At 46.7% G+C, this 220,745-nt stretch overlaps 3 protein-coding genes and 1 long non-coding RNA gene across 10 annotated transcripts; 3 read left to right on the top strand and 1 right to left on the bottom strand.

Annotated features, from left to right (window-relative positions):
- Window positions 1–10,916: 10,916 nt before the first annotated feature.
- Window positions 10,917–122,744, bottom strand: MARCHF4 (membrane associated ring-CH-type finger 4). The gene is made up of 4 exons (XM_037398592.1): window positions 120,626–122,744; window positions 48,403–48,558; window positions 39,192–39,384; window positions 10,917–19,638 (listed from the first exon to the last, which is right to left on the bottom strand). The coding sequence occupies exons 1-4, from the start codon at window positions 121,100–121,102 to the stop codon at window positions 19,277–19,279; spliced, it is 1,188 nt and encodes a 395-aa protein (XP_037254489.1). The 5' UTR covers window positions 121,103–122,744; the 3' UTR covers window positions 10,917–19,276.
- Window positions 122,745–140,729: 17,985 nt separating this feature from the next.
- Window positions 140,730–184,371, top strand: SMARCAL1 (SWI/SNF related, matrix associated, actin dependent regulator of chromatin, subfamily a like 1). 4 transcript variants are annotated; one of them, XM_037397276.1, is made up of 17 exons: window positions 140,730–140,826; window positions 141,809–142,747; window positions 143,411–143,461; window positions 146,124–146,384; window positions 147,561–147,611; window positions 151,419–151,599; window positions 152,560–152,710; window positions 155,435–155,593; window positions 157,391–157,456; window positions 168,160–168,300; window positions 173,825–174,043; window positions 174,844–174,914; window positions 177,131–177,233; window positions 178,295–178,477; window positions 178,982–179,082; window positions 180,608–180,704; window positions 181,036–184,371. In XM_037397276.1, exons 2-17 carry the CDS (start codon window positions 141,877–141,879, stop codon window positions 181,192–181,194), a joined length of 2,865 nt encoding a protein of 954 aa, XP_037253173.1. In that variant the 5' UTR covers window positions 140,730–140,826; window positions 141,809–141,876; the 3' UTR covers window positions 181,195–184,371. The 4 variants fall into 4 exon arrangements, with proteins under 4 accessions (XP_037253173.1, XP_037253169.1, XP_037253172.1 ...); XM_037397272.1 differs by having other exon boundaries at window positions 181,032–184,369; XM_037397275.1 differs by lacking the exon at window positions 140,730–140,826 and adding an exon at window positions 140,858–140,975 and having other exon boundaries at window positions 181,032–184,369.
- An 899-nt stretch (window positions 184,372–185,270) lies between these two features.
- On the top strand, window positions 185,271–189,363 carry RPL37A (ribosomal protein L37a). The gene is made up of 4 exons (XM_037397277.1): window positions 185,271–185,381; window positions 186,589–186,717; window positions 187,893–187,975; window positions 189,206–189,363. Exons 1-4 carry the CDS (start codon window positions 185,379–185,381, stop codon window positions 189,267–189,269), a joined length of 279 nt encoding a protein of 92 aa, XP_037253174.1. The 5' UTR covers window positions 185,271–185,378; the 3' UTR covers window positions 189,270–189,363.
- Window positions 189,364–190,506: 1,143 nt separating this feature from the next.
- LOC119152786 lies at window positions 190,507–214,647 on the top strand. 4 transcript variants are annotated; one of them, XR_005105914.1, is made up of 4 exons: window positions 190,507–190,718; window positions 203,824–204,033; window positions 205,563–208,457; window positions 210,559–214,647. It is a non-coding gene; the product is annotated as an uncharacterized LOC119152786 (long non-coding RNA). The 4 variants fall into 4 exon arrangements; XR_005105913.1 differs by having other exon boundaries at window positions 205,563–205,701; window positions 206,358–214,647; XR_005105911.1 differs by having other exon boundaries at window positions 205,563–214,647.
- The last annotated feature ends 6,098 nt before the right edge of the window (window positions 214,648–220,745 follow it).

Here is a 220,745-nt window from a genome sequence, read left to right on the forward strand (position 1 = left end):
CTCTTTGCTGTCTGCTGCAGCTTGGCTGACAGGGAAGACAATGCGGGAATGTGTTGTCAGAGCTGGGGTTGCTTGCTGCCTGGCAAATCAAAGCATATGAAAGCAGATGGAAGACCTTAAGTGCTGGCAGCCATATTTTATGTGCCGGTAGTTAGCTGGTGATATTTTTGATTAGTTCTTCTGGCTTGCACTTTTAGTTTTGCTGTGAGTTCTCCCTCTACCCCTAGGAGTAAGTGGTTCAGGTCAGTTTCTGAGCAGAGCTTTGAGCAGGACTTGAACTCCAGTTTCCAGCGCTGCCCTGCACATGAGCTTGTCTCTCGTTGCTGATACACCCTTTGCTTTGTTCAGTTTTTGTCAAGAGGGATGTTGACTGTAGCCCTAGATTTTTCCTCCTTTCAGTGCTCCCTTGTTTGAGAGCAACTTACTGGTCAGTTCTTGAGCCCTTTGGTAGATTCAACATAACTTTTATGCTTTCTTGGACAGCCATCCTTCCCCTTCCTGTGCTTCAGAAGAGATATTTGGCTCAGAGGCCACCTGTGACAGAGTTGTGAAAACGCACTGTTAAGTATATGAGTTGGAGAGGTGTGAGAAAAGTGTAATAATTTCATTGGAGAGGAAGGTATTAAAATATCTACTGTATACATGGGTGAGGGGAAAATCAGTTAGTCAGAGCTGAGCCTGAAGTAAGCTATTAGCTCTAATTCATTCAAACCTAGATTGTGTTTTTGTCTCTTGAACGGAGTTCTTGTCAGCTGAACTGGACCAAACTGAACGCTCAACTCCAGACATGTATGAATACTTTGAAACACCATCTATGCATGCAGATCTCAGACCAAGATCAAGGACTGACACGTTGCATTTTCATTTTATTTTTGCTGGTTTACATACCAATCCAGTTTCACTGACTTGAGCAGAGATGCTTATTTTGTAGATTTTGTATATTCTTACGGATAACATGAGTCCATCTGCATATCCAGGTGTGTACATTGGTCTGTGACAAAAATAAGGCAGCTGCACTGCAGTAGCTGGTTAGCCAACTCAAGAACTGCACTGCATCAGAGAAGAGTTGATTATGTTTTCCCCTCTTCCTCCTCTGACAGCTTCTACAGGTACAAACAAGAAACTTTCCTGATATTGGGAACTGAGAATGTAATTGTCGAACCTAATGTGCCAGTCTAATTAGTGCTTCTCTTGACTGTCCGTTACAATAATGTTATGTAGTGGAGGTATTAGTTGGTTTATGAAATGAGAGTTAGAAAGTTACATGGTTTTTTTCAGGTTACACTTCTACCACACACATGTTTGTGGAGGAACAGGGCAGAAGTGTAGTAAAGAATCATTAATTCGATAAGACGCTTGTTTCGCAGTGTGGTAAGTTCTTCTGTAGCACCTGTTCTATACAGTGGATAAAAATAACATTGGGTCTTACCTTGAAAGAAAGGTGGTAAGAAAGAAAATTGAACCTATACCCACATCCCCATCTTACCTTGCAATGGGCAGAGACTGCAGGGAGCTTGGAACGATAGTTCTTCTTGCAGCATGCTGTCAGGTTTTAAAGTTGTTAAAAAAAGTTGTTTCTTCTAACCTGTTTTTTTGGAGGGAGCTATAGCTTCAAAATTAAAAGTCAATATGTGAAATGGGCTTAAATGTGAAACTGGGACAAAAAGTCCCTGCCCTTGGAGAGGGGTTTCTGAGTTCCCTTCCTGAATGTGCAGTCATTCGGGGCTGGGCAACAGGGAAAGGACTTTTGGAAAGTAGGAGTTAAAGCGTGATACTTGGAAGGGACAGAAAGCAAAAAACGTTTGAAAAACCCAACCCCTCACTCCATCCTTGTCCGTCTGGTTTTTTGAGGAGTCTTTCGTTGAGTTGCAGGTGGAGTCAGAAAATCTGACCCAAATCTTAGGCTGAATGATGGATTTGCTCCACGGTGAATGCACATGTCTGTACATATCTGTCACGTCAACAGATCTGCAGAGACGTGCCACATTATCTGCTTCCTGAAGATGGCTTAAAATGCACTGGGAAAACATTAGCCTCCTCTCATCCTTTGGGCCCAGGGGAGTGCGGTGCTCTGAAGAGATACTGGCATGAGTCTGACCTAGCTGGCTTTTTTGAGATGCCTAGGGCGCATCTGCATGCTTCCGTACTGCATGATCTAGACATGCTTTGAGGCAGCTGGAGCTCACCTGAGCAATAACAGCTCCTCATATGATTCAGTTAATCTTCAAAAATTTTAATTCTTGAACATCTGGTCTGTCCTAGTTTCTCTTCTGTTCTTCTCCTGGGAAATCTAGGTATGTATGTGGCATCTGTCTCTCACCCTCCTTTGTTTAGATGGAAACAAAGAGTTATTAGTGTTTGCAAATGGCCACTTCATCTGTTAGAAAGTGCCTTCCTACCATCCCCCTTTCAGCTCCATTCCTTTCTTTGACTGGTTTCCTCTTCTTCTGTAACTGGAAAAGGGGTCTGTTGTTTATTTTCCTTGCATATTAAAAGTTCCTTTCCAAAGTGCTTTTGCAGCACTTGAAGCTGGTTCTTCTGTAAGTTGAAATGGGAGCCCTGTGCGTAAGCCCTTTTTGTCGTCCTTTGCTTGCTTACCCCTCTTTCACCCTTTCGTACATGGTTCCTTTTTGTACATGGTTCCTTTTAAATTACTGAGCTAAAGACCCAGCAATAAGCAAGAGCCACGCACCCAGGATATAATTACCCTTTCTCTCACATGATTACAGAGTAACTATCCCTGTATTGACTTCAGCATGTCTAAACTCAGTTTTCTGCCCCGTGCCCGCATGGGAAGCTGCAGCCTGCATTACTCAGCCGAGCCTGCTGCTGCAGGGAGGATTCTCTTGTCCTCAGGAGCGCGGCAGTGTTTAATGAGAACAGCTGTCATGCTTCAACGTGCTGATGCCTGCAACTGACTGGCAGGCAGTGGGATTGTTGTATTATGGTCGTATTAACTAATCGTTGCTGATAATTGTTATTAATCATTGTCTTGGATCTGTAGTATGAAGAAGCTGTAGTTCCTCAATTGTAACTGTTCGAGGTGAAATGCAAGAGCTGCTTAGCAATGCATAAGTAGGATAAAAATGGAAGGAAAGGCTTTTTCCCCTCATCTCGCTGAAAAAGCAGTAGCTTGTTGTGCAAGGTCTCCAAACTACATTTGAGCTGCACTGGCTTTGAAGATGGTCAGGTGTCCTCTAGCCCTGTTTGCTGCAAAAGAAAGTGATCTTTCATGGTGTTCCCTCAAAATCCCATCGTGTCTCAGCTGGGTGTAGTTTGCAAGACTAATGTTCAGCGTAGACAGAGGGCAAAAAGTGAAAAGCACCGATTCCTCCCCCACCTGCTGACTGTGGCTGTTTTTCCCTGCAGTACACTGACAACATTTTTTCCTCTTACGTGGTTGTGCACTAGGGCTTTCCCCTTTTGCCTGTCTTGGAAAGCGGTTCTGGAGTCCAGGATTTCTTACAGTAGAAAGTCCTTTCATCAGCTTCATCTTCTGTTTTGTCATGCTCTGCCTTTGCCCCTGACCCCTACGGTCTGTGTCTGGTTTCTCAGAATCTCTCCTTGACCTGCCCACCGTGGGGTTTGATTTGCCACCACCTTCTGGGCAACTGCTGTTGCTTTTTGTCATTCTTCAAATGATGATCAGGGAAAGCATCGGAAGATTTCAACTTCCCATTGCATTTTCAAAATCACACTTTGTCAGGACTGGTTACAAGCAGCCTGAGGAGAGCAGATATTCCAGAGCAAAGATTTAACCCATGCATTACAGCTCAGAGAGTCTGGACAAAGGACAAAAGGGGCCAATGTCTCCATAATGCTTGCCTCAGCAATTCATGTCCTTTACTGAGACTGCCCCTTCCTCTTATCTTGAGTGGAAAGTAAGAAATGGGAGAGAGGAGATTAAAAGGCTCCAGCTCACAGTGTTACATCAAAAGATTAAAGGCATCATGTTGGGGATGCTTCAAACTCCGTAATCTGCTTTGCTGCCTCTGTTTTGGGGCTGTTTGAAGTGGTCTCTTCTGCCAGTTCAGTCAGTGATGCTGTTAGATTTATTGGGAACTTTGGCAATTAATTGCTTTCAGACCTGAGAAGGGTCTCATTGTTGTCTGTCAGAGTTTTAATTAATCAAAGCGGCAGATGGGTAGTATTGGCCTCAAATGCTGGTGTAATTAACTCATTAATTATCAAGTTCTCTTGCTCTGTGATGGTTTATAAAGGACATCTTTAATCTGGCTGCCATCAGGCCATCACCATAGCAGGAGTTAAATGATTTTTATCAGTCTTTACCATAATTACCCTGTATCCAGGGTACTATTGGGGAAAATGCTGATTTTTGCCAATAAGTATGTAGGCCCTCCTTGGCTTCAGACTGGTGAGTAGACTTTGACCTGCAAAGATGAGCAGGGCTGGTGAGATTAAGTTCCCCTTGAAAGTCTCTGGGATTTCTTTGCAGCTTACCCAGTGCTTCCAGAAACATCGTGTCCTGAACTGTCTGGTCTCCTGGCTGTCTGCGCTGTGTCAGGACAGAAATGTGATCAACTGTCACATGTTTCACAGATCAAAACAGCCTTCTTACCTTGGGGAAATAAGAAGAACACACCTTCTTAGGCCCTCAAAACGGGATGTGCAAACTGCTGCAGGAGGGTTTTGCTTGCAGCTGACCAGGTCCTTGCTGGGGACTAGTGCCACTGTGTGGGGGAATTTCTTGGGTCTTTCTAAATATGCTATACCAAAGTGGTTTGAGACATGTCCTCCATCATGAATGGATGCCCAGGAAACACTCCCAGGCACTGGATTTGTCTTGCTAAGTTGTTAGTGCAGCTCTAGACATGCTTTTGGCCCAGGCTGTTTCCACGAGAGTACCCAGCATGGTTCAGTAGTTAACACAGGTTAGGAGCAATAGGCAGTTTGGATATGGCCACCCTTTGGCCTTTTTTGCCCTGAAAAACAAGAGTTTCGGCTTTGCTGAGTCTGTACCAATTGGCATTAGCACCAGAACAAGGTCCTGAGCATACTAGGGTGCGTGTTGCTCTAGGGACTTATTGTGTGTGAAATGAGGAGTTTGCAGTAGAACCAGGAGCAAAAGAACAATGAACTTAAAATCCCGTGTCTCTGAAATATACTCAGTGCTCCTAAATCTTGATGTGGTGCTTAGGAGGGCTCATGACTGCCTCATGACAACAGCTGTTTCAGGAACGTACAACTATCCAAATGGCTGCTTGCAACCTAACATGGGTGCTGGCAAGCTGCCTTTGCGTCCAAATGGTATTTCCAGGATTGCCTGAAAGGGGTGGGAAAGCAGGAGCTTTAGCCTTCTGAGGAAACCACTCACCTTTAATGCCGTGTCAAAAAGACAAAGGAAAGAGTTTGCTTCTATAACTGCTGCTTGAAGACTCCACTGCTGCCTGCGTGGTTGCTTTCAAAGTATTTGATAGGAACACAAACCCCATTAAAATTTAGACCAAAATCCTCAGCCAAACCAATACTGTGGCTTTATTAGTCAAAAGGTTTGGGAAAAGAACGGCTTGACTTTTCTTAATTAAGATTGTCTTTCCGTGGCAGATTAATTACCCAGAATTCATTGCAAATTTCTGGCTCCATGGATGTTATTGATCCAGTCAGGCTGCTAGTTTGTGCTTGCGGGGATCTGTCTGTGATCTTCCTTCTGTGGGAATTTGGGGAGGGAAGGGAGGAGGGAGATGGCTGCCAGTTATTAATAGAATTTGGAACAGGTGTTTTTTTTCCCCTAGCTGGTTAAATCAAATGCTAGACAGTTGCATAATCTCTTGCACCCTGGTAACAGCAGCAAATACCACCACCACCACAAGCCCAGAGAAAAGCGTGGAAGAAGTGTGGAGGCAGATGCCAAAGGCAACAGTGTTCTGGAGAGTTAATGGGATGATTTTACACATGTTCAGAAACAGTGTGCTTAGAAACATACTGGCAGTGTTTCAAATGCCTCCTGGGATGTAGTTTGTAGTGTAACGTGACGCGTTCAAATCAAGCCCAGGGCAAGGAACAGGGTTGCTGGTCCGCTTTTCCGATGTCTATATGAAGTAGAGGGGTGATGCCATCATAGCTGCTGGTGCTTGTGAGCTCAGGGCCAGTGACCGCTTGCTGGTGGGGATGGAGTGCTGGTGGGAAGCCAGTGACATCTGCTGCTGCTCTGCAGAAGAATAGCAAATCTTGGCTTTCCAGAAGGGGAGACTGAGACAGGCTGCAGGTTAAGTGATGGGAGAGGAGCACTGCTGTTTGGGTAGCTGAGAAGGGCAGTCCAAGACAAGTCTCCTGGTGTGGAGCTCTCCCTGTAAATCATCAATTGCCTGTTGTGTGGGGTCATGAGTGATTCCCCTTCATAGATCTGTTACTTTGAAAAATATAATGGGCATCCCACAACTTTGACTTTTTGAGCCCCTGATCTTCATCCTTGCAAACAGTGTTTCAAAGCCTCAACACACCCCTGTATGCTGCTGCTTATTTACTTTGACTGTCAGGCAAATGCCTTAGTTAAACATTTTCAGGGGTGATTTCTAATCCAGGGGCTGTCCTTTAGCACAAGGCTATGCTTTCCATCAGGACAGCTTGTTGACTGTGGTGGCTGTACTTGCTCCATTCTGCCTGGGTACTCAGCCTCTCTCTACTTTCTCTTTTATGTTTTCTCAAGGTTTGTTTTTCCACTGATACTGCAGTCTTTAAACAAGAAAACAAACAATTCCCCAAAGCTCTGAAAGATGCTTCTGATACAAGATGTGCTGTAATGATGAGAGCTCTCTGCAGTATCACAAGTCATAAATGGTGATAGTTGTAAGACTAGCTGCCTTGCTGTTTAGAGAACAGCTTTTTGCTAGGCTTCATTCACAGCCTTGCAGAGTTTGCTGTTTAAAAAATGCTGTGTTCCCCCTTAGAGCTTAGAAATTAAGGCCTAAATTTTCAGGAGGTAGCAACTGAGGGCCCTAAAATGCCTAAAAAGTGGCTTTTTACTTTTAGGAAAAGTTGGACAATATTGTTTTGGGATTCAGCTTTAAAAAAAAGTCCCCAGAATTGAACACCCTGAACTACTTCATCCTTTTTGCAAATTCAGAACAGAAGTTGCAAAGACAACAGATGCAATAAGCTGTAGACCATAAGCACAATTAACTGCAGCGCTGAGATATTTGGTGGTTGACGTCTCATACTGACTGTGGATGGTAGGAGAACCTCAAAAATCCCTTAGGTTCCTTCTGCCTTTTGCGGTAAGATGAGTGAAGAAACCAGTGTTTCAAGGACCACATCTTGTATTCAGCCTGGGCAGCCTAACTTACTTCCTCTAATTAATAAAGTCGGGGAAAGATGACTGATTTGACAGCTGGCTACCCAATACATGCAAAAGAGGGGTGAGTGCTTTTTTCCTAACTTTAGATATGGGCGTCAATTTAAAATTGAGACACTGAAGGCCAGTCAAGCATCTCAAATCATACTAGACAACTGTGTAGGCAGTTTGGTGCAGAATACAATTGGGATGAATAATTCCTGGGAGGTACCTATTTTTCTCTGATGATTACTAAGGTGGCTTAGAATTTGACAAGTGACCTTTAGATATATAAATTTGGGTGAGCTGCAGCTGTAGATGCCTACGTTAAATACATACAAAGGCAGGTTGAAATACATGGCCTTAAGTATTGCTCAACTTGTAGAGGTGGTTACTGGAGATGAAGACAGACACAGCTTCCAGGGTCACTCCATGGGCTGTGAACAGCAACAACTCCAGATCTGGCATCTTTCACCACCATGAAACATCTGAATGGAAAGGACAAACACGTGGATTGTATGTCAAAGTGGGAATCTAGTGAAATGATTTTGTTTCCTTTTACTCTGGTTATAGCCTTGAAAATGATCCATTCTGCTCTGACCTGAGACTGCTCCAAAGTTTGGTAAGGCTTTAGTGACACAATAAAGCTCACAGCATTCACAAACTAGAGAAGGCTGTGGGCATTTTAGAACTGTGTAAAATAAGTGAGCTTGTGGAAGTCTGTTGTTATTTAGTGCATTAAATAACCAGAGCACTGTTTACATTAAGTAATCAGTGCTTGTTGCTCCCAGCTAAATTCAAAATGAGAGGGAGGGGAATACTTTTAATTATTCTTTGTAAGAGGTGCAACTCTGTCACTGTGTTGCCCAGATGCATGGGGCTACTGTTGGCTGTTTTGGGGGACATGAGGCCTTGGTTACAGATGTATGAGTAACTGACCTTGGTAACAAACTCACAAGGTTTCAGCTCATCTTCCATAACTGCCTGTGAGGTGGCTCTTTTCCCCTGCAGTTGAAAGGCAACTAATTACATTTCCACTTTGGCTGATGCCAGTTTATCGGGCAGTAAGACCACGCGCGTCGAGAGTCATCACAGCATAGCTGGTGCACATCCCTGGGCTTGCCTTGCTCTAATTTTGTGAGTGCCCACAGCAGTCTGAGTGCCATCTCACACAGGCGTATATTTACACCTGTAAGCATGACTGGATGGAGGTGTGTAGATTCATGCAAACTTTGTTGCAGAGGTGATGCTTTAAGATTAATGGCTATTAATTCACTGGGACGTGAGGATTTTTTGCTGGTGTATGATGAAAAAAGTAACTTTTGCAAGTCCTGCAGTAAGACTGATTCAGTTGGCCTCACAGAGGTGATCCGCTTGCTGCTTTCCTGTGCTTTTGCTTCCGGGTTGTAAAACCAGAAGATGGGAGTACTGAGAAGCTGGGAGCACGAAATGCTCAAAGGGCACAGCCCTGATCCTATGTGCCTGCTTGAGGAAAAAAACCTGCTGATTTCAGTCAAGTTTATGTCAGGCCCTTGGGTGATCTCGTTCAAATTTAATTGACCCTCAGACCTATATTACATTGGGAATTTTATCCCAGTAATTGCAGATGGTTAGCCATCTTCAGGGGTTGGCATCCTCTGGCCATTGAGCAGGCAGCTGTTGTATTGCTTCTGGAAGTGGCCAGTAATTTCTGGATGGGAGGCACTTTGCTGTTTGAAATTCTCAAACCAATTTATATTTTCTTTAAGATTCAGGTAACTATACTCCCCATGCAGATACCTCTACATTCATTGTAGGTTACATTTTGAAATTTTCACTTGTTTCTAAACCAAAATAGTTTCATGTTCCCACTGGTTAAAACTTCCTGCTGCCGCCACCTTGCCTGAAATGCTTTTTACTCTCAAGCTTGTGATTTTTGCAATTCTGCTGTGAATTTTGCAGCTTGAGCTCAGTTCCCAATGTTTTGGCAACACTCCTGTCTGTGTGTGAGGGAATCCAGGCTGCAATATCATTCAAACCTCCTTGTTTTACAGGCAACCTTCTCTCTCTCTAGAGCAACCAAGCATTTCAGCATCCTCATTCTCCTGAAACCCACTGAGCTGGCAAAGACCACAGTGTGCTACAGCTGCTACAATTCAGCAGAGCCCTGGCTGGCTGGTGTAGGAAATTACTTCTGGTCTGAGCAGGTGCAGGGCACATGATTGTTTTTAGCAATGTAGCTGTGTGCACAGAATAAAACAAGCTCTGGGAGGCTGCCTTGAATTAGGAATAATACATTTGGGTAAGAATCACTGTTACAGGCAGGATGATGTGTGCAGTAGTTTGCCTAGCCTGGCTGATGCAGCTCTTTGTCAGTCAGGGGATAGATCTAACAGAGAGGCTGTTTTTCAGGCTGCAGGCTGTGAAAGACACAGACTTGGTCCTGGACTTATGGAAAGGCTGGTTGGAGAGAACTCTGTGCAGTCTGGTCTGCCAGTGTTTCATGGCTCCTTCCTTCTTTCCCTGAGGATCCTCTAGGGCCTGCCTTGCCCTCTCTTCTCCAAACCATCAGTGTTATTGCTGCAGTAATCAACAGTTGCCACCAGCCTCTTCACACCACGTCTCTGCCAGTTCTATCCCTGCTCCCACTGTCATATCCCCTCCCCTTGTTTTTTGTCCTTCATTTCTGATTAGCACAGCTGTTCTTTCCAAGCAGCTCCTTGTCCTGCCCATTTTCTTTTCCCTGTTTTTTCCCTTCTCCCTCTCTGTCTCTCTGGGTGTTTTGATAGATTTACTGGAATAGACCTGTGTTTAAAAAAAAAAAACGAAAAAAAAAAAAGAAAGAAAGAAAAAAAGAGAAGGAAAGACTTACTTGGTTTCTAGGGGAAGGATGAGGAATGGACTTCACCTGTCTCTCCAGAGCAGGTTCCTCACATGTGCAAGCATTGGAAAGTTCTGTGACCCTTTGGCAGAAGAATTTTCAGAGCTTCTTGTGACCGTCTTTTGTCAGCTCTGTGTTTGGCTGGTGAAACACTGCCCCTTCTTTCCTCCTGAGATGGGGAGGCTGTGCAGCTGGTTGCACTGGACTTCTAGGCACATCGCTTTGAAAAGTGATGCTCTAGGCATTCAGTAGGCACTACAGAAACAAGGGCAGTCTCAAAAGATGTCCTGGGGTACAGCTTGCTCTGACGCGCTCAGCACTCAGGAGAGGGGCTGTGAATCTAGCCTAGCTCTTTACCAGCCCCTTCCTACCACGACGTGGGTGACTGCTTCCATTGTCCCCACTGTCTGTCTGCATGCTTGCTCTGAGCATTCCCTCTGTCTTGAAGTTCACACAGCAATTTGCAGAAGATAAAGACCTGGGGTAAGGGCTGGCTCCATTACTGTTTAGATGGGAGATGTCCGTTGTCAAGGGCAGTCCTGTACAGTGGGGAAGAACCTAGCACACCAGAGTAGGTACTCTGAAAATAACAGCTTTTTTCAATGCTTGCCTGTACTTACCTTGGTTGCCTCAAGCTTCTCTCTTGCACATAGGGAAGGCACTACTTATGAACCTTATAGTGATGTTCAGTAAAGGATTTTTGCTGTTTAATGCCATAAACAACTGGTAAGTCAAAGTGCTAACACATTTTGTTATATATGCTAAGCCATGGAATTTTCTTCAAATGCCTTATGTGAAGTCTTGACCTCTGATGTGTAGGCAGAAGATGAAAACTTACTGTATAAGGCCCTGTGTGGATCATGACCAGAAAGAAAGAGATTTTTATTGACCAGGAATGGCGGTAAACAAACAAGGAAGGAGGTAAGTTTCACAGTATGTGTTACAAGTTAACAGAGGAGAGGAAAAGATTAGCAAGAGTCGTTCATTTGCTTTTTTTATTATGTATATTTTCATTAGAAAACAACCTTGAACACCCAGGAATAGTTTTCTAATAAACGTAAGCTCATGAAGAGCACTTGGAAGTTTCCATTCTGGGTTCAGGAGAATGATGGGACAGTAACACAGTCGACATGGTCATTCCTTTTAGTCAACCCCTCCATTGTGGCTGATTGTTTCTTACATTGCAGCCTTCCTTTCCCCGTGCTTCCTGCCCTGAACAAAACCACCCCCCTCCCCCCAACCCCCCAGACATCTCTGTAGAAGTCTCAAAGAGAGTATTTCTGCATGGACACACCATTGAGTTATCTCATCCCTCAGTGAACATAGTGATTTCTTCCAGGCCTGGCTCAGGACCCTACCAACAGACCTTGGAGATCCATGCAGACACACTGCTTCCTCTCCTGGGCAGACCCTGTAGTAGTGAAGGATCAGACTGTAGTCCTTGGGAGTGATTTCAAAGGGGACTCGTGAGGAGATGCAGAATTAGCCTACTAGGGACTGTGCCTGCTGGGGATGAAGATCCAGGGAAGCGTTCTTGCTATCCCCACTAGCTACCTCCCTGTTTACTATCAGCCTCTCTGGAGAAAAAGTCCTGAAGGGGTTGATGCATAGCTATGGGCTGGTTGTGCTTCTGGAATGAGGAAGATTTCCTCCCCAAGCCTGGCCTGCATTGCCTACAGAGGGTCTTTTATATAACGGAGAGCTGACGTGTATGAGCTAAAAACATGAGGGACAAGGGCATTTTGCTTTGCCACCATATAAATCTGACAGAGATTCTTGCTCCCCTGTCAACAGGGCAGACCTCACGCAGTTTTACCGTGATCTAAAATACAAGTGGTTTGTCCTCACTGTGTTTTTGGCTCAGGTACATCATCCACTCTGGTTACCCTGAGGCTAAGAAACAAAAGATTCCCCATGCCATTATCCCACAGCTTGATAGCAGTGAAGGAGATGCTTGAAAGCATTTGCTCTTCTGGATCAAGAAGCTAAACTCCGTGAAAACGGTTCTGCTGGCAACACCAGTCTAGAGGGATGGGAAGAAGGTTTGTGTGCCTGTTAGCAACTAGTAGAAGGGCTGTCCACACTCTCATCTCTACCATTTAGTAGCAATGAATCACCCCTTTCCAAAGGAAAGTGAAGGTAGGGAGTAGTGAGTGGGAGGGGACAGGGAATATAATCTCATAAGAACATAGGTACTGGGATCAGCTGTGCAGAGAACATCATTTTTTGTCTCTCTAGCTGAGAAAGAAGATCAGGTGGGTTAGGTAGAAATCTGTTCATCCTTCTAGGAAAAAGGACTAAACTGAACCTCTGTAATGTGCAGAGGAAAAACTCCCAGAGAAGTGTGGCAGGCTGGATTTTAAAGGAAAGTTGCCTTGTAATGAAGAGCAAAGAGCAGAGTAGCTCTGTCAGCAACTTGAACTGTGAAAGGATGAGACAGGCCACTTGCAGGGGCACGCTGGGCCTGTGCAGTTCTTGTGATTATCGATATCAAAACTCATATAAGCTGATAGATGTTCCCACTGCCCATCAGTGACTGGCTAACAACAGGTTGTTACTCTGCCACAGTGGGATGCAACTGGAGACAAAACGTTCTCTCATCCAGAGGGAAGCTGTGGTCCCCTGTAGAAAGCTACACGCTAGGAAGGCTCCTTGGTTATGAGCAAACTCAATCACTCAGACTTTCTTTGAGCAAGCAGGGAACTGAATGTGATGTCCTAATTCTGTTTGGTAAAGCACATCTTGATGCATAACATAACATATAAAGGATCATCTGCCCTTAGTACCTCTTCTCTACTGTTATTTTATTGTTTAAGTCCTGGGTATCAGAATCCTTCTCCTCTCTTCTCCTCTCTTCTCCTTTCTTCTCCACTCGGAAAAAAGGGTTAATAAGAGGATGTAAACAAGCTGGGAAAAATACTGTCAGTGTGGCTTGGAAAAGAATTTCTGTCTGACTCCTTGTCCCTGTTCAGAAATACCTCTCTTCTCAAACAGGTGTAATGGCAGGTGTTTGTGCTTTTGCATCATTGTGCTTGTTTGACTATGGTTCAGATAAGTTTGAGGGGTCTTCAGTCTGTTTCCTGCTGCTGGAGCTCATCATCTATTTTCCATATAGTTTTGCATTAATTAAATGCTCTACAATAATGAGCATGAGCCAGAGAAAGGCGAGAGGTCACACAAAAGCATGTCCCACTTCTGTCTTCTGTTTGCCTGAAGTTAAATCACATGTCATACTTTCCACATGGCAAATCCTAAGCTCCTGTCAAGACTTATTCAATATAGTTAAGTATTCTTTGTGGTTTGTTTGAGTTTTTTCTTTTCTTTATATTTTCAGGATAACGTTTATAAATATATATGTATATGTGTACAATATTTTGCCTTGCAATTCCAGTTCTGGGACAGAAAAACATCATTCTTTCATCAAAGGAGAAATTCACCCACTGACCTGGAGGTAATTTAAATAATGAACTAAGGTAGTTTTTGATGTTTGTGTAAACAGCACAGAAGTGCCACATTCTGTTCGCCTTGTATCCAGCATGATAGCTGTGAGATCAAAGACTGCCTTCAGTAACTGCAGCATGTCAGACTTGCATTATTGAGGGAGATATTTCTAGAGCCATCAGCTCGTTGCTGTCATATGGTAACCAACTGATGTTTTCACTGTGTTTCCTTCAACATGGAAGAAGAGGGGAAGGTCAATGCAATAAGCTCCTACACTTGTTTCTTCTCTCAGGATTTAAATATGTCATTGTCTGTCAATGAAATCAATTTGCCTGTCTGGATGCATGAAGGATGTAGAAGACGCTAAAACTAGTCTGTGAGGAATCCTGTATCTGTCTGCCCAGATCTTCAGGGCTGGAGGCTAGGGATGGCAGAAGGGAGAGGCATCTGTTGGCTCAGGAACAAGGAGCAGTCACAGGTGAGGTGACAGTGGAGGGGAGGTTGGGATACTCAGCTGTAGTCACTAAGGCAATTGCACTGCTGACTCTTTCCCTCCAGGTGCATGACTGATGTACAATAGTAAGTGAAAGGAATAGGTCTTCTGGCCACGTGTTCTCACAAGGAGATGTGCAGGGGTCCTGGTGGATGAACCACAGATTCGAAGTGCTAATGGTGCAGCCTCCTCCTACGCTGCAGAGTAGCAGTGCTTTGTTCAGTCAAAATAATCTTTTGTCTCTGGAGGAAAACAAAGGGAAGATGCTTGAGTGATTGATCACCACACGTGGGCAGGGGATGGTCTGGAAAGTCTTCAGAATTGTCCGCCATCTACAGGCATTATCTCTGACATTTTACTACTGACAGACACAAGGGCTTTGAGAAGGATGTGGTAGGGATGTGGTAGACATGAGTAGTATTTTCCTTTCTCCCTGGGTACAAACATGGTGGACAGCTGATGCCTGTCTTAACTCTGTGCTCCTGTCTTGCTCTTTCCTTGGGTTGCCTGTCGCGGGAAGATAAGATGTGGACCTCTTCAGCACCTTGCTTGGGAAACCACAACAGGGACCACACCTGATTTACTTGAAAAACAGTCCATCACTTCTGACGTTTGAAATCGGAAACCACGTGCCAGCTGGCTATGTGGGTTCTGCTAGCACTGCGGACTTCTTGTGGCAACCAATTAACAGCAGGCACTGAGACTGGCAAAGGGAATATACAGCAAAGAGGACTGACTGATGGTTACGGAGTCTGACTACTGATACAGGCTTTGAGTGGTCCCTGTGTTCTCTGACGACCCTTGGGTTAGTGCATGTGCTTGAGCCACTGTAGGCACAGAGGAAGGGGGTCTGAACTTAGCAGTGGGTATTTACCAAGAGACAGGAGGGCAGGAATGGGAAAGCTATGGAGCTGGCGGCCACCGCTGATGTTTCAGTAGGCAAGAATAGCATTAGCAACTGACACAGAGCAAAACACCTCTGAAGAGCATAACCAGAAGAGCATTACCAGAAAGACCTGTAAAAACTGACAGAAAATCAGGAAACTAGCAGAAATCACAAGAATGAGCAGGACCACGCACACACAGTTTCTGATGATGGCTGAACACAGTCCTCCACAATGACCACCCCCAAATGGTATTGGAGGACCACAAAGCCCAAGAGCTGAGGGCTCTCCACAGTGATAGGGCCTGGAATTTTCTCCACTGGGAGAAACAGCTGCCAAACTCTGCAGGCTTTGTTTGTCGGTGGGAGCTGATCTGGCTGCTTTGTAACAAAACACAAGAACATCTCTTCAGAAACCCAGCAGACAAGACTAGAGGAAAGGTGTTGGGAAGAAGAGATGCCTTCTGTAGCATAGCTCTGCCCCATCTCTCCTGTCTGCTAGAATCCCCCAATACACAGCGTGTTTTGCATGTCTCGGGAACATACTATCTCCGTTTGCACCTTTTAAAGTCCTGCATAGTAGCACAAAGGGGATGGCACAAGGAGGTTGTGGGAGACAAGAGAACTGTGCTATGGAAGGAAAAGACCCTCATCAGTATTTCTGCCATCCATACTTTGGGGAAGAAAGAAAAAGATAATCCAAAACCCCAAACCCCATACTAAATTTGCACTTGTTCTCTCAGGCTGGCAGCCTAGAAATTCATAAACTCAGAAGTACCTTGTTCTGGAGTAAACTGTTCTGAAAACAGTTTCCAATGGCTTCCCCGAGTTTGCATTGCTGGTGGCAGCCCTTCGGCTCCATGCTGGCACATGTATGAAGCTCTTTGAACAAGTTTTGACCTTCCTTTAGCCCCTCTGCCCATCAAGCCAGCTAATGACATGCTTCGTATTGCACAGAACACATACAATTGACAAGTTCATAGTGTTGTTTAAATATTAAACAGTCTAGACAGGCTTTTGAGTCTTATGCCGCTGTGAAAAGGCTCAGACCATGCCCATCTCTGAAATTGGGCTGCGGGATCATTTGCACAGTAAGACAGACAATAAGACTTGTATACATTGCCATGCAACAGAAGAGACCCCGAACCGCCAGCCCTAAGTGGAAAGTTTATTTCTAAGCACAATATATGGAAAAACCAAACCAACAAACCCCACAGATATAGAAAATGTTGTAGCAAATCCCTGGTCAAGTAGGACTTCATGTCTGTCACTACCCTGCACCTCACAGCTGCTTAAAATGTCATGCAATGGAGGAGAGGGCACTCGGACGACACCCTCTGCTTCGGATCAAGGAGGATCTCCAAGCAGGAGAGGGCCGATGGGACTCCCGCTGAGTGATTCGGACTGTAACCAGCAAAAGGGCAGCGCTGCTCACCCCCACCGCATGCTTTGTGACTACCGGTGGTAGACTTAGCACTTCGACAGGCTTTACCAACGCGGATTCTCACAACACCCCTGTGAGGTAGGTACGTATTGTTATTCCCCCTTTGTGTGGAGGGGGGACTGAGCCGAACAGCCCAAGGCTACAGAGTCAGTGGCAGAGCTGGAGTGAGAGTATGCAGAGTCCTGTGTGCTCAGAGTACTAGATCACACCACTCTTTCATGGCAAGTTGTGCTTCTGACCTCATAAACTTTTAGCTGTTAGCCAAATTAAAGGAATTTGACTTCTCCATGTTAAATGAGTGGAGGGCAGGGAGGGAAACAACATCATGTCTGACAGCTGTCCCTTCATCTGGGTATGCTTCCCCCTTCCCAAAACCACCGTAATTACTCATCTCTTGGAATGAGGACAGCTTCCAGGACAGGTAGGGGGCGAGAGGCTGCTGTGTTTGCTTGATTTGGCCAGGTTTCTCTCTACTGTGGATCAGAAGCGGTTCTTCCAGAGACCGTTCGTTGCAGCACCTTCATTCTGGGGGTAGCTGCTTTTAGAGATGGTTGGAATTGCCCCTTCCCTCTCCCTCTGCCCACCAACATTGCTTCCTTGCCTCTGCCAAAAGCAATCTTTGGTAGCTAATAAGATTGGTCAGATAAAGGTGCAGTGGCCTCAGAAACCATGCCGTTTCATACGGGTCCTCAGTAAGTCAGCGTTCTTGGCCGGTGTTTCACCTCCCACATTCTCTGCCAGAGAAGTACCTGTTCTGTTGCATTCTGATATTCAAAGGGACACTGTCAAGTAATCAAGGTGAAAAATACAACCTGCCTTGAGGTGCTAACCTCCATCTTCAGCATTGCGGAATGGCTGGTTCAAACCCGGAGGTTGAAGTTTGACACCTTCTCTGGTCCAGAAACACCTGGCCCACGACAACATAGCTGCCAAAGGAGCTGGTGGCTTGTCTTTTGCCCTGACTCCAACAGAAGCTGTGAGAGGTGCTGGTAGGACGCCGGAGGGCAGTTGGACACAGCCATTGTGCAACGCTGCTCAGCACTGCTGCTAAATGGATGCAGTTTGGCTGAAGTCCTAAATTATGCGGGGAGCTGGGTTCAGGCTTGATCACTGTGGGTTCAGTGTTTTGGGATCACTGAGCTGTTGCTCCTCAATTAGCTAATCTCTATATTTTTAGGGCTCGGCTCTTAACTTTCTTCGTGGCTGATGTACTGGCAAAACAGCTCGACCCCGCAGAGCTGGGACATACCCTCCGCAGAGCGAGGACAGTCAGCAGGAAATCGGTAACGTGGATTTCCTCCAGTTGCAGAAGAAAGGTGGGGAGGAGGCGGAATGGGGTGGTGAAGGGAATGGGGTGAGTGGAGAGAACAATACGTGCCCAAATGGAAAAGGACAAAATCGGTAGGGAAAGAAATTTTATTTTCAAGCTTGTAAGAGAATATTACAAACAATGGAGAGTAAAAAAAGCCCAAACCCTAAAAACTATTTAAAAAGTACTTGACAGTGTCCCTTTAATATCCACAAATGATTCAGCCATTGTGCATTGAAAGAGAATGTTCCTGAAGAGCAACCGGTACCTTCGAGGATATATCCCAGAGAAGGAGACCTATTAGAAGTGTTACATATTCGATCAGCAACTGTGCTCCCTCTTCAGACTCTCTCTTGAATGATTGAATGGTATAGACTCAGTAATAAACTAACAGACTGGATGTGAAAGGCTCAGCCTACAAGACTGAGTGAGACTGTTGCAAACTGAGCAGCAGGGATACGGGGGGTGGGGGGGTGGGTTGGAAATAAAAAAGATTTACACCTCTAATGCATGACTGTCTGAATCAGAAAGGAAGCAGAAACCCACTGAGACGGGTCAGCTTCTTGTGATCAAAGGGAAGGAAATCAACCTGGAACGTCTGCATGGAAAATGATGTGAGTGGCAAGATCTGGATGCTGGATTTGGGGTTATGAAGGCATAAATCACACCAGTACTTGTGCTTGAAACACCTGTGGAGAGTTTGTACAAAATTTGCCAAAAATGCCTATATGTCAAATAAAGGTCACGGAGCGCCCTCCCCCCTCCCAATTCCACCCTCACAAATCCCTTGTCAGAAACACTAAGAAAAAAACCCAGTATTTTTGGTGGAATTTGGGTATGTCTGGATTTGTTAGATTATCTTGGTGGGATGATTCAATCTCTCTTTCTGTAAATCAATACTGAAAAATCCCCAGCCATTTCACTTCAGGTATCCTACGATAAATTGAACAAGGCTCCAGAGTGACTCATGAAATAAAACAACTCACAGCCCTGGTTAATCACAGTCTGGAAAATAAAAATACTCCAAATATTTCGTTCCCTTCCTTGTTTTTAAAATCTCACACTGTGTGTTTGTGTGTGCGTGCGTGTGTTTACAAGTTGTGTGTACAGAGGGTTACCAATTCCAGGTAATAGGATTTGTAAGACATGCTAAACCGTCTGTTCCTCTGCTTCCCCAGAACTCTGCCTACTCAGTTTGTAGTCTGTATTGCACTTGTTTTGTTGGGTTTTTTTGTGATTTGTGTTGTTGGGTTTTTTTCTCTTTTTTTTGTGTGTTTTTTGTTTTTTTGTTGTTTTTTTTTTTTTAAACAGGCTGGAAAATATTAACCTCTTTAGCATGAGTGTGCAGCTCTCCCTCCACCTGCTTTTTCCCTCAGCTGGCCAGGTGCCGCCTCTTATATTTTGTGCAGTTACCAAAAAAGAAAAGGAGAGGAGGAAAGAAAAAAAAAAAAAAGAAAAGAAAAGGAAAGAGAAAGAAAAAGGCACACCATGCTCCTCTGCTTTATGAGTTCTTTGTCTCCTCCGCTTCGTGTTAAGGCCTCCTGAATTCCTCGGCTCAGACCGTCGTGACCCTCATGACGAGCTCTCTGTTACTACTAGACTGACTCCGCTGTTCGTGAGGCCTCAGGTGGCTGAGTATATGCAGGATGGTGTAAGCACAGTGGTGGTCAGAGAGGGTGCCTGTGGCATGGCCGGCAGCCCGTGCCCCGCTGTCGGCTGGCGCGGAGTTAGTGGCTGTACCACCAGTGGAGGACGAGTGGGTGGTTTGGGAGGAGGGGCGCTGATTTGTCCTGGTCCCTGTTTTTTGTTCCTCCATGTCCTTTGTTTTGTCATAGTTCAGCACTTTCCACTGCTGATTGACCGCCTGCCACCGTTTAAAAATCCGGTAAACCGAGGGCCCTTCGTGTATTATTAGACCTGGAGGGAAGGGGGAAAGAAATAAACATAAAACAGAAACAAAACTTTAGACTAAAGAACCATAAACCTAACCCAGCATCCTGCCCCCAGCTAGCTGGTTAGCTCAGCTCTCCCTCAGCCAGTGCTTATTCAACAATAAATCATGTATTTTAATTACCGACTGGCAGAGCACTGGTGCTCCAGTCTTGCTGGATCCCTTTTCCCCTGAATTAGAAGGATTACAGCTTTATCTCGGCAATCAATAAACGGACTGTGAGTGCAGCAGAGTGAGTTATGCTCTTAGAGCAAAACAGTGTCTGTTTACCACTAACGCCCAAGGTTTAGCTGTCCCCGGACTAGTTTTGCCTGCTGCATAGGCGTGATTCACCAAGCTAACGGTGCGTGTTTGCAGGGGGTGTGCCTGGCTCTGACGTGCCAGTGACGTCTGCTGCAGCAGCATCGTGTGTGTGCACAGCCCCAGCCTCTCCCCTCACACACCGCAGCACGGCAGACGTGCACATGGAGGCCAGAGGTGGCAATGGAGTGGAAAAAAGGGGCTGTCTATACCTGCAAATGGTTTGTCATCCTAGGCAACGTTTTCCTCGTCTGCAGAGCAGGTACCTCATCCGTATGTCACTGCTCCCTTCCAAGGGGAAACCCAACACACTTGAAAGAAAGGGCAGATGAGTTTACACCCTGCGTGCACTGAATATGCACGTAATGCCCGTGTCCTGCTACCCATCTGCATGCATCAGAGCTATGTGGGGGGTGGCAATGGGCTGTAGGACACCTGCGTTAGAAAGAGTGAGCAGCTCAGGCCCTGCCACCCAGCAGTTAGCTCACCTCCCAGCAGTCTGTCATCCTCCCCAGCCTTGCGAGAAGATTGAAGGATTAAATAATGTTAGAAGCTTTTAGGTGATGACAGTACTTGAGTATTGAGCTTTGTTATTCTTCAAACTGCCAGGCTCTGCCTAGACCCTTTGAAAGCATTGGGTCCAGCAGCGGCTGCAACACTGTGTAGCTCTCCAGCGAGGCTGAAGGAAGCTGCAACATCTCAGGTAGACTGGCTTAGCTGACACACTGTAACGCAATTAACAAGCTTTGCTAGAGAGTGGGATTTATGCAGCACGAGGGGTGTCTGAGTCTCCCTGAGTCTCCTTGTTTTGCAGCAGTCTGTCTGTTAGGGAAGTGCCTTTGTGCCCCGTGTAACTGAAGCCAGAGCAGCTGGTAGGACTGGGTGATTTAGCACATGGGTAGCTTCCTTGTTCCTAACGATGGCTTCACCATTCTTGGTCAGGATCAAGATTATCAGAAATATTTCTAAGGAAGAGCAGCTGTCTTGCCTGCCTGTTGCAAGCATATAAATACAAGAGCAAAGAAGGAAAGACCCACAAGAAATAAGAAGCAAAATCATGCCTAAATTAGGAGGTTGCCTTGACCAACAATGTGTAAAGAGATGATGGTCACCACAGAATAAAGTGGTTTATGGCTATCCCTGATGAATCAAATGCTATGGCTTTCCCCTCCACCCACTTTTCCTAGACTGTTCTAGTTTCTGATGGCAGATAATTACTGGAGTAAACCTGTGCTATATCAAAACCCCAAATATCTGAAGGTCATCCTAACCTTAGGGCTGGTCTCCCTGTTGCTCACTGATGGGACGCAGCCACCTGGTTTCTTAGGGTCTGCATCTAATTTTACAGAGTTTAAACCCCTAGCTTCAATACAAAGTGAATTTCTGTCCTCTCTGGTTCTACGCATAACTAGAAGCCCTGCTGACCTGATCACAGATTATCTTCATGGGATTCTCACATTCATGGTAATGGGGTGCTGAGCCTGCTTACTGGCTGTAGAAGTAATTACACGGGATAGTTTAAGATCATTTAAAATCTTAAGATAGTTTAAGATTATGGAGATCCGGGTGGTCTGGGACAGGTTATGGCAATGGGCACTACAGTACAAGGCAGATCTTCCCTCTGATTCTGACAGACCGCTGAGACTGAACAGCTGTAACCTGTAACCCTGCAGTGATGCCAGCTTTTCATAACCAAGCACCATGATGTCATAATAGAAAATATGTGGGTTTCCCTCCCCACTTTGAAACACGGTTGAGAATTCTGACATCTTCTGATCAAAGCATCAACCGTAAAAAGCAGGACTTAGGAAAAGCCTGCAGCTCCAGCCAAGGAGACAGAGCTTTGAAGCAGGCCTGAAGTGGATCAGCCTATGACAAGGGACATTAGACATATATTTAAATGAGCTGTCTGATCTGCAATGAATGAAATTCCACTCTGATCAATGACAGAGTCAATGTTTCTCTGAGACCACTTTAAGCCTTGGATAAAAGAGTTGAAATCAAATGTTTTCTCCCTGGCTGTAGAACATTCTCCATAGAATCAAATGCATTCTCCAAAGTATTAAACACTGAGCCAGGATTGTAAATCTATTCTTAATTACCTTATCACAAATATTTAATGCGCAGCCTGATTCAAGAGGGCTGTTTATAAAATTCTTGTTTGTTTGCCTTCTAATTATAAATGTTTATGATCTTTTGCAATTAACTGTATGATGGTGATGGATGGGTTGCTGAGTCAACTGAGCACCTGTTTTCTTAGATAATTTTGGTTTCCAAATATTTATAAAAGTACAAAATAACTTGTTTTCATCTGTATTTACTAGGCTCTAAATTACTTATCGATTTCCCAGTGTCAAGCTCAGGAAGCTGTAAAATTAAAAAGGAACCAAGTGGAGGTGTGGGCAGGGAGGTGGAAGTAATAGTGATTCATTTGCAAGAGTAAATGCCAAAAGTAAGCAAGAGTCCATCAGTTTATATCAAGCTGCAGGACACTTAATGTTCCCATCAAAATGAATTTTGTCTGCCTGAGATAAATTAGGATTGGAATTCCTATGTTCAGCTCTGTGCATCCCCCTACAGAAACACCCCTCCCTTGAGGATCATTCTTGTTTACAGAGGTGAAACTTTCCAATTAAAGGCCAGACTTAAGTGGGAAATCCTTCAGGAAGAACTGTATTCAACTAGAAGTGTCCAGCTAGAAGCAGTTATTCCATAAGCCAAATCCTGTGTACGTGGGGAAGCTAATAGGTTGTTGTCAGTGTCTCTCTTTGTGCACGTCTCTCTCTTCAATACAGAAATGTCTATATGAGAATTTCAGACGGATTCTGGTAGTGGCTTCGTCTTTTCTACTCTTCCCAAGTTTATCTCGCCCTCTTCTGCTTCACAAAAACTGTTCTATATGGATCCTCTGTGAAAACCATCCTCTTTGGAAGGAAAATGTGAGTTTCATGCAAAATGTGTTGGTCCAGATTGGTGTCCAGTCCATGACTGTGGTCTTGTTTGTGGTCTCGGTGAAATGGAACTCCAATGGAACATGGGCACTGAAGATGTGCAGTTCTCATTCCCATTTTCTCAAATAGAGACCTGGCTGGACCAACATCAGAAGAAATTCCTTGAGCTGAAAATTGTTCAGTGCTGGAAGAAGTGTTCCAGGGAACTATAATACACGCTTGTCTTGTTCTTATTTCACTCTCATGCCTGTTTGTGGCCATTGATGGAAACAGAGCAGCTGGCCAGATGGAGCCTTGGCCATTCTTACATTCTTAGACATTGCTACTTGCACTGGATGGTGCCATGAAAAGATTTCCCAGATGGCTCTGGAGCTGGAGACAGCCCATATTATGAGATAGGGTCATTAACCTGATAGCAAAGTCTACAAAAAAAAAGAAATATTTCTAATGCCTCTGCTTGCGTTGCTACATTGATGTGACTGTGCTGTTCCCAGGACACGACATGAGCTAACATGGTAGAGCTAACCCAGTGAGGTGCTCTGAATTAACACATGCTGAATCTGGGAGAGTATGTACAGGAAATCGTGTTGATCTCTTTTCACTGTGTTCACTCTCTCCAAATATTAGCCTTTTCTGCTCTTTCTCTTGTGGCTTTATTATTATTGAGTCCATGCAGAGGGTGTGATCACGGTCAGCCCTGTGGAGCTCTGTGGAGTCCAGGCAGGAGGGACTAGTGATTATCCTGGATGCAGGGATTACTTCCCAGATCTGAGAAGCTGCTTTGTGCATCACAGCACAGGCAAACACAACAATACCTTAGCAATAGGTCATACCCAAACCGTACACATTGCTTATGCTGGTATCTTATGCTTTCAGCACCTAACTATTGCTTGTATACAAAACTATCAACAGTAAGTGACCCAGCCCCAAAGAGCACAGAGTTCCAGACTGGATTTAAAGCAACAGGTAAGCAACATCAATACAGGTTAGCTAGTCAAGGGTTCTGTCAGTGCAGTTGCATACCCAGTCAGTGCATGCCCAAAGCATCTGGGAGAGCAAGATGACAACTGATGACTCTGGGGAAAGACTTACCTCTTCCATTTACCTCCCACCCTCTCTCATGTTCATCACAGAGCAAGAATAACTAGACATCTAGACACATTCCAGATGATTGAGATGTGGTCTGCAACAGAGCTAGCGCCTGTGAAAGCAGTTTAATGTCCACATTCTACTGATTTCCACAGCTAACTCTGAGCTTCTGGACTCTTAAAACACTAGAGTTAGAAAAGGGAGCATGACCAAGGCTGAGTATCATGGCCCAGAGGTAAGTCTCATGTCACCGTAAGATTTCTCTGAGCTGTGCAGTACCTGCCCACACCACATCATGATCCACGTGGGCAGTGCCTGAGCAAGGAAATGTTCCCGGTGCTGAGGCTGGACACATACGGACTCTGTGCTGAAGGTCCTTTGTGTCTTGGCATCAGTCGGGACAGAGGTGCATTGCCATCAGTTGTCCTGTGGCAGGACTGGTCAAGAGAGAGGTCCTCAGCCCAAGGGCTAGAAGGGTCTTGGAAGCATGGGCAAAACCCAGATGTAACAAGGACAACTGTGTTTGTGCCTCTGGATGGGCAAGAGGGGATCAGTTGCTATACCACCATCCTGTGAGATTAACCTGAGCCTCCAATTTAAGGCAACTTTGGAGCAGCAGTTTCCCAAAAATGACAAGCAGTCAGCTTCTGCACATCGTCAGCCTCTGCCACCAAGCGATCTTTTCACCAGGACTTTCAGCTTCATATTAACCGTCCTCTTCTTCCAACAGTTGCTGTGCATTTTCTTGAAAGAAACAGGTAAATTCTAGGGGCAGGAACTGTTTCTCTTGCTTACCAGGAAAGAAGCCACCAAAACAAGGCTTCTGCTGACAGTATGTGGTACATCCCTCCTGCACTGACATGCTTATTATCTACAGGAGGAAACATCACAGTCCATTCCAGCCAGTTACTCTGTCCTGCTTCTTATAAAGCCCCTGTCCTGCCACCTGAGCTGTCACCTCTTGTTTCCACCTTCAGCAGTAGTTTCCCCCTTTGGTTTCCTTTCCAAATGCGGTTTCACCTCAACCAGATAGCTGCCATGCTTTAGCCCGTTTCTGTTGCTCTCATTGCTGGGTGTCAGGGGAAGATTATGGCAGCTGTGATCAAAGCTTAATGTTTGCATGCACAGCAGCATGGCTCAGGCCAAGGTAAACCAATCCTCCTGGGAGATAACAGGGTCATTGCTGGGCTTTCTCTTTATTGGCATCATTGCATACACAAACCTTTCCCTCCCTTTCTGTGAATACTTTAATCTTTTGTGGCAATCTCAAATTCCCCCACTTTTGTTACCAAAGCTCCAGCAGCTCAGCCCTCTCTTATCTCTTTGCCTTAATCTCATCCTATCTGCGCTATCCTTAGCTGCCTTTTATCTTAACCGAAGAGCAGAAAAGTGGCTGCATTGGTTCAGACAAGGGGTCTGTCTCTTACAGCATCCTGCCTCTAGCAGTGGCAAACAGTACAAGGAAAGGTATAAAAACAAAGCCAGGAGAGCGAAGTTTCCCTGATGGGCTCTGCACACTGCAGGGGCCATACCTACCCACAGATGGTCTCTTTTGTTCCTTCTGTACTCATTATGTTCCCTAGCCATAGGTTTCTATAGTGCAGTACAGTAGTGTACTGACTTTTGCTCTGTGCTCCGTGTTCCACTCAAGTTAGGCTGCCCCGCCACTTTTCAAATTCTCATAGTCACCATGAGATTGCTCCATTCCAGAAAGCACTTTCGAAATAACCATGAATCTCTGCCTCGCCCCAGCTTTGCAAATATCTCACAGTACGTGGGACATGAGTCATCGAGCTCCAACTGGACCCTTCCAATCCATACTGCTTTTCAGAAAGCCAGAGGAACATTGTGGGGGAAATGGGCTGGGAAAGGGGCAGCTAGCATCTGGCATCCCTCAATGTTGTGACAGGGTCAGTTCCAGCTAACATGACAAGTTCTTTAAACAACCTAGCATCTTTAAATCCTCCAGTGGCTGAGACTCAAGGTCACAGAGCTGTGCTCTGCAGGCAATGGGGAAGAGGGTGAACCAAGAAGTGGGGAGAAGTAGTTGTAATTGAAAGTAATGTCATGGCACCAGTGGGACTCTGTACTCGGGCTGTTTTGGGAGGGGAGATGTGAACATCAGATTTGGCCAGGTGGAGAATCAGGTAATGCCCTCCCTCTCCTCACTCCTGTCCATCATCTTCAGAACGTCTTAACTTTGTTGCCCTTTTTCTGCAAGTGAACTCCCCAGGAGGGTGCAGCCCCCAGAGCAGAGAGGTGCAGAATCAGCACTGTACACCCCACCTTCCTTTTGATACCCTGATGAAAGAAAGTGATATGTCACAGAATTGCTATCTTCAGCACTGTGACTGCCTTGTCCAGCTTGTGTGTGTGATTCTGTTTTCTCCTTCCTAAGGGTAGCACTTTGCACTTCTCTTATATTCAGTTCCATCTTGTTGATTTCTCCTATTTGCCATGATCATTTCAAATGCTGATCTGATCCTTCAAAGTGCTTGCAGCCTTTCCAAGTTTGGCGTCGTCTTTGAATCTTATAACAGCACTTGCTATTTCATTATCTAAGCCATTAATAAAAACACTGAAGAGAGCAGAGTCCAAAACAGTTGTGCTTGAAACGTGTTTCCAGTTTATGTACACCACTGACAGCTACTGAGAAAGCAGCTTCTCGATGGGCTGTACACCTGTGATATCTAATCTAAATAACACCTGTGTTATCTATCTGTGTTACTTAATCCAGACCACATTTCTTTGGCTTGTTTAGGAGACTCTTAAGGCGAAGTACCAAAAGCATTGCCCAAGTCACGGCATATCGAACTGTCTGCTTTCTCCTTAGTCACTAGGACAGTTACCCTCCCAAATTAGACAGGGTTATCCTCTTGTGCTCATCAATTGGCTGGCTAAGAAATTATTCTAATATCTTTCTATGAATCACTTAAGCTGATTTGCCCTTCATTTCCTTGATCCTCAGTTCCTGTCTTCTTTAATGACAGAGATTATATTTAAAGCTAGGTACTTTGCTTGCGTTTCCCCAGCTGCCTGGCACCTCCTGCATCCTCCCCAGGTTCCTGATGGTGAAATGCTCATGGGTCAGAGACGGCTCCTGCAGCTTCCTCTGAAGTTCACTAGGACATGCTGACAAGGACAGAGCTAACTCATTTGAATATTTTTGAGTCTGTTCTTTTCTGATTCTGCCCTGGGCTCCTTTCTCCTCATTAAAATTATTTTAGTTAAGTTTTGAAGACTGAAACAAAGGCAACATTTAATTCTTCGGCCCTGTTGGCATCAAATAGTATTTGAGCTCTGAAGATTTGCCTTGTCCTTCTTCTTACTTTACATATGCTTATGGAGCCATTTCTTGTTGCCTTTTGTATATCTGGATGGTCATCCTGGGCTTCAGCTCTGATAGCTCCCCACGCCCATGTGATTTCTAGAGACTTTTCATTAGTTGCAGGCTCTTCTTTCTGCCTTTTGTGTGATCGCAGCTTCTGATTTGGGGTCCTCAAAGAGCTCCGAATGCAGCCTCGGTGCTCCCTTCCCACGCCTCTGAGCTTCCCCTGCACAGGCACAGTTTGCTGTTGTGCCTTTAGTATCATCCCTTTTGGCAGCCACGAGCCGTTTGCAGCTCTTTCATCCTTCAGATTTCCTTCCCAAGAGAGCTCCCCGCTCTGCTCCCCTGAGGCTGCTGCTGCTTTTCTGGAGTCCATTATCCTCACATCACACTTTTCTCCAGCTCAGGAATGCTTTCATCCCACAGTCACTTTTCATACAAACTGCTGCTATGTTCAGATTTTCAGAGATTCTTTGCTTTCTGGTGAAACGAAATAGAAAGTATAGTCTCCTTCATAACTGTCACCTACACCTTCCAAAATATAAATTTTGTCCCCAGAATGTTTCAAAAGCTTAGTGAGCACTCTACCCTGCATACAGGAGTTCAGGTAACGGGTGACCTGGAACTGCTGGTGCTGCGTTTTAGATATTTATGGTAGTTGCATGACCTGGACCAGTGAGCAGGATGTCTCTGGTCCACAAGACATCTAGCAAAGGTCTACTCTAAATAATTCTGGAACTATACAAGGAGGGTGTGCAAGCTTAGCAATCACCAGCATTGAATGACGTATAGTATAGTATAAATTGAAAATGTATTCGTAATGATTAGAGCTCGAGTGAATGCTTAGCGTATAGAAAAAATAATTAGCTGATTATAATCAGGCATTTTCTTATCCATCATTCTCCATGCACATTTTTTAATATCCAAAGAACTGATTATCTGTATTTTAATATGGACTGTGTTTTGGCTCAGCAGAACTGGGATGGCTGCACTCCTGGACCCTGTTAAGCGCTGTTGATCACTGGATGATGTGCCATCATGGAGCCTATGGGTCTGGGGAAGACAAAACACCCCTTCTTCTGCTCAGCACCCTTTAAGTGCATTTGCTGTAATGGGGCTCCAGTGGCAGGCAGCTTTCACAGCAATGTGTATGCTGTGCTTGGATCTCCTCGAGCCCCAGAGGCCACAATTCTAGCAAAACTGAAACAGAGCTCCTCAAAGGGTGAGACCTCCATGGCTGGGGCAGAGCCCCCACCACTGTATGCAGAAAAGCTGCTCCCAGCTGTCTTGGGGAGGTATTTTATGCATATATGCATTCTTCCATCTTAACAGAACAGACTGGTCCCCAGGCCTTCAACTGCTGACTAACCAGCAAGTCTTGTGTTTACTACAGCTTGTCTCCTCCTCTGTAAGCTGGGGTTCAAGGACAGCTCTTCCTTAAAGCTTCCTCAGCCCCAGGCAGGCCAGGACCCCCCACAAAGGCAGCAAGAGCCCTTCTTCCCTGCTTGCTCTGCTCCATCTGGCTGCAAGGGGAGCAGCAGGTCCCATCTGGGTGGGTCATTATGCTACACCCCAAGCTCTCTGCAGCCATTAACACCTGCCCGCAGAATCAGCAAGAGCCCTGCTGGGTGGGAGATGGATCCAGTGTGCTGGCATCTCAGAGGGTCCCCACAGCTGCTGTTTCACCAGGCGAGCAGTCATGGCAGACCTTGCCACCTGCCACACTAGGACAGAGCGTGGGGGCCGGGGAAAGGAGGCAGCTCTTTTATTCCTGATAGGCGTGCTTGGCATGACAGCCAGCACATCCCTCCTCCAGGCAGCACTGTGAGTTCACAGGAAGCTGCTGAGCTCTATGGCAGGAGGCAATTTCCAGGTTGTGACGCTGCAGCACATCATGAGTTCATGTAACACAAGTATGCGGCAGTGATTCCTGTGCACACAGGATGCTATGGGTTCCTCTTGGAAGCAGGAGCAGTCCATCCCACATACATGGCATTTGTAGCTGGGGAAGGAGGAGTGCTTTATCCAGTGAGATGAATTGAGAGGACAGGTAGGAGTGCCTGTCATGGGGCTTGTGGAGCTGCTGGGAGCTGGGGTCAGTATGTTGTAGGAGCATTTGGGGAACTTTTATGGCTGCAAGGTAGATTCCGGCTCCTGTGCGAGGTGCTGCCTTCATTCCAGGGCAGCCACTCTCAGCCATGTCCTCTGCCCACCCACACACTCCTCTACAACACGTGCACGTGGGCTGGGCCCTGAAGGTCTGAGCTGGTAAGGCCCAAGCTGAGGAAAGACTGGCAAAATTAAGGCGCTGATAGGAGGTATCCAAGGGACAGGAAATTCCTTTTCGTTCAGCACTCCCACATGGTTTGTTTGCAATGGGAAAACAGCATCAGCTGTCTGGAGGCTGCCGTCTGTGACAGAGGAGCTGGGCTGACCCCGGGAACTGCACACAGCAACACCATTGCTCGAGAAATGCTGCAGTATTCTCAGCTGTAAGCATATGAACAATCAACCACCACAGCTTTCTCCTGCCCTGCCCAGACTAGCACTTTTACATCCTGCCTCAAAACTGGGACAAAAAATCCAAAATGAGAAATAACAGCAAAACCAGGTAAAATAAAACCCAGAGAAATCCTCACTCTGGCAATAGATAAGCCATAAACAAAAGCACTCCTGTAAACTCAGCTGGCTGAGGACAGCTACAGCAAAATGGATGTTGTGCCCTTAAGGGCTCTTGTACTCCTGTGGCATTTAATTCACAGCACACAATAAAGCAGAGGATTAAAGAGTACTCTCTAGTTATGCAGGCAGCAATAATCTTGGAAAAAGCAAATAAATAAATAAAAATGGGAGCTCCATAGGCAGAACAGCCTTGCTTGTGAGTCATGCATCTCCAGCAGCATTCCCTGCTTGTGAGTCTACCCATAACTCTGCCTGCGTAAGAGGGACAGGGCTTGGAAACATTATCCATATACCCCCTGGCTCTCTTAAAATTTCCCCTCCTTGGTTTGTAGCTAGGATTATATAGATCCTTTTGGTGCCTTTTGCCCCCAAATTTAAAATGGAGATGACAGCTAACACCCTGCATTTTGAAAAGACTTTGTGCACAAGAGGTGAAAGACACCTGTTGTGTGCATGACAGATAACTCTCAGGTCCTTGAAAGAAGGGAATAAATAATCATTTCAAACTAGATTGAACAAAGCACTGGCCAAATGCACACCCTTGTCTCTGGGTGATCTTATGGGTCTTTTCAACCTTGAGGTTTCCAGACTTTCCCTGACAGAAGTCCACAGAGGTGAGGACTCATGGTGAGGAGAGAAAAAGCACGTGGCTTCCAATTCACTGTGCTTGTACCACAGCAGTCAGCCCTCCAGGTCTGGGTCCTGAACCTTCCTATCCCATAACTAATGTTACTTCAACCAAAGCGCTGCCTGTGCAGTCCTGCTGGATCCTCAGCCGTCCCTGGGACATTTCTTTAAAGGCAGAGCTGGACAACAGCGCTGTTTTGTGTAGGTTTTGGAAGTCTGGCTTCACAATGGCTTGGAGTGAGACTTGAAGAAGTCCCTCAGAATGGAAGAATACATACATAATTCCAGACAGGTAAGAATGTTTCGTTTGGACTTGAATTTTTTGAAAATGTTGTATTCCAGTTCTGACACTGAATCTAGAATACTCAGCATGAGCAGTCATCTCTAAATGCTAAATCAAAATGCTTTGTTCAATAATGATCAAAACATGACATCTGCTTATTGAAGGTAGAACTAGTGCCTCCCTCTCTGCTTTTATTAGCAAATTAAATTCTGTAAGAAAAAAAAATGGGAATAGTTTCACAGTTTTTTGTTTTCTAAGGGATGCAGGTTCTGTCTGCGCCCAAGTCCTCCAGACTGCTCCAGCCACTCCAGTACTCTTCCACTAAGAGGAATAGGGACCAGTTAGGAGACACATAAAGGTGAGCACAGATCACCCGTAGCAGAGCATCCCCAGGATAATGTAGGGCACATAAGCTAAGTTAATGGACCTGGGAGTGCCTCTGAAATGGCATGTCAGCATGTGCGCTGCAATTGCTTCTGCTCCCTTGTTGGAGTGAGATGTGGGCATCTTTCCCCTCTGCCATGTAGGAAGGCATCCCAAGGACATGAGGCAGAAGGTGCTGATGGTGCTCTTTGGCCAGCCTTTTGTTGTGATAGACGTGTCCCTAGGACACGCCATGGTGCAGCCTGTGTTTGGCTGCTTTGTCCTCCAGAGCTGTGCAAAATCTTTCACTGCAGACTCCAGGATTTCTGTGAGATTTTCAGGAGCCTTCCACCTTGGGTGTTGTGGCCTCTCCTCTCTGCTCCCCTACAGCGTCCCTGCATGTCTCGTCCCACTTTCTCCCCTGCAAAGGTCTTCACCTCTCACACAGAGTCACTATTCAAAATTAAGGAAGGTGGTAGAAGCCAAGAGGACAAGTGTCTGTCATTTCTGATCTGTTACTAGCTAGGATCTCTGGGAGGGAAAAACTCTTGCCTTCCTGCTCTGGGTATGCATGTTTCTTCCACCAGAGCTGAAGACATTTAGGGGTTGCGATGCCCAGCTGAGTCAATGCTGATGTAGGCTGAAAGGGGCAGATAAGGCTTCATACACACCTATGGGATCCGTCAGTGCTGAGCTGCCAAGAATGCAAGCAGTGAAAGGAACTGAGAGTGGCTAAGCCTGCAGCAAAGGTCTGGAGAAGAGCCTTGTAGGACACAGAGAGGTCCATGATGTGGCCATGGCTGAGCAGAGTGAATTGTCCCACCTGGCATAGCAAATGCCTGGACCTTCAGCTCTTCAGGCTTTTCTGCATTCAGCAGGTAGTGATGAGTGCCCGCTCCTCACCGGTCCTGCCTGAATGTCATTGCTGTGGGTTTGTTTGCTGCCTGGACTTCTTCCGTGAACATAAAGTACTGGCTGGACTGCTGGGCACAGGATTCTTGGTGTTACTTAATCTTATTGAACAACTTCTGCTAAACACAGCATGGTGGTATGGGTATTCAGGCTGTGGCTACCATCAGTGGGTTTTGGTTCAGGAATAAAAGCACTGCTTAAGGGAGTAACTTCCAGGCAGAGTAAGTTTAGCAATTTAAGTTTAGCAACTTTTGCCCATGGGCCTGTTTGCAGTATTCTTGCTTTCAGACTGTTGTATCTGGGTCTGGAAAATGGCTCAGTTAATACATAGCCATCCCTCCTACTTTCTCCAGAAAAGAACTTTTTATCAGTCACTACTTTAAGAAGCAATCCCAGAGCTGGATTAATGTAGCTTCATGTTAATATCTTTTTACCTCTGCTTCTGGCTCCCTACAGAGCTGGGGACACACCAAAGGCAGCCTCACTCACTATGCACGGGGATGAACACCCTGCAACCTCATCTTTGACTGTGGAGGTGGCTTCTCTTGCTACGGCCACAGCAGCATGCCATGGACCACAGCCTTCCACCTCCAGGAGTAATGTGTCTGCAAGGATGGAGGCTGTAGTAGGAGGAGCGATGGCACAGAAGGCAGTTGGAAAAACACAGCCTGGCACAGAGCTGAGGACTTTTTCCATCATTTACTAGATAGCACGATTTATGCAGCTGGTGTGGGAGATCCTACCAGCTGACTATGAGGGAATCTCCTGCCGTAGCATAGAAGCTGTGACAGGCAGGTGAGTGTCTCTGCCTCTGCCCATGGATGGAGTTTAACCCAGGGACACCACGTATTTGATTTCAGCACGGGGTTTAGTGACAGGGAAGCATCATTCTGATTATAACATATCACCCTTGAAAGCACAAGATGCAGTTCACAAGGCAAAAGGATTTCTTTTCTCCCTCAGAAAATATTAATTATGTTGCCCTCATTAAATGCTAAACACATTGATCCACTGGAGCAGAGAGCACCATATGGTTATTCATGACAAAATACACCTCCAGAGCCCTGTTGCGACAGTGGGAAACTCATGGAGATAGATGTGGTGAAAAGTGCGGAGCTGAAAGGACACGTGTGAAAGGCCAGGTGCCGCTCTGAGCGTGCTGGCAGCCAAGCTCCTTCCCTGCAGAAAGGGAGGGGGCTCAGAGCCAGGGCCAGACCCCGTGGCTCTTTGCTCAGCAGCGGCATGCTCGTTCTGCGGAGAGCTGCCAGGGCTGCCCTGGAGTTCAGCAGGCGCATTGAGCCTCTGCAGAAATGCCCGCTGGTGAAAGCAGCACACATGCACGCATGCCAGCTGGCCCACTCTGCTCTCGTACTGAATAATCAATGCAGCATTAGATAAAAATAGGTCCCATCTTTCAGGAATGGAGGGGCAGCATGTCTCGACTTTGCTGAGCATCAGCTCTTCCTGGATAGTGGCCAAGAAGTCAGTCAGCACACCAGCTGCACAGCGCCACTCCTCCCGCTGCTAGCCCAGGTACAGGGCCCTCAGCAACTGCTCTCAGGGATGCTCCCTGCCCAGCTGGATCAAGAGCCCCGAGACGTGCCCTGTGGGGACCGTTCCTGTCTCCACACCCTGCTTTACAGCTGATAAATCAATTATTTGCTCAGTGATTTTTCGAGCGTGCACATTATGGCTGAAAGTATGCAAACGGGGACTCAGTGCAAAAAAACCCAAACTGGCTGCCTGACTTTATCCCAGCTCCCTGCTCTGATGATAGGGCCTGGATCTGGTCACTCCAGTTAGCTCCTGGAAGCTCCAGTTTACAGGCAAAATGGGCGAGAAGTGCATGAACAGTGTGGCAAGCAGTGCACTAAGCTGAAGGGCACAGAGACTTCTGCGTATCTCCCTAAGGCTTAGGTGCTCAGGTGCTCAGCCTGGCATTTCCTCTAGGAAGCAAAGCTCATTTAAAAGGAAACCACATTAGTCTTGGCAGGAAGCTTGCATTGTGACTGTCTTAAGGAAGCGCCATTAATTATTGTTCCCATTGCACTATGAAAGATCAAATGCTGCGGATCAGTTTTAATTGGCTATTGATTTCTTATGTTATTACCTACGGTTGTGCTGAGATGCCATCAGACGTGCTGGATGCTTTTGATTATTCTTGCTGGCAGCTGGGATTAAAAACAGCGGGCACACACTTCCTGATCTGTAATGGATTGCCATGGTGTGCCAACAAAAATCGTTGGCAGGATGAATGGTCCTGCTTTGCCTGTCTCTTGTGCTATTGAGCTGCAGTGCAGTTACTGTTGTGAAGGCAAATACCCTCAGGGACTGGCTGCCAAGGAAAGCCAGGGAAAAGCTTCAAAGAGCACGAGGATTTAGTGCTTGTGAAAGTGCACCGCTGTGAGCACCAAGGCAGGGTGAGTCAGAGAGCAAGGAGTGGGTGGGCATGGACAAAGCAACAGCCCCACCAGACAGTGATCCAGGGCGAGGCAGATCGGATTGCTTTTGCATCGCTGGGGATAAACGCCCCCCACATGCCAATCACAGGGATATACCCCTGGGCGAGCACGAACGGGACAGGACACGCCAGCCGTAGCAGCGGCAGCCTGCGCACAGCCTGCTGGCGCCTTGGCTGAGGCACACTTCGCCCCTGGAGCCGAGCCGGTGATGCCTGAGCCTAGACTGTGACATGCTTTCATTAGCTGGCAGAATTCCTCCTTGTTTAACAGGAGATGGTTTCCTGCCCTCCTGACCCCAAATGACACCTTAATCTACAAACGCTGACTTTCCCTAATTGCACCTTGACAGAGAGGCAACCCCTTCCTTCCCCCTCCAAGGGCTGTCACTTAATTAACAGGCAGGTATCTCTCAGGATTTACAGCCCAGCTCCAAGCTGCCTCTCTCCCGACTCAGTAACTCAGGCCTATGAAGGCTCACTCCATTTATCTCTGCATTTCGATAACCACATTTCTGCTAATCACTCTCTACGCCAGCTTTCTGGATTTACCTCTCATGGACCCATGGAGAGAGCAGTTAATCAAACGAGCAGTCCCCATCTCACTTTTCATTCACTTCCTGGTTGCTGATCTCAAATGTCTGTGTTGTAGATGGCTTCATAGCAGAGCAATACCTATGCTGGCACCATTACCAGCTTCTAGTTTAATCCAGCTCTCATATCTGTCCTTACAGACATGACCAGAGATAGCACACATGAAACAGACAGAGATCAGAATAAAAAACGTTGGGGCTGGCTGGATATCAAGAAGCGTTTAGTCTGTTCCTCCTTCACAGACTGGGATCATCTCTCCACAACCTGTTCTTGACATATGTTTTCTAACGGGTTCTTAAAAAACCATCCAGTATAGGTGACTCCCACAAATCTCAAGCAATCCTTTCCCGTGCTTCCTGCCCTCTTGTTAGATGCCTGAGAGCAAGGGGAAGAACAATATTGGAAGACCATCTTGCACATCTTGCCCAGATGGACATAGCTTCTGGTACTTGGGGCCATACCATCTGTCCTGCTGGTCGTGAGGAGCAGATTTATTTTACTGTGGTTGTGGGTTTGTTTCCATGGTAGGTGAAGGGGTAGCAAATGGTGTCTGTCCCTTACAGCTGTTTTTGTGGAACATGTTAGTATCTAGCAGAGTCCAAAGAAAACTCATGTGTTACAGAATGTGAGTGGCTGAGGGCCAGACCTAAGACCCCTGGATTTTGATGCATCCATCAATTGTCTCTGAGTTAACAGCCGTATTTTGAGAGCTCACCTTGGAGATGATCTGACTATTTCAGATCAAGCACAGCTCAAGTGAGGGTAACAACAACCAAATTATCTGTGCCTAGGGAGCTATATGTGCAAGTGAACACTCGTGCCCTCACCTTTGATTCCACATTGGAAAGACCAATGCTGCCATGGGATTGCACATGCAAATTGAGACAGATACTTCTGTCTTGGCAAATTGCTACCTAAATCCCTTGGTGACTTGATAGAGAGGAGATCACACAAAACAGCTGGGCAGTTGCTGACCAGGTGTGTATTCCCTGCCTGACGATAGTCAGGATCTCTGCAGATTTGGTGTCTTCTCCAGCTGTGAGACTCTATGGTGCCAGTGAAAGCGTCCTGCTGAGCACCTCCAGTGACAGGGTGTGTAAACTGGACTCCTGGACAAATGTCACTGGCTATTCAATGCACATGAGGCATCCAAGGACAACTATAGTAGAAACTGGCAGGAACTACAGAGGAGCTCTGCTTCAGCACATCTGCTTTTTAATAAATACCTTGCCTTCAAACCTCTGCTCCTCTGCCAGAGAAAGCAAAACTTGGGGTCAAACTGCGGGAAGGAACAATTGGAATGCATACAATTAGCACAGAACCTACAGTATAACATTCTGCTGGCTCAGGCTGCCCAGTCTGTTACCAAACAAAGCACAGGCAATGTGTGTGTTCCTTTAGCTGAAAAAAGCAAGTGTGGTAGAACTGAATGCAACTTTATGTCCTGCTCTTTCCCCATCACTGAGCATTTCTTAGTTCCTAAATCTCTCCTACGCACCCATAGGCTTGAAAGCAAAAGGGGAAAAAGGGCTGGCCTGCGAAGGGCGAGACACCAAAATGCACAGACAGCACCCTGGTATTTCAGGAACAGTTGTCACTGCAATTATCCATGAGAGGTTTTATCCTGAACCTGCAGAAGTGGAACTAAAGCCCAGGGAGGAGTAACAAGAGGCTTCGGGCCATGCTGGCAGTCAAGAGCAGAACTCTGAACCTCCGAAGCTGGCTTCATCTGGCTGCGATCAAAGACCCTGCGCGAGGCTGCAAGGTTTGGGAGAAGGATAAGAGAGGAAGAATAGCGGTTCCACAGTGAGGAACTCACTGGGAGTCCTCTAGGAAGCTGGCATCACTGCGTCTATAGCATTACAGCAAAGCTATAATGAATGAAGAATTAAACCCAGTCACAAGTTCCCTTTGATCAGCCCCTTCTGCTGGCCTGAGCTCTCCATGGGACAGACCAGCCTTTTGGCTAGTGCTGGTGCAGTCCCCTGAAATCAGCAGGGCTGGTCAGAGGAGAGACCTGACTGCATCACAGCTCCCCATGAAGACTTTGTCATTTGGTTCAACATGGGCAGAGAAAGAAGAGAATGAGGAGGAGGAGGAGGCAGGGAGGACAGTGAACACCAGATCTCAGCTAGCATCGCTCAGAGCTCCTTTCCCCTCCACTGCAGGCTTGGGAGCAGCAGCAGCAGCTGGTATTGCAAAAGGTACTGATGCACAACACGAGCGAGTTTTACGCTGGAGCGTGGCAGGGGCAGAGGGCTGGCTGCATGCACGTATGAGCTTTTCTAGGGAGATTATAGAAAGGCTCACATGGTCCAGAACATCATCTCTCCTGGTTGAGCATGGGTAGGCTGCCTGGCAGCACAGGCAGACGTGCTGCACACAGCACAAGTGGAGCCATCTCTGGGTAGTCTCTGAGGTGCTGGGCAAGAGAAGCCACATGCAGCCGTGTTAACTCACTGCATCTGTAATGCTTCCCACTTGCTTTGGAGTTTGTGGGAAAGCCAGCACGTCTGGCCCACCAGGACTGCCAGCTGCACAGGGAGGACTGTGAGATGAGGGGCTGCCCCAAGCTATGACTCTGGAATGTTCCTGGGAACAGGATGGTTGCTTGCTCTTTGGCTGGAAAAAATCAAAGCTCCCAGCCTAGGGCATTAAGCTTAAATCAGTGGAGATGCAAAGGGGCTTTTTTCCCCCTCAGAGAAGGTGAAAAAGAGAAATAGAGGCCAGACTCTTAAAAAAATTAATAAGAAGGAAACAAAGAACCTCAAATCTGAATCTGCCTGCCCATTTCCCTTTCAGTTCATGGCTGGCATGCTTTGCTCTCTGCCATGTGGGAGGATTTAGCTCCTATTGACAGATGAGCTAATCAGTTCCCCTCAGCTCTTGAAGCTTTATCAAAGCCAGTTAATCATGTTACTGACGTCCACTCAGGCCAGGGCTCTCCACTTCTGTCCTCTGCTGACAAGGCGACACAAACGCACACCACACACACGGGGATAATTTTTTCCACTCTCAGTTCCACCAGCAAAAGGATGTCACCAGTGGCTACTGTGCCAACATGTGGGTGCTGCCCATCTCTCTTTCACCCCGTCTGCCACCCTTTGTTCCTGGAGAGATGTGGTAGCTCCACCAGCACCTCGTGAAGGAGCAGGATGATCTCTGCAGACCAAGCCTGCATCTCGTTAGCACAGTAGTGGCAACAGTGGGAGGAGTAGGCCTGGGCTTCAGCAGGCCCAAGTCCTGTGCTGGGAAGGATGCTGAAACCAAGAGCCTTTTGAACCCGGATACGAGGATGTGTGGTCCAGACCTCTCTTCCTGCCACTGGGTTTATTTTACTCCTGTACCCCAGTTTCACCAACTGCTGCTCTGTGATACAGTCTGTTCTACTCCTCCTGAGGGCTGAACTGGGGCTCCTTGCCTCAGGAGTGACTCTACCCACACAGGGGCATGACCTGGGCTGGTTGGGACTTGCAGCACCAGGGTGGGTCAAAGATGGGGCAGCCAACCCTGCCTGGCAGAGAGGCTGGGCTGGAGAGCCAAGGAGTTGCATGTGGAGAGACCCTGCCATACCCAGCCACGAGGTAGTCCCTAAATTAGCTATTCCAGAAAGGAAGGAGTTTTTCAAAAGCCTTACACTCCCCAGCCTCCCCCACACCTCCTCACCCTCTTCTTGCTTTGAAAAGAGTTTTCTTTCTCTCTGGGGTTGCTGCAGGTCCCTCTGCCAGCCCAGCCAAGGAGACACTCTGGGGTTGCCCAGATGAGCAGAGAGGACTGTAAAAAGAGGTGCCGTGAAAGTAAAGAGGAGGAAAAGCCAGGGATGCTCAACCCAAGCTGAGCTGTACCAGCCAGCTCTCCACACCATCTCCTGCTCCCCTCCATGAGTGAGCAGACGGGTGACCTCAGCCATGCCGTGAGATACGATCACCCACCTATACAGACAATGTCCATGAAGCCGTACATTCCATAGCAGATCTGGAAGAGCAGGTCCTGGCGTTGCCATTTGGCCGAAGGACTGAAGGTCGACCAGATGAGCCACGAGATACTGGCGATGAGAAAGAGGGAACCCAGGATGGCCGCTGCTATCTGAACCTTCTCAATGACTGTCAGAGAGATGGCCTGCCACTGCAAGGGAAGGCAACAGGGGGAGGAGAGGGGACAAGGGGGAAGGAGGAAGAAAAAAGAGGAGAGATTAGTTACTTGGGGCACACTGCTGTTTTACATCATTGTGGTGGTTTGGAGATCTCAAAGAGCACCTGTGAGCATAGGTGCTTTTACCTGGTCCATATCTGGGGTGGAGCATGGCAGTTGTTCAACAGTGCATGGCCCCACGTTTCCTGACAGCATTGGTGAAGAAGCAATGGAGAGGAATCCTGCATCTCACCAGGAAAGCACAGAGACCTGAAGGAGGCAGGACAGGCTGGGGGCAAGACACCAAAAATAACATCCCCATGAAAGTAGGTCTGTGGTGGCCACCACAAACCAGGACATATTCAGTTGCTACCTCAAACAGAGGCCAGGCAGCGTCCTCAGCTGAGGCATCCTATTACCATGAAAAGAAGTGTCTCAGAGAGCCAAGCTTTCCTTTGGAGGCCTCCCATGAGCTGGCTCTTTGCCACTTGTGAGATCTGACAGGATCACAGCACTAGGTAGGATCTCGCAGCAGCAATGCACTTCCCACAAAACTTGCTACAAACAACACAAGTTGCTGTGGTCAGGACACCCTGCCTTTAGGTGATGACACGTTTAGGCTGTGTTCCAAGGTAAACGTCAACGCTTCTTCCTCAGAAGAAAAAAATAGAAATAACTCCCCCAAATCCATTCACTATGTCAAATAGCTTTGTATAAGCTATGGTATAAATATCCTAAGCCCAGATTCCTTTCTGTCAGCCAGCATAAAATGTCCCCACTCAGATTTACACTGCAGAGAGAGCTGCCCTGTAAAAAGCAAGAGCAGAAATTGCTTTCTTTAACAAGACTTGGGGGCATGGCCTGTAGCCCCTCCTGCAAATGAGAAATCAGACACGTAAACAGGCTGGGGAAAGACAGCCTCTCCTGGCACAGAAGTATATAGGCCACCTTTAGCTGTGAGATACATGCCCTTGAAATCTCAGTGGGACTGGCAGAAGGATAAATAAAGGCGGATTTCAACCTCCTGCAGGTATAGAGGATTCAGAGGAATTGAAAATGTTTAGCTTGGATTCAGCCCAAATCCAGTGTCCCTGTGAAGCGGCATCTCTGGCGAGCCCTCGGTACCCTGCATGCTTGTCAGACATATCCTGGGACAGCGGGGTCACCCATCAAGCCTTGGTCCATCCTTTCGCAGGGTAAGAAAGGAGTTCAGTTGCTGGGTCCCCCTTTAATGCTCAGGCCAGCCGGGAGTTACCAGTGCTTTTTGGGAGGCAGGGAGGACTTTGAACCCTGATTGAAGGGCAAGAAGGACAACAGGTGACTTGAGCTGGTACAGGCATGCATGGCATTGCTACCAGTCCAATGACCAAACACCTGAACTGAATGCACTCTCCTGCAAAGGGCTGCCTTCGGAGAGGAACAGACAGGAGCTTCAGCCTGAGACTGAGGACTGTGGGTTGCAACTGGAAGGAGATTGCCTGGCTTGGCTCAGAGGTGAGCTGAAGCATCTGCCTCTGCCAGCCTTGCTCCTTGGCTTACATCCTGCAAGGGCAGGCAGCCCTCAAACCATATATCCGGGATGTGCAGCATCCATGAGGTAAGCAGTACCAGCTTATTTCATCACTGGCCACAGAGTAGATGGCCATAAGGCTGCTGAGCAGAGAGAGAGCTTGTTCCCTGCTGAAGCAGGACTTGGCTCAGCTAACCCCAGTCCCCCTCCTGGGCTCCGCTATCCCCAGTCCCCTTCCTGCCGTCCACTCCAGCAGCTGGCGCAGCCAAAGGCAAACACCGAGCACTGGGAACACTCGGTGATCTCTTCAGCAGCTTGTTCCCACTCTGCCGTAGCCTGACCTGCTCCACGCCTGCACCAAATCCAGCCACACAAGTGGCCCCTTTGTGCCACAAAGAAGTTGAGGTAGTGAACAGCCCTCCTCTTAGTGCTGGAAGCTTGGTGGTGCCAGTCGCAACGAGTCAAGGCTAGACGCAGGGGTGCTGGAGTCCACAGGAGATGCACCGCTGTGCAGAGCAAAGCCACCCAGCACCCATTGCCCCCAGAACTGGGTTCTGAGGGACGGATCAACAGCTATGCTGTCCTCCCATCAGCTCTTCAGCTTCATTCTCAGCAGCACCATAAGCAGATGCAGGACAAATCTGCAACTGGTGCTGTCAGCTCGGAGGTCCAGGGCTAGAGGCATGTGGTGGGGAGGGAGGTTGAATATGTGTGTGGGGTTGCACTTTCACCCCTGCAGCTTTCCCCGGATCTCATCTCCTCTTCCAGTCACTCTGGCAAATGCTGAGGGGTGGGAGTGCAGAGAGCCTGGTGCTCCATGCAAAAGGTTTTACTGTAGGTCTCCCACGCTGACCTGCGTGTGCCTGTGCCAGACAAATCATTCTGCATCATTTCTCTCTCAAGAGGAGGTAATGGACTGGCTCCTCACCATCTGTCTGGCACACTGCAAGGCCTGTGGTGGCAACAGGTTCTTCCAAGGCAGCAATTAAAGACAGGAAAAGAAGAAGGAGCTGTTTTCTACAGCTAGCAGCCACCTACACCCAGCACCGCTGCTTTGCAGAGACAGGGAGGCTTAGGTGCAGGGCTAAACACACTGTCAAAGGGGATGGGGCTCAGAGCACAGAGAAGTTACACCTAAATGCAACCTTCAAACCCCGCTCCCTTCAGCTGGGAACAGAGAGGCTGAAGCACAGGCAGGGACGCTGCCTGATGCTGCTCAGCTGGCGGCAGCTTCCAGGAGGTTCACTTCAGTGATAATGAAGAGGCTGGAGTCCATCAGCTGTGCCAGGGGGTAGGGGACTCTCCCCCGGCATCTGGCACTAAGTGGCAGTGACACACGCAGCAGCAGTCCTGACTCTGTTTAGGAGGTGGCACTGGGGTGTGATTACCCTCTGGCAAGGAGGTAAATGGGTCAGAGCTGAACACTGAGGAAAATAACCAGCTTGCAGAAGAATTTAATATTTTCCAGGAAAAAAAAAAAAAAAAGTAATAAATGTTGTATTTCCTCTCTGGCAACTCTGAGAACTGCAGTTTGGCATCCCACATCTAGCCCGAGCCACCAATAACCACAGTCATTATTTTTCATCTTTTAATTCTATTTTGCTACACATCTTAGGGTATGAGGTGTGTACAGAGAAAAAAAGGGTGAGACAGAAGATAAAGCATATTACTCAGTGAAAGCACAGACAGAAGGGTCGAAGAGCTGTTCAGAGGTGGAATGTGCTGATGAATTTCAGCTGCAGGAGCTGGGCCTGATGTGTCCCTGCACTGGTGGCCTCAGGAGCCTGCCTCAATCACCACACTGTGCCTCTCAAATTTTGTAACAGCCCTTACAATATCGCCCATTTTCCTAACCCTCTCCACCATTACGGCCAACAGACCAGGGATTTAGTAGATGACCCTATTGTCCTTGGGTCACTACTAGAGCTGCAAAGAAAGGTCTCGGCAATGCTGCAGAATCCCTTTACTGGCATGTCTGAAACCCCCAAAGCTCTTTGAATGCCTGGCTGCAGACACAGTCCCCTCCCTCCAAATCTCCAGCTCAAATGTTCAAACTCTAGCAAGGTCACAGGGTCAAGCAATCCCACCTTGTGGGGAGAAACCTAACACTGAGCCCTTTTTTCCTCATCTGATAATGACTGTTGAGTTCCAGGTAGCCGCTGAGCTGTACTGAAGTGCACCTTTAATAACTGGCAGATCATCCAGGTTGTCAATCAGGAATGTGACCTTTAGGCAGGTAGAAAGCTCTATGAATGCTCTGCCAGCACTAAACAGGGCAGAACTAAGGACCTGGTGGGACCAGAAAGCTTTAAAGGCTTCTGCAGGATAACAGGAGCAGCTTTGTGAGCTCTGGGCTTACAATGGCTTCACAGTGTGCCCAAGCAGCTCTCTGCAATGGCTTGCCACTTGTGCTGGAAAAAGGTCTCCATCCCTCCAGACCATTCTGAAGAAATGTCCTCATTCACTCAGGAGCTGTCTGTCTGAGCTCTGCTACTATCCCCCTTGGTTGAGTGCTTTGGCACACCACCCAGATGTGCACATGCAAAACACCAAGCTCTCTTGGACTGATTTTAGCCATTTCCCCATTTCCCCCAAATTGCAAAGCTCTGCAACAAAGATGCCTCAGAAAGGGCTTCTTAGGAGCCCAGGTCTGACATTTGTGATGACCTTAGCCACGGTCCAAGCTGGGACTGGTGCCGGCCAGTCATGTCACTCTTGTTCTCTTGCACTGTTTCATAACCTACGTGTTGTACTTGGGACAAACCTGTTTCCTTGTTTGCTTCAGTGCTTCTGCTCAGAGGCTTGTGAGTGAAAACTCCCACTGCTAATGTAACACAGATTAATAATGTCATTACTATAGTATTAAAGGTATGATCTGTATTTCACTTTCCTTGGCACCAGCAGTCTCCAAAGGCTCCCAAGCACTAACATGAGCAGATCCAAGGCAGATATTTGCCTGCAGAAGGTATCTATGTCTTACTGCAGCAGCTTGCAAAGAAGACTTGCTTACTGGGAAAGCCTTCCTACACTCCTCTGAGAGCTCCCCCATGCCTGCCTCAGGCAGTTCAGTTTATTTTTATTGCTGTATCTGACAAGTCCCCTTAGTACCTATCATTAACATCCTGAGCTGTGCTAGTCAGCAATTTAATTTTCAGACCCAGGATCACAAGCAAGCAGAGGTTTTTCCCAGAAGGTTGGAGTGGACCATTCCCAGCACTGCTTCAGTCTGGCGCTCTCCTCACTGGTGTCCTAAAGCCCTGGCCATCCTCCTCGATTATCTGTTCGAGGATGGCTTTTCTTTTTATAAATTCACCAAGCGAAGTTATGCCACTGCTGTGAGAGCTTTCCTGCTGCACATTTACAGATGCTGTCACTTATTCAGATACTGGAAAGGCAACAAGGTGGAAGGAGGGCCCAATAGGGCCATGCAATGGAAGCGTGCAGTAATGAACCCCCTCTCCCCCACGTGCCAAAGCATCTGATAAGAGTCAGGCTACAGTATGGGTATCCTACAAAGCCCCTGCTACGAGGCACAGGCCATGAAGTATCTCTTGCTGTGATTGCACCCATTGCTTACAGCTGGAGCTCAGCAGGGACCAGCCAAGTTCATACTCAACACAGGTGATTCAGCAAGTTGGGACAACGAGTAAACATCAGTGAACTTGCCTCAAGCTTTTTAGCTCATGCTGAAGTTCAAACACCTGGGCACCTCAGCCACTTTTCTTGCAGGTGTGGGTGGCCTGATGAAGAGGCCATGTAAACAAGCACTCATCAGCTCTTAAGGGAGCATCACCACAGTCAAAATAGAGCTGGAAAAGAACTGGGACTGGATCCCAACCCCAGCACTGGATAACTGAGGATTTTTGGAGCTGAAACAACCCTCGATACAGGAAGAGTCAGAGGTAATGACTGTAAAGCAGAGCTGAACTCACTGAGGCTGCAGGCAGTTGTAGGTCTGGGAAGGTTAGTTCAAACAGATTTTTGATTTGCTAAAATCAGAGTGGATGTGGTTCAGGAGAAGGTACAAAGGAGCTGTATAGATGAAACTCACTGCAGAGTCCCATCATGGCAGGTACTTAGTCCACTATGCATCAGCACCAGGGTGTCTGCAGTACTATTACATGCTTCTGAAACTCTGTGTTTTCAGGGCCTTTTCAAAGTCATGGGCTTTGCACAAATATCATAATGGAGAGGAGCAATTAAAGCCTCCATGCCCATGACTTCTATCTCGGTGACTGGCAGACTGGAGATCAGGAGGATGGATGGGTGGCCAGACAAAAGCTCTGGATCTTCTGGCTGCTCACAGCTGGTGGGATATTTTTGCTTATTTGCTGCCCAGCTGCTGCTTGGCCGGACACCTCTCATGTTGTTCAAAACCCTTAAACCCCCAGTCTCTGTGGGTTTGCAGTGTAGCTTTTTACTTTTAAGGCTTTCACTTTTAAATGCTTGCAATCCAGGGATGGGGGTAGGTGGTATTAATTTATAGAGGTTAATTCTGCCAAAATACCAGACTAAAGGCCTCTTTCTGGTATGAGGCATCATAACAGCCTGAAGGCTGGAAGGAGTCTGTGTTAATTATGCATGAACCATGTTCCCTCAGCTGCAACTTCTCCGCCCATACCACAACTCTCCACACACATCTGGCCCATGTTGTGCTCCTAGGCACTCCAAAAAATGCCCAGCAGATGTCAAAATGGGCAGAGAAACATGCAGATCCCAGAGAACATGTGGGTGTTGGGTGTGCTGCTCTGCTCAGACCAACTGGACATGCTTCAGGGACCCCAGGACCTGCCAGCTGCCTGGGTTTGGCTTCCCAGTGGTCTGTCATAGGAGAGGACACAGGGGCTAGGTAGGCCACATGGCTCATCAAAATCTAGCCAGGCTCAGAGCATCACCCAAACAGGTTTCATTTGACAGGGTGAGGTCTGTGTGGTCCTTGCCTGTGTTACAGTTTGTCTGGAATAAACAGACAACTATTACTTCCTACAGCTTTTGCACTCAAGAATCTGTCCTTGAGAAATTCAGAGCTTTCTAGTAAGAATAAAGCTGGGCAGAATTTCCAGCAGACCCTGGAGAAGAAAGGCCAGGGACTATTACTTTACTTTTGGAGACATGTTTGTATGTCCAGGTGCCCTCTGTTATCCACATGTGGGGTGAATACCAAGCAGAAAGGATGCTCTTCCTGCCTGCACGTGCTGCGAGACGTTATGGCACATAGTGTCAGGGCATCGCAGCCCCTGGGTCCTTTCTGCCTCTCTTTCCCAGCATCAGAGGCTGGTGAGAGCCGCTGAGGAAAGAGACATGCATGGTGATGGGTTATGAGGGGCTTGAGCTCTTAGTCCTCGTGGGAAGTCCAGGCCTGGTACATCAGCCACTTCCCATGGGATTTCACGTACTAGTGTAGTGTAGCGTCTGCTTCCCAGAAATGCCTTTGTACTGGCACCAGTCAGGACACCCGGGCACACAGCTGTAAATCTATTTATTCCAGATCAAGTGGCTTTTCACTCCAGTTGCTTCTTCCCACCCTCCAAATCTCCCAGTGCTTCTGCAAGAAGTGCTGTGAAAGCTATGCCAGCAACACAAAGCCTCTGAGCCCAGGTTTTGCACGGTCCTCTGGGACACTCGCTCCTGGAGCTGAGCTCTCTAACTCAGCTGCTCCTGCCACTCAGTTTTTGTGTTGATGGCAAAGGCCAGCAGATCAGGCCCCTTTCTAACACAGGAGCCCAGAAAGAGCAATGCTCTGCACAGGCTTTTGAACTGTGTGTGTGGGAGGGGAGCTTGTCTGTGGATAGCTCCAACAAGTTTTAGCTGAGTGAGGAGCAGGAGGAAAATCGCTGACCTGTTGCCCTGAGTCTCTGGAAGCATTTGGAGGTTATTCATTAAAGGCAGTGCTGGCTACATATGCACTCACAAATCTGCACCCACAGACCTTCAGTGTTGCTCAGGATTGCACCCCTAATCTGAGCATTAGGGCACTCATGGACCAGCTTTCAAGAAACAAACAAATGCTGCTTTGTCCACATCGCTCCTCCTGTGTATCAATCTGCTCTGTTACCAGAGCCAGGAAATTAAAACACCCTGGGTCTGGGGTTTGGGATGAAACTACTGATCTCTCCAGCCCACGGCACAAGGCAAATTGAATCAGGAACTGTAGGGACTTGCAGAGAGCAGGCAGTCTTATTCCTTCCCCCTAGCAAAATTTCCCCAGGATGCTCCACTAATTTCGCTATTTCATTTAAGTCTGGAGTCCTAAATGGCTGTCCCTGTTTCCTCACTGTGGTTAGTGACCTCAGGCTTGGAAAAAGATACACAGAGACTGCAGTTTGGAGGGGAGAGCAGGAGTTTCCATTCCCCCTCTACTGCCATACAACTGGGCACGATCACTAGCAAATCCTTGCCTCCTGTTAGAAAGCAGAGCAACCGGCAAAGAGCCAAAGCCCTCCACCAGATTCTGGACAAACCAACATCCTTACAGACATTTCCCCAGTCTCTAAACCACAGCATGCTGCTGTAACATGTCTCCAGTCCAGATGATGCTAATTAAGCAGTAGTGCCTGGATGTTATGTTCTCCTTACATCCAAGGCACTAATGGTGCTCAGCAAAGGCATTCAGCAATTAATTCATCTTCAGGTGTTGCCCCAGAAATAAATCAATAGCTATTAAGGATAATTTATACCTTTTTTTAACAGTCACACAGTCTTCCCCATTCTGAATCTTGATTTTAAATTACCAGCCTGCAGTGGGGCTTATTAAACCACAGTGCTTTTGAACTCAGAAGAGAAAGAAGGTGGGTCCTCTGATGCCTTTCAGAGCCACCTACACCAAGATGTGCCTTATCTGTTGTGTGTACATCTGTAAATGTCCACCAAGAATCAGGCTTGGAGAGATCAGAGCATCAGAGCCAACACCCCTTGTGCCATGCCAGGATGTATTTGATCACGGGGGAGCAGCGAAGTGAAAAGGGTGGCAAGATGAGAGAGCTGTAAGAGCCCTCCATCTGCCTCCTCTGCCCCTTATGCCAACACAGAGGAGGCTCAGCAGGAGAAGATCAGGCTTAATGGCACAACTATAGACACGTGGAGCCTCAGGATACTGCTCTGTCACAGACTGTGTGCTCCGTTGTAGCAAATTCTGTAACTGCTCCATACTCATCCACCCCTGGAGACCGTGGCATACCTGTGGTCTCCAGTGGATGAACACATTGGAAGGGCTGTGAGGTGTTACAGCACTATCATGGTCACACTGGCGTTTTCAACAGGAGGCAAGTGAATGTGGGAATGGTCAAAGGACAGCAAAAGCAGACTCCCAGACGATGCCCCTGGTATCACCAAGCAAAACATGGGGGCTTCTTCGGACCCCCAACAACCCTTTTGAAGCGCCTCCGACATATAGATCGCTGTGCACAGGGAAGGAAACCCCATGCAGGTAGAATTCACTTGCTCCCAGAAACAAAAACAGAAATGAGAAAAAATAGACTTTGAAATGTCTCTAGTACCTTTACCTGCAGAGGGTTCTTTGTGCTTATGGCAATGACGTGATACTTGTAGTAACACAGCTCACAGCTCCAGCAGCCTCTCTCGCTAATCCATTTGATCAGACATGGCTGGTGTGTGCACTTCACTGATCCATCACATCGACACGGGCTCAGCAACTCCCCCTGAAAAAGAGAGACAGCACCAATGAGGCTCCCCTCCTCCCACAGGCACGGCATGGCAGAAGCTCCATCATCCACCTATTTGCTCTTTGTTCCTTTTGACCTGGTTTGGCTTAGGTAATGCTGCCTCCATCCATTTTGCCTCTAATAATTCTCAGCTGATGTGAACTGAGTTTGACTGGAGTGTAACAGTCTCAGATACTTGAGTCCTACATTTTTTTGTGGAAAGAGACAGCTGGGTAGATAAAAGATGCCTAATATTGCTGAAGGAAAAATTAGACAAACATAACTCTTACTAGTACCAGAGGTTCCACACTAGACCATAACCATTGGACACAGCTCTGTTGGCAACCAGATGCCACTGTTTCACCTGCTTTAGAAGGTGAGGTTTGGTGGGGATAGCTGCAAGGGAGCAGACTGGTGGCCTGCTCAGCCCAGGGTGGCTACCTCAAGCACAGACATGGCAGCCCTCGGACCTTCTGCTCAGGCTAGCTTGTGCCAGCTGTGGAGGTGCCGCTCCTCCCCAGGAGCCGGACCGAGCCCAGCACCCTGTGGTACATCCCAGGACTTGCCAGGCAATGGGCGTTTGCTGCACTAGACACAGCACTCGCCTTCCCCATGCCCCTGCACTGAAGAATCTGGTTGTGGGTGGCAGGGGTGTGCTTTGGGTCCAGGTCCCTGTGAAGCCATAGCCTGGCAGGGCACAGGTCCTCAAAATTACACCCCACCCACTCACCCCATCCACTTCTCCCAGACAGTCTGTCCCAGAAGTGAGTCATGCTGCTGCATTGCCTATAGGGCTGGCTATTTCCAGCCTAGAAGCAAGCAAGATGGAGAACAAATTGTGTCCTGGCTTTTATGACGGGCGGCCAAAACACTGAGCCTCCTGGCTCGCTCCCTTGTTTCTGGTGTAGCTTTAAACAGGGTATCCAGGAAAACCCAGCATTATACTGATCCATCTGCTATCATCCTGTTCACGGTGAGACTGAATTCCTCTCTGCACACACATGCTCAGGAACTAATTTTACAGTCATTTGCCATTGCTTATTTAGGGAAGAACAGAGCCATTACATTTTACCCTCTATCTCTTAGTGTTTAAAAGCCAGAGTATAGACCCCAATAGTGTATTTAGCTGTGCTCCAAGATTTAAAAGCTTTTAAAGGCAGAATAAGACTATCTATGGGATGGGGAAGGCTGGCATAATACTTTCAGTGTTTGGGAGAGGATATTTCCTCTTACAACCTTAGATCAGCCCCATCATTACCACTGACAGAGCACCAGGAAAACAGATCCTGGTGTTTGAGGCTGCTGGGCACAGTAAAAGACATCCATGCCAGCTACCTTGGGTTAGGAAACCAGATCCTGATCTTGCTAACCCTGGTAGGGAACTGTCTACCTTTCAGGGTACCACATCAGGTTTTAGGACCTGAGGAACTGAGTACCATGCCGGGTGAGAGCGATACTTTTTTTTTTATGAAGCCTAATACAAACATGTTAATCATTTCATTTGCTTCGGCTAGGTGACCTAAAAATGTCATCTTCCATGAAATTTTAACAAAACTGTAAATAACTTTTTATATTACAAAACCAGGCTCACCTCTACCTGTCACTTGTTTTCATTAGACACCGGAGAAGATGCAAAGGGAGAGGGGGAGCAAGGAGGGTGTAGGATCCATGAACCTTTTTCACCTGGAAAGGTGTGACAGGAAAAGCCAGAAGAAGGGAAGCAGAGAAGGATTAGATGGGAGGAAGGTGCATGTGGGAAGAAGCACTGACATTTGGCAGCGCTCACTAAACCTCTTCCACACCAAGAGCTAGCTTGGTACAAGGACTGCTCTGTGCCTCTAGTCCACCCTCCTGATCTCAGTCCCTGGTGCTTTATTTTCTCAGCAGCTTCACTCCTCAGCACACAAGTGTGAGCCCAGCACAAACGGGTAATGCAGAAGCATCCCAGCTCTACAGCGTCCCTGCCTTTCCACCCTGCTGCACACTGGGGTCTCCTGAAGGGCTCAAAATGGCAAGTGAGGGACCTGGGTTTTGTCTAATGAGCAGCTGGAGGCACTGGTGATAAAGGATCAGGGATGGGGCAGAACGGAGCAGGAACCAAGAGCAACAACCTCCAAGCAAAGGCAGAAGAGAAAAGCTGTAGCTGCTGCCTGAACTCACGTTGGCTTCTTGGGCTCTGTAATAAATGAGCCTGGAATCCGTGCTTGCCTCTTCACAGCCAAGGACTGTTCATAGACATCCCACACCACCACGGGGACCCAGTTCTCCTTCCCTAATTGGGATGCTCTGGCACAGACAGTCCTGCCAGCTCCTGCAAGAGCTCAGGACTCAACTGTGGAGATGGATCCCCCAGTTTCTTGGTTTCTGCAAATCCAGCAAAACCCTGATTTATCACATTTTCTCCAGCCGTGTGAAATATTACATCCTTGTGTGTAGCGCACAGCTATTTTTGCATACTGTGAAGCCCAATTCTGTCCACAGCAGGCATTCATAAAACACTGCCACAAGCACACACATGCACATGCACTCCTGTACCAGCAGAAAAATAAACACCAGGGACATATTAAAGGAATAAATCCTTTATACAGCAAAGAAGGCGGCTGTACAGCGAGCTCAGGAGCAGTCCATTGGCTGTGATACACATGAAGGATTCTCTGCACAGAGACCTCTGCTAAAAGCTTCATGGACACAAAAGCAAGCCCCAAATGAGGTGCAGATCACAGCAATTAGAGATGGAAATTAAATCCCCGTGCCCATTTCTGTAGGTTTGTAGAAGATGGCTCTGCATGACATCTTCACCAGTGCTCCAAACAACAGCATTCCCACCAATTCACTTTGGGGACTGCTCTCCAAAGTCCCTTTGAAGGGTGTACTTCCCGACACCTGTTTTTGCAATCTTCCTTTGTAGAGTTCCATCCCATCACTTGGATCAGCCTAAGCAGCATTTCTGCTTCGTCAGCAACAGAGAAACACTCCCTGGCTGCAAGCTTCATCCTCAGCTTGCTCAGTACCATCTTATTCCCCTGAAACAACCAAGTGGACTTTGGACTCAGGGCACCTGCCTTTTCTTTTTGTTGTTATACAAGTCTAAATTTGGGGTTATGTCTGTCTTGGTTTAACCCCAGCTGGCAACTAAGCAACACGCAGCTGCTTGCTCACAGCCCCCCACCCCCAGCGGGACAAGGAGAACAGTCAGGAAAAAGGTAAAACCTCGAGGGTTAAGAACAATTTAATAATTAAGATTAATAATTAATAATAATAACTGTAATGCAAAGGAGAGAGAGAGAGGGATAAAACCCAAAAGGGGTGGGGGGAAGCGATGCGCACTACAATTGCTCACCACCTGCTGACCGATGCCCAGCCAGTCCCTGAGCAGCGATCGGCCGCCCCCGGCCAACTCCCCCCAGCTGATATACTGAGCATGGTGTTCTATGATATGGAATAGCCCTTTGGCTAGTTCGGGTCAGCTGTCCTGGCCGTGTCCCCTCCCTATTTCTTGTGCCCCTCCAGCCTTCTCGCTGGCAGGGCCTGAGAAGCTGAGAAGTCTTTGACTTAATGTAAACATTCCTTAGCAACAACTAAAAATATCGGTGTGTTATCAACATTATTCTCATACTAAATCCAAAACACAGCACTGTACCAGCTACTGAGAAGAAAATGAACTTGTCCCAGCTGAAACCAGGATGATGTCAAAGGTGGAAGATCAGAGTTTACAAAAAGGGAATGGTGCTCTGGCTTCAGCCATAACCCTTTCAACATAAGGATGAAATATCTTCCCTATATATTACTCTTCTGTGAAAAGTAGCGTACTAAGCAACTCTATATAATATTCTTTCCTTATTTCTGGCTGTGATGGGAGCTTGTCTTTAGAAGCAGCACGGGCAAGGCCAGGCTGAACTGGCTTTACCCCGAGGAGGCTGATACTGCTGGAGATGAACCAGAAGTGCAGGTCTGTTCCAGCTCTGTCCTCTCCTTATGAATTCCCAATCTGTGCCCATTGAAATACGTCAAAGTAGTTAATGATTATCTTGGCCCAGCTATTTTAAGCCTGCTGGGAGGAGTTCTGAGAAAGAATGCGGAAAAATATTGTTACCAGTGCATGCTTCTGATGCTCAGTACATCTAGGGAGAAAATAACGACGTTGGGAGCAGCATCACCCCTGTTGCGTGCTGGTCAGTGTTTCGCTTGGCCATTTTATGTCTCATTTACCAGTCCTGGGAGCACATCCACATGTTGCTACCAAAGCTGCAGCTGCTCACCCGCCCCCAGGCAGTCATGGGATGTGTTTCCCAGGCTTGTTGTTTTAACTCTATGAATTAAGTATAGCCAATTTACCCATCCAGTCTCCTTTGAACACGGCAGGGCTGGGTACAGTGGTGTCATTGGGCCAGGATGTGGTCTCCTGAACTCTCCCAGCTCCAGCTGTGCTGACCTACATCTGCTGCCTGGGCTGTTCCTGAGCACCAGCGCAGGTGGAAAAAAGCTACATTAGCAACATCCTGCTACCACAGCTATTAAAGCAAACATTTTGAAAACCAGTGCAAGCTGTACAGCAAACTGGGATGGCTGATGGTGATCTTAACAACTGAAGCTTTTCCTCAGCTGTGTGTTTTCTCTGCTCAGGTGTACAAAGTAGTGTCAGCCATCAGCATCACCCACAGGACCAGTGCCCTGGACCACAGCAGGGCAGTGAGAAGATGCTGAAAGAGTCACCCACATCAGAAGGGCTACCATCTCTCCCTGAGTATGCACATGCAGCTGCCACTGCTCAAGGGAGTAGCTGCACATGTGGATCTGACCACTGGCATTTATCTGCCTTGTTTAGAAAAGGAAACTAGGGATATTTAATTTCAGGTCTTCATCTAGGTCTCCTAAATACACTTAAATCTTCATATTGAATTTAGATGCAATGGTAAGTTTTATCATGGCAAATAAATGCCAAATGATTCCTGCATTAGGAACATAATTACAGAGGAATTAAGTCTGCTGGCAAATAGAAACCCTTTTATTAAAAAAAACAAAACCAGTTACAGAGCTGGTAAACTTCAATAAACACGTACTAATAATCACTCTTTCTTCACACACGCTTAAAAAAGCTGCCCCTCCACCCCTGTAAACTAAACACACATGTTACTATCAGAATCTCAAATGCTTCCTGAGTACCCTCCTGTGTGTGAGCACTGTGCCAGCCAACAACAGACAACAAGGGAAGGGACATGAAATAAGTATCTATGTGTGTGTGTATACTTATATGTATGTAAACTGCATGAAATTCTCCAGCACCGGGGGGATTGATGCAGAGTATGGACTCTGTGGGCTGATGTTTCCTGTGGTGTCAGGACAGCACAGGACACAGTTGTGTACAGGGCTTTGTGGTGGGGTGGCATCTCCCCAGGGACCCCAGCAGAGAACAGGGTGTTAACCCCAATTTCTGTCTTGGCAGCAGTTCAGAGAGACTTTCTGGGTGTGTGTGTGGGGGGGGTGTCCCTCGACTGGGCAACTCCCTAAAACCTGGGGAACCTATAGGAAACTTTATACGAGCGATTATAAAAAGAAATAACCTTGACTCCTTGCAGCTCCCTTCCCACCCCCAGGTGCCACCACTGCTGCCATGCCACCTCTGTGACCAGGATGGGCTCATCCCACAGCTCCCCTGCAAGACCGGGCATCCCTGTGGCACGCAGAGGCGGCGCTGCCCCATGCCAGGCAAGAGCCATGTGCCCTGCAGTGCGATGAGTGCCCCTCGCCTCAGCAGCCAGAGAAGAGGCAGCCCTGTAAGGGACTGGAGAAAAACCCTGCTCTGGACAATTATTTCTGTTGCTAAGCCACGGTTTTGAGCCTGCAGCTGCTTGACTAAAGTTTTTGGTGTGTGATCTTGGCCTGGCAGCTCCCTGGGGCAGGACTACATCTCTGCGGGGCTCTGACATGGTAGAGGAGTGGGTCCCTCTCTGGGGCTCCTCATCCCCACAACAATACAAGTGAGCAGCCACAGCTGGGCACAGCAGTCTGGGGGCTCTGAGATGGGGGGGGGGGGACGACAACAACAACTACGACACAGATCTGCTTTCTTTGTGATTTTCTGCAATTTTTGATAGGTATTAGCCATTCTGGCAGCCCTGCAAATGGGGCATTTACCTCTTAGGGGGCAATGACTAATGTAGGAACAAAACACAGGTATCCCTCTGCCTGCAGGCTGGGTGCAAGCTGAAAGGCAGCTCGGCTTTAATGCATGCCCTTGCTCCAGCAGCTATCACACAAGCTTTGGGCCAGTCTCAGCTATGCCACCAAAATAGGAGCAGAAGAGGTTTGTGAAAACCTGTTCCACCAGAACAAAGTTGAACTTTGCCTGAAATATGGAATAACAAAGGATTTCCAGGAATTACTTATCAATAGACCAAGGAGCAGAGAGCTTAGAATATATAGATCACAGTGGGATATATTTGCTTTTCTCTCTACAGAAGGATTTGCACAAGAAAAATAACTTTACTTAGGTGTTCTAGAGCCCACTTCATCCTAATGTCATTGAACATGTTTTTGATTAGCTGATTTAAGTAATTCTTACTAAATGTTGCTCAGTTGCAAGGAATCAAAAGGCAAGCATCTCAAATATCACCTGCTGTGCCTCATCAGGTGTGATAATAGCACCGATTAAGTGAAGAGCCTTCAGTGCATAGAAATCACAGTGCTACGCATGTGAAATCAAGATACCTGAATATCCCTGAGCACTTGGGTGTTAGAGCGAATTTAGCTCCAGAGTTGTCCTGAATGCAGAGCAGAGCTGTCTCAGCATCCCAGAGAAGTGTCCTAGTCTGCAGCTCTTGGGCTTTCACTCGAAGTATCGAGCCTTTAAACTTTTGGAGATTTACTGCAGACCGCATCCATTTTGTGAGCTAGAAAAATCTAGTCCCTTCCAAAAGAGAAATCTACTGTTGTTTCACTCTGGTTCTTCTTAAGTAAAAATTAGAAGTATTTAAGACAACACTTAGATTTATTCTGTGTGAGATACAAGAGTGAGTTCAGTTTTGCTCCCTAGGATGCTGGGGTAACTCTGATGCAACTTCATGAAGCCAAACAGCTCTTCAGCCCAAATCAAGTGCCCTTAAGTTATGGCTTGTTGTAATAAATTTTCAACGAATGAAAGAGCTTTTCCATTACCTTTTTTTTTTTTTTTTGTACAAATGGCCTTTTCTATTGAAAAAGCCTTAGCTAAATAGAATTCTTCTAAATACACAGCTTCTTTTTCACGGAAAAAAACAGATAGCAATTATTCCTTATTATCTCTGTTCCTGGGGGACCTTCACCTTTCTACTTCTCCAGTCCTCATCAGATTCATCAATGCATATTTTAAAAGTTCAAAGTACAAAGTTAATGCTTTCAGCATGCAAGTACCATATAATGCAATTCTTATCAGATATGTGCTCATAATTCAGCAAATTGAACTTTGCAGCTACTTCCCTGGGAAGCTGTTCATAAAGATACTCAGCTAATGGCCATTTCAGAAAACATTATGCCATCAGCCGCTGAGGAGCAGCCATGGAAAATCCACAGAAATGGATGATGGTTTGACTCTCGAGATGATAGAACCCACTTTGAAAGATAGTGAAACAAACAGAGCAATAGAATTTTTTTCTTTCCTCTTTTTTTCCCCAAGAAAGCTGAAAACCCCTTCAACGTAAGAGCTAAGAAAATCTTAATTTTGTAATATCTACCTCATCTTCCCCCTTTCTCCATGAACAAGAAAATGGCCAGGTGCTCTTGGCAGCAGTGAGATGCTCCTTTCAAAAGTGCAGCAACTGCTAAGAGCTACTTCGTGCCGGTACCATCAAGCTCATCAATGGAGGGGAGTGGAAAATTACAGTACTGCAGGATTTGGGGGTTCCCATCTGCCATAGACCCCCAAGGGACCCAGAGCCGGGACTGAGGGCAGTGGGGTGGGGAACTCGGGGAGATGTGTGGGCATTCAATAAGCAGAAGCTAATAACAAGGTGCAGACAGAAGTGCATAGCCTGACTCCGGTACTCAAAGGCAGTATTTCCCAGCTGGGAGCAGAGCGGGGATTTGGCAGGAGGGGCTGCCCCAACAGGTCTCGATGGGGATGGTTATGTAGGAGCTTTCCTGCTCCACCTGGGCTGGTCAGGACCCACAGCTCTGAGATGGAAACCCTCCAAAGCCATGGGTTTCTCCAAAGCAGCTTGTGTCTCCTGCCGCACAGGGCAGCACCGGGATGGAAGCAGCCGCTGGCCTCGGGTGCATCCGGGGTGAAGGCTGCTGCTGGGGCTTGCGGCCAGCCTGGCATGGGGTTGAAGGCAGAAGCAGTGGAGGAGCAGTGAAGTGGGAGACAGCACATCACACACAGGGCTGCTGCGGCAGCCAGGGAGCTGTGATATACAATAATGAGCATGGTTTGTTTACTTTTAGCTTCAGCAGCCCTGCAGGACTGAGCTGTTTCATTAAGACGTGGCCTGATCCGCTTTTCCTTTCTGCCTCCTGGACTCAAGGAGAATATGCAATTACAAAGTTCACTCATGTAGAGCCCTTCAATTACTGGGTAACTCTGTTACGGCTTTTCCAAATGTTACGAGACTCGTGCAGTAGGACATGACATCTGAAGTAATTCATTTTTCATCTGCCGATTAGCAGAAATTAAAATGGTTCTCAGAACATCCCAATTTATGTGAGATCAAGTTCCTTATTACTACAGACTGTCTTAGTGGGGAAGGCACTTCTTTTTAACATCTTGGGCAACCCTGCAAGCAGAGATGCTGAACAAAAATATGTGAAGGAGGCAGCAGAGGGAAGAACAGAGGCCCTCAGGGACCATGGGTGGTGGAGCTCCAGAGCCTTGCATTCCAATACTGCCATAAGGTCACTTAAATGTTTGGCGGAAAGTCAAAATGCTTGCTGGCACAAACATGCACTGGAGGCAGAGGCACTTCCTTTGGAAATGATGTGGTTACGGAGTGAGGCTGAACTGCCTTTACTGGCAGTGAGCTAAACACCAGCCATAAATATAAAATGTTTCTTCAGCAGGTATCTGCAGAGAGAGCAAGTGGAGCGGCAGCAGAGCAGCCGCCTGCAGGCTGCACTCACGCAGTGGTGATGGATACCGCTCAGGAACCCCAACAGGCCAAACCAACCACCGCTGCCCATACCTCACCAGTGGGATCTGGGGAAAGACCCACCCACGGGGCTGGGGAGGAGGTGTCTGCAGGGCTGGCAGCTCAGGGTCATGCCACAGGGAGTCAGGGGGCTGCGAGTTAGATGGGAGAGTCAGTGGCAGCGTGGAGCAGCTGGAGCAAGTGATGGGATAAGGGAGGGGGTAAAAGCAGGGAGTCTCAAACCACTTGGCCACAACAAGAGTGGTCACTTTCCCCCTTCACTTTCTACTTTCAAGACATCCTGCGTGCTGGAAAAACAGGTGAAGTCCCCCGGGGAAAGGCCGGGATTAGGAAGTGGGTAAGCACACTCTTGCTGACTCTTGGCACCATCCTCCCCACCCACCGCAGGAACATGGTCCAGATCTTACAAACCCTTAGGCCCTCTTAGTTGAAGTGCAGCAAAAATAAAAGGAGAACTGGGAAAGGAGAACTGGCAGCTTAATCCCCAAATCCCCTTGCCTTGCATGACACCTTTCAAGCTGAGAGCAGCTCAAGAGGATGGAGCTGAAGGTACTGGTGGTGCTGGCTGCACTGTCCCCAGGGGAAGCTGCACAGCAGTAATTCTGATTTCTCAACGTTGCCCTGGCCAAAGGCCTCCTGTATAAGAAGCTGAATGAATCCATGTGTTTCAGGCCTTGCCTGCATGTATCGCTTGCTGAAAAGCCTTGTTTTCCTACTTCAGCTGGGGAATCCAGCTTTCCCTTTCACAGGCAGAATATAAATCAGGGAGGTGAACAGGTAGAAATAAAGGTAAGAATAGCCATAACATCAGTAAAGTGGGCTACAGAGGCCGTTTTGTGATTTTTCTTTCAGTCTTCTGTTTTGCACAAGAACAAGGCCAGGTTTAGTGTGTACGTGTGGATATATAAACAGTGCCAGGGCTCTGAGGTTTCAGCACTGTCAGTGTAAAGATATTAAGCATTACATAGGGCTGATTTATTATCTGACTCTGCAATAACCTTTTGAAGATATACTGATTTGGCAATTTGCATATTAAAAAATACATCAACACCGAGGCAATGTCAGATGCTATGCATGGCTATGTTCCACTCCAGAGGTGGCTAAATTTCAAACAGTGGCCAAATCATTTGTATCCTTCAGCACGAAAGATGCCCTATTGAAATACGAATTATTACCCTCGCTGTTGTTGGTCTTTAATGTGCTTTGTCAGATTGCTTCTCCTGCTCCCTCCACATGGGATTTGCTGTATCAGATACAGAATCTGTTTCTGCCTCATGAGGTTCCTCCTACCATACCTGGATTAAGTTATTTAACTCAGTAAGGTACGTCCAGTCAGACTGCTGTGACAGGTCTTCCAGCATCCTCCTTTAGCCTGCAGGTAGGCTGCCTTCCTCTGAAACAACACATCTCCTCCGTAACAGCTTACAGTTCCCTTAGTGAGTTGTGCCTCCACACAGGAAGGGTCAAACACCTGTTCCTGGCCAGGCTTTTCTTTTGCCTTGGTAATGAAGCCAAAGGCACAAGCAATGAAATCAGTTCTCGGCACGCTCTTGGGCAGTGTTGGGAACGAAAAGTTGGTGTGCATCGACCACAGGCTTCAGCCACTTGAGCTGCACAGAGACCCCACTCTACCTCTCTCTAGTGGTGGAGATTTTATTGTCTTTCTAATCTGCAGTCACCTTCTAGGATGGGATTGTCCTTTACATCCACCCAGCTGCTTTGCTCCACTTCCTGGTACACCAAGCTAAGAGCAACATGGAAATATGCTGCTGGACCAGCTTACTTCCCAGACGATGACCTGCTATACTTCTGGCAGAACTACTTCTTCACTACTGTTCATGCCGCATCGCCAGCTGGGCCATTGGAGAGAGAAAAGGGAAGAGGGATGCTGTTCCCATTTCTTTGCCTTGGGTGTCACAGGTGCAAAGTGGCCAGGGCTGAAAGTCCCAAGAGCTGAGATCTTTTAGTGCAGTGCTCCTGGGCTTTGATATGCCAGGAAGATTTTAAGAGGTTTTTGAATATTCCTGGGGTTTTTTTCTTGCCTTTGCAGAACTGGCATTGGTAGAGAGATGAGCACAGAAATGAACACTATTCACAGATGCGTGTTACCTGGAAAGAGTCCCAATAATTGTTGAGATTTGTGTTCGGGGCAGGGTAGTGTGTAATCAGCTACTCATCTGCTCTTTGGTGCCAAATGCTGAGAAGTTGTGTCTGCAGAGGCGAAAGCATTCAGGCACGACTAAAGAAGCTCATTACCCAGCCATCACCCTTCACAGCGATGCTCCAGGAATGGGAAATATCTGTGGCAGCCACAGCCACTCCTTGTGGGCTGCAGCTCACTGGGAAGCGCAGCTGCCTGAGGTCAGCATGGGCAGGGCAGGTCCTGGCCCTGGCTCTCCCTCCTGCAGCTCCGCCGATGACATGTTTGGGGTGGGTTTGGGGCAATCTCCATGTGGGGATCCTTGCTCTGTGTACCAGGGTAATGACTCTTATCCACCACACACAGGGCCAACTGGAGACCACTTATCTGTATTTATCAAGGGCTTTAAAATCTTGAAATAAACAAGGTTGAGATTAAACGTGGCTGGCCACTGGTCTGCATGGGCATTGATCGTCACTGGCTGCCTTTGCCACTCTGGCAGTTGGAGGGTTTTCCAACCTTGATCACTGGGGCAGCCCACGTCTTCCCTGGAGAAAGGTCCTGCCCTTTGCAGTAGCCCTGTCCACCTGCAGGCACGTTTAAGTGGAAGGTGTCCTTCAGAGCCCCCTGCCAGCGTTACATGAAAGCAAACAGCCTTTGAGGGAAAAGAAACTACCCCACACATCAGCCTAGGCAGGGGGCTTCTCCTATTCAATACGTTTACACACAAATCCTCAGTCTGACTTTTGTGTTCTTGCTGAAAGGACTGGGAAGTGGGAGATTTTTTTAAACTTCATTTCCAGAACAAGTACCTCCAGCTACCATGTAAGCCTCTGTGAAATGCCAGTGCTCAGCAAGGTCTCTGGCTCTGGAGATGGCAGAGCAGGGTCGAGGTGCCTTGGCAGAGACACAGCACCTGCATCCATGGCTCCTGCCCAAGCCGTGTCTGCCTTCACCTCTTGTATCCACCCATTTCCACAGGCAGAAAATTGACTTGGAAATTTTTTTTGAGTGGCAGCAAGTGGGAAATGAAACTGGTGGTGCCTGCCGGCAAGGGTACTTGCAATCATCCGGAGAAGCTGGAGGACTTCTGACAGCCCCAGGGCCTGGCAGGTGGAAATGCTCCTTCTGTGTCCTCCAGATCCTCTCCTTGTGCTCGGCCACCATCCCTGGCTTCTGCCAGCAGCAGGAGAAGCTGGGTGGGATCTCTGCGTCCTGGGCTTCACTGTTCTGGGTCTCCAGCAATGTTGCCCTCCTGCTGCTGGGAGGAGAGCAACAGTGTTTGAATTTTTAAATTAATTTATTTTCTTTAATTTCTTTGGAGATGTCAGAGACAGAAGTCTGCCTGGTAACAGTGCTGATGAATGTGAGCACACAGGGGGCAGGTCTTGAAACATGCTCTGCTGCACTGCCACGTGTCTCAGGGCTGGCCATATTACAAACAGAGAGCAGGGTGCCCAAGTCATTCCTTGACGTGACAAGCTTGTTTTCTGGTTAAATTAATTGCTTAATAGGAATAAAATAATAATCCAAGCTTGTGACTATTAGATCTGCCCATCATTACAGAGGGGAGCTTGCCTCCCTCTTTACCTGATTAGATTGCAAGGAAACAGGGACATAAGCTGAGTGAGAATTTCCCCAAGGTGAGCCAGAAATACAGGCACGTTTGTCACCACAGGAATGATTTTATTTGCACAGCCTGCAGGTAACTTGTGCCATGTGAAAGCAACGCTCAGCGCTTGAGCTGGAGTGCATGAAAGGGAAGGCAGAGGGGAAGCGGTCACCTCGGCAGAATGTGATGAAAGGGAGCGAGGTGTGAAACTGCAAAGGAAACAGAGACGCGGAGAGCTGTGGTGTGAGGAGTAAACACAGACTGGCAGCACGCGTGGAGCCCTGCCTGGTGCTGCCTGCACACTGGCCGCAGTCGATAGCAGCACCGGCTGTGCAGAAACAGCCAGGCGGCAACCCGGGGAGAGTTGTTATTTCATTTTCCCCATGAGGCAGCGGTAAACTGCTGCTAGGACTGAACATGTTAAAGTCACACCGCCTCAAGGCTGCCAGCAGATCCAGTCCTGCCTTGACCTGGGTGATGCTTTGCCTATCTGCTTCAGGCCATGGGACTTTGGGCAGGTGACCTCAGGGCTGATTACTTGCTCATCGTCCTGGGGCACAAGCTCTTCAGAGCAGAGCTTTGCCCTTTCCCCAGCTTTGTAGAGACCCTTGCACGTTGTTTTCTGGAAGCAAACCCAGAATTTTCCCTGCACTATGAAACAAGCTTAGATATGCAAAGGCAGTCACTCAAACCTGCCTGCCTGAGTCTGCCATAACCTTTCCTTTCCTCCCTGTCTGCCCTTTACATCACCTCTCCACATACGCTGATTTCTCCTTTTTCACCCTGGACTGTCAGGAGGAGATGGCAATAGATGACTTCTTATGCTGTGTCACATCCACCTGCACTGTTCTCTCGGGGGAAACATCATACTGTACAGCCATGAAAGATGATGGGAGCAACATCGGCGGACAGACAGGGATCGAGGGCCTACAAGGAAAATGGCCTACAAGGGGAATGCTGTTATCCATCATGGATGCAGGTTCACCCAGGCTTTTTGCACATTGACACTCGGTTACAGAGATTGTGACACATAGAAAAGCTTCTCTGTTCCCGTTGGGCAGTGGAGGTAGGATCCTAAAGTGCCCTAAAACATGAAACAGCACCATTACAGCCTTTCTCTTTAAAAATTAATATAAAATGAAAACTAAAAGCATGCTGGCTGAAGTAGAAAACATTGCCAGGAGCCCAGCTTCCTAAAATATAGCCCAGGGAGAACCTGAGACTTCTCCAGCTCAGACCTCCTCAGCAGGGACCACACAGCATCACAGCCTACCCACAGCTTCTGCAGCAGTGCACTTCTCTAAAGAGCATCGCAGAACTTCTTCCACTCAAGCCTTCCCTTTAACTTGGTTATTAAAGACACCTAGGGAAAGCCATTTGGCTCATTTCCACAGTCCTGTCCCTCATTATCAGACACACCTGAGCAGCCCATGTACACCCTTTAAGAGCAGAAGTTCAGGGTTTGAATGAGGTGGTGGGGTTTCTTCATGGGGAGTTCTGTGCAGTGATCCCATGAGTGGAGCCTCTATAGCCAAGTTGCTTCTCAGAGCAGCTGTGAGGAGGTACTTGTTAAAGCCTCTATTAAAGCAGACTGGTGGCTGAGCATAGGCTTGCTGTGCGTTACATAGACATGAGAGGGTTTTGGTGGCTCTCTGGTGCTGCTGGTGGCACTTAGCAGAGCTGGACAGTGCACAGTCACCCATCTGGGTGAAAGCTAACCAACCTGGGAAAGTCTTTGTTGGGGCCAGGGCAGGAATAGATACACAGAAAGGAACCTGTCCTTAGAAGCAGGGTGGAAGGAAGCTGTGGTGCCTTTTAGGCAGCAATGTTATGGCCTTGATTTCACTTCAGGGGGTTGTGATATGTTACTCCGAGTCATGCAAGATTGGTTTGCCTGGTAGAGTGACAATGTTAATCTGTACCGTTGCAGCACTCTTCAAACTACCAACTGCAACAAGGTCTTTTACCATCTCATACCAACATACTCTTTGTGCCAGTCCGTCCACTGCCTTCTCCTAGTCTCTCCTCTCCCAGGGTGCTCTCTTGCTCTCTTCTCTTCACTTCCTCCTGCTCTCTCTTCGTTGGCTGCCCAACCACTTAACAGAACCAGCCACAGCTGTACCCTGCCTACATCAGCCAACTCGCCACCCGTGAAGCCAGCCCACAGTTGTATATTATCAATGCTAATTAACCCAACTTCATTCCTCTACACTGTGCCTCCCTTCTGGGAGGATTAGCTTGCCAGTCTTGTGGTCTTATGAATAGCAGGTGCCACTGATTTTTCTCAGCCTCCCCTTCCCCTGTCTCCTCTGCTTGTCTCTGAGTAGGCATGCAGTGCCTGCATGTGCTCTGTGAGCTCATTCCCAGGCATGTATTTTAAGTGTTTACTAACAAAATGCAAAATAACTGTATTTCTAAATCACAGCTATTGTCAGGGGGAAGAAAAATAAAAAAGTCACCAGCAGCCTGCAGTGCCCAGAAAACACCTAAGCCCACCATCAAGGAATTTGTGCATATACATACACCCAGGCTGGGCAGCCCCAGGGCTACTTTGGAGCTGTGGGGACAGAACGGTTGATTCTGGTCCACAATGCAGCCAGGTGCAAGTGGAAACATGAGTTCTGAAGTGATCTGACTGGGATTCTTCCTGCATCCACCTTTACTCTGCATGTTTCTCAGGTACAAAGTGTCTCAAGAGCAAATTAATGGCTGAATGTGAGCAGGGAGCTGGCATGAGCTTTTTAACATGATGCTAAATGCATTTTATCTTTAAGCTTTTGTGAATCAGAAGCTCCTCACAGTTCTCCAGTCCCTAGAGAAGACTTTCTGCTCTGCATAGCACAGGACTAGAAAATGGGACTGCCATAGATATAAAGAACGGTAGGCTCTGTATCTGGCCTGTACTGGACATAGGTTTTCCTGTGGGTCAGACTAGTTTTTTCACCTGTATCAGTTGAGCTGGTGAAATCCATTAGTGGTCTCTACAGACCGCTGGAACACAGCGCTGCATGGAGAACTACATCGCCCTGCCCTACCCCCAGGCTCACGAAAACATGCTGTTGCGACGTAGCAGCCTTTCAGGTAGGCATTCACTTCTTTTCTGTGATTTTGTTATAATTCTGTGCTTCTGTGAGTTGTGAAGTAGTCGTTGGCAGCACTGATACTGCTACCTGCACTACTGCAAACCTGCAGTGAGACAGCACTCAGCTCTGATCTGTCAAACGCAGGGAGCAGGCTCTGGGACCACCACAATCCATCTTTAACCATGTTTTGTGCAAGCATGACAGGGTAAGATATTGTGAAACTGAAGACTGAGGCTCTTGGGAACAATTATGAAACCTGTACCCCAAAAACGCTCACTTCCTCCACCTAATTCTGTGTTTTCCTTTACACTTTAAGAAAACTATCTTAGCCTGTATTGTCTGAGAGAAGCACCGCTAGCAGCAGGCTGGAGCTGCTGTTGAGTTCTTTGGGATGCTTTTCCTCAGGGCAAAGATTTTTATTCTATTCTCCTGAATGGCTCGTTAGATCCTTATTTAGGTGGAAACAGTACTTATTTCACTTGGGAGATACTCAGAGCTGTCTGCCAGGCAAGTCCTACCTACCTGGAACTATTTTGGAGGCTGTTCCTCTGCAATTCAACAGTAATTGTAACAAGATCACCCAGGTGTATTGGCAAACTGGGAGCTTTGCTGAGTGATAATATTAAATGAGCAATAAGCTGTTTACCAGTTTGAGGCTTACTTGTTCCCTCATGTGTGTGTGAGTTTGGAGCTTGGTTGTTTTCAGTGATCACGCTTATGTGAGGATTGCTTGTGCAGATTTGTATTCATAAAACCCTGAGGGGATATAGCGCAGTGGAATATTTGTGCTCAAGTCAGCAAAAAGGATGGAGAGGAACAAGTAGCCCCGTTGTGCACATGGCCTGCTGAAAGCTGCAAGATCAGGGATGGAGCATGATTTTTTAGTAAAGTTCAAGGAGAAGCAATCGGAGAAAGTGAACAAAAATTCCCCACATGGCAAGGGTTCACCTTAGCCTGCATGATGTTCTCCAGGGCTGGGAAGGGTCTTCCCCTCACACTGAGTCTGGCCCAGCCTTTAGGTGTCATGAACCACAATACTTCCACTGTTTCTGTGGATGCCTTTTCTGGATTGGTTCTGTATTAGGAAGAATACACCTTTATTCTTGTAGTCAAACAAGCCTAAAAGCATCCAAGGGACTCTCTTCCAGAAAGAGAGCACAGTTGGGTTTGACTTTAGAGGAAGGAGTTTCTTTGGTGCAGAGATTTTTGTTGCCTTGCACAGTAGCTTGACAGTATCTCCTTAGACTAAGAACTGGGAACCTCCAGCCCAACCACAAAGAAAGCATAGGACGCAGATCTGGGCTATGGAAAGAGATCCTTGTGTTGGTGGTCAGCCATACATCTTCCCTTGTTAACTGAGGTAAATGCCTTTATGTTAAGAAATGGGAGCCTGCTTTGAACAGACAGATAAAAGATTGAAGAGATCACTTCAGCAGCCAGCTCCAGCCTCCTGTTATTGCATGTCACATAAATTTGCTTGCAAACTGGTGCTCTGCTCCATTATAAAATCAGTTCAATTTAATGCCCCAACTCTTTCTGGAAAGCTCCTCCAAAACCTCCCTACTTGGTCACTTAGAAAGTTCCTTACAGTTTTCACCCTAAATTCACTCCAGTTCTATCTATATTAAGTACTCTTGTTGCAAAATAACCAGGGGGACTTGAACAGCTCTTTTCCCTCCTCTTGTGTATTACCAGGGATAAATCAGGTCCCCAGTCAGCTCTTTCTTTTTCCTGGACTCCCAAGCTCCTGCTCATGGGACCACCTTGCTGTGGTTACGTGTAGCTTGTTTCTGCACCGCTTCTGAGGTGAAGGCCTTCCCTTTAAGCATGGGTGGTCTGCTCCCCATGCTGTCCTAGCCCAGCCCTTCCCACAGCCAGACAGAGGTATCGATGTGGCATGGGACCTGTGGAGGAGACCCTGTTTTCTATCTTGTTGCAGGATCACACTTGCCTTTTTCAGCCCAGAAGAACCCTGGTCATTCAAAATCACCGTATGTTCAGTGACAGCACCAAGTCTGTATGTTACAGATCCCAGACCTCCTCAAGCAGCTCAGTTACTTTCTCTCTATTCTAGGGGCAGCGATGTCAGACACTAGGAAACACACCTTTCTGCTTCTGACGTGCACAGGATTTTACAGCAGCAAGTGTATGAATATTACTTGTAGCAGAAAACATATACTGGAGCCTTGTGAGACTAGCCTGTTTGAGGTAGAAGCCTCACAAGTTTATAAACATCTCTAGTATTTGTTAGACTGAGAGATTTTATAAGGTGCCACACCTTTGGCATTGCTCCACGCTAGATCAGCTCCAGACCTGCCCAAGTCTTCTCTGGGGCTAAACCCCATGTTGCTCCCTCGCATCCTGCCTGCCTTAGCAGCAGGGTAAGGGTCTGAGCTATTCCTAATGCAAAAGGGTCTTTAAATGACAGAAACCCCTGGCTACAAAAAGTCAAAAAGTATGGAGGAAAAGCACAAAAGGACACAGCAGCAAAAGCCCAGATGAACTGAAGACTCTTCAGCAAAGCAGAAGCCCTTGGTGTCCCTCCTGTCTGTGTTTCCCTCTGAAACCCGGGGTGCAGTGAGCACTTTCATGCAGTGATAAGCTAAGCCACGGAGCTGGGAGGGGGAGTGCTGGGAGGACTTCCACTTCTCTGTAATGGCAGAATTCCTTTGTTTCCTGCTCATTGGTTCAAATGTCGCATTGTCCAAACAAATCATTACAAAAGGGAATTAAACAAACAGCTCCTTTCATTTTCAAAAATAATTGTTTTATTCCCGGGGAAACCTTTTGTGCTGCACTGTAATTTAATAGGCACAAGACAAATGTACTGATTAACTAACTGTTTCTAAATTTACTCACTTGGTGCAACAAAAGGGAGCTTAACCTTGCAATGATGGGATTTGAATGACAGGTACATTTGAGAGGCGGGTCAGGATATGAGGCCAAATAAGGACCCATCCTGGGGAAACCTGCTGCCCTGTTCCTCTACATCTCTCCATCTGTTCCTGCACGTGGGGCAGAGCACTGAACTGGAGGCAGAGGTTCAGACCTCTAAAGTACACTTGGTGCCATTCAGGACAAGGCAGTTCTTCTCCCAGGTGTGCTCAGGCTGACTGTGGCAATAGCAGTGTTGTACCATGACCTCAGGTTCACAGGATGCACAAGAGGAAAGTCTGGTGTGTGTTATTTTCTGCTGCAATCTTTTGAAGGCTATGGCTATTTTCAGACCTCATCCTGTGAAGCCAGTGGGAGGTTGCAGGCATAATCTTGGAGAGTTTTCTGGACCCCTTCCCTGCATCTGCTCCCTGAGCACATCAGCAATGGTGCTCAATTGATGGTGCTGGAGAAGCAACAAGGTGGGGAATGTGTTTTCCAGCACTTTTCTTTCCCTGCTTTTGCAAAGGAATGGCATAGTCCCCAAGCTGATGTTTGAAGTCCCCTATGGTTTGGATGAATTCGGCCTTTGAGTTTCAGTGCAGCACACATGTCCTAGCCTGTGAATGTGGCTGGTGGCCAGCTTGATGGCTGGCTAATGGAGACTGGCTAACTGCGCTTATTCTGCAGTGAGACAGCCTCCATGTCACAGCAAGGGAAAACCCTGAGTCACGGTGATGTCCGATTCAGCTGTGGTGCATGGATTGGATGAATCATCTGCTTGGCTTTACGAATTTGTAAAGAGGGGGGCAAAATCCAAGGAGCTGCCACTAAAACCAGTTCCTTCAGACCAACATTCCATATGTCCTGGACCTTCTGGGACACATGGCAAAGAGGGAAAAAAAGCTCAGCTCTTTTAACACTTAATTCACAGAAATTTTTATGCTTTTTCTTATCCATGCTGGAATGGCTTATGAGAGTATGAAGGCACTCTAGGGATGCAGGTGAAGATTTAAGACACAATCCCTTCAATTTCAGCCATTCTAAAAATATGAATGCACCACAACAGTAACTGCCTCTCCCAGGTCTAAGAGATGTTGGTAGCATGTGAAAGGGAAGGTCAGAAAGGACAAAAGAAGCCTCAATTCTGCTCTCCAGCAAATGCAACAGCAAAACACTGATTGACTCTGCTGAAATTGGGACCTTGAAGAAAGTGTCTCCTGCTGAAACACTCTGAGGATATTTTAAAACCAGATTAATAAATAATTGGACCATCTGCATCAGAGTCTGTAACTGGAGTGACACATGGAGGGTGTCTGTAAATGGAACAGCTTCAAATATGCAGAGTAAAATACACAGTGGAATGGATTTTTTTTTTTTTTTTTTGCATAATAGACATAATTATTGCCAATTTGGGCCGCTATTGCAAGCACAATGACAGGCACTGCCTGAGAGATAGGCCGATTTCTCCTAAGAACTGAACAGACACATAGTAAAAGATTGCTCCTGCTCTACAGGGTGACCATCGTATTAGTCAGGCAGATCAGGGTCAGGAGCAATACCAAGGAGACTGTCTGCCTGAGGCCATGCAGCAGATCAGCTTCCATTTCCTAGAGTCCAGCTGGGCTCCTTTGCTTTTTGACAGAAGATGATATTGCCTCTAAAACCACCAGTATCTGCTGAATTTCCTCCCATCACCACTGGGCACTGTCTGCCCTGGACCAGACAACTGTGTTTTAATCAGTATTCCTCTTGGTGTTGAAACAGTGGTTGGGGTTAACATTTCACAATGACAGTCTTCATAGGAACAGAGTCAGACCAAAAGTTCATTGAAAGAGGTCACTTCTTGACCACTGAGTTTAATAACTCCTAATCCCTCTTTCAGGTGTTTTATTCTTTTTCCTCTTGCAACATCCCGAGGAAATGAGCTGCCCAGCTGATGCATTGTGCTTCTTTTTGCTGCCTTTTGTCCTGTTAGCTGTGAACTGGGCACCCTTTGGCTCTTGTATTGGAAGAAGCAGTGAATAATTAGCTGTTCCTTGTTCTTGCACTCCACTTTCTGGATTTTAGAGTTTTCTACCCAATAATCACCACTATCATTCCTTTGCCAAGCCTAGGTGAGTTAGTTATTTAGCTACTTCCTTTCTAGAAATGCAGCAAAGGATGGTGGTGTATTTTGGGGAAGAAAAAACTGATCTTTCATTTGCATGACTTAGAGAAAGTAACAGTATCAGCCTTTTTTAAAACCCGAGATGGAGAGGAGCAGCATTGAGAAAGGCACTGAAAGCAAGAGAAACACTTTGACTGAGAGACACTGAGGGTGGGATTTATCACATCTAATGTGCAGTGCTCCTGTGTAGACTCTCCATCTAAGGTAGTCTCCCTGGGCTCCTGGTTTAGGGGTGAGTCAAGACAGCTAAAAGAGGGCAGGGTTTGTTTGGCTAATGTTGGGTGAGATGATGTCTGTCCTACAGCTCACTGTCTGTAACGGAGGCAGAGGCAGATGTGGACACCTGCCTTTTGATGTGATGCCACTGACGTTAAGGAAGAGTCTCGGGCTGGGAGCCACAGCAGTAACCATTAACCAGCCACAGCCAATGAGTTGGTCTTGACACTGCCTTGCTGTGTCATCTCTGTTATTAATCCATGGGGAGAGTGCTTGGTTTCTAGATGTTTTTGGAGGTACGTGGGGTGCAGCATGCTCACCTTCCCCTGCGCACCTGGAAATTTCCCTTCTCTGATCTCAGTGGCAGAAACTATATCTCAAGAAATCTGGGATGTGATATTTTTAGGTTTTTTCCTGCACAATCAGGCTGACTAGAATTTAATTTTTTTATAAACGCGAAATTATTTTTGATCAGTTGAAGACTCATTTTAACTAATTGTCTTTGAATATAATTAGCTTTTATAGGGATAACTTTCCTCGTTTTTAAAGTTGAAATGGCATTATATGTATATAGAGGGGGAGACAGACTTTCTTTTTTGGTTGATTTAAATATAACTTTACTGTGAATAATGCCATTTATATTTTGGGGAGAACAAAGAAGAAAATAATCTGTATCCTATTTCAGTTCTTTTTTTGGTGTTCTCATGAGCAAAAGAAAACAGCAGCATTAGCATGAAACAGATGTTAAATATATTGAATATATACCAAAGGCCCAGAAAAGGGTCTATCTCTAGTGGTAAAACTATAAAGGAGAAGAGAATCCCCTTGAAAAAAGGGAAGGTCACAGCTCGATGGTAGAACAGCTACTGCTGCCAGGAACAGCCAGGCCCTAACTGTAGACACCCGCCAATGGGTGACCCAAAGAGTGGGACAATGCCAGGACTGTACCCATGAGTGGACAACTGCAGGGGTGCCAGGAGAGACAAACCGCACAAAGCCTGCAGCACCTCAGGCACTGCCATGTAACCAAGGCAAGGCCATGACTGAGGAACTTACTCAAGCAAGCAGTTACAGACGATAGGAACTAAAAATGTGAGAGAGCATGGAGAAGTCAAAACACCAGGTGTTGCCACGTGGATACCATCCTTTTCCTTTCTTCTGGTTTCCCTAATGTGGTTGTGAGTGTCCAGGAAAATGCATGAAAAGAGATGAACCAAGACACTGGTTTTGGCCAGGATGGACCTGACATACATCCACGCTGCATCCTCATAACCCATGTTCCCTGCTCTCATCTGCAGCACTCAAGGGCTAGTCCCTGTTGGCATCAGCAGGTGCTTGACCACGTCTCTACATTTAAGTTCACCAGCCCTCACCATGTAAGAGTCTCCAGTCATAACCTGTATCCTGATCCTTCACCTGATGGGATGGCAAAGCAATGTTTGTGAAACCCACGGCTGCCTTCTATGCTCCACGGTCTTACAGTCTCAACCCTGAAGGGTAAGAAGTTGGGTTTGATGAGCAACTTTCACCCCAAACTGCCTGATGATCCCCTGCTGAAATTCCTGACTATGCTTTTGGGCAAGACGGCCATCACAGCCTCTGTGGGAGATGTGGGACAGGAAGCATGGATAGCAGCTCCAGCTTGCCACCGCTGGCAGGTTTGATAATGGTTTAATCCTTCTGCAATGCCTCCTCTCCACATCCAGGCATTCAGTGAATGTAAAGCAGAAATAAAAGAATTGCCTCATTAAAATCTGGTCACAGAGCTGAAGATAATACCTCTGTCTTTGTCAGATATGAAGTCATGTGAGCCACAGCAAGGAATGATAGATGAAGTAAAATGTACCTCCTGTCCCTCAGACACCCCCTGCTCCTTTGCAGTCTCATCGGTGGCTGCCGTCAGCACGTAACGTCTCCGCCAGTAATGAATGACTGACAGCGCTGCATGAATCCCTGCTGGAGAGCTGTCAGTCAGGGGCTCCCAGGAGGAAACGCAAGAGGAACCTGATTGAAGAAATAACCCTGATGCAGATCTCCAGTGACTTCCTCCTCACCCTCATCAGCGGATCCAGATGCACCCCTGAGGGCCAATGTCTGAGTCATGCAAACGTGGCTGTGGCTCCTTCTCTCCCTGCTCAGCACAGACACCTCTACCCTTTTGGGTTTAGGACTCATCTCCTGCTTGAAAGCTTCTTCCCTTGCTCCTGGGCTCTCCTTGGGCACAGCCTATGTTAGAGAGCCACCTGTCACTTGCTCCCCTTCCACCAAAGGTCTCGACTTCCCCAAAAGCTCCCTGACTTCATCTCGGCCCCACTAACACCTAGCTATGAGCACATCTTGGCATCACCTGGCTCCTTTGAAGCTGCCCCGTTCAGGGCTTAGGACAAGAAACAAGGTTCAGCTCTTCTCCTGACAGGACCGCCCACCTGGGCATTTGCTGACCAGGATTTAGAGCAATGAGCTAAAAAGGAAAAAACACTTATTTTCCCCAGTTGCAGTCCCCTGAGATCACAGATGCTGTGAATGCTCTGGGCTTTTAGAAAGGACACAACATCTGACAGCTCTGAAGATAAACTCCTGCAGGTCAGACAGCACTTAATTTTCAGATCTGAAGAACAGGAAGGGACATAATAGAAATCCAGATCTTAGAAACATCTCTTCAAAGGGCCTCTGAAAAGGCCTTCTCCCCCAAGTTTTAGCGCCTCTAGAGACAGTGACACTAGAAAAAGTGGAAAGTTGGAGCCGATCCAAACTGAAGTGGCCCAATAGCTGCTGAGTTCAGGTCTGAAACCCTCTCCGGAGGGCTGCCCACAGTAAATCTGTCTGGTTCTCAGGCTTCAGCCTCTTGCAGGGATGGGAGCTGCGAACAAGGGTCTGACCCAAAGCAAATGCCTCCCCAGGAGTAGCTGCACGGGTTTGATTTAATGGGGGGTGGGGTGGGGGTGTTGCAGGTGGGTGCTGACATCCCCAGCCTAGTGTCTGGCAGCTGCCTACAGAGGATGGCCCAGCACTGCCCTTGGGATGTCTGCTCCTGCACTGCTGTGTGTGCAGAGTATGAGGACACCTTCCTCTGTATCACACCTGGGGACAGGGGCGGACAGGTGATGCTCCCACTGCTAGACAGGGCTGCCTTTGGGGGTACAACCCGGTTGTCTACAAGCTGCTCCAGAGACACCATCTCATGTTTCCACAGTGAGTGGCTGCTTTCAAACCACCCCCGCAGCAGCGCTGAGTCAACACCAAAGAGCCCTGAGCACCCAATATCTCTCAGCACTGCCCCCAGGGAGATAGACAGGGGGGATCGGGAAAGCAGGTGACCCAAATTGTTCCTTTCCCCCCGCCCCGAAATCTGCACACTGTTGTGATGGTTTCGGGTTGGCTCTGAGTGATTCACCAAGATCTCACAGGTCTGTGGTGAAATTTGGTTTCTACTCCAATTTCCTCTTTGAATGAGAACCCTAAATGACTTCTTATTTCTCCTAGGTAACACACAAATTTTGGTACAGGCCAAGTAATAGCTCTTCAGACAGTTCCAGAGAAGAATAAATGTTAGCATAGGACAATCACCTCTACAACGGACTATTGCAGAGCTAGGAGCATGGAAAATAATTTTAAATCAATTCATTTGTGTGCCATAAACTGGATTCCATCTGTAACAATAGGACCAGGACGCAGACCATGCAAATATGACTGTTAGTCCTCACACAAAGCAGGAGTTGTGAGATGCTCCCAATGCTGGAGCTGAAATGTTGTAGACCTCTACTCAGGGACTGGCTTTCCATCTTGGCAGGTTTTTATCAGACCCAATGTCAGCTGGACAACTTGATAAGTCTCTCATAGCAGCATCCCCCAGCCACAAAGCAGCTCACAGAAGTGCCCAGACACAAGTGCCTTAGACTGCAGCATCTCTTAAGTCCATTGGTGAACAGAGAACATGCACTTTTGGTGGAAAATACGGTGGACTGTGACTGTAAATACTATGTGAATTATTAATTTGCTGTTTACTAACTTCAATATTTTTCTATTCAATTATTCTCTATAGATAGAGCAAAGGAAGGTTCAGGTTTTTAAATAATACACAAATTAATTTTGGTACATATTTACAGGAGGAATTTTTTGCACATCTTTTTCCTTGAATAGATTTTGAATTATTTGTTGCATGTTTTATTAAAGCATCTGTTCAATAATTAAGGAGGGTATATAATTATTTGTAAGGCTACTGAATGATTTGTATTGCAGTATTTATTAACACCATATTGAAAATATAATCCCTCTCATATGAGCTGTTTTTCAGGATGACTTCATAGCACTTTATGGGGAGGGGGAGCCACTGTCTCCAGTTTATTGTTGGGGAAACTGAGGCATGGGAAGAGCAGGTGCCTCAGGGGACTAAATATGAACGTAAAGAGTGAAACTCAGGACTCAAGACCCAGTATAGAGCTCCAACCATGAAACACTGCAACCTCCTGGTACATTTTGCAATCTGCTATAATACCCTCAGCCACACTCAGCTTCTGTGAACAAAGCAATAATCTCCCTGGCAAAAGGAGTGTGGATAACTAAAATCCTTATTGCTGTTGCCGGCATTCAGTAAGCAATTATTGACCTCAGCATTCAGAGAGACAGGTCCCAGATCCTCTGCGCAGATGACATTTAAACACAAATGGCTTAAACGTTATCCAGGAAAACTCGCTGACTGAGGAAAAGGAGTGTTTCATGTTTAGGCTGAACCCAACTGCACATGCTGTGATGTCATTTACTGTTCATAATACACAACCCAGTTAAGGCCCTGCAAGCTGTAAAACATTTAAATCAGCAAGAGGGTGACTTTGAACACTGTTACTGAAACATGGTGGAAAAGCCTTCAGCTGAAGGGACAGGGAGTTTGGAGTTTTTTCTGTTCCTTGCCAGCCATCAGAGAACTAGTCCCAAAGGGAGTGGGTTTCTGTTTAAATACAGGAATCTCAGCCCCGCTTTTCACTTAATGAATTGCAGCAGTAACCCTCACACACCGAGTAGCGCTGGACAGGGGCATAAATCTAGGTGAAAAAAATGTAAACCTGTAACAACTGATCTTGCCCAAGGCAACATTTGCTCCTAACTCTTGCTCTTCATTGAGCGCAGACCCAGTTCCTTAGCTGAGAGCTATGAATCAGGTTTCCAGCAGCACCTTGTAAACATGACTTACAAGGTCCAGGTTGAAATGGTGTAGAAGCAACAACTGCACTGAGCTAGGAGATACAGACCAGCTTGGCAGAAAGGTGGGCACATCATGAGCTGAGAAAGTTTGCTTTCCAGCTTTCCTTGACAACAGGGAACTAACTACTGAGCTGCTGACAACAGGGAACTAACTATGCTAAGCTGCTCACTCATGTATTTTTCCTCTGAGGCCTTCTTGTTGCATAACCTTTGTTCTGTCCTTCCTGTGAATTACAGAGTCAACACATACAAAAAACTCTCCTAAATTGGATTTGAGTAAATCTAGCCCACCCTCTGCCCTTGGCATCCCTCAGACTTTGCAGTGCCTTTGTGCAGATCTTTACAATACAGATCGTGGTAACTGCTGACTAGTGTCAGGTGAGGGACACAACTTTTCCCTCTGTGTACAGTGGGTGTCTCCTGCAGAAATTAAAGGAAATTGATTTTGTGCCACATCCCCTGCCAAGGGGAGCCGTTGCCCCTCAGCGACCATCTCAGGTTTCTTTGTAGTAGCAGTTTCTAGCCCTGTTGAATCCAGACTTTCTCGTGGATGATCCACTCCCTAGAGCACCACTGGGCTCATTTCATAGCCGTATTTTGTATTTCTAGGAACGTATTTCCAAGGGGTTTGTGACCTCACTGGCTAAGAGGACCTCTAATTTGGGAACTATTGATCCAAAGATCACAGCTCTGGCGTACTGGACAATGTAGAGACTGGCTTGACCCTATTTTCACCAATTTGGTGATGCCAAGGCTGATCTTCATGGGGAACCTAATTCTGGCTTCTTTCCTGGCAGAGTGAGACTTTTTGGACTATACCTATGTGGTAATGAGGGAACAATTTACGGGAAACTCCACTGCTTTCTGGCAGACAAATTGGCAGATCCTGCCTGAATGTGCTTGTTCCTACAACACTGACTTTGGAGCTGGTCTAAATCACCATGATGATGCAGAGAACAGGGGCTTGGTTCAGTCAGCCTAGCTGAATTCAAGCCTGCCACCACATGAAAGCACCACAAAACCAGTCCCCAGAATTGCAAACTAACAGGTAAATTTCAGCTTCTATTGTTAATGGTGTGAGATGAAGCTTGTAGAAACAGTGGTAAGATCACCTCTCTCAGGCTTCTTAAGTTTATTTGCCCAGCCAGTGCTTCCTACGCCAGCCCGGCTGGGGACACACAACCGTTGCTCGGGATGCACCATTTACCCAGGTAATGATAAAACCCTGGGCTGCCTCCTGCCTGCTGGGAAGAAGTTGAGCCCATGGTCATGGGATTGCAGGAGAACGAGTTTTGTGTGCCAGCCACATGCAGGGGCCCAAGAGGAATTCATGTTGTGGCCAACCTCAGAGAGGTCCCCAACACAGAAACCCTCCAAAAATCCTGCTTGGCACCAACCCCCCAAATTTACATGCTGCAGAATAAATAAAGTGGCAGAGTCCAATTACTGACACCTCTTGGCTCATGATGTTATTAATTAACCACCCTGAACATGCTCCAAGACCTTCCCTTTGAGACATGGACCACACAGCCACCAAGCCTTGCAGACAGGGCAGTGACAAAAGTGGGCAGATGACGGGGGCACCGGCTCTAGCCCTGTACAAGGAACCTTTTTGATTCACCACACTGCTGCCCCTACACTCATTCAATCTTCTTCTACCAGATGCACAAACCTAAGGTCATCACTGGCAAAGCACATATTTCTGCTGACCCATAGTGATCAAAATGTGGTTTCTCACCTCCTCTCTGATCTCCTCCTCCCCTCAGCAAGAAGCTCAGCAAAGCCACAGTTATCACTGTCTGGGGGCAATACTGTTGTGATTACCAGGACATAACTTGGAGCTTTGCAGCCCTGACAATGTTTGGCTTGGATGTAGTTTCCATTCCTCACCTGGGACCACTCAGGTTTTCTCTATAAGCCTATTGTAACAACTCCTCCCCCAAATGATGCCATTATCAAGCACTGCTGCTTATTTCTTCCCCCATGACAAAAAGATGCTGTGGTGTGCTGGATAAGGCACTCCGACTCGCAAAGCTGCGCCTTCCCTGTCAATTGGGAGAACTTATAATTACAATTCCCATTATTGTAAATTGTGTACACAGTCCTGTAAAACATGCCACTTTAATCCTATTAATTGCTGTATTTCAAATTCTTGCCAGCGATTTACCCTCCCCTCCCCCACCCCCAAGCACACAATACCCAAAAAAGAATTTATTCAGTCAAAGACGTAGTGCAACACCGCAGCCACAGAGAAACCAGGCTGCTGCAGCCAGGTTTGGGGCTCCCAAAGAGCTGTCCCAAAGCACAGTTCACACGGTGCTGCAGGGTCCTCCTCCCAGCTGCCAGCAAGGTCTGCTCTTCCCATGGGATTAGTACCACCAAGGCTCCTGTATGGCAGCTGCTTCTCCCCCTCCCCAGTCCTGCTCAGCATCACCCTTCCCCAAAGGGTGTTTGAGGTTAATTAGTTCAGCCCCTGAGGTTAGACCCCTTTCTGGTCCCCGATGCTCAGCTCTGCAAGGTGGCTGACTCACTCCAGACTCCACAGGCTGTCAGGAAGGAATGTGCTAGCTTGCCAGGAAAATGGGGGTTCAGCACTCCCAAAACAACACCCCAAATGACACAAAACCTCTCTGTGTGTACTTTCCAGACATAGGTAGGTTAGCCCCTATCTCCTACTCAAATTTCAGCTTTCTCCCTAGGAAGAAATCCCTGTCCTTCAACTCTCCCATTTCCCAAGTATGCCAGTGTCCTGGCCCCAATTTGAGCTGTTGTGTCCTTGGTGACAGTGACCTTCTACCCTCCCACCACAAGTTCCAGAGCAGCAGGAACCCTAGTCTTGTCCTCGCAAACCACTCTGAAGCTCTTTAAGTGGAAAATAATGTAGCAGATGCAGAAGATCTATATGTAGCAAAGACTGAGTGGGTTTTAAATACTGATAGTTTTTCTATCTAGACCATATGTGAGGACCCCAAAGGGTTTTGCAAACGATGGTGCGGCTTTGATCATGTTGTGATGTGGGAAGACAAAGAAATCATGTCCAATCAGAAATGCAAGCAAAGAGAGATGGTGAGGAGCCAGAAAGAGGACATGGGTCCTGCTTTCCTTTGTCTCCTCCTACACATGGGACATCTCACTGGGTTCAGAGGTGAGGAAAAGGAACACCAGGACTTCAGCCCCCTTTTCAGTGAGTTGTTCTTCACTTGAACAAGAAAGAGCAGAGTGGAGCACACAAAAGCATGACATGGAGATCTTCCCCAGAGCCAGGCACTAGCACAAGAGCCCTAAGAGCTGCATCTGACTCTTCTAATCCCTCACCAAGTAGACTTTCATCATACCCATAATTAGGGATAATAATTTAAAGAGATAGTTGAATACCCAGATCTGTTAATCCTTTAGTGGAGCCTCTTTCCTTTAATCTCTCTGTGGTTCACTAATACATAAAAATGTAGCCAAGCACCCACTGCCCTCATTAGAGTCAAACTTTACACTCCTCCTCTCAGTCTCAGAGGCATGCCAGAGATGAACAGAGGGCAAAAAGGCAGCCCTCTGACCGCTTGAGACATGCAGAAACTTTGAAAACCATCATCCTGGGCTTGTTTCAAGACCGATGTCACAACAGAGGCTGGTTGTCATGGTAACAGGTTATCCGCTATCAAAAACCATCCACAAAAAAAATATCACAAGGAGAGATGGCAACTGGGGGGAGGGGACGGGGGGACGACACACAACGATGACAGACACACAGCAGGGAAGGGGATGCCAAAGGAAGGCTTTGCCTCTGGATGAGGGGGAAAGCAGGAGAGAGCCATCCTCCATGTAGTAGAGGCTGCAAAAATTCACCATTCTCCCTTGGCTCCCATGCAGATGCCAACAGGTGGTAGATCAAGACAGCTTTTGAGCATAGGAGAGAGGAGATGCAGACATGCAGGCTCCTGATTTCCACTGCCATGGAGGTCAGGGTGAGGAAGTTCCCATAGCACCTTTTCCCTGGCAAGGCTGGAGAACTTCATAAAAGAGAAAAAACAACTGAAGGCAAAGAAGGAGATGTGAGGCAATGAGAAGCCTCAAACCTTCCTGTCCAACTAGTGCTGAGCTCTCCATTTGGAGGGAGATTAAAGCCTACAGCCTGGTGGTTGGGAACCAGAGCCATGGGGAGGATGAAGGCCCTGCATAGGGTCAACTGACTTCTCCAAGTCTCCTGCTCCATCTGATCAGATGAACATCCTCCCCTTTGCTATAATTTCTGCTGGAACAATGGATGACCCTGCTCTTCCTGTGACAAAGCTTTGTTTGCCACCAACGTGGTGCTTTTGCACATCTCCTCCAGTCTTTTTGTTAGTGCCTTGGCCACGATGCTCCCACAGTGGGCAGTGGGGAGCCCCACTGTCGGGACCAGCAATACCAGTGCCAGCATCTGTCAGGCAAGAGCTGATGCACTTGCTGGGCTAGGAGCAGTTGCAAGTGGGAAGCCATTGTTAATTAATCAGATATGCCATGTAATAGCATTAATCACAATCAATATATTAGATAGGGATGATGAAGACGCTATGCAGTATCTGTCAGATAGCAAATACACCCACATGTCCCAGCACAGTCACACACAGTCCTTAGGACGCTCATGCTCTTCACCTGACCCTCCTGGGTTAACAACACCACTGAGCTCTTTTTGCTTCTGCTTCTGGGATCCAGCCATTCTCCTCTCCTCTGCCTTCTTTGGGGTTCACCCTTCCAGTTTGCTGCCCTCTCTCTTCCCTGCACCCTGCCTATATTCCTTGTTTTTCTCCAGTGACGTAATGTGGAGAGCTGCTCTGAGAGGCACCCGTCTCATCCACACACGCCTCCACCTCCAGGGCTGGCGAAGGCTTTGGGAAAGGCTGGGATTGAGACCTTGATGCGCTGTTGTGTAGGTGGGCAGTGAGGGCCGTGCTGCTCCTCTCGGAGGCCCTCTGCTCCACCAGAAAAGCACATTAGCCTTTGCGGGAGCCGAGTGACAGCAGAGACTGCCTAAAAATGCAACACACTCACACTATTCATCTCAATTGCTCTTCCCATGTTTTCCTGAAGAGCAAACTCCACCTTCTCTTCTCCTGGTGTCCCTCATCGCAGGAGCAAGAATTTTGTGCTGGAAAGGCATCTGCAGTTGGGTGAAAGGTCCTTCCAGAAAGAACACTCCTCCCTTCCCACACACACAGCCACAACCCCCCTGCATAAGCTGGAAACGTAATGCATTTTCTCTGGCAGCTGCCACCACAGAAGTAAGAGGCATCTTTGAGATAACAAGACTTCATTTCAAACAGGAATGGTTTTCATGGCAGGCACAGTGAATAATGTAAGACGCCTATTCTTGCTTCAAGTCCTGCTCTCCCTAACACACACGGAAAAGAAACCTCAGATATATCAAAAACTTTGACAGAGATAATGACCAGCCCAGGTTTAAAACAGAAATCATGCCTTAATCTTGGCTAAAAAAAAACCCCAAAAAACAAAAACAAAAAACCCCCAACTAAATGCATTCCATTAAAAGCAGATGAGAGGATATGAAAAATGCTTTTGGAGGCTAAATACTAATAAAATGAAAAAAACAAACCCAACAAATTGGCAGAAAAACCTAGTGAGTCATTTAATGCTCTCTGTGCAGCCAGCAGGAGGCTGGGCAATTTATGCCTCTCCCAGCATGGTCTCAGGGCTGGTTGCTCAGGGAGGGTGTGTTCAAACCCACCACGTTTTCGGCTGTGCAGAACTAAAAGCCCTTTCCCAGGCCCACTGGAGCTGGAGGGCAGTTTTTCTACCTGCACTGGGGTCATGACAAAGGAGGCTGCGGACTGTTTTTTGATGGTGAACAAAGCAGCCTGTACAGAAGGTCTGCCATGCCCCAGGAAAGCAGTGCCAGCAGGCAGGAGTGGGGCTGGAGACCCCGCAGGAGCTGGGAGTCTTATGTGCAGAGTGTAATAGGACTGGGAGAAAGGATGTTACAGAACACGAATGAGAGGCATTTGAAGAGTCCATGTAATCTCATACCACATGCGAAGACTGAAGGAATGATTGGCATGCCAAGTTTGCTTTGGAGCTGATGAAGGCCAGCAACCCCCTCTGAGTGAAGCAGAAATGCAAAGCAGTCTCTCCAGATGGACCAGCAAGCACAGCCAGACTCCCTCTTGCTCAGCTGCCCTCCTGTCATCTTTTTGGGACCCTGATTTGTGGGGCTGTGAGATGCCTAGAGGTAATTCTAGGTGGAGGGTCTGCCACACTGCGTGGGGCAGCAGGAGACTGCTTCCCATAGGACCAGGCACCACAGTGACTGTCCAGCTTGTACTTTCCCTGTTTCGTGAGATCTCAGGAAATCTGAAGCTACCCGTTTAAAGTAGACCTGACATTTCTCAGTGGAAAAATAGTCTCTGTAAGTCCTTTGAACACCATCTGGAAAGTTTGAGGTCCCTCGGTCAGGCTCAGGAAGGGACCCTGATTCCCAGCTGCACTTTGTGGGAGTATTTGAGTTTTTTCTTAGCAGAGAACATTAGGTATGTTCATAACTTCAGGTGCTGGAGAGGTGCCTGCTTTGCACAGATGGCTGAGGTACAATGGGGCTGAGCCTGCACTAGCAACAGGTAATTAGCTACAGCTAATGCCAAACCTAGCTGGCTAATGATCAGTTGGGTTGTCCTAGATAGCCATGTCTTGACAGACCACCAGCTGGACAGCGAGTGGAAGTCTAAATAGTGACCTGAATGACTTGCATCTTAACTCTCTTCTCCCTATAAAGCCCATGAGAACTGAGACAAAGCCATAGACAAAGTCTTGGTATCTGCACTTGCTGAGCCCTGTTTATGAAAGCAGGAGCTGGACCAGAGCAAATCTCCTCTCTATGCCTCCTGACAGCAGACCTGGCTACTTAGGTGGGATGAAAAAACATGCGTGGAGATTTAGGCCTTTCCCAGATTTATATTCTGTGTTCAAAGGAGGCTTTACTCTGATTAAGACCTAGGATAACATTTCTTTAACTAGATGTAAATTACAAAGATGAACTGTCTGATTACAGCTTTAGTTTTTGATCAGGGAGAAGAAAACCAGAGATGATGAAATAGTCATAAGTTCGAAGTTATTTATATTTTTTGCTAGAGGATGAGTCTCAAATGACTAAAACAAATCCAGCTGGGATTAACCAGCTGTATGTATAGAATTGTATACCTATTGTTGGAATCAAGGCTCAAATCCTCCCTCTCCCAGCTAAAACTTTATACTACTTCTTCTTACCATAGCCATCTTTCTTACTGTTTTTGGCAAATGGGTGCTGGGTGTGTGAAGAACAGTAGGGTTACAGACTCTGAGACATAAAACAGGGGGGTGATTTACACATACTTTTCTGAACTGACTGTTGTTATAGGGGAGACTTTGAAATTGCGTAGATCAAGTTGCATGACTCCAAGGTAAACCTCAATCCCAAATGAAGGACTTGGGCTCCTCTTACAAGTAGTTTTCCTCTTCTTGCTAGCTATTCCTATTGAGAGGCTGTTCCTGAATGTCTCTCCTTTGAGAATCAGTGCTGGCTGCTACTGTACATCGTTCCTTCACACTATGGTCTCCCACCTCCAGCAGAGCTAGAATAGCTCAGCATCTCTCCTTCAGACTTTGCTTTCTTAGGCTAACCACATGGCTGGTGTCTTCCTCTCGTCTGACGAGGTCTCCTTGCCTGTGCCCATCCCAGAAAAACCCTCCTCTGCCCACACCTCCCCAGGAAGGCTTGCCAGTGCCATGGTATGATTTTCCTGTCTCTACAGGAAACACCCGGGCCTGCTAGCTCCAGCATCGCCATTCCAGCTGCAACACTGTAAGTCCAGGCTGTTATTCCCTGTACCCTACTCCATTTAATGTCATTTCTATTACCCAGGGTAATCCAAAGCTAAGACTCTCATTCTTTTCTCCACGGCCAATGACTCTGAACCTCATGTCATCAGCAGATCTCATTAGTGCCTTCCTGTAATAGCCCACCAAGCCACTCCGTCCTTCAGTCAGGCTTTTCCCTCCCCTTGGGAAAGCTGATAAGCAAACCCCACCGTGCCAGCAGCTATGGCCAGGGCTGTGCTAGCAAAGCAGGGACTACAGTGCTGGTGATTATTCTGCGAACGTACAGAGATGGAGAGATTGCAACACTCCCTCTGTTACACATAATTTTGTTTTCTTTTCCTTTTTTCTTATCTTTTGTTTTTACACCTTGTGTTTTCCCAACCTTCTCATGTCCTTTGTAAGGTGCAAAAAGGAACATGAATCCATACATGTATGTACTGTAAACACCCATGATTCCTGTATGGAAGAGGATCTTTGCATGTGAGATTTCCTCAGTGCTGAACAGTCCCTTCTGTAGTGTTAGTGGGTTTAGTGTTCACAGGTCCCCTGAGACCTGACGTTATCACCCATGACCTTAAGTACGCATATTAAACATCTATCCTGTGTGCTTTGTGGAAGCCCAGGGGGATACAGAGGGGACATTCTAACCACTACAGGGGCACTGACTTGTAAGGATCAGCACTGATCCACTCTTCCTGCACAGACAGCTAATAATCTCCTTGCTTACTAAGAAATTTACTCAGCTTTAAGTTACATGTTTGACTGACTCTAAATAAATGCATTTACTTGAGATTTATAACAAAACAGGCAGGCACCTCCTTTTTCTTAGAATTCATAAGGATTAATTTTTTTTCATCTGAACATTGTAACTGAGTTTCTCTGCTACCTAAGGCCTTTCACTTTTCCTGCACTAACAGCACAGAAAGGGAACTGGGTCCCTGTTATGCATATAGTATTTGCACAACTCCACAATTAACATGTACCATTTGTATCTGCTAAACTTCATTAACCACGCATAAGATCCTGCAACAGCTTCTCCATCGCATGGAGGCATTTCCTGGGCTGTCACCCAACCATGGCCATATCACAGAATAATAGAATCATAGAATCATTTAGGTTGGAAAAGACCTTTGAGATCATCAAGTCCAACCATTAACCCAGGATTGTAAAGTCCAGCACTAAACCATGTCCCCAAGCACCACATCTACACATTTTTTAAACACCTCCAGGGATGGTGATTCCACCACCTCCCTGGGCAGCCTGTTCCAGTGCTTGACCACTCTTTCAGAGAAGAAATTTTTCCTAATACCCAATCTAAACTTCTGTCAACCAGGCTCTTAAATAGTCCAAAGTTGGCCCTCCAGAAGTCCAAGGTAGTGGTTCTGTTGACCCTCCCTCCTTATTTCTCCAAGAATCGAAAACTCTATCATCTTATGATTGCTATGTCCAAGACATCCTCTGACCACCACCAGTCCTTCCCTGTTTGTAAAGAGGGGGTCCAGCAGGGTATCTCCCCTGCCTGGCTTACTGACCAGCTGTGTTGGGAAGTTATCTTCCACACACTCCAGGAACCTCCTGGACCGTTTCCTCTCTGCTACGTGGTATTTCCAGCAGACATCTGGTAGGTTGAAGTCCCTCATGAGAACAAGGGCTAGTGATCTTGAGACTTCTCCCAGTTGCTTTTAGAATGTTTCATCTATCTCTTCATCCTGGTTGGGTGCTCTATAACAGACTCTCACCAGGATACCCACCTTCTTGGCCCTCCCCCTGATTCTTACCCATAAACACTCAAACCTACTGTCACCATCATTCAGCTCTAGACAGCTGAAACATTCCCTGACATACAGGGTTACCCCACCATCTCTCCTTCCTTGTCTATCCCTTCTAAAGAGTTTGTAGCTATCTATTGCTGCACTCCAGTCACGTGAGCTATCCCACCGTGTTTCCATGACGGTGATTATGTCATAGTCTTCCTGCTGCATGATGGCTTCCAGCTCCTCCTCTTTGTTGCCCATGCTTCAGGCATTGGTATAGATGCACTTCAGCTGTGCTATCGATCTCGCCTCCAACCCTGGCATGCCACCTCCAGGCTCATCAATAACGAGCTTGGTTTTATTCCTTTCCCTCTTTGAATCTAGTTTAAAGCTCTCTCGATGAGCCCTACTAACTCCTGATCTAGGATCATTTTCCCCCTTTGAGACAGGTGAATCCCATCTGTTGCCAGCAGGACTGGTGCCGTGTGAACTGACCCATGATCAAAAACGCCCAAAATCTGGCCGTTAACACTCGGCCCAGAGCCAGGTATTGATCTGTGTGACTTCCGATTACATGCACCATCATTCCCTGCAACTGGCAGGACAGAAGAGACCACCACTTGTGCTCTTGATCCCTCAGCCAGTTAGTCCAAGTCCCTGAGGTCTCCCTTGATTGCCTTCAGACCTCATCATTGCCCACCTGGAAAACCAGTAATGGGTAATAATCAGATGAGGGAGTTTTCTAGTATCATCCCTTACCTGGCCCTGGGGAGGCAGAAGGCTTCCCTATGGGTTGGGTCTTGTTGGCACATTGGGCCCTCCGTTCCTCTCAGAGCGGAGTCATGGATGACAACCACCTTTCTTTTCTTCCTAACAGAGCTGGTCTTGATGTGTGGGGTTGACCAGCTCTCCCTAGGCAACTCCTTCAACCTGGACAGGCTTTCATCCACATGGTCATTTTCCTGGCCTTCAGGTTCCAGAGCCACATACCTATTGTGTGGGTGAACGAGGCTGGGGGATGATTCACCTGCTGCCGTGAGCAGAGACCTGTTTCCATTCCTCCCCATCTCTTAGGTCCCCTCCATCTGCCTGGAGGTGAGTAGGCAGCGGAGCCTCAGCTCTCGCAATGTGTCCATGTGGTGTGTTTGTCTCAGGGGTGGTAGAGAGCAGCCCCACCAGTCTGTCTCCCTCTCACACTTCGATACTCCTTAACCTTCCTGCTTCCCCATCCAGCTCTGCCCCCGGGCTGAGCAGATCGTCCACCCGGTCACACCGCACAGGGTTATCTCTGCTGCCCTCCGATAGCAGTGACAGGCTCAGGCCCCCCTGCAGCCCTGGACAGCTGCACGGTTACATGGGAGCCCGCTCTGGATCGCCACATGCCTTCCAGTGCTGGCTTTTGGCCGAGTGGAAACCATGGCTTGGTTTCTTCTGGGGGGGTGATGGCCACTGCTGGAGCCCACCTCTTTGAGCCGTTAGGGGGACAGCGCCCTCCCCGTGTGCCCCCCACACCAACTGCCAAGCTCCACCCTGGCTGAGCACCAGGCACTGTTCACCCACTCTGGTCCCCCACGCTCCCTGCAGCTACTTCTGTACGTGTCGAGGTTTGCCCGCCTTCACTCCTGGCCCTCCCCATGCTGAGCCAGAGCTGTCTATCACCTCCTGGAGAGCAGATTCTTCCTCTGGAGAAGCCCAATTGCTCTGGAAAGTCCAGTGCCACCTGAAGGCATCAAACTTACTGCTCAGTGTACAACTCAGCTACTTGACAGATGGAGAGGAGGTGTACATGGGCTAATAGTAACTGGAAAGGCGGCAGGTTAAGTCCAAAGCAGGGAGGCAGTAGACTGTCACTAAAAGCAGTAATTTACCCTCAATGCTACTAGCGTGCAGGCCTACCACAATTTAGTAACTCCAAGGAGAGACCTAGACAGACTGCAGAAGCAGTGATTTCCCAGCCTGGTAAGTGGCCCACACACTTGTTTAGATGCCCTTTCGTCAGGACACAGTTGTGTGGATGCCCTTTCCAAAACCATCATGAGAACTTTCACACCCATCTGTGGGAACAGGCACTGCCATTCTGATAGAAAGCAAGCTTCTTGAGATAAACACAAGCCCTAACATCACACTGGGGACCAGAGGCAGGTGGAAGACATCTCCTTAACTTGGTAACACTGCTCCAGGCAGTCCATTGGGTCTGGACTGGAAAGGTCCCCAAGCAGCAGGTAGAGCCACCACGGTGACACTGGGATCACTTCTAACAATTACTCTTCTTTCTACCCCTTCTGAAGCTTGGGGCTGTTTTCCTCTTAGTCTTCTCCCTTACTAAATCTTTATGTGTTGTCTTGAGGACTTCTGAGTCTTGAGGACTCAAGTACTTGGCACAGTTTGATCAGCTGGACATCCCTTTCCTGACTCTTCAAAACCAGAGAGAAGAGGATGGAAAAGGCTTTGAGGACCTCACATAAAATGATCTGAGTGCATTAAACCAAATCAGCTAGTAAGGTATTCACGTTTCACAGACGTCACAACAGCATGCAAAGATAAGGGAATGGACATCTTTCAGTGCCCAGCTCAGAGGCCCATCCCACCCACTGCTCCCAGGTGGCAGAAATGACAGCATGTTCTCAGACTGCCAGGATGAGAAACAGTGCATTTATACTGAGGGAGGAACATGAGATTGAGGAGTGTGGCTTGGCCAGAAATCCAGAGGCAGAGATCCTTTTCAAGACTTGGCATGTCTGGTCAGACAGGACATGTCCTGGCTTTAAAGCAGTTCTGTTATTTGGGACTCTGGTCCCAGTGTTAGAAAGGTAGGAGCTCACGAAAGTAGTGATGGGAACAGTTACAGAAGCTGGTCAAACTTCCAAACTTCCAATAAGTTTCAGGCTGAGCTTTGGATCAATTCTTATTCCTTCCAGATTCCTTCACTCATCCCTCCTGGGTACTCTTGATCAAATCACAAAAATGCTGAGCAGATTCTTACAACATACCTTCTAATAAGCCCTTTAGGAAAGCAGAGTTGACAGCAGCTTACAGTTTTTTATTTCTTCTTTTTTAAAACTAGCTCCCCAGCCTCTGCCAAATGCAAGGATGCCAAGTATGATCAGGTTGTGGATGGCACCATTCGCTTGTGTCAATCCTTTTCATGCTAGTTGAGCAGACAGGACATATGGGCCTATCCTTAACAAAGAGTACACAAGAAATAAATAGGAGATTTCAGCATATCAGTAAACTTTCAAGTGCAAGATTAACCCAAGGACTGCCAGATGCAGACAGGAGCTGCTATAAGTTAAGAAATATTTTTTTAACTCCAGTTCCTGTAGATACATCCTGGAAGGGAATACAGTGGAGAGGAGAGGTCTCCAAGACCATACTGCACCGTGCTTCATCTCCACGGACTAGGGTCTGGCAAACCAGCATCTCAGACAGAGCATGTTTAGCCTCTCAAACAGAGCCTGCACTTTATCTTTACATCTTGAGGTTAGTCTGGTCCTCTGGACCATATCCTGATCCCCCACAACCCTCCTACCATTTCAGAGGTGAGAAGCAGAACTGTAAAGCCATGTTTGGTAAGACTTGCCTCTCTAGTGAGTGGAGAGAGAAGCTTAATCTGCTTATCTTAATGAAGAGAAGGTGAAGATGTGATGCAGCTGCAGTCTGTTAAGTACTACCACTGGGAGAAGGCATTTAACAGTGGAGGGCTTTTTAATCTGGTAGACAGGCAGAATGAGATCTAGTAGGTGGAAGATGAAAGCAGGTAGATACAGTCTAGAAACAAAGTGCATTGTTTTTGAAATAGTGAAAGCAATTAACCATTAAAGAACCTATGAAGAGATGCACTAGGTCCCCCAGCTCCTGAAGTCTTAAAACCTGGCTATGTTTGGAATGATAGGTGTCACCAGGTCTGAAATGAGGGCAACCTGCTAGTATTTCACACCACAGAGAAACCAGGATAGTTGGTTTATAAAAGAACCACTTAAAGAAATCCATTAATTTACCTTTGCTTCCTAAAGGCTTCTGAATGTCTGTTTAGTAACTGTTGCCTTCCAGCCATGAGCTGTGCATCAGGCAGTTACATACATTCTCCACAGGAGAACGTTAACCAGGCTCTTAATCACTTGCACACACTCCGCCTCTCACACTTCAGTTTTCAAGGGCCCTATGGTAACTGTGACCTCTGCTCCAAGCCTATACATGACCAGAATAACCTGCCTTCTCTTGCAGCCCAAATTCATGCTCTCTTCTCACACTGTTTTCTCCCCACATCTCTTGGGTGCAGACATTCCCTCCCCCTCCCCTGAATCCACTCAGAGGCTGAAAATGCATCTCAACCCAGCCAGAACATCTGGCTCCCAGTTTGGAACATGCTTCTCCCTGTTTTTGTGCTTGCTGGGGTGTGAGGAGGATCTCTGTGCTACTCAGGCTCATCCTGAGTCCCAGATGCCCCTCCAGCCCCCACCTGGAAGCAGTTGTTCTGGCCAAGCCACTACACTCTGAATAACTGGAGCTGCCACAAGCAAAATGGTCTTGCTGGCATCCAACTGGTAACCAAAGGGACACATGGGTGCTGTTGAGAGAATCAAGGACTTTCTCTCCTAGTTACCACAGTCATGGGAATGACATGTCCTATGGGCTTTTTCCATTCTCACTGGCACGCTGAGCACTTGCCAGAGACCCTCTTGTCCAAACCCTTTGAGACACTTTGGCAGTCCAGTCCTGAAGGCCTTCCCCAGGGCACAACACACTTGTGCACTAATGCAGGCAAAAATGTGTCCCCCAGTTCCTGCCCTGCCCCAATGTTCCCAGTGACCACCAATGGTCTGTCCAGTTCTCTAGCCTGAACTCTAAGCAAATCCACAAGATCTTAGTATGGAGACACTCAAATCAAAATGCTCAGTCACACCTGAAGTATCAACCTTTGGCCCAAACTGCAGTCTTTTGGATTATCCCAGTACATGCTTTGGCCAGCATATGTCAGATACATCCCATCATTTCAGCAGCGCTGCTGAATTTAAATCTTCCCTCTCCTCTGCAGTCAGGGCTACCCCACCTTTGCTCTGTCATCACTGCCATCTCTACAGTGTTGCATCTCCCTCCATTGTGACTTCCACCACCCTCATCCAGATATCATGGAGTCTCACCAGGTTTCACTCCTCCCTTTTTTAGCGTGGTTTGTAATGCGAACGAGGCTTACAAGGCCATATTGTTGGTTACACGCAGGTCTGTGTACACCACCCAGTAACTCATTTTCAAGTCATTGGTCACTTTCAGCCAAATTTGGCAAGGACCAGAGGGCTCCAAGATAATAAATGTGCTCATGTTATAGGACAATGCATATAAAAGAGAAACCTTATTAAAAACTGCCAAAGTAGGAAAATCAGTGCACTGAGCTAAATTCCTTATTAGACTCTGGAGTATCCAACAAGATGGAGAGGACAGAGACAGGTGTCAGAACTGTCCTGGTATCCTGGAAATTGCTTTAGCTCACACAGCTAGGCACCAGAGAATTTCACTGCAAGGCACAGAGGAAAGCAGTCTTGACCAGCCTTGACCCACCCTTTTCTTCAAGACCTCTGCTGAAGATCCAGGGTCTTTTCCTCCTGGAAACCATGGAGCTAGGACCAGGGTGCCAGCACTGGAGACAGTGTTTGCTGAAGCTGTTGGTGGAGGATCTTCCCGTCTTGAAGACATCTAACAAGCAGGAAGAGCACATTTTCCAGGTCACTCTCTGCCTGCAAAGTAGCTATGTCACTCCAGGTGACTGGGTTGTATGCTGAGGAGCCGAGAAGGCAGAGACTTAATCAAAAGAGAGACTGGGAGCTTTCCCTCCACAGGGATCCTGTAGGTGTTCAGAGGTTTTACTACATGAGGAAAGCCCGTCTGCCAAAAGCAGAGGGAAATCAGGGGCTGGGGATTCCTGCTTTGTGCAGAGCCACCCCAGTGGGACAGTGTTCACAGGGCAGCGCTGGAGAGCTGAGTAATGGGTCCAGCAAGAGCTAATACACCCACTGGGACTTATAAATCATCCCAACAGGGTCATTGCTTTGCTACTAGATGAGGTGTGACTTTACCATGCCCTGAGACTAACCAGGATGTGGAAAACACAGAGGGCTCCAAGACACGCAGCTTCCCACTGCGTGCAAACATGCTCTGTACAGCTCGGACAGCCACTGGGGGTCCTGTTCCTTTGTAACAACCTGGTGTTATGTGCAGCTGTGACATGGCTTTTGGCCACGCACTGGCCCTGCTTGAGGCCGATCCTTGGACTCCTCCTTGGATTTATCCAAGGGGATAAAGTAATTCCCTTGTCTTGGCTGCTCCTTGGAAGGGTGCTCTCTGTCCTGTCATGCTTTCTCAGTGCTGTCCCAGGGGTTTTCAGTCATGCTTAGGTTTAACCTGTGCAAAGCCAGGGCATGCCACACAGAAAAGCAGGGCCAAAGACTCAGCAGGTGACATCCTCAGAGGAGGAGAGGAAATTAAGCAGGTGCAAGGGCAAGAAATGCAGGCGCTGGGCATTGCTGCATGAACCCCATTTCTCCTGCCTCCTGCCCTCAGCAAGACAGCCTGTCCCCAGGCTCCAACACCAGTGCTCCCATCCTGTGTCTGAGCAGCCCCAGCCTGGTTACTGCAATGCCCTCATGTCTCTATCCTTCAGACAAGCTCTCCCCGGGGACTGTCAAATCTGCTTGTGCTGATGCTGACACCTATTAACAGTGTGGCTCAGGCACTGCTGAGATATAAATATAGCAGGGACTGCATCGGCAGCCAAAGCTGCTGTGCGGGAGGGGCTGGTGTGAGAGGCTGCATCGATGTGCATTTTGCTGGCACACACAAACTCTCTCTGCCCATGCAGAGAACAGCTGAGCTCCGGACCTGCTGTGTGAAACAGAAACTACCCAGCCGCTTTTAGCTCTGCTGAAAACCTGCGCTTTCTCCTATTGCAGACTGCCACTACCTCCAGATACAGCCACAGCCTTTGTCTCAGCCTGCAGAGACTGTAGCTATACCTGGGAGAGGCACTGGTGTACAACCCTGTACATGGAGCCACCAGAAAGAGACTCAGAGTCACTGCAGCACCGACAAAGCAGCACTTCTTGATCCCCAGGGCCTTTGAACTCTGTTGTCAATCTCCGGTTTGTGCCCTCCTGATCGGAGAAAGAGCATCAAAAGGTGGCGATTGCCTGATGGTCACATAGGGAAAGGAGGAAGAACAGCTGGTAAGCAGAGAGCACTGGGGCTCCCAGCAGCAGCCGGAGGACCAGGAGAGGGGTGTGCTGGGGAGATAAACAGGAATGACTTTCAAAGGGAAAGTGGCAGGGTATTGTGCATGATTTTCCAGTTCTTCCTACCTTCCCAGCTCTCTGTTCATTCAGCGACACTTACAGCAGCCTCCTGGAAACACATTTTTGCACCAAGTGCTGCTGCCTTTCACGTTTTCTGGGGCTGCCGCAGCTGCAGTGGGAACAGGAGCAGAGGAGAGCCACAACCACATCACGTTGCTGCGGCTGTGCTCAGTGCCCCAGGCAGGCGTGGGCATAGGGGAGCGGGAGCTCTCTTAGCTGTCCTGATCAAACTCGAGCTGGCTTTATTTCCCATTACATCGTTGCTCTGAAATGCCAGGCTGCACACATGCATTTGCTACTGTGGGCTTACTCCTCCAGAAGAGGTTGCTACATAAATGCTTTTAATGACAAAACAAGCAGAATGGAAGGATTTACTCTGAAACCCAGGGAGATACAGAAGCTTGTCAAAGAGGGAGAAGGCATGACGATGACATGAATGAGTGCCAGCCATCCCCAACTGCTGCTGGGTTTGGGACCCAAGCGCTGGGCTATGCCTGCTTTTTCAGACTGGAATGGATGCTTTTTCAAGGCGGGATGGTCCATCTGGGCCCCAGCTATGGTTCTTTAAGATACCTTAGCATCACCACCTGCAAAAGAACCAGGTGCCACCAAAAGCCAGGCATGAATGCACTTGTGGGCATTCACAATTATTTGAAGATAACAGTTTGAATAATGCTCCAGGACACAACAGAAGTCATTTAATGCCAAGGAGATTATGACCTATTGAACAATGAGGCTCATTAAAGGGAAGGGCTGGCAAGCTAGAGAGAGTGAAAAAACTGTATTTCCTGAAGCTGAACTTCCTAAAAAGACCCATATCTAAAGGCAGCATATTCTCCTTTGACAGCTATTATAGGCTGGGATGTGAAGTAGAGGATGGGGGTGAGTCATTATAACCTTTTTCCCCCTTAGCAGATAAGGAAACTGAGGCACAGGCAGCCAATTAAATGGAGATAATCAGTGCATTTCTGAGAGCTAATGTGGAGACATCCAAACTTCTCTTCCAGGCCATAAACATCTGTAGTTAATGACAAAATGTTAATTACTGGCAATCAGCTAATGAGGGTAAAAGCTGAACTAATTTTCTGCTGCCTGAAATGCTACTCGAGACCGTGTTTTGCCCATCAGCTGAACTGCTATTTAAAAAGAGGATGAAAAGGAAAAGGGAAAAAAAAAAGCATTTTGGCACCTCAGTCTGCCTCCCCTGCCAGAGCGGATTAGTGCGGGGTTCGGGGGGGGACAGCGGGGACGGGACAGGACACAAGACAATTCACTGCTGCAGCCAGGCCCTAGTTCATTTTCCGTGTCAGGCAGTGAATCAGCTACAAGCCAAATACTGGGCTCAGGGGCCCTGCTGCCCAGTCCTGCTGCCCACTGAGAGCAGCTCAAATGACTTTATGGAAGGGTGGAAATCCTGGTTCTTCCTTACGCTCAGTAGAGACTCTCAGCAACTCTGCTCTCCATAGTGAGACAGGGACAATTTGCTGCCCCTCTTTTCATCCATCTGGGAGCTCAGCCCCACTCATCCCCGGCATGGGGCAGGTCTAAATCACCCCCTTCTTGCCTTTTGAGGTGGCAGCTGGAGATGGCACTCCTGGAGCAGTAAGCCAGCACGTATTGCTGCTGTGCATGAGTAACCAGCAGCCCTTCTGGAGGAGGCTGTGCGCTACTGCTGGGCAGAATGATTCATCTGTCACATCATGTCACAGACATGGTGGCAATAGCCCTGGAACAAAAGGCAGAGCCATGGGGTAATTTATCATTATGGTGACTATCAGCCTTGGACTGATCAGTCTGGGTGGTCACATCTCCAATGCATGAAATAAAACCTCTCTCCATGGCACTGAGAAGGGAAACACAACATTGGAGTCACCAAGGATCTGGCCCTAGTGGGGACCATGAACCAGTATATTGTACAAAGTGGTTTTGGGTTATGAAGATGTTTAATAAAGTCTTCCACATTGAAGTAGGGGGCTGGAGCTTAGCCATCAGCATTGCTTATGGCGCAGTAAAACCAACTTTGACCGGCACTGTGCTTTACCCTGCCCTGGCACAGTGGATTCACAGTAGCTCCATGCTCTGAGACCAGAAATGCCAGGCTGAATCTCAGGCAGGATGAGCAGCTAAATGCCCCTTACCCTCTGACTCAGTTGCCAGGGGCAGCTACTTCTGGAAACTGCTACCTCCAGAATTCAGCTTTAAACCAGTATTTCAGATGAGTCCCAAGCTCCCACTTACAGATTGCATCCCAGGGATTTGTCTCGGATTTGCCTCTTTCCTACGGTCACATCAAACCAGGTTTCTCATACAGCACATCCCAGCTGCTCTCCTGCCAGCCCTTCCCTCTACCCTGGAGGGAGCCCAGGCTGGCACCCAACCCAATGGGCTGCAGTGCTCCCCTCCCCCGCTGCACACCTCCAATCAAGCAAATGCCTTCAGTCACAAATGCCAACAGATCTGTTTTCTGCCCAGCTACCAGCTGAGGAACACCACCCCACCACCAACCCCCCCTAAATTAAGCCAATTCCCAGCTTTCCGATAAAGCTCACGCCTTTACAGACTCACCTCCCCTGCCACGATGCTGACTGTCAATCAACTTCTACTACTGGTGCAATTAATTCCATCTCCCTTTGCAGCCCCAGTTCACTGCATGCAGGGAGAGAGATCACATTTCATGCTTTAAAGGGCTTAACACCCCTCTACACACGCATGCATCCGCACACTAGCTGGGTGGCCGGCAGGGTGATTTCAAACAGACTGAAGGAATGGGAAATAAACAGGTCTCCTCATAGACAATCAGATTTAGGGGGTGAGAGGACAAAGCAAACATGAGCTGCTCCTGTGCAGTGCGACACATGCTCACCATAACATGCATAAGCCTCTTACCCAGGTCAGGGCTGTGCCCACCCCACAGCCCATGTAGGTGAGGGTTACCTGAGCTCTGCGTTTTCTCACTCGGGCCATTTGTAACTTGTTTTCCAAACCAGCAGCTGCTGCAATGTCCTGGTAGTCCTTTCCCCTGCTAAAAGCTAGCTGCCTTGCAACAGGGCCAGATGAAGAGGTGGCTGGGGGGGCCACAAAGCAGAATATGTTTAGTATTTACCTCCATGGAGAGCATCCCCTGCCTTGGCACTAAGGCTGAGGGTCCAGCTGTGCATACTGAGCCAGGGCGGGAGGAGTAGGTCCTGCCACGCGGCATTTCCAGGGATGGCTGTGCCAGCCTGAGCCCGGGGAGCTATGGTGAGCCCAAGGGTGGCTCTGCTGCCAGCAGGTCCCTGCAGCTGGCTTGGCTGCTCAGTATGAGATTTCTGCCTCATCTGCAGGGGATTTGGTGGCTTTGGGGAGGCAGCACAGAATGAATGGTAGAAAATGCATTTAATAAAAACGTAGAGCCATTTTCCATGTGCTTTGATCCAAGGCTATCCAGATGTCATGTGTTCTTTAATAAGTTAAGCATCCTAGTACCTAACAGAACCGGCTACTCTCATTTCAACTTCATATATGTGGAAAGCAAGGCACAAGTAGAGCAAAGGGAATGGCTGGAAACTGCAGGGAGATGAGATGTGCCGGTGACACTGGCTCTCCAGCAACAAAACCTGCCCTATTAAGTAACTCCAGAAGCTGGGAAATTTACAAGGGGTTCTCCACGCAGCTACTGGCATTTGGCAAGCTAAGCTAGTGAGAACACGGGGAGGCAAAGCAGAGAGGCAGGACCATGCTGGGGCCATGCATGGGATGAAGAGAAGGGCAAGGGGGTGATGGAGCTGCCCATCACAGTGTCCCACTCCTGGCTGCTTCAAGTCCCCACTCAAAGCTGGGCTAACCCACCACCTAGGGTGCCCAGAGAAGTGATGCTTGGACATCACGTATGCAGTGCAGAGGGAGAGCCCTGGCCAGGGCCAGGCAAGCAGCAGGCAGCTAGGAAGGAACAGGGAAAATAATCTTTGATGGGAAAAAAATAATCACTTCGGGCCACAGCAGAGATGGCTACACCACAAGTGAAAATCACAGGTGTTTTCTTCTACCCCATGAGTATGTGCACAGCCCACCCGGGGGATGGGTGATGGGTTTCTCTGCACCCAGCACTCCCTTGCCTGGGGCTTAAAGGGAGAGACCAGTTTGCTACAGAGCCTGGGACTGGGAGCCAGCACTGCCCTGACACCAAAATCCAATTCCTCCCTGTCTTCTGCAAGACTCTTCCAGCCAGCTCCAAAGCTCTCCGAATTCAGCACGTTTCCCAGCAATGCCACCACCCTCCGGGCTGATGCCATGGAGAAATATTTCTGGACAACTGCTGCCAACAGCTCCCCAGATGACCGTAGTGGGAAAATCTTACAGGTCACTTTAGCTTATGATATTCAGGCTACATTTTACAAATGTGCTCTCTGTAGTTCAGCTCCGTGAGAGCAAATGAGCTGTGTGCCTAGTGTGCAGGGGTTGCTGCATCTCTCTTTTCTTCTGCATTAACACAACATGGCTGGCGTGCCTGATACTGCAAGATCAAGTCAATAACTACTATTGTTATTATCTTTATTAATCAATAATAATATCTGTATTTCCTCTTGTGGGGCTTCCTAGCACATCCTTTCCTATTTATCCCCTGTCTTATTTATGTCCTGAGCTTGCAATTAGATCTGGGCAAGCAGCTGCCAACATTGACCCAGCTGCCGAAACTCAGCCACACTCTCACAGACAAGTCCCTTTCACGGCAGGGACAATTCGACCGACTTCAATCAGCCTGCCTGCGAGGAGAGAGCCTCGTGGAGCCAGGGCCAAAGCCGTCAGCTCCTCTAGGCAGCTCTGCCTGCGCTGAAAGGGCTGTAAGTACCTAACCTCCCTCCAGGGAGACACAGAGACATCTGCTACAGCTGTAAAAACAGATAAAATGAGGCAAGGTTAATAGTGGCTATCTTGGGCATGTGTGTCTGTGTCTCCTTTTTTTGTGCTGTCTGAGGGCTGTGTAATTGTCAATGCCTTTACCTTGATAGTCTACCTGGGGAGAAGGGACAGCACTGTCCCCCCAGTGCCCAGGCAGGAGCTGGTGTGTGGGCAGAGACTCGATGGAGGACACACAGGAGCTCTGCGGCAGAGTAGGGATTTACACTACAGGCTTCCAAGTGCCAGGTGAGAGGTTTCATCTTGGCACCATCCTTTCTTCCTTTAACTAGCCTCTATGCCCCTCCCCAGCTTCGCATTCATCCTCTTTCTAATGAAGCCTGTTGGTCCTACCCTGCCTGGCGACACTCCTTCAAAAACCATGGCAAATTCCTGAACTAAGCTGCATTTCAGCAGTGAGAAGCTACCTCGCCATGAGAGAGTTCTTACTTTGGGAGAGAACAAAACTCATTCTGCCTAATTGCTCCTGGCAGCGTGCCCTGCTGTAACGAAGGTGGGAGCACTGTGGCAGGGGGAGCACAGTGGCAGGGGAAGGCAGTGCTATGAGCTTCAGAATCCATCCTTTTATGCTAAAAGCACAACACGAGGCTGGGCTTGCTCCTTCAAGTCGCTTGCACTGTGGAGAGCAGCGCCTGCCTTTAGACAAAATCTGCCTTGCACACATACCCAGCTCTGAGTGCTGGGAGGAGGCTTGTCTTGCTTTATTTTTAATTCTCTGAAAAGCCTAAAATACACTACAAGTGAGAATTTAAACGTGGAAAGGCTTTTTCATGGACCCTTTGGACTCTGTTTCATGTGCCCAGTGGGCTTTGCAGCAGTTAGTTTTGCCTCCCAGCTCCCGGGAGGGAGGGAGGGAGGTGTTACTATTTGTGGTTTGCCAAATAGGACAGCAAGGTGGATGCCTGAGAAATTAAGTCTGTGGCCTGACAGTGCTTCTTGAAAGCATTAACACACTTTCTTCCTTCTCACCCGCTGGCACAGTGACATTTCAGACTTCTGCTTGGGTCTGGCTCTCCAGAGACCTCGTAGCTGTTCCCTAATGCCGCTCCTTTCACAGCAGCTTGGGTAAGAGTCGAAGCCCATGCCACCACTGGGAAAACGGCTCCTCTGCAAACCAGCTGTCTGGTACCAAACCCTGCAGAAAGACCAGGAAAGCTGCCCCTGTCCAGGGACCGACCAGCTGGTTGTGGCATGTAATCCAAACTCAGAGGGTGTAGGAGAATGGGAGGAAAATTTTATAAGAAGAAATTAAGAGCATTTTAAAGGAATGTGAATCAACTATTTTACACTTTTGGAGTCTGAAGGTCTGACTTTGGTTAAATAAAGAACTTTGTGGACACAAAACCAAATGTGTCTCAAGCAGCCTGGACTTGTGGGCAGGCTGTAAATCAGTCAAGATTGCCCGGCCATTCTGAACACAGGGATGCTCAGGGTCTGTCACTAGCAAAAGCAGGCAGGGAAGAAACTCCCTGTCTGCTGGTGCTGGCTACGCTCAGGAGATACAGAGGTTGCCTGTGACAGCCACACCTGGCCAGGTGAGCCCATGCTGCCTTTCCAGAGCTGTCCTCTTTGCCCAGCTCCTTCACTAGGGCAGGCTGCATTTTGGCACCAGTTTCTCCCTTGGCTAAACAGGACCAGATTTAAAACCTTTCACCTGCTCCCTTGAAGGAGAAAATACGCAGCATTTCAAAGCATGCTTCAAGTGACCACACTCAAGTCTTTTGGTAGCTGAACCTCTCAGGCAGAAACCAGCATCCACAGGCAAACAGGGAAGGTATTTTCCCTTGAAAGAAGGTGCTGCAGTGAGGCATAGATATATCTTTTTTCTTTCTGTCTTTGAATATCGCAGATGAACTCCATTAAGCAGTGACTGAGCAGACGGCACTGAAAACAAACACCAAATTAAGCACGCCCACTCTACGGGGAGAGGTTTTGCCTGCCTTATCCTCCCACACTCCTGCCAGGAAGGAAGGTGAGGATGAAGGGAGGGCACCTGGAAGGATCATGTTGGGAGGCTGGACTGGGAGAGCTGCTGGGAGAGGTGGCATGTGGGGGGGGGGACGTGCAGGTGGTGGAGATGTGTCAGAGGGGAAAGAGCCCTGTGTAAGACAGTCACAAGTGTAATGAGTTAGTAGTACTGAGCTTGGAGGGGCTCTGGGAAACAGGGGTGTAAGAGAGGTGCTGCTAAGTGTGGCTCTGAGGTGACAGTCACTGGGGATGAGGTACTGGGATGTCCCAGCAAGATAGGCAGGTGAATAATACTGAAACTAAAGGGCTTGTTAACCCCAGCAGGAATCTGATGTTACACTGGAGGAACCTGGGGTAACCTGCAGTAAACCAGATTGGTCAAAGAAGTGCTTTCTCATTCCTGGCAGCTTTCCCCTTCTTTGATCCCCGATGCAGAAAGGGCAGCAGCAGCGCTGGGATGAGTGTAAGCACACAGTTTGTCCAGGCATTCCAGGGTCCCGTAAGCAAGATAGGCTCGGAGGAAACTATTTCCATCTCTGCTGGGAGGGAGGGGATCAGGAGAGAGAGGTATCAAATCCAGCCTCAGTCTCACCACACAGTGGTCTCACCACGGGAGCTAAGCAGACCTCGGAGTGTGGCTTTGTCACCAGTCCCACTCTGCTGCCAGCCCCAATGAGGACAGAAGGCACCTTCTGTCCAAGTCAGAGAACCAGGTCTGAGGGAGAGAAGAGGGAAAAGGCAGGAGAGTCATGCTTGGAAATAAGGAGAAAAGTGAGTAGTGGGAAATCAACTGGGGGCCATGAGGTGGAGAGAATCAGGATCATAAGGGAGATGGGGCGTTATGCAGGGGATAGGTAGGGGCCATATTATAGGTACAGGTGAGGCAGGTGGTGGGCATACAGCAGCTCTATCCAGCTCTTTCCAGCTCCAGTTTTCACTGGTTCTACATTAATTTGAACTTAAAAGTGCAGCAGCTAAAGGATGGCAGTAGCACCCCCCCAACATGAGTGGGAAGCCAGGCACAGGCACCTCCTGGGCACCAGTGATGCACCAACTGCTGCCACTGCTTTAAGAGGCCGTGTCTGTGCTGTGCTCGTTAGGGCAGGCTCTCGCGCTGGGCCAGCTAGCTGTTTAAAGGTCAATAAACCACAAGTTGGGACGCCACTGAGATGGCTGCAGGCACATTTGCATCTGAAGGCAGGCAAGCGGGTGAGCACACATCTCTGCATGTATAAAAATCTTCCCCCTCCAACATCCTTCTACAGAACAAGAAGTCTAAATCCTATGAACAGTGACATTGCAACCACTTCTCAGCCTCCTCACTCTGAGGTTTTCATAGAGTCACAGAATTTAGGTTGGGAAAGCTTTCTGGATTTCTTTAGTCCAACCTCCTGCTCAAACCAGGGCTAGCTTTGAGGTTGCTCAGGGCTTTGTTTAGCTGACCTTTGAAGATCTCCAAGGCCCGTATCTCTGGGCCCTTGTCTCGGGGCTGCACCACTCTCACCATGAAAGTTCACTTCTGTATATATAATGAGTATTTCCCCTGCTGCAACTTGTGCCATTGCCTCTTGTCCTTTGCTGTGCCACGCTCCCTCCGGCTCTGTGGTCTCTATAATCTGACTTTAAGTAGCAGAAGGCAGCATACTTCCTTTCATTTTCTTGTTGCCTGACTGAACAAGTCCAAATCCCTTCACCTCTCCTCACATATAATGTGCTTCTGCCCCTTCACCATTTTAGCAGTCCACATTGGACTAGCCTGGATTGTCAATCTCTCTTTTGTACTGGGGGTCTTTGGGTGCTAGGAAAGAAATCTCTGAAAGTGCAGCATGCAGCCATCTCATACAGCCCTAGTATAGTGCTTCTTCCCAGGCAGGCCAGAAGACATTGCATCTCTGATCTGGGAACAACTTCATTGTCACTTAGGAAAAACTGCAAAGTATATGAGAATGAAAACGCCACGGCTCAATGCCTAAAGGTGCCACTGATTTTCTTCTTGCTTTTACAAAGGTAAAAGGGACTCCCTACTGAGACAGATACTCAGATATCAGGCCGGGTAGGGAGCTTGTTTTCTTGAAGAGCTGAGCCCAAACTTTGCTTCATCTTCTTGACTGAATTTAGTATAATCCCCTTGAAATTGCTGCGGTATATCTTCAAATGCCTTACACATCATTGTTGCTAGAAGGGAGTTGCTAAATTCTGTATCAGGATGTAAATCCATGCACAATTTATGCCTAAATCTGTGCTGACATCTCCCCCTTCCCCTTGCTCTCCCAGGTGTGCTGCTCTCCCCTTCACTGGTGCAGTGTTGGTGACTGGGTGGTGAGACTGGGGAACTGACCCAACTGAAAGCTAATCCAAATTTTAAAACAGTTGATTCTTGTTGGATCAAGTCCCTGTCTGCATAGTCACCGGTGCTACAGCTCGGAAAGGGTGGAAATGCAGAGCTGAGGCTGCTGCTCACTATAGCTGCATGGGCTTAGATTGGCTCAGTTTGCTCATGAACACACACCACCACCAGGAGACCACAAAGTCATTCTTGCACTGAGGAAAGGTCTGTAGATTACACTTTTCCTTCTTTCAATGATAACAACCTCCTCTCCTTCAACTTCAGTGACACCTATTTTTTTTTCCCCCCTTGGGATTGCCCCTGCCGCTCCTGGCTCAATTGCTGAGCAGGGAGACACCATGCTGGGAGGACAACCGTTTCTGCACTGACTTTAGCCTGACTTTGCTCACTGTGGACGTTTTGCCTTCTGGAATTGCATGTTTTGTTCCACACAGTCTTTCCCCAGAGCAAGTCGTTTATGCCAGCCCAGCCTAGCCACCCCCACTCCTCAGCCAGCCCAGCCCTGTCACCTCCCCGAAGCCCCCAGCAAGGTGTCAGTCTTCATTAGCAGAGGAATATAATTTCCCAAGTAGTCTGGCTGAATACGCAGTTCTAGTGGAGCAAAGGCACTCCAGGACTTCCCTCAGTGTCGCAAGCTGGGAGCTTCATTCTGCCATCCCTGACCTCAGCTGGGGTAAGGCCTCCCTGAGGTCAGCCCTCCCAAGGATTTTCTCTCAGGACAGATGCACAGAAATACCTGTCTCCATCCCATGATCTGGCCCGGCTCCCTCTCTAGGGGGGTACTCTGACCCAGAAGTTTCAAGGAGATCTAACTCTTTTTTGTTATAAACATTTGGACCTGTCAGTGTTAGAGGGAGATGCATCCCTTTTAATCCTTCCCAACAGTATTAACTAGACAAATCAGGAAGAAATTAATTAAGCAAAAGAAGAAACAGATTGAATACCTGGGAAAATGTCTTGACACTGAATCACCTTATGATAATCTTTTAGGGACTTGAGGCAGGCTGTGATACTCTTGGCATTTGAAAAAAAGTGTGGAAAAGCAACAGAGAAAGCAATGGGAGTGATGTGTTGGTGCTGGAAGGTATGAACTAGCGAGGAAACAACAAGCCTTCAATATCAGTGACACTGCTGGAAGAAGGATAGATTCAGCCAGCTCAGATTTTGAAAAATCCCAATAATTTAAATTCCTTAAGTACAAGACAAACCTATGAATAAGATAAATCTCTTAGTCACTTTGCCAGTGATATCCTTCTAATCTCCTCCTTCCTCAATGATGCTGCTCAGAGAGCGAAACACTTTGCATAAATGGGTTTGCTGCTCAGGGCAATCACTCATGCCTCCCACTCCGACCCCAGGATTAGAGAAGTCCCTGGATTAAAGCTGTTACTATTTTGAGACCAGGGTGAACCAGCTAAGCAAGGGATCAAGGGAACTTTCAAGCAATTGCAAGACAGAAAGAAAAAGAGAAGGGGAGGCAAACAGGAGGCCACCACCATCTTAGGGAAGACCATGTCTCACACTGGTGTTGAGCTGTACTTAAAGTGCTTTACAAACAGAAATGACCCGATAACAAGGATTGATCAACATATGCATGGGAAGGTAACAGTAACACAAAAGCCAACCAAGCCAACTTTTTTCTTAAAAAACTAAAAATGACATCAAACTGATGGTGCCATTTGCAGAGATGCTGAGTGCCTTGTTCCCCAGCAGGTATCTCTGTCTGCTGAGCAGGCCCAGCAGACCGAAATTCAGAGCCAAGATCTGCTCAGCTGCCCCTCCTAAAACAGAGATTGGAAATTACATGCTCAAAGGTAAAAAGTGGGTTGGGAACCAGAGACAGATCCCCTGAGCTCCAATGCCCAAGAAGCATGGTGGAGCCATTTACATCCATACAAGAAGAGCCTCAACACCAGCTCAGGTTTCAGACAGACTTCAGATTGCTTTATGGAGGTGAAAAGATCATTCTAGATGCCAAAATGAGTAAAACCATGTCTGTTCATCCTAATTACACCTAAGACTACCAACAACCATTTGCCTTTTGCCTACTGTTCCCTTGTAGCGCACACACGAGAACTGTTCTCAGTACTACTTAGGCAGCGTATACTGTAATAAAGCATGTAATCCCTTAAAATACAAGAGCTTTCCTTATAATTCATACTTGTGTAAACCCCAAAAAATATTTCATACATTCTTATCAAACCAACAGGAAATAGTTTTAACATCTCTGACAGACACATGAATTTTCAGAAGTGCCTGTCACACATTTAGTACATCAGTCCTATTACTATTTCTCTGTGGAGCCCCTCTCTGCCGATGCTCTCCCCTCCCCACAGGAAACTTTCCAGCAGCAAATTCCAGTTGCATACTGGAAAACAGAATACAGTGAATCCTCGGAAGCCGGAGGAGTTCTGCCGTTAGCAGCATCAGACTGGACTTTCAGTGTTTTGCCAGGAGAATGGTGTCCTCGTGCAGTTTCTGCCTACGTTTGCAGAACAGCTTCACTGGGCTTTGGTTAATTAAAATACAGTGTCTTGCCAACTTTTGAACTCTGTTTCTGTAAAAAATATGTTAGGCTTCAGGCTGTCCATCACATTCTGCATGTCCCCTGTGCCAAGACTGTAGTTTCCTATTTGACTGTAATCATCTGTTTTAATTAGATGTAAGACAATTATTATTGGGTTTTAGTGAGTCATTTTTCTCTCAGTAATTAGTAGTTGTCAGTTCAACTCAGCCCAGTGCTGGTGTAACCCAGTGACTTCAAGGCTGTGTTTAAAATCTCTTTTCTCCTGCACAGCAGCTCATCATAAACAATATTGCTTTTCCTCCTTGTCCGCTGGAGCTGTGTTGCATTGTGATTATCTTGAAAACTTCCAGCCAGGCCAGCAATGAGGAGCACAGAAGGGACTGCCCAACAGGAGAATTTGGCCATAAAAAGGCAGCTCACCTCCTTGACCCCATTTCATTGCTATATGCTTCAAATCCTGGCCGTGTCTGTCTCGCTATAAAAAAGTCAGAGTGTCTCTATCACTTATTTTTGCTCCCTGCTTTAGCATGGCCTTGCTTGGCAATTTCTCCCATCTGTTTACTACTCTTCTATATTGTGCATACATTTCCGAAATGCTGTTTACTTATAATAACATGAACACTCAGCATTTGCAGAGCACCTAGCTTTGAAGTGGTTTAGGTTTGTTATAGTCAAGCAAGGATCCCTCACAGCTTTCCTAGGAGGAAGTGAAGATTTCTAGTCCTGCTTTATGGTGGCATGAAAGAGCCATATGTATCACTACAGTTGAGTCCAGATGGATTATATCTACATGCAGCAGCTATATGTGCGCTGGGTATCTGTGTTCCCATATAATCGATGGAGGTCTAGTCAATGTTGACAGCGGAGCCCCGGGAATGAGTCAGCTGAGGAAATGTAGGTGTCTAGCACTGCAGCTCCACTGACTGTATTGCCTAGGGGCATGATTACCTACGTTGAGATGTTTTCCACTAAGAAATCATTGTGTGGGCATGATTCAAGCTCTTGATTTTTCACTGCCTAGACATTCAGTCCACATGCAGACACCTACATTGTGACACTCACATTGAGGTGTTTGCAGTCTGGAGCTGTGTCCTGTCTTGGGATGTGCGCAGGATCACGGCGTGTTTACAAAGCTCAGAGAAGCCAAGTTCCTGCTTATCCTCCTTTACCCACTTGAACTGGAAGAGGAACCTCCTCTAGTTAAGCTGTCACCACGGGGGAACTACTTTAAATGTGTCCTCTTAGAGCCAATGAGCAAGCCTCCACCTGGGTTGGGACCTGTTTGTTATCCAGTGGCCAAGCTGCCACCTGGGGTTTGCTAATGCTGATCTCCAGGTGTCCTGGTTTCAGCTGGGATAGAGATACTTTTTTTCCCTGTAGCTGGTACAATGCTCTGTTTTGGATTTAGGATGAGAATAATGTTGACAACACACCAATGTTGTTCCTAAACAGTGTTTATACTAAGTCAAGGACTTTTCAGCTTCTCATACCCTGCCAGCGAGAAGGCTGGAGGGGCACAAGAAATAGGGAGGGGACACGGCCAGGACAGCTGACCCGAACTAGCCAAAAGGATACTCCGTATCATAGAACACCATGCTCAGTATATCAACTGGGGACAGCCGGCTGGGGCAGCCAACTGCTGTTCAAGAACTGGCTGGGCAGCAGTCAGCGGGTAGGGAGCAATTGTAGTGTGCATCACTTGGGTTTTTTTCCCCTTCTCCTTGCTGTATTATTATTATTTTAAATTGTTCTTATCTCAGTCCTTGACTTCTACCTTTTTCCCCAATTCTCCTTCCCACCCCTCTGTGGGGGAAGCAGTGAATAAGAGAGCAGCTGCGTGGTGCTTAGTTGCCAGCTGGGGTTAAACCACAGCACTAGGGTAACTCCGATCTGAGAGCACTGCGTTTGCTGCTCAGTTCCTCACACCCTTCAGTCTGTTCCTTTTTCTCTAGCAGAAAGGCAAACCCTGGCTCCTCAGAAAGCAGAGGTGCCCCTCTCCAGGCACTCATAGAGACAGGCCATGTGCATTTCCTCGATATCACAATGTGCTGTTTGCACAGAGGTCTTCTAACACGGGTTAAATACTGCCCTGACCGGGAAGTTTTCTTTACCACTTGCATTGTTTAGTGAGAGCTCACTACTGTTCCACAGTCACAGTCCTGACATTCCAGTGTCAGAAAGTGCTCAAGCCTAAGTTCTGAAACATCCTCATATCTTGGATATTTCCAGGTCAGCCTGTTTTTATGACCTGGTGAACCTCATAGCTAACTGTGGATGGAAAGACATTTTTCTCTGGGTGGACACAGAGCACTGGTATGGAAACTGAAAAAACAAAAGACACACAGGCCTGATCCGTGGGCCACTGTGATTCAGCCCAGTTGTAATACACTGCAAATCACCATGCTGGACTGGACATGCTAAGCACAGGCAACTGGGAGAAACAGCCAAAGTGTTGATCTATGAGTAAAACGTACTAGCAACAGCAAAGAGTAGTCACTTCCAAAGAACCACTTTCTGCACAGGAATGTCCCTGGCTGGGAGAGCTCTTCGTTGGTGTTGTGCCTCCTGCCCTACAGGCACCTCCAGGGAAATGCCTTACAGCAGCCTGAAACTCTGCTGCACCTGCTCAACAGCCCTGATGTGCACCATGGCACCAAGCTGCCCTCTGCAGGAAAAACTGACCCACAAGTGGCCACTTCATCTCCTCTACCCAGTTTGTCTCAGACACCTAGCATTTGCCTTCCACCGCACTGCTGCAAATACGTGCACAGTCAATCCCTGCCTAACAGTGAGCACCAGGATCAGCACACTGCGGCACTGTGTGACGGCTGGCTGCTGCTTGGAAATCATGCCAATCCTCCAAAGACAGAGGGGTCAGGGAATGTGTTAGTGGGAGCCCAGGTCCCTGACCTCCATGGTCCTCCAACCAGCTCATGAAAGCTCCAGAGGGTGTGCAGACTGGCAGTGGAGCAATGCACTACCTCCTATGCTGCCGTGCACATTTCGGGAGGGAAGAATAACAGCTCAGGGCAATGTAGACACAGTGATTTAAAAGGAAACAGATTAAAGACAGTCACATGAGTGCAGCTGTGTCCCAGCAGTTATGCCATATGCATTTATAGGTAGATAGGTATCTGACAAAAATCCCTCCCTCCCCCTTGACAGGATATAAATCAAGGGAAGGTCTATTATTCATGCTGCAGCCCACCCGTTCCATCTGAAGCTGTGTCAGAGGATTACTAAAGAGTCAACCAGGAGGACTTGTGGGTTTTATCTCACCCCTGGGAACCAAATACCACAGCGCAGTCTGAGAAAGGGGACCTAGGGGGTGCATATTTGTCCCAGACATGGTTAAGGCAGGCTGAATGGCAGGGATCTGGCCGGTTTTCCCGATCTCCATGTGTTTGTACAGCCTCTTTTTGATTCACCAGTATCTCCACCATACAAATAGCTAAGTGCCTAAAGACCTTGGCCAGTACTGATGGCTGGTAAGTGTGTGAAAATGCAAAAACAGCTGCCAGTGGAAGTGAGTTTTGAACTCCAGGTTGTTTCATTTCCAGCTGAGCAAATTTTCTCTTATTTTACAGGATACAGAGAGAACATACTCTCTTGTGCCTAAGCACCACTCCTTGTCTCTGCAATACAACTGAACAAATAGACTAATCAGGCCAAAATGCAGAGCATGCTGAAAAACTGGGAACAGTCAGGATGTAGACAGAGAAGGTGAAAACCTCCCCTGTAGCCTAGGTGGTCTGGTATTGCTGCTTCGATCACAGTGCTTAGGAGCAGAGGATTATCTGGTGAGAAAACTCAGAGAGTTACATTCCCCCATTGAACAGACAACACCTGGAGAGGGATGAAGTTATAAATCCTATGCAATGAGATACACAAGTGGGGAAAAAGAACTGGGAGTGATGCAAAGAAGCAAGGAGCAGATGAATGTCATTGGGCGCTTTTGGTGGTTGTGGGATCACCTGCAGGAATGAACAAGTAAGGCTCCATCAGGTGCAATAAAACCTTGTGCTGATCAGAGATGCAGAGCACGCGTTTTGCAGCTTCTTCTTTCCTAAGACCATCCACCTTCATCTTCTGTTTCATCAGAGAAACCCAATCTCAGTGGCCTCCTCACATCCATTACAGGGAAAAATAACTGGATCCAACCCAAACAGAAAACAGAGCCATGCTATGATAGCAAACCGCCTGCCAGCTTCAGAGGAGATTGCAACATTTGCCCCATATGTTTCTGATCCTCCTAAACACACACAGAGCAGCTTGGTTACATGCACACACACATTTGTACGCCTTGCATTTGCAAATAATCTCTGATGTGGAGCCTCTTAGGACTGCTCTGTGGAAATCCATAAGCCTGTAGCCATCTCTGCAACCCCTTTGGCTTGCCACGACAATAACAATTCTGAAGAGTGCCAGCAGCTTGGTTCACTTTCCTACCGACAGATGCACTTGGGCTGCCTCTGATCAAAGTTCCTCCTTTTAGTAAGTTGCACAGAATTATTTCTGATATTCTCCCTGTCGTTCATGCTCACTTAACTGGTCTACAATCATTTCCTCAATCACGTGGCTCCTCACTCCAGTTGGGCTTGCTGTAGCAATCGAGCAACACACGGGGTTCTGCAGGCTTCGGGAAGAGGTGCTGCCATCAGCCCACGACCAAAGATGCTCGTTCAGGTTTTCAGGCCATCCTAGGTATCTCTACATCAACCTCCTCCATGCCCGTGCTACCTGAAGGGCAAACACCATTGGCTGGTGTAACTGCCCTGTTGCGAAGTGCCCTTGAAAGAGGCTGACAGAAATAACAGATCCTGGACTGTGATCAGTGGAGAAGACTCTAAAACTTCGATTATGCAGTTCCTTGGTTTTCCTAAGCGTATAGTTTTCTGAAATGCTCTAGTACTGCATTCAATCTTGTCTAGGCTCAGCTTCTGCTGGGAAATGAACCTTTTTCTTGCCTTTTTTTAAACGGAATGGAGGACAAACACAACAGCAAAACCAGAAGTTCTCAAAGCAATGAAGCCAAACTGTAGGTTCCCCCTGAATTGTACCTGGGAGTAAGGTGGCTTCTTTGATGTCTAGCAGGGGTGGATCTCTTAGCACAATTCTCCTCCATGGCATCATAAACCCACTGTGGGGGTAAGCTCCTCTTGGCCACATATTTTCACGCAATGCATAAGAGCTTAAGAGTTCTGCAGCTTTTATTTATCAAAGGTGGCTGAATTTGGCAAAGAAGTTTAAGTGTCACTGAGTGTATCTCACGGACTTATAAACGGAACTTACATGGATAAGTACTAACACTTAGGGAAGCAAGCTAGAAAAAGAGAAAAGAATATTTTTCATTTTTACTAAAATACATCTTGGGACAGGTTTTGAACAGCTTTCCAGAAAAATTAATTGAAGGCAGGAATTAAAAATAGCCTGCAGAAGGGAGAATGACTGTGAGCTTCCAGAAAGCAGCAATTGTAACAGAATGCTTTTGTTTGTTATAGACTAATGGCTGTTTTGGTAGTCATTAGACAATATATAATAAATTTCTGCTATACTGTCTATTTTTAAAGATTCCTAATATTTCAAAATCTGCTTTTGCAAAGTTGAAAGCCTTAGTTACAGATCTCTTTTTGCTTATCCTTCTGTTCAATTTAAACAGAAACAGTTCTTGCTCAATCAAGCTTTTCTACAACCAGTATCTCTGTATGACTCAGATTTGAAATAGTATCACCTCTTGGAGGTTTGGTGATTATTGGATCAAGAAGTGTCTTGGCTATGACAAAGAGAAATATCTGAGTCTTTGCTATTATTAGCAATGTTTGTTCTCATTTTTCAATCTATGGTTGGGTGGCTATTTTCCCTTGTTATTTATCTGGCTACCATTACAGAAATCTCAGCCCCTGTCCAAATCCACCCTGGGGAGCTAGAGCAGACATTTAATCCCATCTTTTGCACAGTTCCTCCTAAAATGCTTGTAAAGGCTAAGGGGAGATCTTATCACTGTCTTCAGCTACCTCATTGAAAGGTACAGCAAAAAGAGCCAGACTTTTCTTGAAGGTTATAAGACAAGGGGTAACAGACATAAGAACACAAGAAATTCTGATTAGAAATCAGAAAAAAAAAATAATTCACCATGAGGGAGGTCAAATATTGGTGTAGATAGGTGAGTGGAATGACCATCTGGAGCTGGAGCGGTATCCAGCTCTCAGCTGGATAAGGCCCAGAGCAAACTTACCTGGTCAGATCTGCTTGAGCAGGGGGTTGGTCAAGATGTCCTCCAGAGGTCCCTGCATCCTAAATTATTCTGGGGGTGTGTGATTTTGTTTGACCCGAGCTATAACACTCAGAATTGTCATCTTCACCTGACATTTGCATCACGTGCCTGAGCACACCTCCAAAGAGACAAAGCTCTTGTCTGGCAACACCAAGAAAAAGGTGAGAGAAGAAATCTGTTGAATAGCTGTAAGATGGGAAGGCCAGGGGCAATCCTGCAGGTTTTCACGTGTCTGCAAGAAGGGCAAGAAATAAATCCCTAAGGACTGGGAAAGAGAGTAACGCTGGCAGCTGGTCCAGTCATGGCAGCTTAGCAAACTGGATTTTATGTAGGAGTCCTCACTGCAAGCTATGGGGGCTGCAGAAATGTTTTTCTTTGAAAGGATGTAGTGATCCTGTCTATTAAGAAAATTTTCCAAATGTGGGTTAAATGTAGGTGACAGCACTTCTGCTCTCATATGTCAGAGGAGGCGATGAACTGGTTTTTCCTAACTGGCTGAATCCCATGCATGTTTTCCCAGGCTGAAAGTTCTTGGTTTTAATCTGATGTGGAATAAAACTGTCTTCAAAAACAGAACTTTTTCCATGAGGGAAATCTTTGCTGCCAGCCTGTTCAAGGGTTTCTGAAGCTGTTTTCTAAGGATGCACACAGTAAACAGTCCTTTCTGTGACAGAAAAGACAAAAGTTCATACGCAAAGACAGTTTCAGTTCTCTGTTTTCCCAGATTTTCCCCTTGGGCACTGCAACAACTTCCTACTGTTGGAGATTTTAAAATGAAGATGAGGTATTTCTTCTCCAGTCCTTGCACAGCCATTAACCTTCAAGCAGGAATTTCCTAGAGGGAACTTATTTCACTGCTATTATAGAGGGGTTCAGCCTAGACTAGCCCAATAATGCCCTCTGGCCCTAAATCTTGTAAGAATTCACCTCTCTCCAATGTTAAGGAAATGTTGGGGGTTTATGTCCTAAAATGTGAACTCTTTAGGGCAAGAAAAGCCTTTTCTTCTCTTTTTGATGCATTGTTTGACATACTGATATCCTCTAAAGGTTACCACAGTATCAAAATAACGAATGCTCTAGAGGCCAGAAGCATCCATAACTTTACTTCTGCCTCTTGTGCAAACCCCCTCTTTAATTACTTAACTGCTATTTCTCTCTGATATAGTATTTTATTATTACCTACTTTTCGTGAATGCTCATCTGATCTATCTTAATGTTCTTTTAATATCACTTGGAATGGGATAATAATCTGCTTGTACTTCTCCAGCACCTTTAATCCTGACAGGTCCTAGTGTGCTTAACAAGGAGAAAAGGAAAGTGTTTCATTCATTAGACAGGGCAAGGTCATGCAAGACAGCAGACAGGCGGAGAAGATGACCTGACACAACTAAAGGTGCTGGGGTGTTTGGAGGGGCAGGTGTAGCCCATAGCCCTGTACTCGCAGAAAGTGCATACCATCCTTTGAGCTTTAGTTCACCACCTGCATGAAATTGCCAGGGTAGGTGCTGACATGATGTGGGTGAAGTGTCAGCAGGATTCCTGCATGCCAATGCTGTATGTTATGTCTTCATCAGATCCATCCACAGGGCTTTCTTGGCTCTCCCAGAGACTGGGAATTGGAGTAAAAAACTATACAGGATCTACATGGGTAAGGACAGGGAATGCTGATGGGAGGGGAGATGAACATGCAAGTTCTCAGGGACACCACTTGCTCCATCAAGATACCCGTCAAATATATGATCTTCATGCCTTGGTTTTGACTCAGTTGAAGCAGGGCAATGCCTGTGCTGGGAAGGTGGAGAAAAGGCATCACAGATATGAAGGCAAGAAATGAGGATCTGAGCAAATGTCTGTGCAACCCAAAGCAAAGCAAACAAGGATCTGGGCACAACACAAACACACAGCTGGGAAGTGAGAGGAAAGAAGCTCAAACTGAGGGTGGGGTTAATGCCTCAAGTGACAGTGCTAGCACAAGAGGAAGGCAGAAAAAAGATGGACATGGAGGAAAATGCTGGGTACAAGGTGTTTGAGCTGACATCAGTAACGGATGTCAGGGAGACAGAAGGAGATCTGGGGTTGAACTGAAGAAAATCAAGCCTGCAGAGCTAGCCTTAAGGGCTGACATAACAAAGGAAGTGGACAAGCTAGAGAAAGATGGGAAGGACAAGGAGAAAGAATCACTGTGGGACCCCATTAGGGGATGGCGGAGGAAATATGAGCCACCCCATCAATGATATAGTGATTGGAGAAGCAGGAGAGAAAATGGTGGGGGAGGCAACATTTCAGGTAGGACCAGCTAGAGGCCTGCATCTGCCAGGAAAGGTCATATTCAGCCTTGCTAAGACTGGCTTTAATTGGGGGCAAAGAGCAGACACCTGAACTGAAGTAATGAGGATCCATTCTCTCCTCCTCCGTGTGGCTATAAGCGAGCAGTGATGGGATTGGCCCCAGCCATAAGTCTCATCTCTGGCAGTCAAGGGATCCTTAAAGAAAAGCACGGATGCTCCTCCAGCCTCTTCCTCCCAGCTCTTCTCAGGAGTCAAGGCAGAAGAATTCAAGTCATTAATGACACAGAAGATTCAATAAAGTTAATGCTTACTGTATCCGCAAGCCTGCCTGGAAGGGCCTGCTATGTGGAGGAGGACTGGAGGTGGAAAAAAGAATGCAATTCAGTAGGGCCAAGTACAGCTCCTACACCAAGGCAGTAATGCCAACTGCACAGAGTCAGGATGGAGAAGGACTGGCCAGGAAGCAGCTCTGAGAGACATGGGGGATTATATGGGATCGTGAGTTTAGTAACAACCAATAATCTTCTGCTGTTCCATAAATAAATAAATAAATGAAGACAGCAAACCACCCTAGAATGGATGGCATCTGTTATCTGTTAAACAGGATTCAAAACCTTTCTGCATTGCTCAGCACTGACAAGGACTCAGCTGGAGCATCGTTTCCAACTTTAGACGGTGCATTTAAAGCAAAATATGGACCGTTTGGTGAGAGTTCAGAGATTAACACCAAGGATGATTAGAGGTCTAGAAAACATGTCCTAAGAGCAAAGGTAGAATTGGAATTGTTTCACCTAGAGAAGAACAGGAAGTGTCATGGCCTCAGTCGTCACTTGAACTTGTAAAGTCTGCAGGATGAACTTTCTTTGTATTTACAAGCAACTACTGGATCATACCTTCAATTACTTACTGTTTGGAAAAAAAGGAAATGGTAAAAATAACCTGCTGTCCTCCTAAGGGGCAGGGCAAGAAGAAATGAGCTGCAACGGGAAAGATGAATCTCCAACCATGATCACTCTTAAGAACTGGTTAGATCAGCCTGTCAGGATTTTGGATGGGTGGACTGATTGATCTCTGGAGACCTGGGCATCGCCCAGTGCTTGGGCATGATCAATGCATAGATTAACTAAGAGAAGCTAAACCCATACTGTACCAGAGGTTATGCTGGTAGTCACAGGGAAAGACTTCACAGAGGCTGCAGCTACAGGACTATCTGCATCCAGTGAGGACAAACACCTTCAAATATTCAATACACTACAAACTTTAAAGGTGCTTCCTACATGGATCTCTTAGACACAGCCTGGTTTCTCCAACAAACACAAGGCATCAGATGTAGGAAAGAATAAGACAACATGTAAAACGTATTTTTGCTTCTCATTCTCCCATTCTGTACCGTCCTTTCCCCCACTCCCACCCAGGGAAGCAGGTTAAATTTGTGTGTCTGTTTTAAGTGGTGCCACCAGTGTTCAAGCTGCAGAGAGTGTGTTTGGATAAGATTTTACATAGGCCATAGGAGAACCGGTGCAGAGCAGAGCAAAGTAGGATGGGTGGGACCAAGGTCTGATGTGTCAACTGATGTTGGCCAAGAAGAAGAGAAGAAAGAGGAGGTGAGAGAAAACCACCAAAGAGTGTAAAGAAGAAGAAATAAAATGACAGAATAAAAGATGTGTGAGGATTTCAGGATCTGGGACCTATCACTGGAACCAGTCTGTCTACCAACATTTTGCCTTATCACTTTTCAGAGTGGCATGGGGACAGCCCATTTATTATCTACATATGTTTCCAGGTCTTGCTGGTTTTTTCCTCACCAGCCTCACCAGAAGAAAGTCATCACTCTCCACTGCCAACAATGTAATCTGTTCTACTGTAACCAGTGATAAATCAGAAGAGGATAAAAGGTTGGTTGTGAAAAGATGGGGGAGGCTAGGAAAGTCTTTAGCATCAAGCAATTCATTTTAGGCAAGTAACCCTGTTTAACAAAGGAAAAAGAGAAAGATAAAAAGTTAACAAGCTATTCTGTGAGTATTATTTGAGTCTGGTTTCCCATGGAAACCATATCATGTTGGTTTGGTGGGTTTTTTTCTAATGGGATACATGTTTCTGTTAAAGCTTTTTCTCCAGCTGAAGCTCTGTCCTCCATGGACTTTCCGGTGTGTAGTGCAGCCAATGCTATAATCTCTCCAACAACAGGATGCTTCTAGGTTTCCTTTTCTTCATCTAGCTAGTTTTCATGAAACTTGCAGGAATTTAATGCCTTTCAGATCTCCACTCTCTGCCACATCTGGCTGAAATGGGCCAATAGGTTTAGAGGACGGCTGATGAGCATAAACTCTAATAGCTAACACCATAACATGGCTTTATTCCTTTAGCAATCAGCTAATAAAGGGGATGAGGTGGCCACAGATATGGACCAATAATGATTATAGCCTATCTTAACATCTTACCGCATGCCTAGGAGTGATGAAAACATGTGCAGCAGACACATATGACACTCAAAATCACTGATTTTAGGCACAACCATATTTCTCACTTCTGGACTGGGGCAACCTTGAATGCAAAAATACCAATGTGAGTAAAAGGCTGCCACAGAGGAAGCCCTCACTGGGAATGAATTTTTGCTTGAAAGACAACCTGAATGCAATGCAGTTTTGTCTGAACAGAGCCATTCCAGGAGCAAGTGTTGCCTTTGTGGAAATAACAGTGACTCTACAGATGCAAACAATGGAGCTACATGCTTTTGCATTGCTTGTTCTGTCACTAACTGACATCAGCCACCGTTAATCATAGCCTGAAATGTATATTTAAGAAACAGTGACACAAACACAGACAAGTTCCTTCATGAAGCCTTTTATATGGGGAAAAGTGAAAGAAAAGAAAAACTGCTCCTCAGGCTAGCTAGTGGCACTGAAACAAATGGGTCAGGCATCAGAGTTTCAGCAGGCACAAAAGGTGAAAACCCTGTCTCCTGGAGCAATTAAAAGTCAATGGGATTAGTGGCCTTCACTATTATTTATAGAAAACCCACTGTGTGCACAACATTATTGAAATACAGGGGTCAAGTCCCTGCTACTGCATGCCTACCCTTTTGCTGTTGAAATTAATGGGAGCTTTGCCAATCAACTCTGTGGCAACACAGTCTAAATCTAAAATAGATGACATCCTGGGCTCCATTCACTTGATGGCTCAAGCAAAGCTTTTGCCAAAGCCAAAAATGTTCTGCCTGCACAAGTATAGATTCGATCCTGGGACAGATGAAACAGCACAGTTAGCTGCAGAGGTGTTAAGATTCAAAGATGGGAAGGCAGAGAGGTGGACTGAATGTCACAGGAAGGATCTGTCTTTCCTTTCTGTCAAAATTACAATATACAGATTGAAATCTAAAGGGCCGCATCCCGGCATCTCTTAGTTTTCAGTTTTAGCAGGGCTGTTTGCCAATGAATGATTCTCCTTCTAACACCAAGTAAATGCATCCTGTGGGAATACACCTATGAAAAATACATGGATGGGAAGCTGGCATCATCATTATGTGATTCCACATGCTTGAAAACACTGTCCTGATGGTCTAGCCAGTCTGCACAGACTCCACCAAACACCATCACCCCCCTTTCTGAGCTCCCCTGGCTTTGGACACGCTTGTGATGTTGGTTGCACATTTATTTCTTCTTCCACTCATTCATTATCACGCTCGTGCCCTGAATTCTGCTACAGGCTACCTCTTTTCCTCTTTGTCTCACTCCAGAAAAGAGGTACCTGATTCTCCTTAATCTTACAACATTGTAAATTTGAAATCAAGTATCCCAGAGGCTTCCTCCACTCCTCCGTGCTGCTGAGAGACCAGTGCATAGAGTGGCAATATTTCCTGACTTAGCTCATGCCTTCTCCATGCACACTACCAGGCAGGAAGTTAATGACGGCTTGGCCTGTGCCTGCATTTGTAACAGGAGTGGGGTTGAGATTCTCACTAGTTTTTTCAAGCAATGTATGCTGATGACCAGCCATCTGATGGTACTAACAATTCACTGATCCTACGCAGGGCGCCCAAGAACAGCATTTTAATCCAGACTGAGTAATTTAGGGTCACCTTAGCTGTAGAGAGGTCCTGAGCATGGCAGATGCCTACATGCTGAAGACATTACATTACATGTGCATGAAATCCAGATGTGCCGCTGGCAAGATGGATGTCACTGGCCATGCACAATGGGCTGGTGAGCTGTGAGGCTAGAGACCAGAGCCGGGGCTCTGCTCCTCTTCAGTGCTACCCTGATCTCAAGGTTGGCTTCAGACCTGAAGCATTAATTTTACTTTCAGAAGTAAAATTCTGAAGTGCTATTATTCATTGCAACAACTCTAGATATTCCTAATAACCACATGGCTTTAAAATCCTTCCTTAAATTTAGTTGTTTGTCCTGCTCCTGCAGCAAGGAGCTCCACAGCCTAATTACATATGCCATGGAAATGCATGCTCAAATATCCACTACAAGTTGTCTTCCCTTTCAATTTCCTTGAAGGTCTTCATGTTCTCATATTAATGAGTTGGTATCCCTAAAGTCTGGAGGGGACTTTGGTGGGAAGGTTAGTCTATTTTCAAACATTTCTATTGAATACTGAGCTAAGTCCAAGCCAGCCGCCTGCAGGCAAAAGAGTCCACAGTCTGTTCTCTCTGATCCCTCTTAGCCAACCAATCCTATTCGCACTGACTTCTCAAATCTCCATCTTTACAGCATTTTTTTCCCCAGAACAGAGAAACAGAGACATGCAGGCAGAAATTGACAGGTAAGAAAAGACATACGTACCATCTAACTGACAGTCTAACAAGCAACCCTTGAGACAGACTGATTTCCAAATGATCTTAGGTTTCATTTAAGAACATTTTCCTATTTATTTTCAGCACGGCTAGCACCAGCTCTGAGATCCTAAACTCCATGGTACCACTAACTCCTTGTGACATGGGCAAACAGTTTATCTGCTGATGTAAAGGGACTTTTCAACCATGTCTTTTCCTGCTACTCTCCATGACTTGCTTTCAACTTGGAACCATACCAAATACTGTGAAACATTTGTGAGAGCAGAGCTCGTCTTAGTTTCTTTCTCTTGCAGAACATTGTCAGAGATCCAGGAAAACAGACAAAATTCTGCAAACACTGGTATTAACAAAACCAGAAGAAAATACTCCAGCATTTCTTTCTTACTTTCTCCCCAGAGCTTTGCCATTCAATCCAGGGTCTCAGAATTAGCTGACACAATGGTGCAGGACATTCAGTCAGTGAAACCTTTGAAAATGCCAAGCAAGTCCCCAAAAGGCAATGCCATTACCAAGCTCAGAGTTCAGCCCATCAGCTGTCACCATGTTAAGCTCTCATTTTCAATAAAAGCAGTCGCCTCTTTCAACTGTCAGACCTGAGCAGAGCTTGCTCTTCATGCTCTCAAAACGGGAGCCCAGATGCTGTGATCACCTGGTCATCAGATGCACTCTTTCTCGTCTGCATCCCTGGTTTCTCTCGAGTAACATGGAAGGATCAAAACAGTTTCACAATAATGAGCTTTACTCCTTCCTGTGGTCCTCAGCACATTTTTAAATGAAAGAATCAGCTTACACATAAGAGCCACAAACAAACATGAGGAGCTTAAGATATAAGCAATTCAGTAGCCTAAAGTATCATGCATGTTGGGCAATCATAAATTTAAAGTGAAAATCCCTACCAATTTTGTTTTGCATTAGATATTAAATAAAACCTACTTGTGAAGCCAGATTACTAAGAAACCTTTTTGCCTGTTGTATTTTTTTAAAAAATCAAAACAGGATTAAAACATCTTTTGGAGACTCGCTGTCATTTTATCTGGGTAAATAGGCTTAGAGAGCCTAACAGTCAATTTATAATGAAAGCTTTTGTTCTTGGTACTGTGATGCAGCCCTGCAAATTTGCCCACAGCTGTAGCAGTTTCAGATGGTTTTGACAGGTAAATAAAACACCGTTTATATCTGTCATTTTTATTAATCTGCAGAGTAAGGAACTAGCAATTGTATTTTGTTTCCAAGTGGATAAATTTTCATTATGATCTTGGCAGGAGTGGTATAGAATATTGTGGACCTATGACTTTTATAGTTGAGAGTCCAAAACATGAAGAGTCTTTGCCCAGCTATTGAGTTGGATAACAAATGGGAGAGAAATGCTAAATCAGTAATAACCACCATAATAAAAAAGCACAAGGAATTTGGGACTTAGCCCTGTTTGAGTTTTACTGACATAAGGGCCAAATAAACCAAACTGCAGGTCTTGACATCAGCTGCACTGCTTCAGCTCTCAGTTATTCTGAACCATACTTCTAGGAAGCTGTGTCAGGATCTGGCTGAGCTTTAAAAACCCATGATTCGGCCTCCTCAGTGACTTATGCTTCTTAGCTGCCACAGGGCAAAGGGTTTCAGACACTCCTCAAGCCTTGGTGGTGAAGAAAAAAATTATTTGCAGAAGAAGGTACCGCTTAAGAACGAGTGGCAGAATCCATCTGTGTCTTAATATATTGGTCAGAAACTATATCATATTGGTGAGAGGCAAAAAAAGAGAAATCCTGGTGGAACTTTCTTAAATGCCAGTCACGTCTGCTCAGCTTCTCACTCAGGTAGGTTGGCAGATGGTCAGCAAATAGTCTCACTTTTACAATGCAACCTACACAGGTTTTCAGTGTGAAAATTAGCATCCAATTATTTTCAAGCATTAATGTTCTCCAAGGAAGCGAGTTACCTCTATTTTAATTCTGCTTAGGCTCTGTTTGCTCAGACACGTAAGCCAATCTTGCAGGCACTACAACATACACAGGCAGAATGGTAAGCCAGGGAAGAGTACTAGAAATGTGGAATAATGCAAATTCCCAGGGAGTGAGTCGCATGGCTTCCAACTTTTAGAAGAGACGGGGAGGAGACAAATCAAGTGAGGAAGGCATACAGCATCCCCCAAAAAGAATGATTCCCCACCCTTCCCCCATCTAAAAGCCTACCGCAAAAACTGTCTCACAGCTATCAGTCAGCTGCCTAAACCATTAGAGAAGGCTACAGTCCATTGAGCACCAAGCTCTGCTATGAGACCCTTGGTATGACACATCCAGCAGGACTGTAGATATTCAGATGAGTTGGCGTCAGGCCCTGCATCTCCCAAAGAACAGTGGGAGGGCATTCCTCACCTCCCTGTCCCCATCACCACCATCCTGAGACCCACACAAGGCAAGGCACGATCACTGCATTACAGAAGTAGGCAGCCTTGGGACAGGCAGGATGTGTGCCAGAGCGTGGCCACTCTCAGATGAGCGCTGGCTTTCCTTGGCACAGCACACAGGTCCATAAAGGGGAAAGAAGACATGGGGCAAAACCTGTTTTGCTCAGGATTTCAGCATATTACCTTATGTGCTAGGATCTGTCCCTAAAATGGAAACAGGTATCAGCCAAGCTGAACCTTGCAACCCTTTTCTTGTGCAAGGATCCCTTGTTATCACAGGTAACAGGACTACCCAGAGTAACAAAGCCTGTCTGCATATCTGGGCTTGATCCCACAAGCAGAGGTCTGCAGCCTTCCTTGCTGCCTGCAGCTGTGTCATGTTAGGTAAAAATGCTGCTGTGTATATCACTGTAAGGAAGCTGCCATCCTGAAAATACGTGGACTGCTTTTAATTGTCATTAAATAGGGAGAATAATGTCCCAGGGTGGCACCTTACATTCTGCTGAGGTGGCATCTGTTTCATTCTCCTGGGTGGTGGAGGGAAACTTCACTGGCCTAACCCCAGTCCATATCAAGGAGCATCTCAATGCTGCAGTTTCAGCAGGTACAATTGTAACCTGCCGTTCTCCTTCTCCAGCTTGTGCAACTGGGAGCATGGGAGCTGTGGCAAACCCACAGAGCCCCTACTAGCCATCCCCTGGGAAACACCGGTGAGGTGGGGCTGTGTCCTGCCACGTGTTTGTACAGATTGAAGTTGTATTTTTAAAAGCAGTCAGCACATTAAACGCATCCTTTGCATCGCTTCTGGGATCATCGCAACTGGGTACCCACTAGGCGACAAAAAAGCCTCTGTCGCCAAGATGCGCTCTACTCCAAGGAGCAGTCCACGCGTCCCTCCCATGCCACAGCTGCACGGCTCTGAGGCCCGCACAGGCACCTGGGGGCAAGGCTGCCAGGCAGCAGAGAGGCAGACATAGCCGCCCTCCACCCCACATTTCCCTGGAAAACACCACTGAGGCGCAAAATTCTGGAGCCCCGGACCTGGGCAGAGCTCTGGCAGAGCCCCTCTGGGTTTGGGGTCCTGTTCTGGGTGGCAGGGAGACCCCCTGCAAGCAGCAGGCCCTAGTTCCCGCAGGCTGGAGCATCGCTGCCACCGGGCCCACCGTGGTCCCCCCGCCCCAGCGCCCACCGCCCTCCGCGGGCTCACCTGCTCGGGCCCCTGGAAGCAGATCCTGCAGAGCGGGGTACGGATGCCGCTGTCGACGCTGCTGCCCAGCGAATAGCGGTCCTCGGCCTTGCCCTTGCCGAAGTCATCCGAGGAGGTGCTGCTGGGCAGGGAGGCGGGCGGCTCCCCGGCGGGGCTGCCCCACTCCTCGGCGGCCGGGCTGCCCGCTCCGCCGCCGCCCGCCGCCGCCGCCGCCCGCCAGCCGGGCCCGCGCCCCCCGGGCGGTGCAGCCCCCGCCGGGCCGCCCGCCGCCGCCTCTGCGCCGCCGGGCATGGGGAGCGGCGGCGGCGGGGAGGGCGGCGGCGGCGCGGGGGGTCTCCGCAGCAGGAAGACCTTCAGGTCATTGAAGAGCATGCGGCAGCGGCACTTGAGGAGGCCTTGGTTTCGCAACATCTGTCTCGGACGGAGGAGCCCGCAGCAGCAGTAGCAGAAAATGACCGCGCCGGGTGGTATTAACATGTGCCTTTCCTTGGCAGGCGGGGACGGGGTGGGAAAGAACAGGGCAGCAGCCGGGCGCCCCGCGGCCGGGGGGCTCCGCTGCGGCCTCAGTGTCTGGGGGGGCTGCGCTGGCCGGCGGGGAAAGGACAAAAGCAGAGCCGGAGGGCGAGGGGGCGAAATGCCCGGCAGCCCGCTGGAATCCGGCGAGGATGACAGTTAAAAAAAAAAAATACAAAAAGCACACACACAAAAAAAACCCCAAAAACACACCACCAAAAAACTCGACTCTGCGCTTCTGGGGATTCTCACCCCCGCCCCCCCCTCCAGAAGTTTGTTTAGAAATCAGCGGGAGGAGGAAATATATCTCCCACGCCCGAGGGTCCAGGGGTGCGGGCGGCAGGCTCGGGAGAAAGCCCCTGATCGGCTCTCGCAACTCCTAAGCCTGTAAAAAAGAAGGGTCCACGTCTCCGGTGGGTGTGGGGAGGAGGGAGAATATGGTTCTTTCGACAGTATTTGGCATCTCAAGGAATTTTCCTTTTTCTTCTATTTTTTTCATAATATTTTTTTCAATTAAAAAATAAAACCCGATCACACGAGACCCAGACAAAATAGCAGCCGGTCTGGCTATCAAAATGCAAAATTGGTGGCTGTTGTTATTATCAAAATTGCCTCTTTGACAAAAAAGACCTTCACATTGTTTGTGGGAAAACACCCTACGTTTCCAACACTGTACTCCCAGGTGGCGTCAGATTTTACCGTCACCTTTAAAAGATTTCATTGTAAATATTAAAAGTCCTGAAAGAAATAATTAGCATTCAATGAGCTTAATCTCAGATGTACTGAGATAAATAATTTTATATATATAATATATATATAATATATCATATATATTTCATATATATTCATATATTCTGACCTTCTCTATTCCAGCAGCTGTCTGGACCACACCAAAAAAAATCAAAGTGAAATTGGTGAGGGAAGGCGGCTGTATTATTCCCTAAGCTGTTACCATCCTGGACCAAAAAACCCCGTTGAAATCGGATCTATTCTTCGCATGTAATTGACCGGGGAAACGTGGATCTTACATGGTCACGTTTCCTTTCCTCCTTTCACAAAACAGGAACGTCATCAAACGCATTGGCAGCTTGTACAGACCATTGTGGATGGCGAGGCAGCCAGGGCTCTATCAGCAATTGCAGGGACCTCCTTTTGATGCATTGAACGAGGCTCCTTCTTTCTCTCCACCACCGTCCCCACCTTCATTTTCCTCCCCTTCTATCCTCCTCCTCCTCTGACTGTTGCTCTCCCTCACAAGCATTGACATTCAACCATCGCAAGTCTGTCGCACTCTCGCTGGCAGGGAAAAAAAACACCAAAAAAACCAACCAGGCAGATAATTCTCTTCTTCCTCCTAAAAGGCTCGGATGGAGCACAATGCGCCAGACACATGGGGCAGCATGGCTTATTTTTCGTGCGGCTCCTACCGCTTTGGCAACATCGAGCTGGTGTACGCGTGTGTGCCTTCCTCCCTCAGCAGCAGCCTCCTCTCCGCTCTCCCATCCGGCTTGCCGTGATGATGTTGCTGTTGCTATCTCCCTTGGATGCAATGGGGAAGGCAGATTGTTTGCAGTGCAAGCGGGGATTTGCAGGAAGGGAGGGGTGTAACGTGGCCGCGCTCTCCTCCCTCCCCCGGCTTTGGAAAAAAAAAAAAACAAAAAACAACACAACAGAGGGGGGGGTGGAAAAAAAAAAAAAAAAGGCAAGCAAAAAGGCGGGGTGAGAGGGGGGAGAATCAAAGGGAGAAATGGGGCCCTTCCCAACCTTTGATGCCCCGGGCTGCCGGCTGCCTGCGAGAGCCCACGCCGGGGAAGGGAGGAGGGGCGGGGGAAGGGGCTGGGCGGCCGCTGCGGCTTCAGCACCAGGAGCCGCGGACAGCTCCGCCAGGCGCGGGCGGGGCACGGCGGCTCCGCCCTGCTCCGCGCCGCGCTGCGCGCCCCCGGCCGCCCGTCCCCCGCCGCCCAGCGGGCCCGGCGAGCCCCGCGGGCCGCCCTGCCCAGCCCCACAACCAGCCCTGCCCAGCCCCACAACCAGCCCGGCGAGCCCCGCGGGCCGCCCTGCCCAGCCCCACAACCAGACCTGCCCAGCCCCACAACCAGCCCGGCGAGCCCCGCGGGCCGCCCTGCCCAGCCCCACAACCAGACCTGCCCAGCCCCACAACCAGCCCTGCCCAGCCCCACAACCAGCCCGGCGAGCCCCGCGGGCCGCCCTGCCCAGCCCCACAACCAGACCTGCCCAGCCCCACAACCAGCCCTGCCCAGCCCCACAACCAGCCCGGCGAGCCCCGCGGGCCGACCTGCCCAGCCCCACAACCAGCCCGGCGAGCCCCGCAGCCAGCCCTGCCGAGCCCCGCAGCCAGCCCTGCCCGGCCCCACAACCAGCCCTGCCCGGCCCCGCAGCCAGCCCTGCCGAGCCCCGCAGCCAGCCCTGCCCGGCCCCACAACCAGCCCTGCCCAGCCCCGCAGCCAGCCCTGCCGAGCCCCGCAGCCAGCCCTGCCCGGCCCCACAACCAGCCCTGCCCAGCCCCGCAGCCAGCCCTGCCGAGCGCGGGCACCGCGGGAGGCGGCCCCGCCGGCTCGGAACCGCCAGCAGGTAGCGAAGCCTCTGCGCTCCGGCTCCCGCTGGCCGCTGCGGGGAAATCGGGAAACTTTCAGGGGCAGGTGGCAGGGATCGAGTTTGGTGATTTCTCGGGCAATGGTGCCTGCTTTACAGGTTCCCAGCAGGAAGCCGAAATCCCACTAACAAACTTTTCCCTAGCAGATTAATTAGTTGCAGAGGATTTCATGGTTAAATAGCTATGATAATATTTTTTCATTTCGCTCCAGCAGCGTTTCCTCACTGATAATTTGTTTTGTTTCAGTAGCATATATTTCAGTAGAAATATGGGTTCCTTGTAGCCCAATGAAAGGTAAATATGACTGAACACTATCGCTTAATTAGCGATTTTCTAAAAGTAACCAATGGCTGCCAAAGCCTATTGTTTTCACTCTCTTCAGCCTATCCGAAAATGCAGGTAGAATTGCTAGATTCCTTTAGCTTTTCTCTGCAAGTATTAGCAAAGGTGGCTTTCTCCACATTGTCCTGCTATGTTTGTCCATGCAGCCCCATCCAGTCTCCGAATACAAGGGGAAAGGTAGTTCTCCACTGGAACTTTGTCTTTGCCATCCCAGCTGGGACAGCTGACAAAGGTGATGGGTTTGATGTGGACCAAAATTATCAATGATACAGATGATCTGAAGGCTTCTAAGTCTATGCAATGCCGCTAACGTCCATGCAATATCTCAGCTTGGGGACCAGTGGACACTTGCCAGATGGGACACACCTTTTGGTAACATAGAGCTGGTCCCACATCATGTCAATGCCATTGAAATGTCAGGCTCCTTAATTCAGTTTCTCCATAGGGTATCCTCAAACTCCTGCTCCAGTAGGATATAGCATACACCAACGCCCAGGCTGAGTTCTCTAGCTGGTCTTATGCATGAGGTCTTCATTGGCAATGACATGGGAGTTACAGCTGACAGACAATCTAATGCCATTCAAAAGTTGTGCTGGGCCCTAGAAAATAACTTGAAATTGTCTCAGAATAAGGTGTGACACGTATAAACCACTGTGCCATGATCAGCAGAGGAATGTGTTGTTACCTAATTAAAAAAGGAGCAAAACTGATTATTCACTACAGGAAAATGAAAACAGCACATGCAATTAATTTCCAGCAAATAAATTACACATCGGGATGCTCTAAAGCTAAAACATTTATCACTGCAGCCTGCTATTTCTCAGAAAAACTGGGCAGATTTGCCAGGGTGGCTCTCTACAACATATTTAAGGCTGCTCAGGATTTCATGTGTCTAATGTGGTCATTAGAGAAATAATAATGGAAAGAGCATTTTAGGGACTTCCTGAGCATGACACAGAATGGCTAGAGGCTGAATCTCTGTGCCCATGCTCCAGGATGGCTTTCCACACCCCCTGCTTTTTATTGCCCTCATCTCATCTTCTTGTTTTGATGTCGCCAACATTTTTAGAATGGTTCCATCAATAACACAATTGGATAAAAATATATTGTTGGCACCCTTTACTTGTGTAAAGCATCTTTCATCCTTCCCTCCTGCCCATGCCTGGTTTTACAGAAAGAATATGCTCAGGGTAGAGGAAATCTTTGTATTATACTCTGGGTTTTAATGTATGGGCTGTGAGCCCAGAGAGCTGAATGGCTGATAAATGTGACAAAATAAATAAAACAAATAATAAATCGGAGGTGCTCCATATGCTTCCCAGAGGTGAGTGGGTACTATTATTCCTCTTCTGGTAAATGGGCCAGCGGCCAACGTTTTCACACTTGGATGCTGCATTCAGATCCCTTGGTATCGATCAAGGTGCCTTGCTTAAAATGATCACACTGCAAAGAGTTGGCTCAAGACACTTCGGTGAGATCCTGGTGAAAGCAGAGGGCTGCCAGGAGGCCAGTGCAGCCTTCCAGACTTTGCTTCACAGGAAGTTACATGCAGCAAATGATGGGCATCACTTCCTTTTGCAGAAGGGCCTGTCTCTGGGAGTTTTGATGGTGTCTCTCTTGATCCCACTAATATTCATGAGGTTAACATAGGGAGGAAACATAGGGAAGCATCAGCTCTGGCACACACTACCCGTGCCTTCCTCAGGTAGAGAAAAAGGAACTAAAAAACATGGATCCATCAGCTGAGAGGGGAGAACTGGTTCCTCTTGATTGCTTACATCTGAGCTACCAACTGGGAAATCAGAAGGGGAGATGCCCAGGTATCTCAGCGCAGACCTGCATGCCTGTTTGTTATAGAACCTGCATCAGGACGGATTCAGATGTCAGGATGCAGGTTGGTCTCACAGCAGATACTCTAATCCTGATCTTCTAGAGCAGAGTGTGGGCCCATTGGTCCTTAGCTACCACCTCAACAAGGAGGAAAAAAGTATTGCTGTTTATGTGCCTCCTCTTGACCTCTGTACAAGCCACCGCTCAGTACAGAGGTGGTAGACGAAGGAAGGAAGAAGGTGCCTAGAGCTGCAGCAATACTTTATCTGTCTATGTGGTGGTCTGATATAACATGATATATATTTTTTTTTAATGTTAGGTCAGAGATTTAAAAGTGGCAGAGACAGTGAGAGGGCAAACACAAGCAGGAAAGCTCTGCATGGACTGCGGCCGAAAAGCCTGAACACAGCATACTGGTCATTGTGCATGAGTATGTGAGAGACAGACAATATAAATGCTGATGTGGACAGCCAGGATCAGAGAGCCAGAGAGCTGCCAGAGAAACATCCCTTTGTGTTTTCCATCTCTCAGGAAGTAAACAGTTACCTAAACCCATTTTCATGCCCACCTACTCAGTCAATAGCTGCACTGCGCCTCCTGCTCCACTTAGAGCTCCTTAATGGTGCAGAGGAGCTTTGATTGCTGTGGCGTGGGCCCCATCACTCTGGCAAACCATTACTTAAATCCAATCCATCGAAGGTTCCTACTGCTCTCTCAGTGATGGGGAGCTGCTCATCAGCTGAGTACCCTGTGATTGCTCGTCACAGCCAGACTTCCTGGTTCCTTTTCCAGGATGGAGATACTAAATAAATCTCAAGTGATGCAATTACCATAACTCAGTTGACGAAGCTTGTGGGTAGATGCAGCCAGCTGCTGGAGGGAGCTCTGTCGCATTTTCTTTGGTCTGTCTTTCTTTCTGGGCAGTTGTAAATGTGCTGATGCAAAGGATGCTGCTGGCAAGATGGGCTCTGCAGGTGGGGGTTATGCATCTTCCAAGTATTCAGAAATAATCCATGCACTGATTAGAATGATCTTTTCAACAGGGATGAGAAATCATTTCTGGAGTGCTTTACTTTGGTATATCTGCTGCCTTGGGCTAGAGCAAAAAGCATGGTACCCTGCACACAGAGAGTCCCTGTGCTATTGCTTTCTCCCCAAGCAGGGCCCGACCTTCCACTCCCTCTCTTTCTGCAAGGATCACCGTCTGCCTCTGAGTTGATATAGAGAAAATTTTTCTACTTCCATGGCACCTTGCTCTCTGCCAAGAAAAGAGAAGGAAATATTCTTTTTTGAAAAATCAGGCATGTCCCACAATAGGAGTCCAAGCAAAGAAGTAGAACTGCACATCTCTTTCCTTGGGTTTAGGAAGAAATCCAGATCTTAGTTTTACTGAGTTTGTCTTGAGGCCAGTCAATGTGCAGAAGTATGCGAGAGAGATGATACAACTGCTGATAAGGACAGCCCCCACCTTTCCTCCTTTAGGATCTGGATTTCAAATTCAAACTTGCAAAGCCACAGCACTTCTATTCAGAACTAGACAACCCCAAACATAGAGCTTTCCTGGTAACAAGTCCTACACTAACTCCTACAAAAGGAATTCCTTGTCCCCTTGGGTGACTAGTCAGAACTGTGACTTGAATAGAGCAGCTGCAATAGATGGTGCATTTCAGGATATCTTCTAAGGCATTTAGCCAAATCCTGAGTGGTTTTAACTATCCAGGAATGTAGTAATTGTCATGAAATCCCAAACCTAAAATTGGAATTTAGACATTACAAAAAAAGAAAGAGGAGAAAGTATATAATCACGGCCCCTTGGATATTTCCACTACTCTCCTGAGTCAAGTCAAATTTGTTTCAGGTCTCCAATTGCATTCTCAGATGTATGTTATTTTAGCAACATGCAACAGTCCTAGAATGAGCTCTCACTCATCTGACATGGGATTCATAGAGAAAACAATGTTGTTAAACAAGCCCAGTAGGGGCTGATCCTGAGAGATACGCTATGCTCTCCAAATCAAGGTGAACTCAGAGGATCTAGCATGTCATCAGGCATTTCCTTAGTTACCAGGATTCATGATCTGACACAGTAATACTGAAGATATTCCTCTTAGTACCATCATGATTATACTGTGGCACAACACTGCCATAGTCAGCTTAAGAAAACAGGAGTAACTTTGTACGGGAAGAATAAAAGTCTGTCCTCAGGAGGACCCATTTGTGGCACAAAAGGGTCATGTGTAGTGACACTATGCCAGGATGTGCAGGAGATGGATCCTGTGAATCCTGTGCTGAGCTGAGATCCCTCTTGAGCTACAGCTCTGCTCCAGTATAATAAGCATCCTGAACATTTGAGACTGTTTCCCTAAACTCTTACAAATCCAAATCTTAGGATTTAACATCTCAGGCTGCCCAGATAACTTCCTCAGCTACAGCACCTTGTTTCTGGATCAGCAGGCAAATACACACATGCTGCATAAATACAACGCAGGCAGTGAAGTCACTTACAAGCCAGATAACCTTCTTAGTCTCATCCGTAGTAGATGAGTTTTCATGTTGGCAGAGTCCAAGGTCCAGACATGAGCTGAAGACCATTTTAGGTGTCTCCTAAGCGACCCTCATTGCATATAGTGGGTCTTGAGAAGGGAGGGAACACGGGAGATCAGAGAAAGGCACACAGTGAAGAACATTGTAGGAGGACATCCTAGTTTCTCCCTGCGCTGAAGAAGCACCCACCACATGCACCAGCTCCACATCATTTTCACAGCAAGAACAGTCAGTAGGTTTCCAGATCTGCTTAGAAATGACCGGTACAAAATACCGGGCTAACCCACAGCCTGTTAAGATACTGTTTTGCCTCTTTCTCTGGCCCTGAATATGCTCTAGTGCACATCAGAAATACAGGAAAGCTCACAACTGTCTCTAGTAAGTGTGCAAAGATTTCACTAACAGGTATCACTCTCCTTGGTGACTTGTCCCCACACCTTTGCACAAAGGACAAGTGCAGTGCAAGGCTCCAACAGGAAGAGGTAAGAGAGATAAGAGGATGAACATGGATTTAAAGGCAGGGCTGTCAGAGATGGAGCGCTGCTGGTGATGAAAGCAGAGAGAAATGGAAGAGCAGTGAAAAGTTAATGGATTTACACCAGCAGAAACAGGAGCCGATTTTTGACCATTGCACTTCTAAGGAGGATACCTCAATAGTACCTCAGAATGGAAACCTTGTTCTGAAAGGGAGGTCTTGGCCTTGAATGTGGCCCAGACACAGCATTTGAAAGGGAGCTTGGGCATCGCATTGACACACTCTCCCAGGGCCTCAGGAGCACATGAAGTGACAGACTATGACAAAGAATGGTAGCCTAGATCTACTGCTTCCTAATGCACTTTACGTTAATTAAAGGGAGATTTCAAAACCATTTACATTTTCTTGCCAAGATAATTCATTGGTTTAGAATTTTATGTAGTCAAAGGGCTTTATAATTACATTTTATGGCGGGGGCAGCATTTTAAGGATGGATGCTCCCAGGTGCTGAACACCTCCATGAAGGTGCTCAGCGCCCAGTGGGCTGAACCCTTGATGAGCTGGAAATCCCCTCTGGTCCTTGGGGTCACACAGCTCTTAATGACTTGGGCCCACTAGACTGACTTCAGTCTCACAGCCCCCAAAAGGAAACCGTCAAAAGCACTTGCTTCTGAGCCATTGTCTGCATGTAAGTGGCAATTCCCTGCTGTTGAAGGGGCTTTTCCTTCCTAACAGGCTTTAGCTCTCCCTGGTGATAGTTTTTTAACCCTCAGGACAGATGCAGGTGACTATGGTGATGGGCTGCTTCTAATACCAGCCCTTTCATTCTTAAGACTAATGTCTTTTCCCTGGATATTCCTCCCTGACAGATGCTTGCTGCTGTTCAAGAAGAGGGGGAAAACACAAGCCCTTAACCCCAGGAAATACTCCCCTCCCTAAGTCACCCCCAAACGCACATCCTTGCCTTCCTGCCCTGCCCAGTAAGGGCATGAATAAAATCCTGGCCCTGAAAGCACTTAAGCTAGGTGGGAAGAGCTACAAGATTTGCATAGGGAAACTGAGGCACAGGCAGGAAAATTCACTCATTCGAGTCAGCCGTGAAGCACTATGTAGGGACCTATTTTACTTCACAGCAAGACTCTCTTCTGAGAGGAATCTGCACATCCTTGTGTGATGTGCAAATAAGCACACATGCAATATATATCTGTTTTTCTTCCCTCTCTTTATGACTGAATAATGACACAATCTTTATTCCATGGAAGTTTTACTGCTGCTGTTTATTGCCCCCTGGAAACAGCATGACAACAGCCCACGGCTCCTCCACAGCAACTCGCAAAGGTCTCCTGAGCAGAGAATTACGCCCGTCGGACGCAATAAACAGCAGGAACAGTAGAGTGACTAAGCACCAAAGATCCTGCATTTGTGTAGAAACTATGAGAAGGAGGAAAGGATGCCCTGGAGGACAGATAGTGCCTTAGGAAAAAAGTTTCCAGCATGTTCTAAAAAGGAAGGTTTCCACACATAAGACAGGCCAAATTGGAACCTCATCCCACCCTTGAACTTGCCTGTGGTCTTGGGTAAAGCTCCCATGCCAGGCATGAAGGCCAGGAGAGCCAGCAGCATGGTGTCCCAGATCCTCCCCACCTACCCCTGGAGCAGCAAGGAAGGGCATTCAAGCTTGCTGTGACCCCACTGGAAGAGTTGGTGGCCATTGTTTCCCCTGCTCCCAGCCACCACCTGCCCCAGCACAGTGGCCACGTCATGGGTCTCGGATCAGACTCCCTGCACAAGAGGGTGCATGGGGCAAGGTGGGCTTAGCTCACTGTGGGACCAGCTTTTGCCACCTGCAGGGCATGGTGTTGTGGTACCCACAGTAACTCTGGGAATGGGCCTGGGTCTCATGAGACCCAGAGGAAGACCACAAGCTGCCAGGACTGCAGCAATGACTGTGCTTATGTACATTATGACAATGCGGAGCTGCTGCTGACATATGCTAAGTGAAGCCCATGGCTGGAGTCCCAGTCATCCAGACAAAAGGCAGAGCAGGCAGACCTCTTCCTTGGGATGCTGCTTTTTCAGTTACATGGTGGCACTACACAGAGGAGAAGAGTTTCCTCTAGACACACCAGCTGACTCTAAAATTGGAAAATCACAGAATTGTCCCAGAGTACCCTGAGATGTAGCCTCCCCCTGACCTCCCTGATGTGGTTTGGGTGTGTGATATCAGGAAAGCTTGCATAGGCAGATGGTGTCTCCTTTATCTGAAGCCATCATGTGCTGGGACTCTGCTACTGAGCTCACACCTGTCCAGCTCTGATGCCTTTTGGGGAGCCCTCATTTAGGCTGATAAGGATCAAAACCATGAGGGATCTCAGCAAAGAAAACTGCCCACCCAGTCTCTTTTCTCTGACACAGAGCTGCTCCTGCAGTGCCATCGGCAATATGTGCTCCTACGAAATTGCTGTCCCAATGAAATCCTGACACACACATGAAAAAAAATTGATCTCCATTTATTGTCTTCCCACATCCCTCCTGCACCCCCACCCCCCTTTTCCAAGCCACTGAAGATCTCTCTGCTTGCAACTGCAGCTCTCCCCTTTCCTTCCTACTACCCTGCTATCCATCCCTCCTCTGGTCATCTCACATTGCCTCCAACCCTTTGCTCACGTTCTGCTTTGTGGCAAAAAGGAGATTAATATATCAAATAAAAATAACACAAAGGGATTTAGCACAGACACAAGATGCCAGGGTGACAGTCAGGATGCTGGAGCCATCTGCCAAGCCCAGACTCCACACCACTGGCAAAGCTGCTCTGCTGCCGGGTGCATCGAGGGCTCCCAAGTGAAAAGCACAGGAGTCCTCAGCTTGAGCTGAGCTCTGTGGCTGAAAGCAGAGACAGATGCACATCATCTGTGGATCAGGCCGAGAGGGGGACTCTTAACACACACTGATTATTGATATTTCATGGTCCTGACGTCCAGCAACCACACTGAGAAGAGACACAGGAGTTTGTTTTTCAGGTTTGCATTTAACCACGCCCCTTCTCACTGAATGTGAAAGCCAAGGCGAATCACAGATCACTGTGGAGTTCTTTGCTCACTAGGCTTGGGTCAAGACCCTGATTTTGTCATTCAGTCTGTATCAGCTGTAACAATTTCTACTCTACTCTGACCCAAGATGGTTCTGAACCATCGACTACAGGCAAAGCAAAGTCCAGTGGTTGCTGAGTCTCTCACCTATGAAATCATTAGGATAATCTCCATCTAAAGCATTGAACTTTTTCAGCAATCCTGTTTTCTCTTCTAGTAACTAAGCCTCAAGAACTCCTGACCCACCAGGTATTTGCAAAGTGGCATGCATTCAAAATGCACTTCTTTTATAGCAGTGGTGTTATCACATAGTGAGCTTGTTCCTGGAATGAGCATTACTTAGGACTTGTCAATACTTTAATCTGATTTATACAAGCTGTGTTCTCGCTCTCTCCCCTCTTCGCTCAAATAAGCACTAATAAGTTCTCAACCTGGACAAATTCCAGGTAGTGGGATCAGTACCTGGCAATATATCAGCTGTGTTGCTGAAATCGAGGATGAAGCAGGGACAATTGAAAAGGTTTCTCCCGTTTGTTTTTAATTCTGCTTGCAAATAGCTTGGTGCCTGTCTGAAGTATGACTGTCCTATAGGAATACACTTCATTTCATATATTACTGTGCACCAATTAAGTAATTAATGAAAGTCTGGAAAATCTATAAAAAAAGTTGGTTGCATCCACAGGGAACATTAATTCTGCACGGTGTCACAACCATGAATAAAACCTGACAGCATGTGCAAATTCAGAGGGAACTACCTGTTCTGCTGTTAAGAGATCAAGTCCAGGGGCTGCATCAAACGGTTTTCAAGACCTGGTCTTTAACTTGTCTGTGGACTGGGAAATATTTTCAGGACATACAGGGGTTAGTTTTTGTCCTCCAGGACTCAGCTGTCACTTTACAACCATATGATGTATTCAACATTGCTAGACACGAATGTCACTGCTTTTAGCCTCAAATTCTGTCAGCATGATATTGTGGTGTGATGCAGTCAGTCAGCATCTTGATTTGTGCATTGCTTCACAATTTGCTCTGGAAGGGCTTAGGGTCCAATTCTGCAAACAGTTCTGCAAATGAGAAAAGTCATCTCCACCACTGCTTCCAGGCCTGAGCCTTTCATATCCAGCAAGCAGCATTCTTAGAGCACGGGGCAGAACCACGCATCCTGGCAAAAATGTACAGAAAAGGTGGCCGCTTCCAAACTTTACTTGACCTCAGAGGCAACGCTTGATTTCTCTGTGTTACAGTGAATCCAGATGGACAACAGAGAAAGAAACAAGGGACTTGCTGAAAACCCAACTGCTGCTTCTGAGCTTGGATTTTCCAGGTCAATACATTTTAAAAAATTTTCCACTGATAGAAAACTTCACCCTTCCACATTCAGTCTTAAATCTAGCTCCTGCAAGATAATTTTAAAAGGAATCTGCTGCCCGTTAAAAGAGGAGACCCACTCCCAATCCATACTTCTGCAATGTCTTTTGATTCGAGGCCACCCCATAGCAATGAACAGAGCTTCATCACCATCCCTCTAGACAGTGTTTGTGAGGGTCTAAATAGCAAAGGTGAGTTTTGTAGTATGGACATCTGTTTTCTAGGACCTTGATCAAGAATTATAAACTCATTTCACATACACCAGTGAACAGCTGCCAGAGAGCAACAGCTTTCAACCCTCATCAACCTGAACTAAATGCAGGCCAGGAAGTTACTGGCAGAGACTCCCAATTCATCAACAACTTCTAAAGTATTTCTGTCCTCAGCAATACCAGAATAATCTCAGATTAATACATTAAATCATGAATCCAGAAAGTTAACATATCAGCAAACAAATATATTTGTATATGCACAAATACATATACATTTATAAACTCAGTGTGCATACTGTCTGTGTATGTGTGCACCCTCACATGACAAGAGATCCACTCAGACAACTCTTGCACTTTTCTCCTTTCCTAATACAGGAGCTATGGAGCAACCACTGAAGCTGAAAGATGGAAAATGTCAAACAGACCACCAGGAATAACTTTTGTTGCAACGTATGATCAGCAAGTGAAATATATTGCCTCAAGATATCACCCAGGATTAAACTATGCATTTTATAGTGGACAACTATGTGATAACCCCATGATCTACCGCCTAAAACATGGATCTGTTCCCCAGTACAGACAAAAGAAAGGATTCAGTGGACAACCATGCTGAATGGGATGAGTAGTTCCTTTATTTTTTTATAATGAAGCTAAATCTCATAATCTTTTACTATTGTAGCTCTTGTGCTTTTTAATCCTTTTTACTAGACAAAAATATTCCCCAAACCACTAGTTTCTCAAGTCCCAGAAGTTACAAGTGAGCTTAGACAAACTTTTCCAGCCCTCAAACCATGAGATGAGCAAACTTGCTGTGGATCCTTCATGAACCTTTCTCAGGATGAAGCAAGACTTGTCCTCATGATGTTACACAAAACTAATTTCCCAGATCAAATGCCTGTTTGTAATTGAATTTGGACATATTCGACTACATGACAAACACTAAACCCACTGCTTGTTGTACAATGTATAATGTCTATGTCTAGTTATAGCCCCACTGGGGAAGGGACAACTCTTTATTCACCTGTAAAGAACCCTCCATACCTGTGCCACCATAGGAATAAAAAAATACTACTTGCACTACCAGTCCCTTGAGCTATTCATGCCCCTTCCCTTCTCCCCCATCACCCTATATTAAGCCTTTTAAAGCCAAACGTGGCTGTAAATCTTTCCAAATGCTAGAGGAACATTTTGCTAAAGCATTATCCATCTTAACATCATGTCAGATTTCTGAATGAGAATGACTTCTTCAGTGGGAACAGGCCTATAACTTAAACTGCTTCTCATTTCCTGAAGCACTGGAATTGTGCTGCTCCCTAATGTTACTTTATTAAGATGCGATTTGTCATCATATTGCTGAAAACAAGATAAAATGCAGGCTAATTAAATTCCTTATTTAACTTGATGAGCATCTGCTTTCTGTAGTCACATTCTTTTAAACAGAACCTTTGTAGCTGTTTCTCAGGATCTGGCTATCACGATTTTTACTGTGATCAGATTGGGGAAATACCCTGCCTAAATAAAGGCACGTGCATTCCCAGTGCCCATGACCCCTGTTATTTAGAATAAGAGACGAACAGCACCACCAGGCAGACTGCAGCAGCGCCTTGCAAGCAGGCTGCCCTGACACTTCAAGAGCACTCCCTGTTGTGGAGTAATTGTTATCCCATGGAGCCCAGTGGAAGTCACGGAGACAAGCTGGTAGGAAAATACTGCAGCTGACAGCAAATGTTTTCTAGATCAGGCTGCCACACAAAATATAACAAACAAATCACCTTGTGACTCCCCACTTCTGTAGCAGATGAGACTCCCAACATTAAGAAGAATCATCTGCTAAAGGAGAAGGCTTACCAAGCTTAAGCACGCACTTCAAGTTAAGCATGTCCTTAACTTCCCTGTTTGCCAAGGCCAGATTTTGGCTCACTTCCCATGCACTGCATTCAGGAAGGTTTCTAAGACTAAAGCAACCTTCCTGCATCATTGGTTGAGTGAAGACTGAGGGCAAAAGAAAGTCCTGTGCTAAGTCCGCATTCCTAACTAAAGCAGTGGTCTTATGCTGCTCCCATCCAAGTCACAGCAGAGCATGGCAAACAGCTGTTTCAGAACCCACTGTAAGCTCAGGGCTTTTAGGAAAGTCTTGGGCATGCCGCAACCCTGGGTCTATCTCTTGGAAGCCCCCCTGGCATCAGACTTGTATCCCACGTAAGTCCAGAGCTGCTCTGCCAACTCCACCTGATCTGGAATACGCTTTGAGATCCTCCAAGGAGTGATGCCACTCTTGTGCAAGGGCAAAGGACCATTAATATTACATGGGTGGTTAATTATTTAACATCAGTGACCTCTGATGCTTCTGCTTAAAGGATTTCTCTGCATCTCTGTGTCTCATGCACCAGGGAGAGAAAGGGCAGAGAACTGTGGCTAGCTTTAACAAACAGGATCTCAGAAGTTGGCTTCACATCAATACTAAGGCCATAGGATTAGCTGTTTATCCTGAACTTGAAAAAAACAGGCCAGTAATTTAAACTCTAGAACAGAACTGGGAATGCAACTTTGGTTTGTTTAGCCTGGTTTCCTAATGTAATAACACTCACCCAGTTAAATCCTCTGTGTGCACACAAGCTTTTCCTTCTAACTTTGCACCCTTCTTCCAGTTCAACTGTTTTTTACCAAGATAAAGCTCTGTTCAGTATCTGGACCCAGTTGTGTAGAGCAGAGGCATGTGCTCTGCCCTGATCTTAAGCATGCTATGAGACACTGGAGAGTCCGCATTGCCAATGCCCTCACTGCAGCTGGATCACAGCTCATGTTGTGTTAAATGCTGGCAACACAGAAGCTTTGGAAGCATTGTTTGCATCTCAGTGTTGATATGGGGGTTTATTTTCTCTTTTAAATCTTTGTTCTGGGTGCCAACGAACTGCCCAACACACCTGTGCTGCACTGCATAAAAGATCAAGAGTCAGCTCAGCTTTGCAGCAGCTCTCTGTGAGTCTGGCAGTGGCCTGGCAGTGGCCTGGCAGCGAAGCGGAGGCCTTGTGCTGTGCAGACCATTGCTCTGGACTGGAGCTGTGGAGAGGAATCCAGCCAAGAGGGACAGAAGGCAGAAAAGAGACTCTGCAATCTGTTGGAGGGGTTGTACTATAAACAAGAGCAGGAAGGCTTCAGCATGCCAGGGAAGAACAAGCTGCATAGATAAAAGAGGCTGCTTAAAAAGAGTGGAGAGTGACTAATTTTCCTTGCACCGGGTGGCCAAAGAGCAGGGAAAAAGAAGTGGTCTTCACTGAGCTGGCAGTCAGAGGAGGGGAGCAACCTTCTCATGCTGGAAAAGCTTACAGAAAAGTCTCTGCAGGTCCTCTTTTGTCAGAGTTTCAAGGGCAGCTGGATTCAGAAAACTCCAAATTTTGTTTTTGGTGCTACAAAGATGCTCAGTGAAAGGGCCTGATTCAGCGGTGGTAGCTGGGCTGTCCAATGGGCCAGCACGCCACAGTCCCTGATATGCCTTGATGGCAGAGTGGAAGCAGAGGGCATTAATAGCTGTCCAAGAAAAGAAATCCAAGAACTGGTGGGGGTGGGGTGGGGGGTGTAGGGTCAGCATGCCCCCAAACCCAAGCACCCACTGGCCCTCCAAGCCCGGGGTCCTGGTTCCGCATTAGGAAGCTTAGACCCCACTGAGGACTGAAACCAGAGCAGAGGAAGCACAACCGTGCCACCTACAGAGTACAGGTGTTGTAAAAAGTGTTCAGGTCAGACCCTAGAAGCCCACAAGAAAGGGCTGCTTCAAACAGAAGTCAGGGGCCTTTCTCTGACTCTCCTGCCCCAAGACCTTCTCTGAAGAGATGACCTGTATGTCCCCAGTCCAGCCACTTGACTGGTTTTAGCTGGGAAGGAACTGACAAGGCTCATGAGCATGGGATTAATTTATTTTAGAAGATGCAACTACAAGTTGTCCACAGCTGGTCAAAAACTGGCACATTTGGGCACTGGTAATGGTGTCTCTGAGCTCAGTGTGGGCTACCAAAACCCTCCAAGAAGCTGAGGCATCTGAGGGCTGTTAGCCTGTGCTGCTTTCCAGTTGCCTGCTGGATGGCCTTGCTACACACAGCAGCTCTGCATGCAGCTCAGCTCCAGCAGAGAGTGCAGGCTGGCCATACATCCAGGATGAAGGCAGCCAGCTCTGTCCATGTGGAGAACCACCAAGGTGTGTTGGCAAGGCAGTGGAGTGGGGCGAATACATTCAATATGTAGCAGAACCTCTCAAAAGCAGCTCAAAACCCCTCAGAGGACATTCCATGAGATTTCAGAATAGCTCTGGGGTGTTGGGTCACTCGTATATTGGGTATTAGCAGCTGATCACACAAGATGTACAACACAGGCAGTTCGGTCCTCATTTGGAAGCCAGCAGTCAGGACCAGCCAGCCCAGCCCATGAAAGAACATTTAGAGCACAATCCAAGTGATGGAAAGATCCTGGTAAGAACAGCACTGAGAACCCCATTTCCTTATATTTTTTCACTGATGGGAGCATTTCTCTGGTAGTGTGTGAACCATTTCCTCTGCAGCAGAGCTGGGGTGTGCTAACGCTCCCAGTCCTCCCAGGATTTTTGTAGTGCATCTCTGTTCCCTGACCCAGTATGTGGAGAGTGAGTCCAAGCCTCTGCTGGAAGCATGTTCTGACTGAAAGGACACCTGGAGTGCTACCAGCAAACTGCCCGCAAATGGCCTTTCATTTTGTAGGTCTGTTCTCTGCATGGCTGGGCTGTTCCTTGTGCCTTGCTGAAGTTGTGCCATATGGAGCAAATGCTTCAACGTCTGTCTGTGTGTCTGCCTGACCGTGCAACCCTAGAACTCTCCGCAAATGATGTTCCACTCTCAGCATTTTCACAAGTTGGGGACAGTCCCCAGATAAGGGCTTTTCTCCACTTTTCCCAAGGTGGTGTTTGGTTTTTTTCCCCCTAATCTCCCAAAGCATAAGGAGCCATCACCAGAGACCTGGAACTGGATGGCTGCTGGCAGGGAGAAGGTGGCTGCAAACAGTTGCAGGGTTATGCTCTGCCTGTTCTCTCTCTGTTTCCCCCATATGTGACACTGGGATCTGATTTAGCTTTAGGCAGTTAAAAGTGTGACAAGAACAAGAAAAAAAAGGTGTCTCATTCATTCCATTCTCTCTCTGCTGCGTAGCCAGCTGGAGTCTGCTGGCTTGCAAAGGAAGAAAGAGCAATGGCAGAGGATCTCAACAGAGTCCACAGGGCTGAGCAACTTTGCCTAGCAAACCCACTGAGCAGTGAGGGGGCCTGGAATCTGGAAAACGGTTTGACTTTTTTCTTAAGAGAAGCTGGGACAAAACCCTGGACCAGACCTCTCCACAGCCCTGTGGTTTTCTTTCAAACTGATGTGCTTGCGAGCACCTGAGTGCACATGGCGCGCTCACGTCTGTGCGTGTGCACTCCCAGTATTGTGCTGTGCGTTGAGTCGCACTTCGTTCTTGCTGCTTGCCTTGTTTTTCTTGGGCTGACAAGCTCCTGACTAACGGCAGTCACTGCTGCTTAATCAGGAAGCAATTTAAGGATAACCTTTTCTAATTAACCAGCAGAGAGAAGAATGAATACATTGTGAAGCCAGCTGGCTTCGGTGTCCCCAGCCAAAGGGTCTGTCAGGTGGGAGAAAATGGCATCTGGAGACAGGGATGGCGGCTCCAGACTTGCTACTGGGTAGGGTAGTGAAAGTCAGAGATGGGAGGGGGTTACGGTGCTCCCCAGGGCCTCTTCTCTGCTTTCTCCCCAGGTATCGCTCTGGGCATGCACATAGGGATTACAGCTATCCAGAAAGGGTGGCTTATCGTGTATAATCAAGCCCCACGTATAATCAAAACCCTGGGAGATCCTTTTATTCAGAACTCTGATGCAATTACAATTAATTATCTTATTATGAAGGTGTTCACAGAATCGTGGAACAGCGCAGGTTGGAAGGGACCTTGAAAGATCATCTGGTTCAGTCTTTTGTGGGAAAGGGACCCTAGATGAGATTACCTAGCACTCTGTCCAATAGCACCTTGAAAACTAGTGATGGGGACCCCACAATTTCCCTGGGGAGGTTGTTCCAGTGATTGTTCTCAATGTAAAAAATTTCTTTTTTACATCAAGATGAAACCTCTTCCAGTGCAACTTGTTGAACAGCATGGGGCCCAGCATCAACCCCTGAGGGACCCCACTTATGACAAGCTGCCAGCCTGAATAAAACGCACTGATCATGGCCTTCTGCATGTGGCCTGTGAACCAATTTCCTACCCATCCCACAGACCACTCTCTATCTGGCCAGTTCATGCAGGAGGAGGCTGTGGGAAACAGGGTTGAACACTTCGCTGAAGTTCAGGTAAACAACATCCACTGTTCTCTCCATGTTCATGGAATATGTTATTTTTTTGTAGAAGGTGACCAGGTTAGTCTGGCATGATTTGCCTTTGGTGAATATATGCTGGCTTTTCCCAATCACCTGCTTAATTTGGTTTAATTCCTAGGAAGACTCATTCTACTAGTACTTTCCCAGGGACTGAAGTGACACTAATGGGCCTGTAGTTTCTTCCTTGGCCCTCTTTTGATCCCTGCTTGTAGATAGCTCTGATGTTTGCCCTCTTCTACTTGCCAGGGTCATCCCCTCATCTCCACCACTGTTCAAAGATTACAGACAGCAGCCTTGCACCAATGTCAGCCACTGCTCTCAGCAATCTGGTGCACATTCCCTCCTCGCTAACGGCAACAGTTTTCATCCTTTCTAATGTACTACCTCCACTTTTTATTCCCCACTCATCGTCACCCATTTCAAAGCCATGCACACCAGCATGCCAGGCCCCACAGACCAGGGGCTGCTGGTGAGGGAGCTCTGCCCCTGCCATGCAGCACTATGTGCCGTCTAGGACAAAGCCTCAGCCCGTGGCCGACAGCAGGGTCCTTGCACTAAGTATTTGGGCCCGGCATGAACCCTGGCAAGACGGTGGCGGCGGCAGCTCGTAACCCGCCGACTCCTACAGCGAGACCGCGCAGTTCTCAGAGCCCCTAAGATGGCGCTGCCGTGAGGGGAAGACTAATTTCCCAGCGTGCCGAGCGCCCCGCGCGCCGTTTTGTGTTTCCCGTCATGCAGCGCACCGCTGGCCATTTGGTGCCGCCGGGCGGTGCCGCGGGATGTGCTGGGAGCTGTAGTCCGCGCGGCGGCGGCCTCTGCCAGCTGGTGGGTGTGCGGGCCTGCGGCGGGGAGCGGCTGGGCCGGGGCTGAGCCCGGCGCCGGGGCTCAGAGCCGGCCCAGGGCGGACTGTGGTGGGGTCCTCGGGGGGCGAGGAGGGACTGAGGCCTGCGGCCCTTGAGCCCCAGCGGCGTGCGGTAGTGCTGGGACCCTGTGGGGTGGTGGGTGGGCTTTTAGGACGGCGGGGGACCCCCAGCCTGCGGCGCGGGAGGGAGCTCAGTGGAGTTTGGGACGGGGAGCCTGGTGCCTGGGAGAGGAGTGGCGCGGGGAACGAGCCTCTATTTTTTACAGGTTGGTGAGGAGCGTGGGTCTGTGAGCGCTGGACCAGGCGGGCAGCCCCCGGGGCTGGTAGGGGAGTAGGTGGCGTAAGGCCAGCTCCTGGGAGGTGTGGGGAGGTGGGTCCTCGCTTTTATCGGAAGGCCCTTGACTTGCGAGTGGACCTTTCTCAAGGCAGGAGCTGATTTTGCCCTTTGGGGTTTCACTATGCATCTGCTACATGCTGTGAGATGCCCGAGAACTGGAAGGTGATTAGGAAAGATGGGGTGTCATCCCATCATTGCCGCTAGGTACCAGAAATACGAAATGTGTCCATGCAAGACTATGCAGAGATGTATTGCTTTGCATGCATTTGCCTTTGCAGGGTTGGCTCTGCGGTGCAGGTTGTCCCTGTGCTTGGCTATTTTATCAGTTCTGTTTGGATTTGCAGAGCAGAGTGCTCAGAATGGTGGTGGAGTAGCGGTTTTCTCCTTTTTCTTTATGTTTTATCTATGTGGGACTGGCACTCAGTCCCAGCAGTGGTTGTCTGCTTGCTATTAATGGCTCAGTGCTGGTCTGACAGCTTTGCTGTACTACTAAGTTTTTGTGTAGAATCAGTTACAGTAATACTGAGTTATCAATGCAATAACTATTTTGGGGGCAACAGAGTTGAAACTTACTTCCTCTCTCTGTTGTGGTTTTTTTTTTTTTTTAGGCTGCCCTCCCTTCCTGTAAAGAAGCAGGTACCTCTGTGATTCAGATTTATTGTTTGAATTGTTGAAGATGTCATCAGGCCTTACAGAGGAACAAAAGAGAAGAATTGAAGAAAACCGCCAGATTGCTTTGGCTAGGAGAGCAGAGAGGCTAGCAGCCCAGAGAGCTGGGCAGGTGGGGATTGCTGGACCTCAGGTGAAAGAACAGAGTCCAGGCAGTCAGGGGAACTTGAAGGAAGAAAACAATAATGTCAGGTTCATTGGCCAGCACCAACAGAATCCAAATAGTCCTGCGGACCAGAAGAGCTATCTTCAGAAAGATTATAATCATTACACTGCAAACCAACAGATGGCTGGCTCACATGGAGAGCAGCAAAAGAATTGTTCAGAGGACTCAGAACAAGCAAGTGGCATTAAGCAGTTCCCTACAACAATCCCAAATTCTCTGAGTTATTCCCATAAACATTACATGGATGTTGGTGGCCAAGAACATGGACGACAAGCTTTAATTAATCTTGGTACATTCCAGCAGCCCAAATGCTATCCAGCTTTCAAAAACCCTATAGAACCATCTCATCCTAGATTAATTGATAATGAGCACCCTGACAGTAGTAAAGATTTACAAAGTCAGAACAAATCTACCATAAAATATGTTTCACCACCAAGCAGCACCACCCCGACTGATTCAGAAACACTGATGAACACAAGCAGACCAACGGAAAGAGAAGGGGGAGGTGGTGCCTCTCAGGCTAGTGGTAGGATGCAGAAGCTGACCAGCTCTGCTGGTGCAGGTGCTACCTTTCAAGCTACATTTTGCAAGAAAGCAAATAGTATTACAAAAGGAAAATGTGTGAAATATGGGGAAGACAGATTCCAGGTCGAAATAGGGTATAATGCTGAACTTATTGCTGTGTTTAAGAAGATACCAAGCAAAAGCTATGGTAAGAATTGATTGTTTGCTGTTATCTCTTTTTTACATTGGATCGAAGTTTCATTGTCTGCTGGAACTGTAGTTGCTATATGCTTTTAGCAGTGCAGCTATTAATGGGGGACTAAAGTAAAGACATCTGAAATTGGAAGCAAATTCCAGGCATAAATAGCCCAAGTTTTGATTTAGCCAAGAAGTCAGAAACACTGCTTTATGAACAGTGCTCTAAGAAGTTTAGTGATGGCAGCTGGTCAGTCTTTTGGGACTGCAGGAAGAGAAGTTACTCATAAATTGGTACAGGAAAATGGGTCACTTCAGCTGTAGTTCAGAGTTGATCAGCTGATTCTGTTAACTCTTGCTGAGAGCAGTGGAGTTTCCACCTTTTGGCTTGCTTCTGATCATTTCTCCTGCCTTTATTTGTTATAGTCTACGTTTGTTTCCCTGTCATGTGTTGCTGTTCCCTATGAACAGTTGCTGCATTCTTCTTGTCTTAGTATTGATGTGCCCTATGGCTTTTTTGGTGTCATGTAGCTGTAAACTTGGGTATACTGTTTTTTCAGATGTGTGTCATAAAGTTTGTATGACTAGATTGAATTCTGTTTTGCATCCTGTGAACATTGCACACGATCACTTTTTTTTTCTACCTCAAATGATGGTATGCTCTGCCCTATTTTAGATCCTGCTATGAAAAAATGGAATTTCAGCATGGAAGATTACAGCAGTTTCAGTAAGTAAATGGGCTGTTGAATGACAAAAAAGAATCCAGATCTTGACCCTCTTCTCCTGTCTTCCATAATTATTATTTAGCTTTGTTATTGTCTGGAGTAATAAAAGTAGTGCTACTTAAATGTAATGCCCATCTTTTAGGCACCTAGCTCATAACATTCTTCTGACACTCTGTGGTTGAATAGAAATAACTTAATTTTTCACGTACCGCTCTGAGGTTTTTCAGCAACCAACAAGCCTGGTAACGGGAGAAATACCTGCTGTGCAGTACTTCATATGAATTAGCACTGAGAACTGAGTGTGTTATGCCTAATTTCTAGGTCTGTTCATGTATTTTCTTTTTAAACAGCTCATCATTTTTTCTTCTTTGTTTCTTCTTCTTTATGTTTTCTCCTGTTAATTTTAGGGGTCAGAAAACGAAAAGGGGTAATTTTCTAGGGCTTTGAGTGAGACTGAAAAATGGATTTACCTTGTTTTGGCATAACAAGGATGGGTTTACCTCCCCCCCCCCCCCCCCCCCCCCATCATTTTTTTCTGGAAAGATTTAGAGGTGAGAGAGGCAAACACTTCAGGTAAGATTTTCAAAAGCACATTGTATTGAAGTGAGCGATAAATCACTATTGATTTCAGTGGGAACAGAATTAGGCCTGTGTTGAGCACTTTGAAAAACCCACAGTTCAGTGCTGGTATTTTAGCTCCTCATGTGGGTTGCCACACATTTATAATTTAAATGCTGCTGGTTTGCTTGAAGTGTATGAAGTACAGATGAGAGCAGAGAGTCTGCACCAAGGAGCTTGCAACAAATGAAAAAGATAGTTTTTAGAAATCATTTGTTTTTTTCCTTAAAGCTATCAAATAGATGAGTTCTTTGTGGAAAGCTTCTGTTGACGTGAAGACAATGTGATCAACATTGAGCGGCAATATTGGGGAAAAATACCATGAGAAAAGGGAAGTGACTTAAAAGGCCCTTGGTTTGAAGTCTTGTAAGTGTAAAAACAATGATTTTAAAACTTCCCACTGTTAATTTTGTTCTTATGAATAATGGTGTCCTGTATTATGTTTCTTTGTACTATAAATTAAACGTGCAGTCCAGCCTAGAACCAGATGCTGAAATGAGAGTAAAATACAAGGGTTTTTTTCCAATTTCTTTCAGTATTAATTGTAGAGGTAAGATCTAACTGCAAAGCTAAAACAGTATCACGTGAAATCTTCTGCTTGGTGCATTGTGAGAAAGTCTAAATTGGTGGTTTGTTAGTGCTCTACTTGAAAAATTACTTTCATTTAATGCTCTTAAAGTTTTTCTTTGGAGTAGAAATCTCAAATCCTTGGGCTTATTCTGGAAGTCACTTACTGTTTTAAAATAAAGTTGGATGAAATCCAAGTGGTTTATATATTAGCTGGTAGGAAGAAAGTGTCTGAATTTCTTTCTTTCTCCCTCTTCTTCCCTTTTCAAATCTTAAATACTGAGCTTAAATTTTGTACGTTTTTGTTGCATATCAGTAAGCTGGACTATTTAAAAAGAAGCAGGGTGGATCATGATGTGCAGCTCAACGCTCAAAGGACAGAATTCACCTGGATCTACTCTAAACGGCTGCTGGATAGGGGAGGTTACCTCTCTACAAATACATAGAGGCAGAATGTGCTTAGTGGTCCCCTGCTCTTGAGTCTAATGGATTCTGGAGATGTTCATGAATCTGTGTTACTGTAGTACCTGAACTGGAGTCTTAGGGATGAACTTAGCTACTTTGGTGCTGTAAAAACACAAGAGAAAATGGTTCTTATTCCTTAATCATCACAGTCAGCTATAATAATAAAAGCAACATAAAAGCAACATGTGGGTATAGATTAGCAGAGAGACCCAGGGAAAAGTGGAATGTTTGTTAGTGTGGATAGCTGTGGTCTCAGGCTAACAGCTGTAAAATGCTGTGTCTCTTCTCTCCTCATGTCCTGGCATCATTACAGAGGTAGTTGCTAGTGGTTAGTAAGATAGGAGCGCAGATGTCTTAACTGTAAGACACAGTAGAATAAAGGGTGATGGACTTAAATTGTAATAAAGGGGATTCAGGGGTCTGGACTAGCTTCCTTCCTGATAGCCTTCCTACAGTATTGTGAGTATACAGCATTCCTCAGAGATGAGATGGCGTATCAGACATTGACACGAGGCAGATATTTTTAGATCTTTTTCCTTTGCTGTTTGCAGAAGCACCTTCCCATCTTTTCAGGCACGTGCTATTGATCACCATGCCCCTGTTGCTGTGACTTTTTAAGTGAAAATGCTGTATGGTTGTGTACAATTTACTGCTGAATGTGGTTTTGCAGGTTGCTTGCCCTGGCCTAGTGAGCCATATTTTGGGATTGCTGATGAGAGGGAGCCTAATGCAGTGACAGTGCTGGACAAACACTTGTTCATCTACTGTCATGTTCCCTCTGTCCCTGCTGTATTCTCAGTGGAAAATCCCACCAACCTGCCCCTCCAGGCCATCACTCTCTCTATTCTTTGTCCCTGTGAGTGAAAGTAGGGTATCATCATTCCTTTTAAACTTGAAGATCCATCGAGTGTTTGTCATCCTCTTGTTCTTTCTCTTCCCAAAGCATCCTGTGCATCTTCAGTTTGTGTTCTTTGCTATTAACGCTTTCTCTGTATCTCTTGCTTTTCTCCTTAGTGGAAGCAGCAAGTCAACTTTCATCAGTAATTCTGGTGCCGCTGGAAGGAGAAAACGCAGTTGACTTGGCATCAAGCTCTCATTTCATTGGCAGTAGGGTTGATATGAAATCCCTCTTGAAGATGTGTAAGAACTGGAAGAAACCCTCAGCCCTTTTCAAGGGGAAGTGCATGCTGATCTCTCGCTTGCGGTTCGAGGTTGATATTGGGTATTCTGCTGAAGTGATTAGTGTGTTCAAACAGATGAATTCCAGGAATTATGGTGAGTCTCTGGTTGTTTCTGCTTTATTCTAATGACATTGTTGGGGCTGCTCTTGGAGTGCTATGGATACTTCAGAGGAGAGAGATAGTGAGACTACATCCCTCTGAAAGAGCATGAGAGGATGTACTTTGGTGAAGATTTTGAGAGCTCCTGTAGTTCTGTTACAGTGCTGTATCCGTGTCCTGCACTTTGCTTGGTGGCTGAACATGGCTTCTTCTGGGCCTGTTAGCCAAGGTGGTATTTCAGGACTCGGTATAATTATGTTTACTTTTGAGGTGGGATGTGCTGATAATTTGCCATCAGTACAGAGACCATGCATAAGTTCTTGCCTTTGTTGTCAAATGCAGCTAGGCATTCTTGTATTGCTCCTTCTTTACTGTGGTGTATGATTGCAACTGCCTGCACAGATTGAGTTTACCAGCAGCTTTACTGATGTTTTTGAGGGAAGTGGAGCTGTTTTTTATGTTGGCATTCAGATTTCAACGGTAAACATCAGTTTTTCCCACTTGTAAGGTGGGAAATGAGACACAGAGTGATGAGATGACCTGCACAGTATCACAGCACATCAGTGACAGCATGAGGAACAAATCCTGGAGCTCTTGTTCTTTGGGCAGAGCCCCACCTGGTTCATGTGTCTTCAGGTAACTCTGAATTGACTCTGCCTTTCCTGGAAGTTGTAGGCAAGTGCTACCTGGAGATAAACCTGCCAGGCAGTCATGTTACATTTTGGGTATTCATGAATTGGTGAATTTACTCTGTCCTGTCCTGAGAACATTCTCCGTAGGGTACAGAGGTAAAATCGAAAGTGATTGTCTTACTGACTGAAGTCAGAATTTGTTGGTTAACAAATACGAACCTTCACACACATTCTTCATCCCTTCTTGCAGTGAAGAGAAAGTAGTTGCCAAAATCCTTAGGCAGGTGGGTTCATTATAATGGTTCATTGACCTTGGCTTGCTCTGGTGATACCACTTCTAGACGTGTGCTCATACTTCGAAGACTTCTTCAAACTGTTTGCTTAACCTGAAAGCAAACAGAGAATTGATTGCTGAACAAGGTAAGAATTCTTTTAAAGCAGTTCAGAAATGCAGAGGATATTGATGGATAGTGATGTTCTTACAGAGAATTCAGTCTTTTAAAAAAGTCTTCCAGCAGTGTTTGTTGTAACTATTGCAGATATGAACACCAGAAAGTGGAATTTCCTGCTGGAGGACTATCCCAAACTAAGTGAGTATCAGTGTTTTTCTGGCTAGGGCTATTTTCTGCTGAATTAATTCTGACTTCATTTCTTGGGCTAAGCCTTTTCACTTTGGGGAGATAAGTTGCTAACAAACTATGAAGCAGGTGTCTTCCTGTTTTGTCAGATATTTACATTGCCCAGGCTCAAAACTCTGCAAATGTGTGTTATTCATGGCAGTCCTTTAGGGGCCCGTTGAAAAAGTCTTGTTTTGTCAGATTCTGCACTGAATTTCTGTGCTGTTTCTTAGAGCACATGGATGTATTTACTATCACAAGGTTATTGCTTGTAATGTACAGCAGCTCTACTTGAACTGAGGAGGTGCAGGAGAATGGATTCCTCTGTTCCCACTTGCCACATTTGAGGAGGTCAGCATGCTGGCTGCCAAGGCTTCCTGTCCTTACAGAAATTCTGTCTTACTGACTCTTTATCTGTGCTGTTCTTATCCTCAGTGGCAGCCTGCCTTGCTCCCTTTTGTGTGTATATCAATTTATAAACTGGCACAGCCACCCCTTGCTCAGAAAACAAACATATATCAGGCTGTTTTACTTCACATTCTCTTAAGTAGTGTGCATGGTGTTAAGCTATTTCATTTCACACCCAGAAAATTTCATTTTTCAGGTCAGAGTGCTTGGTTTTCAAGTGAACTGATGATTTCTGTAACAACCAGTTCCTCCACTAGCTGATTTTGTTCAGCGTCGTATTTTACTGCTGGTTAAAAAGCCTTTCGGTCAGCACACAACTGTTAACTTTTTAATTGATGTACAAGGCAGGTTAGAATTCAGGTTCCATAGCTGAGTTGATTTTGAGGCAAAGAAGATGATCTGTTTGTTTCTTTTGCAGAAGTGTGTAAATCTGCTCGAAGCAGAGGCGTTCTTCTTGGAGCAGAATTTCATACTCTACTAAAATACTTTGGTACTGGTTGATGAAAGCTTAAAAAAAAGCTTAGCAAAAAATCTTTTTAAGAGAGCATCATATTTTCTCTTCCAAGTGGACTCTAAGCACATAGTGTTGCTACAGTGTTCGCTGCTTGGTAGAAGCTGGCCTAGTAGACTTCTGCCTTTATGCACGTGTGTAATGCTGGTGAGTCACTGAACTGAAATGTAGAACTGTGGTTTGTGGTGTTTTGCTTTTTTTTAAAAAAAAAAATATGGATGACACTGCAGAATAATCCAGTCTCAGCAACATGCCCCTAGCACATCTGCTTCTTAGGTTTTTTTGTGTTAAGTTTGGAATGCTTTGAGATGAATAGCATTATGCAAGTCTTAAGTGTTACAATTATATTAATCATCACAGTTGGCCTGCAGTGTTTGCCTTGGTACTCAGGCAAGTGTATGTGGCTGTGGAATTTGATTGGGTAAGCTTCAAAAAGATAATAAGCAAGGTGCTCTGCACACATCCTTAGAAAGCGTTACTGAGTTTCAGAGCTCCCGAGCTGTTCAGAGTAGTTTTTGTACAACATGGGCTCATGTTTCTAGGGGATACCGAAGCACATCTGATAACTGAGTATCTGTATGCTCCTATGATGCATGTCTTAATAACAATAATAATGGTTGTAGGGCTGAAAGCCACATGGTGGAGCCTTGTAGGAATGCCACATCTTGAAAACAAGTGAGTGTGTCTTGGTGGAAACTATTATGAAACTCCAGGATTGGGATGTTAACGGGCCCTGATTTCAGTGAGAGCTGATGATCTCTCACAATTTGCAAAGAGAGCCTTTTGGATGTTGAAAGGGTCTGATCCTGTGTCACATGCTAGGCAGTCTGAACAAACACATCATATTCCAGACTGTCACTCTCTCAGCCATGCTGGCTGGCAGTTGTGTACATTGCATGAAGTATTCAGAATCCCACAGATTTGAGGAAAGCGGGGTGGGGGTGGGGTGGAATTTCTATAAATCTGCTTGCAGGGTGTAATTTGTGAGGGCATTTGAGGCTTCTAGCACGTGCCTTTCTGAGGAACAGCATTCGCTTTGTGCCTGTTCATTTACCTACGTCAAGATAAAAAAAAAAGAAAAGAATTTTTAAAAGCTGGTTGCCATTTCCAGCAGAGATAGCTGGGAACTGTTTGTAGAGGTTAATGTCTCTTTGCCTCGTTGCTCAGTCATCTTTATATAAAGGTCACTTCAGTAAAAAATGTCTGTTGGATGAATCATGCTGGTGGCAGATATATCTTAATCACTCTCCCAGCTCATGTACGGAACAATAGCAACAGAATTATCAGTGAGCAAATTGTAGCAATTATGCTAACACATAGCTCAGTCTGTGAGTGTAATAACAAGCTTGTGCTGTACTTCGGGTGGAAAGAGTTCCTGCTATTGAAGAAGAATAAATTAAACTGGAGAGTTTAAAAAGTTTGGTTGTTGCCCAACCACAAATGGAAATCTTTTCATATGTATATTTTTTGGAATTGCTTTCCCCCTTCATATGGCAGGGGTCCATCCTGCAGCTTTTTTTCTTGGAGATAACTGAAATAAACCTAACTGAATTCTGGAGGTGCATTTACTGCTGGTGTAGTGAGTTCTTATTTCAGTTACTTTTGCAAACAGAGTTGGTTTATGTCTTCCTGACTTCATACACAAACCAACCACTAAATAAAAAAAATAAATTAATAATTGCTTCCTGCAATAAAGGATCTGTGCACATGCATTTGTGTTCCTAGTGTAGAGGTGTCTTTTGTTTCTCAGTCAGTGGTCAAAGATTATTAAACATGTTTTCCTAGTCCCAGCTCACTGCATGTTTTAAATTGGTATTTGTTTTCATAGAAATTTATTATTGGATTAAGAAGAAATACTTCTATCTTTTTGTAATGGGATAGAGAGGCTGCTGGAGGGGACTGAAATAAGGTTGTCTAGGAGGAGAATTGCCCTGACACTTTGCTTGTAGTGATGCGTGGGTTGAAAAAATGAAGGCTCCAAGGTCTTTGCTTAGTGGAGGCTGGGGATCCCTTTAGTTTGACCAGGAAGGTTTTATGCTGCAGATAAAGTTGAGAAGCTTCATGGGTGAAATGACAGTAGTGATGAGGGACTCAAGTGGCTGCCTGTGGGCTTGTTCTGGCCTGCAAGCTACTTTTGTCCAGGAGAACAGCAGTGCGTACCAGCTGAGCAGGGAGTTGCCATTGGGACCATGTCCCTGAAGGATGGCTGTCAGAGTGCTGCTGATGGTGGTACTAGAGCTGTTCCTTGGAGTCCTGGGGTACTTCCTGTTTTCTTATACAAACATGGTGAATGAGGGGTGATAAAGCAGAGACAGAGCCAAACCTGTGTGAATTTGGGGAACAGGAGGAGAAGAGAGTTTTCAAAGCTGAAGATGTATATTCTTTAGGTAATTGTGCCTCAGGTCACTCCTGATCACTCAGGGATGATAGACCTCAGGGGTGTTTAATGCAGAATCCCAAGATCAAGATAAAGATGCCCCTGGTTTCTAAGCTTCAAAAGCTCTTTTGTTCAAATCCATACTTTTATTTCTGAGTAGAGTGTGCCCTAAGCTGCCCTCAGTGTGAATAATCCAGCTCCAGCTGTATTAGTAGCAATCATCTCTAAATGATGGCATCAGACTTTTAGTTTTTTATAACCAAGTCTAAACGCGAGGGGAGGAGATGTGATTCATCATGTAGTTCTGAAATAGACTACAGGAAAGAGGGCAGGCCAACACCTGTGCATGATGCAGTGGTTTCTTGAGCTGTTTTAGGATAGGAAATATTACTGTTAATGAGGTTGAGGGTTGTGCCCTGACATCTGTAATGTAAGTGGTGTGTATGTTGCCCCATCTGATAATAAACTGCTCTGTTCTTTGCAGTGGAAGTGTTACAGAGCCTTGTGTCAGTAGAAGTGGAGCCACTGCCCGAAGCAGTAATACAAACCTTTGCTGCTCAAATACAGAGATCTACATCACAGACAGACATTCCTGATGCTGACCTTTCAGCAGTGGACTCCAAAATTGTGAAGAGCCTCATGCCCTTTCAGCGGGAAGGTGTGAAGTATGTCCTTTTTGCATGGTGTTAAGAGATAGTCCTTGCCTAGAATTGTGTACTTTATATTGGTGTCCAGGCTGCATCCTCTCCCGTGGAAGGCTCCACATTTCTCCAGGGTCTTGGTCGGTCATGCTCTGGCACTCTGAGCTCTTGGTTGTTTGGTATGGTATGGTTTGTTTTGTTGGGGGTTTTTTTGTGGATTTTTTTTGAGCAACACATCTATTCTGTTTCTAGTTAGAATTCTTCATCATGAGTCAGGAGAAAAGTAGCATTTTGCTAGTCTCATAAAGTTGTTCAAATGATACATCTCTGATTTCCCTCTTGTGATTCAGTATGTGCCTAATTGTTGTATGATTTGGTTTTGTTTTATTATTATGTTGTTAGGTCATCTTCCTCCCCACTGCCCAAGTGCATCTCTATTGTTGCTGGTTTTTAAATACTAACTACAGGAAATGCAACCCAGACCCTGAGAGATGTAAAATGTCTCATTGTATGTAGAGAGAAACTTTCAAGTGTCTCTGTCCCTGTCATGTATGGTCATTAGTTGTTGTCTTCAGAATGCAATCCAGGAAGGTCTGTACTTGTATTAAAGTGGCATTGTTAGTAATACATTATTAGGTAAGCTAGGATGAGCTCTGGGACAGAATGTGGGCAGTGTCATGGAAAGAATGTGCTTTAAATAATTACAAGGTCTTGAGACTACTCCTCATATGAAATCAAAGTCTTTAAGGACTGGGCTGAACCACGCTGTTCAGGAGCTTCCAAGCTCTGAGGAGAGATTTTTGAGAATTGCTTGTTTGTGTCAAGACTGAGGGAGAAGATCCAGGTTTACTGAAGGACCCAGATCACTTCCAGGTGATTCACATTATAGACTTGGTGATGATCTCATGTGCTCGTCTTCGCTGCTGGGACAGACAGTAACCCATTTCTTGACTCTTACTTATTTCCCCTCTCTATTTTCCCCAGTTTCGCAATTTTAAGAAATGGACGTTTACTTCTGGCGGATGACATGGGCTTGGGCAAGACCATCCAGGCGATCTGCATTGCTGCGTATTACCGAAAGGAATGGCCCCTGCTGGTGGTGACTCCTTCTTCTGTGAGGTTTACATGGGCAGAGGTATTGTGGGCTTGAGTATGTTCAGGTGGTCGGTAGAGGCATGTGTGATGGTGATGCTGCATTGCACTCTGTAATAGTTAAAAACTTGATGTGTATTAAGGGGAAGAAACTAAAAATTGTACTTATTAAGAAAATTGAGGAGAGGGTGAAGGGAGTTGCTTGGCACTGACTGTATGGTATATGCCTATTTTCTTTTGTTAGCTGATTTTCTTTTTGTGGTCCAGCTGATCTGTTGGAGAGAGGGAGATCTAGAGAAAGTATCTCCTCTGACCCTCTGTTAAATTTGTTTCCACAAGTCAGCTGACTCCAAGGGGGTATTCTACTCATCAGAGTCAAGGACCAGTAGTTGCATTCAAGCACTTCACAGCAGTATTTGCCAGTCCCTTGGCTGGAATAGAAGCCCAGATGCTGGGATTCTCAACTCTGTTCAATCATTATCATCATCATTGTCTGTCATAATATGCCTTTTGGCCTGTCCACTGTTGCCGCTGACTCCACGGAGTCCTTTATTAATGTTGATCAGAAGCCAAGAAAGCTTGTATGGTTGGGAAATTTATCTTGAAATAAATCACTGTCATGACTTACACATACAGGCTGTTGGGTTGCCATAGGCTAGGGAAATGTTCGCTGTGGGAGAAAAAGGTGAACCAGAGGTTTTAGGTCAGTAACTTCATGCCTGAGCAGGAGAGGGTGAGACTTCAGCTTTCCCTGGAATGTTACATTGATGAGAAGTGCTGTTGATTGGGATATGCTGGTTTTGTGATGTAACCAGGTTGTTAGAGCATCTTGGTGTGTTTTCATGTCCAGTAGTACAGGGCAACAGGAAAATTGTTTATTGAACAAGGGAGTGATGCTAATTATGTTTGATATTTCAAAGGCCCATAGACCTCTGGGTCAACACCTAACCTGAATCCATGTCTTCTGTGGGATACCTACTGGGAACAATTCGGGTAGTGGTTTTCTGAAGTACTGGGCACCTGCAGCTAAACTCCTACATCCTGCTTCAAGAGATTTAAGCAATATTAGGTGTTCTGGTGTTCAGTGGTTTTTCTGGATTTTTTGCTTTGAGTGCTTGATTTCCTCTTCTTTCCTGTACTTCTGACTCCACAGTAGGCTGTTGTGGGAAATATTTTGTTAGGACATTTGCTTTAGAATGATCTTTGTTGCTTTGTGGATATGTGAAGGATGCAGGTCTAAGAAAAGTTAAAGAAGTTAACACAGAAAGTTAAAGAAGGTGGAGTTTATGGTCTGTAATCTACTCAGCTCATGCTTGCACAGATGTGTTTTACTGTAATGGTAGAAGCTTTTGTGGTGTGTCTGGATTGCCAGAAATTGTCTTCATCTCAGAGTTGTTGGTATTTTGTTTGGACTTTCTGGGCTCAGGCCACTGAGTGCCTTTACATTTAAGTTGCCACAGGAAACTAGCTGGGATGCAAGGTACTCTTGGGCGAGAAGTACTGCAGCAATGTACATTTGGAGTTCAGTGTTGAAACTTAAAAGAATTAACAGTCAGGGCAGTTTCAGAGCACTTCTTGTGGACAAACATCAGCATTGAGTGAGAAATGTGGGATCATTTCTACGTTGTGAATTAGTCATGAGCCCTTTATAAAAAGGAGCGAGCAGCACAGCTAGGAGCTTCCAGATACTCTCCCACTGCTGCCACTTTTGTCTTAAGCTTTGGCTTAGTGTCAGCCACACTTTTTGATTGGGATCTAACCTTGCCCACATGTTGGCCCATTGTCGTTGTGGTGCTTACTGTTAGTGGTGAAGGATAGTTAATTGTTAGTTTCTTACATACTGAGAAAGGTGAGACTCACATATCTAACTCCTCTGGCTGCTGCAAGTGGTCACCGAAGAGAGGAGAGGAATGCCTTGGGGGAATTTCCACAAGTGACGGGCCTAGAGGCAGAGATGCCATCATCATCACTTGGATATATTTCTGTACTGACCAGATCCTGATTGCTAAAGCCCCAGCGAGTTCCCTGCAGAGCAACATCAGCAGAACTCAAATGTTGCAGAGGAGTTGGTGTCACTGGGGACACAATTACAAGGGAAACGGTGGGTGCTCAGTAGCTAACAGATACGTTTGCGGGAGGATATCTTGCTGTGGTGTGTGGAGTGTTTCAGAGGTTGATTTGAATGACTTACCACCATGTGTATTTTAGCTGCAGTCATAGAGCAGCTGGTATGTTGTCAACTTGATCTTTTCATTTTGTTTGAGGGTTTTGGTAGAGTTTTTGTTGATCTGGATGAGTTCTACTTCAGTAAATGTGGAGTTAATGTTGCTATAGTGAGAGATGTTTACTGCTTAGAAGTCTGTTTCACAGCCTGAGGTTTCCTGTCCAAGTCGGAAAGCAGAATTTCCCTGTTAGTAGCGGTCACTGCACTCTCTTGCTCTGAGCATAGCAGGTAACATCAAGAGGTTATGCACATTTCTAGAACAGATCAGATTTTTTTACAGTAAGAAGCAAGAGTAGAGCATGTTTGAGCCTTCTTAGCTGTGGAAGGTAGATTTGGCCTTATAGACTGAGTTCTGTTCTTGATCTTCCTATTACTGTTACTTTGGGAAGGCTGCTCACCCTTACTGGGCTTGCAGCTGATGTCTAATGGTGGCTGGGTGGTTCATGTTCTAAGCGTTCATGAGGATGCTCTGTGAAGGGCTTTGGAATCCTGACAGAGGACATAAGCACCAGAATGCAATTAATTGCTTTCCTTTTCCTCCAGGCATTTCACAGGTGGCTTCCATCATTGAGTCCAGGTAGCACCAATGTCATAGTGACTGGCAAAGACAACCTAACAGCAAGCTTGATCAACATTGTCAGCTTTGACCTCCTCAGCAAGATGAACAAGCAACTTAAGAGCGCTTTCCAAGTAGTTATTATTGTAAGTGGTATGCTAAAATTTTGAAGTTAATGCTGTGCTGCAAATGGGGCAACCTTTGTGTTGCGCAGCAGAGAAGTGTGAAGTGGCCTTTATTTAGGACTGAAACTGTCTTGTAGTTGTGGCTGTGATCACAGCTTTCTTCATGAGTAGAAGCAGGAGGTTTCTCTGAAACCTTTTGAGATCACTAATTGAGTTGAATTCCTTTTTGACTCCTGAGGCTGTGTTTTCTTTTACTGGTTATGATGCCTCTGATTTCATTGTGGTTGGGCGCGTCCTGTGCTGGGGAGAGAGGTGTTTAATGTGGTGTACCAATACAATAGTCCTGGAATTGTATTATTTTTTTTAAGGGGACTAGACTTTAGGGTGATGTCAGTGTTTATCTAGTAAACCAGATACTTGATGTTGAGAGGTTAAAGCATCAAAAAAAATTTCCTTTGCTTGTGTTCCACTGACAATCTGCATTAAGCTGCCTTTGATCACTTGTATCATTTCTTCTGTAAATTACTTCAAAATCCATCTTTTAACCTTTTACAGGGCCATGGTAAAAGGCATTTTTCTAGATTTCAGTTACTAAAAATTGAAACACTGATGTTTTGAATTCCAGCTTGGATCGATAAATACCAAAAGTGTATACATAGCTTGCTATGAGTGTTTGGTGTTCTCAGTCTAGTATTCAGCACCCATATGCACCTGTCCCTAAGACCATGACAACTGCAGCATAATAATCCTTTCGTTTCTCAGCATGAGCTGGGAATGTGGGAAGAGATGGAGTTCTTCGGAGACCAAACTGCTCATGGGGGGAATTGATTTTTTTTTTTTTTTTTTAATTTTTTTCTCCTGCCTACTCTCTGACATGATGTTCCGTCAGGGTGGCAATGCAGGTTGTTACTTTTGTATGCTGGTGCTTGGGGTAAAGGGACTTGGGCTCTAGGTCTACTGCTCTGGAACTATTTAATAGCCCTGAGCTGGCAGATGTTCTTTCTGTGTGTTTATGTGCTCAAATTTGGACCTTGTATATGTTTTTACAGATGAGAGTAGTCCTGCTGACTGCTGAGCTTTCCTGCTTTTTCTTCCAATCTTCTTTTGGTGACTGGGAACATTAATGTAGCTTATTTGTTAATCAGGAGGGAGAAGGCTGTGCCTGGGAGGCTAAGCAGTTGTACTGTCTTTGCATGCATGGTTGCTTGCTCATCCATACATGGAAAGATGAGAATGTACCCTTGGCAGGTGCTGATTACTTTCTGTGTTTAAGTTCCCTTGCTACAGCAGTAGAAATGAAGCCTGTTTGGGGGTGATGTCTCAAGTAGGAGGCTATTATCCACCTGGTGAGCCCTATCAGGAGAACAGTTGGATCCTAATTAGATTTCTTTTTTTTTTCCTTATTGTTTTCATTAACCCCTTATTTAAGGAAGTGGGACTGTATAGGCCTCCTATGTTTGCTGCATTTAAAGGACACATAGGGGCAAATGAGTATCAGTGGTGGAAATAACGTTCCTCTTTCTCATTCCCTCTCCAGCCCTCTCTGCTCACTTGTTTGTGGTCGTTTGAGATTCATGGCTTTAAGGTTTGATTTCTGTTCCATTTGCTTGCAGCTGTGGGTTTGAATGTAGGAAGCCTGATACTCTCCATGCTGCGTTTCTGTTCAGAAATTGATGTGACTATCCCAACACTTGAAATATCCTCTGGGATGATAGGCCTCTAATATTGGATAGCTGAGAATACTGGGAATTTGTTCTGCAGCCTGCAGTTGGACTATGGATCAGAACTAGCTTCACTTTCATGCTTGTTTTGTTTCAGGATGAATCTCATTTCCTGAAGAACATAAAAACTGCACGATGTCGAGCTGCCATGCCTCTACTCAAGGTGTGTATGCTGGGTGCCAAACCTCCAGCAGCTAAGGCCAAGCACCTAAAGTAGTGCTGCTACATTTACCAGGTTTAGGAGCTAGCAGCTGAATTCGGTGGTTGTGCAAGTAGAAATCCAGATGATGTTGTAGATCCAAGAGCAAAATTTGTCTCTGGCTGAGTCATTTGTTTCCATACAAATGTTAGGGGATAAGACCCAACAAAAGAACTTCAGAAGCTCTCTTGATCTAATTTTGGTACTGCCACTGAGTTTTATGTGATGGGGGTGGGGGGGAAAGGAATGTATACTTACTGTATGTATTCAGCGAGAGTAGAAAGAATATAGTAGCATCAATGTAACCTGTTTAATGAAAATAATAGTTATCAGCTACTTCTTAGCACACAAATTGCTGCTGTATATCAAAATGACATTACCTGGGTCCCTTCCTTGACTTTGGTTTTGGGCTCTACTCTGTTACTGCAAGCTTCCAGTGTATTTGTGTGACTGGGATTCAGGAGCAGTCCTGCTGGTTAAATGTGCAGAGCTAGTAGGAAATGGCAGAATGTGAGGGTAGCCACACAAGTGGCCCACAGAAAGGAGGCAATATTCAATTATCCGATAACAGGAAAAATATAAATTTTAACGTCTGTCTGTTGTCTTGGGATCAAAGAATCAAACTCTCTCTGCTAGCCTCTAGCAGACTAGTTACGAGTAGTTCCTAAACACTTCAGTGTCTATACATTAGAACATGTTAAATGTTCTTCAGCAATTATCAGCAAGTGTGTATAAAGAGAAGTTTCTGTCTGTGATGGCTTTATAGCAACCAACTTTTATATGCAAGATTCTTAATGGCAAGCCAAAGGTGGTTACCCTTGAATAACTTCACCATTCTCTTTAAAAGCCTGACTCTTGTCTTCTTTTGGCTTTCAAATCACTTTAGGCTTTTAATGTTTGGAAACTAAGTAGGAGGTCCAATTTTATGAGCAGTTTGAGGTACAATAATTAGGGAGTATGTCTGAAAATGGTGGAAAATAACAAATTCACCTCATTGCAAAAATGCTTAAAAAGCAGTCTCATCCTTTCCTACTAGTACCTTTGTAAGGATCAGCTTGTCAAAATCATTTGCAGGCTACAAGATACGAGTGAACGATGGTAGCTGTTGTTAGGCAGAGGTTAATTGCCTGTGTGCACTTACTGAGAATTGGCAGTTTTATGCTGTCACATCACTGGTCTTAAAGAATTGAGAACTGGTGCTTCTGAAACTGAATTTCAGTCTTCTGAAAGTATTAAGAGTTTCATGTTCCTATCATGCATTATCTCACCTGCAGACAGCATACGGTACCAGATGTTTTGTGTTAGATGTTCAGGTAAATTTTATTCTCCTACTGTTATTTGCTGTAACAGCTAGCCACTCTTCTGCCCTCCTTGCTTTCCAGTACAGGTGTGTTGCTCTAAGACTAGCCCCTTTGGCAGCTTTGTCTTCAACTACTAGTGAGTGATGCTTTGTTCACTACTGGCACAGCGCATCACATCACAGCAATGCTTTTGTACTTGAAAGAGCTGCCAAATTATGTGGAGTTTTCATCACCTGAATACTGGATTTAATGGCTATACTGTGACCTCTTTATAGTAAATAGTCAATGGAGTAAGAATACGAGTATTTTTTTACATGACAATTTGGGATTATTGAATAAGAGGCATTGATAAACATGCTGCTGAGGATAATATTCTTGCTCTTGCCTCCTTTATGTTAAAAGGATTAGGCCAGTATTGGGGCTTTTGGAGAGACCAAAAAAAGGTTGTTGTGGTTTAACCCCAGCTGGTTAATTAAGTACCACAGAGCCACTCACTCACTCCCCTCTCACCCAGAGGGATGGGGAGGAGAGTTGGAAAGGAATGTAAAACTCAAGGGTTGAGATAAGAACAATTTAATAACTGGAATAGAAAAAAAAATGAAAAAATCAATAGTAACAATGATGACAACAACAGTTATAATGAAAAGGGGAAGGGAAAGAATAAAATCCAGAGGGAAAGGAAGAAAGGAACACGTTGGTACACAATACAACTGCTCGCTCCCTGCCTGACCGATGCCCAGCCAGTCCCCAAGCAACAATCTGCGCGCCCCGGCCAGCCCCCTAGGTATATATACAAGGCATGACAGTACAAAGTATGGAATACCTCTTTGGCTAGTTTGGGTTGGCTGACCTGGCTATGTCCCCTCCCAATTCCTTGTGTCCCTCCAGCCTTTTTGCTAGCAAGGCCTGAGGAACTGAAAAGTCTCACATCAAAGCCAAAACACAGCACTGCACTAGCTCCTAAGATAGATAAGTCCATCCTAGCTGAAACCAGGACAAGTTGTAGCCATAGCAAGACCTTGATAGGTACAGTACTAGCACCTTGGTCCCTACCTTAAGGTCACAGTGTGAAGCCATGCCAGTGCTGTAATCAGAGCTCCTGGAGCCAACTCATGCCTTGTCTACCTTCTAAGCATCACCACTTCTGTTGTTATCATATAGTACATTAAACTTTCTGAAATTGCTATAGTTGCTTGTATTTTCTACAAGGTTCCCAACATCCTGAAGTTTGAAAGCTTAGCCTTGAACTGACTTTTGGGGACAGAAAAGAAAAAACAAAAACCACCTAAGAAATGTGATCCTTGGTCCTTACATGCTACAAAGATTTATGAGTCCATGATGACAGTGGATAGATCTAATTTAAAATGTTTCTGAGCCTGAAGTGTTTCTGTCACTTCCATCTGTACTTAATGGATTCTTTTTATCTTGATAGAATCTGTTCCTGTGACTTCTCTGTTTGAATAACTAAAACATAAAAATTGTTGCAAATGTTTAGACAGAACTGCATAATGATCAGATTAATTCAATATATTCATAATAAAGGTGACTTACCTTGGATATTAATTTCAAATCTGCCTCGTTAGCCAAGCTGAATCTCCACCTCTGAAATATTTAACCCATGGTTACAGCATTTAAAGCCTGGTTTTAGTTTTAATATCAGACATTGACCAGTTTTCAAAATGTAGTGGTATTTTTAGCCACTCAGTAAAAATTCATCTTTTCCTGCTGTCTTGCATATATTGCAGAGTAAGTGTGGTAGGAATTGTCAAGCAGAACCATATTTTAAACATGTGGCCTAAGTTTGTCAGTTGGGAACTTCAAAACATTTTTTAATATTAAAAAAAACCCCACAAACATGCGGTATTTGGTGCATGTAGTATTCAGTATCTTTTGTGGTATACTTAGCTGCTACCCTGACAGAGATTTAGGAAATTTTTGCTTGGGACAGTGGTAAGTGTAACCAGAAAGACATCCTACTGCACTTGTAAAATGGTTGGATGTGTGCAATGACCATGCTCGCTGTGTAGTAGGTGCCTCAAGTTATCATTAGTTTAGGGAATTATATAGACGATGTGCCCGCTTTATTGTTGTGGGACAGAACTTTGAGAGGAACTTATAATTACACAAACAGTAAGATAGGGTGAGCTGAAATAGCAGCAGCAAAATGTTTAGCCCAGGTTTCTTGCTCCTTTCACTTTCCCAGTGGATGTGCAAACTTGTGGATGTTTAAACTTGTACATGGGGGAGAATGCTTCATCTGCCTACATGGAACCAGGTGGCAGAGTTTGTACAGTCTCTGCACATCCCTCCAACATTATGGAAGCGGATGGATTGAAAGCTGTAGTAGAAAACACTCCTTTGATGTTTTGGCTTGTAGCAAAAACCCTGCTTTCAAGCTCAGCCAGCTTTCACACTGTCCAGTCTGCTAGCAGCAGTGTGAGATCTGTCCCCAGCTTCAGCATCTTTCATACTCAAGAGAGCTAGATGTTCCTGGTGTCAAAGTGGTCCTTTTGTCATCTTCCCATGCACATCAAAGTGAGAATAGCCTCATACAGTTGAGGTTTGGTTGATTCACCAAAATGCCTGATCAGGCCTGGCTTGTCCCTGCCCCTAATCCGGAGCTGAGGCAATCGGTAATGCTACCTGCTTCTCATGTTGCTGTTTTCTTTAGTCTCATGACTGGGACTAAGTTCTCGGTGTACTGACTATGCTGGTTGTTCCCTTTGCCTCTGCCCTGCATCTTCCTCCCTCAGAGGCAGAAAGTGTCATGGTGTTATGCCTTTTGTAAGCATTTTTGGTTTTTCTTCCAAGATTAGACTGGACCAGAGACATGAGCATAGGAGAGGGAGTATACATGCTACCAATGGCCATAAAACAGCCAAGCCCCAGGGCTGCAGATGAAGAAGAAACAGCAAAATGGAAGTTTTTCACTGAGCTGCGGTAGGATCTCTTGGGCACCAGAGTGACCAGCTGGTCAGTGAGCCGACCAGGGGAGATGCCCTACTGCACCTGCTGTTTACAAACAGGGAAGGACTGGTGTGTGATGTGGTGGTCAGAGGACATCTTGGACATAGCAATCATAAGGTGAAAGAATTTTCAATCCTTCCAGAAGTAAGGAAGAGGGTCAGCAGAATCACCGCCTTGGACTTCCAGAGGGCCAATTTTGGCTTGGTTGACAGAGTCCCTGGGAAGCAGTCCTGAAGGACCAAGGAAACCAGGAAAGGTGGACATTTTTCAAGAAGGAAGTTTTAAAGGCACAGGAGCAGGCCGTCCCTATGTGCTGAAAGACAAGCTGGCAAGGGAGAAGACTGGTCTGGCTGAAACTTGGGAGAAAAAAAAAAGGAGAGTTCACCACCTTTGGAAGAAGGGGCAGGCAACTCAGGAGGACTATAAGAGGTTATGCAGGGCAAAGATTAGAGAGGTGAAAGCCCAGTTAGAATGCAGACTGGCCACTGCCGTAATAGATAACAAAAAATGTTTTTGCAAATATATTAGAAACAAAAGGAGGGCCAAGGATAATAGTCATCCTTTACTGGATGTGGCGGGGAACAAGGCCACAAAGGCTGAGGAAAAGGCTGAGGTACTTAATGCTTTCTTTGCCTCAGCCTTTAACAGTAAGACCAGCTTCTCTCTGGGTACTCAGCCCCTGAGCTGGAAGACCGGGATGAGGAGGAGCAGAATGAAGTCCCCACAGACCAGGGGGAAACGGTCAGTGACCTGCTGCTCCACTTAGGCACACACAAGTCTGTGGGGTTGGATGGGGCCACCTGAGGGTACTGAGGGAGCTGGCAGAAGAGCTCGCCAAGCTGCTCTGCATTATTTATCAACAGTCCTGGCAAAGTGGGGAGGTCCCAGCAGACTGGAGGTCAGCCAATGTGACACCCATCTACAAGAAGGGCAGGAAGGAGGATCTGGGGAATTACAGTCCTGTCAGCAGGACCTCATAGCTGGGGGAGGTTATGGAGCAGATCATCCTAAATGTGATCACACAGCCTGTGCAGGATAAGCAGGGGATCAGGCCCAGCCAGCATGGGTTTATGAAAGGCAGGTCCTGCTTGATGAACCTGATCTCCTTCTACAACAAGATGACCCACCTAGTGGATGAGGGAAAGGCTGTGGATGTTGTCTACCTGGATTTTAGTACAGCTTTTGTCACTGTCTCCCACAGCATCTCCTGGAGAAACTGGCTGCTCATGGCTTGAATGGGTGTACTCTACGCTGGGTAAAAAGCTGGCTGGGCGGCCCAGCCCGAAGAGTGGTGGGGGATGGAGTTACATCCTGCTGGCAGCCGGTCTCAAGTGGTGTTCCCCAGGGCTCAGTACTGGGACCAGTTCTGGACAAGGGGACTGAGTGCACCCTCAGTCAGTTTGCAGATGACACCAAGTTGGAAGTGTTTATCTGCTTGAGGGCAGGAAGGTTCTGCAGAGGGATCTGGAAAGGCTGCGTCAATGGGATGAGGTCAGTTGTATGAGGTTCAACAAGTGCCAGGTCCTGCACTTAGGTTACAACAACCCCACACAACACTACAGGCTTGGGGAAGAGCGGCTGGAAAGCTGCTCAGTAGAAAAGGACCTGGGGGTGCTGGCTGTCAGCTGGCCGAACATGAGCCAGCAGTGTGCCCAGGTGGCCAAGAAGGCCAACAGCATCCTGGCTTGTATCCAAAACAGTGTGAGCAGCAGGACAAGGGAAGTGATTATTCCCCTGTACTCAGCACTGGGGAGGCTGTACCTCAAATCCTGTGTTCAGTTTTGGGCCCCTCACTACAAGAGGGATGCAGAGGCGCTGGAGTGTGTCCAGAGAAGGGCAGTGAAGCTGGTGAAGGGTCTGGAGCCCAAGTCTTACGAGGAGTGCCTGATGGAAGTGTTTAGCCTGGAAAAGAGGAGACTTAGGGGGGACCTTACTGCTCTCCACAACTGCAAGGAGGCTGTAGGCAGGTGGGGGTAGGTCTCTTCTCCCAGATAACAATTGGCAGGACAAGAGGAAACGGCTGACCTAAATTGCTCCAGGAGAGTTTTAGGTTGGATATGAGGAACAACTTCTTCACTGAAAGGGTGGTCAAGCATTGGAACAGGCTGCCCAGGGAGGTGGTGGAATCACCATCCCTGGAGGTGTTTAAAAAAATGTGTAGATGTGGTGCTTAGAGACATGGTTTTGTGGACAGTCCTGGAATGATTGGACTTTATGATCTCAAAGTTCTTTCCCAACCTAAATGATTCTGTGAAAAGGAATCTAAAGCCTCTGACCAGCTGAAGTGCTGTATGGTGTTTGCTCTGTAATTGCATGGAATACTGCAAGGCAGTAGAAACTGGCAGAGGTCCCAGTGGAACATGGATGAGTTTTTGGGAAGCACAACGGTTAGGTTTTAGTGGAGAACTTGGTTAGAAACTGAGAAAAAGTAGCATTTAATCAAAGATTCCAGTGGCATGAAATGGTCTTATTCCTGTTGTGCTGTCTGTGGACTTCGTTTCACAACATTTGGATAATATTACCGATGTGATCGTTCCCATTAGGTTGCTGTTCAGGTTAATAGTGTGATGCACATCCTGATGTTTGCAGGTTGAATGTCTTTGCTTCTTTTATGGGAGTCAAAATACATTGTGTGGCTGGAATCTAATAGTCCTAGTGTTTCCTTTAATAAAGAGTTGCTTAAAAATTATGGAGGGAAATAGGCCAATGCTGAAGGTGGGAGGTGAGGAGGAAACACAAAAATGTCCCTTTTCAGTGGGAGATAAATAGCAACTGTCTGTAGGCATTACAAATCCATGTGGATTGTATAAATAAGCCTTTGCTTGTTGTCACCTGCTGAGACAAGGAACTTCATCTTGAAATTGGAGAAGCTGTGGGCCCTCAAGGCTGCATCTTCAGATCTGCCCTTACCTTCTAATTTACCTTCCTTCTTGGAACAGGGGGGTGGTGTAATTTGCTTCAGTGATAGCTGATCATTGCCATTTGACTCGCAGTCTGTCTAGATGTCCCTTAAGAATAGGAAAAGGCCTTTATATTTTTTTGGAATAACCACTGTAGGGTCATCTTATGAAATGCAGAGTCCTATCTGCCTTACCCAAGTATAGAAACAGACTCCTCAACTGCAGCCCTTTCCCTTTATCAAATCTTCTATTTCAACAGGTGATTACCTCTATTACACTACGGCCACTCTCAGGTTTTTCATTCCACAGGATAAGGTATTGTGCTATGCAGTTCAAAATGACAGAGTAAGCAAAAAGTAGGGACACAAGTAATTGTACAGCCAGAACAAGCCACACTTACTTGAAAAAGTATGTCGGTCTGTTAGCATATGGCAGAGCTCATGCTGTGAAATTCATTTAACACAGAGACAGTCATTGTATGTTAATGAGGCTCTTTGCATGTTCAATTACTTCTTTGTGGCATAGCCCTCCCTCCTCACCTGCTCCCTTTCAAATCAGTTGGGTGCTGAGTTTTGACCTCTAAAGTAAGTGCTGTTGGAGGTTACCATTTCATAAATTATTCTTTGACTTTCAAAAGTGACTTTTGTAAATGTTGTAACAGCTGGGGAATTCTCAGTAGTATTGTGTGTGGAAGTGTAACACTGCAAATTCACAATTGTCTTATGTTACTTAATAAATGAGAGCTACAGACCAGGCCTCCACTAGTCAAGTCACTGTCAGAGTTCCTTTAAGCAATCTCACAAGAAAGTAGCTGTAAGAACAGTCACAAAGACGCGTGAGGGAAAGGCGTGCCTCTGGGGAAGTTTAAACTTCATGCTTAGATGCTAATGAGCAGCTAATGTTAGTTCTCCTATGTGGAAATATGTATCAATTGATTACAGATCTGGTTTTGCTAGAAAGTCCTTTCTGGACCCTGCGATCTTACTTTCTGTGCTGCTGTTCTGTATTATTCTTGGAGACCTCAAAAGAAAGAGGGTGAGCTCTCACTCTTGACAGCACAGAAGGTTCAGCAGGAAACAAGAATTAAGCAGTGATCAGCAGAGACTTCTCTGCAGGAGCAAATCTTTATTGGCATCTATTCAAAATGAGTTGCCACTAGAAAGAGAAATGTGAATCAAAGCTGTTTCTTTCATCGAGAATTTAAGTAAGCCTTCAACACTTGGAAGCTTGTCTTCCTAGAATTTTTTTTTTCTTTCTTGGGCTCCTTCTGTCATGGATTTTAAAACTGAAAAGGACTCTTGGGATAATGAATGAAAGCACCTATGTTCCACACAATTTTCTGGAATTAATTTCTTCAAGTTCTTCGTAGCTTTTATAGAGTTAGTGTCTTTTGGGGGTTTTGTGGGGTTTTTTGGGGGTTTTGGGTGTGGGAGTTGGTTTTTTTTTGGTCATCACTGTTGTTTTTTACTTCTTGATTTGTTTAACATGGTTAATTATAGAAGATGTATCATAGTTCTTGGTAAGTTCTTGCAGAGGATAGATACTGTATCTGCTCAGAAATAAGTTGTGCACAGCAAAGCTGCAGCTGGACAAGCTTAGAATTCAAATAGCCTGTAACTTCATCATTCCCTCTTTTGATATCTACTTAGGGATTTGGGAAGGAGCCTGACTGATTGTTTTGACTACTGGGGAATTAGTGTTCCAACCTGATCTCATGTAGCTCCTGGGGATCACCCTGTAAAGAGGAGGAGCCTTAAGAATTACATAAAACCTTTCAACACAGTTGGGTTTATGTTGTGTTTAATATGTCCCTGGTCTGGTTTGAGTGAATTTCTCTTGCTGTAGATTGATCCAGTTATTTGAAATGAGCTGTCTGTAATTGCATGACCTCCATGTTGTCTTCTTCCTCGCAGTGGCCTTCTGTTAGTCCGTAAGGAAGAAGTTTAATTTGGAGGTTTATTGCAAGTGTGGGACCAGCTTGTCTTGCATTTCAGCAGATTTCACAGGGTGGTGTCAGTTTACTCCTGAAAGGCTTCTGCAAGTCATCACATAATTGTCTAGCTTCTGCTCAGTTGTCCTCCACTGTTAACCTAATTTTAAAAACTGACTTGATTTCTGCTTTATCACTTTTTTTCCTCATGGGATCTGATATTTTTGGTCTCTGCGACTTCTCCCTCTTTTGAGTAGCATAAGCACCTCTGTCTTGTGCGAACTCCTACCTTCTGACACATCCAAAGGTTTGACATCTCCTCTTTAGTTCAATAAATATCCTGCTTTTTTTTTTTTGTTTATTAAAAGTATCTGATCCTAGTGGTAATTACATTTCCTTTTGATCTGTTTAATAGGGATGGAGGGAGAAGGCAAGTCCCACCTTGAGCACAACCTGTATGTAAATATCTGATAAAGAGTTCTGAAATTAATTTCCGGTAGCTGATCTCTGAACTCTTTTTCCACCAGATTTGGTTGGTGAGTGGATGAATCAGCTGAATAGATTTGGATAACTGGTAGATTTCAGTGAAATGATAAAAAATTTCATTTTCTTTTTCATTTAAATGTGAATGAGCTGTTGGTACAGATGTCACTCAAGAATCTCTTTGTTATTTTAATGAACCGGCATTAAACCATGCAGGAGATTACAAGGCATGTGTAGTTTAACTACTATATGTGAATTTACAGCAGTAGAAATTCATAGCTCTCATCTAATAATAGAATTAGATAATAATGGAGGTATGATGGTAGAAATGCATCTTGGAGGCTTTGATGTCTATAGTGTAATTTTTTCCCCCGCTTTTTGGGAGCACCTACTTTAGATACAGGTTTCCTACCCCATTCCTGTGTACCCTGCAACACAGGTTCTACAGTCTTACATGATTTGTATTAACTCATATTCTAGCATCCAGCCAGCTGTGCCTAGACTCATCATGGCTGTCGGATGGGCATCTCTGGTCCTACTTCAGGCAGCTTCATTTTTCTCTCCTTCCTAGTAGAATGTAAAAAGAAAAAGTAAGAAAAAATCCTGCTTCTCTGGGTCTCTTCTGCTTTTGTGAGGAAGCAGTCTGTTTATGGCTTGCTGTGGCAGGTTTATTACAAGAGAATTTATTTTGGAGGTGAGGATGTACCTGAGAGGGTGTGTCATTTTCCTGTGACATCTGATGCCAAATGAAATATTGAACCAGACATAAGATAATAACGTGTCTAGTGGGTAAATGCCAGTTCAGAAAGTACTGTCACAAAAATTGATGTCCCCTTCCCTTAAGGCATGTGGATGATGAATAAGAAACAGCGTGGTTTGTCCTGCTTCTTGGAAGCTTTAAGCACTGTCCTTGAGTATCTTCAGGAGGTGAAGGCTGGAAGGATCTGTGGAAAGTGAAGTATTCTTCCATTTAGGGTGCTTGGACAATGGCTCTGGGATTTTCTTTCATGACTGGGGATGAATTCTTAGCAGGTTCTGCTTGTATTGTAAGCTGTATGATAACGGTGCTCTGTTTTGCTTTTCCAGGCTGCCAGGAGAGTGATCTTGCTTTCGGGAACCCCTGCCATGTCACGGCCTGCAGAGCTCTACACACAGATCGCAGCTGTCCAGCCAGCTTTCTTCCCACAGTTCCACTCCTTTGGGCTGCGCTACTGTGATGCCAGGAAGGTACTTCAGTGGGGAAAATGGCAGATTGGGGCTCTGCAAACAGCAGTTTATTTTTTTTAAATGTGGAGGTTTTTTCTTTCCTTCCTTCATTCCGTCCGATGTTACATCTTTTTTCAGAAAGTCTCACTGCATAGTAACATTTTGAAAGCTCTCAACCTGAGAAGCTCTAGATGCTGCAGTGGTGAGTGTGAGACGTGGAGGCAGTAATGCTTCTTGTCAAAATCTGCTCTGAAAGCTACAGAAGTAAAAAGCTTAAAAAAAAAAAGCAGCCATAGTTGGGAGCCTATTCTATTAAGAACTTGCCCCCACTGTGTCAAATGGGCAGAGTAACTATGGAGCCATTAAGCAGCCGCAGGTTTAGGCTAATTGATTAAAAAAACCCCACCCCAAAACAGTTTCTAGTCTGCTTTAGTGACTGCTTAACAAACTAAGGCCTCTGTTGCTTGTGATTTTGGATTTTATACCTCCAGGTAAGTAAAAAATGAAGCTTTACAGTCCATCTTTATATTCTACCCTCTTCTAATTCAGAAAGTAGTGGATGTGATCCTCAGCATATCTTCAAAATAAACTTCTCTTATGTCTGTCAGCTGCTTAGCAGTCATTTCAGCAGAGTAATTGAGTCCAACCTGTGCAAGATCCTTGCTTTGCGGGAACCCAGCATTTGCAGCCATGATTGCGTTGCTCCCAACGTATGGGCAACTCAGCTGTGCTTGCCTTTTTCATCTCTAGGGCTGCTCTGTGTGTTGGAACACACACTGCTAAGAGAAGAGCTCATGCTGCTGCCTGTTGTACAGGGAGGCTCTAGGACCTTCTGTGCTCATTACGTAGACACAGACAGGGGAACCAAAGTTCCCCTGAGTTCTGATTTGGAGCAAGAGCCCTCTAATCTGGCTTGTCCTCCAGTTCTTCCAGGACAGCTATATAGCAGGTAGGATGTGGCACAGAATGGCTTGGCAGTGTAAGCATGGACGTGTAGTGCGTGGACTTGCTTGCTCTGCTTTGTTATTGAGTAATCCATTGCACTACTTGTGCCTCATTTTTTGTAAGACTGGGCAATAACTTTTAGCAGAGTGGTTGGAAACACCAAATAACTGTTTGAAGGCTCAAAAATATTTACAGAAGAACTGAACATCAGTGTGTGCCATAAAAATAGTTACAGGTGTTTGTAGGGCTTCTGTGTTTGTTTTCTTTTCTGTTTGGGGTAGCTAACATGCAAAATTTCCATCAAGAAGATTCATACTGCAGTCTCATACAAAGTTCTCAAGTCCCGTTTTTCCTGGATCTGAATGTCCACTTTTACTTCCATAGGTGGTGTAGTGCTGTTCTACGTATGTCCAAATGTGCAAGCTAGATGAGCAGCTCATTGTCTTTGGTACTCATATGCTGATGCCATTGACTAAAGTAAGGTCGTTAGCATACAGATACAGAGCTCGAGTTCTGGAAGATAACAGCATTCATGTTAGCAAGCATTGCTTTTCGTGGCAGAGGATGAACTTTCTGTTTCTCTAATCATAGATCATAGTAGTAATCATATGGAGGGAGAGGGCCACATCTTCTGCTGAGCTTCATTATCTTTGGTGAAAGATTCCTATCTGAGTAGTGTCCAAAATGCTTCCTAGAGGGAAATGAAGAGATGCAGTTTAATCTCATTGGTTTTCTGCAGTAAAAACAAAAGCTGAATTGTAACGTGAGTCTGAACAGGTTTGGAGTTCCATAAACCCTTTAAGGGTAAAGTTCTGCATGACTAGCTGTTGCTTCAATTACCAGATGTGTGGACCTCTGGTAAGATACTGAATTTGATAAAAGAAAGAAAATGTTTTACACAATCTGGGTTGTAACAGTGTATTCTGTGTAAATGAGTTTTCAACATACAGTGAAACTCAGCTTGTAGGTCACAGTCTCTATCAGCCTCCCTTCAAAACCTCTGCAGGGTTTCTAGTACAATTTTGTTACTGTTCAACCTGCCTCTACTAGACAGTTGAACATTACTGGTCTTCTCAGTGTTCACTGGGGACGTTTTGCTACAGTTAATGTCAGTAAATGATAGAGTGAACTTAGAAAGAATTTGGTTATTTAGAGAAGAAGTGGGGCTGCTGGAAACAAAGTGATATAAATAGTATTAGAGAAAAAAATGGGACTGCTGAGTTTTGGGTTGCCAGATATCCACTCAGCAGTAAGTAAATTAAAAGGGATTTTGATGATTGTAGTTGTTCCCTCATGACTGTGTTATGTCCGTCATGTTCCTTTTTGCAGCTCTAACCTAAGATTGTGTTAGGAGTTACGTCCTCTCTGAAGAGCTGTTTTACTTTTTTTACTTTTGCTGTCATTATTTCAGTAGGTTCTTCTTTCCGTCCTGAAAGTGGCAGCATTATGAGTGGGGATGGAATACAGAACCAGAGAGCCTTTGCAAGGCTTTTGGAGATCTTTAAGGATGAAAGGTGCTATGCAAAAATGTTTTGGCATTAATAGTAAATCTGATTGCATTATAAGATTAAAGAAAAATTGACAGACCTGAACCATTCAATTTAAAACTAAAACCTGACTAGTTTCTATTTGAAGATAATAGATTTTATGACAGAAAATTGAAAATATCTGGCAGAAGTGATTAGAAGAGGTATAAAATAAAAGTTTATCATGTTGTAATTCAACTTTCCATCGTCTGTACTCCTAAAAATGCAGCAAGTGAAATGTCACCTGCTTATTTACAAACTATCTCCAGTCTGTTCCCAAAACACATGCTGTGAATTCATTTTTCAAACTGGGCGATGTTGGCAAATATTAAATAATTTCTATCTGAGCACATGCTCTGAATTTGTAAGAGTTTGGCAGCTTCTACTAACACTGTAATAAGTTTACTGACTCATGTAAGATGCTGTAACACTTTGGTAAGAAAATCACAGTTGGAAGCATTTGTTCTGGAATGTTATGGATCAAAGCCAGATGTGTATTTTGGCAAAATAAACGTCCCTCTTTTTTTCTGTCTTCTTTTCCACAATAGGATACACTGAACTATTTTAATAATTCCAAAAATAATCATATTTTTATCACTAGCTAGGTGCAGCACAGAACTAGCCTGTTTCCTTGTTTGCAGATTGTTCCAGCAACAGTCACCTTGAAAGAAATAATCTGAACATACTGTAAGGATTCTGCCTGTATATGCTTTTTAATATGACAGTAGATAGTATATTGGCTCTGCTTGTGCCTTGTTCTTTCAATTATGGTGATGTTACCCTTCTGAAATGAGTTGTGCTATGTGGACGCAAAACATATGTATTACTTGCTTGTTATGGAAATGGAAAAATATGGGCTGCGTGAATAGAATGAGGTAGCCTGAGGAGAGTGTCCAGGCCCCATAGCAGGTCTTACTTAGAAGCCTAGTCATTGTTGATCTATTTAGCTACCAGTACACTAAGCAGTGTGGGCAGAGGGCTTATGACGCTGGGTGCAGCACCAAGCCGGTCCTTCCTGTACCTCTGTACCTCTGCTCTGCTGGGTCCACAGAGCCTGAAGAATTGTGGAGAGGGGGCACAAAGACTGGGGCTCAGCACTGTCAGCTTTCATGCAGCATGCCTAAAGCTAATAAACCCAGCTAGACTTGAGCTAGCTTTTCACAGACCTGAGGGATGTATCTGCATTGCATTCCTAGTTTCACAGAAGCAAAGCTTTAATACCCATGTTGGCTTTTTGAGGCTTGGCTTACATCCAGGTGGGCTTATTAACTCTAGCTGTATGCCACTGTGCTGTTGTCAGAGCCAAAGTTTTAACTCTACAGGATCCAGACTAGTTTTGTGTCTAGGGTTTGAATTGTTTCCTGCTTTAATGAAGCAGCTATAGATAATCAGATGGTACCATAATTATGTAGGAATAGATTAGGTAAAATGAGTTTTAATGGTGGCCATAAGTGCCAGAATCTGAAGGCAGTTAATGGTTCACATCAGTAGAACATGGCAGTAGAATTGCAGATTGTCCTGTTATGTCTCAACCTGAAGTAGGAATGTTCACTTCCACATATCAGAGAGGTCTTAATTGCCTAGAAGCTGTCTAATTACTCCTCTTTGTGTCTCATAGCAGGTTCTCACCCCTGTTCCATCAGAGCACCATCCCTTAATATAGTCAGTAATGTGACTAACCTCATGGCTGGTATGATTTATTTTTTGTCTCATGCATTCTACAGGAGGATGGAAGGTGCGGTGAATACTTTGGAGCTTTTTCCTATTTTATTTCCATTTCTGTGTTGCAATAGGTTTCTCTTGAGGAAGGCAAATAAAAGATATACAGGGTTTTAAGGTTAAATCTATTTTAGCAATTAATGTGGTGCAATCAAAGTGGAGCAGCAGGAGATCAAAGGCATTGGTGCTGAGGCTCCTCACATCTCCATTATATGCATTTCAGGAGGGCGTACGTATACATACGTAGAAGGTTACATTGAGTTGCTGTTCCAAGACCAGAGGTGGTACTTCTGGCTTTTTTTGGTGACACTGCCAGTAAGATTTGGAATTAGAGCTATGAGGAGGATTTTGCCTCCCCCCTGCCTTGCTTTTCAGTATTGTAGCTGTATTTCATATGCTTATTTGTGAAACTTCAGGGGAAAGGTATCTCTTTATCCTTTACTTCAGCATAAAAACTTTATTGGTCTCCTCTCCAAAAGAAAGTTGTTTAAAGATGTTTCTTTTGGGGAGTGTACCTATTTTGATGCCACTGTTTGTCAGTTTAGTTGTTCTTTCCCAGAGAACAAATGATAGGCTGTGGGGTTACTAGTAAGAGCGATGAGCTGAGATTAATTGAACAGATATATATCGTCTGCACACAGGATCTTGGAGGAGAGGGCAGGTTCAGAGGCAAGTGCTTCAAGGAGGAGTAAATGAAGGGTTTGTTCAGAGGAGCTTTGAAGTGATGCTGCTTTGCAGAGACAATGCTTAGAGTGATTTATTTTGTATCTGAACCAAACATGGTAATGGCAGAGACAGAGTCTATCAGGGAGTAGATCAAGAGAGAGGTCAGTGGAAAACAGGCAGTTTTGACCTAGCGTTTACTAGGCATGTCAGACAAGTGTAATGTCTCTGTGAAGGCATTTGGGTTAAGGATGTTTGTCCTTATGCTGTTAGAGAAGATTATTGCATGTCTCTGCTTAAAGGTGAGGTAATTGTGTGTGCACAGAACTGCAATGAGATCTGTTGGCCTGCCCAAAGCTGCAAGTAGCGAGCAGAAACACCTTGCTGCGTGAGGATGAATACCAGGTCACAGTACTGTGGTAGGGATCCCTACCTTTCTATGTAGTCCTCTTCCCTGCATCTCCCTGAGCGCTTGTAAATAGGAAAAAAAGAGGTTTATAAGTAATCTTCTCCTGTTACATGGGTTACTTTATACACTTCTGTCTCATTGCCATTTTTGTCGAATCTGTCTTCTTACTGACCATTAAGTTCTTCCCTTGCCCGGTTTCCCTGGAAGTTTATTCTACTCTTGGGTCACCTGCAGACAAGTCTCTTGTAAGTTTGACACTGATAATTGCTTTGATCTTTCCAAGATGCCATGGGGTTGGGACTACTCTGGATCATCCAACTTAACTGAACTGAAAATTTTGCTGGAAGAGTCCATCATGATCCGACGTCTGAAATCAGATGTGCTTTCCCAGCTTCCAGCAAAGCAACGCAAAATGGTTGTAGTGGCTCCTGAATCCATTAGTGCAAAGACCAAAGCTGTCTTGGCAGCTGAAGCAAAAAAGATGGACAAAGGGTATGGAAATGTAAGTCAGAAGCTATTTTCATGATAAGACTCTAGTATTTCAGGTACCTTTATTTAAAAACATCAATGGAAAAACAGTACTGTGGGTTCCAAGGAAGGTGAGAGCCACATCTCATGTGAAGGCACAGTGGAAGGCTGTTGAAGGCACTGTTTTAAATGAGTATACAACACAGTCAAAACAGCTCAGCTGTTTTTTCCTTTTAAGTGGCCTGCTTTGTTCTTTTTTGAAATACCATTTCCTCTGTTTTTTTCCTCTCTCATTAGTCCTTTCTAATTGTCTTTCATGTCTCCTGCCTCTGTACTTACTCTTCTGTCTTGCCTTGTAATCCCATACACCCTACAAACACAGCCTTGTTGAAGCTCTGTTGTGAACACAGCAGTGACCAAAAATATGAAGGGTGTATTTTTGCTTTTTTTGGTTTTTTCTTGTATGGATGGCAAATGCATGTTCTAAGCTCCTAGGCTACTAATACAGTTCTGTAAGAACTTTGGAGTTTTTCCTTGCCGTTTTGGCTGGAAAATGCTTTTTCAACTAAAACGATGTTTGTGATATGCATGTCATCCAACTTGTAGGAGTTGAGTAGGAGGTGGGAAGGGAGGTGTCAGAAATAGGAGTGTGTGAGTATCTGCCATACCCAGTGGCGAGTAGACTTCCCCCAGTCCCCCTTTGTTGTGCATTTATAGGCTGATTTTTTAACTAGCAAAGTGTTTATTTGGCAGCAGCAGACATCCCATATCTGTAAGCAAGAAGGAGAAAAGGCATTTCTGAGACTCACACTTATTTTATCTTTCTCTCTGCAGAAACAACAAGAGAAGGAAGCTCTTCTCCTCTTCTACAACAGAACAGCAGAAGCTAAAATCCACTCAGTCGTGTAAGCTGCATGTCATTGCTTCATTCCTGCCTGGTAAAATGTGTTTTTTCTGCTCAGAACAGGAAAACAGTGCCTTAGAGATAACAGTGCAGGGACATGAAGCATAGCCTCCAGCCAGCGTAGAAAAAATTGATTTTAATTACAATGCACTAAACTTTTTCTTCTCTCAGAGTTCCTAGGCTGAGTAAGTCTTCTGATTTCATTCCAAATATGGATCTAAACTGTCATTTGAACAATCTAAAATTTCTTAGTGTTTGGGACTTGGATCAAGGTCCCTGGTCTAGACCCTATTTCAGTTTAAGGAGGGGGAGAGTACTGAAACTAAAAGTATCGACAGAATTTGAGAAAACTAACGTTGCAGTCCTACTGCAGCAGGAACCCTGAGCCAAAAAGCTTATGAGAGGGATGGAGCTTTAATTGTAGCGTACTGTAAGGGTGTCACAGCCCCTGCTGAAGTTCTTGGCTCTTCCACAGAGCTCATATGGGCTGTCATTAGCAAAAGTTTTCCATCAAAGGTGTGCTTTTCACTCTGTCTTCCCTAGAAAAGATTCCCTTCTGTGACTTAATGTGCCCTTTTATCCTTAGCCTTTCTGCTGGGACTGCAAGGGAGTTGCTTTAGGTCATATAGCGTAACTTGTTAATAAGTAGTATGATAATAACTTCAAAAAAGTTTACTTTTCTGCAGCTCTCTGAATGTAAGGACCAGCTGATGTGCAGTGTGTGATTTCACAGTCTCAGACCTTGCTGCAGAATTTGCCTGTTTGGCACAGAACTGCCAGAGTCCCAGCGCTCATTCCTGTAGAAGAATTTCTTCCTTTTATGTTAGTGAACAGTTAGAATGCTTTCTTCCTTTTATTTCAGTTGCAAGTGTGAACTGAATATAAAACCACGAAGTGCTGTTTACTTGACTTTCTGGTAGGAACTAGTTCATTGTTTTCCTGGGGTTTAGTGGCATTTAAAGAACCATTTATTATTAGCTGCTAAGCTACGGTACCAGCTAGCTAATGGTACTGTCCTATGATCATCAGCACCTCTCACGTCTTACCCTTGATGACAGTGTCTTCCATTGCTTCCATTGAAATGACTAGCCATTTGTTAAATGGAATATGGGAGGATGGGAATGAGCTATAAAATAACTGTAGTATCTTGGCATCTGCTTGCTACACTGAATGTTCGTGTTAATATTTGTTTTAAAATCCAGCGATCCCACTTTTCTCCCAGATGCCTTTGTTAAATGATACTGTCATGGTAGTTGAGATCTGAACATCACAAACCCTGGGAGCTGTTTGCACCTTAATACAGTACTGGAAATCCTGCTTGGTGTTTTGACAGTTGCTGCTGACCTAAGCTGTGTTGTATTTAGCAAAGAACTTGGTATTTCTGATCTTAGCAACAACTTTGCTATTACAAAGAAAAGATGACATTTGTATCAGCTGTTCTGATGGCTGTTGCTATACTTAGTTACAAATTTTAGGCTTATAGGTGTTTTTCAGGCTCCAGTTGACCTGATTGTTAATGCAAGAAATGGGTTCTATGGCTCTGCTATTAGTCCATGGCAAAAGACAGAGGTTTTGTTTAATTAACACTGTTTAACTGTGTTTAAAAGGAGTCTTGGTACCTTTCATTGGTTACTAGCCTATATGCATATGGATAATTCCTAGAAATAGCTGATATATTTAGATTGTCAAGCTGGTAAATTGTCATTGTGAACCCTTACAGAGAAAGCTACTTTTAGGATACTCTGATCCGTGCACTTAGAAACCTTTTCTTCTAAAATAAAAACAATCCTAATTAAACATAGGAAGAATAGTTGTATACAGATTACTTTAGTATACTATGATTGTGCAAAAGTTAGGGATACGGAAGGGTGAATGAGACTGTTAAATAAATACAGATGAATTTTAGTTGATTGGTCTGAGATGCCATGATTCAAGCAGAATCATACAAATTGATTCTCAGTGATACTCAAGTATAAATGTAGGCAGCTGTCCAGCTGCAGTAAAGAAAAATGAGTGGATTTTCCTGCAATGTCTTTTTTTTAAGCTGTAGGAGTCTTGAGTTGCTACTTGCATTTTACTGCAGCTTTTGTATGCTAGCTGATTTCTTAGTCTCTGTGTATAGATGAGCAGTATCTTTAAAATGTGTTGTGAGCAAAACCTGTGTTCTCTCAGCGCATAACTTTATGGAGGTTGTTTTTTTTTTCCTCTTTCATGTAGAGAATATGTTCTGGAGTTATTGGAAAGTGGGAATGATAAATTCCTGGTGTTTGCTCATCACAAGATAGTACTGGATGCAATAGTTGCAGAACTGGAGAAGAAAGTAAGTAATTGATTGAGTCAACTTTATCACCGTTCCTCAGAGTTACAGTCAGTCAGATAGTTTATGAAAGTTAGCAGCAGAGTTCATTTCTACTTGCTGTGCCTCTGAATGTGCCCTTCACCGAGGGAGCTGAGGTGCTAGGGTGAATGCCTTACAGGATTCACTTTGTATTGAGTGGCTTTTGTTGTATTTAATGTTCTTTAATCTCCATTGTTTGCCTTGGAGCTTGTGGATACTTGGAGGAGTGTTACCCTGTGTGGCCATCTCTGCTTTGTCCTCCAGGCTTTTCTCAGGTGGGGAGAATGTAACAACCCAAGTCCAGCTATGGCTGCCTGCCTTTGTCTCTGTGGTGGTTTTACATTTTTGAACTGGGATACTGTAGGGAGACGTGATAGTTCTGCCAGTCGCCTTTCTGACTTCAAAAGGGCATGAGTAATTATTTGTGTGAGACTTCCATGGATGCCTCTAAAGAGTTCTGGGTCATGCGGGGGCAATGTGAAGGATGATTTAAGTTAATATCCCAAACTATAAACGACAGCGGCAGTGGTGGCTTTGCTTCTGGGGCAGCATCCTCCAGTACAGCAAGGATGTTGGACACTGAAGAGTTATGGCCCTGCATCACCCAAGTTTGTCATACCTTTCCTGAGCCTACCACAGAGCGTCTGAGGTGTGTAGGATCCCATCTTCTCCCAGACTTGGGGAGGTTGTAGCAGCTGTAACATCAGTACACAGTGTCCAGCTTTTGTATTAAGCTGGTTGCCTTTCCACTGTACTTGTTGCCTGTTGCTGTCCTTCCTGTTGGTCAGGACTGGTGGGAGAGCAATGGACATAAGAGAGCAAGTAATGAATTGTGAACAGAGGGAAGGTACGTTATGTACTGAGCTACAGCATCTCTGCCTTTAAGACAAGGCAAGGTCTTAAAAATACAACTGTTGCCTTTTTATTTTCCTGGTTCTGTTTCCCTTCCCCACGGAAGGGAAACAGAATCTACTAAAAGATGGAAAGACGATATGGGGAACGGGACACGAGGCCTCTAAAAAGTATCTTCTGCCTTTTCACAGCATGTTGAATACATTCGCATTGATGGCTCCACACCTTCAGCCGAGCGGCAGTCTCTGTGCCAGAAGTTCCAGTTCTCAGAGAAGCAGGTTGTGGCTGTCCTGTCCCTCACCGCTGCAAACATGGGCCTGACATTGTCTGCTGCGGACCTGGTGGTATTTGCAGAGCTCTTCTGGAACCCAGGGGTATGTGTCCTGGAGGGGACAGGGGTTGGATGCTCCCTGGAGAGCAGAAGCATTGGTGCTTAGAGGAGATGTAATGGGCAGAGGACTTTCTCTAGGGTTTTTCCTCTTTCTTTCTCTGGTGGCTGCTTGTCTGTGCACTCTCAGGTGCCTGGGCTTGAACCAGTGGGGCTGGTTACACAGCTTGCTGGCTGGAGAAAATGGTGTGAAATGGAAACATGCTCCTGTTTCTTAATTTGACAGAGCTCTCAACTGCTTGCCCAGCCAAGAACTGAAAGGGTCCATCATCAGTGCTGACTAATTTTGAAAAATGCTCAGTGCCTTTTGGAGATGTGGTGCACCAGATTACTTCTTGGCTTAGTCTGTGTTTGAGGATGCAGGCATTAACAAGATCCAGATAAATAGTAATTGATGAGCACAAGAAATGAGATCTCCCTGTTTTCTGGTGCTTACACTATTTCTCAGATGTATGCAGTTTTATTTTCTTTGTCATGTTTTTACATAAAGATTCTGATCCAAGCAGAAGATCGGGCACATCGAATTGGACAGACCAGCTCTGTTAATGTTCACTACCTGGTGGCTAAAGGCACAGCAGATGACTACTTATGGTAGGAAGTGAGAAGAACACTTGGTTTTGCTACCTGTTTTCACTTTTTGTCACATGTGATGTAAGGTGCTTGATGTTAGTGCTGACTTCCACAGCCTATGAGGGGAGGAGCAATAACTGCCAGTCAGGGCTGCTGTGAGCTGGTGACATGGCCTGGCCACAGTGGACATTAAATGGATGACAAGCAGGAGGAATAAAAGTAGTTATCTGACAAAGAAAGGGCTGTTGAGAGAAATTCTGGGAGAGCTGATGCATCTAAAACCTTCACAGTCTCTGTATAAGGAATTGTCTTAGATACAGCCCAGAATATTCATGTGCTGAGTACTTTCAAGTGAAGTCAGCATACACTGGAGATGGTTCCACGTATTGTAGATCACATCTGAGGAGCAACCTGGCTGCTGAGTGCTTGGACAGGGAGCTGTGGAAGAGGACTGCACTGTTGCTTTCCTCTTGCTCTTCACTGAGCCCTTCAGATGAATTAAAAAAGTGCTACTGACTTTCCTCTGAAGAGTTGTGGTCTAAGCCTTTTTGGCTGCAGTGAGAGCTGTTAGTGGACGCTGGTCCTTTTGGCTGGGGAATCTGTCATCGTGGGGGACGGGACGATCTGAGGAATCCTTAGTGCTGCAAGGGAACTGACCTGCAAATGATGAAAAGAAATTATCCACCAGCTGGTTCATTTAAAGTCCAAAATTACATCTTTATTACCTTGTTTAAAGGAACAAATGAACTAAGTGAACTTGTGCAGTTCCCAGAATATCATGATGGCAAATAATTATAACCCTACAATGCAGGGATCTGGAAACTGATGCATCGCCCACATTTCATGGAAAGTTAATGACAGTAATTCTGCCTTTATTTGTGAAATGCTGTCCGTGCAGTCATTAATGCTTAGAGGGAAGGAAATATAGCTGTTCAAGGAAGGGCAGTGGCATCCTTTTTAAAGGCAAGAAAAAGAACAAGACTGCTTGGATACTTGGTAAATGCATTAATTGTGCTGTGGCCTTTTCTTCTTTCAAAGTGTCCAGTCCACAGGTGTGGTTAGAACCTTTTGGGCCAGTGATGGAGTCTTCCTCCTGCAGTACTTCAGGAGATACCCTAGAAATACTGATGTGTTTGTTGATGGGAATTACCATTGCCTACCTTGGAAACTGAACACACAGGCTGTTGGGACTCCCTTTAGCTGCATCTTCTTGTTCTGACTTCATACCATTGAGATGTTGCCTCAGTGAACTGTTTTCCCTGTTGGAGGTGTTTGTTCTCCAAATATTTATAGTCTGAAATCCTCCTTTTGTTACTTATTTAAATTGGATTGATACTTATTTAATTTGGATTGATCAGTATCCCAGGACAGCAGTCATCATAAACTAGAGCAGGACAGGTTAAGGAACTAACAGGCTTTTGTAGAAAAGCCATCTTTATACTCCTGTTATCTGTTTTTTGTTTGTTTTCATCTACACATAGTAAATGACACAGTGTCCTTGCATGATATTTTTTTCCTTCCAATAATGCCTGATTATCTCTCCTAGGCCAATGATTCAAGAGAAAATTGAAGTGCTGGGGGAAGCTGGTCTTTCAGAAACCAGTTTCTCCAAAGCAGCTGAATCCACTAACTACTACCCCAAGGTAATTGACCTGAAAGAATATTGATAGTCCCTGGGAGAGGCTGAATGAGCTTTGGCTTGTGTATATCTGGATTGGCAGGTGATTGGCAGGCTGACCTTACACCTGTTCTGCCTTTAATGCCACAGACCAGATTCTCCTACTCCTCCCAAGATCCATGCCTTGACTTGGAACTCTCCACAGAGTTCCCAAACCTACTGCATGTAAGGAGACGTGATCGCCTCCATAGCATATATGTTCACTGTCTTGGGGGAGTGCGCTCTGATTGTTGCTCACTTTTGGTTTTATATGACAATATATATGCAGGTTCTGTCTGTTCTGATTTCTCAGCCAGATCCAAAGCAGAAGACCATCTATGACCTTTTCCAGAGGACCTTCTCTGAGAGCAGAGATGACACTGATGATGTTCTGCTTTTGGAGGCAGCTGATACTTGCTGTGAGTTTGACTCCGACGGTGCCGTGCACGATACAGAAGGAGAGACACTTTCAGTGAGTCCCAGAAAAAAGCGGCGTATTGAGGAGTTTTTTAAAGTGTAATGGTAACAGGGAAAGAGATGGTGGCCAAGATATATTTTTTTATAAAAAAGAGAAAACAAAAGCAGTGAAGTGTTATTTTTTTGTGTTTTCAAAAATAAAAACTTTCATTTTCTGTATCTCTAGTGTGTTTCATCTCAAGGGATGAGAAGGCAGTCTGACAGTATGACAGATGAGCAGCACACACCAGGCAGCCTGTGTGTTTTGCAGTCCTGGTTTTGCTGATGACTAAATGGCTATGGGCAAGTGCCGTGCTGTTCTGTTTCAGCATGTCAGTTTCCACAGTTGTTTTGTTTAAAAAGCAGATAATGGTTGTCTGTCCACAAGGCAAAACTGTTGTAAAAAGTAACTTCTCAGCAGCTGCAGAGTGCTTTTAACAATGAGTCTTCCATCTCCAAGAATTTTAATCTGTATTTATAGGAGTCAGTTCAATGGCAAAATTTGGCCCTTATTTGGGTCACTTGCAAACAGACTTTCTGGTATTCAGTTTAGCAGTGAGGAGATCCAGACAGATCTTGATGTTTTGTGGAGGTAGGGGAGAGGAGGGAGAGCCCCAGAATTTTGTCTGTGCAGAGCAGTTAGTACCTTGAAGCCAAGTAGTACAATTGTCTGCCTGGAGGTGTGTATTGCCCGTTAGACACGTCTGTCTGAGCACACTGATCTCTGGCCGCATCTGCTCAATCTTGGGACCTGCTCCATGGCATGTACTTTCTGTCAGCGGAGGGTGAAGCTTGTGATGACTGCCAGCGATTAAGCCTGGCTGCTCAGGAAAGGGAGGGCGTGTGTGTTTTCAGATGAGTGAGGAGAAGTGCGACAAGGTGAACTTTTGCTCTTGTTTTGTGAGAAGCTGCTTCTGGACTGAGCTGTTTAAATCAATTATTTTAAGTCATTGTTCCCAAGCTTTTGGTACTTTTTCTATTTTAGAATTTCATCTCCTATTTGGACCTTAAGTTTGAAAAATATGTGATGCAGTGGAAATATTACCATTTTTTTAATATTTACACTGGCTGGAAGATAGGTCTTTTGGGGGACACTTGCTTTTGTGCTTTCTAAAATGCATCAGCTTTCAAAAGGGAAACTCCCATGGTACTTTGCTTATAGATGAATCAACAGATACTTCCATAAGACATTTAGGCTGGTACCCTAGGACTTGTTGTTTGCTCCCATTACAGCTCTGTGCAGGTTACACTGCCAGAAGCAGCACTATTGTTTGATGCAGTGATTAAAATGCCTGTTTTTCATTTGTGATAGTCTCTGTCATGCCCTCAGCCCTATGAACTGGGAGACCTGAACTCCAAGCCCCAATGCTGCCTGAACACACCTGCTCTTTGGTTCCTTTCAGGAGCTTGTGATACAGTTGCTGTCCCTCGAGCATGGCCTGATTCCACTTCACAGCAGTGACAGGTTTGCAGAAACTCTAGAGGCCACTTTTGATGTGGGCTTGATGTAAAGGCAAATGGCTCTGTTTATCACAACTTGTCTTTTCAGGCATCCCTGCATGGTTGTCTTTAATTTTATTTTGCGTTACTGCCAGTGGGGTGTAGCATGATGCCAAGTTAATGTCTTTCATGCTTCTGGTCTTAGTACTAGTAGATAGTTGGAAATGAGCTAGTGTTAAGCAAATGTGACCAGGGAATACAGGAGAAGATGTAATTTCACAGAGGTGCCAGTTAGCTATGTTTTACAGACATAATTTGTAGAGAAGGGTGGGGGGCAAAGCAAACTGAAGGCTTACGTTTAGCTTCTGAAGGCCAGGAGCTAACATGCTGTGCAGGTGGCGTGCTTGGCTGTGTGCAGATACCAGGCACTGACAGAAAGACCTGTCTTTCATGGTCAAGGAGGAAAACGTTTTTGCTACAATATCAACCTGTAACAGTAACTGGGATATTTTTTCCTACGTTGAAGACTTTGATTATCCCATTTTCATTATGTCATCGTGGAAATACCCTGCAGGTTCTGTATGCGGTTGTGTTGGGTGGAGACTTGCTTTTCATTCAGGAATGGAGAAGTTGATTTGCTGTGTGTGCAAGTGAAGAGTAAGACCATGTGACTGGCAAACTGGAGGAAATGCTTTATCTCTGGATTTGAGACCAAGAACTAAACATCATTTATCTTGCTCCAGCAGCTGGCCAGGAGATAAATACTTTTCTATATTTTCAAATGCCTTTGTCTTGAACACTGAATATTTAAGCTTTTTGTAGGACATATGATCTTTCTGCTTGCAGAGAAGGTTGAGTAAAGGGTGAAAAATGTTGTGGTCTGCCTATTGAAAAAAAATATGGGAGACATTATTTGTATACCCGTGTTGTTTCCTATAGGAGTAGTTTTCTTTTTCCCTTGTAAAGCTACAGCTACTTCAAAACAGTATTTTTTCTGAAATCTGCTGAAAGTACCCTTGGAGAATTCTGCTGCTCATAAACTTGATTTATCTTATCCATATATTGATAAATCCCAGCCCTGTTAGAGGAATGCTAGGTGTACTCTTTCTTTGTTAGGACCCATAAAATCTCAGCTGGTTTGCTGCAGAGTTACAGGAGGCTCTTCAAGTACACTTGAGGTTCACTTTATCCATATTAGATGGAAAAGGGAAGAAGAATCTTGCAGGTAACAGCCAGTAGGTCCTCTGTCCTGGATGTGTTGGCTGACAGTTGTGTTTTTTTAACCAAATAGTCACAAAGCAGCCAAAGGAACATTTTATTTTATTTTTTTCTTTTAATGTATTAGTATCAAAGATGTGTATCCTGTGAGTCATCATTATGATGAGGATCTGAAAAGGGCAAATATATTCCTAGGATACATCAAATGAGATTTTGACTCAACAGAGGGAGATACAAGTACTGTTGCCTAAAGCTGAGCTGAGCCCTCATCTGGGACAGGGCTCTAGCCCACCAGTTGCTGGAAGGATCTGCTTGGATGAGAGGAGAGTTTGCAGGGATTATTGGGGGACAGGGGGAACTAAAAATGTGTTTAAACCCTCAAAGCAAGATCCAAGAGGGCATGCAGCATCTGTCCATGAGCATCTCTGAAAACACGGACCCCCACCATGGGAAGACTCACATAGTGGCAGGGTATGCTCTAGTCATTAATTCCCTGTTACTTAAATGGACTGAATGTGAAGAGGAGGGCTGGGGGGGGGGGGGGGGGGGGGGGGGCATGGGGCTGCCACAGGAGGAAAAGTACCTGCCAGAAGTCCCTGGGGATGGTTTCTGCAGGTGGGCTGGGCAGCCCCGGCTCCTGGCTCCTGCCTGGCAGGAGGGATGAGCTGCAGCCGGCTCTGCGCATTCAAAAGCTCTCGAGCTAACCGGATTGCAGTTCATAATGGAGGTTAATGGGTTGTTAATCCTATTATGAGCATCGCAGCTCAGCGGTGGTGTTACGTGTTTCACTGGCCCATGCTGGGTCCGAGCGGTGCAGGAGCCCTCCTGGGTGCCAGCCCTGCACTTTGGTGGTGGAGATGGAGGTGGCTCGGTGTCTGGGGGCACCGCCTGGGTGCCAGGGGGCCACCTCCGCAGCAGCACATGGAGGCTTCTATGGCTGCTGGTCTCAATACTGGATAATCCCAAGGAAACCAGGCAGATGCTGTGTTTGCACCTGGTTGGGTTATCTTGAAACTTCGGGGTTTAGGGCCGGTATGCTTCAAGATTAGAATTCATAGCCATTGATTTATGTATTCATTTATTTATTTATTACTCCTTCTACAGTTCCAATCTGGCTTCCTGTTCCTTTTTTTAATACCGATATTTCTTTAAAAATGAGGTGAGTGAATGTAACTGCTCCATCTTCTTGCCTGGTGTGACCTCCTTGGGTGGAAATCCTGGAATCTGAGTTCTTGCACCACATCTCCTGTCGGTGCTGCTGGGGGTGATGTAGTGCTTGGGTTTCACATTGATACAGGGTGTTTGCTGAGCAATGCGGCCGCAACTGCCTTCCGGTTTGCGTGCTTTAGATAACCCTGATGCCACGCGAGAAATACAGAACATACACCGCGACCATGGAGCTTCGCACCACCGCGGTGCAGACACACCCGCTCCCAGTCCCATCCGCTCACGCTCTGTCTCCTCACGCCTCACTTCCGCCGGCGACGGCTCATAGTGCGCCTGCGCAGACGGCGTTTCTCTCTCGGGGCCGGCGCCAGGCAGGAGGATGGTGAGTGGGGCCGGAGCCGCCGGATCCGTCGCCATCCGCCCCGGCGGGCAGCGCGGAGCCTGCTGCGGGCGGGCCGCTGCCCGGGAGAACCGCCGGGCCGGGGCCCTGTGTGCGCTCTGCCACCGAGCCGGCCCCGGCCCCGCGCTGGGCCGCGAGAGGGGCTCGCCTCAGCCGGGGTGGCCTGTGGGAGGCGGCCCGAGTGAGGGGAACGGCGGCGGGGGGCCGAGCAGGCGGCCCGGGAGGGGGCGGCGGGGAGCGGCGGGGGGCCGAGCAGGCGGCCCGGGAGGGGGCGGCGGGGGGCCGAGCAGGCGGCCCGGGAAGGGGCGGCGGGGGGCCGAGCAGGCGGCCCGGGAAGGGGCGGCGGGGAGCGGCGGGGGGCCGAGCAGGCGGCCCGGGAAGGGGCGGCGGGGAGCGGCGGGGGGCCGAGCAGGCGGCCCGGGAGGGGGCGGCGGGGAGCGGCGGGGGGGCCGAGCAGGCGGCCCGGGAAGGGGCGGCGGGGAGCGGCGGGGGGCCGAGCAGGCGGCCCGGGAGGGGGCGGCGGGGGCCGAGCAGGCGGCCCGGGAAGGGGCGGCGGGGGGCCGAGCAGGCGGCCCGGGAAGGGGCGGCGGGGAGCGGCGGGGGGCCGAGCAGGCGGCCCGGGAAGGGGCGGCGGGGAGCGGCGGGGGGCCGAGCAGGCGGCCCGGGAAGGGGCGGCGGGGAGCGGCGGGGGGCCGAGCAGGCGGCCCGGGAAGGGGCGGCGGGGGGGCCGAGCAGGCGGCCCGGGAAGGGGCGGCGGGGAGCGGCGGGGGGCCGAGCAGGCGACCCGGGAAGGGGCGGCGGGGGGCCGAGCAGGCGGCCCGGGAAGGGGCGGCGGGGAGCGGCGGGGGGCCGAGCAGGCGGCCCGGGAAGGGGCGGCGGGGAGCGGCGGGGGGCCGAGCAGGCGGCCCGGGAGGGGGCCGGGCCTGCGTTCGGCGGCAGTGCGCGGTGATGGGATGGCGGTGCCGGCTGCGGCTGGGCCTCGCGCGGGGGGCGGCTCTGCCCGTGCCGTGGTGCCCCAGCGCCGCCCGGTGCCCGGCCTGCCCCGCAGCCGCGCCCGCCGGCCCCGCCTTGGTAGCGGCGGCGCCGGGGAGAGGCCCCGCCTTTGCGTGCCGAGCCCGCTGCTGCCGTGTCGGGCTGCGGGGTGGCCGTTCGGTGAAGCCGGAGCTCACCCTGGGCTGCCTCCCCACAGGCTAAGCGCACCAAGAAGGTTGGGATCGTGGGGAAGTACGGCACTCGGTATGGTGCGTCCCTGAGGAAAATGGTGAAGAAAATCGAAATTAGCCAGCATGCCAAGTATACCTGCTCCTTCTGTGGCAAGGTGAGAGACCTCCTTCCCTAAAAAAGTCTTTAATAGTAACTTTTGTTGTTGCTGCTGGAAATACAGTTTGGTGCTTTGGTCCTTTTTGTACTGAAGCAATAACTCCACTAGTTTTGAGATAGTCATCGGTGTATTTGAGCTTTAGGCTCCTGTCAGAATCTTTTATAAAATAAAAAGAGTAGACATTTCACATGCATGTTTAGTGGTAGTTACGTGAAAACAAATTATATTTCATTACACAAAATAGTAAGATATGTTGCCATACTATATGTTTTAGGTATCTTAATAAAAAAAGACCTAACAGAATTAAAACAACACACTTGTTATCCTGCTAATTAAGGCACGACTTAGGCTTTTTTTTTCTTTCAGTAACTTTACAGCTTACCTGGAGGGAGAAGAGAGCATGCTTTTCCCACTTACAACTTTTGTTTGCAGCTGCTTGCTTATAATTGTGTGCTGTGTAACTGGATGGGGAAGAATTTCTGATAATCTTATCTGCTCATGTGCATAATAAAAAAAATCACTCCTAAATCTGTTTTTTGGCAGTTTGAGAGGTCCGTCAGCTTGTGCTTTGCCCAGGAAATTTTTATTAATATTTATAAAGTAGGTGTCTTTAAGCAGCTGGAAATTTAAAAAGATTTCTCTCTATTTTTTTAATGTATTAGTGTCTTTGTCACGTGAAGTAAAAACATTGATAGCCCCATTGGCAGAGCTGCCTAGATCCTGTATAGGTCTAAGTGAAACCCATTGTCATCATTGCAAGGTGATGGAGATTTGGAGTTCAGTACCCCGCACTCACTCTGGATGCTATCCAAAGGGACTCTGGTTCAGAGCAATCTGTCCAGGGAACACCAATAACAGCGGTGTTACATTGGCCATCAAACCAGGTGAGAATATCTGTTATTGTGACCAATGTAACGCCTCACTATTTTTCTCTTTGAAAAAGAGCTGAATTGTTGATGATGCACTTAGAAATGACCCACTTTATATCTGAGTAAGAAAGTGTTTCAGAAGGACTTTCCCTGTTTTGAAAAAACTGAATAAAACCATTCCCTGATCCTTGCGTGTCTTAACTAGGCTTATAGGTAATGCCATAGCGTGGTGCTGGAGACCTCGCCTGAAGTTTGGCTTTTTCAGCTGATGGAGAGCACATTTTGTCTTTCCTTTTATTACAGACCAAAATGAAGAGGAAGGCTGTGGGTATCTGGCACTGTGGATCATGCATGAAGACAGTTGCTGGTGGTGCCTGGACTTACAAGTAAGGAAATTAAGAAGCTCCTTCAGCATGTATTCTCATATAGCTGAGGCATAATAACAGCTTTTCATTTTATTTTTCAATCTACTAACCGTTAACTGTTTTGAGTTAGTGATATGTGTGTGAGTGGGTTGCCTGCATTGTTAAAACTTGATTGCAGTGGATCAAAGTGGATTTGATGGCGATTCTTTCCTGTATCTGTTGTGCAACTTCTGAGCAAACTGAATTTTATCTGTCACAGTCCTGATGCTCGTTTTGGTGGGTTACTCCAAAATTTCTGTGTCTCTGGGTTTTATCAGTTCAGAAATACAAACTCTGCATCTTTTCCCGAACTTCAGATAAAGAAATGGAAACAAATATTTTACTAAAGTAGTTTGGGGTTGGTGGGGGTTTTTTGTTTGGTTTTGGTTGGTTGGGGTTTTTTTGTGCCTTGGCTGTAGTAGCATTTCATACTGGAGACGTGAACTACAGTTGTTTGTACAAGGTATTATCTTTGAGCCATTTTTTTGGTGATGTTGGAAGAAAAGGACCAGAGAGAATGGCTGGTTCATCCAGCCATCTCAGGATGGAATCATCTATATGGATTACTCCTGATTGATGTCCCTCTGACCTATTCTAAAAAGAGCTTCAACAGCTTCTAATAAATTACGCCTCTAACCTGAGAGTTATTTTTCCTTCCTTGATTCCTTTGACTGTATAAAAATCTTGATTTTTGTCAGGGAACTCTTTACTACTTCTTTCAAAGTCTAAGCAGCATTTTTTTGTGGTTACTATCCCAGCCTTTTCGGTTCAGAGACAAGAGATGCAGTAGGCAAAACCAGATTTACTCTGAGAAATATTATTTCTGTTTTACTTTTGTTTTAAAAGCATTGAAACATAATACTTACTGTAATGGTGTTCTTGCTTACTCCCTTTCTTTATTCTTCTTCCCTTGCAATTCTGGTAGAAGACACTGTTGCCTCACGCGTAACAGTTGCCAGGAACCTGAGCCCACGTGCTTGTGCATATAGTTGATGCATAACTGGAAAATTTTGGGTGAAGACCTGGGTTAGGAAGTTGCATGTGCTTCTGTAAACAAAGGCCTGCACTTTGTTATCATGAAAGTCAGAGTGGAATTAGCCCTCTGTTGACAGTGCAATCAGACGATAACTATTTGAAATGATTAGTGTTTTCTCAAAAAAAAACAAAACAAAACACTGGCATGCATGCAAGTGACTCTCCTTCTTCTTCCAGTACCACCTCTGCAGTGACAGTCAAATCTGCCATCAGAAGACTGAAGGAATTGAAAGACCAGTAGAAGCTACTTCCTGTCCTCATTGTGAAGCATCCTTTTTTTCCCCTACTGTCAAGATCTGTCCTTTCATCAATAAAAAGGTGATAATGGAGTGGAATCATGGTGTCTCTGCAAAATGTCCTGCCTTGCTTTATGTGGTGGGTTGACTCTGGCTGGATGCCAGGTGCCCACCAAAGCTGCTCTGTCACTCCCCTTCTCAGGTGGACGGGGAGAGAAAATATAAAGGCTCATGGGTCAAGATAAGGCCAGGGAGATCACTTTCCAGTTACTGTCATGGCCAAAACAGACTCAACTTGAGGATATTAATTTAATATTACCAATCAAATCACAATAGGATAATGAGAAATTAAACTAAATCTTAAAAACACTTTCCCCCCTCCCCTCCCTTCTTTCTGGGCACAACTTCCAGTTTCTCTACCTCCTCCCTGCCAGTGGCGATGGGGAATAGGTGCTGTGGTCAGTTCATCACATACTGTCTCTGCTGTTCCTTCCTCCTCAGAGGGAGGACTCCTCACACTCCTCCCCTGCTTTAGCCTGGGTCTCTCATGAGGTGCAGCTCCTCAGGAACCGACTGCTCCGGTGTGGGTCCTCTGTGTGCCCAGTGGTTGGTCTGTCTTGGAGCCGGCTGGCATGGGCTCGATCGCACGTGGGAGCAGCTTCTCACAGAAGCCACACCTCTAGCCCCCTGCTACCAAAGCCTTACCATACAAACCCAAAACACTGCACTGTATTTACAGGTATAGCTATGGAGACAATAGTGCTATCCAGTAGTTGAGTGGCTCTTGTTGCTGGTGAAGCCGTTAAAAAACACTTTTCCAGCTAATTGCATACTTTGTTACTTGAGTGTGCTGAGGTGAATCTGAGGAAAGCTTAAATAGCTTTAAGAAGCCTTGATAATGTTCTTCATGTCTGTGCCTTAAGGAATAATGCAGAGCCCCATGAGTGGAGGAATGCACAAATGTAAGAGGGGAAGAGAAAACATAAAACATCACTCTCCCCCTTCCCGTGTGACTTTTGAGGAGGGCTCAGGGGAGTAGGGCATGTGCTGCAAGATGGAGAGGAAAAGAGCAGCATGAGTAGCTTTGAGGGACTGGAATGGTAAAAGAGCAAGTACCATAGCTATCCTCTATTGCTGGCTGGTGCCCCTAAATTCCCAGCACCAGCTACAGACAATTGCTTACTACAGTCTGGGGTGTGTTCTGTTTGCAGATCTGGAGCTTAGTCCACCTGAGCGCTCTCTGGCTTGGTCTTCCTAGGTCTGATAGCAGGCTCCCGTGTCTATGTTCAGGTTGTCTAATCCATACAGAGTTGCAGCAACCAATTTTCATGTTGAGCCGACTCATGGGACATTGAGTCTTGGAGGAAAGGCTGCTGTTTGAGTTAATAATGGCCTCTGGATCATCCCTTTAGACTGTCAAGATGCTGGAACAATTTTTATGGTTGGCTTGTCAGGTGAGTTGTGATTTGGTTTGAGTTCTGTTTTTGTCTAGGTTTTTTTGGTGACTGGTCTCCCATCCTTAACAGTACAGGTCAGAAAACGAGTCTTGTTAAGTACCTTGACAGTTGCTGGAGGAAAAAATAATAAGCAGGTAGCATAGTGGTTGCTTGCTCTTGCTCCAGCTTAAGCTATAAATGAATTTGGGTGGTGATGAGCTACAGCAGTAACATCATTAATGAACCTGACATCTTTGAAAGGTAGATTCAGAACTGGACCAAAGTAGGAACCTTTTCCCAAGCTGCAAAAAGGCTGTGGCTCAGAAGTTTGGCTGCAGTGTCCATGAACTTATTTCCTAACTATTTTTTTTTAATTCAGTGCTCTAAACTTCCTATACTCAAGTAAATTAATGCATCAGTGTCATTCATGTCAACCTGCCTATCCTCCATGTCGCCTCCCAACAGTGATGAGGAGAACAGTTTCTGGGAGAGAGGTCACTGCATATTTCTCTGTTGACTCGCCTTGTTCTGCCTGTAGTGCATGATGAGAGAGTTGCGTGACAGGTTTAAAGTGGAGGTGGCAGTAGGTGACTCCTTAAAAGGTACGGCTCGTTTTTGTGTATGTAGATGAACACCACCATGGCCTCCTGCACATGTGTCTTCTGTTAGAGCTGGGTTATGAAGGAAACCTGTGGCTTCAAGAAACTCCTAGTTCAACTCATTTTTGCTGCTGCTTTTCTTCCGTGACGTGCCCACAGCAGCTTTCACTCTAGGTACTTGTCAGACCTCCCAGCTTAGTCCTGGGCACTTCTGTTGCTGGTCCTGATTCATGCTAACCAGGTTTCTTGGGTTGCCATCTTCAGGCTGGCTTGAACTTTGTTTTCAGTTAAGATGTTTCTACTCCCTTGGGGATGCCTTGCATACTGGTGTGTGCATAGCTGGAACAGCTCAAGGAGCAAGCTTTTCTCCTGTTGGTGGCTGCTCCCGCTGAAGGTAGGGTGAATGGTGCGTGAGGATGGCTTATGCTACTGTAAGACTCCGCTGTCTGAAAAGCAGCTGCTGGCCTGCTTCAGTGAGTTTGTTAGGGGCACTGCCCCTGACTTTGGCTTACCTTCTGGCATAAGTTTCTGAAGTGTGGTCCAGGAGCTGCTTTGTAGGTAACTGCGCCATCCTTTAGGGAAACCTCAGCAGCAAGGAAGGTCTGGGGAGCTGGTATAGACTGGATGTGCAGAAACAGCTGTGTACTTCTTGGGACTCCAGGGAGAGGGAGAGGACGAATTGGATGTGGGGGAGCTCTCCAGTTGCCAGCGCACATGGAGATGAGTGAGCTCAGGAGGTATTTGCTATGTATCTGTGCATCACCTTCCAAGAAGGTTTGTGAGCTATGGCGATGCTTCTTAAAACGCATCAAAGTAAAGACAACTTCCGTTATACTAAAGGTGTCTTCACATGAGCCCTTTTGTTGGGAAATTGTGATGAAACCACACGAGTACTGATTACTTTACTGGCTACTTAATTGTCTGAAGGCCTTTGTTGGTAAAACACTCTATGTGCTTGGGGAAGGTTCTGCTGGCAGTGTGGCTGTACAGCTCTGCTGCTAGAAGGGGTTCTGAGGGGCTTGGGTTGCTGGGGGGGGGGCGTCTGCATTTCTACAAGGAGGCACCATGCAGCCAGTTGAGGCAGGGGAGACCTGACAGCTTGGCAACTGCAGCCCAGCTTCCTGGGTGATGGACCTGAGGATGGGAGGGGGAAACACTGCAGAAAAGGTCCAAACTCCAGCATCACCTGCGTGAGCTGTGCCTACTGGAGCAAGACTTCACAAGGATCTGCTGTGATACAGGGGCCATAGATGCGCACAGGAAAGTCTGTGTTGCCTCACTGATCTACCAGAGAAAAGTACTGCTTGGTCCTTGGAACAGCTGTGGGTGTCACCCGGTTAAACATGTCCTTGCCTCTTCTGGAGTTACTGAGCTGCTAAAACCAGATGTAAGCAGCAAGCTGGTGGGCATGCTCCTGGCAAATTCAGATTTACCTGCTGTCTCAAAGGCTCGTAGCTGGCTGTGGCAGCTGCTATGTGGAGGCATGTGTTACCGGCTCTCACTGCCTTCACAAGCAGGGTAGTGTTCTGCACGTTGCCTTTTATTCTTGACTCAGTGCGCTCGGGTCACATTACCATGTCCCTCTCCCCTCCCAGTTCTGGGTGCTGCGGTGTGACTCTGTGCGCCTCTGCGTGTCCTGCATTAATGCAGAGGTTGCAATTGAAGTACAGGTTTCTAATTAAAGCCCACTCGACTGTTATGAAGTAGCCATTAACAGATACAGAGTATATGTTTTATGTTGATATTCCAGGGTGAGATTGCATAGGTATTTTCCTGCTGAGGAAGCTATTAATTACCTTTAGGATTAATATTTGTGGAGTGTGGAAGCTGAGCAGAGTGGAAATAGGAAGAGAAGATAAGGATGTGAGATGATTTTTTTTTGATCCGGACTGTGCTCCTACCTACATCCCTGCGAGGGCTGTGCCCGCAGGTCTCCTGGGTTGTGCCCTCCCGAGAGTGCCGTGGTACCCCGGCTTGCTCCTGAGCAGGGGTGTTTTGTGCCGGTGAACCTTCAGGGCTGCCAATGCCGCACGTTGGCCCAAAATGAGAGCAGGGAGGAAGGTGGAAAGGGCAGCAAAGAGGAAGGATGCTGTGGCCAGAGCACGGCCGGCTGGCAATGCTGCGAGCGGCCAGCGGGCGACACTGCCGCTCTGCTGCTCCGTGTTGCAAGGCTGCGTCTTCTCAGCTTCCCTTCCTCTGCTCGTTCACCTGTATGCCGACTATAGCTTCTTAGCTCAGCGTTTCGTGCTTCCCCCCTAAAATAGAACATGGCAGTGATTTTAGATTGAAACAGAAGTCTGTGCCAAAAGGGATCAGGAGGTAGAAATAGGAATAGGGAGGTTGGAGGCAGGGATTTTCTGGTCGCTTGTCACCTGTAACGGAGCTGAATTTGTGTCGTTGCTCTGTCCAAACCCTGTATATATCCTAGGAGTATTTGCTGTATCAACAGCTATGTGATTTAACCAGGTAATCCCCAAAATTTGTTGTTTCCTCGGGGAATCTAAGGTGAAAACAGGAATTCTTAGCAATTTCACTTACTCTTTTCTGTATTATTTGTTGTTGAGCCTTAGTCAGGAACTTGGATACAGTTGTCAGATGCCATAGAAGCAAAGAGCTGATACCTGTCTTGGAGGGTGTGAGCTTACGGCAGTGTCTGACCCCCTTGGATTGCTACAGCTGTGGGAATTGGAGGAGGGTTCGATGGAAACAGAAGCTTTGAACGGACTGAATGTTCTGTAGATGTGGCTGAGCAGGTTGGTTGATCTTGGTTGCTTTTGAAGAACAGGTGAGGAGGGGACCTCTTTCTCAGAGCAATCCGACAGTTCCATGGGGCTGTTTTTCAGGATCAAGGATATGACCTAAGGGGATGGTGGCTGTAACCAAAGTGGCATTTTGGCCCAAAGGAACTTGGAAACTCTGAAGGAGCTCAGGGCAACTGTCCTCATTCTGATTTCCCTGTTAAGCATTTACCTGTTTCCAGAAGAAAATAATTGCTTTGGCTTTACCCTATTTGTGTTTCCTGCTACCTCCTGCTCACTGACAGGTCTGTCTGGTCTTTAGGAGATCATGATACTAAGCCTTGGGGGCACCATATGTGTTTGTGTTATGCAACATATTAAAGACTTTTTGTCTTTCAGGGCTTAGGGCTCACAGCGGTGAGAAACCTCACCCACAGGCACTGGCTGTCCCTTCTGTGCATCCTGGCTTAAAGGTGGTGTGAACTTAGCCCATGTGCAGGTATTCCTTTTTGGCTTTGTGTCTTTTTTTAGGGATTTGATTGTAATATAGCCCGACAGTTGTAAGTGGTGGGCACCATGTTTTAAGGAGCATATCCCAGCATGATTTCTAACTTCCATTATAACAGCAAACGTCTTGGCCTTACTGTGTGGTCAGCTGCCTTCATCCTTGTGTACAGTCAAGGGCTGCCTATTGCCTTCCTGAGCTCCTTCATGCCTCTTCCACCATGCTGCCTCCCAGGGAGATTGGGTGACTGATGCAGGTGAGTCATCTTCCTGGGGCAGATATACCCTGTCCTGGGACAATTTTCTAGGTCTCTCCCTAGAAAGAAAGGAGCTTTAGTGATGAAGTTTATTAGTAGCTTTGCAGTTCAGAGTGTTGGACCATCTGATTTTACATATTGTCCTAGCTTCTACCTGCTGCTCATCTCACTTGGATGTTCAGCAGCTCCACTTGGGGAAACAGAGCATCATCGCTGAGCTGCTGGTCCAGCTGCCATGAAAGAAGTGGGCAGGCAACACCTCTCTGCTTCCTAGTTATGCAGTGTGGCTCACAGCTTTTCTTGGAGAAACGATTCCTTAAAGGATGCCACAAAGTGATACGTGGTGGCATGAGACTGTGTATTTCCAGTGGCTCGGGGTGACAGAGAATCGCCTGCTTGAAACCAGCCCCAGTGCTCTGGAAGTGGGCAGCTGTCATTGGTAACATACCCTTCCTCCAAGTATTCGATCCTTAGCGGATGTCTTTTGAGGCATGGAGTGTGGCAGAGTTGTGGATATGCCTCAGGTGCCCTTATTAGATGCCTGGATGCATTTTGAAAATGGCTGCTTAGAAAATGTCTAATTGCTATTCCACATATTCAAAATGTTTTTTTTTTCCTCTTGACAAGGCTTTGGCATGCCTTGGATTGCTAAATATACTTTCCTCTTGAAAATTCTTGGCAGGGATCTGTGTAAGGAATCACGCCAAGCAGTCTCTTCAAATGTTAACAAGCTCATCGGTGTGGCTTTCCCAGTGTAGTTTGTGCTCCTTTTTTTTTTTTTTCCCCCCACCTCTCTTCCCAAAAAAACCCGACCCTTCTTTCTGTACGCTGTTGCTCCAAGCATATGAACTATGGCAGCTCTGCAAGAAAGGATTTTTCTTACCAGTGCTGAAAAAGTGCTTGTTTGGTGTTCAACAGTTTGGTGTCATTGCCCTGCTCAGCCTCCTGGGGCTCCTGTTGAGTTGGAAGTGTGGATTTTGGGGTGCTTCTGGAAAACCTAATCCATTTTCTCTTCTCCATTGCCCTGTCTTGCTTTTTTCTGTTTTTAGTCAGTTGGACTGTATCCTTGCATGGCAATCGTAGATTTGATGTCTTTCTTTCAGTAGCCTATTAGCAAGTGAATGAGGCTGTCGTGCTCCCCTTTTGTTCCCCCCTCCCAGTGCTTATACTGGTGTAGAAGCAGCCCTGGAGCTGGTGCAGTGCTGCTCTGGCATCTGAAACTGCCAAAGCAAAGAAAAGGGGAGAAGCCAGCGCAGCATCGCTGAAACCCCAATGTGTCCCTAAAAAAACCCTCTCCTAGGACTCTGGCATCCATCCATATGTCAGGCTACAAACCTCCCTTGAGCTTCAACGGAGACAGTCTTGAATATGCATTTGGAGAGTCAAAGGGCTGGCTTTCTCTCGACCTTTGCCCACCTCTTGTTTCTTCTCTTGTCCTCTCTTACTCACCTCCTGACCCAGCGTGTAAGCAGTGTTGCTGTGGGAAAGTGCGCGGCCAGGGGAAGAGCACGGTCAGCCCTGCGGGGCTGCACCTCCGGGGCTTTGCTGGCAATATGCCTCCACCTGATTTCTCAGGAGGCAAAACGGGCTGGAGCTGCCCTCGCCCGCTCTGCTGTGGTGTGCACGGGCACAGCTGCAGAGGGAGAGCTGGCCTAGGCTTCTTATTTTCCTGCAATAATGAGCACACTATTGCGAGGTTACACCAGTCAAGGCTTTGGGCAGCGCTTTTAAAATGCAAATTCCGTAAACGATTCCCTGGGCCTTGCCTCCGACATGCTCTCCTGACCTTCGGTCATCTGATGGACGCACCTTGGGAGCAAGCATTTGTGTTTGGGTTGGGCTGTTAGATTCCCCTCCCTGTGCTCAGGGTCGAGTACCTACCTGAATCAGCCGACCTGCGATGCTCTGTCACTGTGAGCCACCGGAGCTCGGCAGGGGATGCAGGGAGCTGCTGCAGAGGAAATTGAGCTATGGGCCACGGAGCCTGCATTCATCACATGACAGTCTGGGATGAGAGGAGGGCTGGAAAGCCAAGGGCAGACCTTGGCACAGAAGAGGCCATACTTGAGACAGCTGGAAGGGTAGTCCAGGCTTCTTGTTCACTCTCCCTCTGCTCTGAGTGTTGTGATTTTTGCCCACTCCTGTGAAGTGGGCCGATTAAGCTGGAGAGTGGAGAACTGCCCCTCCTTGACCTGATAGCTCTCCTGTTAATTATGACTTCTTTTTTGTGTTTTATTCTTCAGAATGGAATATTTTCAGCCTTGATTCAGTGGGCTTTTCTGAAGGTACATCTGCCTACACGAGGGTGGATTTATTTATAACTCTTGACTTCAGCTTTAGGAATTTGCTCTGTGACCCCTCTCCATTTCTTTGATTAAATCTCATATTGTAAGAAGAACATTTTATTCTGTAGCACTTGCCCACCCTGAGACAAATGTCCTGCAAGTCAGTGCTTTGCTCTCCCCTTCAGGCAGTTCTGGAACAGTTCCAGTTCTTTGAAAGTGTGGAGAGAGGACCTGATTCCTCCAAAGAAATATTATTTTGTAGGAGATGCTAAGTGGTGGACCAAGAGGGCACTTGCCTGTTTTACTGAATATAATTCTTCCAAGTCACCACCTACTACTGGGCCTCACCTTTGAAGGGAGAAGTTTTGATGCAAAGCAAAATTGTTTCCAATATCCCAGCTGTGAGGCCGAATTGACTGCTTGAAGATAGGATCTTGGTCTCTGTCAATCACATCTGTTTTCATTCAAGATGTTGGATTTAAAACCGTAACAAATTGGATTTGAGATTAAAAGGCAAATCTGTAAAGGGAACATTTAAAAAACTTAAATTCAGAGTAGACCCAAGTCATGCAAGGAAAGAAGGGGAACAAATAAATAATCTAGGCATTAAAAAATATTTTTTAATGCCTAGTCAGCTGAAGATCTATTCTTTTTTGTGCATGAAGAATAAGAAAGAAGTAAATGCAACTTCCTGTAGCAAGCGAGGTGTTTATTCCAAAGTAGGTCTATCTCTGACAAAAACGTTATGTATGCCATGATAGTCTTTATGGACCTCAGATGAAGACTATGCTGATACCTATCAAAATGAAGAAGAAAACAGTCAAAGGAAAAGACAGAAGGCAAACACATCAGACAGGTATGGAAGCATAAAGAAACTAGTTTGTGATCTGAGCCCATCAGCAGCCTGCCCATTGCCCAGAGCTTGGTTTAGATTATTATTACTGAATCAATTGGTGCTTAGCAGCTTGAGGCAGTGATGGTTTTTACAACATGGACCTTAAGCACTGGTGAGTCATTTCACGTTCCTCACTTGAACAACCCAAGGCATTAGGCATGGCGGCAGAGCTGCCAGTTGTGTTACTTCTTTTGTTTCCAGCGAGTGGAGATCAGCAGAGTAGTTGCACATGGGGATCAGGCAACTTCATTTGGCCAATGTACTGCCCTCCTCTTTCCCACTACTTCACTTCTTTTTTTGGTATGTTCTCACCTTACATGCACCCTCTTGGATGATGTGAGATCCTTGAGGCATGGAATATTTTCTTGTTTTACCAGTCTGTGAAGAGTTGAGCACAGAGGACCCTGCATGCTGCCTTCTATCTCTGTTGTTCAGCTTTAGGATGGAGATCACCCAAGCTTTTGAGAATACATTTCAGGAGCATTCCCCGTCATCGCTGCAGGAAGATGGTACCTTTTTTAAAGAAAGAACTTGCCATCACTTGCAGAAAAATGGGTTGTATGGAAATGGGAGGGACTCTGACTTGTGCCCTAAATCAGCTGCATTTTTAAAATTCAGAAGCCAACAGAGACGAAAGACTCCTGGTCAACTTTTCTGCTCCCTTGGAAAAAAAAGTACAAAGACTTGATAAATATTTGGCATTAATAAATTCCATTTGTCTTACAAAACAAAGTTTGCCAACTACCAAAGCAGGGAAAATATTTTACATAACTCTAAGTGCAATGTCTAAAAGGTTGCTATGAGCGTGGTTTGAAAAACTCTTTCCACAACTCAGAATGTTGTGGAACATCCAAGCAAAGCATGCTGTTTTGGCTTTGTAGGATGCACATCATCACAGCTGACCAACATCCCTCCACCCTTCCCATCAGGCCTCTGCCAGTCTTCTAGGTTATCACCTTGGCTTGCAGGAGCTGGGGTTGTTTACTCCATCTCTTGGTCACCTCTGCCTACCCCCTTGAAGATGAGCTGGCTGCTGCTTTTTACATGCTTACACTTTTCCTTGAACCTCCCTTTGCCCTGGGCCATCTGCCACCAGCCAACCTCTTGGAGGGGCAGAGGCGACCAAAGTGCCAAGGCCAGGCAATGCTGTAAGTTAAAACATGCAGAAAATAAGGGGTGCAGCAACTCTGGGTGCACAAGTACGGTCTGGAGCTTGACTCTTACAATCATCATAGCCCCCGGTCCTGCTGTTCAAGATATGCATGCCAGGAAAGTATGCCGTGGCTAGAGCCACATGGAAAGTGGCCATTCCCTTTTGGGAAAGCATCTGAAACAGTTGACCAAGGATTTATCCTGGATTGGGGTGAAAATTTATTTATGAATCCTAGACAATCTCTCTCGTGGAGCTGTGGGAATGTTGCTATAAAAGGCAGGAAAGACCCAGCTCACTACAATTATTGTTTTGTTGTTAATTTTTAACAATGAGGGTAATTACCCATTGGAACAGATCCCCCCCGGGATGTTTGTTGGTTTTGAGTATTTAAGCTATGAGGTCCTCTGAGCAGAGACGTGTCTAGGGCAAAGTGTACGTAGAGCACTTGGAAACCACAGCGCCTTCAGCCACGGCTTGTGCAAACCTGCTTTCAGTGGCACTGCAGCAGGCTGGGAAGATGCGTGCGGCCAGATACACTGTCTCAGCAGAGGGGTGTCAGCTCCCTCTGGACTGGCAATAAGTCTGAGGAAAACCTGGAGAGCTGGGTAGCCATGAACACCTGAAGTCTTTCTCAATTTCATCAGATTGGTATTTTTTCAGCAGAATGTCTTCACTCGGACTATTTATAGCCAGCCCCTAGCTAAGAACAATTAGTATTTGTTTTAACAGAGATTGAAGCTGTTAGGAAAGAGTTTCAACAGCTAAAGGATCAGCCCTTGGTCAAGGGCAGAGTTCTTTTTTTGTTTTCCCTCCTCCTCTCTCCCTCCACTAGACTGTGCAAGTGCCTTCTCTTTTAGGAATCAGTTCTGGAGCAAATGGAGAGTTGCCACCAAATTATATCTCTGGGCAGAAAAGCAATGCCAAGCAGTCCGTTGATTTTGTAATGTAGGACACAGCCCCCTCGCCCTGCGTGCAGTCATGCACAGACTCCTTGGCATCTAATTAATAATTTGCAGTTAAGCAGCGGCTGCTTCCTTGCATCATTTCAACATGGTTGCCAAGTGGAAAATTGAAAAGCAGGAGAGAGCCAAAGAAACGACAACAACGACAACAACAACAACAAAGGTTTAAAGTTCTAGGAAATTTCACTGTGAGGTCAAAATTCCTTGTGCATTCAGGGGCTGGGCTGTTGGCTGCCAGGCGCCTCTAGTTAACATGGCAAAGCCCTTTTTTTTTCATAGCCCTGCTCTCCTAAAGTACCTCCTGTTCAACTGGAGTTTCTCAGTCCGAAAATGTGGGTGGGTTTGGGGAGGGGGGGATGCGGGGAGAATGTGGGAAGTTGAATGAGGGGTTTTCTTGTGGCTGAGAAGGTGAGAAATGCTCTGGGGCATGGGGACAGGCAAAGAAGCATGGTGAAGCAGAGCTCCCAGGGCAGGACTGAGAAGAGGACGGGGTGATGCAGCTAAGGGATTTGCAGAGTAGAGGATACCCAAGAGTGGGCTTACAGCCAAGGGAGAACTCGTCTTAACTTTTCTGGATCTTGAGGAACCCATCTCATCATGAGCAGTTGGACTGTTTGGCTTGTAAATGGCATAAAAGGGTTTTCCTCTGGGTGGAGGGGGTTTAGCATGGCCCTGTTAGAAAACAGTAACAGTAATGTCTCCTAAGTTAGTTTTTCCACGCTTTTATGCTGCTAGCCCTGGGGAAGAGCTGGGGCATGCAATATTGTTGGCACAGCAAGAAGTACTACAGCTATCAACAGCTGAACTGAGCACGCGGGTCTTTATGTGTCTTCATGCTCGAGGTTGTTGGAGATGTGAGGAGAAGGGGACCAAAGGAAGGCTGGTGTTCAGAGCATCCGATGAACTGTTTCTGCTCTGCTTGCCCTTTTTTTGTCTTCTCCTCTCCATGGAGGAAGCCTGTGGAGGCACGTGCTTCTAACTCTTCCCATTTACAGCTGCAGTAATCTTCATGAGGTTGGCAGCTCCAGGATCTGTGTGGCTGGAGATTAGCATTTGTCTGTGGGAGGCAGGCATAAAAGATCAGCAGTCTCAAAAACATGACCTATGAGGAAAGGCTGAAGGATCTGAAGCAGGAAATGCTTTTTGAAAACATCTTTTTAAATACACAAAAGATTTTGCTGTAAGGTGAAAGGCTTCTCTGTACCAATTGCAGACCTGACAAGAAGGGATGGTTGAAACTGCAGCAAGAGAGATACAGGTTAGGTGTTGGCTGGACAACATCTGGCCAGGTAACTCTGGTTGGCCTTACTTTGAGTTGGGGTGGGAGCAGAGACCTCCAGAGGTCCTTTCCAGTTACCAAATTCTAGAATTCTGTGTTAGGAACAACTTCCCTGCAATAAGGATGGCCACATACTGAGGAAGTGAGGTGGTAGTAAGTTCTAAGTTGGAGATTAGGCAAACACTTGTCAGAAGTGGTGCGAGGAGAGCTGACACTGCTTCGAGGAGTGAAAGCAGACTATCTTCCTGATGTCCCTTCTGGCTTTGGCTTTAAAAATCAGCAGGTTCTACCTTTCAAGCACTGATGTCTGAGGGCATCAGGCTGTGTATCCTCCATTTCTACTCTGGAGGAGCCTGAGGCTTACAGATACCTGGTATGAGAAAAGATAGGGGAACCTGGGAGGCTGAACAGTTTCATCAAGAAAAATGCTGTTTCCCCATCCTCACCCTCCTGGTTTGGGGGTTTTCTCGAGAGGGAAGGAACCAATGGTGTAGATGACTCATGGCCTGTTTCTAAAAGACCCAATAACATGGGTTGAATCACTGAGCAAACACGGGCAGAGCTGCAAACAATACCCAGAAGTCTTGGCCTCCTTCCTCTGCTCCCATTTCAGGGTTTTATTACTAAATCTAAACCTGGGGCTCACAGTCCTTTCCAGGGAGGTATGTTTAACAGCACACACGTATCATCAGCCAGATCTCTTCCTCTTTGCCCTGAGCCTTTGTACACAAAGCAATGATGGGGGGCTTGTAGCTTCTTGCAGTGTCTTGCTTCTGTGGGATTCCCATGGGCTGAGCGTGATTGGATGGTTGCAGTCCTGCGGATGAGAAATGCCTCACACCCTGCTGGCATCGAAAAAGGATTACTGTTCCCCTTCTTAATGCGTTTGTTTAATGCCTGTTCCATGAGGCTTTTTCTCAGGCTGTTTTCCTTGCAGGATATGTCTCTGTGTGTGCAATTAGCTAAGAGGCATTAGCTTAATGACTTGTGTGTGTCTGAGTTAGGCCCGACCCCACCTCGGATTGCTGCCCTTCTCCTGTCTGGAGACTTTTAATTCTCTGCAGCACAAACTGCTCTGTCATGCTTATCCCAGGGGTTGGATGCAGACAGTGTCTCTTGCTGGTCCCCAGCCAAAGAAACCCTGCTATCACACATAATTACCTCCTTGACTCATCATGACTTTTATTGCCCCTCTTCCCCTCCCTTTTTTTTTTTTTTTTTATTGCTCTTTCAAAGTTATTGTTTCCAGCCCTGTATTCCCAGTGTCTCCGGAGGGCTGCAGTGTATTCACACTGGAATTACTGGGGCGGGCTCTGCGGTCTGTTTTGTGCAAGAGTTCAGACTGAGTGATCATTTTGGTCTCTTCTGGCTGGTTTCTGAGCTGATGGGTTAGGCAGAGGGAGAGAAATACCTGACCAGCAAGTTCCATTGTTCAGGAGCCTGGTGCTGAAGCAGAGTCCTTCACCACTATGCAGGTCCTCAGTTCATTCTGATGAACTGATTGTCTTGGTCATCTCAAGTGGTCCATGACAGGTGGCTGAGCAGTGGCTGAAGTAAAATGAAGGGGACACTGATCATCTAGTCTCCTGAATAGTCCTAGTGCTAGAAGTTTTCAGGACTGCAAGAGCAGATCTTATAAGGAAATACCCACCCGCTGTTCTTAACTATCAGTAATGGAGAAGCCATCACAGCCATCAGTGAGTTGTGCCAGTGGGTGATTTCTTCTACCAAGCTTATTTCTAGACTGAATTTGGCCAATTTTGCTGCTACACTATGGATTGCATTACAGTGCAGTCTGTCAGGCTAAAAAACATGTATCTGTTCTCTTCTCCACATGCATAATTATTACCTCAACCAAGTCATCCTGTGGCTGTGTCATTGATGGGCTGAATGGTTAATGTCAGACTTCCAGATCTGAACTTACATCTCTGAACCTGTCCTCCGCTCCATCTTTTGTTCTCAGTCATTTTATTTCCCGTATACTGGAGCTGTATACACCCGGCTCCAAAACTCAGCCCAACAAATGTGTCTGCAGAGGGCACTGGTAAAAGACAGGCTCCTCTTTTCTCTGTTCCTGGCTGGCTGGTTCAGCTGGCCAGCTTCTCCTCTAAGCACCAATGGATGAAGTTTCCAGAGCCACCAGTATGGACATGTTTGCAGTAATCAGAACTGTGCAGTAACATCTATGGGAAGAAAGGCAAACAGATCGAGATATCTTGTGGGCTTGCTGATAGGTAAAACCATGGTCAGATAGTTCTTTTGAACCAGACATTGTCTGCCTAGTGCAACCTCTGGTCCTTACCTTAAACGTGGGGGCAGGAGGGGTGCTGTACCTTTTGGATAGCAGTAATTCACTTTGTCAGCATCTCTGGCCTTGTGAAAGGTTTCATTGGGCCTGCAGAAGTGTCGATATCCTTTACAGTTCCTCCTTTCTTGCTCTCCTACCCACAGGTAAGGTCCTTGAAGTCATCGCCTGCAGCTCACACTCAGGAGAGACCTGTACTCCCTTGAAGGGAGCTGGGGAAAAAGGCGCGTTTGGGTGGACCATGGCTGAAGATTTTCTTCAAGGATTTCTCTTTGGGTAGGATGTGTGTGCCATTGAGCCAGCTGTTTTGGAGAAGGTGGTTTGAGATCCTGTCTGGAGCAACAGTGAAGTAACAGGTTCATATCCTTCATTGCTTTTCCTCACCAATTTGCACTTCTATGATGGATTTGGCAAGGCATCGGCTTCAGACTTGGCACCAGGAGGGGCAATCCAAGTTAGTTTACCTTATCCCTGCTTTGAAAACTCCAAGATCTATCAGTTCATTGTCATCCTGAAAAGCACTGTGACATTTCTTTTATTGCTGAATACATTGTTCCTATTAAAAAGTGTCACTCATGATGTTTTTTGACATAGATGGATATAAATCAAATGCATTCCTTTCACTGATGCAATTAATGAGCAGAAGGCATGGGGAAATTGTTAAGCTGTTGAGTACTGCAAATTAAGGCCTTCAGGAACAACAACAAATCCCCGTCTATAATGAAAAGAGCAAAGACATGTCAATCTTGTTTAGTTACCTGGTTATAGGATGCAGGTTCCTTTACTGACATTTTCAGAAAGAGTGTGACAGGATTAGAACATAAGAATACCAGATCCAGTAGCTCCTATTGAACCAAACCCATATGACTTATCTCATCAGACATGCTTCTAATTTTCTTATAGAAATTGTTTTTCTACAACGAAAACCAGTCCTTTCCGTGAAACTGAGCATTTCAACACGGCACATCTCTCTGAGGACTTTTTTCCTAGGTTTTTCATGGGAAACCAACCAAATAACCCCAACTCTGAGGCTATTTTCTTTTTTGAAAAAATTATGTGCCTTCACAGAAAGCCTTGGAGGTTTTGCTTCTTCACCCTAAATCTGAGCAACATGTTAAAAACAGGTCATGGATAATGACATTTTGTAGAAGAGAAAAGCAACAACATTTTAACAACCTTTCTTCCTGACCAGCTTGGCTAATTGTTCATTAAACCACTGTTAAAAGCCTTAGAGAGCAACAAAACCTCCATGCTTAGGTGGCACCAAAGCCAGCTGCCTGGAAGGTCCCTCTCAAACAGCCTGGTGACAATGCCACAACCTTGTTCATCCAGGCTGGCCAGCCTGACTCATTTAGTTGCCAGCTTCCATGACCCAAGCCTTGGGGGTTTGGCCCTAGTGGGATTTGTTTGCACAGACGTGACAAACCCCAGGTTGCATATGAACTCCAGTTTTTCTGCAACTCCGAGGGAAAGGAGGTGAGGACAACTGTACTGCTGGATGGGCAGGGAAGCCATCAGGAGCTCATGGAGCAGGGACTGGACTCTTGTTTTCATCTGCTCTGCACACCTTCCTCCCACAGAAGGCACTGAAGGTCATTGCCATGCCCGCTTCTCAAGGCCTGGATTTTGTTGAGCACATGGGCTCGAGTTCGTTATCTCTGGCTCTGCTTACAGATTCTCCCTGACCCCTGGACCAAACTATTTCTGCAAAGAAAAATCCTGAAAAATCCCATGAAAAGGACTTTTAGATCTTTCCCCTTTTAGACCTTGAAAACAAAGCTCCATTTGGGCCCGTGGCCATCCTTAAATAGAGTTGCATCAAAAGCTGGGTTTATCCCTTCATTTATCAGACAAAACAGCCTGATCTGATCTCTCTGCCTTTCAGGTCTTGCAGTAAAGCTTCACCAGTGCTGGACGTGCCTGGCTGAGCTGGCGTGGTGCCTGGCCTCACTGCTGCCATGATATTTTGGGTTATCAGTGAAGAAGTGAGAACTTCAGGTGCACACAAATGCGTCCATGCACAGGTAATTTCTGCTCCCACAAACACCACAGGCCAGGTCACCCTGCTGCTCCTGGGTTTTCTCCATTGGGCTCAGCGGGGTGGAAGGGGCAAAAGGGGTGCCCGAGCTGCCGCAAGCCAGGGATGGAGGCCAGCCATCCCATGCACAGGCCTCCAGGGCTTTAACCTCCAGGCCACAGTGCTCAGCTCCTTCTGAAACAGGACAAAGCTGTTCAGCAGAACTGTGGAACTGGGAAGCTTGTGGGCTGAAATGAGTCCAAAAGACATATTAACAGGCATGAGAGGCCTGTGATGAAATCGCTAAGGTATTAATGCAGCCAGAGGCTGGTAATGAATACAAGAAATGCCCACGTTTACCCAAGAGGTCCCAAAGGTCTCTTGGCCAGAACATTGTGATCCTTAAAGGAATCTTAAGAAAGTTAAACCACAGGGTTAGGGCTCCAAGAACAAAAACTCAGCTAGCGTGGTCTCTCAGCTGCTCTGACCTCTTGGCTGAAGAGATTTTTTGTGCTTTTCAGAGAGCATGGATATTATCTTCTGGGGCTTGTCACCCAGAGACCTGTCAGATGAGGGTGCCCCTTGCCCCTGTGGATGGCATGAGTCTCCCACCGTGCCCTGTGACTGTGGTGCAAGTAACAAAGCTTAATTCTCACTTTTCAGATGAGGCTCTGTCATTTGGTGGCAGGGGAGATCCTGAACACTCAGATATTATCTGGAGGTGTACAAAATGCTCTTCTAGTACTTTGCTGTCTCCATCTTTCAGCTGCTGGAGGAAACCTATGAGGTGCAGAGCATGGGCCAGTGCAGGCTAAACTGCTATCATCACAATTTGACCTTTGCTTCTTCTCCTTGTTGGCTTGTCCCATTACTTCTTTAATACATGGAGGGCCTGGAGATGGTCCATTGGCGCTGAGCACAGTTGGGCTGCAAGGACAAGATGGGAGCTGGAGGTTGACAAAAGCAGAATGTTGTTGGGTGGCTGAGCATCCCCAGTGCTGTATATAATGCAAACACTATGGTGATGAGGAAACCAAAGCAGGTTTGATAGATCTTCCTCTAAAGTTAATTTCAAACCCATGCCCATCTGACCTGGTGTTTGGAAAGGCTGAACCTACCTTTTAGGAGTCATTCACTGCAGTCAGGCACCTTTTTGACCCACACAAGGGAGATAGACCCACCACTGGTGTGGGCAGGTCTTGCCTGTCCCCAAAGCTGTACCCACACTGCTCAACCCATGTCTGGATGTCCCTTAGACTCTCTATTCCTGAGAATTTTTCTTCTTTTCTATGTACTTTTTCCCATTCAGGATGCCCCAATGAGGAAGGGTTCAAGAGTGGAGGTCTTGTATGGGACTGAGCCCCTTGGCATGAAAACATCACCATGCTTTTGTTATTTTGTGCACCTGATGTGATAGTCCTTACAGGCGTTCTTTGCTTCAACCATTTACAAGGCCTGATTTTAGTCCAAAACAAGCTTCCTTGAAATAAAATAGTAATTTTCCAGTCTTCCTGTAGAAGCCAAAAGTATTTTAAGTTGGACTGGCCTGACCTAAACACAGGGTGGGGAGGGAGTTGGTAGGTTGGGGACATTTTAATGATGAAAAGAAGAATGTGAAAGGAAGGATTAAACATGGTGTTTTATGTGTATTTATTGAGTCAATTTATAAGGTGCCTTTTGCAAAATATCTGGAGCGCTGCATGAAAAACCACAAAGCAAAATATTTGAAAAATTTGGACATGAAGCCAGAGTGTCCCAGCATACAGCCAGGCAGTGGAGGAGAACCTGGCACCAGGAGCAGCTCTCTAATCACCAGGCACCAGCTAAAGGAGATCTGTGTCTGTAGGGCAAGATGAACTATCAAGGGAAGGCACCTGTGAGGCAGCCAGCCACTGGTGGGATTCTGTGGGCAGTCTGGAGGACAGGGTGGCTCATCCCACCAGATCTCCAAATGGAGAGTCCTGGAATGAAAGACCTCGCTGGACATGGGGTGACCCTGGCTGATCTGGGAGGCCTAAAAGTGACCCATTGCAAGCCCAGCTGGTGAACAGATAGTTTCGGCAGCAGAAGTGAGGCTGCCTGGATGGGGAGCACACTGGTGAGCTCCTCCTGTACCACACAATCCTAGACACTGCTGTCCCTGGACCAGTTTCAGGGAGAAGCCAATTAGCAGCCCTTACATTAATTTCACCTGGCCTTGACAAGAGCACAGATGTTTGTGGCATGGTCTCTGTTAGAGGATTTTCTTGCTCGCAGTTGAAGGTCAGCACGAGTGTTGACTTTGGCATGCTGCCGCACTGACAGCATGTTCCCCTGAGATGTCCAGAGCTTCCCCCTCCAGCTTTGGTGCTCCACTCAGCCCTGCCGGTCAACCAAGGTCTACCAAGTGCCACCCCAGGTTGACTGCCTCTGAGTTGGTTGGGACAATTACTACAAATAATAAGGCTTTGGGCAACGTCTGTTGGGAAAGGGGTTTTGTATAGGTGTCCCTTGAGAGTGACCCAGGGTCTTTTGGGTTGGCTTCCCAGTGGGATGGAGCCATGGTAAAGAGTCAGAGGTGCTCTAAATGTGATACATTTCCCTGATGTATGATCTGTTTGTCTACCTGTTCATCTGTCTGTCCCAGTCTTGGAAGAGAGGTGATAACAAGAATCATGAAGGCCAAGCCTTCCACTGGGATCCTGAATGAGAAGCACAGGCCGATGCACCCGTATCTCGGTGTGAGAAAGGCAGCATTGCCTGGCTCTGTCACGTGGTTTTCAGGTATTATTTGGACACTATCCTTACCCTGAGAACTTTACCAGCTAGGAGAAGAACTGATGTACAGCCTGATATTTTTCAGAAATACATGTGTGCCCAAAGCAGAAAGGTACTTGTGTGGAAGATGTTAGAATAGGGGCTGATACTTGGCGGTGGTGTAAAGCATTGCTGGAGGAGCTGGTTTGCATGCAGGAGGACTTGACCTTGAACTTTATCCTGCAGTTCAAGCCAACATCCTCTACCCCCTAGGCCTGAAAAATGTTCCTCCCCCTTGCTTTAAAAATACATTTGTTATGTCTAATGTTTCTGGCCAGAGCAATGGTACAGACTTTTACCCGCAGAGCTATGCGGGTCAGGGGTGGGGGGTGCTGTGATTTGTGAGTGGCTTTAGCTAGGCTCACTGGAGTCCCCAGTGCAGTTACACCAGCAGAGCTGTTCTTTTCAGGGGACAGTTTATTGCCATTCCAGGGGATGATGGCTTTATTGTCCCAGTGTGAAGTACAACCCTGCTAGACTTTCTGGGCTCACACTAGGCTGTGGCAGCCACAAGCTAGCTGTGACATCCGTGCCGCCAGTTTGAGAGTGGGTCTGAGAGCAGATACCCAAAGCTCTGACCTGCTCATGTTCAAAGGACCAGCCAGAGGGCTCAGGCTCTGGGTGTCTGCCCAGGACCGGTGTGGTGTCTCTCTGATCATCCAGAGCACGTGAACCAAGTCTTGGATCTCGGCTGCATGGCTCCAGGCCTCATGTGGGGCATGTGTTCACATGCAAGCAATGTGGCTAGCAGATGAGTCCCATGTTGGGGACAAGCTCAGGTAGAGTAGTCATGTCCCCTGTCATCCCATGAGTTAGGTACAGAACAGGGCATGGACAGAAATGGTGATGGAGCAGGTTTGCCTGTGCCCTCAGAGCTGGGTGCAGAGGTCGTTGCAGTCAGACTGCCTGGTCCCCAGCCAGAGCACCTCAGCTCCCAGGCCCAGCTGCAGACTGGCTCTCCTTGGGATCATGCACACAACCTCCTCCACTCCAGCTGCTGCGTTTTGCAGGGGAGAGCAGAGGCCATTGCCATGCTGCCAGGTGCCTGGGGTGAGTCATGGAGTGCAACACTGCCCCAACCCCATCAAGTCAGTCTAGACACAGGGGAAGTCCAGCTGCCTGCAAACACCCCATCCCATCAACTTCTTGGCCAAGCTGCGCTGTCCTGGCTGGCTTGGGTAATTTGGAAGGACTCCAGTGGAGGTTTTGGCAGGCTGATCTCTCACTGCTCTTCCCAGTTCAGACCAATGTGGTGAACTGGTTTACCGAGCAGTTCATACTCTTCACTGTGCTTTTTGCCCTTCTTTGAGTAATGACTGTGTGTGCCGGCAAAATGGCAACATGCATGTGGCGACACCGTTCATCTTCATGTGAGAGGTTACCGTTGTGCTGGACTGGGTGCATCTACTTGCTTTTGTGGAGAAAAGCAGGTGCAGAGGGCAACCGTGGTGATTTTGCAAGGAGCAGTGTTGGCTATAAAAAGCCACACGGTTGGGTCCCATCTCTGCCACACCAGGGTGGGTTTTCTAGCAAATTCCCAGCAGTGGGGTGCGTGTGAGGTGTCCTAAGAAAGATTCTACCTGTCTTGGAGGATGCAGGTGAAAGAGGGGATATTGCAGTGCCATGTGGATCGTGCTGAGCTTGCTATAAAAACTCTCCAAGTGCTTAACACTACTGTTGAATGTGAATAGTTTGTCTGGAGAAGCCGACATTTCCCCACAGGCCATGATTTAAACCTTGTGGGAGCTGGTGTGCAGGCTGCTGGTTGTGTGTGTACACGGGAATCCTGGCTGGCTCCCATGCAACTCCCTGCCCTGCCCCATCCCATGAAACTGGGAGATGCAGAAGCTATTTCCTAGGAGATCTTTTGTGTTTATGCTCTGCTGGGTCGGGCTGGCCCACGAAAGCCATTGGGCTGGGGCTTGTTTCTGTAGTGGCTGGAGGAGTTTGAAAGCTGGACGTCTTCTCACAGTGCCAGCTGCGCCCTCATCTCCTCTCCATGGGGCAGCACAGTCCTGCTTGGACAGGATGGCAAGACCCTCCTGACATCCATCTCCTGCTCTTCTAGGCACGTTAATGCAGCACTGGAAAGCCGTGTTCATCTCCCGCAGGAAGACAGACACCCAAATCTTGAGAACCCGAGCTAGAAAAAGCTCGTTGCATTGAGATGTTGGGTAACTCAGAGAGGTAGAAGTGGCAAGAAGATCTTTCTTCTTTTGTTAGCTGGCCCTGCATCACCTTCTGTACCCACTGCGGTTTCTAGCTCTGCCATGCCTGTGTTCGGTTCCCGCTGCGCCCCCACTTGCAGTCCCGCTCGGGCTGCGCGGTGCGGACCCCGACGCGGGGCCGGGCTGGCCGAGCGCAGGCGGCCGGCAGGGGGCAGGCGAGCCCAGCGCGCCCCCGCACCGCACCGCCCCGCACCGCCCGCCCCGGGGCTGGGGGGACACCCGCGGGGGCTGCTTGGGCTCCCAGCAGGCAGCATCACCTTACCCAGCCCCTTTTCCTCCCCTCTTCGCCTGGCTGCATCGTAACGTTTCTCCTGGCCAGTTAACACCGTATTTTATTCTTTGCTACATCTGTCTCCTGACTGGTACTGGCACGATCTTATAGGTAAAATTGTTTAGCTATTTTTCAACCTTACATGTGGAGAGATACAAAAAGTAATTTTTGTATGGGCTTTGTTTCCTGTGTCTGTTTCCTGCTGTTTTGGAAGACATCTTCCTCTTTCTTTGGTCCACTTTGGCCCTGGGACCTTGACAGCTGATTCCCTGGAAGAGCTGCTGTTCCTCCAGCCTGTCTGCTATAAGCAAGGAGCAGCTCTGCTCAAGGTGCTCAGATGGTGCCTGCTGCTCCTTCACAGCTCTAGTGCATCCATGCATTCACGTTGTTACCTGTTACTGTTCCAGCTGGCAGGTACACAGTCCCACATGCTGCAGGACATAATTCTCCTAATGAAGTCGCTTTCTTTCTGGGAATGTGCACTGTTCACCCTTAGGCCTGGCTGAGGTTTAAGATTTAAGATTTAACTAGCAAATTTTTAAAAAAGGCAAGCTTGAAGTGAAGCAGATATTTCTGTCTTCTTTTTTGGGGGGACGCTTTCTCTTTGTTCTCAGGACAAATTAGTGTGTGTGCATCATCAAAGTGATTTAAAGTGTGGTTCAACTCTCAAAAGACACTATGGAAAAACAGCACCAGTTGTTGTGCATTTGCTTCCTTTAAAGGGTCAGAATTGGGCTGTACTTGCTGCAGGCTGGGAGAGTTAAAAATGCAGTAGGAAATCATACTCATTTGCCTTTGAATGCCTGTAGTGCACAGGCTGCTGGGTCTCAGGCTCTTCTGAAAAATCCCAGCAATGAAGGTAAGTAGGCTTTACTCCAGCTCACAGCTGTTCTAGTAGGTAAAAAAGTGAGTAGCTGGTTTATTGCCTAAGATAAAGGCTGTGTTTGCTCTTGACTGCTCCCCCCTGCAGCCACACCAGCAGCGCCTGCCAGGACAGTGACCTATGGGAGAGGCAGATGCTGGAGGACAACGGTGGATGTGGCACAGAGCAAGAAAGCAGATTAGCAGGTTCTGGCTGAGTGGATATACCAAAATCCAGGGTGTTGCATAGGGCTTGGGGATGTAGATTCGGACCTGTTGATTTAGAGTTGGTGGGTGAGGGAGGAGAACCTGTGTTTGCAGAAGGCCCGTTAGGAAACAGCTTTCTCTGGTGGGATGGGTTTCATTTGGAGTCTGCAAGAGACAATAAACAGGAAGTCCCACAATGACATTTTTATGGAGCTGCTTTGCAGAGTGGGGCTGCACTTTAAAATCCAATTTTAGTTTATTTGAGTGGGAGAGTCCTCAGCTTTGATGTCGACTTGCTTTCAAAGCGGTGTGATAGAACTTGGCTCATGCAGCTCTGATGTCCAGGCAAACCTGTGATCCGTGATCTGGATCCCTCCTGTTATCTTCCTAAAAGCCCTCTGTCCTTTCATTGGTCTACACTGGTGCTCATGCTTTGAGATCTTGGCTGTAGTGTTTTTGTGAAGGGTTAATTAGCAAATTGTATTCTGTGGCAGAGATGACTTCATTTTAAGGTTTAAGTAGCTTTGTACATCAGGCCAGTAAAATATTCTTGGAAATAGACACAGAGCTATAAACACAAAATCATACTCTACTGCTGAGTGGGACACCAAAATTTTTAATAAAAGCTCTGGTTAATAACTAGCATCTGATAGCAAGCAATGAGGAGAGGCTGCAAGCTGGAGAATCAATCTGGAGAAGAGAAGGTAAGAGCTAATTGCTGTGTTTGACTCTCCAAAGGGAGGATTCAAGAGGATGGAGCAGATCTCTTCTCAGAGGGACACCATGAAAGGACAAGAAGCAATAGGGACAAGTTGCTATGAGGAAAGTTTTGTCTCAGTAAAAAGAAAACAAGTTCACAAGGAGAGTGGTTTTGCCCAGAGAGGCTGTAGGATCTCCATTCCTAGAGATATTTAAAACTGGACAGAACAGACCCTGAGCTTTTTCCAGCTCTGAAGGGGACCTCTGGAGGTTTCTAGCTGAACCCTCTTCTTTGCATGGTATCTGTTTGCTTGTGGTTGGGGGCTCCAGGAGGTGCTGGGTTGTGGGATCGCCAGGTGGCCTTTTCTTGGGGTAGGAGTACTATACAGCCTTGGGCAGTGGTGGCCCACCCTTGTTACTTTTGTCATGCATTTTCTTGAGGAAGGTGTCCACGTCAGCAAGGAAGGGGAGAGCTTGTTAGTCCAGCTCGTTCTCTGTAACAAAAATTGGTGAGGGTCCAGAGGAGCAAGCCAGAAATGAGCAGTGATGCTTGGACAGAAGGTCGTGGAAGAGGTCTTGCTTGTGGGCTGCATGTCACTGCTTGTACATGCTGGCACATATAAACATACTGAAGAAATGGAAAAAAGTTGCTGCCGTGGGAGCGTCCTGCAAGGGGAAACCCACCTGCCAGGCTGCCCGGCTGTCTCAGCAGGGCTGCAACAGTGCAGGAGGGCTCATCCCATTACCTTGGAGTGAGATCATCCAGATCACCCCCTCTCACACCTGCCTTTACAGGTAGCGTGCTTTAAAGCATATGGTTAAATATTCTGAGTTGAGGCCCTGTGTTTTTCTGATGGCTTCTTGGTTAAGTACCGTTATGGGTCGAACAGCTGTGATGCTCACCAGAGATGTTCATCTGTAGCTGCTAGCAGAAAAGGACACCTTTAAACAGGGTTGGTTCCTCAGTCTTTCTTCTGTGCTGTTGCTGAGGAGGGCAAGGGGATTTGTCTGGAGGCAGAAAGGTAGAGTTGGTGTTGCCCCAAGATGCCCTACAAGTGGTCTCTGCCTTTACCACTGAGGAAGGACAGAGGTGGGACAGAGCTTGTGTGAGATCAGGGGAGCTGTGGGGTGAGGACCTGTTTCTGCAAGATGCTCTGTCCCCTCAGCTCTTGGCTCCATCTCCCTCTGCCATGGCCACACCTCCAGAAATGAGTCAGACCCAAAAGAGGTGCAGACACAGGACCAGGGAAATGGGACTAATGACATTCTTGGTTTAGGAGTTGGTAGGGAGTCAAAGGCAGCACAGCCCTGCGTGTTCCCAAATCCTGGAGTAGCTCCTGTTCCTCAACAGCCAGGAGACTGCAGGGGCCTGGGGTTTCCTTTGTGTTAGAGGTAAATATCAGTGCACCTTCAAATACTTCTCTTGCCCTAGGAGAGCTCTGTGCTCTGGGTTAAGATCTGAATGGTCTGCCTTGTCCCCAGCCAATGCAAGACTCTTCCCTGTATTTTTTCCAGTACTTGTTTTATTTGTCCCAGGAGATGAATATCAAGTTACTTCCCTAGGAGGCTTTGACATAGGCAGCTAGAGACCAGCAGCTGGAGGCTTTTCTTGATATGTAGTCACAGCACACCTCCCTTTCATTTGTCCTGTTCCATCCAAGCACTTTCCATGGGCTAGCATAAGAACCCCTGCTCCTCCTGGGGCTGCAGCCCCTTTCCACTCCATTCCTGCATGCAATGTTGTTACTCAAAGCAGTATCTCGGCGTGGTGCCTAGGGAAGAGCTGTTTTCTCTCCTGAGTAGATTCTCCAAAGCTGTTATTACTTTCCAACAGCAAATACAAAGCAAGTGGAAATGCTGGCTGATGCTGCTAATAAAATTCTTAAACATCTATGTGAGCTTTGAAATGCTTTCATCCCGCTGCCCTGCTCAAGGGGTACCAGACATGAAGGGAAAGCCTGTCAGTGTAAATGTCAAAGGGATCTGTGGGTTCTTATATTTGTCAGGAGGATGCTGCCCGTTTCCTATTCCCACTGTGTCACAGGGCTGGGAGGCTGTTCCAGCCCTTTCCAAGGAGCCAGACTCTAGCATCTGGACTCACTTAAACAAAGGGATTTTGAATCTAACTTTTGTCTAGGGATCTAAATCCCCTGGAAACCAAGGAGCACATTGGAAGACTCGGTAGGTGCCCATGAGTTTGTGGGAGCACTCCTACCATGCAAGGGAAATCAGGGTTGGGTGGCCTGGAGAGGGAAGGTCTCTGAGGCCAAAGGAGGTGGTCCTCAGGTAAGAAGCTAGGGCTGTTAGCCACCAAACCCAGAGAGTATTAATCCCCATTCCCTATAGGTTAGGGCTGGGATTCTGTGGTGTTTGAAAACTGTGGTGTTTGTGGTGCTGTAGTTTTAGGGTCTTTGCAAAGTCACCTTTTGCTGATATCCTGAGCACTGCAACTTAGAAACCGTAAATACAGAAACTGTGGGTAGTACCAGGTACTTCAGTCACCCAAGACCCACTTCAAACAGAGACGTGTTTAAAGTAGAACATTTCTGCAAAGATGTGCTGCCACCTTGGACTGAGGTAAAGGCTCTTCTTTCCCCTCCCTCATGTACATCTCCTTCATCCTTGCCATGTCCTTTTCCAACAGCAATTAACCCTGGTACCAGCTGAAATCAAGGGCCATCTCCATACAAATCCTCTCTGCTCTTGATTTATCATTTCTATAAGGCAAGTCACTGTGCCTGACCATCCTAGGTCAATATTTAAGCCTTTTTGCATCACCTCCTCCTGATCTGCTTCTTGGTTTTAAGCTGCTTTGTACACCTGAGACTAATAAAGGCATCTTTGAGGGATGCTTAGGGATGAGTGAGTAGTTTGGCTACTGGTGTGTCCAAATCCATCCATAGCCTTTGCTATGTATGTCATCTACAAGCCTGTGCTACGTATGGTAATAGCAGACCAGACAAACCCGTGGCACCCTGCGTCCCTCCCCTGCATCCTTGCTGGAGAGCAGCAGTGCCTGAGAGATGGGCCTGAAAACCACCACTGCTTTATGCCTTCCAGCTAATGGGGGGTGGTGGGGGGTGTTTAGCTCTGCTAATCTCACATCAGTGTTGGAGAAACCTAAACAAACCAGCCTGGACCACTCCAAGGCATTCATAATTAACTGGATCAAGCTCATAGATAATGAGTTTAGGGCTGCTCTAAAAACATCTCAGATAAGGTAAATGTAAAAACAAGTGGCCTATAATTGGCCCTTCTGCTGACATCTGAACTCTGGCCAGGCTGATGCACCTGGGGAAAACAATTTGAGGGTAGAGGGGGGCCTGGGACATCAGGCAGGTTCAGACCTCTGAGCATGACCTGTGGAGCAGCAGAGCTAAGGGTGAGGATCAGAGCCGCAGGAGCTCATGGGGCACCCGCACTCCTCGCGCTGGAGCCAACCAAGCTCCAGAGAGCAAGTGCTGAGGGAAGCTTGAAACATGCGTTTTGGTGCACGAGGAGGACAAGAGGCTGAAATGTAACTAGTTGCAGGGCAAACAAAAAACAAGTCACCACCAGGAGTGAAGGCTGGAGGGCAGGGGCAGGCAGAGTGTGCTGGGGAGCCCTGCAACAACCAGCCTAGGTGGTGCAGCTCTGCCCTCGCCTCGTGTGGAGCAGGGGGAGTGCTTGGAGCCCACTCATTAAATAATTTATTTTGCAAGCCTGCCATTTTCAGTGTGATTGCCTTGGGGAGCAGCTGGCACTGTGGGCAGGCTGGATCAAGTGGGTCCCGTAGTGCCTCCTGTAGGAGCCCTGCTCAGCTCACTCCCCATCACCCCGACTTGGTGGGCAAAACTGCTGACCTGGGGTGTCTGGAGGCGAGTGAAGTTTCACTCTCCCTGCTCCTGTGGCCTGGGGACAAGGTGGCATGGGGCTGGAGCACTGGGGAGTGTGGGGGAGATGTGGTAGGGAGCCTTTTCCCAAATGCCAGTGTAGGGAAGGAGAGCTGGGCTTGTGGGTGAGGTGGGATTTCCCTCCAAGAGTGTGTGAGGGAGCTCTGGCAGCTTGACCGGCTGCTGAGGGGAAAAGCGTGCTGGCCAGCAAGAGCAGGGCATCACTCAAGACCATGAATGCGCACATATCCCATGAAGAGGCTTAACATCACCGTAATTGGCTTTTAAAGCTATTTTGGTCCATTTGAGGGGGAGACAGGGTCTCCCCTGCAGATGACAGAGATCAGGGTGGAGTTTCTTCTGCCCCCACTACTGACTCACGCTGACCTTGGGCATGTCCCCCTGCCACCCCCCATGGAGGGACGGGAGCAAGGGAGGGCAGACCCCTCACTGTCCCACCCTGGTGTGCTTCGTTCTGAGTCAATGGCAATTCCCCGGTCCCAGGTCCTCAGCAAACTTTTACTCATAGCCAAAGTTTGTCAAATCTTCAGGAAGAAAGCCAGACGCTGGCCACCAAATACGGACATCAGGCCCAGCATGCATCCACACAGCCTTCCTCCTCACAGCCTTCCCTTCCTCATCACCTGCCCCTCGCCATGGCAGCTCTGGGACATGGGAGGCTTTCTCCAGCGCTCACCATAAAGCACTTTGTGTCAATCTATTGAAAAGGAGGCCTTTAAAAATAGTGAGACTGTTTTATTCTTCTTTCCTCTTCCCCCCGCCCGCCCCTTACACACTCACACTGAGCTGAAAATGGGGGAAAGAAAAACACAGGAGGACACATTGTTTTCTCCCCCCAACACCCCCAACCCGGAGCTGTAAAATACTTCTTAATCATTGGGAGCAAGAGGATCTCTGTGCTGGGCCTCCACTTTTTGTTTGTGAGTTTATTTTTCCTAATTCATCCTTGACAAAGGACAGAGCCATAAAAGAATTGACCAGCACGTCTGTGGGAAAAAACTGCCCTGAAAAGGGTCGGAGGAATACTGTAGCATTTCCAAACAATTCCAAGGACTAAAGCCTCTGTGAGATGCAGCTTCAGCTATAACTTGCCTTTCTAGGAACAAGCCTACATCTGTTTGGCAATGCCATATTTTGTAGGGTAAAATAAACCCTTGAGAACAAACAGGCCAGCTTATCCAGAGGGGTAAATGCCTGGGAACAGAGCTCACTTGTTAATCCTAAAACTGTCAGCAAAGACCCACTGGAGAAATTATAGCTGGCCACGGGCACTCAAGCTGTTTTCCCTCTGCCTCCCTGCCTCCCCCCATCCCCACAACAGCTGTAAAATCTTCTTTATTGTTCTGCTGGAGTTGGAGAACAGTGCAGAGAGGGCTGCAGGCTGAGGGCTGCAGCAGCAGGGGCAGGGGGAACGACTTGATCCATTGTGTCTGCACCGGTGCTATTGCTTCGGTGGTGGACAAAGAAAATGACAGCAATAAAAGACGGAGAACAGCCTGAGCACCTACTAAAGAGGCATATGAACAGGAAATCCTGGCTCGTTCCCACATCTGAGCTGCGTATGGTTTCTTTCCCTCCAGGATCATTATGTTTAATGTTCTCCTGCAATTCAGGCAGCTGAGCTGATGGAGCCCCTCCCCTCCCCCCCTCCTTTCCCTTCTCTCATCGGATTTTGAGCCCTCCCTGTGGCAAAATGATTTGTGCACAAGCAGCCTACACAACGGTGCTTATAAGGAATTTGCCCCTGCCAGGAGTTATTAATGGCACCCCAGTAAATGCCCCCAGCAAAACGGGCCGCTGCAAGCATCAAGCGCGTGTTGAAAAATCGGTTTTAAATCGTCCCTTGGGGAATGACCTATTGGCCACCTAAAAAATGCAGGATTGGTTCGCTGTATAATTAAGTTCAGGCCATCTCTTGTGCTTACACACGCAGAAACCCAGATGTCAGCTTGGTACGAGTCAAAGTGCTGGGCTGCTTTTAAAGCACTAGAAGACAGACCGCGAGGGCATAACATTTGCCACTGGAAGAAAACCTACTTTGAATACTGGGAATATTTAACTGACTGCAACAGATAATTAGCCAAACCCTCTTACGCCTCCAAATATAGATTCATTAGTCATATGAAAATATCTCATTGGAACCAAATGTGAGTCATTAGTGAAGTCAATGGCAGATCATAAAAAAGGTACCGAGAGCCTCCTTCCCCCATCCCAGAGAAGTCGTGAGTGTGCGGTGAAAATAATTCTCTCCATTGTCTATTGAACATCTGCTGGCAAATCTGTTTTAAAGGGAGGCTTTTGAGGGGCTGCTTGTGTTCAGGGCTGTGCATCCCATTTTCCCACTTTGCAATTTGTGGGAGTAACGAATGTAAAGTCTGTGCTGGGCTTTTTTCTATTATTTGTTTCTTGTCTTCTTGAAGAGACTTCCTTGAGTCACTCAGGCTAAAATTCAGGTTCCGTAATACAAAAAGGAATTCTGTAACGTGAAGTGGAATAAAAATACCTTTGTTATTTGCTTCTAATTTCAGGGGAACATTTTTGTTGGCTGGGAGTTTCCGAGTCCCCAACACTCAGAGCAATGACTGCTGCAAGCAGCAATAAGCAGCAACAAGTGCTACAGTCATAGGGACCCCAAAACTAACTGGATTCCTCCAGAGGCACAATGGGGATGGTTAAAATCACTGTCCAGCTTAAGCAAGATGCAGACAAGCAATGGTGTATTTTAACAAGTAAAGCAAATGGGCAGCTCTTCCATGACAAGGTATCGGCAGTGTGGCGGGCAGCCGGAGAAAGGGACCATGCTTTATTAACTCTGGTAAAACCTGAGTTATTGCTTGGGAAGTCCCAGGGATGGGGATGGGACTGTGTGCTTGGTCCCAGGATGCATCGCAGGGATTTCATGGAGCACGCTGAATGCCGCAGGCCATCATCCCACCCTGCGCTCGCGGATCCCACAAATAAACATGTTGTTCTATAACTCCAGGGCCGTGAGTAATCCTGTGCACAAAGTTGTGCCACACGAGTCATCATCAACAGCAGCATTTTGCATTTTTCTTAATTTGAAAAAACCAAAACCAAAACAACAAAAAAACTACAGCAGCAAATGTTAACTCTAAGTACCCCAAAGCTGACACTCCTGCTGCTGGGGGAACTCGGGCTGCCTCAGTGCCTGACTTTAGCCGTTCAACCCCACAAAGATATTAACCAAGTTTTCCAGTTTCATAAGCTCGGTTGCATTCCCTTGGCTTTGTTGTTGTTATTTTCATTAGTCAAAAAAGTCACCTTTGTGTAACAGCCCTTGTACTTAAAATCCTCTGTGTAGCCTGGGTGTTGGGCAGAAGGGAGAGGAGTGTGTTAGGGTTTGAAATGGGTATTTCACACCAAAACCCCAAAGCCCGGAGAACTCAGCCTCTGCATCCCTGGCCACACCCCAGCTTTCGGGCACCCTGGCGAGGCAGGGGAGGCACCGAGCCCGCCGCAGCTGCAGCTGGCTTTGGTCTGGGGGTGTAAATGCCCTGTGGGGAGCCAGGCTGGAGATGTGGGCAGCCCTATGGGCACAGAGCTCTGCCACTCCAAGGGGGCTCACCCAGCCTCAGGGCCTGGTTCCCACCGAGGCAGGATGGCCTCGGTGGGGTGGGGAAGGGGGAGGCTGGATGGCAGGACTGTCCCTGAACCCAGGTTTTTCCCACCCCATCCCCACAGCGGGACCCAGCCTGAGATGTGGCTGCTCATGCCTGGTCTGGCACTTCTGGGGCAAGGGGTGAAAGTGGGCTCCCACCTGCCCCCAGCCCCCCTCCCGTCTCTCTCTGGTGCTGTGGAGATCACTCGGTCCGTCCATGTCCCCCAGCACCGGGTGTCCCTGTGGGGCAGGACCCCAGCTCTTTTGTGAGGTAGGGTCTCCATCCCTCCCCGCACTAGGCGTCTCTGGGGCAGGCCTCACTCGTCCCCGTGGGGCAGGCTCGATTGCCCGGGTGCGGCCCCGCTCTGCCCAGCGGGGCAGACCCCAGCCTCCTTGCGCGGCAGATCCATGTCCCCCGTGGGTCACACCTCGGCTCCCACTGCAGCAGGCCCTCGCCCCGTGTTGGTCAGACCCCCC

The sequence above is a fragment of the Falco rusticolus genome, chromosome 8 (genome assembly GCF_015220075.1).
Source record: "Falco rusticolus isolate bFalRus1 chromosome 8, bFalRus1.pri, whole genome shotgun sequence".
Taxonomy (NCBI): domain Eukaryota; kingdom Metazoa; phylum Chordata; class Aves; order Falconiformes; family Falconidae; genus Falco; species Falco rusticolus.

Excerpts from the sequence above, each read along its gene's own strand:
- MARCHF4 (XM_037398592.1), bottom strand. The coding sequence starts at position 121,102 with ATGTTAATACCACCCGGCGCGGTCATTTTCTGCTACTGCTGCTGCGGG. Across the intron at positions 48,559-120,625 it reads GCTTCCAGGGGCCCGAGCAG|GGGGAGTTGCTGAGCCCGTG; the intron begins GTGAGCCCGCGG and ends TCTCTTTTTCAG. Across the intron at positions 19,639-39,191 it reads CATGGACATTGTCTGTATAG|GTCTAATAATACACGAAGGG; the intron begins GTGGGTGATCGT and ends CCTTCCCTCCAG.
- RPL37A (XM_037397277.1), top strand. Across the intron at positions 186,718-187,892 it reads CCTGCTCCTTCTGTGGCAAG|ACCAAAATGAAGAGGAAGGC; the intron begins GTGAGAGACCTC and ends CTTTTATTACAG. Across the intron at positions 187,976-189,205 it reads GGTGGTGCCTGGACTTACAA|TACCACCTCTGCAGTGACAG; the intron begins GTAAGGAAATTA and ends TTCTTCTTCCAG.
- SMARCAL1 (XM_037397272.1), top strand. The coding sequence starts at position 141,877 with ATGTCATCAGGCCTTACAGAGGAACAAAAGAGAAGAATTGAAGAAAAC. Across the intron at positions 142,748-143,410 it reads GATACCAAGCAAAAGCTATG|ATCCTGCTATGAAAAAATGG; the intron begins GTAAGAATTGAT and ends GCCCTATTTTAG. Across the intron at positions 178,478-178,981 it reads AGCTCTTCTGGAACCCAGGG|ATTCTGATCCAAGCAGAAGA; the intron begins GTATGTGTCCTG and ends TTTTACATAAAG.